The sequence below is a fragment of the Centroberyx affinis genome, unplaced genomic scaffold (assembly GCF_046629955.1).
Source record: "Centroberyx affinis isolate AG114_WGS23_722 - 3 ecotype Tasmania unplaced genomic scaffold, CSIRO-AGI_Caff_v1 ptg001434l_1, whole genome shotgun sequence".
Classification (NCBI taxonomy): domain Eukaryota; kingdom Metazoa; phylum Chordata; class Actinopteri; order Beryciformes; family Berycidae; genus Centroberyx; species Centroberyx affinis.
The window spans coordinates 1-255,000 of NW_027279909.1; the positions used below are offsets into that span (position 1 = coordinate 1).

General features: G+C 42.9%; 15 protein-coding genes across 30 annotated transcripts; 5 read left to right on the top strand and 10 right to left on the bottom strand.

Annotated features, from left to right (window-relative positions):
• Window positions 1–442: 442 nt before the first annotated feature.
• Window positions 443–13,339, bottom strand: ccar1 (cell division cycle and apoptosis regulator 1; the record flags this gene model as incomplete). The annotated part of the gene is made up of 16 exons (XM_071526630.1): window positions 13,311–13,339; window positions 12,511–12,672; window positions 11,710–11,885; window positions 11,449–11,592; window positions 9,790–9,822; window positions 8,415–8,611; window positions 7,391–7,517; window positions 6,523–6,642; window positions 4,804–4,996; window positions 4,543–4,687; window positions 4,241–4,396; window positions 3,927–4,152; window positions 3,328–3,441; window positions 2,809–2,975; window positions 1,732–1,942; window positions 443–526 (listed from the first exon to the last, which is right to left on the bottom strand). Coding segments are annotated over exons 2-16 (2,205 nt in total), but the record flags the coding sequence as incomplete, so codon positions are not given.
• A 420-nt stretch (window positions 13,340–13,759) lies between these two features.
• LOC139650061 (NFU1 iron-sulfur cluster scaffold homolog, mitochondrial) lies at window positions 13,760–17,184 on the bottom strand. Its single transcript, XM_071526614.1, has 8 exons — window positions 17,102–17,184; window positions 16,463–16,563; window positions 16,192–16,327; window positions 15,694–15,760; window positions 15,484–15,595; window positions 15,279–15,342; window positions 14,737–14,911; window positions 13,760–14,423 (listed from the first exon to the last, which is right to left on the bottom strand). Exons 1-8 carry the CDS (start codon window positions 17,164–17,166, stop codon window positions 14,355–14,357), a joined length of 789 nt encoding a protein of 262 aa, XP_071382715.1. The 5' UTR covers window positions 17,167–17,184; the 3' UTR covers window positions 13,760–14,354.
• Window positions 17,185–18,722: 1,538 nt separating this feature from the next.
• LOC139650042 (transmembrane protein 150A) lies at window positions 18,723–24,402 on the top strand. Its single transcript, XM_071526581.1, has 7 exons — window positions 18,723–19,059; window positions 20,797–20,844; window positions 20,934–20,996; window positions 21,126–21,193; window positions 21,285–21,415; window positions 22,154–22,331; window positions 23,387–24,402. Exons 1-7 carry the CDS (start codon window positions 18,995–18,997, stop codon window positions 23,578–23,580), a joined length of 747 nt encoding a protein of 248 aa, XP_071382682.1. The 5' UTR covers window positions 18,723–18,994; the 3' UTR covers window positions 23,581–24,402.
• A 1,261-nt stretch (window positions 24,403–25,663) lies between these two features.
• eif4e1c (eukaryotic translation initiation factor 4E family member 1c) lies at window positions 25,664–32,591 on the bottom strand. Of its 2 annotated transcripts, none has more exons than XM_071526582.1 (7): window positions 32,538–32,591; window positions 31,626–31,711; window positions 28,890–28,985; window positions 26,941–27,004; window positions 26,573–26,686; window positions 26,320–26,459; window positions 25,664–26,163 (listed from the first exon to the last, which is right to left on the bottom strand). In XM_071526582.1, the coding sequence occupies exons 1-7, from the start codon at window positions 32,553–32,555 to the stop codon at window positions 26,049–26,051; spliced, it is 633 nt and encodes a 210-aa protein (XP_071382683.1). In that variant the 5' UTR covers window positions 32,556–32,591; the 3' UTR covers window positions 25,664–26,048. The 2 variants fall into 2 exon arrangements, with proteins under 2 accessions (XP_071382683.1, XP_071382684.1); XM_071526583.1 differs by having other exon boundaries at window positions 31,626–31,713; window positions 32,525–32,555.
• A 2,499-nt stretch (window positions 32,592–35,090) lies between these two features.
• Window positions 35,091–65,821, bottom strand: tet1 (tet methylcytosine dioxygenase 1). The gene is made up of 11 exons (XM_071526610.1): window positions 63,635–65,821; window positions 42,501–44,784; window positions 41,824–41,914; window positions 40,943–41,036; window positions 40,489–40,697; window positions 40,227–40,377; window positions 39,705–39,794; window positions 39,409–39,546; window positions 39,105–39,281; window positions 38,834–38,978; window positions 35,091–38,574 (listed from the first exon to the last, which is right to left on the bottom strand). Exons 1-11 carry the CDS (start codon window positions 65,816–65,818, stop codon window positions 37,493–37,495), a joined length of 6,645 nt encoding a protein of 2,214 aa, XP_071382711.1. The 5' UTR covers window positions 65,819–65,821; the 3' UTR covers window positions 35,091–37,492.
• A 1,636-nt stretch (window positions 65,822–67,457) lies between these two features.
• On the top strand, window positions 67,458–76,630 carry slc25a16 (solute carrier family 25 member 16). Its single transcript, XM_071526603.1, has 10 exons — window positions 67,458–67,756; window positions 68,132–68,254; window positions 68,773–68,865; window positions 68,958–69,091; window positions 69,323–69,386; window positions 69,924–70,045; window positions 70,204–70,270; window positions 70,816–70,978; window positions 71,221–71,289; window positions 72,855–76,630. Exons 2-10 carry the CDS (start codon window positions 68,164–68,166, stop codon window positions 73,009–73,011), a joined length of 960 nt encoding a protein of 319 aa, XP_071382704.1. The 5' UTR covers window positions 67,458–67,756; window positions 68,132–68,163; the 3' UTR covers window positions 73,012–76,630.
• Window positions 76,631–77,181: 551 nt separating this feature from the next.
• On the top strand, window positions 77,182–86,496 carry alox5a (arachidonate 5-lipoxygenase a). Of its 4 annotated transcripts, none has more exons than XM_071526590.1 (14): window positions 77,182–77,534; window positions 78,638–78,836; window positions 79,087–79,168; window positions 79,355–79,477; window positions 80,133–80,239; window positions 80,364–80,536; window positions 80,932–81,078; window positions 81,263–81,466; window positions 81,566–81,660; window positions 83,858–83,968; window positions 84,739–84,860; window positions 85,286–85,386; window positions 85,631–85,801; window positions 86,023–86,496. In XM_071526590.1, the coding sequence occupies exons 1-14, from the start codon at window positions 77,385–77,387 to the stop codon at window positions 86,200–86,202; spliced, it is 1,965 nt and encodes a 654-aa protein (XP_071382691.1). In that variant the 5' UTR covers window positions 77,182–77,384; the 3' UTR covers window positions 86,203–86,496. The 4 variants fall into 4 exon arrangements, with proteins under 4 accessions (XP_071382691.1, XP_071382690.1, XP_071382692.1 ...); XM_071526589.1 differs by having other exon boundaries at window positions 81,566–81,652; window positions 83,790–83,968; XM_071526591.1 differs by having other exon boundaries at window positions 81,566–81,652; window positions 83,886–83,968.
• A 270-nt stretch (window positions 86,497–86,766) lies between these two features.
• Window positions 86,767–164,432, bottom strand: marchf8 (membrane-associated ring finger (C3HC4) 8). 3 transcript variants are annotated; one of them, XM_071526615.1, is made up of 9 exons: window positions 164,340–164,432; window positions 164,053–164,233; window positions 145,814–146,008; window positions 109,844–109,894; window positions 101,815–101,894; window positions 95,006–95,186; window positions 93,231–93,366; window positions 91,804–91,818; window positions 86,767–90,796 (listed from the first exon to the last, which is right to left on the bottom strand). In XM_071526615.1, the coding sequence occupies exons 3-9, from the start codon at window positions 145,904–145,906 to the stop codon at window positions 90,492–90,494; spliced, it is 861 nt and encodes a 286-aa protein (XP_071382716.1). In that variant the 5' UTR covers window positions 145,907–146,008; window positions 164,053–164,233; window positions 164,340–164,432; the 3' UTR covers window positions 86,767–90,491. The 3 variants fall into 3 exon arrangements, with proteins under 3 accessions (XP_071382716.1, XP_071382717.1, XP_071382718.1); XM_071526616.1 differs by lacking the exon at window positions 91,804–91,818; XM_071526617.1 differs by lacking the exons at window positions 145,814–146,008; window positions 164,053–164,233; window positions 164,340–164,432 and adding an exon at window positions 121,313–121,778.
• A 3,905-nt stretch (window positions 164,433–168,337) lies between these two features.
• On the bottom strand, window positions 168,338–182,048 carry zfand4 (zinc finger, AN1-type domain 4). Its single transcript, XM_071526613.1, has 10 exons — window positions 181,863–182,048; window positions 179,937–180,250; window positions 176,796–176,871; window positions 175,965–176,032; window positions 175,649–175,835; window positions 174,853–175,000; window positions 172,957–174,177; window positions 172,592–172,646; window positions 170,281–170,398; window positions 168,338–169,434 (listed from the first exon to the last, which is right to left on the bottom strand). Exons 2-10 carry the CDS (start codon window positions 180,118–180,120, stop codon window positions 169,299–169,301), a joined length of 2,193 nt encoding a protein of 730 aa, XP_071382714.1. The 5' UTR covers window positions 180,121–180,250; window positions 181,863–182,048; the 3' UTR covers window positions 168,338–169,298.
• A 1,527-nt stretch (window positions 182,049–183,575) lies between these two features.
• On the bottom strand, window positions 183,576–196,060 carry washc2c (WASH complex subunit 2C). Of its 8 annotated transcripts, none has more exons than XM_071526580.1 (31): window positions 195,923–196,060; window positions 195,390–195,533; window positions 195,036–195,200; window positions 194,800–194,868; window positions 194,499–194,672; window positions 194,217–194,310; window positions 194,049–194,110; window positions 193,880–193,933; window positions 193,667–193,774; window positions 193,381–193,465; window positions 193,104–193,163; window positions 192,853–192,977; window positions 192,644–192,734; window positions 192,270–192,323; window positions 191,975–192,178; window positions 191,736–191,890; window positions 191,440–191,550; window positions 191,191–191,283; window positions 191,004–191,105; window positions 190,791–190,898; window positions 190,360–190,532; window positions 189,898–190,021; window positions 188,753–189,193; window positions 188,083–188,211; window positions 187,836–187,937; window positions 187,562–187,642; window positions 187,211–187,270; window positions 186,428–186,655; window positions 184,721–185,437; window positions 184,443–184,614; window positions 183,576–184,279 (listed from the first exon to the last, which is right to left on the bottom strand). In XM_071526580.1, the coding sequence occupies exons 2-31, from the start codon at window positions 195,531–195,533 to the stop codon at window positions 184,134–184,136; spliced, it is 4,431 nt and encodes a 1,476-aa protein (XP_071382681.1). In that variant the 5' UTR covers window positions 195,923–196,060; the 3' UTR covers window positions 183,576–184,133. The 8 variants fall into 8 exon arrangements, with proteins under 8 accessions (XP_071382681.1, XP_071382674.1, XP_071382676.1 ...); XM_071526573.1 differs by having other exon boundaries at window positions 188,059–188,211; XM_071526575.1 differs by having other exon boundaries at window positions 193,381–193,483.
• A 5,862-nt stretch (window positions 196,061–201,922) lies between these two features.
• slf2 (SMC5-SMC6 complex localization factor 2) lies at window positions 201,923–219,932 on the bottom strand. Of its 3 annotated transcripts, none has more exons than XM_071526605.1 (21): window positions 219,793–219,927; window positions 219,036–219,070; window positions 214,382–214,821; window positions 214,024–214,272; window positions 213,612–213,651; window positions 208,121–209,646; window positions 207,707–207,786; window positions 207,484–207,597; window positions 207,178–207,345; window positions 206,761–206,866; window positions 206,583–206,670; window positions 206,344–206,485; window positions 206,141–206,228; window positions 205,838–206,014; window positions 205,580–205,674; window positions 205,346–205,433; window positions 205,024–205,146; window positions 204,752–204,829; window positions 204,451–204,537; window positions 203,661–203,729; window positions 201,923–203,450 (listed from the first exon to the last, which is right to left on the bottom strand). In XM_071526605.1, the coding sequence occupies exons 1-21, from the start codon at window positions 219,825–219,827 to the stop codon at window positions 202,866–202,868; spliced, it is 4,413 nt and encodes a 1,470-aa protein (XP_071382706.1). In that variant the 5' UTR covers window positions 219,828–219,927; the 3' UTR covers window positions 201,923–202,865. The 3 variants fall into 3 exon arrangements, with proteins under 3 accessions (XP_071382706.1, XP_071382705.1, XP_071382707.1); XM_071526604.1 differs by having other exon boundaries at window positions 207,707–207,789; XM_071526606.1 differs by lacking the exon at window positions 219,036–219,070 and having other exon boundaries at window positions 207,707–207,789; window positions 219,793–219,932.
• A 2,294-nt stretch (window positions 219,933–222,226) lies between these two features.
• LOC139650048 (phosphoglycerate mutase 1-like) lies at window positions 222,227–227,592 on the bottom strand. Its single transcript, XM_071526588.1, has 4 exons — window positions 227,340–227,592; window positions 226,041–226,315; window positions 224,759–224,939; window positions 222,227–223,562 (listed from the first exon to the last, which is right to left on the bottom strand). The coding sequence occupies exons 1-4, from the start codon at window positions 227,476–227,478 to the stop codon at window positions 223,393–223,395; spliced, it is 765 nt and encodes a 254-aa protein (XP_071382689.1). The 5' UTR covers window positions 227,479–227,592; the 3' UTR covers window positions 222,227–223,392.
• Window positions 227,593–228,840: 1,248 nt separating this feature from the next.
• LOC139650059 (phosphatidylinositol 4-kinase type 2-alpha-like) lies at window positions 228,841–234,381 on the top strand. The gene is made up of 9 exons (XM_071526612.1): window positions 228,841–229,185; window positions 230,511–230,711; window positions 230,891–231,022; window positions 231,184–231,337; window positions 231,429–231,490; window positions 231,950–232,049; window positions 232,611–232,744; window positions 233,391–233,450; window positions 234,201–234,381. Exons 1-9 carry the CDS (start codon window positions 228,841–228,843, stop codon window positions 234,357–234,359), a joined length of 1,347 nt encoding a protein of 448 aa, XP_071382713.1. The 3' UTR covers window positions 234,360–234,381.
• Window positions 234,382–241,904: 7,523 nt separating this feature from the next.
• On the bottom strand, window positions 241,905–242,671 carry marveld1 (MARVEL domain containing 1). The gene has a single exon (XM_071526628.1). It carries the CDS (start codon window positions 242,431–242,433, stop codon window positions 241,936–241,938), a length of 498 nt encoding a protein of 165 aa, XP_071382729.1. The 5' UTR covers window positions 242,434–242,671; the 3' UTR covers window positions 241,905–241,935.
• A 1,255-nt stretch (window positions 242,672–243,926) lies between these two features.
• On the top strand, window positions 243,927–247,545 carry LOC139650070 (arginine vasopressin-induced protein 1-like). Its single transcript, XM_071526626.1, has 3 exons — window positions 243,927–244,050; window positions 245,385–245,751; window positions 246,065–247,545. The coding sequence occupies exons 2-3, from the start codon at window positions 245,429–245,431 to the stop codon at window positions 246,321–246,323; spliced, it is 582 nt and encodes a 193-aa protein (XP_071382727.1). The 5' UTR covers window positions 243,927–244,050; window positions 245,385–245,428; the 3' UTR covers window positions 246,324–247,545.
• Window positions 247,546–255,000: the final 7,455 nt, after the last annotated feature.

The window sequence follows — 255,000 nt, forward strand, 5'->3', positions numbered from 1 at the left end:
TATCACTGAAGATCCCTTTACTGTCTTACTACATCTATATTCCTCACTGAACTTCCCACAATGGATGCACCCAAACAACTAGTGGATCTTTCTGCTTCAATCCTCACCTAAATGCTAAAATATAGTTTAAAAATGTTCTTATTCAGACATATTAATTCCTGTAGAGGCCAGCCATATTAAACAAACTCGAGCACAGGTTGCCAATAGTTGATGTTAAACATTTGAACAGTTGGAAAAAAAGATTATGAAAAAAAACCAAATACCCAAAACACTTACATGTGTCACTTTAAATAAAATGTCTTGGCTTGGAAAACGCAAAATAAAAATTCCATGACTTTTCCAGATTTCTATGATCTTGGGAACCCTGTAAATGTACTAATATCCCTAGTAATACATCTGGTCTCAGCTGTATCAGTGCAAAGGTCTGCTCCCTGAGCCTCACCTTCATCGACTTCGGATCAAGCTTGGCCCAGTGAGTGGGAGTAGCAACCTCCTTCGATTCACCTTCATCCTTGTCCTCTTCCTCCTTGAAAGGGAATAATGAAGATGGAGATAGGCAGAGAGAGGGAAAGAGGTGGGACAGCAAACCATCAGCACACCACTCCTGGCCTGGTCGAGTTTGTGAAAACAAAGTTGATCCGTGCAAGAAGCAAGGTCACATCTGTCTTTCATAGTCTTGTCCTAGTGAGCTCTCGACTGTGTTTAAGTCCACTGCTACTGAAGGGTACACAGGGAAGCTCTCTAGCTCTTATAAAAACCCACGGAAATGCCCCCCAGCGGCCAATCAATCAATCTGTGGAACACAAAAAAGGTAAAAATCAATGACAGGTATGTCCAAAAGGTGTGTAGGTACAGCAGGTGAACTGAAGCTGGTCTCCAAACGGAGTGTGGATAGGGTGGCCCTACCATGGACTATGACTGGGGTATTGGGTCTTGCCATTTATGGGTTTTATAGGCCTATGTCACATAGGAGCCATCTGTCCTTCTGTCCAACCAACTGCCCTGGAAAAACCAAGTTCTACATATAGTCCAAATCAGAATATAGAATCCAACAACAAGAACAGACAAGAAACAGGACTTGGGGGAGGTTCTCTTTTCGAAGTCAGACGATATCAAATTGACATGAAAGATCATATAAAAAAAATAAACATTTCTAGAACAAACACATTATGTAAATGCAACTGACTCTGCAGATTCCAGCAAAGTGTTAAAAATCACCACTGGTTCCAAGCCGAGAAATTATGTCATTTGAGATAATTCTTGAACCCATGTGCAAGAAACCCAATTGAAAGCAAGCTCTTGTTAATAGTAATAATGCACTAAATGCCAGGATTAACATGAATGATTACACCCAGATTAGCACCCAATCATGTGTTTAAGGCGCTGGAAGCTGTTTTATCAGTTGCAATGGTGTTTTTACAATACAACCTAGTCTCACTCCTTCCACTGTATGTGTCTGCTGGATGTGAGGGAAGGTGGGTGTGCTGATGGAGGGACAGAGAAATTGGAGGAGAGTAGAAGGGGAAAGGTGGAGGAGTAAACAGAAGAAGACTGGGCGGGGGGGGGGGGGGTCTGGTGGTTCAATAATCTGCCTGTGTTCGTGTCTGTCAGTGTGCGTGACTGGTGGCGTGTGCTTTGTGTTTAATGTGTATCTGGGGTTTGTTTTTTTGTAATTCCTGTGCCTTCCTGTGAGAAGCGGAAATGAGAAGAGAGGGATTAGCGGTTCAGTGCCTGTTCTCCATCCGCCTCCTTTCGCTCGGCCGACAGCTTCTCAGCCAGCTGCTCCCGGAGTCGCCGCGACAGCCCCTCCCACTCTGAGCGGGTAGGAAGACAATGCCAAACATCCGGAAGAAACAAAACCACTGTCTCCACATGTGCAGGGACTGTCCGCCCCTTGTGTGTCTCCTCCGGCCGATGATAGCGAATCTCTGCAAAACGATACCTGTCGCAAAGGAAGAAGGCGCATTGGAAAGAAACATTCTCGTCAGGACACAAGAGAAAAAAAAGGCAAGCCTTGCTAGGGCAAGCCTTCTGTTCCCACATATAGCTACTCCCACCCCCGAGGTCACTGAATGACCACACGCATCATTACAGTGACCCCTCTCCCCCACAACACACAGTATAAACATATGGACCCAGTCTGCGGCTCTCCAACAGTTGTCACAGGTTACGGCAGCCATTTTGAGAAAGTTTTTGAGACAGACAATCACATAGAATCAAAGTCAAACCCGCAAATTCATCCCCATTATTACCCCCCTTCAGCCAATTATAGGTCAGTATTCTGCGTTTAACCTAAGATACACTTACATACCCCACTACATTGGGGTTGTGAGAAAACAGACAGAATCAACAGGACACAGTGAAAGCAAGTTAAATATGTAAGATATTTAACAGAGGCCATTGAAAAATCAAACAACAAAGTAATGGTGGTGTCTTCTGGTCCAGGCTACTGCTCATACAGCCACGGAGGCAACGCATTCGTTCTTTCATCACAACCACATATGCATATACAGTATATGTATAGAAAGAGAGACAGAGAAAGAGAGAGACAGGACGACAGCGCAAAAAGGCCAAAAGGAACATCGCACAACAACAAAAACAATTGAAGTAGCAAATTAAAAACACAACAATAATCATTGATATAAAAAATGAAACAGAAAAGCCACCCAACATGTCCGAGATGAGATTAAGAGCCGAGGTAGTGAAACCACGCAGCATATTGAAGATTCTTGATATGGGCTTTTACCACAGGCATTAACACAATCAAAGAGAAAAATAAGAAGTGGTGATGAGAGGAATAGCACTTACCACTGAGTGCACAGACTCAGGTCTATGCCTGTGAGTGCCTTGCAACAGCGTATGGCTGTCTTTATAAGGACTGAGGGGTCTTTCTCTGGGTCAGCTCCATCCAGAGAGGGAGACCAGTGACCACCGATGGCCATGGCCTCATCTTTACCTCTCATTCCCACCAAAAACTGAAGGAGAGATAGGCGGATACAAAGGAGAGCAATGGGGATAGACAGAAATGGGGAATGACGATATGGATAAAGGGAGATGGTGGAGAAAGCAAGAAGAGAGGACAGAGAGAGAAAACAAAAAAGCTCTCAGGAGTAAGTCCAAATAATCACACAAGAGACGTAAGGGAGAAAAACACCAGTGATTTACACAGAAGAGCCAACATCAGTTGGGTTTCTTCCACACATACTGAGTGCTCAGCAATGGAATAGGAATATTGTATCACTGTCAGCTGTGTTGGCCGAGGCTTGGCACTGTGCCTCGATCACACACTTGTGTGTACGGTATGTGCACTGTGACTGTGTGGTGTACCTTAATGAGTCTAGCAGGGTGTTGGAAGGAGTCTCTGGTCTCCTGGGGGTCCTCTGCCAGAGCACAGGACTTATGATAGAGCTCCTCCAGACTGGGATTAGCCAGCAGCATCACCTAAAACGTCCAAGAGAGAAACCACATCAACTGAATGGTAACAGCTTAGATTGCTAGCAGATGAGATGAAAGTTTAATGATCCCAAAGGAATTGTACGATTATGCAGAAGATCTTGGCAATGTAGATCTAACTATTTATTCTAACTAATTGTGTCCACCAACTGTAAAAATAAAGATAAATGTAGAGCTACACATGTTTTCTGAAGAATGTTTTTGTAGATGTGGGGGGGGGGGGGTAATTTTGGTTTGGGTTCATTCCAGGATAAACTCCAGTAGGAGTTACAGTTTAAGAATGGCTCTTATTTAAATAATTATATCATGGCAAATGGAAACTTGTGCTGTAATTATGATTGCAATATTTAGGAATAAAGCCAGATGATACATTTTCTCTGTATTTCCGTTTTTCTAGCTGTGGTGGGCTACTGTAGCTAAATGACTGTTAAGGAAACACAGGTGCTATAGGTATGTATCCTCGACAATCTCACCTTGGCACTGTAGGTGTGATTGGCATCGGGTGGGTCCAGCACAGCGGTGTTCTTGGATATAGGATCCACCTCCTTGTGCAAGATGTGGAAATTACAGTAGTTGCCAAACTGGAAGGGCCGCGTCAGTGGGAAGGCATCCACCCAGGTGAAAACCGCATCGAAGAAGTCGCTGGGGATGTAGAGGCTCTGGTAGCGCCTCCTCAGCTCCATCATGTCACAGTTGGAACTACAGAAGAAAAAGTATTAAATTAGACTGTCGACCATATAAAACTGTCAAAACTAACCCCATCGAACACTAACAAGGTTCTACCCACCCGTCCAGGCTGAACTTGGAAAACTGGACAGTGTAGCGAGGAACCATCCTGCGAGGCCGTCGGGGCGAGCGGTCCCGCCTCGGGGAACGGTCTCTGGAACGTTTGCGTGTGGGCGAGCGCTCTCTTGACCTCCTGCGCTCACGGTCTCTCTCCCGGCTACAGGATTAGGTAAAAGGATGGATAATTAACAGAAATGTTATCAGACATGTATACAAGAAGCTAAATGCATGGTTCAGTGTAATTTGGTCCACTCTGAACAAATACTGTCACATTATCTCTGAAGAAATCTATCGCCTCCTCACCTGCGTTCCTCTTTAGTCCTGAGGATGAGCTCAGGGCCTCGATCGTTGCGATTGGGGAAGCGGGGTGGGGGTTCAATCCGTCGGACGGGTTGAGGTTGCGGCATCATTCTCACTGGTGGCTGCAGCAGACCCCCGGGAAACACATCTAAACACAAAGGACATGATACAAAATACTCATTCAACCACTTGACATACCACAAACGCAGACATGATTTTGCAATGGTGTGCCACATAAAAATGAAAGCCTGAAAAGGTTTTTACCTTTGGGCGGAGGTTGTGGCAGCAGGGGCTGGGGAGGGTTCTGGAGGAGCGGGGCCAGGGAGGCGGCAGACAGCTGGGCCTGCAGCAGGGAGGGAGGGGGGCCCTGGGCTGGGACACTGAATGTGGTGGGGGGAGGCAGGGACTGCAGCATGGTGGGGGCTGGCTTCATCATGTTAGGAGCTTGAGGCTGGCTCTACAGAAAGAGGAAAAAGAAGAAAACAAGATGGAAGGGAAAGGTAAGCACACAAAAGACCACACAATGGCAGATATGATTCCTAAACATGCTAAAGTCTAAACAATAAATAAAACATCAAAAACAGAATGTGGGTCCCTGTGTACCTATGACATTAAACTGTACAAAACCTCGGTCTGCAATACTGGCTGCCTGAGAGAAAGAAGCTGGGAAAGGGTTTTAATGTCTGCTTGAGTGGAAGAATGAGAGAAGCAGTCTTATCAGACGTGTCCCGATATGCTGTCCTAATCAAAGAATACCTGGTGCTAAACAGTAAGGTTGTGTCTTTAGGACAAACAAAAACATCAACCCAGAGGGTAGCTGGTTCAGTATTCATTAACTCAGCAAAAAAAAAAAAAAAAAGAATATTACTAGTCTTATCTCATGACAGAGTGACTTTAAAGTCAACTAAGGAATCTGCCAAAAGTAGCAATCCGGTTTTTGACCTGTTTGTAAAGCAAAAACAAACTTTCAGATGTTTGTTAAAAGTTTTTAGATGAAAAAATAGGAAGCATGTTTACCAACATAAAGGTGAGAACTAAAGGTATCAAGAAAAGAGTGTGTTGAAGGTGCATTCCCTAAAATATCATTCTGCCATCCAGGGCCGGGTATTGTTTCGAAATTTTCAATATCAATACAGACCAATACTTTTTTCTATACTTAGTCCATATGAGACGATTTTAACCTATTTCAATAAAGCCACCTATACCCTTCTGTAAATGAATGCATCACAAACACCTTCCTTAAAAAAGGAAATAATTTCATTACCATCTCTGCAAAATGTGTTAACACCGTTATTGTTGTTATTGAGTCAAAAAAGAAGAGAAGATGCACTATTACGGAGTTCTGGATGCTTGACTTTTGATACCCAGCCCTACTGCTAACAAACACAACTTTTAAAATAATATATTTTGAAAAACTCTGAATGGCATTTCATTGACAGTATATTGTGGAGCAATTTATATGTGGAGAAGAACACTTGATTCATGCATTGTTCCTGGCATCACTTAAGATCTGATAGCACCTTTTCCTGAATTCACTATCATCTGCAATGTCCCCTGTAGAGAGATTTATTGATTTCAACATTAACAAGCCCAAAGTTGAAAAACACCTCTGGAAAAAAAGAGATCAAGCAACATTCATTTGTTTTTCATATAAAAAATTACTTTGGGTAAAATAAGGCTAATTATCTACCACAAAATGTACCTTCAAAATTTAAAAATCAAGCCATAATATAGAAAAAAAAGCCAAATTAATGTTCCTTAAAATAAAATTCTGATATTACTGCAAAATCTATCCACACTGTCTACAACAGCAAACCAAAAGAACAAGCAAAAACTGCAATTTAGAATAGATGTGTCTATGGTTAGAGTTCATCATAAGCAGTTTAAGAGAGAGAAGCAGGAAACAAAGAGGAAAATGTACGAAAGAAATTGAAAAGGGGGCAGGACCCAAAAGGTGTGTGAGGGCCAGGGCAATGGGGTTACATTTTGTCTGTTGTCCGGAGTGGAGTGCATGTCTGAGTAGCGCAGCTGCATCCCTGGCTCATTGTAAAAGCCGCCCAGCTGTGGGGAAGCTTGAGGTAAAGGCTGAGGCTGCTGCTGATGCTAGGAGGGATTGAGAACACAACAGTCAATAAAAAACAGACAGCTACATAAACACACACAGGGATAACATCCAACGTGAAAACACACCCATCACCTAAACACATCAGGACTCCCTAGACTAAGACAGGTAAATAGTCCAATATTAAATATTACACTGTGGATCCCACTGGGGGATATCCAAAAATCAGGCAGGCATTATAATGTGATTTGACCCATATAGCTTCTGGCTCAGAAGCAATTGAGCAATTGCTCCACTGTTTACTCTGTAAGGCCAAAGCCTGAAATTACTTGAAGCTGACAAACAGAAGGTAGAAAGTAACCAGACTGGAGTTTCAAAAGCTGAAAAGATGTGGTGATGAGACAGTGTTTCCTCTAGACTTTTTGAAGGATTGGGAGGGTTGAAAGCAATTTTGGCCCTGGAAACTGGGTTCGCACCAGTTTCAGTGGGATGAAAAAAAAACAGCTCTTGTTTGGATATTCATATATGGAGTTACTTCATGTTTTATAAACAATAAAGCCACACAAAGAAAGAGTCTTTACATTTTTCTAGCAGAGGGGGGAATTTTAAATCCAGGAATGAATATAGAGTAAACACTGACATTACAATGACTGTGGATATAGTACAATCAAAGGTTGCATGGTCTTTAATAAGAAAACCCAAGTTGTATTTTATATGCTCAAGAATGTTTTCCTTTCATTCTTGAGCGACTGACTGTAACCTCTGGCTGTTTCGAAGGAGCGTTCTCACCGACTGGTTGGCTAGCTGAGGTAAGGTCTGGATGCGCTGTGCGTTCCACTTGAAGGGCATGTTGGGATTGTACACAGCTTCCACCAGGACCCGGTCGCCCACCTGAGGAGTCTTCCCCTTCACAGCACTAAAAAAATATGAACAAATATTCAGACATTAGGCACAACATGTCCAATAAAACGTATGCTTATTCTCTGGACTTGCCTCGTCACTTCAGTTTTCAAATTGAAAAAAAAAAAAAAAACATGTCCCAGATCAACTAATGGCCTGGGAAATGACATGGGCATGGGTATAAAAAGGCTCCAAAATTTACATAGGGGTTAGGCCACATCAAACTAATATGCAAGTGTATTCATATACTGAAACAAAACTATAACTAGCCTTGTCAAATTAAGTGCACAAGATTCCAACATCCCTCACTGTGCATGGCTTGTATGGGCAGCTTTATGAAACACCTAGAAATATCAATGAGCTCAAAATACAATTCTGCTAAAGATGGGCATACCAGCAATAGTTAAGATATTTAAAAGTCTCAATTTATCAGAACAACTTTAATACCATGACATCACAGTACCTCACTTTTTTCAGATGTTGCATTTTGAAAAATGTTGATTCTGTTGCCCTTTCTAAAAAATACTTGTAACATGGCAGGGGTTTGTGCTGAACCAACTCACACATTTTTGTAGAGTGCTCCATTCCATTTAATAATGAATTTTAAAAATAATTCCCTCGTATTCTGTATCAACAGAATACAGAACAGAACAGTGTGTGGCAGCTTACATTAAATAAGTTAAAGAACACAAGAATTTTAGATGCTTATTTTTAGGCATCTAAGACCAAAAAACTACTTGTACCATGAGACTCAAAGTTTGTATCTAAGCAATAAGGTCTCAGCGCCATGTAACTGCATTATCCACATGTGTAATTTAGAACAACTTTAAATTCTAAAGAAACACCCATCTTGACAATAAATACTCAGAGCACACGGTCTGGGAGAAACCAACGACCATCCCCTCTCTTTCACCTCAGCTGAAAGAAGACATCTTCGTCCACAAAGCCGAAAGTATCATGTAGTTTGTTGACAACACCAGTGAAGACTCGCTGCTTCTGGGGCTGCGTCTGCTGTTGATGGCTGGAACGTGGCGTTGGGTAGGAGACGGTAATCTGGGCCGTCTGTTGGGGGTTGGACAGGCTCAGACTGGTGGGCAAAGCGACGGGGGGCTGAGAGGGGAGAACAGAGAGAAGGAACAGGGTTAGAAATTAAGATTTTAATCAATTTCGATTCCTTCCTAACGACTGGATTCCCTTCTCGGTTCATTTATCATATATACACACACCACCATAACAGACCTTTATGTCACCCAAAAACTACTAAATCTGTAACTGAATTGAGATTCTGCTACCGAGCCAAAATAAAAAAACATAGGGATGCACCAACATGTTTTATCCCACATATTCCCACCCATAGACAAAAGTATAAAAGTGAATCATAGTACAAATGCAGGTGCAAAAAGGGTTAAGCTTTTTAGACATGACTACCTTAAGATGATTACAATTGCATTAGGTGACAGACTGCTACAAAAATAAGGACACAAAAATGCCAACTCCACAATCAACCAAATATCGGCAGCAAAAAATAATAATGGATCGATACTGATATCGCTTTTTAAAGCTGATATTGGCTAATATAGCCTGCCGATATATATGGGTGCATCCCTAAAAAAAATGACCTATTCATATACTGTTTTACTATTTTGTTACAATACCCTCAACTCAAATGCAATGATTCCAGCATCCAAAACTGTACACACAACACACAACTGTATACTGTGTGTGCAAATGAGCATGGGGGAGGCAGAGTGTGTTCAGTGCACATCACTGAGGCACGAGAACAGCTGACATGGATCTGATGCACGCAGCAGCAGAGCAACAATGTGGACAAACCAGACTATCTGTCAAAGTGCAACCACACTTTGGAATGGTTTTAATGTTTAGCATGCTTGCTCTGCTGCTATGCGCTTCAGCCACAAGGCAACTGCTAAACACACTTAGCTTTCTGCAAGCCTCAGTAAACCTTGTAGTCACTCACACACAGCAGCTGAGGGAAGAATGGAGAGTGAGACAAATCAACAGCGGAATTGATAAAGCAAACGTATTTTGATCCAGTCGGTTATGGAAAGATCAGGACCGAGTATCAAGATCAATTTAGGCATGCGTGTCTTAGATTTTGTCTCCGTTATATATTTTTATTTATTAATGTTGTATTGAATACAACCTCAAAAAACATTATGGAGAGGCCTGTGTCTAACTCAGTAATTCAACCCAGATGACAAGCTGAAATCATTTTCACAATGACAAACAGCAGAGGTGGCAAATTAAAATGTGTTTTTGCTCATTACCTGAGAAAGTAGTGCCTGCTGAGGCTGCGGAAGCTGTGAAGAGAGAAGGAGAATAGTCAATACCAAGGGTTAATATTTCTTGGGTTAAGATTTGAGATCTGTTCATATTACAGCGCCACACCTTGTGCCTTCTTACAATTCACTATAGCCCCTAGGAGTCTGTTCACCGATGATGTTGCTAGTGGAAACATGATCTACATGCACATACACACACAGTGTCATTAGTGCAGTCATGTAAAATTGCCTACAACACAAGCTTTACAACTGACTCAAGGGAAAATTGCTAAATTAATAGCAAAAAGAGGGAGCACCAAATCATGAGCAAAAATTAATCTCAATTTTAAGAGTGGAAGCGGATTTTATCCTTAGCGAAGCACAGCTAAATCAAAGCTTAGGCCATTTTAAATAGAGCGCTATGAGCTGACTTTGCTGCTGGTTTGCCAGAGCACTCCATGAACTTCAGAGGCTCTGGAGTCATGCCAAGTCTACTGTTTTGCTGACAAACCACAATTTGTTTGAAGCCATGGCACAGATCTAAATTTAAAGACCCACTCTATAGCACCAAAAACAAACAAACAAAAAAAATCATGCACTCTCAGGTTTCATTTCAATAATACAGGACATCTAAATCCTTAAACATAACAATAATTCTTTTGTGGACAAGTATACATGTGTGCTTCATTGTTACCAGTCAGCAGTACAAAATAAGGCAGAACTTTCTATAAACATTGTAAAGTTGTCCAAATATGGTCAAAACGGCAATAGAACACACACCAGACATTTTTCGCAATCAAGTTTGTAGTTCCCTCTTCAAAACAAGATGCCAGAAATACACTTTGAGATAATTTCCCTCAAAGTTGTGAAGCTGCGCCAATCAAAACAGCACAGGAAATCGATGATATGTTAATGTTCCATTAGCTGCAGCACCTTGCTGCCCCAGAGGGACATGATGGGCTACAGCCAACCCCTGCTTCACTTACAGTTGCTGGCAAACTGGATCCTTGGTTGTGAGAGGCTAGAAGCCAATGTATAAGTTGATTCAATATTGCTGAGAGAAACAAAAAATTGCTGTGCTGCATTTACAGCCAGCCACTGTTTCCTCTTTTTTTGGCTCCATCTAGCACAAATATCACCGTCTTTTTTGACATGTAAACTCAAACTGACCTATCTGAAAGTCGATCATGAGACTCTTTATCAATTCTTCCTTTCTAGTCAGATGGTCCATATTTGACCAAAAGTGAATAAACTGTTTAAATCAACTATCAATTTCATATAAATATAAACAATAGCCTACCTGTATCTAGCAACAAACTAATTCCAACAGAATGCTTGTTCACTCTGCATGCTGTGAGGGCCAAAGACACCACTAGATCTGAGCTTAAGATTGCATCCCAAACCCATTGCAGCAAGACCATTTGTTTTTCAATTTGTAAATTTGTGTGACATCTATTCGGCTCACTCACTGCTCCCTGTTTTTTGTTTAAGTGATCGCACTCTTTACCTGCCCACTCTGACAAAGCCCTAACCCAGGTGCAAGTACATTTAGCAAACTGTACTAAGGCACAACAGTGAAAATACCTTTAGAAAGATAATATGAGATGGGTGAACTTAATATATTAACAGGTGCATATTAATGTGCAAAAAGGGCCATTATTTCACCTGATGAGGTACATTGTACAGTTGCTGTTGTGGCTGCTGAGGAGGTTGCTGCTGCTGCTGTTGTTGCTGCTGCTGCTGCTGCTGTTGCTGTTGTTGCTGCTGTTGCTGCTGCTGATACTGCTGGAGGGCTGTATTGATCTGAGACTACAAGTAAAAATAGAACATATGAGATATGGGATTTGGTCAGACAGTATTACATGTGACCAAGGGGGGGGTGCATAGATTGCAGACTGCGCTTAGGACTGCCTCTCTGTGACTGACCTGTTGCAGTGCTGCGGCGGCAGCTGCAGCAGCTTGCTGCTGCAAGGCTGCAGTCTGCTGCGAGAGTTGGTAGTTGGCAGCAGACTGGTTGTTGAGAGAAGCTGCAGCCAACGCGGACTGCTGGGAGTACATAGAGGGAGATGCTCCCAGGAGAGATGGCTGTTGCACTCCGAGAGCTGCAGAGAGGGAGAATAAGACACCAGAGTCAGAAAGGCGAAGGAAATTCATTAAAAAATGGGAGGCTGGATGGGAATGGGATGGAGAAGATGGTGTGATGACAGGTATAAGAGTCAGTGGTGAAGTGAAAGACAATGGAGACCAGAAGAGTATAGAGCAAGCATAATAGTGAGAAAGAGATGAATTATGAGTGTATAGACAGTATGATGACTTTTGACAGGACATACTCAACCCCAATAATCCACCACGTAGGCCAAAATTTTCCTTTGCACATATCTAAACAGCATTGCACTCAGATCCCTTTTTAGTCATTAGCTGCAGGCACACAGGTTCAAGAAGTAAAACCGAGAAATGTTAAAAGTGCAATCCGCATCCGTTCAAATATATAACAAGGCCAATACAGGCAATAAAAAAAACATTTTCTGGCATATATTCAGGTGTTAGTTCTGCACCTTTTATGGACCAAGCATGTTAAATGAATGCATAACGTTACCTCTTTATGCATTTGAATGGAATGAGATCTACAATTTTTTCTCATCATTTGATACCATCCACAGGGTTCAATGGAGTACCTTAGCGTTAATCAAATCAACATCTGAGAAAACGAGACAGTACGATACTCACAGTGCAGGCTGTTGAGGTCAAGAGACTGTCCTGAGTGGCCCGGCTGGGATACCGCTGTAGCGGCGAACTGAGTCGCCCACGGCGGGTTCTTCTGTCCCCCGAACTGGGCCATGACTCGCTCAGGTTACGGGGAGTCTCTGCTCAGCAGGTCGAGGCTCGTCTCTTTCAAAACAACGAAAAGCGGTCGATTAGTAATTGCTGACACAGCAACCTTGACAACGGCTCAACGGTAACGCTAGTCTGGCTAGAAGCTAACGTCAGCAACGAGCCTGAGCAGCAGATAGCTAACGTTAGCTAGCTAACGTTAAAATATAGACGCAGCGTCGTTCTTGTTATGCTAAACCGCTAAAAAAAAAAAAAAAACGCATAGCTAACATTAGCTAACGAAAAGCTAACTTGCTGGCTATTACGTTGGCAAAATTAAGACGTGTCTTATCTATTACCATCTTACAATGCATCACGACCCAACGAGTCATTAATGCGCCAGGAGACAGCCTCTCGATAACAGTTAACGTTAGCACAGAGTTACCGTTAGCTTGGTTGGCAGATACTACACGCGCTAGCAGGATGTGCATGGCTCGTGTTGGGTTTTTGTTATCAACAACGAGGCCCTGGCTAACGCTCGTTAGCAAATTTCGCTAGCCAGTTGGTTCTAAATTGCCAATGCTTTGACAGCCGATGATAAAACACTTCCAGCTATGGTACAAATTCTCCTGTACAATAATAGTTTAACTTCATACAAAATGTTTCAGATAAGTGACGTTGGCTTTGATTAAAGCATTAATGTCCTCGCTGCTTACCTCTCTGTCCTCCGCACCGGCCGTTCTCGACATATACTGCGCATGCGCACGGCGAACCTGATTACAGGCAAGCGATTCTCAACCTAGGAGTCAAGCGGAGATGGTTTATGGAATCTGTAAATATATGTATCCAGTGCACATCTTCGTGGTGGTTGCACGTTTCTTGTGAAATAAATGGTCGCTGTCCCTATGTGCCTTCCAATAATTAAGCGAAATAGACGGATAAAAATCATCACAGGGTCAAAGTTCATCATTGTGTTTTTACACCTATAACAATGGGTTGTGAATAGTCATTGCTTTGTTTTGGAAGCCATGAGCTGAAAAGGCGGACAACCAGTTTCGGTTTGGCCAAACATATCCCTAACGTACATGCATAATTATATTATGCAGATATCTCAATTAAGAAGATTCAACATCAAAAAGTTCTTTACACTTGCTTTCAATTGGTGAATTTATGTTTAATGTGATACAATAAATCTGTAAGAACAGCTGTAGAGCACACAGCCGGCATAGCCTACCGATCTTTCGTGTTGTACTCTACATCTACTTACATTTGAATACAGGCTCAATAACATATTTGAAAGATGATACATTAACAGAGCAAACTGTTCAATATTGTTTCATATAGAGGGCAGCAGATATCCCTAACCCTAACCCTACTGGAATACCATATCTGAAAACAAACTGATAATTCTGCACCTAGCATTAGACGCAGACCATAATCAACTTCAAAAACTCCCAAAATATTCCCATCATGAAAATACTCTTTCAAAAAGTATAATATCATTATTAAAAAGAAATAAATACAACAACATTTACAGTAATTAGAGCAGAATATTTTGTCTTGCAGTTGGAAAAATGACAGTATTCACACATTCAGTGGTAAAAGGTGCATACAGTATGTACATAAATCAAATGCAACTTGAACACTAACAGTATATAGAGTGCATAGATACAAGCGGGAAATAATATTCTCTTCAATCTTATGGTTGCAGTATGGTAACTACTAGTGCACAGCCGTGTTTGTCTACAGTGAAGGACGTTTTAGTCTTGTAATTTGCGCTCCAGCTCAGAGAACACCTTTGCATTGATTTCATCCACTTCATCTTCCACCTGGACAAAAAAACACACATTCATGGGATAAATATGTCAAATGCAGATACAGAGAGTTGTAATGATGTATTTTTTTTTATCATGCTTTAATGACAAAACACACTCTACTGAGTAGCTGCAAAAGAATCAACTAATGTTACAGAATAAAAAATAGAGATAGCAGCGAAACAGGATTATCTCAATTTACTTCCACTCTAATCCCATGACTTCATGGGTATAAATTCTTTTTTATCTTCAATAAGATATTGGCATGGACATACAGAGTGTTGCAGTGTTTACGTTCATGTAGAGTACAGTAGATCTTGTTAATCACCTGCTCCACATCGTCTACCTCTGGGATATAAAACTGCAGCATGTTCTGAATGCCGTTCCTCAGGGTGACCGTAGAGCTGGGACATCCCGTGCAGGAACCCACCAGCTTCAGCTTGACTGTGCCGTCTTCAAAACCCTTGAAGATGACGTCGCCTCCATCCTCCTGCACTGTGGGTCTTGGAAGAGAAAGAGAGCGACAGAATGTATTAGAGAGGGAGGGAGCACAAAGTACACAGAGAGACAGAGCGCTATCTCAGTACAAATGTCCTTTACATCACTGTGAACATTATTTCTGTGAGTGTATGGTAAACAAGTGGTAACCAAAACAACTGCTCTGATGTGAAAGGAAATATTTGGTCACCCACTGCAGTATCATTCCAAATAAGTAAATTACCATTATACTTCACATCACATAATTACTATCATACATAATTATATTTCTACTGAATGTCATGCAAACAGTTAGCTATCAAATTGCAAAACAGTGATAACTACAGCAGTCTCAGGCTGCACTGTTACTACTGACAACAAGTAGTTCTGTACCTGATTCTTGTGTCCAGAAGCTCCTTTATCATCGATACAACATCATCATCATCTTCAGAATAACCTACAATAAGGATGATGTACAGTATGGAGACATTTATGAACACTATACAGTCAAGCATGGTCATTATACACACCATGTTCATAAAGCAAATAAGATACAGTATATAAGTGAGAAGAGATGGTGGGTGTATGTCGTACTCACTGCTCTCATGGTGTGCCACCCCCGTTGTTATGGGGTCTCCACTCTCAAAGAACTTAGCAATGGCCTCCAAAGCGTGACGCTTAATGTCCGTCCATTCCACATCATCATCCGTCTAAGAGAAAACCAAAGATCAAACCAGTTATCTAGACAGAAATGTTGCGTAGGAACATTATCATAGAGACATCCTGTAGCAGCACATGTAACAGTTACCTTGGTGACTGTTATGAAGTCAGGGCCGAAGAAAACACTTTTCACTCCTTCGATTTCAAAGAGGCCCCTGTGGGAAATATGTTATCACATGTTATCAACTGTTATCATGTTGTTCAACAAAATTAAAAACATACCATGCCAGCATGAAGTCTGTGCTCATTTTACTAATAACAAGAACAACTTGTGCTGGCTTTTATCAAGAGTGTCGCTGGTGGCTCTACTGCTTTTTCTGATGATTTGAATGTTTTGAAAAAGAAACAGAAACAATATATCTACACAGTGCATTCCTGCACAATCGTTATTTTCGTTCACAGATATGTTAGAGTATTACATACTGTCATTTAGAAGGACACAACACAATCATCCCAACTATGCACGCTTCAACTAAAGACTCTTTCCAACGCTGGTAAAGACAAGACTATGAATAATGTCATGAAAATAAAAAAAACAACAAAAAATTGAGTGTCCACAGTGTTGTTTGTAAACATGGCACAGAACCTGGCTAAGGATGAACAGTCGGCCGAGCTCGGAGAGGGAAAGTCCAGGGTCCCACTTCCTAGGACAGGTTTACCAGGGAGGAACTTCAAGCTCCTAGGGTTTGGAGTATCTTGTGTCTGGATGGACAGGTGTCGCACTGAAAGATATAGAGTTTAAAATCAACTTTAATTAATTCATTGTGTCTATAATCATGACAATATCACACAGACACTTTCTGAATGAAGGTGACAGAGGGTGAGTGAATGTATTAAGAAGTCTGAAGCTGTCTCACTGTAGAAGTGTGTGGCTCCTGTCACGGGCAGAAGCTCAACTTTTCTGAAGCTCTGGCCAGCGCATTGTGTGTGGTATGGGCTTCTTGACTTGACTGGAAACCTTATAATGTAAAGGGGATAAAACAATATCTATCAGTCAGGACATATCCTCAATTTAAATAACTCTTTAGCTATAGAGTGAGCTACATTCAAATGCCATTGTGTGGATGGATTAGTGTGACACATGAGTTTGCTTAGCGTCAGCAAATGTTTAGTTATCTTAGTTGTTAACTCAGTTTTTCTTATTTGAACAAGCCCGCAAACCAGTAGCTAATGTATTCACGGAAGATGAGGATCACAATCCTAGCTAACGTTAACGGCTAAATGTTTGGTATCGAGGAAGGCAGATAAAACTGAAATCAAACATGATAGCTAACGGGAGATAACTTCGCTAGCTGTTTGATGTTTACGGATTAAGGAGTGGCAAAGCGTCGCCTTGTGTCGCAGTTTGCTAGCTAGTAGTAGCTCAACCTCACGTCTGTTTGTAACCTTGGCTCATTTTACACTTTACACACACTTTTAAAAACTCGTTATATTAGCGGTACAAAGTAATATTTCCTTAAAACGTGGAGCTATGTTACAGCTGCTGAAATTCAAACCTAAAGTGAGAGGTATTTGTTGACCGGAGCAACTGGTGAAGACCCCATCTCATGCGCGCCGCCATTTTGTTTGTTTTGAAAATGAGGACCTCATGTGGTAGAGTCACATAATCCTGTTCAGGGGTTTGATTTGATGTGATGTCAAATATTTCTAGTTTACCAGTCATTTATTTTCGAGAGAAAAAATGAAACAGAACACTTTGATTGGAAGAAAGTTGAATGTATAATAATGCCAGCAGCTAATATTGTGCAATTAAACAAGCAATGATGAACAATGAAATTAAAAAAGGATCATAAATAGAGAAGGTCCAGTATTTAGATGAAAATAATTTAATTAATAGAATCTGTTCATAATGTGCACGTGCTGCTGTGACAAAACAACAACTTTTTCAATTTTTAATCTGTTTACATACATACATATATATATATATATATATGTAATCACAATAAACCTAAGGTTATCAGACCATCTCTCCAGGTTAATTGGTTTAGTCAAGTCAAGTCAAGTGCATATAAATTCTGGTGAAACAGGAGCAGACATTTGCTCTAAAAATGCAACATTGGTGTGTTAAGTCAAAAGACCTAGTTAAAAACAACAGTAAAAATAAATGTTTTAAGTCTACTTTTAAAAGAACTAAGCATTGGGGCATCTCTAATGTCACTTTGCAAGGCATTCCATCTGTTTGGAGCATAAAAACGAAATGCAGCTTCTCCTGCTTTAGAGCGCACACAGGGAACAAGGAGACTACTGGCTGATGATCTGAGGCTTCTTGTTGGTTGATATGGCACAAGCAATTCCTTAATATAATGTGGAGCAGGGCCATTCAGAGTCTTGTAGAGGAAGTAGGAGGACTTTAAAATCAATTCTAACATTTACTGGAAGCCAATGCAAGGATTTAAGAACAGGTGTAATGTGTGCGTTTTTCTTGGTCCTGGTTAAAATCCGTGCAGCAGCATTCTGTAGTAGCTGTAGTCGCTTAACAGTTTTTTTGGGGAGTCCAGAAAAAAGACCATTGCAATAGTCGAGTCTGCTTGTGACAAAGGCATGTACCCGTTTCTCAGCATCCGATTTAGACAGAAAGCCTCTAATTTTTGAAACATTTCTGAGGTGATAGAAAGCTGATCTTATGACATTATTGATATGACAGTAAAGTTAAGAGGTTTACTCAAAAGGTTTACTCAAAATATGCATCAACATACAGGAAGACATACATGGGAAGGCATGAAAAATATTCAAAGCATCATTAATACAAACCAGCCCTACCAGTCCTACAGAATTGTTTTCCTTTGAGCCACTATTGAAACTATGGTATCAAATTAAAACCTCTCCTACTTCTTTCTTCCAAAATCATGTGCAAATATAGGCTACATCGAAATTCTCAGTTGGCCGTATTCTCATTTCAAAGCCGTTTCAGAGTTGTTTAGTGGTGCAACGCTGCACTGGCTTAAGATGGAGTTTAAAGTCATAAAACAAAGGCATAAAACAAACAGTGAGGCAGCGTCGGGAAGGCCAACCCCATGTTTCCTCACATGTGTTCTGACAGGACAAGGAGTGGCAAAGAGAGAGAGGGAGAGAGAGAAATAAAGAAAGAAAGAGATAGACGCTCCCATAAAGCAGGAATGTATTGTGGGTGGTGGAGGATTATAACTGACTGTAACTGTACAAGAATCTGCTTGAAGAGCCTGAATTACAATTACCTCATATAGGAGCAGGACATTTTGTGTTGTGCTCCTGCTCTGATGCTGAAGATCCACACAGGTGTGAGTTTGACTGCAGTTGAGGAATCTACAAGCTCCTGAAGAAGTCTTCTGGTGACAGCTTTAAAAACACTTTCCAGGAGTCAAAGGCATCCCTGCTTTAATTTTGCTGCTGCTGCTCCTCACCACCAAGACATGGTCTTCTGGATTCTCCTCCCCATCTCGCTCGCCCTGCTGTCCCTCGTTGGAACCTGGACTGTGTAAGTTTACCAGGAATTAACACCTTTTCATCTTTTACCAAGGGATGATGCAAAGTTGCCCTTCACAGATGCCAGATTTCATTCTCCACTCAATCTATTCTATTCATAATGCTGTTTTCTCTTGTCTACCATTCACTGTGGTTTGCGGAAACCTATTCTTCAAGTCCAGTTGAAACTATTAGAACAACATTCAGTGATGTTTACAAGTAGAGCTTTTATTTATCAGAGAGAACAGAACAATCTATCAGCACATTAAATTAAAGACAGGGTGGAAATTTACATTCCCCATGTACAAATTAGCCAGTGTTAAACAACAGAACTCTCGCAAATGCCAAGTTTCCATTAGTTGGAGCTTCCTGAATGACTTTAATGAGCCAGTAAACTGTTTATCAGTATGATTCACACATTGAAGCTTAAGCTTGAAGCCTGCACATGAAGTTGTAAGAGCTTAGTTTCATGATAATGCGACTCTTGTTGTGTGATTATCTAGTGCAGGCGCTATCATCAATGACTCATTTGAACTGCTCCATGATTGCCAAGACATCCAAAGGAAGACTGGAGAAATGAGTGGCTTTTGTATTTGACATGGTGTATTACTGGCTAAAGGCAGTGAGATTCCAATGGGGATACTGAAAGTGTCATCAGAATTATCATCCAGATATTAGTGAAAATGAACCCTTGTTGATTTTTTGCTGGGACCTTCTTGTCTTTGAGTGATGAGACGGCATCCTCCTTTTTAGCAGAAGTGATCTCATGTTTCCCCTTTTCTTAACTCTGGATTCCAGGGAGGTCCGGTTCTTGAAAACCACTGATTTAGCAGGGCTGCATATAGTGGACGTCACATTTGGGCATTCATGTCATTGGCGTCAATTTATTAAATATGAATTTAATGAATTTAATCTTAATTTCATGTTTTATCTTTATTTTAGGTGCAGATATATAGATATATAGATATATCTGTGAAAAGTATATCTGTAAAAGTCCAAAATGTGACGATCATAGCAGCATTAGCAATTAAATGCTCAAGCTTAATTTATGCAAAACTGAAATTTGCTCACTATATTGTTTAAACATGCTGTGAGGTACAAGTCTTTTTTCTAAAAAGATAAAAGAAAGGTAAAGTCAAAATTTGGAGACTCCCAAACATTGTCTTCACTTTTGGTGAGTCTCCAGATTTTGCGGTACACACCTTGAAATATGTGATCAAGCTAGTTCTGTTGATCACAGGGTGTTCAGTATGCAGACAGGACTAGCAAGAAATATAAAGAGACAATACAACAAATGTTTCTCCAGCTGCGTCATCCATGCCTATAAAGGCAGGTATTTTCCACGTTACATAAAGCTTAAGCTGTTACTGATTACGGGTCCAGTGTTATTTTTGCCTTGGCAGAAGTTTATACTTCACATTGTAATTGCATGCTTTTTTCCATGACCGGCATATTTGATAACCATTTTGTGTTGGTTCAGTGCTGCCATAGGTGTCATAGTGTATTTGACAATGTACATGTATCACCCCAAAATCCACATATCAGTCCACAATCAATTCATTCAATAGGAATGTGCTGTTAATGCCTGAGATTGAACTAATCTACAGCTGTAGGCTGTAGACAGAAAATATCAATAATGCAAAAAGATGCCAAACAATGGTCAGAACATTAAGTGAATAAGTCAAGACTGACATTGGACCCACATAACAAAAATGCTGGCATTATGGTTTCTTCTGTTGTATATTTCCAGATATGGCCTTGCGTTCTACTTCGAACATGTGTGCTCCCTCAGCAACTGGTGAGTTGTGTCTGTTAGTTGACCATGAACAGTTGAATTGTGATGGATTCTCTCAGCCATTCTCTAAAACTTTATCAATCTGTTTTCAGGGAGGGCGACAACTTCTGCAGAGGGAATGAATCCATCGGATGCTGCAAGGTCCCCACCATAAGGTAACTACAATGTCTAAGCACACACCTGAGCACAGTTTGCTTCATTTCACTTTCACTCGTCCTTCCCATAGGAATATAATTCTGTGGCATTGCCATAATTAACTGAACATATTATTTGCTCAAACTCAGCTCAAGTGGAACCAGATCACCAGAGAATTCCCTTTTCAGCGCCACGATCAGCGCTGGCTCCTTTCTGTGTGAGTTTTCCTAATGAAGACCTAACACTTGCTGCACGATATGAGTGATACGCCTGATACGCCTGATACCAACTCTGGTTCTCCTCCTTAGTTCTAGTGTTCTCTATTTTCCACCATGCTCACATCCTGGAGAAAAATGCTGCTCAGTCCATGCTGAGCAAGTTTGCGTTGGTCTTTGGTGAGGTGGCAGCCATCGGGGCTTTCGCAGCTGGAAACTGCAATGTGAGTACTTCCTGCTGAATATGTTTGAATAAGATTTATACTTCAGTGAGAGAAATTCATCCCACAAAACATTAAGATCCAACAGGAAAAGACTTCAGAATATAATGTTGCATGCCGGACGATAAGCAATAAAGCAGAACAGCTTCGATTTGCAGCTGTGTGTCTAAAGAGCAAACAAAGGTGGGAAACTATTTGTTTTGTCATCTGTACAGTTGACCAAAGTTAACAAAGCCTCGTACACCTCTTCCACACTTTGAAACATAATACAGTTTGGTTTAGATTAAACTGTACCTTTTTTATTTGAGTAATAATGTTGTAATGACAGTATTAACAATCCAAATATCCACATCAACACTTCACAATTCTGGGTGATGTCCTTGTTTTATTATTACATACGAGTTGAACAGCTTCTATCTGCATGATAGAAACCACGTTAGAATATTGCGCACCACCTAATAAAAGATATTTAGTATGTACAGTATAAATAACAAAATTATTATAAGAATTACTATTAGTCTGCATTGGTCTATATAACACTTGTTTAGGCACATATTGTAAAATTTATTGTAAGACTTATATGTGCCTGATTACAAGTCACAAAGGCTGTATACTGTAGCCATGACTTGCAGAAATCCATACCTCCATGCCTACACATGCATAATAACCTTTATTATAAGTTGTCCTGATAACAACTGACTGTGTGTTGACTCTGTTGAATGTACTGACTGTCCTCCACAGCCTGGTTACCTGTCACTCCTGCACAACCTCGGAGCTGCCCTTAGTTTCCTGTGCATCTGTTTCTACACTGTGCTGCTCACTGCACTGACTGGGAGGTGTGTGCTGACAGGATTTGAGAAGTTTCTCTACCCAATACGCATAGTCTCCACTGTACTCCAGATCATTGTCACCATCTGCTGTATCCTTCCTAAGCCTCTGGGCTAGACTGTCTGTCTGTCTGTCTGTCAAGTATCCCACGAAACACTTCAGTTTGAGGATATTTTTATATAAATCAACCATCAGGGGTGTGTGATGAACCAGTGGCCGGTAAAGCAGGCTGGCTTCTCGTGAACTTGATATAGTACATTAATATTCGTCATGGCTTTTAATAGGCAGTTGGAGCAAACATAACATCAACAGCGACGCATGAGCAACTCACTCTCCAACTGCTGCCTCTCCTACAGGCTTTTTGCATCGTACTCTGATCCAGTCTGCTGCAATGTTTACAAAGTGGGACTGGCCAATACAGTCCAAATGATTGAAGTAGATAGACTGCACATAGCTCATAGCAGTGCTTTAACCTTTTGTTATCCAGGGGAAATCGACTGAGCTCACATGCTGTTTTCAAGTTTCAACACCTTTCAAGTATCACATTTACAAAGTTTCACACATTTACATCTGGGAGCAGCTTTGATGTGGCACTAGTCAAAATATTGAGAATATCCATATATGTATATATTAACCAAACATATACTGTAGGATGGTAAGACTTGGCACCATGTGGCTTGTGCTTCCTACTACAGTAAGACAATTGCAAAACAGACAGGGTGGAGATGGAAAATGAATAGGAAAATGCATTAGCACATGGAATAACAAAAAGGAATATTTAAATGTCTTATTTTGTTGCTTTATGACAGAAAAATTAAATTGACACTTGTGAATTTAATCAATCACTTTATATTTTTTTAATCTATTAATTAATCAATAATAATTAATCCCTGAACTAGTCTATTATAATTAGAATGGCACACTAGAGACTCCATAGATTACATTGCCATTTTGTAAAGATAGAAACATAAAGGCATTTAGACTATTACATCAAGGATATAAAAGGTATTGATGTGATCAATATTCAATTCATTGGGAGGTAATTTACAGTCAAAGGCTTTTACAAACAATCATGCTCCAGTTTATTTATGAAACATTGGACTGCCACTAACTGTTAAATTCCTCCTTAACACTGAAATCCCTCAGACACTATTCTGTTTGCCCAGGACGAATACTGGTACAAACACCTGTCTGCCGTGTTTGAGTGGATGCTCAGCGTCAACCTGGAGCTGTTTGAGCTCAGCTACGCTGTGGAGTTTTGTTTCTTCTCCTCCTCCATGCTTTCAAACCTGTTGGGCAAGCCAGAGGAAGAGAAGCCTTTGATACTGACAATGTCCTGATATGAGGCTGCCAGGGTCCAGAGTAGAGCGGATGGACTTAACAAGGCATCTGGAAAGTAAATGGCTGGACCGTGGCTGGAACAATATTACTGTATTTCAGCACTCTCTACAGGGCCTGGATCGTTCATATCTATTGATGGATTATTCATCACCTCATGCTTCATTCTACCTTCCTGATATTTCAATACCTGTATGTAGATTTTCTTTACTGTGCAGTTTCTGACTTTAAGCACTACTGGTGATTTTGTTCCTATATGAAGGTAAAAACACTCACTGAGGTCTAATTTATTGAGGGAGTTCATACTCTACTTGACATAATTTATTGAACAAAACAGACTAGCTTGCTAAAGCCATATTTTGTTTTTGTATCTCAGACCAGATATTTTCACAGTTATTACATCAGAAATTGTGAGTCACTGTTGGCACGTCACATAAGTATAAATACAACTTCTGGGGAGATGGTATATGAACAAAGTATGACAGCCATGCCGTACAAATAACAACCCTTTTGATGCTCTGCCAACAGAACAAATGTAACATAAACAAGGTACTCATTTGAGCCTTTGTTTTATGAACTATTTTTTCAATCACACACCTTTTTCATTATTTATATGATGCTCAGGTTTTTTGTGCAATGATTTTTATCGAATGTTACCATAATCAACAATGAATATCAGTCAAGGACTCCTCAAATGGTGCAAATGAAGGCCAAATGATAAGATAATCTCATTGATTAAATGTTAGCTCAATGTTGACCTTGATGGATCTCAGCACTTAAATATATATTGTTGATTTAATAATAAAATACTCAAGACCGCTGTATGCTGTGAGCAGTCCTGTTTTCATTAAGCTTGGTGGCTGTTGTGCGATCACATTCAGCAGATGTACATTCCAACTGCGTCATGAGATCCTGTTTGAGTGGATGATTAACGCTGTAAATGACGTTCATGAAAGCGCGATGATGTATCCACACATCAACACACACTAAAACAGGCCAAGTTACAGAACAGGTGCAAGGTACCTAGTACAGTGGGTGTTGTCTAAATCCTTTCCATTACAATGATTTTAGGTGTGGTCTAGTGATTTACATTTGAATGGCGTGTCAGAGGACGCAATTTTAACTGGAGATATTCAGTGATACCACTGAATATCTCCATATCTCTTCTTACTGCTAATTGTGTTAGACTGATGACTCTGAATAATTCATAAGTGATTGTTCTGCAAGTGCTGATTTTTAGTAAAAGTAACTTGTTTCCACAATTTTTTCTACATTCCGTGCTGCACTTCAGCTTATTGCGTGAGACAACTTCTTAAACCGTGTTAATATTCCAACAGAGAATCCTGAGGAAAGGAAACCACATGGTTCTGGTTTTAATGCAAAGCACTTAACCTTTACTTGAAAGAAGGTAATATACATCCTGGAATTACAGATAATAAAGATACATTATGAGCAAAATCATTTCACAATGAATATCATCTCTCCTTCGCATCAACCCAGAGAGTAGTGCGACATATCTACAGTTTTGTTAGGAAGAAAACAGTGAAAAGCACACCTAATTCTGTCCAAGCATCTTTACTGTATGATACACTGTAAAAAATGTTCTATATTAAGCAGTAGTCCACATTGTTAACCTCCTCAATAACAAAAGGAAAAAAGAAACAAAATTTGAAGAAACATGAGTTTCATGGTTGTTTTCCAACTAAGTAGTTCAACTGCAATGCATACATTATAAATATATGTAAGGGGAAGAAGAAAAACAAAAAAGTTCAAAATAGTACTACAAGCAATATTCCACAATTCCAGCATGGCTGAAACAATAAGTGGCCATTTTTTCAAAATCCCACACTTTGGCGTGTGACCACAGCTAATCTTTTACAAACCTTTAAGATACTGTAGAATCTTCAAGCAGGCGCATTTGCAAGCCCAACTAATGCTCAACACCTCCGGATAAATCAAGCTAAAATTGCCCTTAAAATTTGCTCTGTGAATGAATAAAGTTGCCTACTATCTTATCCTGTGAGGTGAGAAACACTTTTCATAAGGAGTGAGGACTTTGCGTGAGAAAAACGCAAGGTCTTATAGTTAAGAAAAGTTTTTTTTTTTTTTTGCAACTCCAAGCCTTAAGTAATGAAAAAGCTCCTCCTCAGCTAAGCTAGGGGCAGTCACTGGTATTAATCACAGAACTCTTCGATTCTAAAAGTAACTTATTCGTGTTCTCTGGCTCATGTCCAACAGCTTCAACTAAATGCTCGTCTCCTTTCCTCTCCTCCCCATTTGTACCTAAAGACACTCCATGGTCAGTTGATTTCTCAGGTCGGGGGAAGCTCCACCTGTATACACTATGAACAATTCTCTTTTCAATAAAAAGGAAGGACACTACAGTAGTTGACAACTCAAAAAAGTATTAATGTGATGATGCGGGTTGGTAATTGTTTAAATCTACGGCAAGTTGAAATGGGGGATTTCTTCAAACAGAGTACATGTTCTTGGTGGTGGATCCGCTCTTGCTGGACGTGTCGTCATGTGACTGGTAGCCAATCATGGCTTTGATGGGGAGGCTCAGACGCTCTTTATACTGTTGCCTGTGGAGAGGAGACATGGACGTGAGACGTGGACGTGAATGTGTGTCACCATCTAGTGGCCAACTGGAGGAGGCAAGTCAACTTATAATTCCATCACTTGTACAAGCTGCATTACTCACTGACTGATCATGTCTTTGAGAGTGCGTTACAGCTTACCCTATCGTCATGATGGCTTCCCTGTTTTGGCAGTTGCTGGTCCAGATGGCTATTTTGTCACCTTTAGGTCTGACGTTGACCACAGCGCCGCACACGTCTTCACTGGCCTCATCAAACGACTCGCCGACTAAACACAACAGCTGCAAAATACACAAACCACAACATACTGAGATTCATGGCCATCAGAACGGGTGCGTGTGACGATGTCGTTTCATTAGGAGAGTCGGCCAGCTGCTGCTGAGTGTAGCCTTACCGTCTCCATCCAGTAGCGGTCGAGGTCGTTGTGTCTCTGCTGTTTGCTGAGGGTCATCAGCCATCGACCTCCCAGCTTGTTCCTGTCGTCTTCCCACATCGGCTTGATCCCATCCTGCCAAACATGAACAAAGACTTGAATTACTGTTGCTGATGCTAGTTTCTTATAAGAACAGCTACAGACTCGGGAGGGCTTCCCTAAATTGTGTGTTGTAGTCATACTTTCTTAAAACTATATCATAACCATGTTCATCTCTGCTGCTCAAATTTCTCAGTTTAACATGCTAAAAATATACAAATTGTGAACAACAGCAAAACAATATTCTCTGCATAATAAAATAATCAGATTACATTTGTGAAAGGCCTTACCTTAAATAAGCAATAATCACAGCCAAAGCCAAGCTTGCTTGGTTGCTGTATGTGGTTGTATAATCTGTAAGAAAAAAGGATTATTGTGTCAATACCAAAATTTTGACTTCAGTGCCAATACCAGCCACATCTACCATGGTTCTGATTTTAAAGCAAGGCCACAGTGAGGAAATCTAAGCCTATAATCTAAAAAGTGACATACTACAAACATCAAACATTTGAGCCAAAAAATAGCATTGGATGTTTATTTGACAAAGACAAAAACCAATGCTACTGTAACTGTTGTCATGTCTGTTGTCAATTTTTAGTGCTGTGCAACTACTAAAACATAAAACAGCTGATGGAGCACACAGACCATCTAGAGTTGTCTGGAACATGACTTTCTGGTGAAAGGCCGACAGCAATCTGTGTATAAGTGAACAAGCTTCTACTATGGTTTACACTTCAGTGATAATGTTCTGTGCAGTGGAGCTCATTCATAAAAATGCGTTTTACCACAGCTGTGAATACCGTGATGGAGCCACATTACCGCTGTGTTATCCTCAGCTCTAGGCCGGGAGACAGCCAATCAAAAGAAAACCTGTTGATTAAGCTTTACATATTCAACAGCTTGTCCACACCTGTGTGTCAGTGCAATAGGCAGCATAGACATGTCACCCTCCTCCTCATGCACTCCTACTGCTGTATTGTTCCAAATCCAAATTTATTTTTAAAGCACATCAAACAACAACAGTTGACCAAAGTGCTGTACAATCAAAATAGCAAAAACCATAAAACACAATAAAAACAAAGACCAGTTTAAAAGACAAAAGGACAATAAAATAATAAAAGCAATAAGACCGTAAGAAAAAGAAAGGCAACTCTCACACTGAGTTAAAAGCCAAGGAATAAAAATTTGTTTTGAGATGGGATTTAAAAACAGAGTGTAGGGGCCAGCCTAACATGCAGAGGCAACTCGTTCCATAGCTTGGGGGCTACAACTGCAAAGGCGCCCTGCATAGGTCCATATGAGGGGCGTCACAGGCACCACTGGGTCCAAATATCAGGACTTCAGTTTTACTCTCATTGTTGGCCATGATAAACCGAATGTTTATGATGTCACTTGCTGAAATTACAAATCGACCATAGGTTATGATTGTGACCTGATGAAGACCTATCGAAACGTTAAGATAAATAAATATATGGGAGCATTGGCAGCAGTGTGCGCCATTCTCTTTCTTTAATACTTTAGCTGAATCAAATCAGATGGAAACTGACTTCTACCAACCGCAATCAGAGCAGTAATTAATAACTGCAAAGCCAGTGTGTCATATTTATTAAAACATTTTGCTGTTTCCAATGGTAATTAGTGCACAATGTAACTTTATACATTTTTTTTTAATAATTAACATTTGTTTTCATTAGTTAATTCATGTTTCATGTTTATGAATGAGAAAACACCCTACCGTGACGGTATCTGCCCCTAACGTCATGCTAAACCTGCCGGTAAGTTTTATGAATGAGCCCCCCTGTCTTGACTTGCCCAAAAACAATTTTACTAACAGAAAACAATGCTCTGGCAGTCTGACCATCAGGCATGCCCAATGATAGCAAGACGACCGAAATGTATATATATGGATTCAACATGAATTCAACCGTATTCTAATTTGCAGGTTTAGTCAGTGCGTCAGAATTTTCCAGAGATACCTGGATACAAAACTTAAACATTGCATGTACAAAGGCTTTTCTCTAATGTTTGTGGGAGAAGGAACCACACTACTACACCTGTATAGGACACTTTGCAGCACCACAAGGGACAGTTATCAAAGTAAGATCTGACTCATACCAAGATGTTACATTGTGTTGCTTTGTCTTTACTTGTGTGCTTTTCAGTCAGAAAAGAATATAAAGAAAGTCCATTCTTCTTCTAAAATCATGGTTACATTGCAGGGTTAGTGGAGAACACTTACGCCCAGAAGTCTTCCACTGTGTCAAACTTAGAGATGAGACGCAAGTTCTCTGTCCAGCTTTTGCTCTTGTCGTTTTTGAAATACCACAGGGCCCATCTAAGAGAGGAAAACACAACAATCACTTTCACAACACTCACTTAATATTCATAGGACTGTGGAAAAAAAACTTTTAAGTACAATGAGAAAGGGTTTCATCAACAAAACTAGAAATTACAGTTGTTCTGATGCCCAGCATTTAGCCTACACATCGCCCAATCAAACATCTCTTGATGGCATCGGGGCAGGGAGCCCGAGGGACGTTTGTTCCCTCAGTGACGTCTGCCAGGCAGCGGTCGGTCTCCTGCAAGGCTGCCAATCGCTGGCACACCTCTTTCTGCAATGAGCCACAAGTGATGAGCAAACTGCACCACAGGTAGCCCTGTTAGTTGGCCAACTATTTAGTAATTAGTCATTGCTATATGCCTAACGACAGTGATTAGCCTGTCAAACGCCTCTCTCTCCTAGTCTTTTCTGCCTCTCTCCATTTTCCTCTGTCTAATAAAAGGATACTTCGTAAATGTTATCTTCTAAATATCGATGAAAAAAAACCCAACAACAACAAAAAAACAACTCAACATCGCCGCTTGAAAAAAGTCACATCGGCACTGACACAGCCCATTGTCGATGTCTGATGACATCGTACATCAGCACAACCCTACTGGCAATGTTTAGGAAGGAACTCATCAAGCTTTTATGTGACAAAAACATGGTCAGTGACCTGACTGAGAAAACCACACGTAAGCAATGTTACTGATCATGTAAGCATCAGTGTTTAGCCTCAGTAAAACCAGCAAAAGTCCATATCTTTGTAATAGGAACAACTATGGAAGGCCTTGGCATCTCATAACATGAAAACAATAAAATAGCCTAAGCCAGACTCCTATTAACTGAACACAGATATAGAGCCCATTTCACCGCAGAACACAACAGCGAGACAGAATGGCATGCATATCAATGCAAAAGAACAGAGAAACCAGGCCATCATCCGCCCTACAAACGCACCCATTGTTTATGACGGGTGCCATTATTCTTTCATCTATTCCCAGGAAGGGTATGCCTGGTGGGGGAGGGATGAGGGCAGAGAAGGGGCACCGGCTAAACCCAGTGCCCCCCCACAACAGTAACCAACCCTTAACCCCGCCCACATGTCATAAAGACCCGTGTAATATTCAGCAAAGCCAAATCAGAGGAGGAGACCCAAGCAGTACAGACTAACAGAGAGAGAAGTACTAGTACCATGCTGCTGCCTTAGTGACACCAATTATTACACAACGCTGGAGACTAGGCAGCACACAGCCGTGATTTCCTCCGGTGAACCCAGCTGAGGACACAGACGGGCATGTAAACAAACATTTCAGACTAGATAGTCTATGGCGGAGGATTGGTAATTACTGCGGAGGAGATCTGAGACAAAAACAGTGACACAAGATATGTTACAACATATTCGTAAACAACATTTTGCAACACAGCTACCTTGTCAATTCGGCAGGCCAAGACCTCTTTACGGTGTATAACAGTGCAGATAAACCAGAAAGCAAGACAGAGGCTTCAACACCTAGCCTTCTGTCCGAGACATCCACTATTAAGGGTGTTAAAGTGGAAGTATCTTTATACTTTAACCCGGCCCCAGTATGGTCAAACCAAATCTGAGAGGCTAACACCAGAATGCTAGGATTACGCTGCCCAGGCTGGAACAGTAGCTGGGGACAACCTTCACCTCAGAGGCTGGGCTGAACAAGCAGAATGGCCTAGAAGTGACTTACTACGTGGTCTACTCAGCATTTCCCCACCAACTCTACAGTGCTACTGAATAGGTTGTCGCCAGCACAGAATTGTGATAACATTTCTAAAAAGACAACAGTGAATGACAACTGCGTCAACACTGATATGTAGGAGGCCAAAAACGGCTATTCTGTCCTCATCGTGAACCTAATATAGCCTTCTCCTACATGATCACGTTTATTTTTTTGCATTGTTTTCTGTATAGGTTGATCCGACGGTTGTCATCCTTTTTCTGTGCCAAGGCACACTTCAGCCAAAACCAAATATCCAGCACACACCATGTAACCTATTCTTTGAGAAAGATCCATTAAGCTTAATATGATCCTCCTAGTAGTGATATCAAGAAATGTGGGACAAGGTCAAGAAATGTTTGAGCTTTGAGGAAATAAGTGTCATTTTAAACAGATTCACTTAGGTTTCAATTATGATCAACATAATAAATTTGATGTTGCTGATGTTTACATTTGGAAAAAAATTTAAATGTACAAAGCACATTTCAGTTCAATAAACAGCACCTTGTAGAGAACACAAGGTTAGAAGACATTTTTCATTAAACACACATCCTCGGTGTCATTGGAGAGAAACGATTTTGCCATGTTATCTATTGAGAGGACTAACGGTACCAAAACAAGCAGTGCTTCCCGCCCAAACACTATAAGGAGAAAGTCTAAGCAACTAGGTTGAAATTCCGTAGCAGTGAGTAATATACTAGTCTTCCAAAATCAGTAAACCACCTTCATGTGTGGCCAGAAGTGAAGACATAGCCCACAGAACAGGAGTAAAAATGGGGACCTTCCACCAAATGAGATCAAGATGAAATATGTTGTCATTAGTGGCTAATAAAATGGAGGACACTTCCTCAAAGAACAATGTAAGAATGCAATGTGCTGTCAAACATCACAGTTTGATCCATACTTGTTTTGCAAGGGGTGTTTGATATATTGCTCAGGACTCGCAACCACAGGGCTGTCAGTTTGGGGTTCTTCAGTATCAGCTGCTTTCTGAGAAGAAATAGGCAGAGGGAAAAAAACATAAATTACGATGATCAGTTCATAATCACACATTACATTAATTGAAAATTCCATCCTATTATCTATTTTGAATGCGAAAGCTATTCATTTAAATACCTAATTCATTCTCACTTCTGAATGGACAATAGTCTTTGTCATAAAAACTACAAAGTTAGCAAGCTAACTAACGACATCTATTAAGACAAGCAGCTTTGTCAGCAAAGCTATTCAGTCCTATAGCATAATTTCAATTGATAAAGTCACTAACATAACTACTTGACGAAAAACATCCAAATAGCTAGCGTTAGGTTGATAAAGCCAGCCAATGAGGAAATCTAAACTACACTAACCAGCTAAGCTAGTTAACGTTAGCCAGTATTAGTTTTAGCAGACGTGCTAGCTAGCAGCGAGACACACGTGTCCAGATGTCACGAATTTAATTCATAACATCACAATATGAACGCTCACAAGCACTAACGGTGTCTTCGGATCCATCTAAAATAACAACTTTAACATCGAGGTAGATTTAAACGAATCAATGAATGGACTACGACTGAACGATGTTCAGTCAGTCCCTCCCTGCCAACAAAGTCAGGCAATGCCACCCCCCTTATCCATCACATTGCTGTGCATGCTAACGTTAGCTAGAATCCACGCGAACTGACCCATCATAACACCACGACACAATAATTCGCCGAAAAATAGTGGGCGCGATTCCAGTTACACCAGATTGTATTACAACATCATCAAATGTGGTCAATTCTTAGTCTCTCCTTATGTGCTAGTCGAATTTTCCAGCTATCCCTGTCTCCCTTACCGGCTCCGATGTCGCCATCTTGACAGTTGAAATTCTCTGGCCGTTCAGCGCTGCTGCGTCACAAACCAACCACTCACAAACCTACGGAAGCCTTTTCAGTCCAAACGCGTTTACTGGTTGATATACATCTACAGCCGTGGGATACATTCATAGAACGTAAATTGACTTGACATAACCACTCTGAGCCAACCTGTCTTTCGTCTTACATGTTTTTGGTTTTTGTAAAATGCTCAAACACTACACACACATGCCAACCTTAATGACAAACCTTTACCTATTGAAGTCTCCAAGTCTCTCGAGGTTTCTAGGATTGTAATACTACTACCATTAATGATGCCTATGTGGATGGTCTTCTCCCTTTTCCGCCTTCCAGAGAGCAAAATACAGCATCCCTGAGTTTGGTAGGGATTCAGTGACTTGACGCTCATTGACAGTTGTAGAGGACAAATGCTTACTGGCCTGGGGGTTTAGATTCAGGTTGTCTGGTTGAAGGCCACTCGGCTGCCACCTTGTACATTTGGACCCCATGGTCTTCCCAGGGTGGCTTAGGTCAAATATCACCAGGTAATGGTAACATTTTAGGGTTAGGTTTTTGGTCTGATTGCACACTTTGTTAACGAAGGCTTCAGGACGCTTTTCCGCTCTCCTGCTAACCTTGAGCCATGATGTGATTGGCCATACAGAACTGTAAATGACACTGGGTCCTTTGGCATCATGAGGACATGCCCAAACTAGTAGGCTACAGCTCTGGCCGATCATGGCTTAAACACCTCTGGAATTGTTCTTTCCAAATATTTTGTTTGCATTTTCACCTGATAAGCCAAATTTCACCAGGATGCCCAAACAAACCTCCCTGCTCACAGTGCCAAAGGGCTTCAGGTTAACAAAGGCCATGAAGATGTCCTGATGTTCTCAGCACCTCTAAAGTAGCTACAGTAGCTCTGAAAGTCACGGTGACTGTGCTTGTATTTTTCCTGAACCCTCACTATGGCTTTGGCAGTTTTGTTTATGTGAATCACTTCCTGGAACATCATTGTTGCCAGGACTTGACTGCAAACTCTGCTCTTCACAGATTGGGCTCATGGTACAAGCACCACAACTCCCAGTGTGGTCCAATCAAATCTGAAAACCTAAATTCAGTATTCTAGAATACACTGCCTCCGGGCAAGCACAGCCTCACTTAATGAGGAAGTGATCTCCTCAGCCATTCCTTTTTAACTCCACAGTTCTGTGAATAGCTTTTCACCAGAACAGAACTGTAACATTATTTCTAAAACGACAACAGTGAATGAAAACTGTACTGAAATTGAAATTGTTGGAGTTTCAACTCATAGACCCTCATAGACCCATATACCCTTCTCCCATATTTATCTTTTTGAATTGTTGTCAATAGAGTGCCTGGCACAATTTAGCAAGACACAATTATCCACCACACACCAAATAACAAATTCTTCAAAGTTCAATTAAGCTTAATGTGATCCTACAAGCAGTTGTGATCGAGAAAAGGCCCACACTTTGTTCAATTTGAAGCAATAATTACCAATTTAAGGAGACTAGTGCAGTGCCCGTTCAAAACAGGCGTAGGCTATCAGTCGCTTGCTTTGGGCCCCACTGCTGCACAGAGCGCTGTTCGCTTGTTTATTCAAAGTTTATTAATATTGAACGTGTCGCGTGTCCAATCCGACACTGCACGTCCTTGGGTCCCCAGCAATACACCCGCCAAGTGTGAAGTACATCGGACGAACGGTTCTCGAGATATGCAAAAGACGCACATACAGACAGAGATTCCTTGCTTTATAGTATGATGATTTAGCTAAACTTAAAGGATGTAACTGAACTAACTTTGTTTGATGTTGTTAATTTTCTTTACACTTGGCCAAAAACTTGAGTCCACACCACTTGGGAACTGCTAAGTTAGTCATCTCAGCGAGTTATTGGCAAGGGACAATGTTTTTGTTTTTTTAAGTTTTTTATTTATTTTCTTTTAAACACATCATCAATGTCACTGGAAAGAAAAAATGTCATTTTATCAGTTCTGGAGACTAATTGTACCAAAACAAGCAGTGATTCACACCCAAACATTAAGAGGACAAAGTCTAAACAACTGAGTTGAACTTCAATAGCAATGAGTCATATGCTGCTCAGGCAAATTCAGTAAACCACCTCCATGTGTGGCCAGAGGTGAAGACAGAACCTATAGAAGACGAGTCAAATGGGACCCAGATGAAAAGTGTGTTCACTTCGCCCTGATAAATATACGTAGATACTACTTCTTTTTTATAAAAATGACACATCAGTTCTTATCAGAGGATAATTAGGCTACTATAACATGCCCAACCCATTGTCTGTATTGAAGTGTATGAAGTGAGCTATAATATTAATAAGCTAATTCATGGTCTCATTACTGAGTCACCACATCTTGGTGAACACATGCAGGCTTGCACACACTCATGCATGCACACTTGCACATGCACGCACACACACACACACAGACACACACACACACGCACACACACACCAACAGCAAAGAATAGAGAAAATCATGATCAGGTCCAAAATATAAATATGACTTTATTTCACAATCCCGAAAGAGATCAGCCATCCATAAAAGGAATGCTAAATTTAGTCTCTTCTCAAGTCTAAAATGGATATACTTTCAGCAACATACAGTAATTCAGTTTCAAAATAAGCAAGATCATCCATTGTCTACACACCATTAACAGTACAGTAAAAACAATCTGGTTCACATACATATTTACACATTTTTCTACTAATAAAAACCTCAGATTTTTGAATGCTGGTGCTTGTTAGTTCCTCGTTGATACAAAGACTTTCAATGTAGTTGCGTGACGTGGACTGAGAAATTCTCAGTAAATCAAATAGAATGTGACGTTCAAAACATCCTACCTAAAGATGACTTGAAACTGTTTACATTCATTGCATTATGTGTGTGTGTGGTGACTGTGTGTTGTACACATTTTCCCAAATTACAGCCATTTGAGAATGGTTGGTGAGTTTGGTTATCAGTGGAAGACTTTTCAACTCTAGATGGACATGTTTGCGATAATTCACGTTTTATTTGTATTTGCGACAAATGATTCAGGATACAGGATACCAATGCGTTGCAGTTTGGTGTCAGCCTAGTAAGGATGCAAAGAAATGCCTAAACTACCTTTGTATGGAATCATATAGCAGATCAGTGTGTGCTGAGTATGCAAAGAGCACCATGCCATCACCTTGCAGTATATAACCAGGTTGAGTCAGTGAATGCACCTTGACATCTTGTCCTATTAGCACCAAAAGGAAGTCAAAGTATTTAAAAGACCAAAACATTTCTCACAGAAAATGTTGTGCCACCAGTGTTAGGGTGAGTACCAGTTCAACTTCTGTATAGTGTATGTTAAAACGTTCTTAAATGTCTATAGCTTTTCTTTCAAGGGTAATAAAAAAATCCTGATTCACCAAGAGTTGACACCAACCCTGTTTGCCTTATTCAGACCCTGTAAAAAAGCAATCTGTAAACAAAGTCTTCACAAGGACTGAGCACCCCGAAACCTATCTTAGGATATCGTCTGAGTGGGATCTGACTGCTGTATATGAGTGGTTTTCCACCAAAAGCAGAGAGGAGGCAAAGAGGAAATAGTTTAGTTAGTTTAGCATTCACTAACATAGTCGCGTGTTCATATCCAGAGCATGGAGATACAACAATACTGGCAATATTCTGTTGAGATAGATGACACATTGTGATTTCTGTAAAAAACAGAGGTCTCATTAGCACCATTAAAATGTACAGTAAGTCAGAATTTTTGAAAACATTTGAATCCTATGATCTTCACTTGTGCCCCGTGAAAACAGATATTTTAAACACTTTGAATTAATTTCCAGAAAGTGAACATAAATTAAGTGCCGGCAATAATAAGCACTTTGTTGTTGCAGCATTTCATGATTCCTCATTATGCTAAGTATTGAACGAGACTGAATTTCATTAGATATGTATGCCATGTTCTTTAATTGTAGCTCAATCAAATTAAAGAATAGAAATCAGGTAAATGCAGAAATACTGTAAAAGAAAAGAGGTTTCACGCCCAACTGTCATATATATCTCTGTCTGTACATACATACGTAGGCCTATGGATTGGGACCTTTTTCAAGTTAGGTTTTGGAAAATAAAAAAGTGCTTCTTAATATGCCATACATATCTGTGAATAAAAGACAAACCATCCAGACTTATAGAAAACAAACAAAAAAACAAACGAAAAGAAGTGCATTTCCTTCATCAACTGCCAATAGGATTCAGAGGCAGCAGAAGGAAAAGCAAAATGCTACATGTGACATAATCTGTAGTAAATGTATGCACTATATTAGTCTTGTTTTCTACATTATGTGATGTCACGTGTTTTCTTAACGAAGGTTACAGTGAGAATGGCACCAATGTGTAAGCCAATAAAATTCATCTTATGAAAAGAGAACCATTGGCTGAAATAAAGAGCATAGACCTACTGTACAACATAAATTCTGAGCGCCAACACATAATGCAGGTTAACATAGAAATCTTGCAGTAAACAGGCTTACACCAGAAATTAAATAGAAATTGTTATGATCAGAATAAATAATCACATCTTTTTTGTTCTTAATCATGTATATAAAACCAGTTTAAAAATGTCTTTTAAATGCTTCAAAGCACCATCTCTTTACAATAAAAACCAACACCGAAAACTCACAGTTAAAAAGCCCACAAACTTTGGTCTTCCTCATCACTTCGAAGGCAGAGATGAAGAAAGACAAAGTGAATAAACAGATATTAGAAAAGCACAATGAAAATGACATATAAAAATGAGAGTAGAAGTTTGAATTGAGGTAAGGCAGAAGCACAGGGTGTAGGAGTTTTCTGTGTGTGTGTGTGTGTGTGTGTGTGTGCATGTATGTTGTGTGTGTGTGTGTGTGTAACACATTGACTAAGTCCAGCGATTGTAGGGGCCCGTGACTTGGGTAAGAGCATAAGGGGACACGGTGATGACGCCGTCCCGTGGAAGAGTCCATGCTTGACGGGTAGGAACTTTCAAGATCCTCCTCGTCTCCTCCGCCTCCTCCGCTTCATCCCCCTCCAGCTCCACACCTCCAGCTCCTTTCCCCCTCTTCCCCATTCCTTGGCTTTCCTCCATCTCTAGTCTCTCGGCCTCCTCTTCCCTCTCCCGGTCCCGCTTGGCCATTTTGGCGTCCCACATAGCCATGCCGTGGCCCGGCTCGTTCAGGGACTTGTGCTGGTAGAAGACCAGGGAGATGCGGGTGGGGTGGCTGCGGTTGGGCCTGAGGATCGGGGTGGTGGCGTGCAGCTCCCGCCGGGCGCACTCTATCAGGATGGAGCCATGCGACGGCGCCACGGCAACTCCGCCGATGTCATTGTCCAGGAAGTTGTGTTCGCTGTCCGACCACACCTCTTCCTGCTTAACCTCCTCCGGTTCGAAAGGGGGCGTCTGCGGGGGCAGGGGGAGAGACGAGAGAGGCGCGAGGCCGTGACCCCTGACCTCTGTCCCGACCTCCCCCGAACCCCTGTGGAGTCCGTTGAGCCTGCTGTAGAGGCCCTCGGAGGTAGGTAGAGGGGAGAAGGAGGAGGAGGGGGGAGGAGCGCTCTCGCTGGGGGAGGGTCTGCGCAGAGAAGAGCAGTGCATCTCGCTGGGTTCAGTTTTGAACGTGTGGGGGTAGTCGCTAAGGGCATTATGGGGAGGTATACGATCTGACGGGTCCACAAACTGGCTTTTGGGAACACTCTGGTCACCGGACCCTGGAGAGTAACCATTCATGGCATCGCTCATTGTCTTATAATTGAGAGCTGAGCCATTATGTCTGTACTGGAGGCCAGGCAGGCCAGGGTGGCTGGGGGAGACGGCCTCCCTCCCTGGGGTGACCCCCGCACCTGGAGTGGGGTAGCTGCTGGTGCTCGGGCTGTAAGTGCTGGCTTGGTTCCGCTCTGGTTGATACCTCCCATCACTGGCAGGTCTGGGCGGTAGTCGGTAAGAGCTGTAGTAGGCCTGTGGCTCTGTTTTGAACGTGGGAGACTGCTCTGCAGAAGTGGTTTTGAAGCCTAAATTCACAAACAAACACACAAAATACATCAGCTTCTGCTTGCCTTATATAAATGTTCTCAAACATTTATATAAGGCAAGCAGAAAGACAAATCTACTGTGCATGATTTTATTCATAAGCCAATAAAAAACAAACAAAAAACATCCATTTTGACCTTTATTACGTATTAAAACAGCCAAACATCAATGCAACCAGTAACTTGGTTTTCCCACCTTTGTTGGGAGTCTCACTCTTGACTTTCCCAGGAGTGAGGGGGGTCAGCCCCAGCTTCTTCTCCAGCCTCTCTGCTTGGGCCTTCAAACGGGCTTCTTGCCTCCTCTTACGGGCTGATTTCACTGGCTCAGCCAGCAGACGCACCTTATGATTACACAAAATTGATAATTTATTTCAATTGTGAGACATATCTATAATTTCTGAATAAGAAAACCAGTATAATAGCATTTACATAAATACTAAAAGCTGCTTTTCTCTCTACAAACCCACCTCTCGGGGGAAGGCAGACAGGACCTGTAGAGCCCCAGTTTGGATCTTGGCCCATTGGCCTTCAACGTGGCCAAACTCGTCTCTGTCAGAGATCTTGTAAAGGGGCAGAACATGGAGCTGCTCATCCTCTGGTATGTTACGCACGGCCCGGTTATCTTCCTTGGTTAAAGTGCAAACCTGCGAATGGACATAGACGAAATGTCCAAGTCAACCAAACGGTAGGTCATATCCAGAGCCAATATCCTCTGAAACACGGTGAGGGAGCGTTCAGTCACATGATATAAAAGCAGACTGCATGGCTTACCACAGTACTGCCGTTATTCATGTTGTGAGTATCCTTGTGAGCATGAGCACAGAAATCCACACAGGCTGTGACCCCAGAAAAAGGACGTCCCTCCCTCCAGCCCAGCCTGCAGTCGCTCCCTCCCTCCTCCTGTTCCACCTGGACAAAAAGTGAGAGTTTTTCTACTCACAATAGTTTTTTTTTAATGAATAGATTGCAGGAATGAAGCAATGGATAAAACAGAAAAATGCCAAAAAGGCCATAGGGGAGATAGTAACTTTGAGAGGTCAGTGTGGCAGCTGTTTAATGTGTCATACCTGGTTTTGGAAGGCCTCAGGAGCCAGTCTCTTGTAGACCGGTGCAAGGTCAGTGGCGAGATTCTGAAGGTTGCTCTCCAGCTTCTCCTCCTGAACAGAAGAAATAATGCTCAAATTAAAGATGAGGGGTAAAAAACATAGTTGGATATTAAAAACCTCAAGACATTTCACTTGAATTAGAGTTCTTACGCCTACAGCTGTAATTGTCATAACCAACATTTGCCACTGGGAGGCAACTGTTTGGCCAAAATCTGAACCACCACCTATATTATATCTGAAAGTGCAGAGCTACAGTGAAACATGCCGATGCAAACTGCAATAAACACTGAAGCCCTACCTATTGAATGTATGCAGATTTGCAAGAGCTCCAACCCATAAGATAAGGATAAGGAAGGAGAAGCCATCACATTGTTTATACACTCAATATTGTGTCATCTCACATTTCTAACATACTACACGAATTATTTGAGATTCTAAAGGATGATTTCTACTAGGATTTGTGAAAGATGACCACCCGCTCACCTCCTCTGGGTAGTCTCCGAGCAGGCGGAACTTGCGGGGCACTTTGCTGCGGGCGAACTTACAGCCGTTGAAGTACATACTCCAGGAGCAGCCGAAGGAAAATGAAGCCCCACAGGTGTCCGGGTCCAAACCCTGGCATGCGCACGTACGACTGTGGAGAAAGAGTGGGGGGAGGAAGATGAAGAGGAGGAGGAACGTGAGACAGATCTTATCCAGGTTACAGTAGGGTCAACGCAAAGCAAATCCCTGAGCAGACACTCACTCTTCGTTGAGGGCGCAGCGGCGGCTGGTGGGGGAGCCGTATTTACAGAGCGTCTCTGTGAGCTCCTGGTAGAGGCGGTCCGCCACGGGCCGTGGGATTCCCTCCCATGCCAGAATGAGGATAACTACCACGGCGCTCTCACAGTGGTGCCCTGCCCGGTGCCGCACCAGACACAGCAGCTTCTCCTCCTCACTGCCGCGCCGGACCACCTGGCAGATGATACACACAAACACACACATACACACACACACACACAAACAAAAACAAGAAGCAAAAACAAAAACAAGAAACACGGTTTATAACATGTATGAGAAGCAGATGTTTTCACATCAACAGACTATGGACATATTCAGGACAAGATACTAACAGGAAAACTATATTCAGGACAAGATACTAACAGGAAAACTATATTCAGGACAAGATACTAACATGAAAACTAACACCAGACACTTACCCATTTAGCTATTGGACACCCCTGGGAGCTCTTGCCTTCTTTCCCAGTGTACACAACAACTTCCACCCTTACTGCATTCCCTTTAGCACCATACCTGTACACACAACACACATAGGATGAGCATTCATAAAAAATCTGCACTGTACGCCATATGACACATGAGACAATGTTGCATTACTACCTATACCTGAGGACAACTGACAACACACAAACCCTGCAGCATTAACAAATCAAACATTTGAGCCAACACCTGCAACCAATAAAATGCACAGACTGCAGTAATCAATCAATGTAAACACAGCACAGCACAGCAGTCCACAGTGTTCAACACACATATAATTTCATTTTACTGTGAAAATCAGAGTCAGCACTGGCAAGCGCTGCATGTGTGCACAAGACTTCTAACATGTGAGCTAAATACAGAAATGCTTTGATTAAAAAGCCTTTGAAAAATACCCTCAGTGAAAAATACATTCACTGTAGAATGTAAATATATTTTGATCAGTTAAGTGTGGCTATGAGAGGAACCGTAAACATCAAGTTGTTTTAAACTGGTTGTCGTCTAGGTTGATGGGCCCCTCGTCTCAGCCCTAGGGGTTTCCTGTTTCAACTTGCTGTGTGAGTGTGTGTGTCTGTGTGTGTGTGTTTGTGTGTGTGTGCACATGTATGGTTGAGTCAGTGGGTGCACGTGTGTATGTGTATACAGCTAGCTCAGCGTTGTTTCCTTTTAATGACAGACTCTTTGGCCATAACCCCACCCCATTCCACTAGGCCTGTTGTTGACTACCAGACTCTCAGCATAGTTGGTAGTAAACACACACACACACACACACACACACACATAAACAGACACACAGCATAAACAGTAGCAGTCACTCTACCTGTTCTCCATCAACTCCCTCACTGCAGCGACACTGGGTCCCGCCCCTAGGTGAGTATAGTACGGGCCTTCCTCCTTCTCACTGATTTGCTCTGTGGAAAAAACACAAATGACCTATTTGGTAATGCAGCAACTTCACTGATTATATACTTGTCCTTCAAGCAGCATGATGACCTAGGGGTTTCATAGACCAGTTTCATAACCAGAAGGCCACAGGTTTGATTCCTGTGATCAGATGCCCTGCTGATATGTCTTTGAGTAGCAGCATTAACTAACTGCACACTATTTGTAAGACACTCTGGATAAGAGTGTCAGCTAAATGCCTAAAATGTAAATGTGGTGTATACAGTAATTATGTGTGTTGGTGTATCTGTGTCTGCCTATGTGTGTGTGTGTGAGAGAGAGAGAAAGACAGAATGAGAGTCAGTGTCAAGGCAGAGAACTTGGCAGTGTTACTCACTCAAAAGCAAACTTTCAGGTCAGATTCAGTCACAAAGTGGAGTAAAATACCATCCAATGTTATTACCATTAGTGTTTCGGTAATAAGCAGAAACTCTGGCCTTGTAATGCTTTGAAAGTGGTAGTTTTCAAAGTCCAGTTCATATCAGCAAAGAAAAAATCAATCACTGAATGTTTTTTAAAAACAAAAACAACACTGGTTAAGCAGCTATGACTCACCCATGCACTGACAGGAGGGAAGATCAGCCAGTTTTTTGGAGGGTGTGTTGAGCAAGTTCTTGGTTGGGGTGTCCAGAAAACTCATAGGAGACTCCAGAAAGCTGTTGACGCCGTTCTTGGTTGGAGTTGACTCCTCGGAGTGGTCCAGATCCCCATCAGTAGACGTGGACAAGACAGTGACAGGTCCTGACCTCTCCAGCTTGTAGTAGCCCTGCTGGCTTGGAGGAGGGGACTGCCGAGCCCCCGAGAAGCCGTTGGCCAGACCATGGAAGCCAGCGATGTGGCTGAGAAGGCCGGGGTTGGCTGGGCTGGTGTGTGGATCAGCACCGTGCTGCAGCCCACCACAGGGCTGCGTTACCTGAGACAACAAACGCCTTTCACACTCCTGTCCTGGTCCTGGAGAGTGACCATTGCATGGATTGTGGTGGTGGAGCGGACCGTTTGAAAGGGACCACAGTTGGTTTTCTTGACCACGAATGTGGTTGATCCTTGGGTACTGAGCAGTGTTGTAGCTCTGAGTCTGCAGCCCTAAGTGGGCTGGATTGTGTGTGATGCTGTGGTACAGGAGTTGCCTCCTTTCCTCCTGAGCCTCAGCCAGGTATCTCTTCATGTCAATCTGGGCCTGGGGCAGAAACAGGTTCCTCTTGTGGTGGAGCGCTGTTTTCCCCTGGGGGAGAATCTTTTGGCCTCTGCTCCTGTGGGGCGTCTTGCCGTTGGGCGTGCGTTTTGAGAGGGGGGTCCTGCGGTTGATTCCCTCCTCTAGTCCTTCGCTTTTCTTCTTCCTAGGTTTGGAGGGGGTGGTTTTTGTTTTCTTCACAATGGTCTTTTTATGATTAGGGGGTAGCTGGGAGTTGTAGTTGTATTTGATGGCTGACACGGGCGTTCCTTTGGGAGGGTTGTTCTCTGACTGCTGGCTGTGGCGGGACTGGATGATGAAGGCCAGGTCTGCCAGCTGAGCAGCCACCTCCTCCTCATCTCTGTTCCTCCTCATTTTACCGACAATCCTCTCTCTGTCCTCCCCAAACAGCCTCTCAGGATCTTTACTGAACTTCTTCTCCATGTCATTGGGGTGTTTGTAGCTGCATTCTGACTTGACAATGTGAGAACCAAAGCTCTGCTCTGCCCTGCGGTAGGGTGCCCCGTCTGAGCTGGCCTCTAAGAGGTCCTGTAGAGACAGCTTTGCAGTAGAGCCAGGCCCCCGGGAGCACTGGATAACATTCCCTTGTCTGGCCACAGGAGGGCGTATGACTGACGTCTGGTGTAGTGGTGAGCTGATGACCGAGACTTTGTTATAGCGGATAGCTGCTGTGGGTTTGGTCTCCTGCAGGGGTGTGTTTATATTAGAGGTTGTACGCGGGGCAGTAACAGAAACAGGATGTTCACCCTTACTTTCCACTTTGATGGACCCTGGGGTATGTTGAGGTATAGCTGCCAGTTGAGTCAAGGCCTCGATAGCGATAGCCTGATCAAAACTAAGATTCCTCTGCTCCACCAAAGACTGCACACTCGGTAGCGAGACACTTGGAGGAGGTTCACTTTTGATCGGCTGGACAGTCTTTTGCAGGATGACAGGAGTGTTTTTCTGACACAAGTCACTCTTCAAGTCCTCTGGCTCTGTTTTGACAGAGTGAAAGTCTGGTGGCTCTGTTTTGAAGGAGCGAAGAATGGGAGAGCGTGAGCTGAAAAGTTTCTCCTCCAGCCCCTTCCTCTCGGTGATGGAGAGACACACCACGGCAGCCAGCGTGGACAGCGGGTCCTCGCAGACCTCATCTTCACCACCCAGCTGTGCGGTGGCCTGCTCAGTGGTCCACACCCACGGCTCCTCCAGCTTGATCTTCTTTAGTGGAACTGACAAGTCATCCGGAGGAGCCTCGGGTCCATTCTCAGAGCTGCCTTTAGGGACTGTAGCTATTATGCTCCTTTGAGGCTCTAACACCATCGTAGTCCTTTGATATTGGGACCTCAGATCAGAGTGTGATCCAGCAGTCATATTAGCACCGTTAGGTTTTGTCAGGTTCTCAATAGAACCATTCTGGAAAGTCACAGAAGAGCATGAGTGTTGGTGAAGTGCATTGCTGGTCTGCTCCAGCCCGGGCTCTCTCTTGATAAGTGCTGGCCGTCCACCTTGGTCTGAGGCCAGGTTGTGGGTGAGCGAGTGGGTGATGGGTGGAGAGTGTGTGTGAGGTATGTGGCCTTCCTCCCCCTCATCCTCCTCCGCTGCCGTATGGGTGTCGTCCATCTGTGCCTTGCCTCTGCCATTTACCGAACCACTTTCTGGAACCACCTGAGACAGAGAGAGAGAGAGAGAGAGGGGAAGAAAGAAACAAAAAGAGAGATGTGACTCAACCATCGCTGGCAGAATACAGTGATTCAGCGTGTTCTAAACAGTCACGGCACACAGCACAACAGATTGCCTCCCAGCATGCCACGAGCATGTGTTCCAGCGCAGCCACTAACAAGACTGTGGAAAATATTATGGCGTATGAAAACAAAGAATCTGCTTTCTATAAATCTTGCAGAAACCGTTCTCTAAACAGAGCTAATAAAATGTTTAACTATGTTAGTTCACGGAAGAGGCTTCAATCAGGACTACATTCCTGCCTGAGCTGCGGAGCGTCGAGAGCCGTAGCCCCACAGGTAGCTGAGAGCCAAAGAGTAAACATTTGGAGTCACGCACAGTTCATGGTTGCGTCACTGCCGGAGGGTCACTGAGGGCATCTAGCCTACATGTTGTGTGTGGGTATCTGTGTTTGTGAGTATGTATGAGTTTGTGGGTGTGTGCCTGGGTGTGCATGTGTGTGTACGCAAGCACGTGGTAATTCGTGCAGTTGCCCTGCCATGTTAACCCATGTGCATTGTTAAGTGAGTGATTAACCCAACAGAGTTGTTATCCAGATATAGCAGAGCCACAGCAGAGCTTGACCCTTCAGCTACAACAGAAACTGACTGCCAGCAGAGCTACAGCCATCCAAAGGTCCAGTATTGACATATTGATCCCCCACCCTCAAAGGCCACACTGAGTACACTACCATAGACCCACAATGTCGTCTTGGGACAGAGAATCATAGCCATCGCTCCATAAGCAAGGAAGAATGAAAAAAGTTTAGAGGTCTTGGGATCAGCTGATATGAGGGAGTGAGGGAATGAATCAGAGATGGAAGTTCAGATGGAGAGTGTATATTTTGGGGAGAAATCGAGAGAGAAAAGCAATTTATCAGGGCTAGCCACCTGGTGCTGCGAGGAACGTCTTTTTTTTTCCTACTGCAGTGTTTCTAACTAGTTTAGTTTACATGCTGCATGATAAACCAATAAGAGCACTAACCCCAAGGCTAACCTAATAGAAGTCTAGCCTACATACAGACGTTCTACTACTGAGTACACAAAAGCCCTCCTAGTTTTATTTTTCGTCGTCCTGAGTGAGCATGTGATCAATTTAAGTCCAAGTCGCTTCTTATTTTATGATTTAACCTGGCAACACATTCAAAACTAATGGTCTGGCCTGTAGCGGTGGAAGACTGATTAAAAAAATGTTGCAGCGTGGCAAAGATAAAAACACTGTGTAGTGTGCCAAGACTCAGCTGACAAAAGGATCTAAAACTCATTTGCAGAAGCCAGAGGGTGTGTGCATTTGTGTGAGTTGTGTGTGTACTGCATGAGTGTGTGTTTGTGTATTTATGTGTGTATGTGTGTGTGAATGAGACACTCCTGTTTTCACACTAATGAACTAGAATAACTGCAGGCAGGGCTGGAGATAGGTGGCTGACAGCTTCTTCATCACTGTGTTTACCTCATTTGAACTCCCATTAAACTCCACCTCCACCACCACTACCACTGTCGTTATGCATTTTACAGCACACTCCCCAGCAGGAGAGCTAGACGCCGTGCTACATCCAAGCCGGCACATCGAGATTAAGCAGCATCAATACTTCAGTACAAAACCAGACTCCTCGAAACCAACACACCAAACACAGAACACTTGAGTCTCAATTACAGTGGAAGACTCTCTGCTCAACTTTGTTCTCTCTCTCTTTCCATTAGACTTCAGTTGAGCTACATTGCTGCATTATAATACTAATACTATCACTAATAAACATTTTATAACATTTATCTAAAACCAGAACATGCAAAGTGTTCAAAGTTTCACATAAAAACAGAAATACCAGAAATACCAGAACTGGAATAAAAATAAATAAAACAAGGGCCAAATGAAATAAGAAATAAGATACTGATTTAGCTAGTATTCCTCAGGCGGGTTGTTGCACCGTCTAAGGGCCTTGATGCCAAAAGCCCAGTCTGGTCTTGAGTCTAGACTGAGAAACCAACAGAGGAACCAGACCTCAGGCTGCGCTCGGGTTCATAGGGGGTTAAAGGTTGGCAAAACAGCTAAGGTGCTTGCTGAGCTGAGCTTTAAAAGAGATAAGTAAATCTTACAATCAGATCTAAAACTGACTGGCAACCAGTGTAAAGATGCTAAAATTGGGGTGATATGGGCTCTTCCTTTAGCACCAGTTAAAATCCTAGCTGCTGTATTCTGTCCAAGCTGAAGATGAGAGTTTGACCTTTGACTGAGGCAGATGTAAAGGAAGTTACAATAATCTAAACAATACAATATGAAAGCATGAATGACCTAAAAATCGTCTGAGGATAAAAGTGCCTTGATTTTTTATATATTTCTCATCTGAAAGTTCCATCTTCTATTACCTTCTTAACACAATCCTCAGAAGTCAGACTGTTGTTGAAAACCACCCCCAAGTTTCTGCTACTGATTTAATGTAGGCAGACAGTTTGATTTGAATCCTGCTTCTGGAGCTGGGAGGACCAGATAAAACAATTTCATATATGCTGTCATAAGTTGTAAAAAGAGACATCCAGCATTTGATATCATGGAGATAGTGGTTTTGAGTGTCAATTGCCAAAGAGGAGCATGTATTGAAAAAAGGACTGGACCAAGAATTGAGCCCTGTGGCACCCCACGTGTGATGGTCGCTGAGGAAAGTCACAATTAAACCACATTTTGAGGGCATCTTGGTTCCTTAATGTGATGCATTTCCTTTTTTCTAAGATTTATTTTAGGCATTGTTATGCTTTATTGACAGAGATAGTGTGAGAGAGAGACAGGAAGGTATGGGAGAGAGAGAGGGGAGGACATGCAGCAAATAACCGGGCATTTCCTGTTGAAATAGGATATTAGGGCGGGACATTCAAAAGTGTAAAACAATAAGATATCAGTTAGCGAGAGAAGGGCAGTTTTATTTGATGGGAGGGGTGCAGGGGCGGAATTGTCAAAAAATCTGTGATGGTTTTATTGGTTGGAATTTTTTATTAAAATACAAGAAAATATTTTTTTGCCTTTTTTTGTCATAAATTGTCAAATAGGTATATGGTATGATAGTTAGAATGAGCTAAAAATGCAAATTTTCATTTCAATGTGACTTTAAAGTTGGAAGATCAATGATATTGAAGGCCACACTGAGGTCTAAGAGGATTAAAATTGAGTAATCTCCTACATCTGCTGTTAAAACGAAGGCTGTTAGTTACTTTAACGAGGGCTGTCTCTGTGCTGTGTAAGGCTCTAATACCAGATCGAAATTCTTCAAAAATGGTGTTGTTTAAAAACAATATCAGTGGGCTAAAATATACTTTCTCAAGATCTTTTGATAACACTTCAGAGATTGATTTATATACAGTACATTGGGCGCTGATGGATAAAGACTCTTTTATCCACCCTTGGATACTCTCACTGTGTTATATATCATCAATCTCTGATGTTCAATGCATTCTAGAAGTTTTGTAATTTACTTTTTTGGTGTACCCTCTTGCCCTCAGCCTGCCTCGTCTATTTCAGTCAGTGATTGCCAGCGTTTATCAGAATGAGTTTTCAACAACCTCCAAAAAATGCGCGTGAACTTGTTGCATTCAGCTGTGAGCCCCATGTGAAGGTGGAGAGAGAGCAATAGCGATAGTGTCAAGGAAAAGTGAGAGTCAAAATCTAACATTTTGTGGAAATTGGTATCTCTGCCTTTTCTACGATGGATTTCTCACTGTATGATTGTTGAACATCAGTGCAAAAGTCTACAAAGAAGCTCTTGCTCTTTGATTCTGAGGGACTGACATCAAAACCTGACATTCACTGTAGATGTTTTAGATAGCTGAATATTTTTCTGATATCAAAGTCCATTATAGCTGCGCTATCTTGACATGACCTCACATCATCTACAGTTGGCCGGTTATCCACGGGAATACAAAAAATATACCAACAAACAACAACATGGACCCTGCTTGAAATACAAGATACATACAAGGCTGAACTATTGTGTGTGTCTAAATGGAAGAGAAAGTACCAGTGGCTAGAGAGCTGTGTATGATTGATAAAATGTTGGGACTAACTGTATCAAAGACCTGGTTAATATGCTGGAGCTGCTTCATCACCATGTCTTTTCACTGATGTGCTATTCCTTATCCCTCTATAATCCATTTCACTTTCTCCCCCACACTCCACTCCACTCTCCACTGCTGTCGGGAATCTGCCTTACTACGTGAATCACACCGCTGATGCAACAGATTGTTGGAGCGCAGGCTGAGGCAATACCTAAGCTGCTGCTGCAACTGGCTGTGATACCCACTCCACACAGCATGTGGAAATGGGCCACCCCGATGTTCAAATGAGAGAGAGAGAGAAAGAGGGAAAGATATGGGGAGCAAAGAGAGAGGGGAAAAAGGCAGTGTGTCTGTCACAATAACCTGCTTTCAATGACAAAGCAGCGCTGCCTGGTTTCCAGCACTGCACCAGACACGTGTGTATATGCATGTGTGTGTCTGTGTGTGCGTGTCTGTTTGTGTTCTGGTGAGCTTTGGATCTTAAACACTTAGATGTACAAATGTGTGTACATTTGTACATCTAAGTGTTTAAGATCCAAAGCTGACATCAAAGTATAGCATCTGTTCTTAATTCTGATACATTTAGCCTTGTGATAACGAAGAGCCTGATGCAGGATGTGAATGCCGAATCATGTGCGCTCATTTTGCCACTGGGTCTCTGGAGAGGCAGGGTCTGTGATGTGTTAGGGCTGTGTCTTTGTGCTGGGCTGCTGTGTCTGCCTCAGGGCATCTAAATGACTCACACTGGACTTCATGGTACTGACAAAATCTTTCTTTGGTGAGCACACAGTCCCTTCTCTCTCACTCTTTTCAAACACACACACACACAAACACACCTCCTGCTCATGTCAAAGCCATAAAGACCAACAGAAAATAGGCTACAGTAGCTGAAGGGTAAGTGCTTCACACGCCTACACACACACACACACACACACACACACATTCAGAGACCTACCCTAGCAACACAAGTGTGACTGCCGCTTGAATCCTAACAACCCTCTCCAGAGAGATGGGTTTCCAAGGAAGTTCCAAGGAGGGAATATACATCCTTAACTCAACACCACACACACACACACACACACACACCTTACACATACATACACACCTGAATTCGAACTCTTGACTTGACTTCAACGGAACCACTCCAACATAAAACAGGTCGCTCCACATTCATTGCAGATTCATTGTTGAGGTTTTGTCTAACAGCTTAGCCTATACCAACACAAAAAACGCACTCATATCCCAGAAAAAAACACATAGGCTAAATCCTGAGTAACTTTCAACCGTGTTCCTCGTGGCCACGCAGAAATCAGCCGCCGTTAGGATCTCTATCTCACAACGCGGAGTGGTGCTCTTAAGATAAAACCATGAAAAAGCATGCTTCCTTCCTGGCTGAGTGTGTACGTGTTTTGTGTGTGTTTCTCTGAACATGTGTGAGTATTGTGTGAGCCTCATTCATAGAGCGTACTTTTCCTGTCTGCTCTGAAGTCAACATCACACAGTCGACACACTAAACGAGCTGCATTAAACAGAAGACAGTGACAAAGTGGGCTTTATAATTGGCAATAAACCTAATAAACTTGGAAGAACTACTAAAACTGCTACATGCCCACAAAGCTCCCAGTACCCCAGCGTGAATCGGAGCTCAATCAACTATAAAATTATACAGATTGAGACTGCATCAGTAACAGGAGGACCTTTTCTACTAACTGCACAATAATAATACCATTACAACTGCAGCCAAACAAGTAAAGCCTGCCAAATTACAAGTTACGACCCAGCACTCCACTTCTCTGCTAACCAGTCAGAAAACAGCAGGTGCAGAAATATGGCTGTCCAAAACACTGCAAGAAAAGAAAAGGGGAAGCACAAGGGCTCTTCATACACCGCAACGGCTAAAAAAGACATGCAAGGGGTAAAAAGGAGAGGGGTGTCTGTTACCGTGGAAACTGTCCTCTTTGTTGCTGATTTGGCCACGTCCTTGTAACCCACCTGGAAAAGACAAGCCAAACACAAACAGAAACCCAGGTCCTCAGTGATTCAGTAGGAACAATAACATCAGCTTCCAAATAAAGCGCTCCAGCACAGATAAACCCAGGATAGCTGAGGGAGAGACAGCAGAGGATAACCTCTAGATGAGCCGTACTGTAGCTGACCCATCTGCAGCTAGACAATAGACCCCAGGGTGAATGCTCCAGCTGCCTTTACCTTGTCTGTCCTCGGAGGAAGCCCCTCCAGTTTAGGCAGCATATCCCTAAAAGGTATTGGTGGCCATCTTGCTTTGCTTCCTTCAGCCTCAAAAGAATAGCTGGCTACAGTAGCCGAGTGTAGGGCAAGCTCCCGGGTATCATGACTAGGGCGACTGTGAGCCGCTGTAGCAAAGTGCTGCTACAGCAGACGCGCACACACTCACGGCAGACACACAGACGTACAGACACACACACATACGGGATGCCTTTCGCAGACGCAGACAGAGCCTCATCAGCCAATGGCTGAGGACCTTAGCGGCTTGTAAATTATCTTCCATGCCTAGACTCTCCTAAACAAAGGATCCCCTATGTGGGCTTTTTACTCCAGCCCTACGCACACGGATTGGAGGGAAGCTGTGGAGTGGATTCTACACGCACACCGGATCTGGATCACAGGAAATGAACTCAGAGACTGAGTTGAGTCAGAGATATTAACCCCTATAATGCAGCTCACCAACACAGTGGAAGCCACTCCATTTGGAGCTCGCTAATTAGATTGTTTCTGAATCATCGGTAGCTTGCCAGAAAAGCAGTTTGAATGTGATTATCTTTTATTCATGTAGCCTATCGCAAATCATTCAAAAATTATTCCTGAAGCCACCATGGATGGCTATGGCAAAACAAACTGGCCACATTTTGAGGATAGAAGTAAGCTTGTAGGCAAAAGGTCAGCAATTTGAAAATCTGAGCCAACAGGGAAAACTGGGAGTAGGAAAATGTATGAGAAAGTTATCTCTCCTCCCTCCAAAAATACTGTTAAATGACTGTTCCAGAGGATCAGTATCCAACCTTATAAAACTGTAGAACTGGACAACTCTCAGGCGTGACTGTGTGTTTGTGTAAACCTCTCCCTCCCTCTGCAACTACTCCATGTATTGATATCAATAATAATATGTTATTAGTGAACATCCTCAATACATAAGAGTGAAAAAAGTCATCATGTCCATAAAGAATTGAGAAGGAAAACACAATAGAAGAGATGATCTATCATAAGAGTTACTATGAAGTGCTGCTGTCTGTCCTCTACTAACCAAAATGTATCCTGGGATGCCATGTCACTCTCTTTGAATCATAAAACGCAGCAGCATCTGCACAGCAGCAGCCCACAGCAGATCTGCTGCAGCACCTCTGCCTCCCACAGGAACCATGCATGTTGTGGGAGCCTGTGGTGGGAACTGGGAAGAGGATGTTGAGCATCCATACCATTCTTTCTCTCACTCTGTCTCAGCAACCATTCATCTCATTCTCTCTCATCCACCCCCAATGTTTTTTCTCCTTATAAATCATTCCCTGAAGAAAGGCTGTGGTCAGGGAAAAGAGAGAGAGAGAAAGAAAAAGACAAAGAGAGAGAAATTTTACGAGAGAGTAAAGTACTCCCCCTTTTTAAAGACAACCATGTGGCCATGAGGCTGAGGTCACACCAGGACAAGGGAACAAATGAAGGCAGCCTGCGCCAGTGCCTGTCTGTAACACTCCAGTAACCAACCTCAGGCGTGTGTGTGTGTGTGTGTGTGTGTGTGTGTGATTGTGCACACAGAGTGCATGTAGCTTAATCCAGGCACAACAATGCAAAACATATCAGTGTACTATTACAAATGCCATTCTTCAGCATCATGATGAACAAAACAAATACACGAGCATGTCATGATATCTTGGGAGACACAATTATTATTGATGGATCTAGCAAAATCATAAGATATTCAGAATCATATTAAATCTGGCCAATATTATAGCCAGTGGATCGTAATCAAATGTGTATTTTAAAAGGGATAGTTCCACTCTTCAGTTGTGGTTGTCCTGAGTCACGTCGAAGCCATTGTAAACTACCCAATAAACACACACCTGTGACCGCATAACAGCTCATTTGAATAGCGCTAACCAATAATTACTGTGTATAATTACTGTGCAGCAACCACTTGGTTTTTTTAGCTGCTGTTCAACAATTGTTTGGCACAAGAATAACATTCACTTAGTATTATGATTTAAATACAATGCTCTACTTACAATGGTACAATGCCTTAAAAATGAAAAATATGTTGAACATTTGCGATCTCATTCCCACAGCAGCAAAGCTGTTTTCATCAGTGTTCATCAGTCAGCCACAGCAAACTTAACTTCTCAAACCAGATCAGCTCCACCTCCTGCAGGGCATGGTATATGTTGTCTCGCAGCAACAATTCCAAAACCAGTGGCTAAGTACAAAGCCAAACAGTTAAAGTTCATAAGGATTTATTGACAGTGGCAACTGCTGTGGGCAAGTGAGTGTATATGTATATTCATTTTTTGCAGCCTGCACAGCTGTATTTAAAGATAGCATATCACTAGCTAAAGCTAAGGAGCTAGGTGAAGATTTAGCCTACCTCTAGCTAGCTAGAGGTAGATTCTAATCACAAACAAGAATAGCCAACACCACTTCTTTATTTTTCCTAAATGTGCTAAACAAAAATAGGTTGTGCATTGTGGTGCATTACAACAAATTTCCTGACACACTGTAATACAAACAATGCTGTAGACTCTAAAAATATACTATATAGGCATATGTGATGCACTGGAACCACCTTTATCCCAACAAAACCATGTTTCTACAGAACTTTCAGAACAAGAACAGCTCCCACCTCACTACAACAACCTATTCTCCGCAACTCAAACACAAAGAAAGCTGTTGCCTACAGATGTAGAATTTATAAAGCCTATCCATGTAGATGTAGCTCTCCAAATGGCTCCAAATAGCAATTTTGGGGGATTTCTCCAAATCCCCCAAATGGCCAGGATAAATCTACGTGGACTTGGGCACTATGGATATCCACAAAGTTGAAGCATACGTACTTTTAGAGCGTTCGTTTTGTCAGTTATGTCATGTTATCTTAACATGCATAATTCAGTGCTTCACTCATAACTCAAACATAAATTCCTGACATACTGTATGGCAATGGTACCTTAATCTCCAAAAAAATAAATAAATAAAAGGATTATTGGGACCATATGTGCTGTAATATGCATTGGAGTTGCCGTGGGTCTGTACAGTTTCTGTACTTGTTACAGTAGTGTGTCACTGTGTTATATAAGCAACAAGCCTCTTGAGGTCATGCTTAACAATTTCAGAACAGCTCATACACTCGGCTACACATGCCTAACACATCTTACCTGTTCCTGAATCACTGTGAAGTAGAGTCTCTCATATTCTATTGCTTATATTACCGCATTTCCTGTTTCAGGCTGCAATTATTACATCTTGGATGTTTTGCTGAGACAGATCTTGTTCATCAGGATATTAACAGAATCACATTAAATGAGTTTACATGCCAAAAGTACTCCGGACAATGCATCTTCATATCCTGACCATGAATATGTAAAAGCATAATGTTTTAAATATTATTATGGAAACTGAGCCAAGAAAAAACAGGAAAAGCTCTAAGGTGCATACATGCCTCTGATATCCCTGGTATTTTATTCAAGCTTTCCTATTGGGGAAGGAGCTTATCTCACTTATAAACAAGATAAGATATTTTCATGTGTCAACAAAATACCAACGTATCCTATTATGAACACATGGCTGAATGTGAGCTGTCAGTTAGTCTGAACAGGTTTGGCTTTTTAGGCGAGGTCTGCAAACTGGACTGTCAAACAGGTTACACTAAACCAAAAAAAAAAACGTCTGTGTTGAATACACACCTACCAACTGCCACCTGGAAGTATGTACTGCTGCCATATAACCATGAATGGGCATGTCCTGGTGAAGCACTTGGGCAGGAACCATGTTTGCATTAAGGCAGGTATTAAACTCAATTTCAAACTACAACTGAAGATTTGGATGAGTTGAGATGATACATAAACATTTCCAAGTCAGACTGTTACATCATCCTTGGTGTGTTGTGTAAACAAAACCTGAGTGAACAGCAACAATTTCTGGTTTTCCTTCTGGTTGTACCATTATAATGTTTAGTCAGGTCGCTCTACACTCCTTGACCCAAAGTAGCATTTGATTCACTGGTTTCAAGGCAGGTATAAGAATGTTGAAGACAGTTAAAATTATGTTCCACAGTCTTAAACTATCATCTTTATCACATAAAGTGTGCCGTTCACTGCGCCAATATGTCTAGTACACCTCTATGGGGGACATGTGTTGCTTTACTTTGTATTACATCAGAGCCTAAAATTAAGCATGGATTGTACTGTGTGCTCCTCATAATGTCTCTCAATCCTTAAATCATTCCTCCTCCTCCTCCTGCAGCCGCTCCACTCCTTCATCCTAAAATACTCCACATCCACTAACAATATTCCACCGCACCCCTAATTGCCGGCTCTTAAAGTGACCCATATGTTTACACTTTAACGAGCTGCCCGGCTCTCGTTAGGTGCAAGTAGTCTGTACATTAATCATCCTAAGCTCTGTGAGCACGCGAGGTAAAGAAAGTCCTTCTGCAGCACAGCCGTAAAGTGTCTCAGACACATCTGGAGACCGAGACCGGCCCAGTGCTGGAGCTGCGCCAAACGCATTTGATGCCAATAGTTGTCATTGCCGCCATTAGTGCCAACAGTAATGTAAATTTGTCTCTCATTTGCATGGAAAAGCTACAATTCCTTGTGTCAGCCAGCTGATAAAGGGCAGTCTGTTGGCTTGTAGCTGGAGGGAGTTCCTCCTCTTCTATTGCCTCTAGCAGCTTGGTCTCTCTTCTCTTCCTTCTGTTACCTACCTTCCACGCTCAGAGAGAAATACGCTCTGGTGTGGACGCTGGAGGGTCAGTGGTGGAAAAAGCTGGCTGTACGATCCCAGCCAGGGATCAGGGGGGTGGGGGTGGAAGTTGGAGTGGGGGGGGGCTGGAGTGAGTGGTGACAACCATGGGAAAATGGGAAAACATGACTCCATGCTTGGACCTGTCCCCATCCAGTCATCCAGTCCACACACACATACACACACACACACACACACACACACCTCGTGCTTATGTCAAAGCCCAAAAGACCAACAAAAATACACTACAGTAGCTAGAGTTTGAAAGCTTACGCACACATGGTTAGAGACTAAGACTAATCAGACTCATCTATGGGCTAACACACAGATGCAAACATATTAGCAAATGAATCCTACAAAGCCAGACCAAGGAAGTATGAAAGCTGAATTCTCTTAAAGAGGACCTTGAAGAGCCATAAAGCCCCTGTTACCTGAGAGGAGGCAGCTGTATGGATGGCTCATGTTCAGCAGACCCAATGGGCTGCTCATACTATTTTAACAAACTAACACATCTGTGGACTGAAGACTTTGGTTAACAGCCTTTCCTTTCTGCACTTTCTCCTAGACACTCTCTGCCTCCTCAACACTCAAACACCCAACCAAAACACACACACACGCACGCACGCACGCACGCACGCACGCACGCACGCACGCACGCACACACACACACACACACACACACACACACACGTACATTTGTGGCCGTTGCACTTGCTATATTAAGAGTTTGTAACACATTTATGAGGCTATTTTAGGGACGTACAACGGATTCACATTCAAAATTCCATTTCACACACATAAACACAGAGTGTGTTACATAACACACTACAGTCCCACTCTTGGAAGGAAAAGTTCACCACACAATACCACACCCTAAACCCACATGGGCTCATTTTAAGACTGACAGTGGTTGGTCAGCATGATTGGACAGTGGGTCACTCCTAACTCCCACATAGAGTAGTAGGCCATCCTCTGTTGTCTTCAATACCGGTTGCAAACTGTGTAATGTAACTAAGTAAACAAGACTTAGTGGTTAACTGTGTGTGTGTGTGTGTGTGAAAGGGGGGTGTCAGGGTGGTGTTGAACTGTAAAACCTGTCTGGATGGAGGGAATGTCTTAATGACTGCACTTATGCACAGTTTTTATGTTCTTATGTTCTATTTTCTTTTAATTGTGTGACGGTACTAGCTTTGTCTTATGTTTTTAGCGGTGCGTCTGTAACTATTGTTTTTGGTCAATGGATATGAAACAAATTTCTATGCAAATGGACAATAAAGTACAAACCTATCTTATCTTAATTCTGTGGTGGTGAGCCTTGCCTTTCACTCACAAGAAATGTGGCTAATACAGTACACTCAGTGACAGATGTGTTTCACCTTGGGAGGAATAGAGCAAGGTGAGTGGGTCCATCAGTTTGTGTCAACATTGACACACAAAAACACACACACACACACACACACACACACACACACACAAACACACACACCCACACACACACCCACACACACACACAAACCCACAAACCCACGTATACACACATTGTGCACAGCAGCCTGGGGCCCCAAAGCTGTTCACAATGAGACAGGAAAAGGCTTACTTCAAGTTTGCGCTAACGTACTCCCAACATGCTGAGTTAGCATGTCAGCCATATGACTGCACGTGCGTATGCATGCACACACACGCACAAATGCACGTGTGTGCACACAGATACACACACACACAGCAGTGGTGCATTAGAGTGTGACCGCATATAGAGCCCCGGGTGACAGCAACAGACAGAGAGGATAAAGAATGATGAACAAAGAGAAAAATGGACGAGGCAAAAAATCAACAAGGCCATGTATTCATTTACAACTCATTTGACAGCATTCTAGAGGTAGAGGATATTAATAAACAATGTCAGAAGGGAGCATAAAAAATGGAAAAATGAGAGACAGTTTTTATCGTCTTCAGGTGTAAGCTATATTCTAAACTAGGTAGGCCTGTTTTGAGTTTGATGCATGAATAAGCTCCTATTTCTCCAGAAGGGGACCATTGTGTGCCCTTGGTAGGATTTGAGTGGCATTTCTTTTGGGGGGCAAAGTGAGGATTTCTTTTCACCCAGAGAAACCAAGTGGCACGACTTCAAAGCTTATCCAGGGACTTAGAGGCTGTGCAACAGTCAGGACACGGCGCAAACTCACAGATGCAAAGAACCTCAGAGGGCTCAGGAGCAGAGCATTAATGGTATCGGCGTTTAGCTCTGTGGGCGTCTCGCTGGGTGATATCATAAAATCCTGACAGTTTCTGTGTGTTTACACTACACATTTCTTTGTTGAAGAAACAGGGTTGTAAGTGAGTGACAGCCCAATGTGACTGTAAGCAAACAGGCTGTATGTGAGTGGAGCAGAGCAGAGCAGAGCTCCCTCTCATTAAATCACTGTCTCTGGGTGGATGTAAGCCCTCAACCTGGCACAGGCTTGGCCATATATCTAATGTATAGTGGGCTGCGGCCAAATAGCCAAGCCCCAAATCAAATAAAATAGACATTTCCTCTTGTCCATAGAGCCTTTTGCTGGGCCACTCCCAAGACCTACAGCTATTACAGATAACTACCTCACAGGGTTGTGATACATTTTGCTTGGCCTGGACTGAGTTAACAAAAAGTACAAAAGTAACCCTAATCAGAGGCAAGCCCATGCAATAAAAATGTGTCTATGTGAAGAGAAAGAGGAGAAGGCTGAGGAGAAAGAGTAGGCTAAAGCACAATGCACTCGGCTTGGTCATACTGAGTTGGCTGTGTTAAAACATTTGCAATGCCTTTGACATTTCACGATTTCCGTGCACTCCTCGCTACCTCAGCCCCCTTCTGTCCCACACATGTTTGCGTGACGAAGAGAGAAAAAGAGAGAAAGTGTGCATGTGTGTGTGTGTCCTTGAGCTCATTGCCAGCCTGCCCACACACATTGGCGGGGGAACCTGTCCTCATTTTTAGTAAAAAGAGTCAGAATTTCTTACTCAATGGTAGAGTATACAGTGATAAACTGATCCCATCATGTTCTATTTCGTATAGGCTTCGCCCTCTAAGAGCTGTCACTATTGGGTTTATCCCTCTCGCGCATGCGCAGTGTCAAGATTTTCTTTCCCGCCGTTATGCTACAGTGGCTACACTCAGGTCCTCAACTATAGAATGTACAGTGTCGGGACCTGAGCTCTGCTCCCAAAATTTCTTCAGCGATCAAGCAGTCAAGAAGAAGAAGAAGAAGATGAAGAAGTCGTCTCAGCACGCCGGATGAGCTGTCTGCTTGTGTACCGCCTGCCAGACCGGCTACATCCTGCCGTCGGACCTCCACCCCCGCTGCGAGGCTTGCCTGGGCACCGTTCACGCCGGGTTAGCGTTGACTCCGCAGGCCTCCTGCCAATTCTTTGCTCGACTGCCTGTGGAGGAACTGCAGCGGCGGGCGGATGCCTTCACGGCGCTCCAGGTGGAGGGAAACGGCGATGGTAGCGACGGCCGTGTCTCTGGACGACGAGCTGGACAAGATCCTCTGCGGCAACGACTTCTCGAATATTCCGGAGGAAATATGGTCACTAGCTAATTAGTCTAGAGTTATGTTGGCAATGGGCCATTTTGAATAAAAACTTTCTTTACCTCTTAAAGGCTCATATGATGCTGAATAATGCTGTAATATCGCTGCAATGACTCACTAACAGAAAATTAGGAATGACCTTAATTTCATCAAATATCTTTCCATACATTGCTGTTACCATACACAGAGCATTCAGAGTGTTCTCCTTTGCCATAGGTTGTCTGGCTGGTCAATCATTAGTTGGAGGAAGTGGGTAGTGGGTTATGAGGAGGTCAAGATTATTTGTTAAGGATATCCTGCCTTGGTAGAGCAACACAGCAATGTAGTGAGTGGGACACAGACTAGAACGAGGTAGAGAGGGGACAAGTCTCGACAGAAGTTTGTTGTGCATCAGAAACAAGTGAAATTGTCCCACCAAATTGGTTGATTTTTTCACTTATTTTTTGAAGAATTCAATTGTTACACTCTGTACGAGACTAAATGACTTGTTAATACAGATATTTTTTTTTCAGTGCAGAAGCTGGCCAACCCTTGTAGACAGCCTAGCCTGTCCCTGACCCACTACGCACAGGATAACCTGCCTAGTGTAACCTGATTACCTGGATGTAGGTTACTCACTTCAAAGGCCTAAACCCGTAGTCGTGTGTGTGTCTAGTGGTTATCTCCACTAATCCTCATTAGAACCCTGAAAATACTGCGTCAGACAACCGTGGCAGGTCAAAGGTCAGCACCAGACGATGGGGTCACCATGGTAACCATCAGTGCTGCAGACATCCATTAGTGTGTCTGATCAGAGAGGGGGAGGTAGAGTTCAGAGGACAAACCAGTCTCACTTCACAGGTTCCAATTGTGAGGCATGAGGGTGTAATGTTGTATGCTAGCCTGAGCTATAGCCTAAGCTTTGTAAAACCTACTGTCATGTACAACACCAACACAAATACACACAAACATACATACAAACACGCGCACACCCACACAGACACACGCAGTTTTGACTATCTGTTGTACTGTGTTTGTATTCAACGCCAACAGTGCCAAGGCAAACAGTCACCGCTGGGTACACCGGGCTGCCGGCCCTCCCTACCAGCCAGAGAGTGCTGTTTGTGGGATCGGCGAGCGTTTGCTGACACACTTGTTATCTCAACTGGGCTACTCCTCTGCCAAGTGCACTGCAGCAGAACAGGGAGGACTGGGAGAAGTGCGGGAAATGAATGAGTACGCAGGAGGGGCTGGCTGGCCGGTTGGAAGCATGTGAGTTACTATTCATAGACCGTATAGTATCCACACTGCAGTAGCATCACACTGAATTGGATGGATGGATGTTTCCACGGCTAGCCAATAAGGAAAGTAAGTCAGTTATGCAGCCTAGAATACTCTCAACAAGTCTAGACTGTTTTGGTCAAATTCACTACACAAATACAGAAGCTTTGGCCCTTTATGCACTGTAGTGTATTGTTTCTGGTGTGTGTGTGTCCATATATGTGTATGTGTGTGTGTGTGTCTGTGTGTGTGTTCAGGGCCGGGTCTCAGCCTTGTCCACGTTGCTCAGTACAAGGCGAGGCCACGAGGGGGCCGTCAAACCTGAGTGAAACCATACATGTTTGGAGTGAACCCTCTCTCACTGTGCCCGCTCCACGGTCCCTCACTTTCTCACAAACACACACACACACACACATACATCATGTAACCCCATGGGCTTCATTTTCACAGCAGCGCTAACTCTAGTAGATCACTCTGGGAAAAGGGAACTGAATCCACATGCCACTACATGAACTCATTTATTTGGCCTCTGCCCCTGTTTTTTCACAATCTGACAACGATGATGGGAACATTTGTAAGAAGGGCGTGTGAGCTTGATCAGCGAGACTGGCCAGCAAGTGAATATACACACACTAAATACACACATACACACACAACATTGTGGTTTATCTAGTTGTTCACTCAAATACATGTGAAGAACTAACCTTGCTCTACCTGTTCTGCATATAGAATAAAGTAAGAAGGAGGTAGAGTTTAGGATATGACCTACAGCTCAGCATGATGTTATTTGTCTTGACAGTGATAGCTTGCAGCGCAGGCTCCACCCCTGCAGTAACACAGAACCAAACAAACAGAGAACCTGTTCTCAAACCACACACACACACACACACATAGAAACACACACGTAGAAACACACACATACAAGCATTGCTATAAATTAATGAAGGCCAATGTGATGTCAGTTAAGGGAAAACAGGAAAACAACACCTGCCTTTGTTGCTTGAATGACAGTGACTTTTCAGCTCCCTCATTTTGCCTTCAGTCTGTCCTTCTGTCTGCCATTCTCTCTGACAATTCCACAAGCTTGTGCACACACACACGCACACACACACATACAGACACACACACACACACACACCACACAACACTGTGGCACACAAGTCCCAGCTACAAATGAATGAGCCTTTCAGTCTGAGCCATCCCCACAGGAGGACTGCATCCCCGTCATGCAACCCCCCCCCCCCCCCACACTGACCCACATTTTAGGGCATTCCAAATAATATGTTTGTAAATCTCTGCCCGGCATTAATCTCTTCCTCCTCACCCCCTCTTAGACTCAGTAAGAGTGCACAGAGGTCCCCACTAATACTGCAGGTGTTATATAATCAGCCCTAATCTGCTGCCGCCACTGCTACAGCACCGAGGACTCTGTCAGTACACACATGCACGCAAACACACGACGGCACGACCACATGTACACTGTACACACACTGTTACAGTCGTGCACATTCAACCCTGCGCCCAGCCACATGGACACCACTGAACTATGTACATCGTTATGTAGTAGCTTTTGCAGCCAGCTGTTGTCAGCAACTCTTATTCCCACTTAGTAGAATGAATGAAAAGTTTCCTATTAGCCTGCTATTAGCGTTCTATATGAGCCTGTTATGAATGAAGTACCATAATCACAAATGTTATCAGTATATCTGCTGATCAAATCTTATGACATTCATAATTATTTCAAGTAGTTAGTCTTGAAATGTTATGAGCTTGTTTTGTTGCTTTTTACAATCTCATTTCTTTCTCTTCCTTAATTTTTTGGTGTCAAAATCTGAATGAATATGATGCTATTGCATAAAGGTCCATGCCCTAACAAGTTAAAGCTAATTGAATAAAGATTTCCAAGCAAACAGTAAACAGACACTTAATATTGATTGAGAAAAATACCCTCCGACTAGTGTCCTGGGTGCTAGTGTGTTGTGAATTCACAACGCCGCTCAGCGGCACAGAATAAAAACATCTTGCTTGAACTTGGTTGAAATTACACACCCACGCACACACACACACACTGCCACCACATGTAACTCATAAGATGCCATATTCTCTTGCTTGTGTTCACTATGGATCGCAGACACACACACACACACGCACACACGCACACACACACACACACCCACGCACACACACACACACTGCCACCACATGTAACTCATAAGATGCCATATTCTCTTGCTTGTGTTCACTATGGATCGCAGACACACACACACACACGCACGCACGCACACACACACACACACACACACACACACACACACACACACACAGAGAGACACACACAGAGACACACACAAACACATACTCCAACCACGTGCTAAGCTGCTGCCGGTTCATGTGACAGCACCTTCCCCTCTGACAGAGGGCATCCTCACACATACTCTTCACTTACTCACGTACGCATTGACACATGGTCTAGATCCTCCTCTCTCTCTCTCTCTCTCTCTCTCTTACACACACATACACACACACTAGTACTTAACTTGTCCCTGTTATCGCGCATGCATTCCCCAACATTTAACAGGGAGATATCATGAGGGTGTGTGTACAGTGTCGGTTGAAACCAAAACCAATCGGGGAACTTCTCATTGTGAAAGTAAAACCATCTGTTTCAACTGTCTGTCTCATTCAACTCTCAGTCCTCACCATGGCTGGTAGGCGGGTGGGAAAACAAGGTGGGAAAATTAAGGCTAGACAGACAACAACAACAACCACACTTTCCTTGGCTGCTGCTTCAGATCAGCTGTTTGTAAATAAAAAAAAGGAAGCTCCAGTAAATTCTCACTCAATATTAGGATCACACTTCGAATACACCTCCCATCTCTGAAATGTGTAGCTTTTACTTTGGTGAATTCAAGTGTCCTCATGCACAAACTGTAATCTAAGCCTCACCTGTGCGGCGGAGAGAGAGGGCAGAGATGAAGGTCTTCTCTTTTTCAATTCCACACACTTCCTCAGCTTACAGATCTGGTGGCCAGTCCTGCGGTTGAGGCAGCAGCTGCACTGGCCACAGCTGATCTTCCTCAGGCACGGCTCGCACGACCCACACCTGCTCCGCTTCTTCCTCTCCCTCTTCTGTGGTTTTCGCGAGGTCCACGAGGGAAAGTGGGCCCCCTCCGGACCCCAGGGGCCCGGCAGAACAGAGGGGCTGGGGTCTCCGTACCCCGCCTCCGATTCGGTGTCGAAGGAGAGGGAGGAGCGGGTGCTCTCGGAGCTGCAGGAGAAAGACAAGCTGCTGTCCAGGGAGGGAGTGGAGGTCTTTGGCACTGAGCCCTGCTCTGGTACGGCTACCACAACGCCGCATTCGCCCAGGTTTGGTTCACACACAGCTGTGATGACATCTGTGCTCGACTGAGGAATCGTCGATGGTGATGATTTCTCTTCCCGGCTGTGGTGCTCTGATGGCTCTTGGTTGGACACACTGTCTTTGGTCTGCGTCTCTGCTGGTGTGCAAGCTTGTCTGTCTTTCTGAGGGGGAGGGACCTCCCAGCTTTGGGGTTCCCCCTGGCTTGAATACAGGGGCTTGAGGGATTCACCGCAGGTAATAACCGGCGTATTTCGTGTCGTCAGATCGGTGTGTGACATCAGGGCGGTCTCGGGGACAGCAGAGGACACTGGGAATTGGAGTTTAGCACCGTGATCGGTAGTTTGCATGTCTTTCCTTGCCTGGCTCAGAACCTCTAGCTCAAGTGACTCTGAGAGGGAGGGGGCTTTGGCGGGATCTGAGGTAGCTGCGTTGGAGATGGGCGACACCCTGACAGGCGATTCTGGCCGCGCCATCAGCCCATCGCTGGAGCGAGGCGGATCTGGAGATTGAGAGATTGGAGTGCTAGGGTGGGAGTCAGCAGGGTTGATGAAAACATCATTCTCCTCCGCTTTTTCCCCTTCCTCTTCTCTCGTAAGATTATCCAGCTCCTCAACGCTCTCCTCCATCTCGTCCACTGTCTCTTCTTGTCTCTCAACTACTTTCTCTGCCTCTGAACTCTCCTTTATCTCTACCTTTATCTCCTCTTTTCTCTCAATATCGTGGCCATCTCTCACTCTTTCATCTGTCCTCATCTGTTCCAGATCCAACATGTTACCCTCTTCTTGGTGGACAACAATCACATCTTGCTTACCATCGCCAGCAGGATGATCAAGCTTATTTCTTAGGTTATGAGAACTATCGTTTCCCTCACTGCCATCTTCCTTCCCCACTACTCCAATACTCGTTTGCTCAGTGAGCTCAGAGGGGCTGTCTTTACTTTCATCATTGCTGAGTTTTAGCTGTCTGTCAGCTTCATCACCCACGGAGCCTCCGATCGCACACCTCAGGTCACCTTCACCGCTGACAGTCTTCTCGTCTTGCTCAGTAATAGCACCGTCACAGCTGTAGCGCACACAACCTTCCAGTGTGTCATTACAAGGTTGTGAATCAGCTTTAAGAGGGCTGCCCTCGCCACCATTGTTGATTCCCACAACCTGATCTCTGATATTATCGGGGACATTGAAATCTGTTTTCAGGGAAACAGGGGGGATTTCTTCGCCATTGTGGGTGTCCAGTTTCTCCTGTTCCTCGTTACGGGTCGAATCACGGGTGTCGGCGTTTGAAGGCTGTTTTCTCGCGTTCCCATGGTGCGATGCTGCTCCTCCTTTCCCTGCGCTCCCCCTGCTGTTTCTCCCTCCCCTGCAAGGCTTCGAAGGCTGGCAGGGAGTAACAGACACCCGCGTGCCCCGTAGGGACTTCCTTCGCCCTAGGGGGTCTTCTAGCTCGCCACAGCGGTCAGGCGGATTACTCAGCCGTCTAAGCCTTGCAGATCCTGTTACATTCGGGGCATGGTTAACCCTACCAGGGGACCTCCCAGGTCCCTGACCAGCAGGCCCACTGACCCCTCTTCCTCTGGGGCTTCGGCCTGACTGCGTCCGGGCCCTGGCTGCGGACCTTTTGGGTTCGACCGGTGTCTTCTGGAGCCTCTCGGTAGCTCTCCCTCTGGGTTTATTTGAGTTGCAGGTTTTCCTCTTGGTGGTGATCACTTTGTGGCCATTCTTTCTCTGAGAAGGTGGCTGTCTCCTATTGGGTTTGGAAGTAGCAGGCATGGCTGACGGTGAGGAAGGGAGGATGTCTGGCAGCCAGCATGGGAGCCAGGTGAATGTTTATCTTCTTCTTAGTACCCAACTTTTACTTTTTTTTAATCTTCTTCTTTTGTGTTTTCTTTCAGGACCATAGATAATGATGCTGCAGTTATTTTTCCATTGTGCAATAGCAGTGTATGACCTAAAAAAAGAGCACATATAGAAAAAAAATCTAAATACACAGTAATTACAGCATCTTTCAATGTTTTCCCCCCAAACAACAATAAACAATGAAAATTAGTTTGTACAGTTTATACACACACACAAAAATAGATCTGGGAATAGTGCAATCCAAATTAAATTAAGATCATTGGAGAATCGCATATGACACTGCCTATAAAGATAAATATATCTGGTATTATTCTATCTTTACTTTAGCTACTGCCAAAGCCACTTTTGCCCCGCCTGAAAATCTACTTTGACATTCAACACAGTATAGCAAGTGCTATAAAGCTCAGTAAGGACATGTCGGTGCAGCTACACAGCAGGCTATTTTGAATAAAGAGATCATAAAATAAAGATCTATATGAACACATTTACTAGCTGCTTTTTATGTGGCTAACACGGCTTAACAGTTTAAAGGGCAAGCACATTGAGGAGTGGGCTTTGGCTCGGAGGTCGGATCCTGTTTTCGTCTTTCTGACTGGCGGAAGAGAGGTTATTACCGTGTAAAACGCCTTCAACGTCGCCGTTTATTATTATTTTTGCACTTGACCGCTGTCGTTTATAGCGGCGTCCCGGAGCAAAACCTCGACACATCCGGAAACGTTACTTTTCTACATGTTGTTTTTGTTGGTGCTAGTTTTATTTACACGTTTGCTTTAAACGGCAGCTCAAATACTTTACATACCAGAGAGACAGTTGCACTGTCTGAACTGCTAATAATACTCCGCTCCAGCGAGACAGCGAGACCTTGTATTGGTTTCCCTCCTCGGCAAATATAGAATGCTGGCAAGTTCAATCCTTTTCACGACGATGACACATGGACACGGTTTGAGCACCAATATGCATATATCGAGCAGAATAGCTATTATACAACGTGCACATGTAGTCTTACGGAGCACGACACCCGTTAAAATGTAAATCCCTCTTATGTCAATCCATTCAGGGCAGCCCCACTCTCCCTCCACCAGACGCAACCTACAGTCTCTGGCCAACTCGTCGTCGGCACTGGAGGGAAGAGAGGTAAAGAAAACCCGGAACGGACTTCTGCTTTAGCTTGTCCACTGTTTCCCCAGCAATGTAGATTTATGCAAATTGCCGAGTTACCACGGTAACCATGGTGGTCAGTGATGATAAACGTCCATAAGAGTAATTGATTACAAGGAGGAATCATTTTTTTTATTTCCTGTTTCGTTTTTTATTTTTTTAACTGATATCATTAGGAAATTAAATGCGAGATTGGTTAAATAACACTTTATTCTGTTATAATTTATCCGCTGATATGATGATGATCAAGAAAGTAGTCTCTAAGCCGACGTATTGGCATAATAATTGTGTAATAAAACGATATTACAAAACTATTTAGCTGATCAGCCCCTCGGGTAACGTCATGCCACGTCATCTGCTTGCGACAGATTTCGACCACAAGCCATCGGGCGAAGGGCACAAGTGGTTACATGGATCTTCAGAGTGCTTCAGATTCATTCGTGGCCGCGTTTACTCAGGTTTTTTGTGTACGTTGCGCTCTTGCCGTGTCGCAACACTGACCGACGACCTCCTCAGTCTGTTTGGTATTTAGTGTCCATGGTAACTTTACATTGAAAGAGCTGTGTTTACCCCGAGGAAGCAGGAAACGAGAGAGGCTGGTAACTCAAGAGGAAGGGGAAACAAATTCGCTGTACAGCATTCGTCTGACCTTCCACGTTGCTATTTCACACCTGTAACAGCTTTGATTGTTTTGTGAGTATCCCGTTTTGACAGTTTATAAAACGTTAACGATGCCCTCTAGACTGCTGTAACCTCAGCCAAAGTCACCTGCTAGTTCTGTCTACCAGTTAGTTCCCATTCTGCTTTAGCTAACTGTTTTGTCTCTTTGATGTCCATTCGCAGCAGCTCATAACAACCTTAAGATTAACGAAAAATGATCACACTCGTTTGCTTGTAGAGGTATTTGCCAGGATGTTGAATGCAGTATTCTGTTGGCTGAAACTAATACCTGCCTACACCCACTCACATATATACTGTAAGCCTGATGGTGCATGCTATTGACAGTTAGCTACATTTTTGAAACGTTTTTGACTGATAGTTACATTTTTCCAAACTGTAACTGTGCAGCCATGGATGCATCAAAGTCCTGAGCACACAGGATGGCATCGGAGGCTGCGGTCTCCACACCTGCTCCCATAACCAGCCCCGCCCAGAGGGACTACTATTGGCTTCGCTCCTTTGTTGCTGGAGGTAGGATGTGACACATTAAACTGTTAATTCAAGTAATGATATGATCTACTCTGGGTAGAATTTGAAACTGGGCAGCAAGGTGGCTTAGTTGTTAGACCATCCTTCAACCAGAGGAGGACCCAGGAGCAAGCAGCCACCCTGCTGAAGTGTCCTTGAGCAACACACTGAATCCCTTTACATCCCTGACCCTGATACAATCTTGACATGATTTACAAAATTATGATGATGCCTAATTGAAACAAATTATTTTTAAGATCCATGTAATGAAACAGTTGTCTCTTAAGACATATAGTTTTGCGCAAATATTGTTAGTTGTGTACCATTGAGTACATTTAAGTGTTTCTTTCATTTCAAACTACGGGCTCATCAAAGCTATCTGCCTCTCTCTCTTTAATGTTGGTTGGCACTATCTTTAGATGGCTGGCTTATTTCATAAATTTAGCATGAACATGACAGGAAGGAACATGAAAAGTATATTTAGTAATGTATCTGTTCATGCTGTGTTTGTTTTTGTTTAGGTGTAGCAGGATGCTGTGCCAAGTCCACCATCGCTCCTCTGGACAGAGTCAAGATTCTGCTTCAGGCCCAGAACCCCCACTACAATCATCTAGGTAAAATATCACTCGCTAAGCCTGCAGATGCATTCAGTGTTTGTTTTCACACACTTGTGCCACGTCACTCAAACTTCTGATCTGTCTTGCAGGAGTGTTTGCCACTCTCCGAGCCGTGCCAAAGAAAGAGGGCTATCTTGGCTTGTACAAGGGCAATGGGGCTATGATGGTTAGGATATTTCCCTATGGAGCCATCCAGTTCATGGCCTTCGACAATTATAAAAAGGTACATATTCTACCTAGGAATAATATTATACAACCTAGTTTGTTAGGGAAACTGGCCAAGCAGGGTGTTTAGGGAAACATGTGCAGTGTTTATTCAACATGTGTTTGCCATAACGATCCTTTGCTAAAGACGGATCTACTGGTCTGTGCAATATTTTTTTATTAGTCAGATGACACCCTTGACCTTTGTTTCCTCCCTACTGATGCTGATAACGTTCCCTCTGCATTACAGCTGCTAAGTAAACAGCTTGGGATCTCTGGACACATCCACCGCCTCATGGCAGGATCTATGGCAGGTCATTCATCTTTCTGACTGATAATATTTGCCATTTAAATTGGTGCCAGCTGGATAACATTTGCACACTGCCACCCTATTATGAGAGACTGAAGACTTTACTATTGATTATTGGTGGAACATGCAGTGTTGTTTCTTCTCCTGAATCATAGGCTACCATTGCACTTGTCATTTCAGTGTGACTTTTTTCATCCAATCACACCAGGATGCAAAACGCGTCACATAAAATCTGATTTTGTTCACATTGCTATTGGATTTTCAAAACCAGATATGGAAGTGGATCAGAATTCAGAGAGAGAGAGAGAGAGAGAGACAGAGAGACAGAGAGACAGAGAGACAGAGAGACAGAGAGACAGACAGACAGACAGACAGACAGACAGACAGAGCCACATCAGAGTCATAATCATTCATTCATAATCAGCCATGTGATCTCATAAAGTCCAGTCTTCAGAATCAGAGAAAATCACGCTGAAATGACGAGTGTAACCGCAGCCATAAACTGTGTTTTTATAACTCTGCTTTTGCGACGTGTTTTCAGGGATGACTGCAGTGATTTGCACCTACCCTCTGGATGTGATAAGAGCCAGACTGGCCTTCCAGGTGACAGGAGAGCACCGCTACACTGGCATCGGCAACGCCTTCCAGACCATCTACCTTAAGGTGAGCTGGAAGTGTTCAGTTTATCATAGACAAACAAACCCAACAAAAATCGTAGCCTCTAGACATTAAACCTGCATGCTCGGTATTCTTCGCATGCCCTTTGTAAATATTGTCTTTAAAGTGTCTAGACCTTATGTACTCTGCCCTGCTTTTTTAAGGAGGGGGGCATCCCAGGCTTCTACAGGGGACTGACCCCAACAATTATTGGCATGGCCCCTTACGCAGGTGAGTAGGGCTGCAACTAACGATTATTTTCATTGTCGATTAATCTGTTGATTATTTTCTCGATTGATCGATTAGTTGTTTGGTCTATAAAATGTCAGAAAATGGTGAAAAATGTCTATCAGTGTTTCCCAAAGCCCAAGATGACCTCCTCAAATGTCTTATTTTGTCCACAACCCAAAGATATTCAGTTTACTGTCATAGAGGAGTACAGAAACCAGAAAATATTCACATTTAAGAAGCTGGAATCAGAGAATTTTGACGTATTTTTCTTAAAAAATTACTCAAAACGATTATCAAAATAGTTGGCGATTAATTTAATAGTTGACAACTAATCGATTAATCGTTGAAGCTCTACAGGTGAGTATTGAGATGGTTTCATAGATTTGTGTTGAATGAGTGCAGTCATTACCTGCAGATTGATAATAACACAAAGTTTTGGATCCAAGATGGTTCTGAGTCGCTGTGGAGAGCAACATGAGGTATTTGTCTGGCCGCTTTCACATTTGTAACCAGAAGTCTATGTCCCTCCCGCTTTCATCCTCCAGGTTTCTCATTCTTCACCTTTGGCACCCTGAAGAGCCTGGGCTTGAAACACTTCCCAGAGCTGCTGGGCCGTCCGTCCTCAGACAACCCAGAGGTCCTCGTTTTGAAGACCAAAGTCAACCTGCTGTGCGGAGGCATCGCCGGGGCCATCGCTCAGACCATATCGTAAGTGGATGGGCAGGCGGCCAGCTAGCTGCCCACTTAAGACTCTCATAAATGATGGGCTGACAACTAGATTGGTTAATTTGTGCGGCTCGGCTGGCTGGCTGGCTGGCTGGCTGGCTGGCTGGGGCGTGTTATTGATTACTTGGATTTATTGATGATTGATGTGCCACATTATTGTATGATATTGTATTTGTCCTCCAGAAGACTAAAGGTGGTTCCATTACTGTGTCTCTTCTCACTAGTTACCCCTTGGATGTGGCGAGGAGAAGAATGCAGTTAGGAGCCGTGCTTCCTGACTCTGAGAAATGTCTGTAAGTAACCATGATTTCTCCTCCTCTCAGTATTCTGCTATACCATGTATTCTGCTGTACATTACATGAGGCTGAGCAGGGGACATGATAAGGTGATCGTCACATTTAATTTTAGCCATTATGTATAGGATTTACTCATAAATATATCGCTGAAGAATTTTGTTTTGTGACGTGTTCTAATGCGTTCTAAAAAACATGAATAAAACAACACTCGCCATTACAATAGCTGCACCTGTTGTGTGTTTTTATTTGGTCTGATTTGGGAGCTTTGTAGCTAAATTCTTGGAAATCTTTTCAAGTAGACTTGTAAGTGACACTTCAAAGAAAGGGGAAATGATGAGCTATAGTGGTAGAGAACAAAGCAGCTCACACAATAGAGTGCAGGTTTTGTTACAGTTTATTTGGTAATTATATATTAGAGAAAACATACCTTTTTAAGGTTTACAGTCATTGTTAGGCACGTGTGTATAGAGAAAGATCACAGATTTTCACTAGAGTCTGTAGCATAGGGTCCCACTGAGCAAAAGACGTGATTTCAACATTGCGTCTATGCGTAGCTCTCATATAGCCTAGGATAATTTTGTCTATGTATAGACATCTAATAAACTTTCACTTTTCAACCCCATTTAAACTTAATTTAGCCTAGACGGCTATGGGCCATTTAGACGTGTTTTAAATGTCTAATCAACGTAAAATTGCTCAGTGGGGTTGTATGGTAGTTGGGCTGTAGGAGTCCTGTAATAATACATTTTAAGATCCAATAATTAATGAAAAGAAAGAATTAAGAATCTATGAGTTGCTACAGAAAGCAAGTTTATAAAAATGGGTTTTAAATACAGGTGAACAAATGTATCTGTGGTATTGCAAGCAGAGCTGATCCAGTTCCCTAATACTCAGATCAGTATAAGAAAGCTGTGCTGATCCTGATACTTTAATGACATAAGCTTTGGTGCAACAAAATACTTTTCTGGTAAGAGGAAAAATGCCTGCAGTGTGGCGATTCTTTGAGCTCAGTGAAGCAAACTGCCAGCTGTGCCAGGCTGAGGTGTCTGTGGCAGAGCGGAGGAGTGTGGAAACAGCTGCGTTAAGCCAGCTAAAGACATCCAGAATAATACCAGCAGTGAGGCCACTCTGCCGTCAGAACGAGAGTAAAATTTGTCTTTGTCACTTCTGGGGGAAAAATAATTTAGTAAGGCTGTCATAAATACATGCTGTTAACAAGAACAATTGTATTTTCATTCACCACAGATGAATGAAAATGCAGTTACTATGAATGTGTATAACCCTAAAACAGTGCCTAATTTGATCAAATGAATAAATAGTTGATGTACTGTGTACCACTAGTTTAATTTAGTTTAAGATTAATTCCTGTTATTTTCCTAGTTTTTGCCATCCTGACAATTGATTGTGTGCAACATGTTCGACACTTCACTGTAGAGTGTTTAGTTCCTCCGGGAGCGCTGCAGCATTATGGTTATTTTTGCATGTCTTTGCATTAAATCTTGGTAATTTTTTTTTTTTTTTTTAAGTCTAACAGTCCTTTTCTTGTTGTTGTACCTGAACAGAACGCTGACCAAGACCCTGAAGTATGTGTACCATCAGTATGGGGTGAAGAAAGGACTGTACCGGGGCCTGTCCCTCAACTACATCCGCTGTGTCCCCTCACAGGCCGTGGCCTTCACCACCTATGAGTTCATGAAGCAGTTCCTCCACCTGAACTAGCTTTTTTTTCTTTTCTTTTTTTTTCTTTTCGTGTCTACTCTCCTAGTCTGCGCCTGGGCCAGTGTGCTCCAAGTCATTAAGCAGATTGAGATAAATGCTTCCTTCATAAAGTGAACCGAGGCTCACTTACTACGTCTTAGTCCCTTCAGTCTGAGCATTGCCTTCTCTTGGGGTCACTAAAGGCACGCTCATGACTTCTGCCAGAGGTAATGATGCAAGAGGACAGTGGACAGTGAGGCCCTGTGCCCGTGCCGAAGCCTTGTCCAACTGTCCTAAATCCATGCACTCTTAGCTCCTGCTTTTGTGACTCGCCACCTCTTAGAGATGATTTTCTCAACCGCCCAACATGTGGCTCGGATTTGGACAACTCCTTAACAACTAATCCCCATGGATACAGCAGACAGTGGCTTGGCTGGATGGCTTGGGGCAATGATATGGCTCCCTAACGATGTTGTTGGCAACTCCACAGCGACCCGTTTATTGTATGTAACGCCCCCTCAGTCACATAGCAAACACACTGAGCAACATGCTTCCACTAATCTCTTCTCCGTCTCTTTACCTACCTGACTCAAGTGATTTTAAACTGGACGATATCAAACACATTTTTTTCTGTCAGTTTCTCTCAAAAGAAGGGAACTCAGGCATGTGCATTTGTTTTAATAGTATGTCTGGAACACTGTTAAGTTCTACAGTCACGTGCATTTTCTTCATAGTTCAACATAGTTTCTTGTTGCAGAGTTACTGATGAAACATTTGATAGATGTGCTTCATAGCTTCTTAGGCTATTGCTTAAAGGTTGCTGGAATTTCACAGAAGTCCAGTGATCTGCAGTGTTTTGTCTATTCCGGGCTTAGTGTGTCTTTAAGTTTTATGATGCAGGTTTGGGGTCCAACGCCTTTTAGACAAGTGGCTGTTTGTGCATCATTTTCATTGCCTTCGTCTTCTACGCCAATCTTATATCAGTATACAGAATCTGCTCTCTGCTTTTATAGGTCTTTATAACGATGCAGTGGCCGAGTGGCGCTTGATTTCAGCTTAAGCCAGCTTGCCATTTTGTTGCCAAGCCTTGAATGGAACAGTGACTGTATGGGTTTTCAGTTGCTGAAACTTTTTATTTTTGTTTTATTTGTTTTTTTTTGTGGTCGATCGTGTTCGCTTGAGAAGTGAGGGAAAGATGAGCTGTGATATAGGAGAGGAACACTGTAACTTCAACATAAGGGTGGTGGAGACCCTCCTCATGCACATTAGTGGATGTGCACTCAGATGTTGTTTTAGTCTCTAGCTTTATATGTACATCCATGCTCTGCTATGATCAGAGAGGAATTTTGATGTTTTTGTGAGTTGATGAGATCTCAAGTAGTGCTCGCATTGTAAGGTGCTCTGAATTTTGCAGATTTGAAATGTCTGAGAGATTTGTTTGGTGGAAAGGATTCAGGAAAAATGTGCACTTGCAAACTGTTGCTTTGTTTTCTTTTATTTATTGACTTAGCTACCTGTTGCCACTGGGTGGCAGCATTGAATAGAAATTGTATTGTTTACCGTCAGAGCTGGACACAACTCCATACAGTACACAGGTTTCATACATGTAACAAATACTAGAGATTGTCAACAGTCTTCTCTTTTGGTTAAGGAAAGGAAGTAGTCAGGTGGTGAGTTTCATATATGCAGTGTTTAACCCAGTTCAACCACAGTCTTCGACTGTTGGCCACTGAACAGCCTCGCTGGAGCAATTGGTTGGTCAGGTGCCTTGCTCCAGGATATCTAGACATTAATTACTGAATGACGGAAAAGTGTTATTCAATCACTTTTGATCAGAAGTCCACTATAGGCCTTTAGGCTGCCACTGATGTTAGAGTGGGCCTTGTTGGTTTGTCTAAGCATCCTCCTCTCTTCATCCTCTTCCCTTCTTCTGCCTTCGATTTCTTACCTCACTGGAGTGATTATTGTGTTTTACTTGATTACTTAATTTCTTCATCTATTCAGTAGATCCCACCTGGCTAATTTTTAGACCATTGTACATGAAGTAGAGGAAATTGCAGAAGAGCATAATGAGCAAAAAATGTTGAGATGTGAAAACATAATTGTAGTCATTTTTCCTTTTTGATACAACTGACAGAATGGAAATAACTAATTGGACAGTACAGAACAACTCAAAATGCATGTGCACACACAAAACATGACATTTCAAAAATATTTTAGTGTTCGATGTTGGATTGTGATTTGTTTTTCTCTAAAATGTGTTCTCTAATTTAAAATCCCCCTGTACTCTCCAGTAGGCCCTCTGCCTTGTGTGAGGCCATCACTGCCTGTCTGGCTCAGTGAAGGTTTATAAAATTGAACATATAGTTATTATTTATAATTCTTCCAAATGACCTCCATTCCTGAAAGGTCCAGGCAAATAAGGCTCTTCTGTGTAACATGAATTGTCAAATGTTTGTAATGATGAATGCATTGCAATATTCAACTGCCTGCTGGGGCTTCACAGTATAATCACATACTCCAACTGCTGATAAGTAGCAGTTGCCATTTGATAAACAAAATATAGTTTTCAGCAACATAACATTTCTCCGCTGAAAGATTCATGCACAGTGCCAAGTCTTCTGTCCCATGAGATCATGTTTACCAACATTTCTCCTTCTAATGGCTCATGTCAAAGCCTGTCATGTAGCTTACATTCATACTGTTCTCTTGATTTAATGCAAATACGGGATCTTTCACTATTATTTCTGTGAAACTTTTTTTTTTGTTCCACAAATTCTGCTGTCAAATCTTCAAGAACAAACCAGTTCTGTTCCTGCTGCTGGCTGTAACCGATAATTATCGGTTATATTAATTATGTAAGACAAAGGATATTCAGATATTTATATATGATTTAAATTTATGTAATAGTAAGCTGTGCTACTTTCTCGGGAAGGGAAGTTTGGGATGTGACTGAAAGGGAAATCATGAGAGCTAATGTAGTTATGAGAACTACTGAACAAAGAAAATGCCTTTTTTATGTTTGTCAGTTTTATTTTCCCTCTTTATACATTTTCAGTTTTGTCTGCCATGCTTTTATATGCAACGTCTGAACATGAATTACATTAAATGTCACCCTCTTGTCTGAGTCGATACCAAGCTTCATCTGTTATTAGTCATCAAATGTAAACTTGTGTGTATTCCTGTCCTGTTAGACTGGTACAGCATCTGCCATTTCCTCCTCTGCTCCCTCTGACTGGGCAACAAGGGAAGTAGCTGACTGATGTGGGATCATCTTGACTGACAGATGATCTTAGATCAATAAACAAAGAGTTTTAATTCCAAAAACGGCATATAGACATCTTGAGAAAAAAATCATTACCTTAAATTCAACATTTAATGTCTGTAGATGTTATCTACAGATGTTATCCAATGACTTGAGTTAAAGAGGACCATAACTTGTTTCAGTTGTGTATGATCATCCATTTGTTTTTCAAATGGTGGATATCTTGTTTTGAAACCAAACTTTTCAAATAGAGACAGCTTCACTCCATTTCCCACTTTGAGTTCCACACACACTCACACACACTGTGTCAACTCTGGCCAGCAAAACAACGGAGGGACTCTACCTTGTATTTGCATTTATTTTGTTGGAACCAGAATACACTACCTGTTGTTGTCCGATGTTGGCTCCTGATTTGACTGGTAAATGTGATGAAACATACGTTCCCATGTGGCGTGTTTTGTAGGTGTATTGTATTTCCAGGTAACCTGTGAATATATTACTTCATTAAATACAGTCAGAGAGCCCAATGTAAAACAAACAGTCAGGCGTTCTCTGGTTCTTTCCCACGTCACTCATAATATCGGAATGCATTCCATTATGCTTTTATCAAGTCTATCACTCCTATTGTTTGCAGAAAAAAGAAAATGTATTCAATATCAGTTCATGAGAATATGACACCTTTTCCCATGCCCAGGTGTCTGTCTGTTTTGGGGAAATCATATTGATAGGAAATCCAGATAGGACAGGACAATGTTGTATTCTGACCTAAATCATAGTGTGGGAGTGGAGGCCATTCACATACTGAGCAGTGAGATTTGATTGGCCTCCTGCACCATCCCCCCCCCCCGATTACACATTTTCATGGTGCAGCACAAAAGGGTGTTGGTGAAAGAGAGGTGGAGAGATTAGGAAAGTGAGGAGAAGTGTACAACAGTGAGAGAAGTGCAGCTGAGTGAGACGACCACAGCAACAGGCCAGAGTGCGTCTTCATGCTTAAGCAATAAGAGGAAACTTTCCTTTCATCTTTGGTGGACAAAGCTGTTAGTGGGTTGTAGTGCAGTTGCTTTGCTGCAGATCTCTCCATCTCCTGAGGGCGTTTGGGCAGCCAGACTCCTCTCCATCCCGCACCATGCCGTCCTACACGGTGACTATTGCCACAGGGAGCCAGTGGTTCGCTGGGACAGACGACTACATCTATATAACACTGATGGGCACTGAGCAGTGCAGTGAGAGGACGCTGCTGGACAAACCTCTGTACAATGACTTTGAGAGAGGGGCGGTAAGTTACTTTATCATCCTCTAGAGCTGTGATGATAAGTCTGTGTGTCTTGATACACTGCAATTCTACCTTTTGATGAAATGAAGGATCAACAGAAATAAACACTGGGTGTACTGAGGTTGCATATTGCTTGTTAAGACAAAAAAAGAGGAAGAACTCAGGTCTGGGGCTGTGGAGTTGCAACTCAGAGATTAATTCTATTATAAATTGAAGAGTTTCATTCAAAATCCTCACCACATGGAGTCTACTCTTACAAAATGATTCCTGGCATGAAAGTAAAGCACATTTTGAATTCATATTTAAGATATTACCTATCTTAAGATCTTTGCTTAAAAAATTTAATTTCTTTAATTTGGGATCTTCTGTAATTTTTAATGATCAATTTCAGATGGCAGGTTTTTCCCCCATACATTGGTTTGGAATCATGAAATCTTTCAATATTTTAGAAATTGTTGACTAGTTAGAGTAGAGAGTTTAAATCTTTCTGTCACTTATAGGGAGCAAAGGAAACAGCAAAGTTATACTTGGCAAGTTAAACTGCTGCCTGCAGTCTATTCTGCAATGATCAAATAGTCACTATCACAGATAGACTAAAATACATCAAAATGTTGCTTTTCTTTTGTTTGTTTGTTTTTTTACAAATATTCCTTCAAGATAAAAGTATAATATCAAAGATAAGTATCAAAATAAATTTAAAAATGGACTGGACTTCCTGTATTTGATGCAGGAAGTGTTTCAAATTAAAACACATTATTGAAATATAGAGGGTACTTCCTTTAAATAGTGGAGCCTACACAACAAATGAAACAACTGAGTCCTGTCCCATTTTGTCTTGTGCAAAGTTACAAATACAGTTGGCAAAAAATGAGATGAGATCAATAAGCTAACTAAAGTGTCTTTTGTTACAATATATGATGTGAAATAGCCTTGCCTCATACTTGCTCAGCTTTGTTTTTCAGGTTTTGATCCCATCTGACTGGGGTCATACTAGACTTAGAAAGAACACTACAGCTACTGAATACTAAACTGAGTATAAAAACCAGTTCAGAAAATGAAACTTCATGTTTTACAGTACATACTCTTTGGTCTCTGACTGACTCTAGGTGGACTCGTACGATGTGACTGTGGGGGAGCACCTGGGTGAGATTGTGCTGGTGAAGATTGAGAAGAAGAAGTACTGGGTGCAGGATGACTGGTACTGCAGGTACATCACAGTCAAGACCCCAACTGGAGACTATGTGGAGTTCCCCTGCTTCCGCTGGCTGGTGGACAACAAGGAAGTGGTGCTGCGGGACGGACGAGGTAGTCATCAATTCATTCATTTGTTTGCCCAACTGACTGTCACTCTTTTCCTTTTCATCCGTCAACCTGAATGTAGTTCTTTCTGTGTTTTTGGCCACATGCTAATGACAATAAGCGTTTTCTCCATTTAGGTCTGCTGTGACAAAAAAACCCAAAAAAACAAGTTAGCCTACAGCCAGGATTTGCACCAAATCCCCACAAACAAACAAATCCCTTTAATCACTTTGTCTAACAGTTGTATCTATTTTAGCACGCCTGCCTCAGGATGATAAGACCAGACTGGTCAAACAGCACAGGCAAAAAGAGCTGGAAACTAGACGAAAAACTTACAGGCAAGAAGTTAACTTTGCACAAATTCTGACCATATTTATACACTATCTTGCACACATTCGCATATTTATTACAGATAATATAGGTGAAGATGTTGCAAATACTACAGGCTACCAGTTGCAGCAACAGTTTTGTAATTCGATAGTGATGCTGAACATGGTAACTACTGACCCTGCTGTCCTTTATAGATGGAAAGAGTGGCAACCAGGCATCCCTATGTCTATAGATGCTAGCAGACACAAGGATTTGCCCCGGGACATCCAGTTTGACAGTGAGAAGGGAGTGGACTTCGTTCTGAACTACAGCAAGGCGTATGTACTCCCTTTAACACCCTGCCAGCTATGGTGAAGTGTGAACTTTGTGTCACTGGTGCCTCTGACTTCACAACACAGAGTGAGAAGACTATGAGGCTTGAAGCTCACAATTCTTTTTTAGTGTAAAGCTATCCTGGAGCCATCTGCAGGTCCTGAGGTTCAGCCTAATGAAATGTTTCTATTTTTTCTAGTCAGGAGTACCTGGAATACAGGGGCGTCATTGTGTCACTATCACCAGGGACATTTGCATGTGTGCCTCATGCGGGCCTGTGGGCTTGCACATTAATAGAGGAACAAGGCAGAATGCGAGAGTGCAGCCGCTGTCCCAAGATATTTCATTACGGCTGCTTATCACATCGCTCCTTTTCTTCAACAGTTTGTCATTTCTGCATTTTCTTAATCTTTTCAGAACTAGAGAGAGAAAATGCCGAAATGAGAAAGTGTTGAAGAAAATGATATAGACCTATGGTAATATCATTTTCATGCTATGGATGATTGAAATATTGCTCTGGAATACATCAGATTTCAGATGCTTTGACCTTATGACTGATGTGAATGTGGTAGTGGTAATAATGATGATGCTTATATAATGATGATGATGATGATGATGATGATGATGATGATGATGATGATGATGATCCCTCCCCCCCAGAATAGAGAACCTATTTGTGAACCAGTTCATGCACATGTTCCAGTCCTCCTGGAGTGATTTTGCCGATTTTGAGAGGATCTTTGTCAGAATCAAAAACACAATCTCAGGTCAGCCTCAGCTCTGAATATTATGTTATGTTATGTTATGTTATGTTATGTTATGTTATGTTATGTTATGTTATGTTATGTTATGTTATGTTATGTTATGTTATGTTATGTTATGATCTTCCAGAGTATGTGATGCAGCACTGGAAGGAGGACTTCATGTTTGGGTACCAGTACCTGAATGGTTGCAACCCAGTAGTGATCCAGAAGTGCACCAAACTTCCAGACAAGTTCCCTGTCACTCATGAGATGGTTGCTGTCTGCCTGGAGCGAGAGCTGACTCTGGAGCAGGAAATAGAGGTAGAAATAGTCATCTTTGTGTTTTGTCTCTTAATTTTGCTTTTTCTGAGTTTCTGAGTTTCTCTATCTCCTCCCTTTCCTCTTTCCGAGGGAAAAGGATTGAAGGTCAGCTTTATTTCTAGCTATTTTCAGCACTTTTTGCACATGCTGTTTGGTCAGGTTAAGATGATATTCATTGAAGAAATAATTTTTAGTGTGCAGTCAATTGTCTCGATTCGTGGGAGAACAGCACGATTTGTCAGTCACACAATGGTTAGCTGCCTTCAGAGGAAAGAAGAAGTAGATATCCCTCTCCCTCTCTCTCTCTCACACACACACACACACACACACACACATACACACACACACACACACACACACACACTTACTCATGTAAAACACTGTTGTGCCTCCAGGCAGGAAACATCTACATAGCAGACTATGAGGTGTTAGATGGCATCAGTCCTAACTGCACAGACCCATGCACCCTGCAGTACCTGGCAGCTCCGATCTGTCTTCTCTACAAGAATGCTCAGAACAAGATCCTGCCTCTGGCCATACAGGTACAGTGGGAATGTTGAGCAGTGTGTCACACCATTATTTTCTGGGCAAAAAATGTTTTAACTCTTTTGAGTTGACATTTCAGTGCTCATCCCTCTCTCCTCTTACCGCTGTGTGCACTTCTTAGTCTTGATTCTTTTCTCCCTCCTTCTCCCTGCTTCTCGTCCTCTGTCTTCTCTCCTCCAGCTGGGACAGACTCCAGGTGAGGACAACCCCATCTTCCTGCCCTCTGATGGACAGTATGACTGGCTGCTGGCTAAGATCTGGGTCCGCTCCGCCGACTTCCAGCAGCACCAGACCGTCACACATCTGCTCAGGACGCATCTGATGACAGAGGTCTTTGGCATCGCCATGTACAGGCAGCTTCCCGCTGTTCACCCTGTATATAAGGTAATACTGTGGTTTATTGGTTGAGAAGTTGCTTGGTTAGTTGGTTGGTTGGTTGACTGGTTGGTTGGTTGATTGAATGATTAATGTGCTTTTTCCCAGCTACTTATTCCACACATTCGCTTCACCATCGCTATCAACACCAAGGCCAGAGAGCAGCTCATCTGTGAGTGTGGCATCTTTGACAAGGTGAGTTTGTGTAAGTATAGAAGAGCAATATAGAGACAGGGAGATAGAACGCGAGTGAGAGAGAAAGAGAGAGAGAAAGACTGATTGAGTAGAGTTTTTGTTGAATTTCGATGAGAGAGGAAGAGAGATGAGAGATAGGAAGAGAGAGAGAGAAAAACAAAGTTGGAAGAAGGGGGGGGGGGTGAGTAAAAAGCATAGGATCATAGCGGGAGAAAGTCCCAAGAAGAGTCCAACAAAGCAGAGTTAACACACTGATCTTTGTTATACCTCCAGTACATTTATAGGCCACCTTACTCACAGCATGACATCACTATAAACCGATGCTGCAGACAAAGTAAAAATCAACTATGTGCTGTCCAGTCCAATATTTTTCTGACTCACAGTTCATTGAAGCTTTTTTAACTTCAAGATGCACATACATTCAATAATGAACACCTAACCATATGCATGGGAAAAAAAGAGGATAAAAAAGCATATCGTTAAGATTAACAAAAAGAGAAAAAAAAGACACCAAGGGTATCTTCTCTTCGATATTCATATCTTTGGCACAGACAGATTGTGCTGCCCTTCATGCACCCTAGGTACCTCTATGCATTATGTATTTGCCCTATTTAAATGTGTATTTTTCCATCCTGCCCTTCATACCAAAAGAAACTCATTCATATGCTGCCACTTTACCAAGTTCTGTGAACCAATGTTGAAAAGAAGCTCTCCCCTTGCATCCACGCCAGCCCCTCATGACTATGTGTCTCCTCACCATAATACTGGTCTGAATCCAGTTTGAGAGACAACAGTGGGTCACTTTCAGATATTGGCAGAGTTTGAGGTTTGCACCCGAAATCTCTTTAATGCACCCTGATCTATCTAATCCTGATTTAGGAGGCACAGTGCATGAACAAGAGTCTACAGAACCTGGACATCTCATTGTCTTCAAGGTCCAAGCTAATATTGATAATGGTGGTTTAAAACCTTTAAGTGGATGAATCTGATTGTAATATTCTTTCGTTGTTCCGCCAAATATGGTCCCATTTTTTCTCAGCTTCTACCAGACAACCTTTACTGCATTTAACATTTTGATTGATTGATGAAAGATCATTAAATAGTGATGTGAAGCCTCATGGCCCATGCTAACATTATTTATTAACGTTTATGATGATAGTAAATTTGACTGTTGTGTTGTGCACCCATAATGTTACATAAGAGGTGTCTTAATTGTCCTTACTGCCAGAAATATAGTCTTGTACTACTCTATCGAAGGACTTTAGTGTAATCCCCATCATGTAGCTCTTTGAGCGTTAGGACTCCTTTATTATTCCTATAATATATATATTAAAGGAATATATCCTTTCGATTAGAAGGGGACTTTGCTTATCCATTGTTTGGGATTCAACCAAGTACTTCATTCAGAGTTAGGATATGGGTTTAATTTAAATATCTGAGAGACTTTCCTCCATATCGACTGGAGATGAGATATAAAAGGGTGGGCTTGTAGCTCAAGTGACCGTCTACTGGACAAACAAGCGGAGGGGGACGGGAAGGGAAAGCAGACTATGATCTGTCTCACAGCTGGTGGCAGTGGCCAGTCTGCTATTTGTCTGACACAAAAAGACTAGTGATAAAACAAAAGCATAGAAAGTCCAAAGCACCCATTCTCTGCTGGGATCTGCAGACCTGCGAGACACATCCTGGGACATTTCCTATTCCAGAGGAAGTCTCTGTCATCTTTGTTATCCTGTCAAATTGTTTGAAGTCCTTACTAGGAATGTTATTAGGGAAAGTCTGGAGCAGGTAGTTTGACTTCATTTTGAACACAGTAACTTTACCCTATGAGGAGAGAGAAATGGTTGGCCATCTCAAAATCTGAAGATATCTTCTTTACGTTTTTTTCAACTATATGAGTATGTAGTTGTTATTAACTAATTGCTCGGGTGACATGAAGGGAATCAGACAAGGTTAATTAATAGACTGCAGTTGCCTTTGAAACAACATGACAGAAGGGCAGTGTGACATCTGTTCTGACGTTAATGACCTTGATGTCTCCCCCTCCAACAAATAAAGCCTCATTAGCTGGAGGCATAATGAGTGAAGTGTGTGACTATGATGCAGCTGTATCTTCTTCTTCTCCCTCCTCAACCAGGCCAACGCAACAGGTGGCGGTGGTCATGTGCAGCTGATTCAGAAGGCGGTGAAGTCGCTGACGTTCAGGTCCTTGTGCTTCCCTGATGGCATTAAGGCTCGCGGAGTGGACAACAAGGAGGAGCTGCCCACCTACTTCTACAGAGATGACGGCAACAGGGTGTGGGAGGCCACCAAGAGGTGGGCAGTGTGTGTATACAGCAGTTGTGGAAAAAGTACTCAAATCCTTTACTAAAAAGTAGAAAACACCAGTAAACAACAGTAAAAGTAGCAAAACCAATACATAATGGAAAAATACTTAATTAAAAGTAAAAGTTCTGTATTCAAAATTTTACTTAAGTAATAGTATAGAAGTATTAGCAGTAAAATGTACTTAAGAATCAAAAGTAAAAGTAGAGTAGAGTAGAGTTTAAACTCTAACAATGCAACATATTTTATGAGCTCATAGTATGTTTTGCACATAAAACATTATTCTGCAGCACATAACTAGTAACTACAGCCATCAGATAAATGTAGTGGAGTAAAAAGTACAATATTTCCCTCAGAAATGTAGTGAAATAAAAGTATGAAGTCTCACAAAATGGAAATACTCAAGTAAAATTGTCGAGTCTCAAAAAGGTACAGTACTTGAGTAAATGTACTTAGTTACTTTCTACCTCTGATATACAGTATGTGTGAGTGTGTGTGAGTGTTAGTGTGTGTTTGAGAGAGAGAGAGAGAGAACATCAGTGACAAAGACCTGGAGAGCAACAAGAGATGTGACGGACCAATTCCACACACACACACACACACACACACACACACACACACACACACACACACACACGCGCGCACTGCTCTCCCCAGTGTGAGTGTGAGAGAGAGTATGAGAGAACATGAAAGGGGGAGAAGTTATTCCATGTTGTATTCCCTCTGTGTAACTGGCATCCTTGTGTCTTTTTCTCTTGCAGTTTTGCGTCTGATGTGGTGCGAATCTACTACAGCAGCGACGAGATGGTACAGGGAGACGAAGAGATCCAGGCCTTTGTTAAAGATGTGTGTAGCTTCGGTATGCAGGACTTCGATCACTGTGGTGGGTACACATTGCAGAAATCCTTTTAAAGTACCTATAGTATCCAATCATAAAAAAAGCAGCAACACAATGGCCTAACCAACCTGTAAACTTTTTTCAAGGAGATTCGCAGCTCGCTCTCCTTCAATATTTTATTAGATTGGGATAGTGCAGTGAAGAAAGGAATGATAAGGAACAGATGTGTGTAGCATAGCAGATTCAAACCCATTCAGTCATAGTAGATGGATGGCTTGAAGGTGAAGATGGGAAGTAACAATGGTGTGACTGACTGAAGCCAGTTTAAAATAAGTTTCCTGCATTTCACCATTACCTGTCTGTGTGCGTTGTGCAAGCATCCTTTACACAGAAACCTTGCAAAAGAGTCAGTTTTCTGGAAAGCTGCAAGCTCACTTCACAAGCTTCATCTGCCCGCGCTCTCTGCACAGAGTTTCCCAAGTCCTTGAAATCACGCGAGGAGCTCACAGAGTACCTGACTGTCGTCATCTTCACTGCCTCGGCCCAGCATGCGGCTGTCAACTTTGGACAGGTGGGTTATAGACAAGAGGGGACTTGCCATTCAACATTTATATTACGAATAATTTACAGTAAGAGCATGTCAGCTCTGCACTGATGGATGAATTGTTTCAGATTGGCTGGATTGCATTCTCCACAGGTACGACTGTCAGAAAGGCTTTTTATTTCACGAAACAGTAACAGTATGTGCGTGTGTATGTGCGCTCACATGCACATATGAGCTCACCCCCCCCCCCCCTTCTTTGTGTTCGTTCCAGTATGACTGGTGTTCCTGGATCCCCAACGCCCCGTCCACCATGCGGAAGCCCCCTCCCACGCAGAAAGGGATGGCAGATGTGAAGCTGATCATCGAGAGCCTCCCTGACCGTGGACGCTCCAGCTGGCACCTGGGGGCCGTCTGGGCCCTCAGCCAGTACCAGGAGAATGAGGTGCAGAGAGGCCACTCCATGTCTGAATACACATGCAATCATCCATACACACACACACACATCCAAATACAGACCGGGTACTGTCTTAAGGAGCAGCCAATGCAATCACAATGTTGATACAAACTACACAATTCCGATATCCCAGGAAGCTTTTCCCAACTCGAACATGTGGTTTCCTCCTCGTCTCAGTCGGCGTTTCTCCCTTGTTCTTCCTCCCTCAGCTGTACCTGGGCATGTACCCCGACGAGCACTTTATAGAGAAGCCAGTGAAGGAGGCCATGGAGACGTTCAGGAAGCAGCTGGCAGAGATAACCAGCACCATCAAGAGGAGGAATGAGGGAAAGAAGCTGCCGTACTACAACATGTCTCCTGATATGATCCCCAACAGTGTCGCTGTGTGAGGAAGAGGAGCAGCCATCAAAAACCTTCTCAAGGGGGGATTACCATGTCTCTACTTACTAGAAGTTCCTCCATTGCTATTATTTTTGATTTGTCCAAACATGCTAATATATAATATTTGACACCTATTCCTTTATCATGTGTGATTTTTTTATGCTTCTATATATTTAAATGTATCTGTGCTGACAAAAAGCTACAATGCTTATCCTTGTCTTTGCTTTAAGAGTGGTGTTACAACAAAAAATTACAGTTTGGATGAGCATTGGTGAAATATTGCTGCATGCAGTTGCCAAATAAAACACGTTTTCATTTATAACTGCAGTATGTCAATTTTACTCTCTCCATTCTCCTTGAGCGAGCAACACAGATGAAGTCAGCCACCATCAATGATAAAAGCACACTTAGCTGCTACACAGCGGATAATATTGATGCAATATGGACTGCGGCCAGTGTTTTGCAATGACGCTGCTGTGGATGACAAATCCTGTCGTGATAACACTGTAGTCAAGAACACATGAGACACTTAGTGTACAGTGAAGCAATAAGTCACCGGAATCACAAAGATGTAAAAGTTTACTTAATTTTTATTTGGTTGTTTTTTTAAATTCTACATACTTTGTTCAAACATGGGAAATTAAATCGAAAACACATCAATATTTCTTTTAAAAACATAAGTACTTTTACCAAATTCTTTACAGTTACTATTCCAAATTAAATTCACAGACAAACGTGTGGAATGATATCATAAGACAGGGGAACAGTCATATATGTTCAAGTCCAGTCAGTAGTAAACAACTGTAGCTTTATGCAAGTCACACTTTTCCCAGACATGAAAATTTTGAATGATAGGTTATGGTCAGAAAGTGTTCAGGTTTTTGTTCAGCCCAACTAAATCTAGAATCCACATGCTGAATGATTGAGAGAGTAACTTCTCAGTCGATGTCCTGCTCCGTGGGACTATAAGAATGAAGAAATCAACCCAGAGTGACAGAAATACAAAGGGAGAAAATACGAGGGCAAAGCTGCCCTCAGGGAGGACAGCATCTGATTGTGTATAGTGTCCTCATGTGGCCTTAATCTAAAACAGGTATGGCATCAAAACTTCTGTCTTGTCTCAGTTCATTAAAGGAGCCAGCTCCTATGAATAGAAAAAAAAAAAAAAAAGCTAAATCTACAGTTCATCTTTAATCTTCCATTTCAAGAAAACCATTGTATATAAATCAGGTCTATTCTTGTGTTATTTCATGTCGTCTATATCTGGATAACATGAAATAATGAAATTTGATGCAGTGGCTAAACGTCCAGACTCTTTTACAGCAAAGAACTAGACAAGCAATTCAAAAAGGGAGAGAGATGACAGGCAGCCAAGCTTTTAATAATACTATTGTGTTCATGACAAAAATATGTGCAAAACAGAGAAAATAAAACTGCTTTTCTGAAAATTACAATGATTAATGCCTGGGAAGAAATTTAAAGTGTAAGTTGCATAAAATTACTATTGAAAGGGGTCTTTTAATGAACAAATTGTGTTCTGTTTTCTTTTAAAAATAAATACAACACAAAATTAAGAAATAATCATCATATACCCAGAGGACGCCCTGGACATTAAACACCAGTAAATGACTATAGAATAGAACAACAACAAAAGGGTAATTGCACTTTTTATCTGTCTAATTGCACAGAGCCTCGTGGGGATTGAAGTTTCGGAGAAGCTTCTCATTACTAGGTCTTAATCCAACTTGATTCTCGACACACAATAACTCCCTCGGCTCATATTATGTCATAAAATCATATTAAACTCCAGATCCCAAGTCACCGTGGGGCATTTACAGAAATATATAGTATGCAATTTTGCTAAACAAAATGCTGATTTCATTTATTACTGCCGCTGAGCAGTAATTGTCGGGTATGCTGGACCACTGTTGTTCATGGACAGTATACTGGTATCAAAGACAGTTTTTAAAAATGTGTGTTGCTGGAATGGCTGTGAGGCTCAACATGAGCCTGGCATTGCTGTGCTCCCACATACACAAAAGCACTTACAACAGACTGTAAGCCCAAAACACATCGCCCTGAGAAATCCACTGCTCCCCATCTCAGACTGCACCTTCAGCCTTCTGACCAGTAGGTGGCGACCCAGTCAGCGCTTCAATTACACCTGCAGCATTGACTTGTGACTCACAGGCAACAAACCTATGTTTTGCATTGCTTTTATTGCAAACATAAGAAAATAAATGGTTTGTCAGTTTAATTAGGAATACGTTTGAGCTACTGTGGAAACCCTATGTATGTTAAACTGATTTAAAAATCATCTTATATACTGAAATAATGCACTGACAATATTAAAGCTGTCAACATACTGTTACTCTGCTTCATTTGAGGGATGGAGAAAAGTAAGAGATGTGAACTGAAGTTGAAAAATTTGTCAGATCAAAACCACATAAGGCCAGATGTGTCTCTTCAATCAAATCAACAGTGAGAGGCAATGTACCAGCTGCCTTGTGATGAACCAGTTTAATACCAAAATGGATATCCTTCCCCATGTGACACAGTCTGGCATGAAACGAGAGACTTTCAGTGCAACAGAGACTTTTGGCTCGACTGAAAGACGCATACCGGGTTATGGTGCGATGCGTCATCATGTCCAAATATCAGATGTCTGTCTCATACCTGAGACTGTGTGTTGAAGTGTGTGCCAACATAACTAGACAGATACACATGTGCTGAACCTGCTCACCCTAACCTGCATCAAAGTAAAAGTCCACAGCTTATTTTGCGCAGGGTCTTTGTGTATCATTTCAGAGTAAACAGCCCCAGCCCGCGGTAACAGCCTGACTGTGTTTATCAGCATTGGCGGTTTCCATTGTGAACGGGTCTTGCTGAGAGAGGAAGTCATCAGGATCAGCATGCGCTGCCTGAGGGAGCAATGAGAGCGCAGACCAGACAGGCAGCTGTGGATTTCCCAAGGCATATCCCATGATTAAGCAAACAAATTAACATATTAAAAACTGCACATGGAATATCACACCGTAAGTACTGTGTCATTCGCACGATAGAAAAAACATGATCGATGCTTTTTATGTCCAAAAGGTCTCAATGTGATCTCATGACATGGAAATTATCTAGCAATTTCCTGTGACCAGTAAAAAAATGTTTTTTTTGTTTTTTTTTAAAAAGTTTACATTCTCAAAGCCTTCAGAAAGTTCACGGTGGGGGAATAAAGTCATGTGGCTGGATTTTCCATTATCTGAATGCTGCATTAAGAACTAGGAGCCCAGGCCAAACAGAATATAGCAATCACATGTCATGTTTAGTACTGACTTTTTCCATTTTGACTGAAAACTGCAATGAATATTTCAGTAGGATTCCATTATTTTCCTGATTCCTTTTTTGTCATCCAGGGGAGGGTGTGTACATCTGTCTGCATGTGCGTATGAGGGACAGCAATGTCAAATATAAAACAAATCCATGTTTGTTTGAGTGCGTTCTCCCCCATGTACAACATATACGACTCGGTTCATATTAAAGAAAGGAAGGAGATAGAGGAAGGGGGGGATTGGTGGGAACTAAAAAAAAAAGTGCTTCGATGCATGTTCAGATCAAGACCTGGTCGGATCCAGACCAGCGCGGAGCTGACAGAGCTGTTGGGGCGGTAAATACGGGCGGACTCCCAGACCACAGCAGCAGAGATGGCAGTAGCTGGAATGTTCCAGAGATCCGCTGTACGGCGCTACATACTGATCCACGGTGTTTAGCCCACGACTCACAGGAGGTAAAACGAACAAAACTAACAAACCGACAAGCAAACAAACCACGCAACAGAAACATTTAGACCTCCGGAGCCGATTGTGAGTCCGTTTGTCTCAGTCCTGCTCTCCCAGAGGTGTATACGTGTGTGTGTGTGTGTGTCTGTGTGTGTGTGTAGGGTGGTATGCTCCAGGCCTCTTCAGACATTTAAGGATGTCAGTAAAGATAGTCCGGTCCTGGGAGGGAAGGGAGAGTGCATTGAGAGAGGAATACGGGTCTGGAAGCGGGAATGTGGACAAAGGACATAGTAGACGATCTCCATAGGTAGTCAAAGTCGACTGTCTCTGTCTGACGGGGGAGTTTAGGGAATCTTTCAGGGACAGAGGGTCAGTCTGGGATCACAGGAGGGGGTTCGGGTCGTCGTTCCTCAGTCATGGAGCATTTCCACGACTACTACTGTTCACTGTTACGTCGACTGTGTGTGTGTGTGTGTGTGTGTGTGTGTGTAGGAGAACCTATGGCGTGGACTGAGGGGGGTTGGTGGTCAGACATGAAGCACCTCCATACTGTAGTCCTCTGTCTCTGTGTACTGGGAGGAGTTTGTGTCCGACTGGGTGGGGGCCAGAGTCTCCTTGTTCTCCAGACTGGGCTCCATGAGCGGCGGCTTCTCCAGCACCAGCTTTTTACACGTGTCTGGGCGGTTCTGGACGTATATGACCCGGTTGTAAGCCTTGAGTCTCTTCCATAACTGGATGTAGACTTTACACTGCACGTACATGAACACCAGTCCGCCCGTGAAGCCGATAGCCACCACCACCAGCTTGGTCCAGAAAGGCCATTCCAGGATCCCTGGGGACGGGACAGAGAAGCACAGAGGGGGAGGGGGGACAAAACATGTGTGCATGTCAAAACACAGCCCAAACAAAAACCACAGAATAATATGATGTGTCTACAGTTTATAGCACATGTACAGCATGTTTACAGTGGTGGAAAGTAACTAAGTACATTTACTTAAGTACTGTACTTAAGCACAATTTTGAGGTACTTGTACTTTCCTTGAGTATTTCCATTTTATGCTACTTTGTACTTATACTCCACTACATTTTAGAGGGAAATATTGTACTTTTTACTCCATTACATTTATTTCACAGCTACAGTTACTAGTTACTTTTCAGATCTATATTTTATATTTAAAACATTTGATCATCTTTATAAAATAACTATAAAATAGCATTGTTATAGATTAGACCACCCAAAAGTATAGCTAAATTGTTAAGATTAGCTTCACCTTGACAGCTTTAAAATGCTGCTTACATGTACATGTGTCAATAAATCAGTATTAATATTCCAATAATTTATGAAAAATATAACTCTCTAAAGTCTACAGTTTGCATAATGATTACGTTTACTTTGATACTCTAAGTACATTTTGCTGCCAATACTTATGTACTTTTACTTAAGTAAGATTTTGAATGCAGGACTTTTACTTGTAATGGAGTATCTTTACATTGTTGTATTGCTACTTTTACTTAAGTAAAAGATCTCAGTACTTCTTCCACCACTGCATGTTTATTCAAGTACAGTTTTTGATTTAATCAAAACCAGCAAATAAATCACAGCGTGTTCCTCTACTTTCTGTATTTATTAGATCAGAACATTCAGTAAGGTGTAATTATAATCAGCCTTAAGGATCAAGTAGTATTATTTTTATCCTACAAATCAAATTTAAATCAAGCGAGAAAAGGGAAGGAAAAGGGTACAGAGTATAGCTGGAAAAGAACTGGATACAGCTGACAGACAGGCGCACAGGGAATGACACAATTTAAAGGTTAAAGGTTCAAAGGTGAAAAGTTTACCTGGGATTCTTCCGGCTGCATGAGTAAAGAGAGTGTTAGTATCATGTATTACCAAACACAGACAGACAGACTGGTAGATAAAACAAGGCAAAATGTAGAAATTGAATGTGAGGTACACATATTACAGTTTCACAGTGGATGATGCAATTCAGCATGCAAAGACAACATTCAATCTGCTTCAAAAATTCACACAGACAGAAAATCCCCACATCAATCAAACACACTTCAGTACGTATTAGATCTAACTCTGCTGTAATCCTTGCGAGCAACTTGAAAGGAAAAAAACCCCCAAAAAACGGTGACTTCATGCAACTTGGCAGCGGACAAACAGGACTGGTGAGGAAGTATTTGGCATCACCATGGTGATTGAACCTGACGGGCCTTAGGGACTCTAACAAGTCTGAATCATCAGGTTGGGCAAACCAGACACAGCCTGCTCCTCCATCTGCACACCGTCTCATAAGCACCGAATACGCCAGAGACGAATGACTGGCAGCAGACGCACTGTCAGCGGACGCTACAATAACTCAAGATTAAAACCGCCTCCTCCATTTGTTTTCTTATTTTCTGTTGTACGCTCGCTTGCTCGCTCGCCGGTAACCCATACACTGAAATACATGCAGGCACACAGACAAACACCCTTTTACTTCTATCCTTATGAGGACCTTCAATTGACTACATTCATTCCCTAACGCTAACCATGATCAAACCTTCAAGGTTAACGCTTACCCCAACCTATACCAAATCCTAATCCAACCCTAAACCCAAGTTCTAACCCTAAACTAACCTTAGCCTTATCCCTCACACCAATTTAAACCTAATACTTATTCTAATCTTAATAGTAATCCCAAGTCCTAAACCTAATCTATAGAAGAAGTGAGAAGTGAGAAGTGACCAAAATGACCTCAGAAATATCCTCGCTCCAAAGGTCTAAAGCTTAAGCTGGACTTCACAAGGATGGAAGTATAAGAACACACACACACACACACACACACACACAAAAACAAGTGTCTCTTCAGTCATCTCCCAGTAAACTCCACATTACACATTTGCTCAGTCTCAATCTTGATGACTCTGATGCCCACTGAGCTGTCGGTAGACTGAGGCCAAGCCACTTCCAGACACTTCTACTCCATTCTAAGCGAACACTTCACACAGCTCACACTCGATACCCACACCATTCAAGTAACACTACAATTATACAAGCTAGATCTGCCATTAAAAATTACAGATGAATGACTTCAAGGATGTTGAAGATTGTGGATGAATGGGTGACGATACAGCGCATTATGATGAATGAACCAGACACCACAACACGTCTAACGCTGACAGTTTATGCTTAAATGCGATGATGTATGCGTGTGTGTGCACGCATATATGTGTACATGTTTCCATATGTGTGTGTGTGTGTGTGAGCCTGTGCTGACCTTGTTTGATTTCCTCCGCTGTCCTGTCGATGAGTACATAGAGGGACCAAACCACGCAGGTGATGGCGATGACATGGAAGGTGACCGAACACATGATCTTCCTTCTCTCGCTCGCTGTCATCTGTAGCTTCTCCCACTGCGGCAGAGAGAGAGAGAGGGGAGAGAGAGAGAGAGAGAGAGAGAGAGAGAGAGAGAGAGAGAGAGAGAGAGAGAGAGAGAGAAGAAAGAAATGACATTTGAGGAGGTCAAACAGGCAGGGACACAAGCTGAAGCGTGGACGCAAACACACAGGCGCACACACACACACAAACAAACAAACACTTAAAGGCAATTAAATTGTTGGCTGATTCATGGGCGAAGACTACCAGACTCTCTTGGCCATTTTCTGGAGCAAGTGTGAGCTAAATATTTGATGCAGAGCATTCAGCTGCTGTGATCTAGACCCAACGCTACACAACGTTTCTTGGCAGCGGGAGGAAGAGAGAGGAGAGAAGGGAAAGTGACATGCAGCGCCCATCACACAGGCCAGGTGCCCTGCTGCCTGCCAGCCATGCCAGTTCACTCGACATGGCACCCCGTCTGTCTCTGGCTGAATTATACATCATCTGGGAGTGAGCCCAGGAGTACAAGGAACACACACACACAGCCAGCAACATCAGACAGACCAGTTCAGACTGTGAATAAGCTGTATATGCTTTCCCACCCCGACATACAGAGTCCAAAGTCATTACTCACTCATTCAGTGAGTAAAGAAATAATTGAGGCCAGGTGATCGAGCCATGATTGCAGGGTCAGTTTGGTGGGAGTGAGCGGTACAATAACACTGAGATGCTCATTCCAACCAAGCATCCTTTGATAATCACTTCATACCGAGACGGAGATTCTCATCTCATCTCCAATTTTTTTTTTTTGGTGCGCTCACACACACGAACGAGTTCAACGTCCTCCAGAGGGATTCCGAGGCTATTAACAGTGAAGCATTTGTTTAAGGCCTTTTGTGCAGCTAATGAAGGGTGGAAGAATTTTAATTAGAGTGTCCTGCTATCTTCAGGCCACAGCGATTGATAAGAGCCTCTAATGGAAGTGTACAGTCTCTAAACCATTTGAAATGAATCGCACCCTGCAGTTCCACTTTTGAAAATGGCTTCAAAGCTCAGTGTCATGCTGGTGTTATCTGCCTGACAGAATGGAGACAGCTTTTTGGCACTTTCAGCTTCATCACAAAGGAGTGATGCTCGCTTAGTCAGGACGCTTGGGAGCACAGTCTAAATTTATTAACTGAGGACCGACTGGTTTAACGCAAGCAGTAATTTACACTTCAGTCCATGGTCGATGAATAGGTCCGCACACCAACATTAGGGATGGGACAATATATCCAAATTCTATATTTTGCAAAACAGAAATGTGACAATACTTATCGTGGGACAGAAAAATGAATTGTGATATTAGCTACATTTTATTCTGATGTAGTAACCACAATTGAGACGGCTTTCCCATCACAATTTCACAAGCTCTCCATTGTAATTATATTACTTTCACAAATGTACACATTTTTAAATTGTTTTTTTACGTTCTAGTAAGCCAGCAACATTGATAGAAAGATTTTTGTCTCAGAAATAAACATAATTCTGCACAGTCAGACTTTGTTGTCATTGAACTTCTATTTATTACATCATATCGTTGGTTGTATTGAATCGCGAACCCCATATCGTGTATCGAATCGTATCGTGAGATAAGCATATTGAACAAACACACACATGCTGAGCGAGTGTTACCTTGCGCAGCGGTTTGAGCTTGGTCTCCATGATGAACTCATATTTGCAGAGTTCACAGCAGCGAGTGTCGGAGCTCTTGATCCACTGCTGCAGACAGGCCTGGTGGACGAAGCGCAGGCTCCCTGTGCAGTGGCATGGTGTGATCAGAGGACTCTCGTCATCCCCTTCACAGTGACAAATCCTACAGGAGTCGAAGAATACACACACACAGTCAGGGCTAAGCTACAGGCAAGACAGCTGTAATAAGAGGGAGACAGGGGAGGCAAAGCTGACAGATATCTCAAAACTCAGACAAAGTTGTATCATTTCCCGTTGGCCCTAATAACAAGACAGGTTGATCAAAAGATAACTGCTCGTCTAATCCACACTAGCCACAGATAATAAGAGCGAGGTGGGTGAGGACACAGTGTCACAAATACAAAAACAAACAAATTAACAACGTGAACACAGGAGACGTCGCATGTCCCACATGGGTAAATTCAATCAGGACTAACTAATTTGATTCAAAGCACTTCATTTGCAAATCAAAATGACATTCACAAATAATCTCCAGTGTTCTTGCGGAAGTGCAGCACAAAATAAAACATTCATATCATGCTAATCCTTGATACTGTGCAGTTTAGTCGCATTAATAATCTGTGTTTCAGCGTTGGAAGAACTGATACGTGTCGCATCAGTCATGATACATTTGAGTCAGAGGATAAGAATAAGATGATTTGTAAGAGACAATGACCTCAGCGTCTTCGCCTCCACCTGTGATGATGAACTAGAGGGCAGATGACTATGTCAAGCAGGTACATAAGTGCATGTAAAGAGTTCAGCAGAATATTCCAGGCACAGACACAGACACCTGGAACATTCAATTAGGCCTCTGCTGCCTCTGAGGACTGGAGGACAGGCATTTCTCAGTGAGGAACCAATCGGATTTTTAATATAGGGCCAAAGTGGTCCCTCTCTCCTCCTCTACATCACATATCTGGCACTCTGTGGCAGGTGGGAGGACAGCAGCTATTAGTCACCCACACTGAGGAGGATTGTGTGTGTGTGTGTGTGTGTGTGTGTGTGTGTCTGTCTGTCTGCTTGTCTGTGTGTGCACACATGACACAGAGATAGACTGTGAAAGAATCCAGAGTATGCATGTGCTTCTCCCAGTAAGAAGTGTGTGGAAGTTAGCCAGAGCTGTGTGTGTGTGTGTGTGTGTGTGTGTGTGTGTGTGTGTATGTGTGTGTGTGTGGGAGAAGAGGGGGCGGGAAAGGTGTGTTGCGTGCGTGTGTGTGTGTGTGTGTGTGTGTGTGTGTGTGTGTGTGTGGGGAGGAGGGGGTGCAGTGTGTCTACTCAGTGATAAGGGACATAACAGGAGGCTAAAAACAGAGTTGGAGAGGGTTATTAGACACACTGGTGAAAATAGAAAATACAGAGCGACTTATTATCTCCAAGTAAAGTAAATACCATCCAACTACACACACACACACACACACACACACACACACATACACACACACTAACTTGCAGGAAGCAGAAGCAAAGGACATTATAATTTCAGTATTCAGTGTCAGGACATTGCCCTTGTGGCTGGGGCAGAGTCCTCAGTGAATGAACAATAAGCCCCAAAAACCAGCAGCTGCTTGTTCCACCACAACACACATTCAGCTTTTATTAAAGGTCAGGCTGATGTCGGAGTCTGGAATAACAAGGCAATTGCAAAGGGACAGGGATAAAAACTGAAGAAAATCAGAAGTACGGTAGAATGAAGTGTACATGATTTCCCAGCAGAGCCCCCATAGTTAAATGGGCGCAGGCTTCAAGAGGGAGGGGGGGGGGGGGACTGTCAGGAGCAAGCAGCTATTTCAGTCTATGCTGCACATCCATTTTTCCACCAATGATCACTGATTTGAACGGCAGCAGATACGTGAACCACGAAGGGCTTCTATATTTTCCCCTGACAGCGATGCAGAGAGCGGTGGCACCTCTGATGCCACATGGGTAAGAAGAGACGAATATACAGGGGAGCAGAAGAAAGGGGAGAGGGAGACAGCAGGGTGTTCAAATGGGATTGTCTCTATCCCGGTTGAGGAGAGGATAAGACGACGAGAAGACACATGCGCACGCACGCACGCACGCACGCACGCACGCACGCACGCACGCACGCACGCACGCACGCACGCACGCACGCACACACACACACACACACACACACACACACACACACACACACACACACAAACAGACACACAGGTTAGAGAGTGAATGAGCAGGATGATAACTATTTCCAGGCTTCACTGATCTGGCCAAAGCATTACAAGATTAAAAGACAAAGTGAACAAAGGAGGGACCAAAATAGGTCATTTTTATTTGTTTCTTAAAAACAGGAGGGGGTGGAGAGAGTGGGATGATAGGATTGCGGGATGAAGGGATAGACGAGGCACAATTAACATCCCTAGGAGAGGGTCTTCTGTTGGGTATGGCTGGGCTGGTTTGTTTGTCTGCATGGATCACAGGATGATGAACTGCAGGTTTCACATCCTACACATACTGTATTCCTCTTTCAACGAGAAACAGCCCGGGGACAGCGGTGCCCATATCAAAGGTTGGCGCCTACTGAAATTCACAGATCTGACAAATAACTATAATGTTGATGTGGCGCTTTAAAAATGTAGGAAGGGATAACCACAGAAAAATCCCTACACCTCCACATGCAGCTGCAGTGGAAATAAAGTGATCAGTAAGCAACAGGAGCAGCAGAGACTGGAGGGATCTTTTGTTGAGGAATAAGTTTTCACTTGCATTCACAGAGGCTTCACGTGATAGAAATACCTTTAACAGCCTAGATTGTCTGCTCTAAAAGATATAAATCTCACAAATACAGCCCACCAGATTCAATAAAGTCATTCACAGCAACCTGTATACCCCTATTAAATAAAATGATTGTGTAATCCTTCACCCTCTTGTAAATCTCCAGCTAAATTGACTGTATTGGTGTCAACAGTGGCACATTCCAAGTAATGTTTGGTATGGGAGGGAACTTAGATTTAATTTGCCTCGCTCGAGCAGCCAAAACACACCCTGTTTAACAGTAATTTTAAGATGGCAGTGGCGCTGTAAGAGTGTGTCAACATTAAAATGTGGGAAGCAAAACAGAGTCGGAAAAATCATAAGCTCCACAAGCTGAGAAGGAAACAGACCCGACAACATTACAACCCTAGCGAGGCAGTCCCTCTCTCTTCTCCTTCTCTCTCTCTCCGTCTGCATTGTTTCCTCTTACTTTTCTCCCGTTTTATTTTTTTTTTTGCAATTTTCACTCTCTCACTCTCGCTTTCTACAATTCTCTCCCTCCAGCTATTCCATGTTCCGCCCTTGTCCCTAAACATTTCTGGATTTAGTTTCATTCCAAAGGCAGTAAATGAATTTTTCAGCACCTATCTGTTTTCTCCACTTCTGCTAAACAGTCTTATCATGGTGGCGGGGGGAGGGGCGGGGGGGGGGGGGAGCCAGAGAGTGACATCAGAGGCGTTTTGTTCTCTCCTCTTCTCAGCCTGTTTTCAGTCTGAACAGCTTAAGCTCTAGCCTCTCCCAGAGTCACCCTGATCACAGAAAAACACAATTCAATTAGCAGCAGCGCCACTGGAAGCCATCTCCCTTTTCATTTTTTCCCCCCCTCTCCACGCATCTGAATGCTTTGCCAGTCTTTCTCTTTAAAAAGAGGCCATGCTCGCCTTAAAAGGGAATATAAAATGTGCTGAGAAGAAACTTATCTTTTAGAGGAAGATTAAGGAAAAACATAGGCTCCAGTTGGTTTATGTGCGAGCAGGAAGTAAAAGCTTAACAGTTAAAGCTCCTATAAAAGGTGACATGTCCGATAAGGAAAAAGACCAAGTCACCTCTGACCAGACTGCCAACTACTACTGAATACTTTCCAGCACGCTGTCAACAAAAGATTGCCTGCTAGCTAATGATTAAAGTCTTATTTCTGGGTGAAAAACAACCACCCACCCAACCACACACACACACACACACTCACAGTTAAGGTCAGCCTTTGCTCTGAGCTCACGCTTCAAGCCACCTGACCACATGCTGGCGTGGTTTGTTTGTGTGTGTATGAGTGTGTGCATGTGTGTGAGACTATGCAAGGCTATTTGAAGCCAATAATCTGCCTTCTGATCCCTGGGCCTCACCTAGCCTAATCTAAGCTCACGTTTCTCTGCTGGTACTTTACCAGCAGCCGCGTAATACAATCTGAAGTGGAGTAAATGCACAAACCACTGTTCAGGAGAAAAAGAGACAGACAAATATAATTCCCGATCCCTCATGTGTGAAAGACTTAACACTCATCAATCCACTGAAGTGTTACCGAGCTGCGTATCAACAGACCGATACTGTAACTCCGATCTGAAATGGGCTCAACCCGGTCTCTGTGGGTCCCAAACTTTTCTTTCTTGAGCAGTTAGTAGTTTCCAATGCTAGCGAGCCTCATCTGCAGGGGCCACACGGCGATGACCTGGTCTGTTATCAGATTTCACTCTCCACTCTGTCCTGCCAAGCTGCTGGCCCCGCCAATCAGATCGCGAGGCAGCGACAGAATGCTGAAGGCCCTGTTGACCCAATCAGCCAGTGACTCCATCAGTTCAACGCTGTTTACCGCCCCCTCTCTCCCTCTGTTCCACAATTTCTTTCCGACAGGCACACACTCTCTCTTGCGCTTCAATGCTATTACACTTTCTATCCTAACCCTCTGTCCCTCCATCTTTCCCTTAACATTGCCTTTGCCCCCTCTCCCTGCCTCCAAACGTCTTTCTGCACGAGCGTACAGCCAAAATCAACCCTACAAGAGCGTATGAAATCTGATAACACATGTAAGGCCCTTTAACCCATCATCAATCTAGTACCGTAACACTGAAAAATGATCAAAAACACAGCTTGGCGGCACAATGAAATACAGGGCAGGACACTGGGCAAACAGAAGTGAAATGAAATGAAGTGGAAATGAAGCCGTATCTCTTGTTCTAGATGCACACAAGGGTTGATACAGGACAACTGTGGAGGAGGCAAACAGTAAAGGAAGCCATGTAGGTATATCACTGTATGTAGACTAAAGCTTCTCTGTGCCAGGTTCCTCTGCTCCAAAGCTCCGTTCCAGGCAGGGGTTTTGAGAGCAAATACTATATTAAGATGTTTGCTGGGTAGCTAGGCTCTAGCAAGTCAAGGCACAGGGTGAAAAGCTCTCCACTACTCCACAGCGGGTCACTACCACGTCACACGGGGCTCTACCACCTCACGGCACAGGGGCGGACTGGGCTCTACCATGTCACAGGAAGGGCGGGCGTGGATTACACCACCTAGACAGTCACCCACCTGCAGCAGTCCCCAGACAGCGAATAGGGTGAGAGTGGCCCAGTTTTCTCTGAGGCGGGGGACGGGCAGCGGTCCAGGTCGCTGTCCTCATCCATATAGCAAAGGGGAGCTTGCAGAGCGCCCGACCCGGTCACGGTGCCCGAAGCTGGGGTCGCCGGTGAGGTCCTGCCCCTAGGAGCCGGACTGGGCCTGTCCTGCTCCTCCTCAAACACGTCGTCGTCCCCCAGCAGGTCGTCGGGGGCGAAGCTCGCCTCGCTCCCTTCCAGCAGCGCACTGGAGGACTTGGTGATGTGGAGGCGAGAGGCGTAGCTGCCGAGTTCGGAGCACTGCAGGCTGGCCGAGGTGGAGGAGCGAGAGAAGGGGAGGAAGAGGCGGAGGAAGTTGGAGCTGGGGGAGTGATGGGGGTGGAGCTGGGTGTTGGGAAGAGGGGGAGGAGGGGGGGTAGCGGCAGGGTCGGATGACACACCGTGGATGGGAGGGACGCCCACCATGTATTTGTAGTTGTTGGTGAAGGAGGGGACGAGGTGGGGGTGGGCGCGTGTGGAGAAGGCCGGAGGGGGGCTCGGGTGCGCGGGTGCTGCGGCGGGCTTGCCGTTGAGCGTACGCGCCCTTCGATCGGTGGCGGGCGGCCGAGCCGGTTCAGGTTTCAGCTCCAGCTCGCCCTCTGAGCAAGTGCGGTCTATGAAGTGCAGACCGCTGCACAGGCTGTCCACACGCTGACCCACGTCGTTCAGGGAGCGGGAGAACTTGAGCGAGCCGTTGGGGCGGAGGTTGACGGAGGAGGGGCGGAGCAGGGTGAGCCAGTCTGTGCCGAAGGAGACTCGTTGCTTGGCGTGTTTGGAGGCCGGCAGGGCGTCCAGGCAGAGGGTGGTGACTGAGATACCTCCTGAACCTTGACAGCTTTTACCATTAGAATTCAGCAGAACTACTGCTGTCTGCTTCTGAGAGTCCTGATCCTGGCTGCTGGTGTTGGTGTCATATGTGTGTGTGTGTGTGTGTGTGTGTTCATGAAGGAGGAACATGTGATGGACAATAACGGTAAAGGAGAGCAGGAAGAGGGAAGGGCAGGGACAAAAAAGAGAAATGGAACGACAGAAAAAGACATCATGCATCATAAAAAAAAAAGAGGAAATAAAAGGTTTTGGGGGTTTTGCCTCAACCTGAAAATACCTAACTCTGAATGACCCATGTTACCATGGAATCCATTTTACAGCAGGTTACATAAGTATGCAACCCAGGTTACACCACACAGTGATGCTGTACACTACCGGGAGACCAGCGCTGCTCACTGATGAAGGTTCTTCTCCAACAACAGACTGATAGATTATATTTATTGCCCTCAGAGGATGTTCTTATCACTGCTCATATAATTAACGCTACTGGCAGCAAGAGCGCATAAAAGCAAACATCACATCCAGAGAGGTCAGAGGTCAAGGCTGAGGGGTTGAAGTGGTGTGTACCTGCAGATGTCCTGGTTGGAGGGAGTGACGGATGTCCTGGAGAAGCTGCACGGGGCGTTTACAGAAGTCGGGCTCCCCGCCTGAGGGACAAAAAATAAAGTACAGTTTAGGACAGACGACACACTCTTAAGAAATCCAAATATAATCCTGAAGTAAGACACAAACAAACTGGATCAAATCATATTTCACGTGTTGCCACGGCAGTCAAAAGCAAACCGCTACGGGCCGGCGTGGTGGGAGTACTCAAGACTCGTACCGCTGTCAGAGCCTGAATCTGATCTTTACAGAAAGAGTGAAAGCGCGTCACGCACGGATGCACAGGATGATAAAAAGGAAAAACAATACTGACAGTTAATCTATCTGATTAAAAGAGTTCCAGGCAAAAGCTGTCTCGGTGCGTCACGGAGCAGACAAAACAGCGCACAAGCACAGCCACCGAGGGAAGGGGAGAGAGAGAGAGAGAGAGAGACACTGTCAGAGAGAGAGAGAGAGAGAGAGAAAAAGAGAGAGATACAGCTGGAAGACATGAGGCTAGCGACGTCTCCAGCCTCCAGAGATGGTTTTGAAACAGAGGCACCTGCAAGATAAGGGCTAATTAAAGAAAAAACACACCTCCTACAAAGCCCCGGCGTTATCCGGCTTTCACAAATATTCACTCTATGCAGCCGGCACAAGTGAGGGTGCTTAAGTCGGCCTTGTATTTTTAAAAAGGTTTCCAATGTCCTGGTGCTCTCCCAGAGGGAAAGCAGGCCCAGCGGGTGGGGAGAGGAAAGAACGGGATGAGAGAAGTGTTTGGGTTGCTAACGTAAAGACACGAGGGCCACAGGCATTTTAAACAAGAAACTAATTACCTATTGATTCCATCTGTAACTAAGGGGGAATTTATAGCTCATGGCCTGACACAGATCAATAGAGAATTCAATGTCCATCTCTGCCATCCACCCTCTCTCTCTCTTTCTCTCTCTCTCTCTCTATCTACAGTATGGCTTCCCTTTATCTCTCTGTCTCACTTTCAAACAAAGACATACACACTCCCTTGCTTTCTCTCTCTTTTTCTGATGGTTATTTTGTTTTAGTTATGTTCAAGGTTTCTGCTTTACCAAGTCTTTCCATCTCTCCCTTTCTCTCTGCCAGCTGACCCCCCCCCACCCCCCCACCCCCCCCCACCCACTGTTTTTCTGTTTCTTTCTCTGTCCATTTCTCTCTATTTTTTGAAAAAAAAAAAAAAAGGTTATTGAGTTATAGTTCTTCTTATAGTTCACGTCCAAGTCTTCTGTTCGGGCACCAGCAAGCGCCTGGACTATAAATGTGTAATGAACAGACAGCATTGAGAAGACTCGTGTCTGGGAGAGGGAGAGAGTCAAAAAAAACATTGATCAAAGCAGTAGAGAAGTATCAGGCAATTGACACTATATTTAACTACATATGTGGAACGTACTGGCTGCCTCGGCTCTGCACTTCAGCAGTGGCTTAAAAACAAGAAACTGAGGAAGTGTGTTTGGCTAGGCACGAACATCATCTAACAGAAATCCAAATATAGACTGCCACTAAATGAAAAAGAGGCAGCTCATGATTGCGTTGATGACACTGCAGACTGTATCGTCATTCCTGATTTTATTCGAGTTGTGCAAACATACTGTAATGTTCCATGTCCATAAAGCGCTGTTGTGTCTCTGTTAATCATTGAAGTTGTCATCGAATAACAGATAACAAACTGTGCCAGTTACTGTACAGAACGAAACCACAGGGTGAGAACACAGATGAGGAACTAATGATTAACTGCAAAGGACTGTATGGCTTCTACTAAACATCTGGTCTATAACAGCCCGTCTCTTATGAGGACCTTCAGACATTAGCAAATGTCGCCTCTACCTAATAAAACACCAAAACATTGTTTACACTGTATGCAATGCTATTTCATACAGATACTGAGGCAGCCATGACCTTTTGATCAGAAAACTGTATAACAGTTGGTAATGGACACCTGCTTATAGCAGGTGTCCATTTACCAAATTCAGTTGTGGCTTCTTGGTTTTGATGTGGAAATGAGATGTAAGCCAGTCTCATGTCATGGCCTGACTTTAATGAACACCTGTTCATTCTCCTCGGTGAAACAAACAAATGCCCAGACAGGAATTGGACATTTTATGGTAATTCATTATCATAACTTATTTAACCTTTCTCTTTCTTTTATCCTCAAGCATAAATGATCCTCTCCTCTACTTGTTTTACTCTCTCTTCCTTTTCCTATTCATCTCACACGTCTCTCTTTTCACGCTTTTCACTACTGTTTCCTTGGCACCCACTCCTCTTTTCCCCATCTCTTTCTCTACTCCTATTTTCAGATCTTAGAGGCTATTCAAGAATAACCTTTTAAAGTCTAACAGGAACAATGAATCACCGCCTCCCAGTGAGAAGCTCCAACAAAGCCAGCGACATCTCAGAGTGGCCTGTGTGAACGAAACAGCCGTGAACAGGGATACAAATAGCAAAGCAATTTAAAAGATAACAACCTTTCCAAATACAAAATGTAAGCAGCATCGTTTTGTGCGTCAGCGCGGTTAGAAATTCTGATTCGAGTGGGACGTGAAATTGATGTTGATGAGGGCGCGATGTCACTGTGCTTAACTTTCGACTACCCAGGGAGAATATGTCAGCGTGATCTAGATTTACTCAGCTGAGGCTACGAATGTGTATATGTCTATAAACTGGGTGCATGTTAATCACAGCTGATACTGTGATGACTACACTGGGGGAATCACCACTAAGAGGGACACCGTTCTAATAAAGAGTGCAAGTGTTCAATAAAATACAATTTTTAACCAATAAGGATCTCAACTTATACTAATAATTTGCTATTTATTATAAATCTGTTTATTTGTTGTACTTTAATCCACAACAATTCCATTCCATTGCATTACATTACCAGAATAATAATTCAATTGTTTTATTCTGACAAGCTATGTAGTTCTAACATGTTCCAACAAGTTGACGCAGCCAATCAGAGGACCCAAACTATCCATTTCATAAGTAAGTGACATGTCATTACATGCCAGTTACATTGACACAAACAAGTTAAAACACATTTGACGAGTATCATGAAGGCATGCCTCCTGCTCATTCCTGCAATTCCAATTATGTTACGTACACAACTCTGATGTTGTTATTGCTCCTTATTTGAACAGCAAGCGTTTCAGCACAGCCACATCATGGCTGAGGGCTGTTTGAACTCTGAAGTCATCAAGAGATTTACTGCAGCCTAACAGGACACGCAAGGAGCGGATGCTGGACGGAGAAAGGAGGCAGTTTCCACCAAGCCTAGTTACCCATTATTATTCACTGGCAAAGAGTTAAAGTAGGGAGCAGAAGCTAACGTCTGGCAAATTCAATCAGACCTAATCTCTTCCACTGACACCAAGCACAGAAAATCCACTGCCAAATAAGTTCTTATTTATTTTCATATCAGATCATAAGCTACTCTTGGAGAAAATGGAAGTCAAATAAAAAGTGATTCTTTATCGAAAGACTCTAGCACAGTTTGGCATTAGGGCCTTAATCAGGGTGATTTGGTAGCAGCAGTTATGGAGCAGGCGAAACGGAAGCAGTGATTGGCCAATCATTTTTCTGGCACTTAAGAGCATCTTAAATCATGCCTATCCATCAGCTAACAATGGGAGCTTGTGTGAACTTTCAGAAACTGGCAATCAGCACAGATGCTTCAGCCACAGGACATGCTTCAGAGCGAGGGCAGTAGCACCAGGTTTTGGAGAGGACAAAAAAAAATCCACTTCCTTCATCAAGTTGCTCAGTAGTAGTAATAGAAGCTTCATACACAAGAATGTTATTGTGGTGAAAACTAATGAGATATCCACCATTTGAAGAAGCTGAAATCCCTCTCTCTGATCTGCTCTGTGATTGCTGGCTTACAGGGAAAGGACATTACAGATTACTATCAAACATACTGTATGAGTCATCGCACAACCTCTGTCATCATGTTTATGAATGTAGAATAATTTGTTTTTTAAGTACTGGCAAGCAAGTAATGGCAATATGTTTTTTTCCAAAATGGATACATAGCCTTTTGAAATGAAACCATTTAAGTTTGGTCTCTTATGGGCCGAAGCCAGCTGCAGCAGCAACGCTGTGAGGAGGAGCAACGCTGCGAGAATGAGCGGCACAACAAAGGAAGAATGTACTGTGGTCCAACACATCAACAATTAACTTCATGTCCTGCAAAATAGTAGCTTGGCCACGTGTCTGGTGAGAGCAGGAGCGGGCTGCCAAGCTAGAAACTCCTCATGTAGAGACCTAGAGGAGGAGAGACCCGGGTTGTGCACTGCAGCAGAAGAGCCCCAAATGCTGCAAAAACAAACGCAGCGGCTCGAAATATTAGAGCACCACCAGATGTTTTGGCCGACTGGTCAAGGGCAGCCCACTGAGCGGTGGGTGGGTGCTGTGTGTCTTTATCAGGACTGTAATACTTTAATACCTTCCAAAACAGTGTGGGAGGCATCACACAACTCCCTGGCACTGTGCTAAAGAGAGAAGCGGCTGCAGCTAAGCCTCATGATCTCGCCTAGTGGAAACTCAGGCCAACGCCAAATCAACAGGCAATCCTCAGCCCACACCCCATGCTAACATAAAGCTTTTAGCTGCGTTGTATATGGTAATACAACAGTGACCATCCTTACATTTTCAAAATGACGGTTATTTCCTCCCGACACCACCTTTTTTTCTTTTTTTTTTTAAATGACTTTCTAAATAGCTTGATTAATGGCACCTATTGAATGGATGAATCAATGATAGAACAAATATAGAGCAGACAAGAGATAATGGATTTGTTGTTGTGAGGATACATGTAGCCATTTATATCGAGACCACACACCTTTATCTCCCACAGTGACAAGCTCGATGATGGAGGCAATATGAATGTCTTTAAGAAACAATTTATCTCTCAGCTTGATAGTTTGTTTTCTTGTTAGTAGATAAATCTGTGTGTGTGTGTGTGTGTGTGTGTGTGTGTGTGTGTGTGTGTGTGTGTGTGTGTGTCTGTCTGCTGTGTGTCACAATAGGTATTCAAGAAGGGATGCTAGCAGTGACTGGGTACCTAAGTATGTTTTTCAACCGTTTTTCCTCAGTTAAAGGGGAACAACACTTCAGTTTAAGAATCCATGTTATTCTCATAGTTCAATATGAAAAACCTCCAAAGCTAGAAACCAAAGGACCACAAGTAATTGTCAAGTTATCATTATGTAGCTGGAGTTCCTTTGACTGAATGAACTCATTTTGATGACTTGCTACATGTTTTGAGCTTTCACATTAAAATTAACTGAATTCTGTAGCTGTGCCACCTATGGATGTTAGGGAATCTCTCCTTCTTAGACCGACTCGATGTGAATCTCAATACGTAGTTAGCTATCCAATACAGGAGAGATATCTTTAAGTAGGTCAACTATTTGATACGAGTGCATTCATTTTGATTTGATCTGACAAGATTCGATTTGATTCAGTGCCATGCAGAGCAATGCAGAGTTTATGGAGTCTATGGTGTCCTTATTTTGACTCTGGTTGGGACTTGTGGTAATCAATGAAAGAAATCAACATTATCCAGGTTTCAAACAGAAATGTCAATGTTAGCATGATAATGTCATTAGCAACATACTGTATATAGACAAGTATAGAACAACTGAAATTTCTGACATTCTGACAGTTCTACTGTGACACATAATGCATCTTTGTTTAATATTTCTCTGGAGCTTAACAGCATACTGTAAATGAACTTGACCTATATTTCACATTCTTTCAGCAATGGGAAAATTTGACTCACTGCTAGAAATCTGAAAATCTTTCATTCCATCCCACTGATAATGCTAACAGTTGTGAACTTCTGAATGTATATCTGCAGAAAATAGGGCTGCAACTACCGATTATTTTCATTGTCGATTAATCTGTCGATTATTTTCTCGATTAATCGATTAGTTGTTTGGTCTATAAAATGTCAGAAAATGGTGAAAAATGTGGATCAGTGTTTCCCAAAGCCCAAGATGACGTCCTCAAATGTCTTGTTTTGTCCACAACCCAAAAATATGGAAAAAACTGGAATCAGAGAATTTTGACTTATTTTTCTTAAAAAATTACTCAAACCGATTAATCGATTATCAAAATAGTTGGCGATTAATTTAATAGTTGACAACTAATCGATTAATCGATTAATCGTTGCAGCTCTAGCAGAAAATCAGCTTTTGTAGTCGCACAGATCATATTCTGGTTTATGTAGCTCACAGAGGAAGTAGTTGCAGGGTGACGGTGTGTTATAAAAACTATATAACACAATAAAAACTATATAACACAACAGCTGTCAAGGGTGGGGAGAGGACTTCTCATTCTATTCCCATGCAAGTTTTCCCAACTGGTCCAGCGATTCAAACCAGTGACCTTTCCAGTCACAAACTCCCTTTTCTTTAACTATTGGACTACTGACAGACTGAACTGTCCTGGGAAATATAAAAACAAACCTAAAATCTGCCGTTCAGTGGTATTACCCTTTAAGAAGCCTGGGGAGGAGAAAACACCACCTGGCAGGCAGACTGCTGATTATTAATAAAAGCTGTCAAAATTAGGAACCATGTTCATTCTGTACACCTGATCACATCATTAAACACACAGTTGTCAGAGGAACAGTGGCCCAGGAAGGACGTTCAGTGACAATATCGGCTGTCCAAAAAGTCTGGAATCATACGGTAACTGCTAACTAGAATCAAACCTGCTTGTAACAAGTGGGATGCGAACCCAAGTGACCTCCATTCAGTGACCAGAAACCCTGGTGTCTTAGACCACTTGGCCATCCTGACAACTTGTGTGTGTGTGTGTATGTGGGGAAAGCATGATAATCTCAGACTTTTTGGACACACCCTACAATAAGGAACTATATTTATATGTTGTTTACTGCTCAAGCTAGACTGTATTTCTGAAGCTACATTACTGATGACACAGCACAGGTTAATTCACTTTGCTCTACTTAAAGAGAGCCATTCTCAATTTTTCAATGTAATTCTCCAATTTGGAAATTTACATACACACACACATTCAGCACATACACACTCACTTCTAACCATATATCTGCAAACTGTCATCCAACCAAATACTGAGTTCACTTAAATCATCAATTCAATGAATTGATTCGTCAACCAATCAATACGTCAATACGTTTTTTGAATACGGGGTCAGTGGTCAGTGCAGTCTTAACTAGGCTATATACAGTCAGGGAGTAGCCCGTTGTGCTAAGGAACAATATTCATTTAACCTTTATACTCATTGTAATCCTCAAAATTATTATTGTTATATTTGTCACTAGGGTGCAATAACTTCCAGACCGACCGGCTCCCGGCTCAAACGTGCTGCCGCAGCGTTCCCATGGCGACGCGGTGACCCTGACATCTATTAGCACAAGTAAGGGGTTTATCCCCTAAGAGGCTCAGGAGAACAGAGATTGTGACCTTCGAGCCAGATTCAACACAGGCAGTGGGCTTGCCTGAGGGAGGGAGAGTAAGAGAGGGACAGGGAGAGAGAGAGAGAGAGAGAGAGAGAGAGAGAGAGAGAGAGAGAGAGAGAGAGAGAGAGAGAGAGAGAGAGAGAGAGAGAGAGAGAGAGAGAGAGAGAGAGAGAGAGAGAGAGAGAGAGAGAAAAGCAAGGAGAAAGGAGGGATGGGAGAGAGAGAGAGAGGGGGAGGTGAGGAGCAGAGGCAGAGCGGCCCACGCTGGGCGGAGGAGGTGTAAAGACACGTCTGCTCTCCTCTCTGATCAGAGAGGCGGCTCTGATTGGGGCGATGTGAGAGAAGCAGGTTATCAATCAGCTGCTCTCTCCGTCCGCAGCATGTTTCTCCTCTCTGTCCATCTGTACCTCTCTTCACAGTTCATCTCACTATACACACAGCAGCCCTCCTGTCTATATTTTCTCTCTCCGTCTCTGTCTTTGTCTTGGAGCAAGGCCATACATCTTTCATTCAGATATTCCATTTATGTGCACTTACCTTTGAAATATTGCTGGACCTGCTTGCAGAATGACCCAGAGGCTTTTCATTCTGTAAGAGAGGGAAACAAAGACAGCTTCAGTAACTTCATATCAAATATACAACAGCAACAACGATATGATGTCTCCAATCAACAAATGCATATTGCACACTGAGAACTGGCATATGGCATATAATTAGTATCTGTATGATACTTCATTTGCAGAGAATAGTGAATGGCCAGCTGTTTGGCAACACACAAATGCTCGCCCACACACACACTCACTCACAATACACATTTGACCCTTTGAAGCAGAGCAGCCATTTACAGACACTAGACAGAGGTTATGCACTGTGAAACTGAGAATATAAGCAATGTGGAATCTGCATATGGTGAAGTGATAAAATACAAATGTTTTTATATGAAAGGACATCAAAGACATAGGTTATGGCAGGCATAGGTAATCCTGATTCACAGCTGGTCTCCCTCTAATCAGCTCACCATAGGCCCTCGAGCCCGAGATGTTTGAAACTCAAAATCAAAATGCTATCAGAATATTTGTATGATTACCCAGGTAGCAAAACCAACCAACCAAGTCTTCCAAAACAGTCAAGTTTTATTTTCAGGCTGTAATGATCGTAGGTTTTCACTTAGTGTTTTCTGGCTTGCATCAGGGACTCTGATAAACAGCCACTGGGGTGTTGCGCTGCATTCATTTTTGTTATTAAAGCTTTGCGTGGTTCTTAATGAGTAATCAATCATCGTTACATAACGGCGAGTTCACACAGAGTCTGACAGGGCCGTGGGGCTTCGGAGAAGAACAGGCGCTCACAGGAGGGGGAAGGCCGCTCTGCGGGAATAGCGTTTAACTTTATAAACACATACAAAGACACCAACGGAGACACACCCGGACTCCGAAACACACACACACACACACACACACACACACACACACAGAGGATTTGGGGTGTGTAGAGACAGGACATCTTGCCCCGGAGAACTTTCTGCTGGCTGTTAAGAAGCCTTATAGTGGCAGCAGCCAAATTGTTACCTATGCCATCCTTGTCCTAACATGGAGCAAATTAACCTTGTCGCCAAAACTTGTGAACCATGAGGATTGCACACACACACACACACACACACACACACACACACACACATGCAGACAAAGAATTATGCCACTGCGGGGCATGCTTTCCATTCTTAATTACTCCATCGCTTCACTTGTGTCTCTAGCCGTCCCTAGTTGCCATGGTGATAGAGGACTATGTGCTAAGTCTCTCCATCATTCTCTTCCTCTCCCTGCTTCATATCCATCCTTATTTTTCTGGTGTCTCACTAAAAGCCTGAGGATATATAAACAACAGAAGATAGTCATATACTGTATTGCAGTCACATACACTCACACACACAAACACACCCAGACCCTCCCATCCACACTGACAACATGGCAACTTCAATATGGTAACCCAGATCTCTCTTTGCGATGATATATTTTTGTTGGCAGTGATTGGATAATAAAAACACAAACACACGCGCTTGCCCTTTGAACTAGTGGCATGCCATCATCACATTATTATCATCTCAGAGGGAGCAGACATGGTATGGATTTGTGGTCAGTGCAGATAAACACACATCTAGGACGCCCCATGCAAGAAGAATTACACACACTCTCTGATGTCCCACACGTCTAATTCTCTGACAGTCGATTTGGCACAGAGAAAAAAACACCCCCCATTATCTGATGAGGCAAAGAGCTGACAACTTATCAGAAGAACGCACAGGAAACTGAAAAACATCTATTTGTAATTTCCTGTCACTTTGATAAACTAAAATGTCAGCTGCAGGCTCGTGGCCATTATCCCCAGTCACAAATGGGGTGTGCTGTGTACTCATCTTCCATCCTCCTGTCAGCTGCAACACTCGCTTTCTGACCACTGCAGTGAACACGACCTAAAGGCCGAGTTTGACAGACAACGGTGCAAAAATGAGGGCAGAAGAGGTTAAGGAAACAAAATACTCTGCACGCTTTCATCGGTAGTTTTCTTTATCTAATGGCAGAGCAAGATTTTCAAACAAAGTCTTAGAAATGCACGTCGTATCTGTGCACACATGCAATAAAACACACACATTCAATATGCGCATACATGTAGCTTGCACCCCCTGTTCCCCACTCTTACTTCCATAAGCCTCTTTGCTTCTTACCTCACTGCTAATAGTAAAGCAAGGTCTCTATTCAACCATGCAGGCTAGAACTGACTTGCAAGTGGAGCTTTCCTTCTGTATCTCCATTTCATTATCTCTTCGATACATTGCCACAAAACGCTACATACATGCAGTACTCAACGGATGCAGAGTGTGTAGAGGAAATCAACTGTCAGATTGTTGGAGGGGATAAAAATTCAGTGTTAACAGAGATGGAGGGCTGAGGAAGGAGACGCAGCAAAAGGCAAATTGATGAGCCTCTGCCCTTAATCCTTCCTTCTCGGGCCAAATATGGAGTAACAAGCAGATATTCCAAGACTGCGGGTTTCTGGGAAAATAACGAGGCCACAAATGGGCCGATGACTCTAATAGGACGGGGTGATTAGACAGACGACAGCAGGGGAGGAGGGAAGTGTTGCTCTGAGTGGATGCAGTCTCCACTCCTTTCTCTTCGCCCTCTTTCTTTCTTACCCAGTCTCTCTCTCTCTCTCTCTCCCACAGTGTGTGTTACCTATAGGCTTTGGGAGTCACCTTCAGCCGCTCCCTGACTGTAGACTATAAAAGGCCTTACTCTCTAGGCTCATGCATAATTCTGATGAAGAAGGGCTAAGGTTTCACAGTCCGCTGTGTCTGTCTGTCTCCACCTCTCCTGTGGGTCTGTTAACAGGCCCGGCCTTTGATAACACGGCTCCACACTGGACCCCGAAGACTGAAGCCTGTGAAAAAGAGAGGCTTAGGAGAGAGAGAGAGAGAGAGAGAGAGAGAGAGAGAGAGAGAGAGAGAGAGAGAGAGGAGAGATGGGAGAGGAGAAGAAGTCACGTATGGCCGGGTCGCTGTGTCTTTCAGGGCTGCGCCTTCGTTCTTGGCCCGCAGGGAAGAGCGGTCATCTCTCTTTTACATTCAAATCCGGGAAAATAAAGCCTTTGTGAATTTAACCATGCCCCTTTCAGATGTGTCCATTCCTCAGAAAGTTTCTATCATCAACGGTACTTTGTCCAAGGGTGTTGAATCCTCAGTCTGTGCCATCTATTATGAAGCTGCGCAGCTTGGACTGTAAGCCATGGGAGAGATGTACAGCACTGCATATCAAATGCACAAGACAGATCATTGGCACCATCTTAATGCTGGCAGACATCAACGATTTATGACTCTTACTCAAACCACTAAGGAATGAGCGCATTTTTCCATGCATCACCAATCTTGTTGCAAGTCAAAATGGCCATATATAACATTTAGTTGTGGCTGTTTTGCTTTTATCGACCATTTGGGCATTGATTTGCTTCTTTTGTGTTGTCATTTAAAGTGATGTTTTGTTTTTCCGCCCACATAATGTTTGCTTCAATCACCTGGCTTTAGCTAAGAGTTCACTATAAGTGAAGCTACGGTATATTCTCTAATTTTCATTCATTTCTTTCTTTTTTCAAATATAAATTGAACTACTCATTATTTACATTTAACCGTAATGAAAGCAAATACTCTCCAAGAGCTAATTTCTTGCACTACAGTAATACTACCAACAGGACAATATAACTACAGGACAATAACTCCAGTAAACATTTATTATTTATATCTTGAAGAATTAACACAGCCAATCATAGTCAATTCATGGTCAACAGCAATTGACAATTGCAATATAATGCAGGCCTGATTGAGAAAGACTACTAAACAATGAACAGAGCCAATAAATTAGAAAATTACATGAAATCAGCCAGATGTAAATGGCTCTCTTATTTTCTTGACAAATTCCCTATTACAGAATGAGTTCACCTCTTGCTACCAAGTGCTTCCTCCTGATTTCTGCACCATTTCACACCAGCTCCATGCCTGAGGCAGAGTGGAGCACAAAGACAGGTTTATGTTCGAGGTCAACGGCTTTCCAAAATACAAACCTACAGTCTGAGACTGGGTGAAGTACCATCTGTGCAGGCCTGCGAGCAACAGTTACAATCCCAACAGAGAATTGAAATGAGTCACAAATGGGATTTTGCACCATAGGTCAGGGTCTCAAATGAGAATTGCTTGTCAAGCTAGCAACCTTTCACCTTGTACGTTTTTTTTGTCATAAGAAACAGATAGGATTTCACAAAGAACAGATAGAGAATAGACTGGATTTATGAACCGTAGCCTGAGTTGGACAAGAACAGATCTTGTTGTTGGAGGAAAAATCCAGCCTTGGACACTCTTACACCGTTATATATCATCAATCTGTGATGCTCTATGTAATCCAGGACTCTTTTTGTTGTATCCATTTTTCATCAAACTGTCTCATCTACTTCTGCTTCAGTAAGTGATTTCCTACATTTCCCAGAGTGACTTTCGACATCCACCAGGGAACTTGCCTGGACTTGTTGCATCCAGATGTTGGTTTTATGTGTAGATGGAAAGAGCAATAATGATAGCATAGCAAGGAAAAAAGAGTGAATTTTTCCCAGTCAAGAAAAAGGCGAGAGTTGCGGCCCTTACTCAAAACACAACATGTCTTCTAGCTGCATTTCTACTGTTGGTGGAGAAATTGGTTATCTCTGCTTCTTCTATAATGGATTTCTCCCTGTATGGTTGTTGAATGTTGGTGTAAAATGGTGAGTCTGGAAAGAAGCTCTTGCTCTTTGAACTGAGGGACCGATACCAAAACTTGACGTTTATCGTCTACTGTCAAACTCGGCTGCAGGCGTGCTGGAAATTTCTTGATGTGATATCACATTGGCTATGTTTGGTAAATTATTCATGGACATAAGAATAATACACCACCAAACAACAAACAAGGACCCAGGAATGCAAGATACATTGCTAGCAGCTGTGTTTTTAAGTGTTTTATAGTGGGGGGTTTTTTATCTTTAACTGAAAAGGCACTTTATATGCTTGACTCAAACACCGTCTATCTCTTGGCTTTTGAAAAGAAATGGCAATCCACCTAAACCTTCAAGACACAGAAGAGACACAATTAGCCAACACCTAGAAGCCCTCTGCCTCACAGACAATCACAGACTCCAGTTTCACAATCCACCGTAATAACAGACAGTTTGTTTCCAGAGGTTAATACAATCACACAGAGTATGAAAACAATGCTTTCTGACTGATATAATTGGCAGGATGTATGAAAGCATCATCATTCCCCGTCCCGGGAGGCAGTACAGAGCCGGGCCAAGGACAGTTTGACACTGTGAAAATTGATTCTGGGCGATAAAGACTGTTGATGGGTGTTTTTAGAGTCCTTTAAAAATGGACTGCCTCCAATGCAAACTTCAATAATTTTTCAGTGCATAGCAATGGCATCATAAATGCAAAATAGAGCGATACTGTGCTCTAAAAACATATTTAAGGAGATTGGTTAGCCTATTTCGGAGCTGTGTGCCCAAAACACCACACTAGTGTTATGCTGGAAGAGAGTCGTTTTAGGTGGCAAACTCTCTCTCTATCGAAAAGGTGCCAAAGCACACACTCTTCATCATCTCCTGTTAATAATTTGCTGATATTGTAAGGAGATGGGGAAGGAGAGGCATAGTGGGAGTTAGTGGGAAGAAGAGAGAGAGAGTGAGAGGAGGAGAGACTTAAAGAGACAGAGGAAGCCAAATGAATGATAGCTATCAGACAGCGGTAATGAGGTGAGTGGGGAAGGAATTAAATCAGTGAAATTAATGGACAGAGAAGGATGTGTGTGTGTGTGTGTGTGTGGGTGGGGGTGGTTTAGTGGAATCAGCTTTTCACATCTCTCTCTTCCTCTCTCCTCTGTAAATCCATTCTGTGTCTAAGTGACCTCTGCAGGCCATTGAACCCTTCCATTCAAGTGGAGCGATATCATTTCCCAACCAACACAGTTCAATGACCAGCAGCTTAGAGTACCTGCGCCTCTGCTTTGACAGCTTAACCAGCCATGTGTGCCGGCTGGTGTGTTTATCCTTTCTCTATGCAAAAAAAGTAGGACTGATGCCGCGTTAAAGTAGAAAAAATGACAAAAACACATTGATAATCGAACATAAATAGAAAATATATCTAAAATAGGCCTACATATATATATATATTTATAAAAAGATACAGTATGCTGTTAGGAGCTATGCAGGGAGTGTATGTGTGTGTGAGACAGCAAAATCGAGGGGTAGAAAATAAGAGACACTACATGTCTGAGAGCTACGTGCATGAACAGTATATTTTGCGACTACGCATTTGACACAGCAGTGTGCACAGCGGTGGAAAATCACATCCTGATGTGAGGGACTGTGCTTTCTGAAATTGTGGAGTAGATGGAGGCAGAGTCAACATCATGTCAGCTTGGCATGGAACCATGAAAAGGCTTTATATTGCATCGCAGATTTCCCTTTTAGATCGCTGGCGGCGTTTCATGAGGTCCGGTGTCGATAGAATGCACGCATGGATGCATGCAGCACACACACACACACAGGCCCATCTTTAATTCAAAGCCTCAATGTCACTCTTAAATGAGGGCCGTGATAAAAATGGGTGCGAGAATGATTTCTAAAAATGGCGAACCAAAGCAGCTGAACAAAACCGCTTTGTTTTCAGTTAAACAATTGTATGCCTGAAGATAAACAGACATCAGACTGACAGGTGGAAGAGTAAAGCTCGCGGATCTGTGCTGAAAAATCCTCTCAATGACATGCAGCGTGACAACAAAGACAGCAAAGAAAGAGAGGGTTTAGCCTGAGGTAGACCGCACAGGGCAGTGTTTACGCCCCAATAGCTTTCACTAAAATAAATGGCATAAGCATACCATGATCTGCTTAGGGCAGATCATATTGCTGAATGCAGATCTGAAAATGAGGCCACCCTGTGTTTTTTCACGCATAAGTTACAGTAGACAAGCTGACACAAGACTCCCCTTCCCAGACAGAGATATCTGAGATTCCTCCGCCTAGCCTCAACTCCAAAGTGTAATCTCTCTCAAATCACATAAATCAAATGCCGGCGATGTTAAGTAGGCTTTACAAACACACAGACTTCACTGTAATTAACACGAGCATGCATGCACAAACATGACACACACAGAAAAGAGAGAATCCAGGAGAGATATATGAGTAAGACAGAGATATCTGAGCGAGAGCGAGATGCTTGAGCGCACATTGTATTGACCAGCTCCTCCCTCCTCAGAGGTCACTTCCCCTGCAGGGTCGGCTATATCAAACGTCCCCTAGAAAGAATTCCATCGGAGAGGAAGCTGGCCTTTCTGTGGTTTCCTGTGCCTGTCAGTGTCCGGCAGCCCCTCATGGAGGAAACGCAGGCTGACTGGGCGCTGAGAGTGGGCAGCTGGGCAGGAGAGCAGAACCAGATGAGAAATCCCAACTATGCACAGTAACAACAATCAGCAGAGAGCTCGGCTAACCACATAACAGACGGCTAACCAGACGTAGCCTAACAGCGTCTGGGAGAGGAGGCGCTATGCAGAGAAGTCCCACACTTTAGCTTTAAGGGTGGCGAAATATTTATTTTCTCTAATAACCAGGAGTTAACCATATATTTGACTTGCTAGTTTCCTATGGGAGCAGTTGGATATTTGTCTCCATTTGTCTTATTTGATGGTGCTGCAAGGAGGGTAGTGACAGTATATTGTTTCCTTTATATGAGACAGGCAAAACAGGAGGAGGCTGAGCATTAGGTCAGCAAAACCTCAGTCCCACGGTGTCAGCCTGCAGCATCTGTCTGTGTGTGTGTTTGTGTGTGTGTGTGTGTGTGTGTCATAAAACCACATCAAACTGAGGTAGCCTGTAAAGTGAGACTGCAGGAGAGGCAGGAAACACCCACAGAGTCTGCGTGAGTGCACAAATGTACAGTATTTACATGTGTGTGAGTGAGTCTATCAGTCTGTATTCTCATCAGCAGGATGTGAGCTTGTGGTTTCCCCTCTCCCCCCCTCCTCCTCCTCACTCCTCTGCTCTATCTGTCTCTCATCTCTCTTTATCTGAGGCATAATTGCATCAGCATGTCCAAACAGGATATGGGAAGGGGAGAGACAGTGACCGTTATATTTTCCGCATTGGTACCATGTGAAGTCCTCGGTGACCCTCCTGGTTGTGCGTCTCTAGACTCACCAACAGAGTTTAATATTAGAGTGGGAACAGAGAGGAATGGTGCGAACTACAGCGAGAAGCAGATCTGAGAACGCTACTCTGAAAATACCAGAGGCTGGCCTAAGGGATGTATGATGAAGGAGGAGGGAAATGAGAGAGAGAGCAGAGAGAAACTGAGAAATGGAGAAATAAAGAAAACAGCAGGGGGTTGTTCATACAGAGAGATAGAGAGAGTGGGAGATGGAAAGATTTGGTGAAATGTTGTGTGAAACTGTAGTGGAGCCACATCTCCTCATTAGCTGCACCTCGGGTTGTACTCTTCCACATGACATAAGTGTCATTATTTATGTGAACGTCAAAAGTCAAGCCGCAAATAATTAGTTCAGCGCAGTGCTTCCTAATTAACTGTGTTGTGAGTGTGTGAGTCTTCAGTCCCCTTGTGATATAACCCTTCACTCTCACACACACACACACACACACACACACACACACACACATCATACAATTATAACCATATACAGACGCCACGAGGCACCTTAGCAATGACAACAGTAGAATGAATGAAATGCTGCCCAAGCCTGTTAATAGGGGTCCATTCTAAAGCGCCCACTCTGTTAACCACATACTTGAGTTCAGCAGGGACTGTCACAGACTCCCTTTGCCTCCAGAAAAGGCTCAGATAACAGCCTGCGGCCTGAGTCAGTCCACTGAGCGTCTCTTTTATAGCTAGCAGCACTCAGCAGCTGCTTAGGGAGGCACTAGTTGTGGCCCCCGCTGGGAATATGAAAACCCCATTTGAAGCGCAGCGCTTTTTTGCAAGAGTTGAAATGTTTCTTTTTTTCTTTTATTATTATTTTTTTTAAGTTTCAGCACCCAGCACACTGAATACTAAATGCAAGCTCCGTTCTCAGTGCTGTCAAATGTGAAAAACATGCTCAGGGCCTTTAAAAGTGAGCCGTTTCCATGGAGATCAAGGAGCGTAAGAAGCCGCCGCTGTAAAGTGAGGTCCTGAGTGGACATGTTGCTAAATACCCTCGCTAAGTGCACTGATGACGGTGCTGCAGGAGGATGCTAAACCACATCATAAACTGCTAGCCGCCAACTTCAGAGTGCATGGTCCCCTCTGCCCCTCTGTCCTCTCCTGTCCGGCCCCGGCCCCTCTTCTCTCCTCTCTCCTCTTCCCCATTTCTCCCTCCATCCCCTCCCTCCCCCAACAGGTTTTAAGCTCCGCCACGACATGTGACTGCATTAATCTCCCCTCCTCACCCTCTCTCCCTCCCTCCCCCCAGTTGCGGATTTGACACAAAGCCCTGTGATTTGGTGCATCAGTTGATGATGTGATATGCTAAGCTGTGGATTGAGAGAAAAAAAATATCAGATTGCTCTGCCGCCGAGGCCGTGTGTGTTTGTGTACGTTTCTGTGTGCGTTGGCGAGCGAACAATTGCACACCGTCCAGTCCCAGATAAGATAGCACACTGCAGGAGCTGCCACCTGTCTTTGCATTCGGGCTAGTTTCACACCAAAAGTGCAGTTAGGTGCCAGAGTGCATGAGTGGCGGGACAAAGAACAAGAGCACATGATGGCTGAGCAGAGGGGTTAGTGGGTTCACTGCACTGAATAGGGCCGACTCTGGCATTTTACAGTATCCTGTACTGTAGCAATCCCTGTGCCAACTGCTGTGACAGTTCAGACAAATAAACTTTGGAGTCTAATGTGCAGTACAATGGAAATCTTTTAACGAGGACACACAACTACACTGCAACAGCCTGCTTTCTTTTTCTTTTTTTTACCTTACAACCATCTGAAAATATCAATGCTTGTGTCATTGACAATGATAGATATTTTACCAAGATATTATTGATCACAAGCAAGAAGGCAATAACAAGAAATTGGTATAAGACTGAACCCCCTACTATAGAACAATGGTTAGAAATTATAAGAGAGATTTATACTACGGAAAAAATGACCTATCGGCTTAGAGTGAGAGAAAATGTTTTTGTTAGTAAATGGAAGAAATGGATGATTTATGACACAGTGGAAACTGCTTATGGACTAACTGATATATAAATTTCAAGATACTGGATTTGTATACACCCTTCTTTGATAATGGACACTTGTAACCATGGCTGTTTTGTTTTTGTTTTCTGTTTATTTTGTTTGCTTCTGTTTTCTTTTTCTATCTTTCTGGTTGTAAAAAAGTCAGAAGTCAACATGCACAATACTTTTGGTTCTATGCAGAAACAAAAACTCAATAAATATTAAAGTTTAAAAAAAGAAAATATCAGTGCTTATTGAAGGATGAGATGAACAGTAGATAAGATATAAAAGTCCTTCAATGAGACATTTAGATTTGAGTTTTGTGTCATGTTATTGTCCACATTTAGTAGTCACATACAGTGCAATGTTCACCCCCACTCCTCTGAACAAAGGGCAGAGGGGAGCAGAGGGGAAAGTGGGTCAACCTTTCACATTGTAGAGGTGGCAGATGCTGCTCTGAACGGCACCAACAAACACACACTGTACACACATCCGTATGCATGCTCACACACATACACTGAATAAAAAAACAGGGTTCAGAGTTAGACCTGAGAGATACAATTGATTACGTAAACACACACTCACACACACGCAGATACAAAGATAGACAAAACATACATAATGTGCCCACACACATCATCACATACATAACCAACAAAAATACTGTATCACCACACTGACTATAACACTGCCCCACCACATTCCCAAAGCCCTCTTCTGTTTGAAAGGCTATCTGTCTGAGGTACTGACCATTTCTGACCTTCTCTGTTCATTTTTCTCTCCCTCTCTCTCTCTCTTATCCACACACACAGACAGACACAAACACACATTCCTGGCAACTCTTTTATCTAGCTGCTACTGCAGCAGAGAAGCACTCTGCCATCACCACGGAGACAGCAGGCCTCACCATAACAACCACTGAATGGAAACTACGACGATGAGCCCCCCTCTCTCTATTATCACCCTCTCTTTCTCTCCTGTCCTTCCACTAAGCACACATTTAAATACGCATTATGGATGGACAGCTATGCATGTAGATAAGATGTAATGCTAAAATGTTTCAACAGGATATAATGGCATACACACACAGATAATCTCAACGATGAGAATAACAAACATTCTCATCGGTAACATCATCCGTAACAGCAACAACAAGCAAGAACAAGAAATACAGGAACAACAGCAACACCATCAGCAGCTATTAAACAACAAGAGTGTGTCTGTACCTGAAGCTTCATCTTCCAACAGGAATTCATGGCTGGATCCGGAAGCCACCCTCACACACACACACACACACACACACACACACACACACACCCTCACACAGACAATGGTTCCTGGGGGAGGTTACATGCCCCCTCTGTAAATCCTCGAGGTGAGCCGAGACGGAGAGAGAATAAAGCCTCGGCAAATACGGAAGTGGAGCGGCGGCGACAATGTCAGCCGTCGCCGTGGTGACTGCAGCTACGCCGGCACAGCACGGAAACAAAGACAGACAGAGGCAAAAGATAGAGAGATGGCAGAGGGAGGGAGAATGAGAGGCTGCCCTACATTTCCTTCACACACACACATATACACAGAGGCAGAGCTATGAGCTGCTGCTGCTACTTGTCCGGGCTTGCTCTCCCTCTCACTGCACACACACACACAGAAACACACACACAGACACACACAATACACACACAGACAGCCAATCCGGTATTGTAATCCCATTGGCCAAGCTACCACTTCCTCCAGCTGATCTTGATGAGAGGAGGGGGGGGGAGGGGCAAACTGTTGTTGAATCATTCATGAGAGGGAGGTGGTGTCCTTTAAATAGACTCCCTCTGCTTTGCTCACTGAGCTTAACCTTAAAGCACCTCCCCCTAACTCTCCTTAAGCTCTATGGCTTCACACCAAACACATGCATACACGCACACACACACACACACACACTCACACCGCTTCCTCCTCCTGAATCTCCAAACCATGAACCGGTCAGTTGCTGAAACTCTCCGATGTGCAAACACACTCCATTATCGCCGTCCACCAATAGCAGAGGCCGTTGCTGCTGGCTCCACCAATCCCCAGCAGGCACTGAGGGGAGCCAGGGAAGCGAGGTGGAGCAGAGATGACAGAGGGTAATTTATTACACACATCCTCACAGCTGTATCCAAGGGCAAACCTGGAGCACAGCACAATCACTCACAAGGTGAAACACACAACTACAGGCAGAGGTTCGCTAATACACACCGATGAAATTGTTCTCTCTCTCGTACATTTATGAATCATTTAGCAAACAATGCTACGTTTTATTATTGTCGTTACGGTGCGGCTGATGGATGACTCTGTTTGGTGAAACTGAGAATGAGACCAGAAGCCAATAACAGGGAAGGCGCTGCCAGATTTGTGATTGATATGAAAGCCAGCCGTGGAGGGCAGAGATAAACAAACAATCATCGAATACGGTTTGTTAATTACGGCACTCTAAACACACTGAAACATGCACACATACCACAGCATTCAGCAGCACATCAGCATGATGTTGCAGCCTGCACTTAAATTCCACTGACACAAACACACACACACACACTTGTGAGGAAAAAGGTTCCCATGTCCCACAAGACTCAGCTGTGGCTTAACCGAGTACTGAATCTGCAGTCAGATCACAGATATGATTGGTGTAGCAATGTGTGCGTGTGTGTGTTTGGCAAGAGAGAGAGGAAAGACTGACTGAGACCAAAGTAAAATTTTACAGCAACAGTCTGAAAAAGAGAGATAAGTGAGAAGAGAGGATACACACACACACATACATGCATACACAAAGACACATATACACATGACACACATACATGAATATTGCACATGTGTAGCACTTATTTTACAACAGTTTACAATCCAAATACATATTTATACACATGTACATATTGTATATATGTGTATTTGTTTAAATAAATGTAGCCACTTTTCTCTGAACATTTTGCTAGATTAAACACTTGACAGAGAGAGAGAGAGAGAGAGAGAGAGAGAGAGAGAGAGAGAGAGAGAGAGAGAGAGATGAGGTGATGTGATGCTTATACTGTCCACTAGACTGAGGACAGGTCAGGGCTTTCCCACTGGATAATGAGCTCACTTTCATTGAGTAACACTGCTTAAACGGCTTTGGCCTCTAAATGCAGTCTTGCAGCTGGGCCTCCTCGTGGACTTTGGCCAGGTGACACAGCGAAGAAATTTTTAATTTCTGCACAACAGCCCAATAACAGCCTTTACTCACAGCTCTTTTTGCATACAGAAAAATGCTCCACTGGAACTGTTATGGCTTTTGATAAGGCCATTTTCTCCCTTGTACCTCCAGCACTGAATAAAAACTCTTTCTAAACAAAAGGAGCGCTGGTACGGGTCCCAGCAGTATGAGGCCTAGTTTGGAAATGAGCAGCGTGAAACTGGAGCCAGGCAGCATTTTAGAAATGAGGCAACAGCAGGCAACAATAGAAAGAATGAGCTGCTGATTTCACTGAGGCCGTTTGTATAACTAGCTCCTGAATACATTTACACTGACACGGTTTCTGAAGGTGAGGACGCATCTAATTTACAGCGCTGCAACACAGTGTCTGTACTCCAGTCACCTCAGCAAGAGAAACCCTTCCAGGCACGCTCTAAGACAAACTAATGCCAGTATAATCCAGTCATCAAGCCAGTCTCAAAAAACAGGCCGGTAAGATTTGCCCCTTGGCAACAAAGCGGGACAAAGAGGAAAGATTATTAAGCCAAAGTGAGAATAGGCTACTGCAGATGATGCAAGCCTAGCTGTCTGTTCTCAGCCAGCTAACTGCCCATCACTTTAATGAAACATACTGTAACAAGCAGGTGATCCTTCAGCACACGTTGACAGCCTCTCTGCAGGGCCTTCGAAGGTAAAGCCAAGGAAAAGGTCTGTATTAAATGTTGAGTATAGTATGGCAGTTGCGCTGATTATAGCCCCTGTCCATGGTCAATTATATGCTCATAACCTTCAGAAAAATATCAATCAGAGCTAATGTAAGTTGTATCTGCAGTTATAGCCTAGTCAACACACACGCTCTTAGCCTGATTGAGTATGCGGCAAGGCAGTGGGAGCACAGAATGCACGAAACTGTGCAAATGAGCTGCAGACCCAGGAGGAGCAAGGATGGAATATTAGAGAGATGGATGGAGGGGAAAAAACAGGAATTTAAGGCAAAATGGGAAAGGACAGAGAGAGAGACGGAGACAGAAAGAGAAAAAGAGAACTCTGACAGTCTGATTTCTACTGAGGGAGAAACATGTCAGATATCCCACCGGGCGTGAAATTGAGCTGTAATAGCCCTTTCAGTTCATATTCAAATACAGTCATGCATACTGATAACTACAACACTACAGCTTGTCTGCCTGCTGCACGTTTCAATCAAATCTACCTCAAATTAAGAGGAGGAGACAAGAGGTTAGAGAGAGAGAAGAGAAGAGGCGGTTGAATGGGCCGTGCAAAATCAAACACAAACTCTTCACAAATTAATTTCAAAATATTCCGCTGCCGCATAGTCCGTAAAATGTCGAGCAACCGCGCAGTTCCCCTTTGCTACTTATCCGCTGTAACCATATGCATTGCTTTGATCTGGGGCTTTGCTTTTCATTTGCATATCCCTGTGTAACGCAGCGGAGGATGGTGTCTGGGCCTCGTGCGTTCATGGGACATAATCTCCAAATCAGAATACACGCACACAAGCACTCAGCGGCTGCGGCCCGCTACACAATGCCACCAATTCATCCCAAAATAACAAGTGGCTGACTGCAGTAGTTTTATTGATCTGCGGCACTCCCCCACCACCACCCGCTCCCCTCTCCTATCTCGCCATCTTTTCCATTTTGACACCCAATGGAGCACATCCATCTAAACCTGTGAAAGCCAATGGGGATGTGTGGCGATGGGCTCCCGCTGTGTGCAAACGTGACAGTCAGCAGGGGGAAAATGGGAGGCGGGGGGGGGGGGAAATGGGAGGCGGGGGGGGGGGGGGGGCTGCAAACTTTGGAGTGACCTCTTTCTGAGAGCTGCACTCAGAGGCTATTTCTGTCCAGGCTGCCAGGCTGGAGATAGGAGTCCGGAACCGGGCAGTATGCAGCATGCGGATCACCTGTTTACGGTGTGTTTATAACCTCTTCCTAAAGCCAGAGGCACGATTACCAAACACATCACCGATCACAACAGGTGACGTCGAATATGTTACCAATTAGCAACATTCAGACTGCCGACTAGGCCTGTGATCTCAACCAAAATTATCTCGACATACGATATCGTCTTGATAAACATTAAAAGGATGAAAACTTTGAAAACAGTACTGTAGTATGCTTCCATTACTTTAAAACTAATTTATCATATCAGTCACAATACATTTGACTTTTTTCTTAACAAACAGAATTTTCAAAATACTGGTTTAACTTACAACACAAATAAAAATCCAAATAACAGCATCTAAAATGCAAATGCAAATAAAGTGCTACTGGCTTGCATCCATTTTAACTCAGTGAACAACATGAAACAGCATAAAATAATTAATTATAGCACTGCCCCTTTTTGGGAAAATGAAACGGACGAGAGCTGCAGTGGTCACGGTAATAAAAATTAGTGCCGGTGTCATAACCCTTATTGTTTTTTACCGTGATATATAGAAATACTGGTCCCATCTTGTCCCATCCCTACTGCCGACAAGACGTCTATGTGTGAACGACCCACAGCGTTAATACCGACTAAAGATGTAGATGCTTTTCTGTTATGCAACCATCTCATCCCCTGAGGGTTGCATCAGGACAGTGAGCGACGCATTAGCAATTCCCCCAGGAAAATTAAAGAGATGGATTATTCAAGAAGTGGACATTCCAGTTTTGAATGTGTAGGACCCATTGTGTGAACTGAATTGGTATGGCTGCTTTCGCCAAATTATACACTGCTGTTAACGGGGCACCCCCAACTTTGGGGTTTGTTACATAACCGGCTTCACCCCACAGGGTTTTATCAGGACACTCAGCCATTTAACAAGGGTTGCTGAGAGGCTTCACATAGGCTTCCTTCAGTACAGTGCAGTATAGGTCTATATCAGCAGTGAGTGATTCACTAACTGTGCCATAGAGCAGAACGCAGAAACATGGTCATGGTCAGGGTCACAGTGGCTTATCAGTACAGGGGTTTGTAGTACAATACAATCACATAAAGTAGAGACTGCATGTGGTTTTACTGTAATATCTCTTAACGAGAACTAATGACCAACAGTTGAAATTGTCGATAGCCAGTAAAGTATCAAAGTCCACAGTGCTAGAAACATTTTAGTACCTAGAGTAATAAATTCACCAGCCTGCTCCCAGGCATTATTTGACAGTGTGAGAGACAAAAATAAAAGGTACAGTACATGCAATTTTGGAAAACTGGCAGAAAAAGAATACATTTATCTGGTTCTCCAATTCAATAACAACCAAGGAAATTGTTTTCTCTGTTTCCTCTGTCTTTCAAAGACAGGAAAATATGAGAAACATGATGCGCTCGGCATGTGTTTAATCATGACGGATGTCTCTAGAAAGTGTTTTGAAATATGCAGGTGATGTATTGACAGTTGTAGTGAATAACAATCACTTGGATGGTAAAGCACCGCAGCCTGTGAGAATTTCAAAGCAGGTCAGGCCATGGAAGACTGATCTTAGGCTCTTTAATTATTTCCCCACAGAGCCGAGTGGAGGTGGTGTTTCATGTTTGTTATTTTAATGCGCGCTACCATCCACACATACTACATGCACATGACCACACACACACACACACACACACACACAAATGCACATACAAACACACACACACAATGGCACATTAAAGTGATGTGCTGGCCAGCAGCCAATACAGCCCTCTCATCCAAGTTCAGCCAGCATCAAGGCCTATCTGCGGTGGGACAAAAAACAAAAAAAACTCAACTGCAGCGTTTACTGCGTAGACTTTATTGACTCTATCATTGTCCACATCAGCACCTGGGGCTGGTGATAACCTTCTAAATGAGATAAGTATTCGACTGGAGCACAACGGTGTGTAAGGAGCTGAGGACGACAGCAGATGCTGGCAACAGACATGGATCCTGCTTTACACTTTAAGCAGGATGGATCGATGAGGCCTAAGTGCTTCTCAAGTTGCAGCAGAGTGCTACCCGGTATGACAAAATCACACTCACTTAATGAAATCTCCATGCATAGATGTGTGCGTTTGAAGAGTGGAAGAGTCATCAAAGCTATTGAGATGCAGACAGCGGCCCGGTGCCGGACGCTGGAGTTCACTGCACTTTTGGACTCCTGACCCGGCTGACCCAATGTCTTCAGCATCAGACAATTAGCCTGTCTAGGGTTGAGGGAGAAAAAAAAATACATACTACGCTGTTAAAACATCACTTCAAACAACAGCATACACAGAGAAAATTCAAACTAAATGACAACAAATGTACCTTGTTTGCAAATTCCTCATACTGACAGAAGGAAAGTAATTATGGTAGCTGGATGGACGTCTTTGAAGTGAAATCAATGGGCTGCTTCAGCCGTGTCTCCAATAGACTTTAGAAGCCTGATGAGGGCAATTAAGATTAGCAAGATGCTATCATGTCTCACTCAAATGAGAGGGGAGCATGAACAGTTTTAAGGCCAGCGTTGCCTTTTCAGAGCTTCTCAGTCTTTACATGAGAGAGAAGTGGACAAGGCTATAGATGTATAATTTTGCTAAAGCTTTCACTATCCGCACGCATCACCGCAGGAATGACTTGAGTAAAGAAACCCACCATGCATCCCCCTCCTCAATATCCGCCTCCCTCGCGTTTGGCCCTTGTCCACTAGTTATGACATCATCAATCATCACCCGCTGGTTAGCAGATGGTGCCCCATTACTGACCCCTGACAGATGGAGAAGTCTGTGTTGCATGTATAGTGATTAGGGTATTTAACGCACAGACACACACACACACACACACACTACAATGATATCATCTTAAACCACAGCCATCCTTTTCCTTTTCCCTTGTCCAAATATCTGACAGAATTTCTGGGTTGCAAGCGGCTTCCCTGCAGGATGTGGCTCTCAGCGGGGATTGCTGGCAGACAAACAAAAAGACCCTGGAGTTAAGAAGCTACACCTTCTGCATCCAACCTCCAACAGCTGAACAGGTCAGAATAAAAACTCAGTGCAGTGTTTACCAAGCCTAGGTTGTTGGATCAATATAAAGTATGAAGATACAGGCCTGATACTATGCTGAAAAATGTAGAACTGCTTTAGCAGATGTCTACTCTCCATATCTAAACAGAAACCATCATGCATGTCTTCACACTCGTGCTCACACACTCACACATGCAGCCAAATTTACAGCATAAATAATTCCTCAACGTCCTACCATCGGAGGACAGCTCCTTCACAGATGTCTTGTTTTGCCGGTGAACAAAAAGATTACAGTAAACAAAAACACCTCTGACAATACTATTTTTTTTTCCAACTAAGAATGCTTGTAGCACTAGATGCTTTGATGTATACCAGTGGGATGCAACTTTATTCACTCTTCTCCTCTACAGTACCTCAGGTAAGTAACCTTGGAACTACACACCCTCTCTCTCCCGCCTCCATGCGCTGTATGATGGATGAAGAATGGAGTAATGAATCCCTACCCTTCACTCCCTCCAGTACAATCCTCCACCCACCCACTGCAATCCCCATTTAAGGTCCGGTCTCATTTGGCTCCCAGAGAAATACGGTCCAGAGCAGTGGCAATTTGCATTTAAAGGCTGTTCATCTTACATGCCTCATGCCTGCAACTGAACGAAAGGTAGATTTGCATTTTGAATGCCTGAAAATCAAAAGCTCAAAATGTCAATCAAAAAAGAGGCACTGGGAGCAAAAATATTTTTTATTTAATATGCTGCATCCTCTAGCACTTCTGTGCAATTACGAAAAACGATAACAAGCTAGATCCACAGAGTCCACAAAGTTGGAGAAGGTAATGAGAACTTCACACAGTTTGTTTCAAACCATCCATGTGACCAAATGAGATTACACTGACTACAGACTTACTGTAGGAACCCATCATACAGGTTTGGAAGCAGGTTGCCATCTAGTTTTACTACCACTACCATGCAGGGACAGAGAGCAGCAGAGGGGAAGCTCAGCTCAGCTCAGACACACTGCCTGCTCCACTGCCCCCTGCTGCCCCGGCCCTGCACATACCCTCCACTCTACTCTGCTGTCATTCCACCTTGCACACAGTGAAAGAAAAACACTTTTCTTGGAGTCACAGCACATTCCAAGCAAAAGTAAATATACGAGCGGCGTGGACTTTACGAAACAAAGCAGTGAAAGCAAAGATGATACAAAGCAATACAGCGCAAACATAGGAAAACGGTACAATGCAGTAATAGAAGAAGTGACTGATTGAATACAAGAAATTCAAGTATTTCAGCAGAATCACAGTATTGTATTAGCAGGGATTACGTTGGGTACAGGATGTGGGTATAAAGTTACTGGTGGCTCATGCTGTATCTCTGAGTCACAAAGTCCACGACTCACTGTGACCCTCCAGTATAATCATGTCAAGGTAACAAGGCCCTCCCTTCTCTCCAAACTGCCATTCTTCTTCTCCGCCGCAATCACAAGCACAACAGTTGCATTCTGAACATCCCACAGCAAACCCACATTCCCGTCTCAGCCGTGTCAAACCGCAGCCTAGCTTTCCGCATCCCGTCGCCTTGTTAAGAGCGTGTCACCTCCGCCGCCAAACCTGATTGACGGGTGACAAGGCGGCTGCCTCGTACATGCCAACTATCCCGCGTCTCGTCAGCGCGCTTGTCCCATAGCGTCTCCATATGGGTTGAGCTCCTGCAGCGTTGCTCAGGATTGTTCCACGCCACATGGCACAGCTGTGTGAGGCTCACAATGAGGGCGCAACAAGCTGTTGTGACTGCTCCGGAGGCTTGCTGTTCATTCAGATAAGATTTTTATGACATTGTTAGATGGTAGAGAGGCAGAAAAAATGGACGAGAGGCTGGGCATGGCATGAGTCTTGAGCTTGATTTGAACCCACAATGCCATGTGTACACGCTATACATTTTGAGCCACCTAAACGTCCCTCTGGAGGGCGGTTCTGACTGTTACAGCAACAATGTCACACTCAGAAATACCATATTCCATGGCTGTGGCTGCTGTCATAAGTAGAGAAGACTGCAGAGCCGAGGCTTACATGCGGTAGTGTGTGAGGTAGCTCCCCAGGACATAGAGGGTGTCTCTCTGAAAGAAAACTCTACAGCACATCAAACCTGTCACTATTAGCCCTCACATTCACAGAAATGATCCACTTCACCTCAGGTTAGGAGGGAGAGAGAGAGAGGGAGAGGGAGAAAGAGAGAGAGAGAGAGAGAGAGAGAGAGAGAGATGAGGAGCAAAGGCGAGTAAAGCAGCAGAGTGCATTTAACAGCTGGTCTTTTGAAGTGATAAGCATGAAGTTGAAATCCCAGTGCTCCCAGGCAGTCCACACTTCAACCTAACTCTCCCTTGCTTTTTTCCTCCATTTCCATCTCCCACTGCTCCCATCTCAAACATCTTTTTGCTAGTCTCCCTTGCCTCCTCTACACGCTCTTCCTCTCTACTTTTCTCTCCCTTCATCTTCATATGCATCTCCGTCTCCCCACACCTCTCCCTCTCCAACCCCCCCCCCCCCCCCCCCCCCACACACACACACACACTCCATCCTCAAATCACCTCTCACTTCACCCAACCACTGTTTGTTTGGCCAGCTATCCGTCTGTGTACAGACAGCTTTAACAAATATCACCGGTAAAGGGGTGTTTCCACCAGACATCGGGTTGAAATCAGAGCTGACAGAGGGAGCAGATGGTGATATTTTCCCGATGACATGTTTTGGCTTCTCCAGCGATTCTCCACTACCTAGTTCCATCCATCCCTATCCGTCTCCCTCTCCCTCATCGTACTCGCGGCCCTACGCGATAGATTAGACAGCCTTTAGTGAAGTTTACTGCCTTGTGAGGCGCCTGCTCCCTCCTTTCAGCCCAGAGTCAACAGCGTTACGCAACACAAGCCGCTGGCAAACGGTTCTACACAGACACAGGAACCGCCTTTCATGCAAACACATTAATTGAACGGGGCTCGTTCTGTTCCAAAACTCATAAAATAAAAACCTTTTCCTCCTGTTTTTGCAGTAAATCATTAAGTGGTGATTACTTATTCATTTCATTTTGATAAGCTTGTTTGTATTGCGCGTCTCGGAGACATAAGCAGCCATTTAGGTTGCGAGAGATCTTGGGGAGAAAAGACATCAAGTCGCTAATCAACGGGGATATCCAATCCCCCCAGGAAAGAACAGTGACAACCCTTTTATGGAAACTGCATCTTTCACATTCTCCTCATGCATACAAAGCGGCTCTTTCCCCAGCTAGAGTTTCGGCTGTTTATTCAGTAGAGTAATCCAGCTCCCTGAGAGATCAGCAGAGGTCTATATGTTCTGTATTCAGTCAGAGAGCCTTGAGCGGCTAATAGGAGGACAACATCAGATCCTCTCCCGCCAACTCTCTCCCTCTAATACGCCATTGTCCTCACTCACTTCCTTGTCATCACAGATCGTTGTCTGTGTGTCATGGCACAGACATATCAACTTCCCATCATACGGCAGGTGGCTGGCTCCATTCCTATGTGTGTGTGTGTGTGTGTGAGTGTGTCTGTGAGCACACTCAACAGGTTAGCTGCCAATCCAAGAGAAAAATCCTGTTCCCTTGCCCAGATCCGCACACTTCCTGTCATGTGTCAGTGTGCGCACAGAATGAGTCCAAAGACAGCAGACTCTGTTCTGCATCAACAACTGTGGATGACGGCCATCTCTCCCAAATCACACACAGACACACACACACACACAAATATAGACAAATAAAGTGTATACTCACAGGCAGTACTTTGCCCACACCATTAGCTGTCATTGTTGACTGTATATGTGCTTTGAAGTTATAGTTTCCCATGCACTGCTTCAACAGATTCCTAATCTGACCTCAGACTATAACTCTTGTCTGTTGTCTCATATAAACACAACATCTAAAGGCTTTGTCTTTCCCAGAAGTTCAGCAACTGCAGCCCAGCCCTCTAGCTTGTGTGGTAATCACCACTGACACAAACAATGTGTGTACGCATGTCTGTGTATGCGTGTGCACAAAGCATTCCTGAAAATTTGCGCTTAAGATAAACAATGTGTGTTTACATGTGCGTGCCAAAATAGCAATTATAATCCATTTATGTTCACTAACCTTAAAAGCAATCCTTAACTAGATAATGCCAATTTGGAGATGTGTCCATTCCAGGAACATTTTCTTAAATCATATGAAAAGAGAAAGAGCCATTATGGTATCAAATGAAAAGGAGAACACGGGTTGGGAAGCAGCTGAACAATATCCTTGGGAGGTGGTTTCCATGGCGATGACACATTCTCTCTGCCTGCTTGTCCCCTTGCTCATCTTTTCTGAGTGACCTGAGATTTTCATGTCTCACACATAGCACCCTCCTAATCTATTAGCAAGCCTGAGGAAGGCCACAGCCCTGAAAAGACAGGGACAGAAAGAGGAAGAGACAGAGAGAGTGCAGAGAGAGAGAGAGAGAGTGTGTGTGTGTGTGTGTGTGTGTGTGTGTGTGTGTGTGTGTGTGTGTGTGTGTGTGTGTGTGTGTGTGTGTGTGCGCGCGTGCAAGAGAGACAGCCTGATTGCTGTCACCCCTGGCAGTGAGACCTGGGGCAATGGATAATGGAGCAGCCATCAGCATCCTTGGGCCACTGTGTGGAGGTGCTGTGGGTTCAAATAAACACATCAATCAAAATGGCTGAGGCCTGACAGCAAGTATCCACAGCTCCTGCACTTACAAATGGGCTTCACCTCGCTTTCAGAAGACAGGCATTTTTTTTTTTAGATGCAGGCTACTCTGGCAAATGCTACAGATTTGCAACATGTGACACTGGTTTGGACGGTGGACAGAGTCAGTCCTTGGAGAATCCTCCACCTGAATACTCACTGAAGTGGCACAGAGCAAAGCCACAACGCTTCGGGCCCATACAACATCTGACAGATCCGACAGAGGCAAAGCTGAGACACGTCTGTGGCAAAAAAAAAAGAAAACACAAATATTTCTCCACATTCTGCCTCTGCTGCTTCGGGCTTGCCAATACTACTCTTATTTAAAGTCTTTGCTCCGTTACTACGGCAACGACATGTGCCTCTCTCGCTCTCGTCTCCGCTGACGACGGACCGTAATTGTGCTCTTCTTCGCCTTATCTTTTCATTCTCTCTCTCTCTCTCTCTCTCTCTCCTCTCGGCAGACGGTGGTGAATGTCAAAGCGGGGCCAGAGTCCCCTGTCCTCTGCGGTGCTGAGTGAACGCTTCATGGAGAGGCCGGGCACTCGTGCGTTCATGTGGCGGTGCCGTCCGCAGGCTCGGTGGGGGGGATAAGATGCGCACCATGTGCACGCAATTTCATGGGTTCAAGAGTGGCTCAGGACCTTTGTTGCATGTCATCCCGTCCCTCACTTGTGTATTATTTTTAGCCGTTACTCTCCGTCCTGTGCAGTCCAGTGACGCAGAAAGGGAAAAAAACCTTCAATAACAGTAAAAGAGACCTAGGGTGTGGAATAGTGCTGAAACGATTAGTCGATTAATCAATTAGTGGACGGACAGAAAATTAATCGATTAAAATTTTTATAATAGATTAATCGTTTTAGTCATTTATCAAGTAACAATACCAAATATCTGCTAGTTACAGCTTCACAAATGCTAAGATTTGCTGCTTTTCTCTGTTTCATATCATAAAATTAATACTTTGTGGGTTTTTGGCTGCTGGTCAGACTAAGTCAGCAATTTTAAGAATCACTTTGGGCTCTGGCTCTTATGATGGGCATTTGTCAGTATTTTAATGATTAATCGATTAGTCCAAATTGAAAATAATCATTGGTTGCAGCCCTAGTGTAGAGGCAATGTTTATCCCAAATATATACCTGTAGCAGTAACTTATTAAAAAAGAAGATAAACCATCTATGCCAAAGAGAAGGGAACTGACCTGGAGATACAGCAATGTTTTATTTCTTCTCTCTACAATATGAATCTTTGTCTTGGGACTCTGGCTGTGCGCCTGCTGAAGATGGATTCCAAGATTTCAGGATGTGCTTTGGGCTTCAAGCTCCTAGACATCTGGTATTCTACTGAGGCCATGGGAGCGCTTTGTGAATGTTGTCTTTCTTTTCAACATCAATAGAACAGCTTTTTCCGCCAATAAAGCATCATGGGGAAAAAATTGCATAAGATTAGTCCCCTGATTGAATCTTCTCAGCGCACAGCGGTTTCCTTGTCTGAGGACCTTTCACCTTTGACCTGGAAGCAGACTGGAGGTTAAAGAAGCAAAATGGATTTCTTACTGTTACATCCATCATTCGATCCACAGAGACACAGTCGGGGGAAACCAGATGAAGGAAGAAAGCTAATTAGACTCTTGAGAGGCAGCTGTAGTATAAAGTTATACAACCTGTCTCATGCGAGTTGGAGTTTGAGTTGCCATCACAGCTAATGCACAGAGAGCAACTTTAACACAGGACAGGTGGGCAACAAGGACTATTTTTGAGGAAGATCATTTGAATGGAAACTTAAACTTGTTATCCATGTATTGTTTACACATAACCATAATTACAGCCCCTGTCACCCACCTCTGATATACAGTGTACTTCTCCTGCCTGAAGTCTAAATAACTGGGGCAAAGTGGTGCTGCTTTGTTCCGTCCCGAGAAGAAGTCCTAAATGGCTAAATCAAAGGTAATGGCTGTTTACTCCAGTCCGCCGTGCCACATAAGGCTCTCAGTGCAGCGGTGGAAGGACACAGCCGAGCCACTGTAATCACACAAATGGTAGATCAGAGCAGAGTAGTGACCAAGGACAGAAAGAGAAGAAAAACTGAGGCAGGAGACAAACCTTAGAACTGTTATGGCAATGTAAAGAGAGAGAAGCTACCTACATTATGTGACCATCCATGTTACACAGTGTATTCACCTAAATACACCTCCATCTTATAACACATATTCTAACAAAGTAAACAACTACACAACACAACAACCAACACTACATGAGTATGTGGTGGTGATTGGGCCATCAATTTATGAATGGACAAAGGACAACTTCAAGGTGACAGCTGCCACTCCACCAAAAAATCTTGCCACCCCAGATGTGGAGGTCAGCTGATGTTAAAGTGATTCCTAATGTTCTTCAGCACAATCATTTTGTTCCGATATTCATTATTGCCATATCTCCACTCTGAAATATAAAACCTCTGCAGCCTTGTGGTGAACCGAGCCAACAGAACTGTGTCTAATTCTGGACTTGATTTTGGGTCTTTTGGTGCCATTTCTTCTACGAGTTCCCTACCAAAAGGCAAGTGATGCAAATTCACACATATTTGAGAGGCTAAATATAAAATTGCATAAATATCTATAGAAATTCAGACATAGAAAGACAATCAGTTATGAATTTGGACATGAACAAAAAGCTTAAACCCTTAGATTCCATTTTGTGATATTTGTGATATCTGTAAAATTGTGAATATCTATGCAAATGTGAACTGAATTAAGTGTCTGGAATTGAACAAGGCTTTTGCATCTCAAAACTACATGTGACATCATCCATTTACCATCCAAGATAAGGTGAAAGCGAGAGGCCTACTCAAAGACAAATGGGGCATGATTAATTTATGAGAAACTTAGATGAAAACAGTACAGGATGAATTCTATTCCTTATTGATTATGAGTGGTTGTTTGCATGCTGTCTGGAAGTAGATACAGTTACGCTACATCAAAGAGATGAGCTCAATTTCCCATCAAGGAAAAAAAGGTAATTTTTTATGCTGCAACTTGTCGCTAGCTTAAGGAAAACATTGTGACTATGACATCAAATTAGTCGTAGCTAAATGTTAAGTTGTCAAACTGTTAATGTTAATGTTAGCTAAGGTTACCAAGGCAGCCCCATATCTATCTCTTTGTTGGTGCTGACTGGTGAACATTGTTCAAATCATGTGAAATATAACTAAATGCTATTTGAAGTAGAATGTTATTTCTTTGATATTAAGCGGTTTCAACTGTAATGATTGAATTTAAATCCATGTAGTTTGGGGGCCTTTAGGTTCCTGTTATCTACTTTCTCTCTACTACAATAAACTTTACAAAGCCTCCTCAGACCCCCGCTGTCTCCCAGACATTACAAGGTTTTGTCAAGCTACCTTTATCCTTCCTCTCTCCCTCTTTTAGTGAACTCAAGTGTGGATTCTTCAGAACCGGAAGTCTGCGAGACGAGCAGCAGTGGCCACATGCATTGCACACACACACACACACACACACACACACACACACACACACACACACACACACACACACACACACACACACACACACGGTATAGCACGCTTAATGGGACTGTGTCCTTGTGTAGTGTTGCTCTACTGTGCTTTCAGTGAATAAATAATGATAAATATTATATTGTGGTAAAAGCACTCTATCCTTCAATACACACAAATTACACTCAAGTCTTTTGGAGAAATACTCCCAGTTGAAATTGTATAACATGTCCTTTTAAAACAGTAATAATGCAGTGCTTTCAGTTTAGATAGCCTTTGCGCCCTGTGCTAGTCTAGCAGTACTGTATGACTTCTTTGACTGCTAATAGTCCAGTATTTTTCTTTCCAAGGTTTCCCTGACTTGTTTCTTTTGCTCTTATTAACACTGATTATCGTTTAATGTGTAAAAAGGGCACACAGTTAATCCATGCATTACATTCAACCAGAGACTACAGTGTATTATACAGTGTTATTTGGCTTGAGAGAAGAGTAAATCAGATATGTGGTAATGTGTCTCCCACTGATGTCACTGGAAGACACTCTTATGAAATTCTGTGGATTTATTTAATGAGTCATAGTCAGGGCTATTATTGGGCAAATATAGATTCCTAGTTAAGAAGCTTGAGTTACTTTCTACAGTGAATACGGCTTCTTAGGAATTCATATTAAACAAAACATGCCATTCAAATATCAAGCAATATATCAAATGATATTGTCATTTTATCTATTAAATGATATATTATTGGTTCAAACATCACGTGACACAGCCACCCATATATGTGTTCTTGCCTCTGCCACCCCATGTATAAAACTGGACACAAGTCAAAATAGTTGTAGGACTTTATAGAAAGTGAAAAAGTCAATATTTGACATGTGCAGCAGTTGGGCATCTGCCTCTCCAGACAGTCAGACAGCAGCATGCGGAAGTTCACAGCTTGGTCAGAGTAGTGAATCCATAGCAGAGATTAACAAAGCTAATCTTCCACTGGATAATACCATGAGTGGATGACAGAGGAGGATGAAAAAGGGAGGTGGAGAGGAGTTGGAGGAAGAAGGATCAAGACATTTAGGGAGACACGGATTCCAAAAAGAAAAATGCAGCCTCATGGTACGAGAGTGTATTTGTGAATGGAGGCAGGCAGGCAGCGGCTGAGTGTTCTGGGCCGTGGGAGTCGCAGAGGCCAAATCAACATGTCACAGGCAATTAAGCGGAGCCCTCGAACGACCCACGGAGAAGCTTTCCGGTGAGCGGCGCGGCGGCAGAAGGGTCCGTCTGGACGGAGAACAGAAGCGAGGCCGAGGCAGCAGCCGCTCAAAGACGAGCGAGGACCGGATGATTTAGCCTTTTCATGCGTCTCCTTCCTGGAAATAACTTCATCTGCGTCTTTGTCCCTCAGTCCGTCTGTCTGTCAGTCAGTTCTCCATTTGTTTGCCTGTATAACCACAGTCAGCACTGCCGCAGACATATTCAGAATCTGGGGCAGGAGAAAGTTATGATGTGGGAAAATTAAAATGGGCTCCTTTAAATTTATTCTGGTGAAATTGGCAGCTTTCACAGCTGAGGGTTTTTTGAAGGCGATGTTATGCTGCACATTCTGTCCCTGCAGCGTATGGTGGGCTGAATAAAATACTGTAAATTAGTAGGTTAAGATCTTAAAATCTGTTGGATTAAGCTATACAATAGTTCACATAACACGTATAGCCGTGAGATTATCATCCTGAAAATGTGGCAGCCCTGAGAGAAAATTTGAACGGCATTGCGCTATAGCACACAGCTTCAAGTAAGGACCTATTTCGCTGCCGAGTCATCTTTCTTAAGATGTTAATTTGCAACTGTGAAAGTGAGTATGTGTTGAGTGTGTGTCTGAAAACACTGAGGAGGTGGTGGGAAGCAGTGGACCAGGGGTTAATTAGAAGATATCATCTCCTCTCAGCGTGTCCTTCTGCTAATAGCCGCTCTTCCGAAACCACAAGTTGAAACACACACAGGGACGAACACGCCCACTCACACTGTCAGAAAGGGAAGCAGTAAGAACCTTCCTTCCACTGTTTCATACAATATTGTGCCAGCACATACAGCAGCTAAGAGGACTATAAATATTTGCTGGCATTCCTCTCAAACACAGTTCTATTTTCTGCTGGCGTGGGTCAACTATAATAGTGTGTAAACCTCAATATCAAGCACACAATGTAAAATTACCTGCAGAGCAATCACATCGCCTTAAGTCCTAATGAAATCTTTAACAAGGTGAATGCAAAGTCCTTCCTCGCAGCAGTGGAAGGTCCTCAAAGGCCCGGCCATCATGTCGGCTCCTCCACATTTAATTATGTTTTTTAGCACTTCAACCTCAAGTGGCTCAGCGCAGCCGCGTCCTCAGGGAGCTCCGCACAAGACCTGCACAGACGGGCTGACTAACAACACCAGCTGCTGGCGTGTGTGTGTGTGCGTGTGTGTGTGTGTGCGTGTGTGTGTGTGTGTGTGTGTGTGTGTGTGTGTGTGCATTGTGGGTTTGTGTGTACCTACAGGAGCGCACATCCTTGCATGTGTGCTTCGAGAAGAAAAGGAGAGACTTGGAAAGAAAGAGCGAGAGAGAAACAAGAGGCAGAGAGCGGAAAACACCTGCAGTTCTACAGGTATTACAGCAGTAATTATCCATATTGAATCTTGCCAGAACACAGGAAAAACTGTCAGCAACACCGGGAAACAGAAACAGTCTCCTGCTCTGGTCTCAAACTGCTTAATTTCCAGATCACAGGGAACAACAATTTACTACATCTATTACAGTGGTTCAAGAATTAAGTTTGCCGAGTTTGAGAAATGTTTTTTTCTGAATTCCAAGAGGCTAGAGGAGAAGTGGAGTGACATATGTAAAGCAGGCTAGTCTGCTGACACATTACATTTATACCTTCATGAAAATAGCTCCCAGAACAGTGAGAATCCTAATCCGCCTATGTGTTATCTTCCCTCTCCAGCTTCTGCTTTATAGACAGGCCAGGGCACCTGTTTGGCCTCAGAACATCTACACCAGGATGAACGTAGGCGTGTGTGTGTGTGTGGAGAGGGAGAGAGAGGGAGAGAGAGATGTATGCATTTGTGTACATCCTGGAGAATACACAAATATGTCTGGGGACAGAAATTTTGCCAATATTGTGCACTGGCACCTATAAAGTCTGCATGATAACCCAGACCAGCCTCTCAGATGTATTTGCCTGACGCTGCTTCCATTCCAACTAAATGAAACCAACCTGTGCTCACAGCTCCTACACCCAAGTCACACAACAGGTAAACAACTCCCTTTCCTGATAATTCAGCGTTTCATGCCTTCTTCACGCTGCCCCAAGGCTTTCTGGGTAATTAACATGACATTTCCATTTGCAAGCCCCCAGGCGCAGCAATCTGGAGGGGACTGATTTGGACAGTAGGATCCACCAAATGTTTGTCCAATGTTTCCCTGCCTCGGGGTTGAGAAACATATTTGGAAATATTTTTAAACACATCTGCAGAATTAAAGCAAACAGTATTTTTTGTTATTAGAGATAGTATTACCTGTTTTCAGTGTTAGGTAAACAGGCTGCCTGCTACCTGCCACCTTAGCCAATTCGCTTCAACTACCTCCAGGTGCGAGAATACGGTTATCAGAGGTAGAAAAATATGGAATTTGAGAAAAAACAAAGCTCGACTAGTAGTGCTCCGTTGAATCAGCAAAGACGGGCACATGAATCGGGCTCTAATGTCTGTGTCTAGCCTGGAGGCTCTGTTAAAAGTTGCTGCTGCGGCGGTCAGTGTTTGATCTTCCTCTCTACAAAGCCCGGCGATGCTCTCTCGGCACCCAGCAGCACTGTGGCGGCTGTTATCAAACCCCCGAACATCAGAGGAGAGAGCGCCAGTCTCTGCTGTCCTTGACTCCAACACAGACTTACTGAAGGACAAAGCCTTCGGTGCCCTCTCTGCTTTCATGAAAAATACATGGTACATCAAAAGGGTGTGTGTCACGGCGTTCGGTGTGTGTGTGTGCGTGCACAGACACACCGAGATATTCATATAAGATATTCATATAAGCTATATTACCAATGCGTGTGTAAGTGTTAAGAGTGTCGGCACCTGTAGATTGGTGCGAATGTATGTTTAACTGCCTGGAAATGAAAGTTACAGCTGGGTTCAGTGGAGTGTTTTAGTGTTAATGTCACACCCTGCTCATGTAAAGTCCCATATTTAACATGGGTGGAAACCAGCAGGCTACACTGGAAATAAAGCTTAAGAGATACGATCACCAAGAAAACAACCACAGCTAAACAGAGAGTATGCATTTCCCACAAACAAGACAAGACTTGTGTCCTGAATACCAAAACAAGGTTAGTTTTTCTACTTCCCCGTCTGCCAACCTGTACCAGAGCTTATTTTATTCTCGACGAATACATAATCCGCTCCCTGCATGCCTTATCAAACACCCCAGACTTAAATAAGTCTGACCGCATTATTTGCCAAAGCTGAGAACTGTCAGGAAACTTTTTTCGAGAAGCATCACTTCGCTCTCCAAGTCTTTGACACTCCTTGTTTTTTCTTTTTTGTTACCTTGATTTATCTACCCAAACACAATTTCTCCTGAGCGTGGAAGGCCACAGAGCATGAGCAAAGTACCTATGAGCACATCGCCAAAGTGGATTTGGTCGGAGACAAATGATTTTGTGTGGAGGCTTGGTGAAAAACAAAAAAAAAAAAAAGGCCAGAGAGCAGCCAGCAAGAGTTAAAGATGTGTTGCTCTTTGAAGAAGCAGCTGACTAACGCTGAATTCTAAGTAGAGGAAAGTTCTGCTTTTTTTCTTGAGGTGCTAAAAGAACAGTTGTGTTGTCTAAGAGGGCCAGATGGGCTGTGCTCTGTGACTAAACTCTGGGCATGCACACGCACACGCACACACACACACACACACACACACACACACACACACACACACACACACAGACACACACACACATCTCTGCTGGACCCTTGAGCTGATCAGCATTCAGAGTAAACACTAAGCCGTTTCCCCTCTCCTCTTTCCCGGCGCTCCATCCCTCCTTTCTCCATTTTGCTGATGGGTCCGGGGGGAAGACAGGAATCACTGCCGTTTATCCCCTTATTCCTGAGGGGAATAACGGAGGCTCAGCAAGTGGGAGGGAGAGAGCGAAGGTGGGAATGATGCCGAGCAGAGGGGCGGAGGGTTGGATATTGGGCTGTTAGCAAACATGGCAGCGGAGAGACCAAATGCCCCCTAGACGATACCGAGCTTACAGTTTCATCTCTTATTCCCTCACACAGACTAAAAGGTAACGTTGCTGTGACTGCTGCTCTCACTGAGTTGGACATGCAGTTCAGAAAATCAATCCTGTTACTATGCTTTGTCAAAATATGCGAGCAACACAACGTCATGCCAAATAACATGATACTGCACAAAACCAGGTTAGAAATTTAATCCCATATCACTTTCACTTTTGGAGTGAAAAGGCATGATTTGAGTTTCACACTGACTGCTTTGAGTGCCTGCAAACTCAGATAATGTGCTTACTTTGAGGTCTGAATTACCAAATGACTCATCAATAAAAGTGTGTGTGTGGGTGTGTGTATGTGCCTGAATGAAAATGAAAATGTCTGTGCCTTCTCACGACACTATGTGTGTTTATTTGATTAGTGATAAGGATCCCCGTTAGCTGTATACAAAAGTAGGGCTGTGCAAAAAAATCGATACGGCTGAGTATTGCAATATTTTTTTCCATGATACTGTATCGATTTTCCAGCCCCTCGTATCGATACATTAAAAAAATTACATTTCCCTCAAATCCCTTTGAAGTAAATAGTTTTGACCCCATTTGTCTGCTGTGTTATCAATATAATGTTATGTTCATATTAGACCACCCAGGTGGTAAACAGCAAGTTGTATTTTCAGCTCTATTTTTAAATTTTCAGTAAATTATGTAGAGTATTGCAATGTGTCGCAATATGTATCGTATCGCAATGTATACGTATCGTATATCATGAGGCCCTTGCCAATACCCAGCCTTATACAAGAGTGTCAGCTATTCTTCCTGGGGTCCCACTAAAACGCAATATACATCCAAAACAAATGCACAAAATTTAAAACTAGGATACAATAAAATAAAAAAAATTAGGACCACTTTGTCATGGGCCACAGCATGAAAGACAAGCACAAATATGAATAAAATAAATCACAACAATGACATATCAAAAGGCTAAGGAGAAGCTCAGACAAAAGTGTGAATGAAATACATCTGCATGGATACAACAATACAAACTAGTAGAACTAAAAAAAAAAAAGCATTTGACCTTCTAATCAAATGTCTTATGAGTACGCGTGTAACGTCACTGGCACGCGCAGTGAGGCTGAAACACTCCACCATATGCAGGAGGGAAGAGGCCTCTTAAGAACACCTGTGCTCCACTTAGTGCCGAGGCTCTATTGTGATCTGATGAGGCCTGTGAGACAGGCGGGCCGGAGACACATTGTCTTAGCACCTCGCTTTGTTCCAGTGCTGGAAAAAAGCAACTGTATCTGAGAGCACTTCACTGTGATGCATGATGGGAGTGGAGTGCAGGTCCAGAGAGAGAGAGAGAGGAGAGAGAGAGAGAGAGAGAGAGAGAGAGAGAGAGAGAGAGAGAGAGAGAGAGAGAGAGAGAGAGAGAGAGAGAGAGAGAGAGAGAGAGAGAGAGAGAGAGAGAGAGAGAGAGAGAGAGAGAGAGAGAGAGAGAGAGAGAGAGAGAGAGAGAGATGGGAGGGGGGGAAGGCCCAGAGCAAATGAAATGATCAACAGGCTGCCATGACTGACTGACTGGGTAAAGACGTGTATCATAATGTTACAATATTGACGACTTTCTTCATTATCATCAGCAAATCAATTGCGATAACAGCTAATCCTCATAAATCAACACAACCACCACCAGTGCAAACAGGAGCCGTGACAGGTTGGCTGAGGCTTATTTTTTGGGGAGGATTTGGGAGTTTCAGAAATTTTCTGTGAAAGCTTAATTCCTTGACTGGTGAGAGACCTTTCTAAAGCAGCGGAGAGCACGAATAAAGGTGATTTTAGAGAGACTACAATGCTATATGTGGTTTCAGACACAGAGGGAACAGCAGATCAAACCTTGACCGGTCTCATTAGATGCAAGGCTGTTCAGTCCTGTCCACAGGCAGCGCAGGAGCCAATCATTTGTTTGTGTGAGAAGCATCGCAAAGCAGACTTCATTTCTCTGCTGTTGTGGCCAGACTGACACCAGTGGCGTTAAAATATTAACTCCCGGTTTGTAGTCTGATGACTGTGTGTCGACAGGACACACAGGGTAACTTTCCTCACCCCTGTGCACCCCGACTCCCCCGCCCCATCCTCCCCCACCCGGCCCAAACACCATGACAGCCGCGACAGCCATGACACTTCCTCGTGACAGCACTCTCATTAGTGTCAGCAACCAATCACCTTCAACAAAAAACACCAGAGGAGACAAGAGAATGAGGAAGAAAGGCGAGAAAAGGAAGGAAGGAATGGCACGGAATTATCTGCAATACCTTAACAGAACGAAGAAGAGGTACGGGACAAGCTTCAGGCAAAGGTGAACAAATGTGACAGAGTCGAAGAAGTAGGTTAAACTCATTCCTACAGTGAAAGCACCATCATTTGTCTAAATCAAGAGCTTGCTTTTCAGTAGAGTGTAACAGCTGATGGCGGGCAAAGGAGCTGTGGGTTCAAGACTCACTCCTAGCTGGCGCACACACACACACACACACACACAGGCAAAACAGTACAGAGTGTTCACACAAACACCGCCTCTCATACTGTGTTATTCAAGGTTAAAGAAATGGTAAATAGAGTCCGTCTTCAGTCCAGTGTGGGCTGAAATGTTGTCTTTCAACTTGAGGAACAATAAAGGTACGCAGAGTGCGGGCGCTACTTAACATTTCTTTGGATTAGACTTCAGCCCGGCACCAATAAATGATTTGCGTGTGACTCAGCTTCATTGCGTTATTCAATATACTACATACTGAGTGGACTGAACAGCAACAAAAATCCCAACAATTTCAACATGTGAGTCCACTGTCCACTGTTTTTTCATTACTGAGACATTTGTTAGCAATATGTGAAAATTCACACACACACACACACACACACACACAGACACCCCAATACATTTCAAGGTGTTAATACACTGTTAATGTGTGCTTCACGTGGTTTTGTGAATGCATGCAGTGTTCTTTCAACCTGCAGGCAGAATAGACTCAGTGTGACTGTGTTACATAAACGCTGGGAACCCAGTAGAAGACTTTTATTATGCAACAATTATTCTCCATCACACATAACAGATTTAAACAGATGACTTGTGATATGTCACAACCTCTAGAACCTCTAATCTCACAGGAACTTGTGTGATTCAACATTCATTAATATGCACTGAAAGATTTTTAAATATCTGTAACTATCTGTTTTTTTTGTTGTTGTTTTAAAATACAAACTCCACAGTGTCAAACCTTGCAAGGCAACATGTTTTGACGGATTATTTCCTGGTGGAGACTTCAGTTCCTTCTTATGGGTGTCAGATGATTGACAGTAAGCAGAACGTAACGTAACGCACGCACTGATATGAAAACACTCAAGTCGGGCACAATGAAATAACAGTAAAACCAACTCCGACAAAACCAAATTAAGACTTCATGTTTGCTGTGATGGATTATGCAGCTCGGGCAATTTGTGTGGAAGTTGTTTTTCATACTGCACAAGAATGAATGGCAGCAAACGGTTTCTCTGAAGGGAGGAAAACGAGCGCTGATATCCCCAACTATGCTGTGTGCAGACACCACCGGGAATGATGTAAAGAAGAAGGAAAAGCTAGACGATTGGAAAAACAACTTAAGACAAAAAACCTATTGGTATTATCCTTTAAATAGGTACGCATCAATATCATTGATTTAACTTTTTAAATGTAACAGTTCCGCATCGCCTCATTGTAAAAAAACAGTTCTCATTAGCTGTTGGCGGTCTCCACTCTTGGAATAAATCTTTGATCCCCACACACTTGTTTGGGACCTGTGCAGATGTTGGGTTGTAAATATCAAACATGTTCGATATTAAACGGGCGGATCAGATCAATCAGTGTGGTTAAAATTGAATCTGTAAATCTCTCATGCTACCAGGTAATCTGTGCTGATCATCGGTCCCAACCAAGCCAGGGCAAACAGGATGGGTCAATATGGAGTAAATCGGCCCGATCCTCTAGTGTGCCCCCAGCCTGAGAGACAGTGCGGTTTCTTGTCTGATTTGACCCGTGAACCCTTGACCCTTACCTGCTTGTCCTTGTCCTTGGCCTTCCCACCTGACACCCGAGAGGAGGTGACATCACGGGGGATGACAGAGATTTGGTGCAGTGGCATGTTCATCCCAGCAGAGCCGACCAGGGGCGCTCACACACACACAGTCCTGTCCCGCCGCCAGAGCAACGGGCATGATGGTCTGAACTGCTACACCTGGCCCACGCTGCCCTAGAGAGGACACACAGAGGACAGGGAGAGATTAGATATGAGAGAATATAATCACATTCAAATAAGCTATACAAGCAGACTGTATATCACGGCGGTCAGAGGGCTGAAATGAAAATGAAAGTCCGCGATAAGAAATAAGAAATGAAAGTCATAAAGCAGAGTGGAACAGCTGCATATTGAACACTTGTGTGTGGAGCCACTGCTATCATTTGGATACTTGATCACTTGAATGGCCTCTTGAACGACAACTAGGGTTCTTAAAACTTCGAACCCAAATTGAAAATGCAGATTATAGTCAGGATGTCACACTGGGACACAGTCTCAATAAAGCGTACCAGTACTTATCATGTTAAAGACAATTAAAGACATTAAAGACAAGCCCAGGAACCATTTTGGGTGCTGATGCACAATTTAAGAAACTTTGGTCGACTGTACAGTTATCAAACCACCAAAGGCACAGTTGTCCTTTCCCTCCCATGATTTCCATGAGTAGAAGTGTGTCTCAGAATAGAGTGTAATAATTTATTGCAGAGATGATCCCATTAGTGTGTAATAAATCATTACAGAGGTGATTCTGTGTGTGCGGGAATTTACTTTCTTTATGGACCTGGACATTTAGGGAGGCTAATTCGACAAAAGAGAGCACAGTGGTGTGAGGTGTTTCTTCGATAGAGACGCAGTATGACTGTGAAAACAGAGCCAGCAGTATGGGGCTTGGAGTTACACAAGAGCTTTTACAAATGGGCTGTTTTTACTTCAGTTAATGCAGCCATCTGTACTGCCACTGACAGCAATTAAGCCTTAGCCCCTTCTCGACACTAGGCTGAGTGTGTGTGTGTGTGTGTGTGTGTGTGTAAGTAAACCCTCAAGCTGTACAGTATGAAAATGACAGGATTAAGAAACCAAAAAGCAGGGAGATGGAGGGAGGTCAGTGAAATGGCAGTAATCAGAAAGCAGCATGAGTGAAAAAAGGCTTTGGACTGAGAATGCCACACATGTCATCTGGTGACGGAGGGGAAGCGCTTCAGTACCAGACCACCACAGTTCAGTTCAGCCCTTATCACTCCACTATCTCCGCTCTAAATAAGGCCTTATTACAATGGAAAGGCAATCATACACCTGTATGAACTCAGACTGTGGCGGCTTCACTCACGCACACAGTCAGCTGTCACATCAGCTGCTACCGCAACAGCTGGCAGTCTCAGCTCAGTGCCAGTAGAGGGGAGGAGGGGAGGGGGGGGGTACCAGACAGAAAGCACCTTAGCACCCATCAACACATTTGTCAGTCAAACTAACAGACTGCACACCGGTCCTGGTAGGATCAGGGATGCAGTGGAGGGTAACAGTAACGGTTTACAGCTGCAAGACAAACTTAAGTAAAAAAAACTGTATAATTATTGTTTGTTCATAACATTAGTCACCGTTAAATACCATGACCGTTTATCCTAGTGGGTTGCTACAAGTTTAAAATGTGACACCATACAGACATACAAACTGATCATGATGATAAAGCTACCCACTTTTTCCTACAATAATACAGTACAATACAATGGAAATAACTGGAAATCTCAATGTAATGGCAGAGTAGAAGTCATAATGCAGGTGTCACAAGGAAATTGATGCAGACAGAGAGAAGACAACAGCAAACATCTCCAATTGTAATGTTTGACTGTATGCACTGTGTACAATACCTAATGAAGCTCCTTGAGAGTTGTGGGGTGGGAATAAGTAAAAAAAAAATGCAGTGAAAGCACATGAAACATCATCACATATGGATTTCGGATGCATCTGAACACAGAATATATTTCATCATGGCTGCTAGGAGCGTAACGATACTCCCCAGGAGGCTCCATCCAGAGACAGAGGAGCAAACTGCGTCTGTATATAGGTCACTGAAACATCCTAACAACCTCCCTTGACCTTCTCTGCCCCCATAGATACATGCAGAGAGGTGGATATAGTGGAAAAATGTGCCTGCGGGGTAAACAGTTGGTCCCCCCTTTGTAGATTCCCATCCAAACCTCATCTTTTTAGATTGTTGCTGAACCCAAACCTAAACATCAATTTTGTATTTTTAATGGCCTGTCATGACGCTCGCTCTGTTGGCTTTCGGCTGCCTCTGCTGTCAACACACAAAATGGTAAACATGAATAAAAACCCAGGATGGCCTATGTGCATCTGTAGTCACCAATCACTCCATCTCTCTTAATACCTAGCCCTCTTTTGACTGCATGTCTTCCTTCCTTCCCAAGTCATTACTCTAGATTTTCTTCAAAGTAGAGCAGATCTTGTGACTTGAATGTAAAATAGGTAAAGTAATTCAGTACCTTTGTTCATATTATCTCTATATCATCAGCCATTACACCACTACACTGCGACTTAATGAGCTATGGCTAAAAAACAGAGGTCAGTTTGATGAGCAGAGAGCACCCAGGCTCATAAAGAGTGTGTGTGTGTGTGTGTGTGTGTGTATGTGTGTGTGTGTTTTAGGCTAATCAGTTAAAGTAAATTAACAGGGGGACAAAGTTAACCCCAGAGGGCATCATCATTAAACATCTCTCTACTGTATTTCAACCACAAGCGACAGACTTCTTTATTGACTACAAAATATCTCTTGCCATTTCCTACGATGTGAAGTAAATAAGAGAGAGAGGAGAGAGAGAGAGAGAAAGAGAGAGAGAGAAAGAGAGAGAGAGAGAGAGAGAATCCAACACAAACAGACTCACTGAGCAGCATGAAGACAACATGCATGCCCTGCCCTATATGCACACACACACACACACACACACACACACACACACACACACACACACAAACCACACAAACCACACAAAAACAAACACATAGACCAGCTGTGTCATATATCTGTGCACTGCATTTGTAAAGCTGTGGTTCACATGACAGCGTTTGCTGCAGTGCAATGAAATAAACAACAGCATCCATCACACTGTCATCTCTGTCTGTGCGGTCAGCGACACACTGACGGTGCCTAAAGCGCCGCATACCGACTCTCTATCCTCCGGTACCGGAAAGCTAGTCACTTCTAAATAACAACCGTAGTAAAATCCTCCCACTCTTAATTGGCGTACTGTTTCAAGCCTAAGGTCTTTGTTGGACTGAGGGATTGCACTAATGGGCTAAGCAATGTGCCAGATAGGCAGCCAGGATTACTCCTTCCTCATATAAAACATTCCATTCATCCGATACCATGCATATTTTTGGGATTAATAAACACGGCTAAACTCGATCTGTCAATCAAGCTGTCAGAAGGTCCCTTGGATGTGAGATTTGGCTATTTCCGGCCACGCGTGTCCGCTGGGTAAGGCTGCCAGTCAAAGAGTTCAACGCAATAATATTAATACCTACAAATCCGGCAACTCTCCAACCAATCACAAAGCTCCCCGTGGTTCCAGTGTGACACTGACCTGTTGCTATGGCAGCAGCTCCAGGGGTAGGCGTGAGCTGTTACGGGAACGATGGCGCCAGATAAATGAAGGCGTGCGAACTGCCTGGTTCTCTGAAAGTTTCCTCACACTATGACAAGAAACACGAGCTTTACTCATCTATGTTGCCACACATCCATCAGAGGAGCATCCTGACCACAGCATCCACCCACAGAGAGGAATATTACTGTCAATTGCATTATTCCACTGAAGACCGTTCATGTTAACAAGAGACAATTTAGCTGTTCAATTTAGTCTTCCCCTCTCTCTCCCTCTGCCAGGTAAATCAAAGTCCTGTCTCATCTGCGTTCTGCTCAGCTGAGCTCTACTGTTATTCAGTTTGCCAAGAGGCCCCTCTCTGTCCCAGCTGTCAGATAGGACCTGATAAATGGCTGTGAGCCCAGTCTCCAGTCCTGATGCGTAACCAGGCAGAAAAACTCAGCTGTGTATCAATCAATCTTTACATTACTGCACTACAGCCATCGTCTATATCTAAAGACAGACTGGATTGCCGATTTACTCAAGAGGCCTTCAGCACAAATCAGGTTTATATTGTATCAAAAACCTTGGGTAAAAGCAAACACAGATGTAGTTCAGATTTCAAGTAAGTTAACCTCACTAAACCCGACCCGAGGGCCAACGCAGTCTTCATTAGTGGACATTCATGGCTGTCTCCCATAACCAGGGAGAAGAGAGATTGCCCTGACCCTTAATCTGTGATTTAATACAGAGGTTACAGCTTCATAGAGAATAATTTGGAAGATGAAGTACTGATTGGATTGTCCCAGCCACTGTAATAACATAGGCGGCTATGCAGTGTTCCTCATTAAGACAGTTCTTAAAAATTTTACTTCCAGTGAGAGATTTGCCGTTACATCTGGCCTCATGCATCGGTCAAATTGGCAGGTGCCCCTGAAAATGTAATTATTTCCCGCTTTGATTGCTGTACCCTCCAAGGACATTTCGCTTTTAAATCCTTTTACGAGAGGAAAGTTTTATAAGGGAAAATGCTACCGATATGCCTCCATGTTGGACGGATGCCTCTGCTGAACGGTACAAGTCAGAGTAGAAACGGGGGCATTAATTTTCTCCTGGCACAGATGTATGGCTGTGTTGGCAGCGATGATTGGACTCGCTGGTCTTAACGCCCTGCCAGAGCTAGCACTTCTTCCAGACAGAACACAGATTAACAGCGGATCAGTCAAACTTGATGGGCTTCGCTGATAAAGCCTGCCGCAGTTCTCTTCATCAAACATGCATGAACACACACACACACACACACACACACACACACACACACACATGCACGTAAACACATCACAGAGCCAAAATAAGGACCCAGGGACACAAGTTTTGGTTAAATTATCAGACAACTGTGTTAGACAATTCAACTGTCACTCACACAGTATATTCTACAAGCATGCACACACACACACAACTTGAAAACTTTTGATTTTTTTAATTTAGCACTTTTTCATAACATACTAGGAATAAATTATCATAATGTTTCTCATAAACTCATTGTCCTTTCAAATGCTGTAGTCTAATTTATCAGCGGCAGTGTGGTGTGAATATTACGGTGGCTTTCTTTCTGCCTCCTAAATGTCTCCACGCCCGTTCGCCTTTTCACAAGATTAATCAAAAGCATCTACAAACTTTAAGTTCATTGCATTCATAACACCACTGTCAACCGCCCCATTTGATTATATGCTAATGAGAGTCCGTTTTGGGTTTGATTAATTGTGAGGTTGGCGGAGTGAGCTTTGAACAGGCGTCTGGGGGGGTAAACAGCCTTGTTGGTGGGGAGCAGGGAAGGCCCGGTGCTCTTTACACACCTGCCAAATCCTCTGGGAATTCACCGGCAAGTCCCACAATGACTTTCACATTCGCACACTCTGTCTCACCTGCCGGGGAGGTGTGAAGGGCATACCAGAGCTGCAGAGAGAAAGACAAACAAGCTCCCACTAAGTAACTCGCTTCTCTCACACACACACACACACACACACACACTGAGGCCTTGCAATAGTTCCTCTGTGAAAGACTTCCTCTCCTGTAAATCTCAGTGGCAAAGGGAAGAGGACCTACTAACTTACATGTTTCATTCTCACTACCACTACCAGAATAGACACAGTGGCTTTGGCCTGGATGCACAGAAATAGGCCATTCAAAGTTTAGTTATATACACTTTGGATTTGTGCACTGTGTCACTTGACTTAGGTGTAAATCTTCCAATGAATCTTTGCTGAATTCCCCAAGTCCACAGTAACCGGACAGAGGGAGCCCTAATCTATAAAACACCAAAGATAGTAAGAAATCATGAGCTGCTTTCCAACCTTCCCCTCGCTATCAAATTCTTAACAGGCCCCCGAAGAAAATCTTTAATGTTTAAGTCTTCTGTGTCACAACTTACGCCTGTTTAACAATATTTTTTTGTATCTTTACATCAGAATCTGATTACTTTTACTTCCTGGAAAATGTGTTTTTAGCAATTTCCTCATCGTGTACTAGTCAAAGATTTCTGAACATTTCTGTCCCTCCCATCATATACAGCCTGCAACTTCACCACATAAAAAAAGAAGAAGCTGAATTACAGATGCCATTTCCTTGTAACTTCAAACATGGAGCATGTTTGCACTGTGAAATATCATTGTGCAAAGATGAAGAGTGAATCTAACTTGCGGCCTGTAGTCTGGAAATAGGCTAAAATTAAAATTGTACCACGACACATAGCCTATTTTCACAGAGGAATCCAAACACCATGTCGTCTAACACAAGAGTGTGTGATGGGCATAATGCAGCCGGCCAAGCAGGGACGAGGCTGCGAGTGGAAGATGAAAGGCTGGAGCTCTTTCTCTCTGTGGCCGTGATGATATGGATCGTCTTGGGGAAAGTCCTTCCTCTCTGTCCAGGGGGAGCTTTGCCTCGCCGCCTTCCTCCCTCCAGAGTTCCTCCAATCCCTTCCCTTCCTTCCCTCCCCGCCCCGTCCCACTCTGACAGCCTCACAGGCCGCGTCATGAAAGGCAGAAATCAAGAGAGAGTAAAAGGCAAAAATAACGTCCCATCGATGCATGGCTGCGGAATTTAGAAACTCACTCAAGGGAGTTTTGACAGGTTACCGTTTGATTCTCTCTCTGAATGTGCGTGTGATGGGAAGATAAGAGAGAGACAGAGACGGAGAGAGTAAACAGAGGGTGCGGGATGATTACTGGATTTTTGCTGGAAGAGCAGAATGAAATATCTGGAGAGCGAAAGTAAGGAGAAAAGTGCAAACGCATCAAGAAATCCAAAATGTGGAGACGTGGAAGTGAAATTGTTAGACAGGGCAATCACTCACATAGCAGATACACTCCGCAAAACACACACTGAATATGCAGCTTTTGTAATCTTTCTGCTACAGTAGATACAAGAGCAGCAGAACACAGATTAGTTAATACCTCTAGCATTATTAGAAGGCAGCCAGAGCTCTGGAATTGAAATTATACAGAGAAAAGTATACTGTAGGTTTCATTGTCAAAGGAACTGATTTTCCTTTCTAGCCTTTACCAAATCACAGACATATCGAATCCTTTGGTATGCACCCATACACGGAGTAACCTAAAGCAATAAACTAGATTTAATTTATGTGATATACGGCAGGGCGTCACTGTCAAGCTCGGTCCAACAAAGACACAACTAGGTAGCCTGTTTGTACAAATAAACACAGTCAGGTGCAGACGCAAACTTGAACACACACGCACAGATTGGCATTTACATTTTAGGCATTTAGCCAACGCTGATATCCAGAGAGATTATACAATGAGTAAGCAGGTGGGGCTTCAGTGTCAAGAGCGGTGAAAGGACACAGCATAGTTAGAGGTTGATGGACACAGTGGCTGTTGGTTGATCAAACCTGTGACCCTTTTGTCATGGGCCAGGCTCTGTAACCATTAGGTAACCGTGCCACCACACACACACACACACACACACACACACACACACACACACACACACACCTTTATTTGGTGTAAGCTTAGCAAATAATCAACCCATGCTGGTGATACCACAGGCCTACAGGACATACAGGGGATATTAAAAGTCTGCATATGCTTTCAAATTTCCTTGTTTTTATTGCCTTGAGTCCTGAGATGAAAACCTATTAAATCAGACTGTTTTCCACTTTCATTTGGATACAGTAACCAGCAAAATCAAGCCTCAAAAATAAAACCAACAAAACAAAAGGCTACTTCTTTCTGACAATGCATTTAAAGAGGGAAAACATCGTGGTTGCTACAGGATTGGAGGCCCAGACTCTACTGAGCCATTCCTTTGTTGATTCGGCTGTGTACGTTGAGTCAAGTTGAACATATTGATAGACAAAATTATTGAATTTGAGCTTTTGTTTTGCAGGGGGTAGTAGATTTCCCCCCAAATATCTTGGTATCTCTGTATTTTCCCCTCCATCCTGGAGAGTTGAACAGAATAACTGTCTGAACAGTAGTGTATGCTGCTGAAGATAAAACGGCCCTACAGCGCGATGCGGCCCTCGCCATGCTGAACAGTAGGTACTGTGTTGTTTGGATGATGGGCTGCGTTGGCTCTGTGGCAAACATATTTTTTTGGAAGTAAGACCAAAACATTCTAGCTTGGTTTCATCAGACCACAAGACTTTACTGTGTCTTCTTGCATAATTAAGATGGGGCTGGATGCTCTTTTAGTTTGAAGAGGCTTCTGAGGCTTCTGAAGAGGCTTCTGCACCACAGACCAGAACTGTGGAGAACACACTTAATGTTGGTTACACGCATGAAGTGCTCAGACTCGACCATCCAGTCCTGCAGCTGTTCTCAGGCTGCTGTTGGCCTTTTGGCTTCTCTGATGAGCTTCCCCCTGCACTGTCATCCATCTTGGAGAGACGATTAGGCACAGCCCAGGCGCTGCCATATTTCCTCCACTTCTTAATTATGGTCTTCACTGCGTTCCAGGGTATATTTAAGGAAATCTTTTTATATGCCTCCCCTAATCTAAACCTTCCAACAATAAGATTGTGGAGATATTGTGTTAGCTCCTTGTTGCCCAGGCTTGTCTCTGCACACTGACATGCACTATTCCACGAAGAAACCTTCATATAGTTCACTAAAGCCAAAAACACCAATCAGTTTACCTGTTTCATATACTGATGCCATGCTACCTTGACAGTTAAATATTACAAACTGCGCAGTTACAGGATGTGTCACCCAAAATGAATTCCTGAAACAGTCATCTTTAGCAGTTATGACTCATTAAAGAGGTTACTAGAAAACACAAACACCTGTTTTAGCTCTTGTCACTTTCTAAGGTGATATCTCAAACAATTCAACCATGCCCATCATTCGCTGGTATGACAATATCCTGCAGGCTGCAGCCACCACAACAATTTCTTGTCTCATGACAACTTGCAAAACATTCTCCAAGGTTTTGAAGTCTTGCAATAATTTTAGGTTTGCTTCCTGAATTTTTTTTTATGTTTTTGGCCATTTATGCTGATTTATTCAATGTGTTAACTGAATTGCTTCCCTCTGATCAGTCCAAAATAGGAGATACTGCTCAAATATAATGGTAGTAAAACATGCTCCCCAAGGGTTTGAGTTAATGTCTGGTGAACATTTAATTCTTCTAAAATGACGCTCATTTATAGGCCAGCGGTATCCAATCTGCCATGAATGGTAGACAGGGACAGACACTGTAGCACATGGGTTAGTAATCTTTTAGTCCCATATACACAGATATTGTCCCTATATGCAATATAGCAATAATACCCAAGAGAGATTTCTTATGAATATGACGGTGATGCAGTAAGCATGAAGTGCAGCACATAGTTTCCCATAAAAATAAAGAACTCACTCCCACATATTATGGTCTTCATATGAACACAATATTGTCTGGAAAGTTTTCTATAAAGTAACATATACACATAATAAGAAACATGATAAAGCAACAAGGACTAAGTGCCTGCTTATTACAAGAGTTATCACGGCAATCAATTTCTGTTTTGACAAGGGGAAATATCAGTATGTGAGACCAGTCAAACTACCCATTGTATAATATTTACCGCATTAACACACATTTTCCATACACCCTTGTACTAACTTTTAAATGTATTGAGCAGGCTGACCTTCACAGACCAGCGAGAGGCTGTCACTTGTCAAGAGTCACAAGTCAAGTGGAGAGTTACCAAGAATTCTCCAGCAGTTATAATCATCACCTTAATGCTCAGTTCCATACAAAGGCGCATAATTACCCACAAAAGCTACCAACAAAACGTCATGTATAGAAATTCAGGTTTGTGGTGTAGGCTACACACTGCCTGTGACAGGTAATCATACTAATAATAATAATATGTATTGATAATAACCTTCATACGTGGAGGCCACTGCACAGAAAGAATGAGGAAGTGAATAAAATAAAAAAGCACCAGTGAAACTGAAAGCATTTTCACTGTAACCATTACCAGTAAACACAGTCCTGATACAAAAGCGTGGTTTCTGAGATAATGACCACGACTCTCCTCAGGCTAGTGTGCATCCACCTGCCACTTGGCAGAATGACCCCACTCTTTGTGGAGGAGTTGTGGACCAGCAGGCAGTAGCAGCCCACCACAGCGCTCCATGATCCAGCAGACGTGACTGTGTGTGTGTGTGTGTGTGTGTGTGTGTGTGCAGACTGAGAGACAGCTTGAGAGGCTGCTGGTCCGACTGGTAGCTGACTCACTGGCCTCTCCTCAGAGAGCCAACAGCAGCAGCTGAAAGATGACTGGGCTCCGACAGTCACGAGCACAGTGGTTAACCAGCTCTGCCTGCAAATACACTCTGAAACATAACACAGAACTGCAGAAATTTAATTCAGTAAAACTGCATATTGCAACTGGTGCAAAGAGAGTCAGCCTTCTTCTGGCCTGGCAGCACAAAACTAGTGTTTAAAGTTTACAGTCATTTAGTATCTCTGGAGATCAGATGCCGACACTGTGCCTGAGAGGGAGTGATGAGACACGGTGCACATATGGAGAGTGGGATATTCATCACTCAACTTTTGCCACTTTGACACATCAAGAGGAGTCTTGATTTAGACTATCTTCCTCCTCCTCCTCCTCTTCCTCCTCCTCTCACAGCAGCCATATCCAAAGCAACTGAGCAAATGGAGATGTCAGGTTTGTTTGACTAAGCCAACCTGCATCATTGAAAAAGACACTTATCTCTTTGTAATTTGGATCATCAGACCTTCCACACTGGCTGTGTAATAACCCACCCTGGAGCCTGTATACCCGGACAAAATTAAACACGCGTCTGTCTCTATCAGCCGGCACAGATAACACAGCTTGGACCCATGTGCCACTGCGTATAGAGTTGTTAGTCAAACAGCACCTCAGGCTGCCTTGGGGACACACTGTTCAGCTCAGAACATTTTAAGATTACACAGAGCCATCATCACAGGCTAAAAAGACCGGTGGTTACACAGACCTAATTAATACTTTTCTCCATGTACACTCCTGATAATGTCACATAGGTAGTGTCATGTCAGCCTCATTACTCCGGGCCTGGGAGAACAGCGATCTTAATCCCACTCTGGACAGAAAATATCCCACTAAAGGTTATCAAGAAGTGGGAGTTATCCCGCAGCCCGCAACACATTTTTATTTTATCCCTAGTTTGATAACCATGTTTTGTTCCTGCAAGGGATCTTAGTCAGGTAATGCAGCACATGTACGCTGGACAGTGATTTTAAAGTGTCATTGATTGCCTCCACCCTCAGTGTCAAGACATTATGATAATCTGACTGATTCTATTGTATTGACAAGACTCATGTAAGAGTCATGAGTCATGTAAATTACTAATCAAAACTCTAAAAAGCTTTCTTCCACAACTTATGTAGCTTAAAAACAAATTCAAGTGTACTACCTCATATTGTGTCTACAACAAGCAATAGTAAAATGATTTGGTTTTTTGTAAACCACCATTAATAACCGCATCATAGCACTGTGATTTGAATTAAAATGATCAAAGGATCATGGGGTTTTCTAAAACACAGCGGGGAATTAGGGCTGGAATAATTTTTTTTGCTGCTGCAGCTGGGGAAAGCCTCTGACATGGTTGTGCTGGATGGGATAAGATTCATGGATACACTTAAGTAAAAAATTACAGGCACCAAACCTCCTCTGGCAGTACAAACAGCATCTAGACTCTACATGGGGAATAATCTGAAAACGCTTCAGTGATAAGAACCAAACTTTCACTTTCACTATGAAACTACAGCAGAACCCCATTTGTTCCACGTTATTTAGTATCCAAATAAATTTAAGCAATATTACACGAGAGGGTGAGCTTTACCGTCATTATTGGCACGACAGTGATGCGGTCAGTAAGCATCACTGGTCAATCCTGGATTGACCAATCAGATTGGTTGTTCGGAACTACCTGTTTTATAATGGGCGTTGTAAGGGTGTTGTAATTTCCTTGTGGATACATAAAAAATATACAAAAATACAATATGCAACTGCAGAATGGCATCGCTGTTGCAATGTAGTTTTTTCCTGGATTGAAGACATTTTTCACTATGAAATGTATTGTCTGAGCTTTAGATAAAGGACTGATAGTATGGGAACTAAACATGAGTTTTACGTGTATTTTGAGGCTGTAAAAGGTTTGTTTCCATCTGTAGTGTTTACAAACACTGGAGTAAATTACACCTGAATGGAGGGATGATAAAGTTCCAAAGGTTGCACTGCATTTCCCTGAGATCACCTGTCAATCAAACAGTGCGTCCAGTACTGTGATGTTTTTTCCCTTAAATGTTCAGCTGAAGTTTGAGTTTCTGTAGGTGGTGCTCTTTTCTTTGTCCAGCCATGGTGGCTATCACTGCTCATGCCAGTGACTCAGCTCTTCTTCTAGTAATTCCAAAGAAACTGTTGTTGCCGCTGCAGGAAATGTGACATGGTGCATTTTATTTTCCTGTGTGACAGATTTTCCATTGGAAAGCCCCACCCAGTACCAGGTGTTTAGAACAACAAATGTAAAAGCTTTTATGAACAGGATAAAGGTTGAATCGATATTGCTTATATCAGTTGGATAGGGAGAGAGAGAGAGAAAGAGAGAGAGAGAGAGAGAGAGAGAGAGAGAGAGAGAGAGAGAGAGGAGCAGAACAGAAATGAGTTTATATGAAAATGTCACAGATTATTATTTGAAATTTTAGACGGTTAAAACGGTTTATAACTTTCAGCATTTGTGGATTGGGAGCTTTATAGTTTGAATAAGATTTGCCCAAATATATCAATGTATTTCAGTCATCCAAACATTTGACCTTCGACTCCATCCTCAAAGGATTCAGATTAGTGAGGTTCAACGTGCTGGGACAAAAATCCATCAGCAAACCTCAGTTAATTAATTTTTTTTAAATCAACTTTTTTATTGTAATGAAAAGCTGCATAAGAGACACCCATGGGAACAGCCTTTCCACAATGGTTTTTCAAGTTGCATTGATTGATTTATTACAGTCGCAAAGCTTTCATAAAATGAATACAATAGTAGTTGATGTCTTGCCATAATTAGTTTAAATGCTGACCAATTTTGTTTCAATAAAGAGTAATAAACTGCATGAATCTGAGGGACTATAAAGTATATGTGGTGATTAGACAGACAGACAGACAGGTAGAATCAAACACATTTCTATAATATAATGCACAGCCTGACGCTAATTTTCATCACTTCTTCCATGTTCTCGCATCCATTCTACTGTAACCTGCTGTCAGCTCTGATAATCAGAAGTAATGTAACACCAGCACCGAGTCTGAAGTCAGCTCCACCAATCAGAAGTAATGTATTAACACAAGAGTCAACTCTGGTTCTGCTGGCTTGGTTCAAGATAGCGGCCTGTAAGCAAAAAACAGTGAATTATGGTCTAGCGCCTAATTTTGAACCATTGGATTATTTAACTGAGACAATGAAACATAAAACCCCAAATGGGATCCAATTACAGTCAAAAGTGTGTGATGGATCCATCTCGACTGCAACATTGTCTCACGCTGCCGAGACTCGGCTTCTCAGACACGCCCTCCTCCCGGCCCGCTGCCACCGCCAGACAGAGACCTTGGGACACCAAGACAGCTCTAATGACATCATCAACCATAGACCGTGACCACGCAGCAGTACCACCATACCGTCCATTCCAGCTGAGCTTGCACTTCTGCACGCTTGATGTATAGCAACTGTCTCAGGCTTTCCCCCTTTCATCCCATACATTACAATTTCACAGCACCCTACTATACACACATTATGCAAGCACACACACACACACACACACACACACACACACAAGCTTGAGTGGACAAGGCTATATGTAAGATCTGTCGTAAATATACACACAGTGCCCTGCTGTCCTATTTTCTGCATTTTTAAACACTCAGAAAACTGCTTTACCAATATTCCAGCCAGTGTAACGAGGCTGGATATCACAGCGGTGGGATGTATGACATCATCCATAGAAGGAAGTCATTAGAGCGGATCAATATTCCCTTCCCTATGGAAGAAGACAGGCCACTGTGGGACACAGTAGTAGGGCAGGGCAGGATTGAGTTAGAGCACAGGAGGGAAAGAAAAACTACACAGTACGACACATTTATTATGTTATCATGTTACAGCCCAGCCAGACGCTGATACAACAAGACTAGCAGGGGATGTGTTCATACTATTATAGTCCAGGATCAGATAACAAAAACTGTACGGCACAGATGCACAAAGTCTAGATGGTGCAGGAGACACTGCTCTTGTACAGCTGCCATATGGTGGTGTGTGGATAGAGTGTGCATAATACTGCTGATAGACTTTTAATGAGCGAAGCCTAAGATCAATACAAAAACAATTAAATATTGCAACGCTGGAGGTCTAACAGAGTAATGACTGACATTATTATGGCTTCCTTGCAGACACAGGAGTCCAGAAAAACCCACATCCTGAACACGGAGACATTTGAGGCACACAAATACACTCACTAACACACACACACACACACACACACACACACACACACACACACACACACACACACACACACACACACACACACACACACACACACACACACACACACACACACACACACACACACACACACACACACACACACACACACACACACACACTCTTCTGGTAAAAGGGAACAGGATATGTATGCTGGGTGTGTGAATACTCATTTTTGTTGGCTAGTTCCATTTCCTCTCTCTCTGCACGATGCAATCAATACTAATTTATAGTTTAACAGCAGAGATTGCGGACTGAGCAGGTGAAAACTGTTGAAAAAAAACTGATGCAGTGCGAGTTTTTTTCTACAGGTGCCATTTTGAAAACAGGTTGACATGACAAAACAAGGAATGGTGACACTTGACAAGCAATCAAAAGATAGTAAGAAAGAAATTTGAAAGCGCTTTTCTCTGGGTAGGGCAGAAAAATAATGATCATGTGTGGGAAAACTAAACCTTTGAGAAGTCCCAGCTGATCCTCTATCAGCGCTACTTGCGAGTATACAGGAAATACAACGAAAAAGGAAGTGTGTGTGTGTTAGAGAGAGAGAGCGAAAGCGAGAGCAAGATATTGTCTTGTTGCTAACAAATCCACCAGAATAATCTTTTCTCATAATAATCTCATTTTGTGAAGCCCCAATCTGTTTTTCTACGTTTATTATCTATAGGTAAAGATTACTGAACATGCTGAACAGACATCAGTTGCTGTACAGTTGACTAATTTGCCACAACAAAGAGTGCGACTACAGTAGATAAACCAGAATTGAAAACCTTTATCTGAAAGCCTTTCTGCAAGCCAATAATGTCAGCCCCGAAACCAGTCAAAATGTTTCTGGGTTTTGTTAAATTGAATTTGATTGAAATTGCTATAGAATAACACAATAGGTGCTGTCAAATCCATTCTTGGCTCCGCTCTTTAAAATACTGTGGGAGGCACACTTCACCATCACAACCAATTGTGTCAAACAATGCCAGCAGTTAATTGGCAGAAAGCTACTATAGGGGCTTTCAGATAGTTTGATCACATTTTTTCCACCCTCCAATAACTTTCCTCAGAACATGCTGTATCTCTGAAGACGGGAGGTACGAGTTAATTTGCAATCGCACAATGGCACAGTCCATTAAGACTCCAGGCTCCTTCCCTCTCAGTTTTAGCAGATTAACTGGCACGGCCTCGGCCCTCCTCTTCCTCCTGTTTGGAATCATAATTATGGCTTTAGTTTTTCCTTTCTCCCTGTAGTCAGGTCTGTCAGGACTACTGACGACCTCAGAATCTGTTGTCGGCTCGGGCCCCTGGAATAGATGAGATTTCACACAATCGCAGAATGCTTGTGAGTCCTACACACAAATCCCTTGCTGTTCAAGAGCACACCATCAGCCGGCCCAGATGAGAGGCCGGACTGCGAAGAATATAAAGTAGAGGGAGAGCAGTAGAGTGGCCCAAACGCTGGGGAACGAGTTGATCTGGTCATTATGAAACTATCAAATGATTCTATACTATAAACAACAGGTTGGTCCCGGTGCAGTCTTTGCTTATGGAGTCCACCACAAACCTTTGAGAAACCCATAGAGATATCTGAATAAAGGCCATTTTTCTTCCTGCCTTGGCTAGGATTTGTCTAAGCAGGCTACCAGAGGTTACTTCATTTGGTTTGCTTTTTGCTTGTGTCTGCTACATTGAAATTATTTTCTCAACGATGCACTTGAGATCAATTCTGTAATTTAAGTAAGGAAGCAGAGAGCAAGCATCATATGTTTACTCTCGGCTTCATGTGATGTTTGCTCATTATCTGAACAAAAGACCGGCACATCTTTTACTAAAATGTTCATTTTTTTCAGACTGCTGCTGTAAATTAAAAGCAATTTATTTTTCTGAGCAGAGATATTTCTTTTGTCCCTAGCTCACGTACGACACCAAGATTAGAGCTCCAACTGTCTGCCTACAGGAAGGCCACTGTCCGTCGTCACTGTTCAAACGCTCAAGTGTGTCAGAAACTTAAACATTGTGTGTATGAAAAGGGAGCCAATCTATATGCGGTAATCCCATGAGAGGAGGCAGGATTAGTTACACAGCAGCTCAACAGAGAGAATAAGCATTGTGTTATCTGCAAGTTTATGCATGCACGCTCCGCAGATACCAATGGGACAATGAGTTCTCTTATCGCAACAAGCCCTCAGTATTTCACAACAGTGGCAAAGACATAACCACGGGCTACAGTGATGTAACACACACATACACAGAGACACAGCTGGTTCTTCCTCGGGCCCCAACAGTAGCTGAACACGACGCTGAATCCTGGATCATGATAAGGATGGAATTATAGGAAGGTGTCTTTGAGACCCAGGCGAGACTTGTAACCTTGGTGTGACAGAATATGGAGACTGAGAGGCTAATTAGTTTGGCCTCCTGATGGCGAAAGTGAATATCACAGCAGGCTTTATCGCACATTAGCAGCAGAGGCAGGTTGTCACAAGAACAAAAAGCATTTCCACCTAGTTTACATTACACTGCTTTGCTGCATCTTAAAAAAATATATATACGAACATGATCAAATTGACTGCAACTGTAATACACTGTCTGACACGTCTAGATATGATGGTGTGAATGGCAGCACAGGAGTTCAAGATAGAACAAAGTGAGGAAAGCTGATCCTGCAGCCATGATGGAGGAGATAGAGTGTAATGGGAGAAGCACTGTAGGAACTAACTCCAGCTGAGTGTGTTTGATGGCAGAATGGGGTGCAAACTTGTCACTAATTGGTATGATGCAATGCAACACAATTATAGCTTCATATAATTCAGTGTCAAATTTCTGTGTTGCTGGTGTTTGAATGGCCGGCAGACAATATGAAAAGAAGGATTTTTGTAAGTTATCTCAGTGGAATCACTATTGACATTGGTTTGCAGGCGACTGTAGCCTATAGAAGCAGTGCAGCTATCTAGGGCGCCTGCTGTCTGGGTTTATTATGGTTTATTATAAGGGACCGACCGGCCGGGCAGTGCGCCCCAGACCTGTAGCCCGGACATACACGGTGAAAAGACGGAGGCAAAGCTATGGGGTGTTACTTGTACTCTGAATCCAACCATAAACAATCCTACCAATACTGGTCCAATATTCGTGATAAAGTCAGAGGACACAAACGCACTGTGTCGCTCGCTTGTTGTGAGCCCATACTAACACCAGACGGATTTGTCTTATTTCAAAAGGCAAGAGAATAACCAACATCCTGAAACTGCAAAGACGGTTAAAGATCTTTTCACAGATCTTCCAAGGTCCCGTCTTAATTGTGTCGGAATGCCATTTTTAAAATTACATTTTCATGACCTCATATTCCAACCTTATTTCACCACAAACGACCAAGGCTCAGGCGTTAAAGGCTCGAGGAAATTTGACTAAAGGGTTTCTGGGACATGTTCAACATGACGTCTCGTCTTAATTCACGAACAACACTACTGAGCAGACCAATTTGTGCACCAATTTCACTATCAGCAGCGGGCATCTCAGCCGATACCAGCACAATAGCTACAAATCGCTGCAGAGCGCATCGGTCGATCACATTAAACTCAATTTGCATACCAACCTTTAGTTACAGCAGGCTACGGTGAACGTCGCAGGACCGACTGTCAGCTTCTACAGCGGGGCAATGTAAGAAAATTCTCACACAATCACATCCCCAAACAGTCCAGACGCACGGTCCGTCCGTCCGTCGGCCGTCTCCGGTTGGCTTTAATAAGGCGAGAGGCGCAGCAGAGGCAGCGGAGCTACAATGTAGACGGACGCAGAGCTGCATTGGACCACGGCAGGACCATCAAATTTGCATCGCATTTTACTGAGGCAACATAGAGGCAAAAAACACAAGACACTCACCGCTCCGTTTGGCACCGAATGACGACGTTTTGTTTATTTCATCGCCCCCCCGCTCGCAGCTGTGTGTAGTAGCCTATGCGTCACAGACTTCCGCGTTAAAATGGAGTGAATAAATGCAAGGGAAATAATGAATTTAAAGGACAGGCGGCGCACGCGGGCGCATCAAGGCTGTGGACTACAAAGATGATGATGATGAGGAGGAGGAGGAGGATGGTGGTGGTGATGGATAAGAATTAGCTTTGTTCAAAGAGGATGATGATGATGATGATGATGATAATAATAACGAGGATTGCTGTCTATTGAGAGCAACACTCATAATCCAGATGCTGTCACCCTGTGTTAAGAAGTTCCAGTGCATTGGTCATCATTTCAGATTATGAATGGCCTGTAGTGTATGGCCGTCTTGACTGAAGTGATTCACACCATATAATTCCACATCAAGAGCGCCTCATTCACAGCACAGTTTGTTGGGGAAGGCTCACTTAAAGAAGGGAATGTAGCCTCTGTGGACTCAAAGCCTCGGCTCTATCTCTGTGAAACCTCTTCATTGTATTTGGGCTTATTACTGATGCACAGCCCGCCACTCCGTCCTTGGGGCCGGACAACAGAGCCTCTGTGCTCTGTCTGGGGCGAGTGGGCACCTCAGAGTGAGTCGCAGGGGCTGCCAAATTGACATGCATGCGTCTCAGCGGCTGAGGGACACAGGCCGCCTCTCTGCATGCGGGGATTAGGATGGGAGTTGATGTGTTAAATGTGCAGACAGGCGGCCGCGCATAACAGCTATCCCTTGTCCTATTAATAGTAAAACAGCCCTTTAAGCACATTTGCATTAAAAAGGACAAAAAAGATAGAAAAGAGAAGACATTTTACACTCAGTACACTGAGTAAAGGATTTGCGTCCTTCAGTCCTCCCAGCCTTTCCTGCAGTGCAACATACATCCAGTTTTTATAGTTCTGCTTCAGGAATGTGTGTGTGTGTGTGTGTGTGTGTGTGTGTATGTGTGGGTGTGTGTGTTTGATACTGGGATGAACAAGGAAGCGTGGATGACATGCGTTATGCTCATGGTCCATTGTAAGTGCCCCATATCTGCAGTTTGAGGCATGCTTTGGATTAAAGCCAGGCCCATCCCTGAAAGTGCGTGGAATGCAGCACCAAATACCGGTCAGACACCAAAGCAATTCAGTGTTGGATTGAGAAACAGATAAAGGAGAGTTAGGGGTCATAAAAAACAAGCTGAGTGAGAGAGAGAGAGAGAGAGAGAGAGAGAGAGAGGGAGAGAGGGTGGGTGAGAGGCAAAGAGAGAGTGAGACAGAGAGGGACACAGAAAAGGCAGAAGAGAGGTCAGTCCCAGGAGGTCAGTGGGCCTGTCAGTAGGTGGGATTGGAACAGAGGGGGGTGAGATGGTAAAGATGGTCTTCTGTTTTTGAACTGTTGAGGTTTTCTTGTCAAGTGTTTGCGTCTGTGTGTGTGTGTGTGTGTGTGTGTGTGCCCTGACTCCTATCTCATCTGCTAGGATGAACCTGTCAGACTGGTAAAGCTTGATCGTGTCACCCCTTGCCCCCTCCACTCCTGTGCAGATTTGACTCAGCAGAGTGGCACATTGATGCCATACAGGCACATAGGCTACAAATCTGTTTTCACACAGACACACAAGGTTGGGGAAAATGTGATCCAGATTATAGACACTAAATGTTACATTATTTTAACTTGAAATAGCCTAGTGGTTGATAATGATTAAAGATTCTAACACTATACAACAGTCTGGAGCAACCTGTTTAAATATTGTATGGTTTTTAGAAGCAAAATTACACAAGAGCAACTGATTTTCCACTCATGTTCGACTGTTCCAATGAATTACATTACTGAATACAACAGGTAGTCAGAAGTCTGCAATGGATTATGTTTTCAAAGTATCCTTTCAAAGACTGTGGACATTTTAACATTGAATATGTCCAATGACAACCCCACTGAGCAAGAATTATTCTTCAATAAGACACCTTTAACAAAAGTTCTTGTGCTGTTCAGTGAGTCCTGAAGTACCTGGCACAGTAGCAAGAGGCGAGCTGAACAATCCTGAAACAGAAACAGAAAGCAGAAACCATATTTCCACTGGTGCGTCAGAAAATAACACAGTGCACCTCTGTGGGTGGGTGAGCAGTGGAAAACTGTTCTACTTACTGAGAAACAAACAGCTGGAGGCAACCAAATCAAACACTAGAAGAAAACTATAAACCCCCAAAGCTATGTTATAGTAACAATAAAATGAGTACAATACAAAATGCTCACTTAATGGGACTATTTCATGAAAGCTGTGTGTGTAACAAAAGGGATTTTTGACATACTGTGTTCCCCACATCCAGTACATGAAAAATTAAGTCAGAAAAAGTGCCTGTAAATCGACAAAAATGATAGAAAATTGTGATTTCATAGTTGCATAGCCCTTCAAAGTCATGACTAGTGTGAGTTCTGACTAGAGAATGACAGCAGTGATGGATCTAAAACAGAGTGCAACTCCTGACACACTTATTGACCCCTGAACTTGTGACTCTTCTAATGAAAAATTCACTTCCCGCTGCTACTGAGAAGTTTGAAAGAACATTAGCTTAGAGGAAGTCTATTTCTAACTGGAATTATTCTGCCAGTAAAATGTCTTTTTCCATGATCATATGCACTTATCTGACAAGAGAGACTAAGCAAAGTTTCGGGGGTATAGATTACACCGCCCAATTATCTTGGTTCAAAGCCAGGCAACATGAGGGAGTGAAGTGAGGATAAAATAAGCGGCAGCCCCACTTCTCTTTTTTTTAGCTTTACACCCCAGTCACTCACCAGAGGAGTGACACAACAAATTAACAAGTTGTTGGTTTCACAAATTAAAGGAAATGTTTACGCATTTACCAACTGCCAACATCGTTACATTACCAAATAACATCCAACGAGGGGTATTACTGAAACACATGGATGACGCACATTTTATCTTGACCTTGGTAAGTGCATTGCATTACTGAACAAGACAAGTAAATGACTCTTCAGAGCGATTGTATGTTCTCCACTCTCCAGGATTGGAGTTTGCATTTTGCCCAAACTACAGCACTTCAGTCTGTGGACAGTGATATCAGAAGCAGATCCTCAGGCTTTGGCCACATGCTGTGTCTGGGGAACGGTCTGTCTGAATAAGACATGTGACATATTAAAAGATATAGACACATTTAAAAGATATCAGAGCTTTTCTGTTTCCCATGAGTGAGATGTGGGTCTGCGTCACCTTCGCTCTGTTTATCTTTTCAACACAAATAATAGCCTCTTTCTGAGGAAATAAATGGCTTACAGATACTTTTGCTTTCTTTGCTCTGAGAGGTTTTCTATCAAAGCTCTGGAGGTGAATGTGTTTCAGTGTTTATACCGCACAGTAATTTAGCCACCAAAGTTGAGTAATAGAAACACACTCTGCTCTGTAGCCCTTGTCTGCCTACTGAGGTCACAAGTCACAACATAAGAAATGAAGGAAGACAAAAGAACAGGCCTAACAACTTTCTTCATCCCGAAGATGATGAAGAAAGTTTGGCTCAATTTGGCTCAAATTATTAGTGGATAATCTTAAATTCAACAGGTTAATAAAATCCAGCTTGTTGCTAAGAAACTAGTGGAGAGTCTGAGTCAGGAAAGACATGGGGCTCCATGTGAATCAGTCCGTGATGCCAAACAGAAACCATTTCTCATTTACCTCACAGCAATTTGAGGAGTATCGTTAAGGCAGAGCAGCGGGGAAGGTCCGCCATTCAGATACAGATTGGAAAGAAACGGAAATGACTGCAATACTATCTCTGAAGGCCTGAACCCAATGTTTCAGTTCCCAATGTTTCAGAGCTAGAAAAATACAAATACAAATCTGACAATGGTCAAAGGTAATTTACAACAAGATAAGTTTTGGATCTATTGAGCCAGTGACAGAAATGTATGGAAAGACAAACTTAATTTATTAGAGCAAACCCCCATAGATACTATAACAGCATTTTAAAGTTTTTGCAACAACAGCTGCACAATTAAAAAAAACATTTACAAAAGAGATTTTATGGCAACCACCTTACTGTAGACACATCATTTAACACTATACCCCCCCCCGCCCCCGCATCCTAGTACAGTTTACTTAATAGGCATACAGATTACAGCTGACATTCACACCTACACAGATTGCATACTTGCTATTTCAAAAAAACAAACCTTGAATTTAAATAAGTAGTATTTCATCAATAAATAAGTATTTCATCAATAAGTGAGTGTACTGTATTCTTCCATAAAGATATTCATTAGTGACGTCAGTATATGTGCCCATATAAGAAAAGAAGGGGAGAGGTGCTGAATATAAAAAATCTTGATGAAGGACAACATAAACACTTCATAAAGACAAACACAGAAATGTAAGGATCCTTCCCCCCAGTAAGGAAGGTCAAATGTATAAATATAATTCTAAAGTGCATCTCTCAAAGACTTGTCCAATAAAGTCATCTGCAGTCCTATTTAAAAAAAAAAAAAAAGGCTGACAAAACTAAAAAATAGATATAAGTTTGAACGTGCAACAGACATATTTTTCAAAAAACTACCTATATACATGCACACAGTTTTTTTTTTTTGTTTTTTTTTTTGCTATGGGAAAAGAACAAGGTAACGGAAAAAAAGGATAAATGTTTTCTTCACATTGTCCAGAAGTGATAATTAGGTCTGTGCCGTTTCGATTTACTCGTTTGTTCACACTTGGCTTTTCAGGATATTTTATTAATTAATTTTAAGCAAACTTGGGTGATAAAAAGCACACAGCGGTGATTAAGTTCTTTCTCTCTGCTAGAGAAGACTTAGCAGACTCTGTATTTGTCCATTGGTTCGTTCATTCGTTCAGTTTAAACCTGTAGTTCTTCAGTTCGTCCCTCAATCAATGAGAGCGGAGTTAGACTTTATTGGGTCTAGATCTTAGGCAGCTTGGGAGCACTGATGAGGGGGTTGGTCTCCTGCAGGAAGCGCCGTCCGGCACTTTTGTAGTCGTAAGTGCAGTCGTGGGTCTCAGCGTAGCGGTGGGTAGCACAGAAGTTGTTGCCACACCTGAAAGATTGGCATAATAGAAATTTTGGTATGCATGCAGGATACAATCAGATGTAGGTAATATTTAGGAAAAGGACATAAAGTCTACGAGGACTGACATTACAAATTGTGTCCATCTTGCCAACTGTAGCTTTCTTGAGCCTTCCCAGTGAGCAAATTAAAATGTTCAGGCTAGTTCATGTAATATTACATTTTGACCTCTCCTCTGTTCAATCAATTAGGAGTTGAGTTTGAGTGTAGAGAGAAATTATTCCATGTTATCTCCTCTTTCATAGCCAAGCAAACAGACTGAAAGCCTTTATCCATGTGCTTCCATTTTCTTTCTTTTGAAAACAATGCACTAGTAAAAGAGCTATAAACTATTCCAGATCTAAACTAAAAGTTTTCATTTGTAACCACTTTACCATGCAGTAAATTACATAAGACTTAGTTTGATCACAGTAATTTTCCATCCAACTAAACTGTGCTCAATTATAGTCATCTCAACGCTGTGGGAAGCTCTGCGTTCAGTCAAATGGCCTGTGTTAGGAGATAAAAGTTATGGTTGCACACTATTACATCATCTTCAATGTGGGAGCCTCAAGCAAGGCCAGAGAGAGGGAAGTGTTACAGATTGACACTTTAGAGGCGAACCTTTGATAATGCTAATAACATGTGGCATAACAAGCAGTGAACAGGGGAATGTTTTGAAGGGAGGGATGGCAGAGAGACAAAATGATGAACTAGGAAAAGACAACTTCCTACTAAAGAGAAGGTTCAAGGACATGACACAGACGGAGAGGGATTTGAGTGAGAGAGAGACGACACACACGAGAGAGCAGGTACAAACGCTCGACGCACTCGTACCTGCACTCATAGCTGGTGGCCAGGCCGGTCTTCTTGCCACAAAGGAAGCAGTGCTTGGAGCTCTTCTTCTTGCTGCCTATGGGAGCTTTGACTGGAGGTAGGTGGTATGTTGGAGTGCCTGAGAGCAAAGGAGACGACATCTTTTATTTACTTGTGTGTGGAGCCAGTGTGGAATAACAGAGCACGCAGTGAAGCTTGATGGATAATACCAGTGTTTTTTTTAAAGTTTGTTCCAATTGTTAAGGTCGCTCCTCTTCTTTACATTATTCCTGGTGGGTTCTGCAACTTGCACACACTAGAGCTAGATAATCCATCACAGTTAACATGAAGCCTTAATTTGGTTTTGGTTTCCGTTTTATCGTTATTCCTTTGTGCCCGAGTTTAGTGTGTCACCTGACACCCACAGGAAGAAACGGAAGTCTCCGCCCAGGAAATATTCCTCAAAACATGTTGCCTTACAAACTTTAGATTTAGGGCGTCTTTGTTAGCCAGGGCAGTTAATTTCAAGATAGGTTTGACACCATAAAGTCTGTATTTTAAAAATTATGAAAAACAAGGCTAAATGGTAGCTAAATGACAAGGTAGCTAAATGTAAAAAAAAATTAAAATAAAAAAATTCATCATTGCAAAATGATTTGGGGGAATGTAAACTAGATGTTCATCTAGTTCATTTTCTAAGTCAGGGAACACCAGCTTATGTCAGCTTCTACCCATGATAATCGTGTCTGTGGAAGCATGCACCCGGCCGGGTTTGTGAGCCGTGGGGATAGGGGAACAGGGACAGGCGTAACAGAACAGATAAAACTGACAGCTTTGTGATGAAGCAGCTACAGGACGCTCACTGTCAAGCAGTGGGGCATGGGATTGGATTTTGAGTTGTGTTGTCCTCTTTAATCTGTTATGATGCAGACATACATACGCGTACATACCACCAAAGGTTAATCGAAAGACAAAAACAACCTCACGTACAAAAACAGATTCCAGGAATTCAATCAAGAATTAAAAACAAGCTCAACCTGGAAAATGTGTTAGAACAAGTCATGGAGGTGTTAGCAGCACTGTCAGCATACTGATAAACGGAACTGTCCTGGAAAATTGAGTATCTTGACTCATTACTTTTTATATTGATCCATGTGTGTTTATCCATACTCTGGGTGAATGGTGTAAGCATATCAATGAGACATAAATAAGTGAGTGTGTAGGCCTGGTGCCTTCTGTTGCTTGTGCTGCTTCTGCAGTTGTAAAATACTGAATATTTAAAACCCTGGTGGTCCTTTGTTGTAGCGCTCATACAACATGCATTGATGGCTTTCACATAACCCCGTCTCCTCTGTGTATGTCTTCACCCTTCAACTGTTGAAGGTTAAAACTGCTTTGCTAATATGTGTGCACTCTGGTGCTGCTAACCCTAGGTCACATATTTTCTTTCTCTCTGAACATTGCACTGACAGCAGCCTACACCACACCATAGTTCACAAGGACAGCACTGTGAATACTACAGACTCTGCACAACATCAATTCCAGCCATCTCATGGTAACAATTTCTTTATTTGCTAGTACTTCAGTAAGAAACAGGCTTGTCTCTGCTACTTTTCTACCTGTAGTAGATTATGGAGACATTCTATACATGTATGCACCTGTGGCTTCGTTGCGTCTGCTGGACACTGTATATCATGGGGCCTTGAGGTTTGTTACAAACTGTAAATCTCTAACTCACCACTGTGTTCTCTATCAGAAAGTGGGTTGGCCATCCCTGACTTTACGTAGGCTGAGTCACTGGTATATTTTTATTTATAAGGCGATAGTGAAACAACTCCCATTTTATTTATGTACATACATTGTCCAGCAGACAAACAAAAATTACCGTTTACGCTCACAAAACTTGTTTTTACTGAATGTAAAAAAGGCTCGTACAGAGTTTGGTAAAAAGGGGGGCTGCCATAGGGGCTGAGAACGTTTCAGTTCTCAGCCCCTATGGCATGGAATGAGCTCCAGAAGGACCTGAAATTACAGGAGCTGGTCTCATTGAATGTTTTTAAAACAATGGTTAAAGGTAGGGAGGATGGTGAAAATTGTAATTGTTTTTCCTCATAGTTTAAATTGCTTTTATATGAAACATTGAATGTTTGTTGACCATGTATAATTCTGTAATGTGATGAGATGTTTGTTGTGGCGTCTGTAACTTTGTGCTGCTTTTCTTGGCCAGGTCCCTCTTGAAAAAGAGATTCTTAATCTCAATGAGGCTAACCTGGATAAATAAAGGTTAAATAAAAAGTAAAATAAAATAAAATGAATATAGAGCACCACTTACCTATTCTCCTAATTGAAGTCGCAGCTCCCCCAGCTGATGCAAGACTGTTGGTGGCCTGAGAAGGCAACAGCAACATGAAATATTATGAGGACAAATCAATACACTACTGCAGAGCACAAAACGATAAAAAAAAAGAAAAGAAAAAGTAATCTTGTCCTGGAAATGTCGAGCTTGAATGTATCCATGGAGTACCTCTTGAGCACTAGTGAGGGAAAAATGTCACTATAATTAAATTAAACAAGTTGGAGCGATATACTGACGAGAGTGGTTGAGGAACAATGTGAATACAACATTAGTATAAAAACATAAAAAACAACACCAGTTTAGATTGGCACTATGACTGTCCTTTCTAAATGTTTGCTCACCATGTAAGAGGCTGCAGCTCTGTGCAAGGGGGACATTTGTCTTATGAGATCATCCTGGAGGAGCATGTTAGTTGGGATGGAGGGCGGCTTGGAACCCAGGATGCCCTGTCCTGAAGCACTGGCAGTAGGCAGTGCCAATGTGAGTCCCAGACTCTGTCCAAGGCCTTCCCTGCTGCTGCTCCCTGCAGCCCTTGTGGAGAGAGAAGCCAGGAGCTCAGAGTTGTTGAGGGACCCCAGTGGCTCCTTACAGGCTTGGTTGGCCATCTTAGTGATGCCTCTTGCCTCGTTCTTGGAGATAATCTCCGGCCTCTTGCCAGGTGATTCCACTTTGATACCGCGAAGGCGTGGCGGGGGGTGAGGGGCTGTGTTGCCTGGCTTCACCTGTGCTGAAGGTTGTGCTTGAGGATTGGGCTGTAAGGAGGAGCCAGTGAAATCAAATGGCTGAGGCAACTGTCTGATAGCAGTGGATGGTGAGGTGGAGGTGGGCAATGGAGAGGGAGGACTGATATGCAACGAGCTGCCAAGCAGTGTCCTATCAGCTCTGCTGGTGAGCCTATCAGTAGTCTCTAGTGTCCAGGTACTGAGCAGGGAGGGGGAGGAGGGCAGCTGGTGCTGAGCCCCAACCTCCAGGGACCGCTGGCCCCCTTCTGGCTGCGTGGACACATCCAGACTCAGGGGGTCTGACAGCAGATCCCCAAATGGAGCTACAGGGTGTGTTGGCTCCACCAGTCCAGCAGCTTCCTCCAACAAACCCAGCCCCATCGCCTCCCCTACAGGCTCAGCTGCCTCAAAGGTGCCCTCAGGTTGCCCCCTGGTAGACAGTGGAGGGAGCTGCGGGTACACACAGTCCCGCATCAACCTGGTGCTGCCAATGTCCAACCGGGACACTTTAGGAGGGGGCCGGATCTTTGCAAAAGGAGGGCATGTCTCCCATGGCTCCTCCTCCTGAAGCATATAACAGGAAGAGGAGGAGAAAGAGGGAGGGGCTCGTCTGGTGACAGACAGGTGAGCAGAGGAGGCAGCAGCAGAGGGAGGGGAGGGGGCGACGGATTCGTGGTCTCTGATTGGAGGTAGTTGTGTGTTTGAGTGCCGTGGCTGGTTGATCTGGGGGAGCACACGAAAGAGGCGATGATGGTGTCGTGTGCTGGAGGACCCTAGGGAGCCACTGCACGGATGGGGGCTAACAGGGGGCCGTGGTTTCAACTTAGCAGACTTCTTGGGCTGGAGGACAGAAATACAGATAGAGCAGTTAGATTTTACCACATAGCTATCAAAAATATACATTTATACTGTGTCCAACGCTGTGAAAGAAGTGGTAATCTCATCACAAAACTAACAACAAAAATGCTTGATGTTCAAGTTTATTGTCATGACATAAATGTTTAATTTAAACTCATTTCATTCTATTGTTGATGCAAATATGACAGAATGAAAAACTCTGCAGGAGATGATTATTATATCTGTCCTTGAAGTAAAATCATGAACAGACTGCAATGCCTGCTCTTCAAATTATCTTGACAACATTCCCAAAAATATCAGACAGCTCCCACAGCAACAGATAAATTGGGAAATGTCAAAATGCTGCAAATGTAGTCTGCATTAATGCAGTGGTGCCATTTGTTCTCATGCACATTTAATTATAACATTTTTGTCAGATACAGTGGTATTTTGTTAACTAAAATCATATGCCATTTTATTCAGTGAGTTATTGACTGAACTGAATCAGTATGACATGACTAAAATCTGACTAAATTGAAAGCACACTTTCATCAAAAGACTATGACCCTGCATGAACTCAAAAATGGTGTGAAAATCAATACTGTGTTGGAAGCCATGATGACAATCCGATAGGAAGCACGGTTTTAATGGGTTTCACTGATCCCTGGAGCTTACTACCTTCTTGTTGAGGTTCATGTCCTCCATCTTGGCTTTGAGCAGCTTCATTTTGGTCATGGTGATGGAGTTCTCAAGACTCTGCTGTGCAGCTGCAGAACTCTCCCCGTCCTCTTCCTCCTCGGTGTACACATTATACACCGAGCCGCCACTGGGAAACATGGGGGGCAGAAACACTCCCGATATTAGTGATCCAGCTGAGCTGCCTTCGAAACAGCAGTGCCAAAAACAGATGCTACAGCTTCTTCCCCTGGGCAGTGGCCCTCATCAACAGTTGAACTGCACAACACAACAATGGACAATAGCACTCTACTGCTGGTATTCAACTCCTGCATCTAATATCATAGAGTCAATTCTTATATACACACACACTCAACTCCACACTGGCTGTATAGTTATATATTCATACTTTATTTATCCTACTTTTATACCATTCCAACATTTGTGTGCAGCTTTTTTTCCCTTTGCACTTTTCAAAACACTCAAAACCTCAATAGTCTGCAATATTCTCTAGATCTATACATTTCTGCTTATTTTTGCTATAACTGACATCCTATCACTGCAATCATTCAGGCTCTAACAGAGACCATGTTGTATAGAAAAGACAAATTTCCTAAATTTCCATTTATAAATTATTTGTGTTATGTCTAATGTGACCTAAATGAGCAACCCTCCAAGTCCCATTCCTTGTACGTACATGTGCACACTTATTTGGACAAAAAAAATGATTCTGAGTTGTGTGCAAAAAAAGTGTGCCAAAAAAACAAAAACAAAACAGATATCATGACCATCTGCTCACCTCAGAGATTCAGACAGAGGGGTCAGAGTGCCGTCTCCTCTGTCCACCACCCGAAAGAAGTTGAGCTGGTCACCCTCACGGTAGACCAGGAAAGTGACCTGCTTGTTGGCTAGGTTTTTCTCCCAGCCCTCCTCCCTAGAGCTCTCCATCAGGTCAGCAACCTCTTTCATCGGGTCCTCCATGGTCACTGACAGAGGAAGAACAGCTTATTTTTCATTCCCTTATTTAGTGGGCGAGTTGACCGAGCATGATGTTTTCTTTTGATGCAAAACTGGAAATGAGGGACCGGTATACAGATCTTTTGGTTTTCCCTTACCTCTCCTGGTGTTGATGGGGCCTCCCCTCATAGCCAAGACCAGCTTCAAAGTGCAGCCCTCTGCAACGCTGCAAACACAAACAGATTGTTGATCAATACAGCAATATCAGAGAACATTACCCTAAAGCCCCTTCCCAAGCACTTTCCTATGCAGTGTATGCAGATCAAAGGGGAGAGAGGGGATAACGGTAGACAATAGATTTATAGCTAGGGTGAAGTGCTTTACTTCTTAGGCAGAGGGGAGAGAGGGCCTGATCTAAAATAAACATCATTCGAAGGTTTGGGATGATTTCCAGATCAACTTATGCACACGACCGGGAATTCCATTGGAACATCCGTTTCGTGTGAACAGCCATTTCATTGCTTACTCCGCTCCCCTGATTCTAAAACTTCAAAAGCATGTTGCTGTGTGATAGGCGAGCTTAGCACGATCTCACCAGGGGCCGCTCATGTGGAAAATTAAGTGACAAGCATTCATAACAATACCAACATCTGCAGCCAGCAGAGCACTAGAGGGGCAAGTCTGCATTTAATAAACTGACAAGTCGTGAAGGAGCGAGCTCTCTAAACACGGCCAATATGTCGCTTGTCTCATCCAGCTCTACATCTCTGGCTCGTTTCCAACACACTGGATTCAGTCAAGATTGACCCACCACAGTGGGAATTGCTTTTTAAGTGCACATGCAAATCAGTCCAAATGTAGATAGCATGTCCTCAAACCAATTGTTCATAACTGTTTTAATGAGCATTGTTGCCTGTGTTTCTTGACTTGGTGTCAATGGCAAACTGAAGGAAAAAAAGAAACTACAGAGGGCCAGGAGTAAGGCTTACCCATAATCATGTAGACAATATTCGTCATCTAGCTCCAGATTGTTCCAGATAAGGTGTTGCTGGGCAACAGGGATACCTTTAGAGACGGAAAGAGAGAGGGGAAAAGAGAAAACAACCAAGGTTGAGAGGGAGCTGTTTATATTTCATGGACTAAGTTTACCAATCAGGCAGACAGGCGAGATGGAAATACTAGCCAGCAGAAGGATCCCCAAAGATCACCACAAAAAACGACTCATGTCTGCCCCCTAAAGACAGAGCTATATTAGTGCTGAAAAAAGGCAAGCCACAGAATAGCTGTATTGTCACAACCAAAATAGTAGGCTACTACTTGTTGACATGGTGCCATACAGTGTTGCCTTTCTGTCATATCAGCTGAATTGCCAAACGTATAAGCCTCCAATTCCACTCCGAGATGCAAGAGGGCTGTAGTCTAATCAAAGAAAAAGGCTTTCTAGAGCTATTCCTTGGATTGAGATGGAGCGTTTGTCTGGCCCAGCAGCGCACTGTGCCTACGAGTGAACTCGCTGACCCGGTACTGGAGGTGGGCCAGTGTTTGTGAGTGAGCAGCGGTCCCTTCATTGTACAGTAGCATGCCCCATCACACAGGCCTGACTGACACACCTCCCACACACACACACACACACACACAGGCAATTCCGTCAGAGATGGAGAACAGCAGGAACGAGGGCTGACATGCAAATTCATTCTTTAGGCAGATATCTCAAAGTGACCTTAAAGGACAGCCAAGGTCAAAGCTATGCTCAACAATGAACAATGAATGAGTAATGTAGTACCATATAACAGTATAAGGTAACAGCATACCTAAGAATGCTAGATGAGGCTCGCAAAAACTGACATCCACATTTGCTGTTCAGAGAATAGCCTTGAGCCTTTGCCATAGAGCATAACCTTGGTCATACAAGCCTATTCACAACAACATTTTCATCAACCAATCAAAAAATAAAAAGCAAAGCCATTATCTCAACGAGCCTACTTCAAAAGGTATGAGAATCGCAATGACTGCTCTAATAATTGCTTGCACTTTCAAAAGAAAATTTTTCTCCAAGCCATAACGTAACTAAAGGCTGGCAGATCTCTATAGTAGTTCCACTAGTATAGTTGTTCCAGTCAACAGCACAAACAAAATGAAAGCCCTGGGAATAGATAAGATGCAATTCTGCAAAACAGACTGTGGCAGTGTTGTCTAAGGAAGATAAAATGCATGTCTGCCTACATAAGCATCTGTTTTATAGAAGCCTTCACCCCACAGGCTATGCACCACTCGAATGTCTTGTTGTAACGTCTTACTCCAAGCACTCCATCTCTGCAGTAGCAATACAACTTCAAAAAATTAAAATTCCCTCATTGGTAAATTGCTTTTTCTTCCATCCTTTGTTGTCTATCCATATCTTTCCAATCTGAATCTAGTAGTCCATATACTGTACATCCCATAACCAAATTGTACACCCACATTCAAACACTGGAGCCCAAAGACTGATGCATGTCTAGAAACACAATGTTATTTTCTTTTCCTGGTTAATTTAACCATCACATCATGTCACAGTATTATGAGTAGTTGTTTTACTCCACTAATTCTCGGCTAGTAATTTGCCTTTGATCTGCTCAATCAAATACAGAAAACAGTACAATATCCTGGCTTTTACAGTATTGTTGTGTGAAAAAAAAATATATATATATTGCCTTCCAAACTATTCAATATTAGTATACTATGACAGCCTACTGGTTAGCAGGTGCAACCCCAATTTGGAAAAAGCAACTAGGGCTGGGCAGTATACCAAAAATGCACTGAAACCGACACTATGAATCTTTAACCGACCTAATTTGTCACATGTCGGTAGGTTCGGTAAATGCATTCCTTCAGTGCAGTCCAGTGTGTGTGTTCCTTTAATTTAAAGCTGCTATCAGTACAATGTGAAACTTGGTGACTATGGCGACCCCTGAGTCCCACTGTGGTAGAAAGACAACTTGACATTTGTTCCCCCTCTGAGAGAAGAGAAGACAAATATATAAACAGAAGAGGTGAGGTGAAACTGCCATAATGTAAACTGAATAATGGAAAGTGAATAAACTTGTACAAGGAGGCACGTTATTTTTCCACAGCATAAGACGTGTTCATCAGGAGCCAAATTCAGGTTGGCTAGCCGATTTAACTTTGGTCAGTCAAATGCCGCTCTCTCACATCATATCGAGTGATACTCGCCCGGTGCTACAGTCTTGCTAAGGTTTGCAATCACGGTGGCTAATCTGTGTGTGGAAAACAATTTCTTCTGACAGTGAATTTTTTAGTTACAACTACATTGAGCTAGCATTTTTTTGTGCAACATACATCATTTATTAAGTTTGCCAAATACTAAAGAAACAGCACTCTCTCACATAGTACTGGATGAGGCTTGCTAGTCCAGTGTTCATCTCACAATGTGTGTTTGGAACTGTGGTGGCAAACTTGTGTGTGACAAAGAACAATTTCGCCAGCAAATATTTTAATTACAACTACATTGAGCTAGCAAAGCAGTTTTGTGTAACAAATGTGAAATTGATTAAGTTAACCAATGCTAACAACACTAATGGCAATGACACTAATGGAGAATGCAATATCTGTGCACCAAGGTAAAAAATATAAAATTATCGTTTCATTTATTGTTAGAGGTAAATGTGAGAAGATATCGTGATATGGATTTCAGGTCATACTGCCCTGCCCGAAAAGTGACTGATGAGTACTACGGCTGGGCGATATGGACAAAATCAAATATCACAATATTTTTGACCAAATACCTCGATATCGATATTGCGACAATATTGTAGGGATGACTATTGGTGCTTTCACAAAATATTTACACAATGAGATTTTTGATAAATAATCATCAGTAATGTGGATATAATGACTAAGTGGGTAAAGGCAAATAATAGAACAGCTAGAACAGTCTGGTAAGTTCAGAAAATTACATCACTTTACTGTAATGCAGCCTTTAAAACCAGGAAAAGACAACACTTATGCCATATCACGATATTACGATATCCAAAATCTAAGACGATATCTAGTCTCATGTCACGATATCGATATAATATTGCCCAGCCCTAATGGGTACCAAAAGCAGTGTGGATTTGTTGTGAGCTCTGTACCTTCCAGCCTCTGGATCTTTGCCTTGACTGAAATGACAGCCTCAAAGGGCGACACGCGCAGCTCAAAGCAGGTCCCGGTCAGGGTCTCTATAAAGAGCTCCATGGTCTCATAGAATGGCAGCTTGTACTGGAAAGCTCCCATGCTGTCGTCATTAAAGAATGGTGGCTCCTTCCTGTCGGCCATCTTGGCAGGTCAGGAGGGAAGGGCTTCAGGGAGAAGGTGAAGTGGGGGGACTGGCCCAAGATGAGGGAGAGAGGGATAGGCGCTGCTCACTGCCCTCACCACGGTCACACATTGTGCAGGATGACCACAGCTGTGGGTATGAGAAAGAAAAACACCAAATGAGCATTATAACTTTTTAAAAGGTTTGACCAGTTAAACCACTCCAAGTCCTGCAATCAAACAACAGAGAAATTGGCCTTATAGCTTATGAGAATATGAGTGAGCACAACTGCTTGTATCTTGCAGGTAAGGAATTCTGTATTTCCATGACAACACAAACACAACGCTCTGAAGCTGCACTGTAGGGAACAGACTTCACAGTTCCAGAACGTGTGAACATGCACACACAGAAAGTGATATTCTCTAACGGGTGAGACTAATAACAATTGGCTCCACTACTGAAACACACTTTTAATAAGCTGCAAATTGAGAAGCAGTTATTTTAGAACAAGGGGACGTATCAGTGGAATCTGACATGTGCAACCCCTTCATGAAATATTCAGTACAGCATAACGTCCTGGCCAAAATTCAAGCTGATCAGGTGTGTTACATCAACGGTGTGTGGTATCCTAAGCCTGACCACAGTCTCGATAGCTCACCTCTAGTGTGACTACACCCACCATAGTCTCTTATAATGGACAATCTGTATAAGTGGCAGTCCCATAAGGTCATTCCTTTATTTAGGCTGAAAATCAATACTGCTAAATTTAACATTTTACATGTTTGCCATATACCCCAGCACACTTTTGTCTGTATTTGAGTATATTCCCTTCTGTCACCCATAGCCAGAAATAGCAAAAAAACAGAAGAGTTTGAACAGTCCCCAAATTTATATGTTGTCACACCAACATATAGTATGGAGAATTAAATTAAAAACGTGGAAAAATGTGTCTGTGGAAATATCCAGGAGGGTTTTCTGAGGACCACGCTACATATTCTGGCTTGGAACTGATAACATGAATATAAGGAGGGGAAAGCATTACTATAAGTCTATAATACAAGTTATAAGACAAATCACTATTGTCTTGTCTGCGTTTTAGCTCTGGAGTGAAGTTGTTCACAAGCGCTCTCCAAGGCAAATAGAATATTAACTATTTAAATGTAAATATCTGGGTGATGAATTGGGATCTGATGGGAACGCAATAAAAAAAAGGACACCATTACAAAAAAGACAAAATGAAGAGGGAAGGTGCACAACAACATTAAAGATGAATTGGCATGCTTATTGTTGGAGAGGATGCTAACCTACAAGGCCTTAACTGTAGCCATTCAGAGGCAGGCAGGGTTGTCATAACAGGCCATTCTCTCAAGACAACGGGTAGGTTGTCAAGTTAGCCAGGCGACGTTCATTTCAGCTTGCCTCCAAGTTTATATAAAACACTGTTTGACCTGACCAAAACAGGAGTCCCAGGCCAGGTCGGCAAGAAGAGAGAAACTGTGTTAACGCTAGTTAACACAGTTGGATGGATGGAGTTGGCACTCGTCTCACTAGGATTTCAGCGGCTAACGTTAGCAGAGAAAGGTCACACAAGCAATAATCAGACCAACCGATTTTAAGCATCTAAAACCAGTCAATAATGTTAAAATCTAGCAGGCGCTCTTACCATTATCTTCTGCGAAGATAACGTTAAGGAGTGAAGCCCATTTAGCCGACGCTACTAGCTTACGTTGCCATGTTAGCCTACAACTCAAACAATGGCTACCTTTCTCGATGGTTGGCTGGCAAGCTGCTAGCTCGAGTCCTGTCCGGTCCTGAATTCCGGTCTAGCCGTCGAGGGTGTCTGCAAAACCGAGCAGCATTTCATCACGTTTAACCCTAACAGTAGGAACTACACATTGACGAAACTAGCTTGTAGGCCGGGGTCGTCGTGGTCTTCTTGTTGGCGACATCATCACACCTGTCAAGAGAAGAGGCTGAACAAAACCTTTGTGACATTGTTTGATTGACAGGCAAAGGCACCATTCAACGCCACGAATGGTGAGGCGGAAGTTCCAGGTGACTAATGAGAACACGGAGGCGGGACAACAGAGGGTCTCCGGTGTCAAAGGGAAAAAGTCTACCGTTGCAAGCCAAGTCATATCCTCATGAGACTCACCAATTTTCACATATTCTAAACATGGAGGGCATGTTTAGAACACCCACCACCCCCCAGAAACAAAAAACAAACGATGTCTTTTATTTGAAAATCATTGTATGTGTACTGTAGTGGACATCAAGACTTGGAAGAATAGGGGAGTATGGAAAATCCACACATCAGCACAAATGGCTATTTACATTCCAAACAATTATCAAATCCAAATCTTTGGTTAGCTGCCTGCAAAATCAAAGCATACATGTCACTCTTTGGCTATACTGGATGTGGGACAGTTTCAGCTTTTTGTCTCCTCAGGTGATGCCTCATCCTCTGAGCTCTCTAGCTCTTCCAACTTCTTTCAAAAAAAGTCCGCCAGAGTGTGCATATTATAGTCTCCTATTCAGTGTAAAAATGGTTAAATGGTGAACTGCATCTAAGATATCCACACACAATCAAAAAATTGGAATATTGAACAAACACCTGAATTAAATATCAACTTACCTTTCCTCTTTCCATAAAATGTGTTTTCAAATGTGTCATTTTGTAGAGTTCCCACCCCTATAGATAGGATAGTGGAATGCTTTGTGTGGAAATGCTTTGTGAGGATGCAGAATAATAGCATATGTCCATAACTAAATGTCCTCTAGAATAAAATGAATGGCAGGGTCTCAGAGAAGTAGGGATGTAGTGGAGGGTAAACCCACCTAAATTCAGTCAACCCACCTTTTTTGCCTGACATATTTCAAAATGTCGTATTAAAATCATTTCTTCCAAGGGGGGGGGGGGGGGGGGGGGGGGATGATAAAGGGGAGAAAAGCACAGATCAATACTTTAATGAAAATAGAATAGAATTTTGTGGTGTTGGTTTGCCTTGTGTTGATCACTAACTGGAGGTCATAGTTTATTGGCCTTTTCATGTACCACTACATCACTGTCGAAGAGGCTGAATACTGAATATCCATGAACAGCAACCAGGTGGGTTTCAGGGTGAAGTTCTCCTTGAACGCTGACCAGGGAGCAGCTTCAACACCTCCTTTCTTTGCATAATAATTTGTGGCGAATTTAGGCAAAACCCGAACCTTAATCATCCAAAAAGGATAGTGAGATGAAGGTGTTAATAAAGACCGGTCTAAAGCCCCCTCTCTCTGGAATGAGCATCCTGCTGATGCCAAGGAGTCAGACACTGATCAACAGTCATGTCTAGACTGAAGATGGGTGAATACTTAAACCACACTGAAACAAAAACTCTCTCCAACACTATTGATCTCTCTCATCTCCAATGCATTGCTCCACAGTACATGTCAAAACAAGTAAATTTGAAATGATCACACACATTTCAGATAGCATAAAATATGTTTCTTTTTAGTTAAAAATGAATTTCTTTTTCATCACAGCCAAAGTTAAGAAATGGATGAATTTCATATTAATAAAAAACATTGTCAAAATGCCTAGGACAGTAAGTAAACACATTGATCTCTCATAACCATGATATGGCACAAACCCAAAGACATGGAATCTCAACATGGCAAAGCCAAAGGACAAACAAAGGGCATTTTCAAAATAAACAAATCATTTATGGTTAATTTCTGCAGGCCTTGAGGCTAAGCATATGGTATGCTTATAAAGTGCTATCATGTATATTAAATAAAGACAAACAGTATTTAATAATTGTTACATAATCTGATCTGTTACTGAGATGATTTTGGAAATGCTGTTGGAAGTTGATTGGAATCACTTTCATTTGCTCCTTTAATTTCCTTCCAAAAATAAGCCACAGTATTTATATGAATTTATATGAATAAATAGTCTATCAACAGTGTATTGGATCTCCAATCCTTCAGCCATTCAAATAACAAAAGAATGACTCCACAATTGTACAACTGACTGATGCAAAACAGTTCAGTTCCCACCAAGAGCATTAAGTGGATCATCAAATATGTTGCCTGAATCTGCTGTTGCACTGGTGTCCTGGGATGGCGAGGTTTTCTTCGATTTTTTGGGAGCCTTTGTCACTGGTTTTGCTGTGCTCGATGAGAAGATATCATCTTTAGAGAAAAGAAATGTGGACAGAATATTCTGTTAAACAATGACAATTTTAAAAGATTTCAGTTGTTGAAATTTACTAAGCCACACAATACGCACAAAACTAGTGTAATGTAAATAAAACAGAAATGCCTGCATGTTTTTGTTTTTTCGTAAAGTGCTTACCCATGTCATCATCAAATATTGACTTGGTCTCCCCCTTCTTCTTGACCTTCTCTTTTGGTCTTGAAGTGGCTGTCAGGTCGGCGAAAATGTCAATGTTGTCGTCAAATAAGCTGGCATCAATGGGCTTCTCTTTGTGCTTCTTGTGAACTTTAGGCACAGTGGCTACTTCATCCTGGGAAAACAGAAATTCAGCCAATAAGGGAAGACATGACCAGTGCTACACGCTGGCACAGAAAACCTTGTTGACAGTTTTAACATCAATGTGATAATGAAAGTACCTGGAAGATGTCCTGCTTGGGGAAACTACTGCTGCTCTTGGTGTCTTTACTGGCTGTGGATGTGGGGGTGGAGCTGTTGCTCACTCCAAAGATGTCCTCTTCATCATCATTATCTTCTTCCATAAAGGAAGAGGCCTTGGCCTTCTTAGTAGCTGACCTCGGCTTGACCTTCTGGAAAAGGTCATCTCCTTGGTCGTCAAAAATGGACGGAAGTGTATTCTTCTCTTTGTCTTTCTTCAATATTGTGCCGCTATCGGCCTGATCTTGTGCAGTCGTGGTAGTGTGTCTGGAGGAGGGTGTGGTGTGTTTTGTGACTGAGGCGGCTCCGAAGACACTGCTGGAGCCAAACAGGTCGTCCTCATCAGGAGAAGGCAACACCTGTCTATTGCTGCTCCCCTTACTAGAGTCTTTCTTTCCAGGGTTTGTGGATACTGGCAATGTAAGGACAGAGGGTCTGGGAGAGATTTCAGGGAATGAAGGTTGAGAAGGTGAGGAGACGGGAAAGGCAGTGGTTGAAGTCGAGTTAGGTAGAGTTGGACTGGCTAGGATCTGGGCAGACTGGCCTGGGGAAGGTAAGACTAAAGCAGACAGACTGGGGTTCTGTCCAGGCGTATCCTCTCCCACGCTCTCTTCTTTATCCTCCACAGATCTCTGGGCTGCTTGCTGCCTGGCTGCTCTGGACTGGGGCCTCCGGCGCACAGAGCCTTTGGTACGACTCTGCATGAGAGAAGATGTATACTCACAACAACAGGAACTTATCCAAGAAGGCAGTGGAAAAGCAACTGAGAGGACTCCAGAGAACACTGACACAATGGGCCTCATGCAGGGAGCGATATACAAACAAATTTTCTCTTATTTTTGTTCGTATCCACGATTTGTTCTTATTTTGTTAGAACCCATTGATTTCTGGGATTCACTAATGTTTTCTTATTTTTGCTCTTCTCTTAGGTAAGAGAAAATTTTAGAGTGGTCGAGAGCACTCTTACCAAGATAAGAAAAAAACATCTCGTTTTCACAGTCCACAAATTGTTTGTCCAACGCAAGGAAACATAAGTTTTAAATTTGAGGAACATTAAAAAAAATGCATGAATATCATATAATCAAATTTAGATTATTATATGTTTTAGAGTAATTATAATGATTGGATTATTAAATTTGTGGGCTACTATTGATCCATTGATCCCAATTAAGACTATAAAAACCCTTGGATGATATTGCGTGCGTTCAGCTTCTGAAAGGCTTACATACTGCTCTTAGATGCTTTGGCCATCCAGGCCTTACGCAGAGAACGCGTTTTTAGAGATCGCACAGATCTATTTTATGAGACAGTTGAATGGCTCCTGAGCCGTTTCAGATTGCCAAGAGCACTGCTTTTAGATTTGTGCAATACTCTGGAGCCTCAAGGTGGCATCTCTCCAATTCTTGGCCATGTGCCAGAGTATTTGCACATGGCACAACACCTGCCCTTATATGGTGTTTAGGGGGCTAATAACAAACAATCGGCCACACGCCTCCAATTTATGATCAAGTGGGATTCATCATTCAGCACACCTGGGTAAGAGCAGATTTGGATGGTTAAGAACGTTTGGTGCATCTGGAGTTGACTTCTCTTATTTTTTCTCTTAACAGAAAATTAAGAGAAAATATAAGAGAAATTTAAGAGAATGTTGTTGCATGAGGCCCAATGTTACAGACTCCAAGACCCACCTTGTTGGTGCTCTGCAATGCAGTGACCTGGACCGGGGTGTCGAAGCTCACCCCTCCCTCGCTGTCTGTGTGGGGCCCCACAGGAGTTGTGACGGGGCTGGGGCTCAGGCTGGAGCTGGACACCCCAGAGGAGGAACCAGGGGCCAGGCCAGGGAGCACACTTACGGCCCCGGGGATACGGGGGACAGCACCGGGGAGCAAAGCACTGGGGTTGATCACCAGATTGGCCTGGGTGTGAAAGGAGCAAATGCACCCATAAAGTAATTCATAAAGGCTAAAAAGACATCATGAGCCCTAGTCAGACTATTAAAGCAGATAGTCTTTAATCAGAGTTGAATACATACTACATACATGCATATGCCTCAAAGCTAAGCATTTTCAACTACAGACGTTAACCCTCTCTACTCATGCTTCCCAATGTGGTCCCAAGCAGCAGATCAATCAGAGAGGAAAACAAGAACCCAGGAATGTGGATGGAAGAGATGCAAGAACAAGATGTGTGAGCAACATCTGGTGAAATTGCAAGAAAGGGTGAAAAATGCTTTCAGCTTCGCAAAAATCAAATAAAAGCAGAGCTTTATCTTCATCAATTAGACAGCCATGCCATCTTAGCCAAGCTTTTAAGTCAGAATGTGAAGAAGACCAGACATTTTTGCTTCAAGAGAGCTTCCAAGAAACCTCACAAAGGGGAATATGAAAGCCTCTTCAGAAGGAATAAAGGAGTGAAATGTCAAAAAGAAGAAGTCTTTGAGCCTTTGATTCAATAAAAACAAAAAGAATTACTTGAAGTTTTCCAATCCTTGACGAGGGATCTCTAGGTTTTACAGGGCTTGATGCAGGCTTCTGTGCGGTTACATAACATTGCAGGTTCAGAATTGACACTAATGGAGGCATTTCTTGTGTTCACCTAGAACCAACCCCTTCGATGCATTACTATATCTCTAGCAGTAAATTAAGGGTGTCGATAGATACAGTAACATTGTATCAAAGAGTATAAAAACAGCTAATACAAGTAACATCTATTCCTAGATGAAAAAAGCACATGACCATGCAAGTGTGTACATACTCGCCCAAAGAAACAAAGCAGTCCATGATGTGATATGGAGCTACACTATATTCTTATAGTAAACGTACCTCACTCTCTGGCGTCGATTCTGAGCTTGCAGCTTTCAGAGGCGCTTCGCTGTTAGGCTTACTGGGCTTTTCTGCTACTTTCTGAGCATGGAAATCAAAGGGGAAAACATGAGACAGAGTTGAAAGTTCTCCCTGTGGCCTCTAATTTAGAGAGGATTTGATTAGATGACTTTTTTCAGGGAGCTGATTTTCCTTCTAATGTACTAACATACAACGCCTGGGAAGCAAGACTCCAGCTAAATTCTAACCACCAACAGAATCATTGAATTGCTACCGGAGGAACAGCTTTGGGCTTGATGGAGCTGAAGAGGTCATCCTCATCATCATCTGCGAACAGACTCGGTGCTGCCGGCTTCACTGAGCTGAGCTTGGCACTCTAAAAACGCAAGTACACACAGTCGTGTATCATCAAGGCTCAATGCATCGGGAAACACAATGCAGCAGATTAACAGATGTGTATTACACCTACAAACACAGACAAAAGAAGATACACATACAGATAGCATATCTGTTTGACTGACCGCCGCTTTCCCTGAGGTGGCAAACAGGTCTACATCTGGGTCATTGTCCTTCTGCTGCGTCTGACTGAACAGCAGTTCCTCATCCTGGAACACACCTGTGCTCTTTGTCCGCGGTCGCTCCTCTGTAGGCTGGAAGCAAAATATACACACACATTAATACAACCTTGACTGCAGTAGAAACAATGTTTCATGTGGATTTTGTTAGTAGATGTGGGGGCAAAGGGTTGTTTTGGTTCTGGGACCCAGGATTGCTCCCTGGCCCATTCCAGGATCAGTTCAATCAGTGCTGCAGTTTAAGAAAGGCTAATTTTTTTTGTATTTTTAACAGGGACAATGCACATTAAGAAACATTACTGTAAATGTATCAGATTTAGCCATAAGGCTAATTTTCATCTGCAGTCCCTGGGCAGGATATTGGCTCTGTATATTTATATCCTGATATGTGGACAATTGAGCTAAAATTGCAGGGTTTTTTTGTTTGGAACAGGCTGACCAGTAAGGCTTTCCTAGCTGTGGGGGGCTTCTGCAGCAAAATCAATGTAAAGGAAACACAGGGCAGTAAATTTTGGCTGAACTCACTTTGAAATATGTTTGTGTGTTCCTGTGAATGTGTATGGAAAAAAACAAACTTTTCTGACGTTTGTCGTGAATCTCTGATAATCATACAAACCTTTAGTTTGTTTCTGGCAGTGGATTTACTGGGAATACAAATCGGATCATTCCAGTCTGTGTCATCTTCCTCCTCCTCCTCATCAAACAGACTGACAGTGTTTGGTTTAACTTTCTCTTCCTTCTTCTCCTCGTTCTTAACATCTGGTGGTGGGCTGTCCTTGGAGAGGAAGTCGCCATCTCCGTCAGTTTCATCCAGTGGGCTCTTGGTCTGCTTGTTGGCGAGAACGTCGATGCCTCCAAAGAGACTGACTGCTCCAACGGGCTTCTTTTTAGTTTCACTGCTCTCTGATGCTGACGAAGGGAGCTGCGCCTCAGGGCTCTTTACTGCTGGCTTCTCCTGCTCTGAAGGCTTGTCCTCTGCTGCTCTCCTAGAAGCTGCAGCCTCCTCTGGTTGCTCTGTGTCAAACAGGGAGGGAGACTGGGAGGCCACAACAGTGCTCTGAAGAAAACGGGCAATAAAATAATTTGATTAGAGTGAGACAATGTAGTTGAAATTGCACCATAAAATAACAATTCCCCAATTACATTATATAACACTGTTGCGTGAAAACTTGGTAGCGCTTTTGGTGATTTTCCTGTTTTCTGTTTAATTTACCGTTTGCAAAATAACGATTGACATAGTGATCCACAAATCCGTGCTTAGCATCCGTCTGCTTCCTCCGACATGTTGCTCCAACAATTCCAACAGTTCCAACAGAACCTCGGACACCGCACTGAGTATGGCTCAGAAGTACAGTACGGCTTTTGTTGCAGCGGTTTGTCTCTGACAAGGACATCACACGGTAAAAATGTTTTTTTGCAGAACCACTGAGTCAGATTGTAGCGTCTATGGTAACGTCCATCTTCAAAGTTTGTCAGATAGCAACAGTAACTAAGGGGGGCGGGAGTTAACATAAATGTTGCAAACGGTCAATTGAAGAGTTTCATGGTCCTCTTGGGGTTAAGAAAATTCTCTGACCGCTTGGGCTTCAAAATCAATTGGATAATGTCAAAAATGCATCGCCATAAAGATAAAAACGAGGCTGTTTTTCTTGGTTTCTGAAGTTGACATTTTGGAGATACAAACTTTTGACCCGACAGTGACGCATTATGCATCTATTTTTGACTTTTGATCCATCTTAAAATATATCTTAGCTCACTCACTTTGGCAGCTGGGGCTGCAGTGTTTGTGCGGACGACAGGTTTGATGCCAAAGAGGGATCCTTTATCTTCATCATCATCACCCTCATCTTCAAACAAGAGCGCAACTCTCTGAGTCTTCTTCTGGCTGCATCAACAACAGCGACAGGAGGGAAGGGGAGATAATATTCCTCGACATTAATAACACAACATACAGGTGAGAGCCGAATCCTTGCTTCCTGTTTTATTTTTCAAAAATGTGTACTTTATTCAATAAAGGAAGAAAGTGATATCTAAGAATTTGAGTACCAAATACACAAGTATGATCAGTAAGAAGTACACATTTGAGATCCACAAAAACAGTGTGCAAACATTTTTTGCTATTGTTCAGTTTGTGTGAAGGAATTATGAGTGTGTAATACTTCCATCCAAAAAAACAAACTTCATAGCTTCCTTTTGTCCCTCATATACCATAAATCTCAATACCTTGACTCTTTTGTTGTAGCAAAAAGGTCATCTTCATCATCGTCAAAGAGGCTGCTGCCTTGCGGAGGTGTTTTGGCACTGGGGAGACTGGAGGGGGCGCTGGCACTGGGCTTCATCCCTCCTGCCTTGGTCTCTGGCTTCCCTGCACTGGGTTTGGAGCCGATCCACTGGTCCTGCCATTCACACATTCCAACAAATAATGTATCATAATAACCCTTCAATCAAAGAAGCTACAATAAAATATTACTTTCTTTGAAGAGCTCGTTTGTTTTCGGGACATTTTAACAAACATTCTTAAATTACTTTTGTTGACAAGGTTTGCCTGTCATCCACCAATCCACAAAAAAAAGAGGGCACATTTCGCAACAAAGTATCTTTTCCCTCAGTTAATTCAATAAAGTAATGAGAATAGAGTTTTTGTATTCACTTACCTCATCATCACTGAAGAGGGAGCTGGATACAGTCTTCTTGGGTTGCGGTGTGGAGGCTTTAGCTTGGTTAGGTTTTGGTTTAGATTTAGCTGCAGATGCAAACAGATCCTGCAAGACGGAAGACAAGATGGTAGTTATACACTTACTGCAAAAACAAGCTTAACCTACTTCAGTTTTGGTCAGGCATGTGAAAGAATATGTCTGTTTTCCCACCTCTTCTTCATCGTCATCAAATATGGACAGGGAGGCCTTGCCGATTTTGCCCTGGCTTGTAGGTTCAGGCTTGGACTGGCTCTTAGGGATGGTTGGAAATATCTGTGGACGCAAGGCGCACAGTCATTAAGTAAAACATATCATCACCGTTATTACTTTGATTACCAATGAATCTTAAGAGCCTTACTTGTGCGTCTTCGTCATCAGAAAAGAGGCCTCTGGTCTGGGGTTTCTGAGTCTGCTTGGTAGAGGCCTTCCCAACATCTGGAGCCGGCCCGTTCTGAAACGCACAACACCAGGATGAAAACTGAATGAAAACAGCTTTCTAACCCTTCTTGAGTGGACAAGGTATTATTCTTGAATGAAAATATTGGTATGGTACACCCAACAAGAACTAAACTAGGTCAACAAGAGTTAGACAACAATCTATTCAGACCTCCTCTGATTTCTCAGACTCCTCGCTGGTAGACGGCTGACGTTTTTTCAGGCTCTCAGTGAGCAAGTTTTTAGTCCCAGGGCCAAACATGGAGATGGCCCCCGCTGGCATCTAAACACAACAATCAATTATCATCAGCAAAGGAACTCTTCACTACAGACAAAAGAAAAAGCACACTGTTGACATACTGTGCTGATTATGTGACTAACTATTAATACAAAGAGAGCTTATTCTGAGAGTGAAGAGCAGAAGAAGTCGTCAAGCTAAGCAGTTCGACTCCAATGACATGTCTTTACCTTTTTCTCCGGGGGTTTAGCCTGCTCTTCCACTACCTCCTTCTTGCTCTGAGCTGGAGGCGGGGCGCTGTAGCTCTCATTGAATATATCACCATCCTCATCATCTTCATCAAACAGGTCTATGGCCTTCTTGGGTTTGAATTTCTCCTGTCCAGCTGAGCAAAGGAAAGTGGTTTTCAAGTAAGGATCCCATCTGGACCTGGACCGAAGCACTAAATGGCCAATTCTCACACACTTACCAGAGCTTGACTTCTTCAGGCTTTTACCGCTGAAGAAGTCATCGTCCTCTTCCTCATCGTCAAATAACCCGCCTGCTGCTCCTCCTCCACCGCCTCCTGTAGGGGCCTGTTTGGGGGTGGCCTGGGTCTTGGGTTTAACTGGCGTCCCATTCTCCTTGCTCTCCACTGAGTCAGAGTCATTCCCTGAACTGAACAGGCTGTTATCTGTGGGGAAAAAAATGATGTGGTTTGGTTGGAGGGAGGATGATTTATCAGCAGATGAGGCAGTGGTTTCAGCTGTCACAACGTCCAGTACCTGGGAATATCGAAACGGCACCCGGTGGAATCTTCTTTCCAGGCTTGCCAGATTCTAGCAAGGGAAAAGAAAAGTAAACAATCCACCCACTAAAATGACTACTGTTGGTGAAGAGTTAATATTGAAGGAACGCCTTAGTTGATCTTTGAAAACCAATATTTATTCAAAGCCATGCATGACAGCAGGGTGGCTTTCTGGTTTAACAACCTGTGTACATTATGAGTGTGTATCTCACAGTGGGATATACACACTCACAAATTTCTAATTACACTGTGTGCAATGTGTGGCAATCTGGTTGTCCAAATTCTTTAATCTGTCTGTACCTCTCTTATTTATATGGCTTTGTACATATTTGTCTGGAAAGGCTGTCTTACCTGCGGTGTGAGCAGTGCTTTTCGTGCTTTCATGCAGTGCTTTTTTTTCTTCAGACGCAGGAGGTTTTGGTGCCTCAGAGAAAAGATCACCCTGAATGGCAGAACATCATACAACACAGGTCAAACTGTGGCTGGAGCCCAGAGTTTCTGTCTAATGTGCAACTGGAATCGACAGAGGGAGCAATGACATGCCACTGAGTTCATTATACCTCGTCCTCATCGTCAAACAGGCCTCTCCCTCCGCTGAAGAGGCCACCTTTCCCTCCAAATGGAGAGAAGTCATCGTCATCCATCTTTGGTGGCTTGAACATGTCATCGCTGTCATCTTCAGCTGCTGTTACCAAGTAAATAAACAGAATTGAACAACATACTGGAAACTTTGTGACTGCTTCTGAAAAAAACTGAAAAGCATAAATATACATTGTGATACAAATCAAGTGATGATGAATGAGTGTCCTACCCAGTGGCCTTGCAGGCTTTGGCTCTTTCTTGCCTTTACTTTTCTTCTTGGATGTCAATGCTTCAAGACATGGCATGGTAGAAACAAAACATCCATGAGCATGCACATGCAATGATGGCACTCCTCACTGACGGATCTCTTTCAATGTAAAATTAAATTAAGCGCCACAGCACCTTGATGCTGAATTTTCATAAAAATGAAACATGACGAGTGTGAGGAACAAAAAAAGAAATAGTGAAAATATTCTGCTAACTGGTAGAGAAAAAGACAGACTTACATGTGCGATCTCCCTCTGGTTTGCTAACTGGTTCACCTTTGATTCGCGCCGCAAGCTCATCAGCAAACGACGATGAGCTTGTGTTCTGAATGTGACACAAAGACTTACATGAAGAAAGAAGAGAAATAGTATACATGAATATTCCCTCTAGTAGCCAAGTAACACATCTGCATGATTTCAGACTCAAGCTAAAAATAAGCCACTCACACAACTACTATGGTTACATATCATATATCTGTTGTATCAATTTAGGTCATACTCTAGCCAACAGTTATGACAGGCATACCTTTTTGTCATCATCATCATCATCATCATCCTCTTTGTCTGACTCTCCAAATATGTCAGAATCCTCATCCTCCTCTTCATCATCTTCATAACTCAACATGGACGACTTCTACAGGGGTGCAGGGAGGATCCAAAATCAGGGATTTGTTTACAATGACCTAAATTTAAAAATGAATCTTTGATACTGGGTTTGGCAAAGTGAACGCCAGCTCACCTTCTTAATACTGCCATGACCCTCCTCCTCCTGGTCAAAGTCCTCATCTGAATGCTGTTGATATAATTACCATAAGGTTTCACTTTACTGTGTAAGATATGAACTATATATTTTGACAAATGGTGTGACTCTTTTTTGATCAAAAGAAAGATTTAAAAAAAAATCTTACAACTGCTTCTTTGCCGTCATCGCTCTCGATTACACTGTCTCGATCACTGTCGATGGACATTTCTGGAAAGGGGTGAGAATCATACACGTACATGAGAAAAACAACTATATGGTATGAGTGTTGGCATGTGATGAACAGTGCGTTAAAACACTGCCGAGGGTATATTACCATCACTAGAGAGATCACCAAGTCCAACATCATCTTGCTCCATGAAGGCCTGGGAACCAATAAGATATGGAAGGGGCCTGTCCACATAAAGGTCCTGAGAATATAAAGACAGAGAAAGGCACAGAGAGTAAACCACATTAAAGTATTTGTGAAGTATTTGTGTCATTTGGAATGACCCTAGGAAGTGAATAAACGAAAATGCTGACGACACTAATAAACAGCACAATCTCCCTCAGTGGTTGTTTCCGCTTTCCTGGCTCAAGATTAAGAGCAGGAACACACCTTAGGCTCCAGGATGGCCTCCACTCTGTCTGTGGTCTCCTCATCCTCCGAGTCCGAGTTTCCTGCTTTGATGTCCAGCTGCTCAAAGGCAGAGTCCAGCACCCTCAGACCATAGTTCACCGCTTCCTGCATCTTAGGGATCAACTCTGCCTCTTTCTGCTCCCGAGTCTTCTCCTGAGGAAAAACACATGTGACAGGTGAAGTGGTTTACAGGACTTGTAGGTAACGTGTGTGCCAAGTTTATACACGTTACATTTTCTATTGGAAAAAGTAAGGAGAAGGATGGATGAATTATTAATACCTGCTCAGGCTGCTTCTCCAAAGCCTCAGCCTTGGGTACAGGCTCCTCTACCTCTTCATCATACACTCTCTGATACAGGAAACAAAGAAAGAAGGCTGTTTTTACGAGGTAACTTACACCATCAGATTTTCACTCCCCAAAAGTAGAATTAACGGATTTAGTATGTAAGCCACAATTACAATATAATAAGTCAAATTACAGTATAACAAAACAGAACTAATTTGATAATACATTACATTTTCTATGAACTGTGTATTGGAAAGCATGAGGAAGTCGTTAAAGACAGAGTGCAAGCAGCTGTCTGTGGCCTTGGTGTCACGAATCAGACTGTCCAGCTGCTTTTCAATCTCGTGGGTCTTTGACAGCATTCTCTGGGAGAAGTCTTGGAGGAACAGGAAGAGCTGTGAAGAGGGGGACATATTTATTGCGTCAGCCACAATTGCAGGGTTCATTTCATTACCCCAAAGCAGAGCTCATTACACAGTCCTCTCAAGTAGCAGTAACTCTGGAGGCAGCTAGTTGAGAAAAGATGATGATGAATCATCAAGTTTGCTTGGGCTATCCCAGAGCTGAAGAGCTTTCTGACTTACCCCTGAGTCAGCTGCCAAGGACCAGTTGGCACTGGTTTGTCGCATCTCTTCAAGAGTCCAGGGTCTCTCCCAAACCTGAGCATCTTTCCCCAAGTGCTCACTCTGCCTAGGGCCATTCGCCATTCCATCTGGCAACCCGCTCATCTGCAATCAGATCACTTGTTGCTATTGATGTAATTAGTCATTTGAAAAGGCGGCTAAGCAGCTGACGTTACTAAACGTTGGCTAACTAATGTAGTTTCACTCCTAGACTGTAAGCAACACAACACGCTAGTTCGCGCTCAATACAAGTCTGCACAAGACACAGAAAACCTGCTATGTGAGCACATAAAGTTGCCGAAATACAATATCCTTCAACTGGCTTTCACAACCTGATGGAATGTTACTCTGCTGCAAGAAAAAGCGGGGACAGACTGCTGTTTGGCTAGCTAGCTAGCTTAGCTAACAGGGTAGCTAATGTCAATGTTAGCTAAAACCGTTCAAAGAAAGAGAGAACAAGCTGTCCACCCAGATTTAAGTGATCCAATGCTTACCTTGAACACCTCGGGTCTACTGTTGTTCGCGGTGGTAAACTGTGGTCAGAAACGACGTAAATAATGAGATCGATTATGCTAAATTTGGCCTTTTCCTCATTGGTCTTCTGACAGGTCAGCCATGTTCTGTCTGCAGACAGTCACCTGACTACCGTTGCCTAGCAACCCAGTGAAAGTGGGGCGGAGTGGTGACCAAACCAAACCAAAGAGGCGAAGCCGAAAACAAACAGCTATGTCATAAATAGTAGTATGGATTGATTTCAGCTTTAGTCGGTAATTACCTGTGATGATCATCCGTTAGGCTACTTATCTTAGCCGAAGAACATTCATGATTTAAAGTGCACAAAAATGACAATTATTGCTACTCCAATCCAACATGTATTCACATGTTCAGAACTGTCTCCAAAATGAAAGAGAGCTATGGCACAAATTCATGTTTTGGTTCGCCACACTCACAGAGCTTACTGGTTCTACATTCACCTCATGTGCATACATCACAGATGGAAAGATAACTTAAAATGTGTGTAGAAACACCCAAATGTGTGTAGCCATGACTGATGTGCACTCAGGCCTACTATACAGCCTGACTAGAATGTCTAGTTAGTTTATCTTCTTGCTCTTCAGTGGATTGCACAGACAAAAGAGCTCAGGTGGAACACAGTACCACAGGGCAGGAACACTTCTGAACATGTGCAAAATGTAGAGCTCAAAATTATTTCAGTTTGCTCTTCCAGGACAATCCTGACTTTGACCTGTCGGATGCAAACCCCCAATGGCAGATTGGATTTAAAACAACCTGACCCACAGCTAAAGATATTCTACAGCCAACAGGACACACAGGAGAGGCTTATCAGAAGTGTCTTTATCACCCATAACATCAAAAAACACCCAGAGATACACTGATATCTATGCAGAACAAAGCAGTGGAGCGTTTCATTCCACCATTATTGCGCTATAAAGCTAATCAGTGCCCATTTAGTACCAGGTGTTTTGTACCAAATCAAATTACAGCAAGTATGCAATGTACATCAGTGCTGTTATGGGCTCCTCATAGTTATGCTGTTCTGAGAGTATAGTCTAATTTACTGTGTGTCACATGAGACAGAAGACATTACAGAGATCAGGTTATAGTATTCTTATTAGTTCATATTCTAATTAGCTGTTACATTGTTATACTGTGGGGAATAAACACTCAAAGAATAAAACATTCATGAAATAGTTGTTTTGAATGTCAGCAGAGTCACAATAACATAATTTGAAATTACATTTGTTAGTCACATTAAATATGAGCCACATTTGTGTCAAAGTCACATTTCACTGTTGTGAAAACCTCCTAACTCCAGTTGGTGATTTTCATGTTTTTATTTCAGTTGAAGGATTACATGCTCCTCTAGGGCTAGACAAAGTCCTACAACCCTTTAAGCTTATAAAATCCTTTCAAAACTCATGGGATAAACTCAAACATGTATTGTGGTCAATCTGTAAACATTTAGGAGATACACCTAACAGTGACCCAACAGTTGTATACAGTACTGAAAAAGTATTGTGTGTCAGTGTATTGATGTTTGTACTTTCACTTGGCTTTGACTCAAGTAATCCCCCCCCTGGTTTATAGAAAACTTGTATGAGGCATTTTGCAATACTGAATTTCAGACTTCACTGTTGCTGACATACATGAGGGAGCGGCTCATTGTTAAAGGGAAGAACATTTTCAGACAGAGGTGAAGAAAAAAGGCCAGACGCAGCACTGAAAAACAGACACTAGCTGACACACAAGCTGTAACCAAAACATCTAGCCTGTTTCTAACTTCAACTCAAAAATCGACAGTAAGTATCTTTATATTGCAAAGGGTGAAAGTAGCAAAAGAAGACCTTGACCTAGCTGAGTTAGTGAAACAATTTGTTATCATGGTATTGTAGCTGTATAATTCAAACCTACACCACTGAGGACTTTAATATTTCACGAGGATATTTCAAGTGGAAGGTTAGGAGAATGTTGGAGAAGATTAAGAAGAAGTTGTGTTGAGAGTTTCAGCTGGAATATAGGTTTTCCAAGAGCAATGAACCTCTTAATTTTAGATGAAAACCTCCTGTAAAGCCAAATTATGTCTCTGACCTCTCATGAGAATAAGCAAAATATAACCCTCCTCCCTCCAAGGAAAAGAATATGATGATCTGAACTAACAATACCTAAAGATTGCCTGAGAAGGAGACTGAAACAGATACAAATTCTACAGCAATGCATGTGACAGCAGTGAAGAGGACATAATCAGATACTTTATTAATACCAACATGGAAACCCAGTATGCATTGGGCAGAAGGCAGGACACGGCCTGGTCCACCACAGGGCAAACACAGATAGACAGACAATCAGTCACACTCATACCAGCGAATTTTCAGTCTCCAATCCACCTGACTTGCATGTCTCTGGAATGTGGAAGGAAAATGTATAAAATCATGTTATTCGCTCAGTTAGAGTCTGCATTTTCCCATAGCCCGTAACAGAAGACAGATTGAATAATGTGCATGTTGTTAATCTTTACATTACTTAGATTTATGTAACTTACATCCATATAAATGCACAGTTATAAACATGTTGGCCTAAGCATTCAGTAACATTTCAGATGATACTGAGCAAGAAATAGTGTTGTGTTTCTGAAGAGGTTTCATTCCCATATTCCCAGTCCCATATCCATTCAGCTTCCAACTCAAGCCTTTGGAGTTTCTCAGTGGATCAGTTATACTTGGACAATAATCACATGACAGTGAGTCTGACTATGTGTGCATGTGACAGCAGAATTATAAACGACATTGAGCTAATGCATCCTTCAGAGTCGGTCCCCATAAAACATGAAGATGAGATCAGACAAGCGAAGGAAAGACATGGTATACTTTAAAGCGCTCCACTGGAGAATACAGGCAAAGATGCTCAGGCACAAAGTTTAGAAGCAACACAGAAAGGTATAATTCACTCATGTGGAGTTTGTGAATCTGAAATTCCATTTATTGAGGACAACCAGGCGTCCCACTAGCAGACGAAACAAGAGATATTTCCGTCTGTCTGAAGCTCATTTCATCAGCCATGCTCACCTCCGTCAATATCAAGCCAAGCAGAATGTACTGTATGTATACAAGCAACATTTTGGGATGTGGAGTGATCATGAGACAGGATACTCATAACACTCGATACTACTTCACAAATGAAGAAGTTCAGCTCACACCAAGAAGCCTCAGTCCAGTATTTCTTCAAAACCAAGAGGTCTTGAACTTCTTCATTTGTGAATCTATGTGGTTCATGCCCTCATCTTCACCCTCGTCCAGCGCACTGCTATGCATAGCGCAACGCAAACTTTATGGGCTAACAATAGTAATAATAAACAGGAATATTTACAAGTCTAGAGAATATTGCACTGGGATCCAGAGTATAAATAGGCATAAATAAACATAAACATAAACATAAACATAACTATACAGCCAGAAGAACTGACAGTAGGTACAGATGCTGCTGGATATCAGCAATAGAGTGCTATTGTCATTGCGGTGCTATTCAAATCAAATCAAATCAAATCAAATTTTATTTATATAGCCCATTTCATACAAATGTAAACTCAACGTGCTGCACATTAAAAATGAAAGTAACAAAGTGCATCATTTAGACATGTATACAAACACACACTCTCTCTCACACACACACACACACACTCATACCCTTAACCAAATGCCTGAGAAAAAGGAAGGTCTTAAGCCTGCCTTTAAATGAGGACACTGCTGTGGCAGACCTCAGGTCATCAGGCAATTTGTTCCAGAGAGTGGGACCATAGTGACTGAATGCACCGTCACCAGATTTCTGTTGTCGATTTGGTGCTATTGCCAGTCCTCAGCATGATCTAAGCTCTGCCTTGTGATCCAAGCGACCTCCTTAAACTCACAACTGCTTTACGTCTGGGACACCTTCAAAATGACATACTGTAAAAAACAGAACAAAAACAATGAATCAGTTGATGGTGAAACTGATCCGTTTGCCTCAAAGTAAACAGCAGTCTAATGGGAGATGTCCAAGATGATTTGAGAGACAGTTTGTGTAATACTCTGGAGGCCGGTATTGAAAAGGAGGAGAGGTGATCCATCGGTGGAGAAGTATCCTTCGTTATTTCAGATATTGTGTTTACATGGAAGCAAAACAGAGGGCATTGTTTCATTGCCTCATTGCTCCACTCACGTCAGTCATTTCTCTCCTGGAGGAAAGGCATGGAATTTAAAATAAACCCAGATGCCTTTTACTGGAATCACTGAGACCACGTTTTTTAATTTTGTCATCAGGCCACATTACGGTAATGGATGCTGCTGTTGAGAAAGTAGCTGTTGAGGAGCTGCGGCTTTCAGCGGCTTTGGTAATGATGTGGAAACTGGAGCTAGCTTCAAGGAACCCACTGCTTTCACAATCAGGCAGCAGTGCCTCAAGCTCAGCAGACATTTTCTCTGTCTTTCCAGCACACTCTCAAGAGCTCCTCCAAGCAGTGGGTTAGAGAAATCAGAGTTTTTCCTTAGTACGTTCAAAAAAGAGAATAGCGAATATCTTTCAACTTGGGTCAGAGGGACAAGGAGCAGGGGATGGACACACTGAACTGACTTCAGATCTGTGTGACATCTTGGTAAAGGCTGGCATGGGGAATTCAACCAAAGGTATTCTGTCATCTGCTTCTGCCAAAACAGTCAAATTGTAATTAAGCGCTTTCATGCTACGATTGCCACTCCATTGTTTTGAATACTGGCACAGTTTGCCCCAATACTTGCAACTTGTAACGATTGCTTTGTTGCTCTAAAATGATTTCCACAGTTTTCATATATTATGGATTTCTTCAGGTAGTAGACTGTAGAGATTCCCATGAAATGAACCTGCCAAGTGTTACGTTTGAACCCAGAGAACTGATCAATGTCAGGAAGAAGGCAGAGGATGAAGGCCAGGCTGCTTCTCCTGTATTGCCTGTCAGAGAAGAAGTGATTGACATGGTCATTAATCTGCTGATTGACAGTCCTGAAGCTGTTGAGAAGTCAGTAAGGGGAAACCTGAATGATACGGCTGTGGGAATACAGCTGTAATGGAATATATGACAAGAAGACAGCTTCTGAAAACAATAACAGCAGATATTACAGACAGTGGTTATGAATGGCAGAACTCTGGATAAGACAGAAGCAGTCAGGTCACTCCAGAGGGACACGGTGGGATGAGTGGGTTCATTCCGCACCTTATGAAAAGCAAAAAGCTAAGGTTAGAGGGCATTTGATCACTCAGAAACCTCCTCTGACAGAAACTCCAGATCTGCTTGTGAATGTAAAGAGGAAATATGTTCTCCTAACTTTTCATTTTCTGAGAAACATCCCCAGCATAAGAATAAAGCAGATCAATGCAAAGCAGATGTATTTAAATGTGCAAAGCCCAGAATAATATATTGTAATCCTTACAATCCTCCTGTAAACCCACCTTTTCTCAAGCAATCTGCTGGTGGAGACCGATTATATTTCTCGATAATCCCCAAAGATAATAATCTGTCAACACTTAAAACCCTGAGGGGAGAGGACATTTTTCATAAATTGTATAGACACTAATACATTTTTGTAGCTTTTTGAAAATGTTGTGTGTCTGACTTGACCCTTAAAAGGAAGCAATGGACAAAAAAGGAGACTGGAAAAATTTGGCACTGACTGGAGTATGAGAAGAAAGGTGAGTAGGCTACATAGTACAGTTTCCACTATCAAATGCCCCCCCAAGGGAGAGCAGGCAGTCCAGTCATCTGCAGTATTTTCCCATTTAGACAGTGGGAAAATACACAGGCAGACCCAGGAGAGAAAGCTCAGGCAGGATTCAATCCCAGGTAACCAAGGGAAATAAATGTAACATGTAAGCCAAGTTTATTTTCTGTATTTTGCAAAAAAACCAAAAACGTTTTTTAATCATTAAAAAAATATTTTCCCAAAAGAGAAATTCAACAAAATGCACACATTTCACACAAACACAAGTAAAACTTTAACAACAAATCAACAAACAGTCTTCATCAAGACTCAAGATTGTAAACTATCTGGAAATAATTTACAAAGTTAATTTAATTGCAATTTCTTGATCACAAATAATTTTGTAATCAAACAAGCAATGCTGAGAAGCCAAATTACCAACTGCTGTTAGTAAACTGATAACTTCCAGTTAATATATTGCATGCTAAAGTAGGGTAAGGTAGGGCTTATGCACATTATAACTGTAATTATTACTATAATTGAAAACCGGAAATGTTTCGTGCCTCAGACCCTGCCAAAACATTGAAAATGGATACAGCATGGGGGGAGAAAAAACAGTTTTTAGTATGATACGTTTCTACAGGACGCTGACATGTATGTACTAAACATACCATGTGCAAGGCCAGCTTTTTAGATCAACAAGAGTGGCTGAATAGCTGAAAGGAGACGCTGAGATCAGTTACAGGAAAAGTTGACACTGATAAATTATTAGAAATAAATTATTGCTAAATGCAGGACAGACTTTACTGAACAGAACTTGAAAACATTTGACAAGGATGTACAAACTTTCTCCTAAGGTTGTTGTAGGCACTTCACTGCAGTAGATAAACCATATGCACCCTCTTTTTGGCATATTTCACAACTGACAAACTGATAAAACACAGTAGCTCAACAGAGTAATTTTTATAGGATCTTAACAATTTTCAAACAAGTTCTACATTAAACCATACTTTCTTGTTCAGCACTATGTACAATGTAGATCAGTCTTTAACAAACATTCTGATCTCTTCTGAAAGGTAATAAAAAAAGATTTTTTATACACTGTGCAAAAGAAAGGATGTTGGGGGTTGGGGATATAGAAGGACAGGCAAACAGTGCAAATAGAGGTTAAGGTTAAGGCAATAGCTATTAAAACCCTGAAAACAGAAAATCCCTATGACACTGAATCACACACTGCTGCCTGGCTAAGGCAGGAGGTTTTTCTTGGGCTCTCCGTCTCCACTCCAGTGTACTCTAGGTCTCTCTCTTCAGTTTGCACATCGATCGCTTTTGACTCCCAGCATCCCAGAGGCTCCACCTCTGGCATCTCTAGGTTCAGCTCCTCAAGCATCGGCTCTACTGACTCCTCCGTTTTCTCGTCTGTCTCACCAGTTGTATTGTCTCCTTCCTTTTCCGTTAGCTTTTCCGTCTGTTTCATCCCCTCGTCGGCCTCCTCCCACTCCTCCTGATCCTTCTCTGTCAGTGTGTCCGTTGTCACCCCTTCATTCCTCAGAGTAATACAAGCCTCCTCTTGCTCCTCCCCCTCCATCTCCTCCTCACCATCCATGGCAACATCATTTTCTTCAATTGCCTTGATTTCCTCCTCTTCTTCATCCTCCTCCTCCTCCATAGTTGCCTCTGTACTGTCCTCCTCTAGGACAGTTTCGTCTCCATCATCACTTATCTCTGTCTCCTCCTCTCTTTGGCTGCTGTTCAATGTATCCTCATGTAAAGGTTTCCAGTAATCATACAGCTTACCCTACAGGGAGAAAATACAGTATTGCAAATCAGAATTACCATCTTAGGTCTTTATTGGAAGACTCCTGAATTGAGCCTATTTTAGCCAAATTAATCAAACGTCTATGACCACTCCAAGACTACTGCCATTATCTTTTAGTAGACAAATCATCTTGTAAAAATTCTGGTATGACAACAAAGTATTGATGCAAAGAGTGATTGACTACTGTACATGGAGAGGCCTGGTCCTCTGAAGGAGCATCTGCCACTTGGTGTAGATCCTGGCCACGAGGTCCTTCACCTGGAGGGAGAGGACTCATGTTATTCAACAGAGCAACTAATATACCACAATGCATGTAGAGAACGCATCCCAACCAAACTGATCACCTCCACAGGCTGCGTCTTGAAAACAAGGCTGCAATTTTCAATTTGTCAATGTCATTAATTTTGTATATTCGTAATTGACGAGGTCATTTTGTTTTGGCAGTGGCAATTCCAAAAAAGCCAGTGTTTAAAGTATGGGAATAATGCAAACTGAAACCCTAATACGGTGCTTTGTTCGTACTGTGCAAAGCTGAAATGGCACACCACAGTACTAAGTGCCATGCACAAACACCTGAACAGAAATCCCAGTTGCATGTTGATGCATTTGACAGCCAAGGGGCATAACAATACTACTTAATATAATAGCATATTTTCTGTTATCAGATAAACAGTTTAAAAAGTAAAATTTATTGATAGTGAAGAGTTTTGTTGGGTAGATACACATGGGAATGCAACCTAGATGCAATTCGTAATAGCACTAATGCATATAGGGCTTGTAATAGCCTAATCTTATTTGGGCATGGACTTTGCCTATAATAAGCTCAAAGTTTTGTCATAATTATGTATTCCACATGTAAAACTCTGTTAATTCTCAGTTGCAATTTTTTGAATTGTAAATTATTTAAATTAATCAAAATAAACAGATTAATTGATAAAATAATCATTAGCTGCAACCCTAACATACACCATTCACTCACCTTGCTCCGGTACAGACACTTCTCGCTCTCTCTGATGTCACACTTGATGTGCGTTTCCAGCTCAGAGCACAGAAACAGCAGCTGCTCCTGAGGGCCAGAAAAGAGGGCAAGTGTGGAGAGGAGGACATGGAGAGGAGGGTGGAGAGGAGGACATGGATTAACACAGCTTGCACAGGGGAAAGGATATCACTGTCCTCACACATTTTAAAATCCCCATGCCAAATCAGCTGAACATTACTTAGTGGTCTCTGCTCCAAGACTAGAGTTCAGAAAAAACGAGACAGAATTAAGGACACTGTACCTTCTGATGAGCTGGGAAGAACTGAAAATTGGATGCTTCATTTGCCAAGGTCAGAAGACTATAGCAGAGGTAGTATGTCTGAAACACAAGATAAACCGCAATAAACTTATCACATCAGAAAATTAGCGGAGCAAGTTAAATACCTTCACAATATGATCTTGTGAATTCAGGATTCTTTTACTTACACATACCAAAAACCTAGACAGAAAACTCTAAAATAACTCTCTAGATTGGGCCATTTTGAAGTTCCACGCAGTTAACTGTATCCTGACCTGTTGGTCTAGGGTGGCCAAGTCCTCTTCCTTCTCTTTCTGCTTCCTGCTAGAGGAGCTCACAATGCCTCGGAGGAGGGTGGAGGGTTGCATACGGGGCAGATATGGTCGCAGTTCAGAGAGCTGGGCCAGGAGAAGCACCACAAAGAGCAGGACAGGGCAGAGTTACAGGTTACTTACAGTTATTACACAGCGACACTCAATTCATAGGGCCTCAACACAAAAACAAAACAACTTTACCATTATGAGGTACCTGTACAAACTGTTGCTACTGGGATCTGAAAGAAACTGCCTGAATGTAGGTTACACTCTAATATCTTACCTGAAACTCTTTGCCAGTAGGCCTGTAAGTGCAATTTCCATCCAACAATTTAGAGATCATGGATAGACCGAGATGCCGGCGCAGTTGCCTATACAAACAAACACCAAATATAAATGAGTATATGATACAATAATTATAATACCATAAAATCTACAAAGAGAGAAAAATGGAGATAGGCAAACTGGGGATGATAAAATAGAAATGAGAATAAACGAGAGAGGAAGAGAGCCTTACTTTCCGCGTGCGTTGTCTGGCAGCAGTTGAACCAGCCAGCACATGTTGTGGTGGTCATCTGTCAGATCAGTAAGGGCCAGACAGATCCTGGGCAGCTAGAGGAGAGATATAAAAAACAAATTACATTAACAGGAGGCAACAGTTACATATATCACTATACTGTAGCTTTCAAACCATCAATGTTATAATATGTTTCATATTCTCGCTATCCCTCTGTAATGCCTGGTATGTAGCAACTAGAGACGTGGTTGAACTGACCATGGTGTCCCAGTCCCTGATGTTGTTGACGATGTTGTACTGTAGAGAGCAGAGGTCCACGTTGGGCTGGAGGGCGAGCCGCGCGTCCAGGCCCACCCTGCTCACCACAGTCAGCAGCAGCAGCAGCTCGTAGTCGCTATACGCCCGCGGACACAGGCCCATACAGTAAGACAGGTACTGCAGACAAGGACAGAGGAGAGACAAGCAAGCAGTGAATGATCAGATATGCCCCAAGATGCTCTCTCTCTCTCTCTCACACACACACACACACACACACAACATCCATTTCCTATTCTGTCTCACCTTGAGGATGTTGTTGCAGTTGTGTTCAGGGAAAGTGCTCTGTTCCTTGTTGCTGGAGGAACTCTCGCTACTGATATGAATGTCCTCCCTACACACACAAAATCAACTGGGTGAAATTCAAATCAGGAAAAACAGAAAAGCTCAACAATTCTTAACAAAAGAAATGAATGAGGAAGTCCATAAACAAGAACTACACTACTTACAGCAAATCTCCCTCTGTGAAGGGAGGCTGAAGGTTCTCAAAAGGGAATAGAGTGACAAAAGGAACTCCCATATTCATCAGGACCAGCGTCACATCTGCCACACTGGGCACCCACACTTCAAACTGCTGGCTTCCTTTTTTCACTGAGGAAACACACAGAGAAAAAAACATCCATCACATCTGCTAACCACTGTGAGTAACAAAACACAAAAAGGCTTGTCAAACAACGCAGGCACTGACCTATCTGACAAGCAGCAGCGCAGGCGATGTGACGGAGGGCCTGCAGTATCTGTTCGGAGATCATCCTCTCAGTGTGGACGGACATCATCTGACAGGGTCAACAAAGAATTACCACCACAGCTTTAGACATTTGGAGAAACACAACTACACAACATGCTACAGGGGTGTGTGAGCCTACCTTGAATAGGAAACGGGTAACCTGAGGTGGGCAGGGGGAGGGAGAGTCGTACGCTTCCTGGAACAAGCCAATAATGACATGTAATCTCAGTTGAGCAGGGCTTGACCTGATGGAGGCCAGGAGAAAAGAAGTTAGACAATGACAAGAGGAATCCATTCTACAAAATTACATGGTTTGTTTTGGAGGAAAAGTGTGTCTGTTATTGCTCTTTCTATTCAGCTGTGTGAGGGAGAGTTGAATCTCTTCTTAAACCGTGCTCATTTCCCAGGGGTTGGCCAAACATACAAAAGCCAAATTCTCACATCTCGTATACTTCTCGCAAATTCACCACAGCATTAACAGCTGTCTGGTCTTTCACATATCACATGGACACACATATGCGCAAATGCTCTCCACAAACAAATAACCACAGCTCACCAGAGAAGTGTTTTCTGTGCTGTCTCCTGTGGATTGACCATGCATTGTCTGAGCTGCAGCGTGTGCTGGTTGAAGATCCGGCCAAAATTCTCCAGGTTGAACACAACCTCTCCTGGATGCAGGTCCCTGATTGCGCTGGACATCAACGAGTAACGCTGCAGGAATTCCCTGGGAAACAAGATACAACAAAAAACAAATAAACATCAGCTCATAAAACACAGAGATGTATAGATAACCAATGTGCAAGAAGTGCGTCCAAATGACAAAGTATAATGTGTGATTATATGTGCATGCCTGTCTCCTTACTGTTGTTCAGTTGTGATGGCCTCCTCCCGGTTCTCCTCAGCCTCCTCGTATTCAGCTATTCTCAACAGATCCTCTTCACAGGCATTAAGAAGTTTTGTCTCAATCTCTTTAGATCTGACAGACAAAAAGGAGATGCACAAAGTTCAACCACCCCATGTGTAGTTACTGTAGCTAGTGATTAAAAGGCATTTGCAATGGGAGTGAAATTTTCTGAATAACGTACCTCTTATTGCTGTTTATTTCCTTCAACATTTGATCCAGGTTGTTCTTGTAGATGCCTGGTTTTGCGGTGGCTTGCACTGGCTGCTGTAGAAAACACGAGACAACATTTGAGGTCAAAACAGCAATACAAGTTTTGATTGGTCCTGTAGCTCAGTGAGTTGACCATGGCACTAATACTGTCACGGTTAGGGGTTTGATTTCCATTCGGACCACCCATGCTACAAATATATGCACTCATGGTACTGTAAGGCACTTTACATAAAAGTGTCCATCAAACAGCATATGTTGCCTGAGAATGGGAAAGGACACATTAATTTTCAGTTACATGGGTGCTCTATTCTACGGGATCCCCAATTCATCAATAACATAAAAAGTGATAACATAACAAGATAAACCCTGGGTGGCTGTAGCTTACAGGTTTGGACTGGCAGCTGGGATGCCCAGGTGTACTGGGCTCGGAGAAGGCTCCCTTCTCTGGTGTGTCTGGAGGCTTGGCCATGCGTGCCATCATTTCCTGCAAGGACATCAGCTGGTCCTCCTCACTGCTCTGGGAGCTCTGGGTTAGATCCAAATCTAGCTCAAAGCTCAGGCCTAGGTCCAGCTCCACATCCAGAGGATCCTCTTCATCCACCCGCTTTCCAACCCCTTCATCTTTCTGACTGCCCTCGGGTGTAGAGGGAGAACAACGGGATACGGAAGTGCGTTTGGAGGTAGCAGTGTCTGCTTCGGAAGTGCATGGTCTCACATTCTTGGGGCTGAGAGATGATTTGGGTCTCTCATCAGTTTTAACAATCTCAACACTGAGCTGTCTGCCTGAAGAAGAGATGAGAGAGCTATTTTTGAGTCCAGTGTCTTTGAAGGGAAGGCCGTTTTCAAATTTCACCCGCTGCAATACTACAGTTGGTATGGGGAATTCTGGGTGAAGTAATGGTGAAAAGGGAGACATTTTGGTATCCAGTGCAGGGGGGGGAGGAGTTATTGTGGAGTTCTGAGTTTCGCGACAAGGAGATCCAGCTGAAGGGGTCCCAGAGCTGCTCACTGTCCTGGACAAACAACTTTTGCGTGAGGCGAGGGGCCTTTTCTCTCCCCCCTCTATGCTGGGCTTTGCTGGTTTGGAGCTGATCACATAAGTCAGTGGGTCAGGGGTGAAAAGGTCATCTATGTCATTGGGGATTACTGTAGGTCTTCGTGGTCGAGTGGTTCTGTTCCGATCTATCACGTGACAGCTCAGAGAACCAGAGTTTGGCTTTGGTGCTGGTTTGGGAGTCCTACTGTCTGAGCCTCTGCTCTCCCCTACCTTAGTCTCTCCTTTGGTATCATCCCTGCTCAGGGACTTGACATGTAAGACTGGGGTATTATGCTGAATATCATCAATCTGGTGGCTGCCCAATGGAGTATTATGGGAGCTATCAGTGTCCTTGTGGGGAACCCCACTTTGCCCTGCTAAAAGCTGCTTTAAGGAGGATAACAGAGAGCTTGCATTATCCCTTTTCTTCTTTTCCTCACCCTCTTTCTTCAAACTTTCATCAACTGGCTTTGAAGGTGATTTTAACTCCTTCAGCCTCACAATTTGATTCTGGGTGATCTTCGTATAGGCTGGCTTTACCCCGGACGACGGTTGACTGGCCAAATAAGGCGTGGGTGCCAGTGATGAGCATGATGACTGAGTGGGTGTGGATGACAGTGTCAAACATACTGGCTTGTCAGATGCCTGTTCTGTGCGCAGAAGGCGATATGTGGTTTTGGGTGACAGTTCCAAGTCTGATGAATAGTTTGATGAAGGTGGAGACACCAATGACAAGCCAATTGAGTTGCCAACAGTGCAGTTTGGTGTCTGTGCTGGGCCAGAATTTGAGTCCGGGAGACACAGTTTCTTGTTGGCAGTGTTGTCACAAATTTCAGACTGCCTGTGCCTCTTCAGAGATGAGCAGTTCAAGCCCTCTGTTGCAGAGAGAAAGTGACATCAACAATAACTTTTCATTTATCAATATTCAGTGTTTATTTCAGGAATGCTCTGATTCATAGAACTGGAGGTAATGTGAGGAGGTAGTGGGACTCATTCATAAAACTCTGTGGTAACAGAATAGCGGCGCGCAAAATCTGTGACCCGGTAATTTTACCCGATTCATAAATTTACCACAGCTGTGAATACCGTGACGGAGCCACATGCTGCTTTCCATTTACCTCGGAAGTCAGAGCTGGGAATGACGTCACTCCTGAGTTGACTGCGTTCCAGTACAACAAGTCGGAAAACCAATTAGTTTTTTTTATTTCACGGGGTGGGGGAAGTGGGGTTTGCTCTAGCCAGGTTTGCATTGTTAGCAATACCAGTTTATAACAACGCATTACGCGGTATTTTGCACATACAAACACCATACCAACATGTCCACAGATAGAAGTTGGACAGTACTGTGTGTACGACTGATTTAATGAGACACAAATAAGACAGAAGTGCTAATAAACAGTATATTACTACAGCTTGAGGCACGGAGCAGCCATCTTGGATTTTGAGGTTGGGGTTGGTGAGGTTCTTCCGACTTTCCGAGTCGGAAATCCGACTTCAGGGCGCGTTCCAGTTGAAATTTTCTGACTGGGAACTTGGAAATTCCGACTTCCCAGTTCAAATGGAAAGCACCAACATTACCGCTGTGTTGTCCTCGGCTGTAGGCCGGGAGACAGCCAATCAAAACCAACGTGTTGATTAAACTTTACATATTCAACAGCTTGTCCACACCTGTGTGTCAGTGCAATAGGCAGCACAGACATGGCACCCTCATGCACTCCTACTGCTGCAATGTTGGACATGATAAACCAAATGTTTATGATATTGCTTACTGAATTTATAAATTGACCATAGGGGGTGATCGCGACCTGATGAAGACCTATCAAAACATTTTAAGATAAATAAATATATGGCAGCATTGGCAGCAGTATGCGGTGTTCTCTTTCTTTAAACTCTTTTTTATCATGATAAACTGAATCAAATCAGATGGAAACTGACTTTTATAAACCGCAATCAGAGCGGTAATCAATAATGGCAAAGCCAGTGTGTCATATTTTCATGTTTCCAATGATAATTAATGCCCTGGGACACAATGTAACTTTATCTATTTATTTATTTAATACTTAATATTTGTTTTCATTAGTTAACATTAATTTCTACAATATACCGTCTGATTAGAGCCAGTGGTATTTTTTGTGGCACGGTGCGCTTTTATGAATCGCTTTGACGATATGTAAATGAATAAATGCGATAAATGCGAGTATGGGGAAAACGGTAACACTAATAACGTCCCGGTATTCACGTTTATGAATGAGAAAACACCCTACTGTGACAGTATCTGCCCCTACCATCACGCTAAACATGCCAGTAAGTTTTATGAATGAGCCCCAATGTGTATTAACAAATGGGCCCTACGGTGATATTTCCACTTTTTGTGCTCATATTTTGAAATCCACAAAGGTAAAGGTTAAAGGTCCCATATCGTGTCAAACAGGATTCCCCTTGCCTCTTTGATTACAAAGGAGTTGGATGCACTATCTAAAGGCCCAAACGCACTGAAAGCGCCTGGCGCACGCGTTTTGAAGTACACCTATTGTTTTAAATGGCCGAACGCGCACCAAAAGCGTTATGAGGCACATCAAACTGCCTTGACGCCCCTACTCCGACCTTGTTTCGATTTTGGAGCGTCAAATGAGGACCCAGTTTTTTTCTGCAGCCGCAGTACCTGTTTGGAGAGTACTCCGGTACAGTAGGTGGCGTAGTCCGCCAGTAAAACCAAAGAAGTGATATGTAGCGGGGAACTGACATCAGACCTTGTCCAAACTAGACGGCTAACGTTAGCCAGCCAACTTGAGGAGCAGCCACAGCATGGACGAGGAGAAGCTCATCAATGAAGTCCAAAAACGAACTTAATGAACAATACAATTGTAATTCTGCAATGCTAAACGAAAACAACTACCACTGCCAACAGCTATACTACTATAGATCTTAACCGTTGTGTTGTCACATGTCAGATACTAAAAATGAGAAAAATAAAAGCTTAGACCCTTGGTAGTTACATTACATAACAGAGCCACCCCATATCATCTATCATGAACGTTTACTTACATCTACTGGTCATAAAACTTAACTTGCTACATAAACCTAACAACAGCAATTAATTAACATAGTATAGAGTTATGATTAGCTGTGCTTTATGTGACTTTCACCCACCTGGAAGAAAAAATAAAAGATGAAATGAGATGGCTGGTCCCCAGTGGCTTTACTGGTGTTCTACTACCAACCAATTGACGAAAGCAGCAGCACGCACCCAACAGTTGCCCTCCGCCCTTATGTAACGTAACGTTATAGGCTACTCAAATAGAAATGTATAGAAAATTAATGGGGGGTATCTGTAAAGCATACAAACTTGTGCCTGCCTACATATAATTAGCGACCTTTTCCCAAAGTACTTCTGGTTCTGTGGTGTTGGCATTTAAAATCTGATGCCTGCAGTGCGCCATAGGAGCATCAATTGACACGCGTCAAATGGGGCGCGTCAATTATTGCTTTCAGTGCATTTGGGCCTTAAACATCGTGAAAGTATCAAAACGCACGGTAGCTAACTAAATCCACACAATCCATATTAGAAAAAACCAAGCCTCTAAACGAGCCGTTTGGACTTCTGTAACTTTGCGGCATCACAAAGGTTCGCTCATTACCATTTTTGTAAGAAATAATAGTTTAACAAAGTATTTTTTTGAAAGTGGTTGGGCGGTTGTCAATGTTTATTACCGGAGAGTTTTCCCTGCCTCTCGCTGTAGGCTCTGTGGTGTGTCACTAGGGTTGCAAAGGGGTGGAAAATTTCCGGTAAATTTCCAGAAAGTTTCCGGTTAATTTCCATGGGAAGTTAAGCTGGGGAATTTTGGAAATATTCCAAATTGGAAACTTTCCATGGGAATTATGGGAATTTATGGGAATTAATGGGAATTAATGGGAATTTATGGGAATTAACTGGGAATTGAGGGTAATTTAATGGAAAGGTATCATATCCAAGCATAAATATTTGTTTTGTTATAAGCAGACATCCATCCAAAATAATACAATTAAAACAGATTTATTTGTAAGTAGAACTTTATCAAGTGTTAAATATTTTATTGAACAATCAATTATTTCATTGAAGAACAAAAACATGAATGTTGAGTTAATTATTAAATATTGACCCAACCCATTCAAAAATTAATAAAAATGCACAGGAATGCACAGTGCGTGTAGGGGGCGTGGTCTCAATAGCCCTGCAGTAAGCAGTGTGCTATGTGTGCATGTGATTGAGGAATAGCATAGATATTCAACTGTACTTGCATGATATCTGGTTGTTTTAGTCAGGATTATGCTAAAATATATTTTCCCCAACTATATTTAAGTTCCCTATTAAGAGCATACCTTCAATTTTGTAAATTCCTGGTTTATTCCCGTTTATTCCCATAAATTCCCGTTAATTCCCATAAATTCCCGTTAATTCCCATGGAAAGTTTCCAACTTTGAAAATTCCCGGAATTTTGCAACCCTATGTGTCACGTTTCACTCTTGAAATGGTTAGCCAATCAGAACAGAGGGGTCATTAATATTAATGAGCCTTAAAGTCACAGCAACAGAAACAGCCTCAGTGGCTCAGAGAGATGCTGGAAAATGAACGTGTAAAAATGGATTGAGAGTGTTTTTGGTACATGACACCACACAAACAGCTTTGAATGGACCTCAAGACATAAAATAAAACACTGGAAAGTGGAGAATATGAGACCTTTAAGAGCAACTAAATGCACCTTTACAAATGTATATGTAAATGGCCAATAACAAAAAAGCAACAACCTAGCATGTGATCATCATTTATCAGAATACTATGGAAAGACTTCAATAATATTACCTGGGATTAACTTTTCACCTGAAGGTGTTCCTTTATAGTCCTGAAAAAAGAAAGGAAGTGACTCCTTGAGAAACAGGTTTCTTTCTGTGATTAAATGACAGCAGAAGTATGCATCCCATCACAGACAGAGTCTGGGTCATTGTTTACTTCAAAAATGTAGAAGAACTAGTTCTTTGAAAGATTTAGCCTACACATTAATGTTATGTTATACTTATGTAAGACTTGTTGGCTTGTGACCAGCCAATTGTATTCTCAGAATCCAACTACCAAGGCTGAGTACACCAAACCAAAGGCTGAGGACACAAAGTCTAGCTTGGCTATCACATGCGTAATGAAGAGACAAATAGCTTAACATCTATTACCAAACCCCAAAGTGAACAGGATGTATCATTAAACACATCAATCACTTTACCTGGCGAGCTGCCACTGGGCTGTGCATGGTGGGTGAACGTGGACCACTACTCCTGTCAGGAGACTGGGTAAATTGAGAGGACTGGCAGCGCCATGGCCGCCACTGGCTGTTACCAGGACTCCAGGACTCTGAGTCAGAAAAGGGCAGTGGGCGACCTTCCTGACCTGTCCTTGGGGTGAGGGGTGGAGGTGCAGAGGGCCTGTGGGGCTGGAGAGCATGTATGGAGTTTCCAACATCACTGGATCGAACCTAATAGAGTAAATGTTTAGAGCCACAATTCAGGATCACATGACTCACGGTGGTAGACCACAAAGAAAACTTAACAATATTGACAATATTATAAAAGGGAAAACGATACCTTGCTTGATCCCTGTCTTTGTGTTATTTCATATTCCCTCCCTGTGATGGGTAAAGTGACTTTGGGTTTGGCCAGTGCATCAGTTTTGATGGAGGAGGACGAGGAGGAATAGTTGCTTATATCCTTCCTGGACCGGGGGTATGAGGGCTGAAAGACTTTAGAAGTGATAGGACTGGGCTGGGGCCTCTTAACTGGGGAACTGATGTTAGCTGTACTGCTTGGAACAATCCCCGATGAATAGACTGGCCCTGGGGGTTGAGGAGGGTGCTGCAGAGGACCCAGTCTGCCCCTATGGCACAATCCAGGGCTTTGCAGCGGTAACATTCTCCTGGGTGGTGGGTGCAACAGCCGGTTAGGTACCTGAGAGGGCTTCATTGGAGTCTCGTGGAGAAAGGAGGCCGACTGGGACAGAGAGCACCGCTGGTGAGGGAAGTCCTTCACTGAAATACAGAATAAACATGTATGCATTACAGTCTAACGGCTCCTGTAATTTTTGTGCCGTGAACAGGGTTGAACAAGTTTATCAAGGTGTGCCATCAAGATGTGCATGTGCCCATGAAGCCTGTAGGTGTGGCTCGTCCCATGGAGGTGTGAGGTGTCGCTTTGTCTCCGTCTTGCTACCTGACACGTGGAGGGACTTCTGGTTACATTATCTTAGCAGAAACAGTTTTATCATTTTTATCGTGTATAGGTTTCACTACTAAATCGTTGCTTGTATTTTTCACATGCATCTGTTTTGCATATGCTCAAGGAGAAAAGCATCACGAAAAAAACGGCTGACTTCCTTTCACTTCCTCGCTAGCCGCCTCTCTAGACAATCTCTGCCCACTCTCATCCAAACCTGCTTGTAAAAACCCCCACTAGTCCATGGCTCACCGGTGTCATCAGAGAGCAATGGGCGGGGCTCAGAGCAGCGGAGAGAAAATGGCACAAATCCAGAGATCCCACTGACCTCAGTGACTATCAAACTCTCTTATCTGCATTCTCCTCCCATCTAAGAAGCGCCAAGACCACTTATTATCAGGAGAATATCAGCAGCGCCAAAGACGCTCGGAAATTATTTTCAGCTTTTAATTCACTCCTCAACCCTCCATCACCTCCACCCTCAACCTTGCTCACTGCTGACCTCTTTGCATCCTTCTTTACTGATAAGGTTTCTACCATCAGTAATCAGTTCTCTGAGCCTGACCAACTCAGTATGCTGCCGCCAGCTAACAGGACCTCACTCCTGTCCTTTTCCCATCTCACTGAGGAGCAAGTCTCCAAACTTCTGCTTGAATCTCGTCCCACTGCCTGTCCGTTGGACCCCACACCCTCCAGCCTCCTGTAGGCCATTTCGCCCTCACTGCAGTCACTGCTTTTAAGCAAGCCCGGGTTACTGCGCTGCTAAAGAAACCTACACTCAACCCATCTCAGGTTGAAAATTACAGGCCAGTTTCACTCCTCACCTTTCTTTCTAGAGCTGCAACGATTAGGCTAATCGATTAGTTGTCAACTATTAAATTAATCGGCAACTATTTTGATAATCGATTAATTGGTTTGAGTAATTTTCTAAGAAAAATAAGTCAAAATTCTCTGATTCCAGCTTCTTAAATGTGAATATTTTCTGGTTTCTTTACTCCTCTAGGACAGTAAACTGAATATTTTTGGGTTGTGGACAAAACAAGACATTTGAGGACGTCATCTTGGGCTTTGGGAAACACTGATCGACATTTTTCACCATTTTCTGACATTTTATAGACCAAACAACTGATCGATTAATCGAGAAAATAATCGACAGATTAATCAACAACGAAAATAATGGTTAGTTGCAGCCCTATTTCTTTCCAAGACACTTGAGCATGCAGTCTTTAATCAAGTCTCTAATTCCTTTCTGAGAACAACCTGTATGATCCTAACCAGTCTGGCTCCAAATGCGGACACTCTACCGAGACTGCGCTCTTGTCTGTAGTGGAAACACTGCGATCAGCTAGAGCTGCCAGGCAGTCCTCTGTTCTAATGTTGCTTGACCTATTGGCTGCCTTTGACACGGTTAACCACCAAATCCTCCTCTCCACACTTGCTGAGCTTGGCTTCTCAGGATCTGCCCTCCGCTGGTTTGAGTCCTACCTCTCAGGGAGAGTGTCTTGGAGAGGGGAAGTGTCTAAATCCCACTGCTTGTCCACAGGGGTACCTCAAGGGTCAGTGCTTGGACCCCTTCTTTTTTCAATATACACCACCTCACTTGGTGCAGTCATCCGCTAACATGGCTTCTCATACCATTCATATGCTGACGATACCCAGCTCCTCCTATCGTTCCCGCCAGACGACCCCACAGTCTTGGCACGAATATCAGCATGCCTCGCCGATATCTCGGCATGGATGAAGGAACGCCACCTTCAGCTTAACCTGTCAAAGACTGAGCTCCTTGTCATCCCAGCCAGTCCCTCTGTACAACAACAGATCAGGATCCAGCTCGAATCAGCTCAGCTCATGCCCACAAAATCTGCCAGAAACTTGGGTGTCATGATTGATGACCAACTAACCTTCAAGGAGCATGTGGCTTCTGTTGCTCGGTCATGCCGATTTGCCCTATACAACATCAGAAAGATCAGACCCTACCTGTCTGAGCATGCAGCACAACTCCTGGTACAGGTGCTTGTAATCTCACGCCTTGACTACTGCAACTCCTTACTGGCAGGACTCCCGGCATGTACGCTCAAACCTCTGCAGATGATCCAGAACGCGGCGGTGCGTCTGGTCTTCAACCGGCCCAAAAGAGCACGTCACTCCACTGTTCATATCCCTCCACTGGCTCCCAGTTGCTGCCCGCATCAAGTTCAAGTCCTTGATGCTCGCCTACAAAGCAGCAACAAAAACGGCTCCGACCTACCTGAACTCCCTCATTCAGGTCTATGCTCCCTCCCGCCCACTACACTCTGCCAAGGAGTGGCGCCTGGTGCTGCCACCACAACAAGGCCCTAAGTCACTAGCCAGACTCTTCTCTTCTGTGGTTCCTCGGTGGTGGAACGAGTTACCAAGCTCCATTTGATCCACAGAGTCCATTCAATCTTTAAGAAAAGGCTAAAGACCCAGCTCTTTAGTGAACACCTTCTCACCTAATGGACCATGTAACAAAAATAAATAAAAAAATAAAATAAAAAAATACTTTTTATCTGCCTCTATGCATTGCCTCGTAGCACCTATGTCCTGTTGTCCTCGTTGTTCTCTCCTGACTAGAACCTTGCTTATGTTGTATTAAAACTCTCATGTGTATGTCGCTTTGGATAAAAGCGTCTGCCAAATGGGAAATTGTAATTGCATCACATGAGACCAAACCATGTATGTTGCCGCACAATTTGTGGTCAAGATTTCCTCCAAGGTTTTACATGGTTTGGGTTTGGCCTCAAGATACAAATGAATGCAAATCAATGATAAATACTGTTCAAGCTAATGGTAAAAGTGATGTATTTTATTATTATATGTTATCATTTGGATTCTATGCAAATAATAATTATTGATGTTTGGTTCTATTTCCAGATGTAGATATCCAATATATCTAGAATATAAAACTGTAATGATTTTACAGCATTTCCCATTTTTCAATTGAAAATAAATAAATAAAAAATATCGAATAAATAAATAAAATAAAAAGGTACTTAAATGTTTTGGGGGTTGGGAGCACCAGCACTATCTACTACCCATTAAATTTTTTTTACTTTGGAGCCGTGACTTAGCCCTGACTTTATGGACAGCTGGTAAAATACAATTTGCCTAAACACAATGAATTACTCACACAACAACAATGCAGCCTATAGAGATAGGTGCAGCCCGCTGGGAGAGTACAAGGCTTCAGGTGGACAACGATAACGTGCAAATTTATTACACATGCAAAGTAAGTCTGTATCTGCACTAGCCTTCTGGATGCATTGTCATTCTCTCACTTTGTAAGGGGATATTTGGGAGATAGAAAAACTGTCCCTAAAATTTTAGTCAATTGTGTTTGATTCTCAGTCATTGTTGAGCATAGCCCTGTTGTGTGTAGCACAAATATGTTTGCCACTGCCTTCTTTATGTGGCAACCATGTAGGGCTACCCATTGGTTTGACCAGATTTGATGCTGCATTCACATAATATGGGGGTAAACTATCTAAACAACTTGATAACTCAACAACTTGGTAATTGTTCACACATTCCAACACATTTTAAAACACCACGATTTAAGTGTTTCAGATACTTCCTTGGCATTAATGTAAAAATTCAATAAGTCAGAGAAATTTGGTCCATCGCCAAACCCTGAGTTCCTAAGTAGTACTTCCCACCTGAAAGCTGAACAGTATTTTCTCATATCTACCATCTTTCCCATGTTATATGAACTACAGAGTACGTTAAAACGTGTCCAGATTTGAGTCGGAAAACACAACATGTTTAATCGCGATGGCCACAAATGGATCAGGAGTCATGAGATTAAATCTTAACCCCTAACCCTCACACATTACAAAATCGTCCGTGCCGACAGTCCGTTGCGATCCCCCCAGACTAGTGCGGACATGGTCCAATCCTAAAAATCAGTCGTGATGGCCAAATTGGGCCAAAAAGTTGTACAGTGTATCCCCAGCCTTATTGTTGTTGACCGACACGGCCTGCCGATGCAATGTCTGACATTTTGACCCACCTTTACTCCTTGGAGAGAAGTATTCTGAGAGTGTTCTGCAAAAAAGCGAGAAAGTGTCGGTTGGTCATTTCTTTCCAAATTCAAAGTTAATTCGGTTGCCAAAACAGGAGTGTTGCACTTTGGCAAATAATAGAGAGAAGAGCAACGTGTTTCGGCGCTATGACACACCCAGTTCTAGCTCTAACGTTAGCCAGCATGATCGGAAGACAGCAGCTGATCCAAGTCTAGTTGGCTACCAATCAGAGGATGCTAAGTGTCAACACAGGGAAGCGTGTTCTGCTGAACAAATGTTTTGGAGCCTAGGGCAGTATCAGTCAGCGTTAACTGCCGTTGATGTTTCAGATTTGACATTTGATCTTCTGCCGAATCGATTTTTGGTCATAAATCATCAATGTGTAATAACAACAAACGTTAATGCTATTAGTACAATTAACGTTAGCAAAGCTAGTCAGCTAGCTACTGCTGTAGCGACGCAACTAACAAGGTTATGTTAGCTTAGCAATAGCGTTATTGATAACGTACACTGTCATGACTTGCTTCACATTTAGCAAATAACAACATGGCAGTGGTATTAGTTAACATTACCGCGCCAATAAACAGGGTGGTTTTAGCGACAGTAACTGTAACGTCAGTTAACTTTACTAGCTACAGAATTAGCAATTGTTGTTCCAGGAAATATGGTGCGCTGTTTTGCTAGCTGGCTAACGCGCCTGCAGCCTAGCAATGGAGAGCAAACTGATTCTAGAAGTTTTCTTACTGTCTGTTTCCTTGATTTTCTGTTGTTTTTCTCATTTTGAGGATGTGACAGACCGGTACTACTCCCAATTAGCGTTGATAACGGACTTCCAGCTAGAAAATTAAGATCATCTCACGAACATTAACTTCTCCCGCCTGCAGTCACATCAGCTAACGTTAAAACGAATTGCATTGTGGATCCTGGAGTCCAGTATTTCAGTTTAAAGGGATACTCCGCCGAAATGCACTTTGCTGCTGTGATTCCGCAGAAATAGACATTTTCCAATTTCCCAATATTCCCATTACTTTTTTTATCTGGTTATTACTACGTTTTTGTTCATAATTTTTGTTCAAAAGACTTCTTTTGGAATAGAGTTATTTCACAAATTGCACTGAGTCATAAGCTGCTGATATGAAGTTGGCTCCTGATACCTGAAAATTTTGCTTTCTAGAAATTGGTGAATCAGCTCAGAAAGGCTACTTGAATTTGCTCAGTAAGTATTAAGTAAATGAGTAAAGCCTAGTGCCTAGCCATTTCACAGCTCTTTAAATATTAGTCAATGCACTTGTGTGAAACATACATACAAACATCTTGTCTCTTACAGCCTTGAGCACAGAAGCACAGAGTCCCATTCATGTCCAGGTAGGTCTGGTTGTTGAGCACAATAAAATGTGCTTCATATCCTCCTTTAATATGATCAGAACAACTAAATTTGTCCTCCATGCTGTTAATTACATGTAGGCTGTGCTGTTTTTATACTTTATTTCCTTTTACTTTTTTTCAGGTGCCAGTGAAAAGGGAGTTCCAGACCTCGGGTGGCAGTAGGAGTCATCCATGCTCATTTCAAGACTGCAAGGGAAAATAAATGTTACCCGTCATATGCCCACAGTGTGAAAAACATTTCTGCTTGGCTCTTTGTCCACCTTTGTATAAAGTAACATAATGTGTGTTGACCTTGACTGTGCTCCCCATTCTCATGTGGACTTTCATACAGAATGACTCAAAGGGAGGGGGTGTATATTACTATTTTATTTTTATTTTTTTGTGGGTCAGTTACAACTTTGTTTACTTACTTATTAACTTGTAATTGGTAGCTTGACAAGGTGGCTGAAGTCAAAATGTATCCTACCATTCCTCTTTTGTCCACATGGGAGCAGCATTCAACAAAATACTCTGGTTTAAAGCACCACTTACATTTGGATTATGATTTTATTACCCTCTTGTGATTACTCAGAGTCAAAGGCAGGACTCCCAGTTAAAGGACGCAGAGGAGCAAAGAACAGTGCAACTGCAGCCAAGGTAGAATTAATGAAACTGAAACCGCATGCAGCAGGAGACAAGGGACTGCTACAGGTACAATCCTATCCAGCATGGAGTTCAGATGAAATGTCATAACATATTGTATTCATTATTATTGCATCTTACACAGTACATGCAATGTACCTATATGTATTATTCTGTGATTCTGTTTATTATATATATATATATGTCAAACGTCAATGTATATCAAAGTTTAGTATATATCAACGATCAGTCAATATTTCTTGTTTGGCCTCACATACTTATCCAATAATAAAATGGTTATAGGTCCAAATATTCTCTTACTGTGCATCTCCCATGAATTACACATAAATTCCTGTCAAAATTTATACCTCTAAGTGACTGATCATTTCCCAGGAAATTGCAGAAAAGGATCCCATATTTTACTAAACTTAGTGGGTTTATTACTTAGTTTCTTTCCAAATATAAATACTAAACTCTTGGAATTTAAATGAGACTGGAAAAACTCTGTTTCATGTCTCCTAATATGTCTTAACGACATGCCTCTGTCCTCTCCATGGTGCCTTGCCATCCGTAGAAGGCCTCTTCAGGCTCTTTCCTGGCCACCTCCGGCCCAGCAGCACCAGGCAAAGTTCAGACAGACGATTTGCCACCCAGGCTGCAGCTGCTGCCTTCTTCTCCTCCTCTTCTGGGTCAGGGACATCATCTGCTGTGGTCATTGGATTGATAAAGCGTTCAGTGTTAAGCAGGGATGCAGTGTAGGGTAAAACTAGTTTAACTGGAGCATCCTAGTGGCTTAGTGGTCGTGTATCATGTAAACCCAACATCCTGGGTTCAAATCTGGCCCAGGACCTTTGCATGTCATCCCCTCATCTCTTTCTTCCAACTATGTAATAAAGGCCAAAAATGGTAACAAAAAAAAAATCTTCAAACTGATGGAAGTCTTTAGAGGAAAAACATTGTTTTTTGTTTTTTTTTACATTGTTATATAATGATCGTGACTGGAGGTCATACTTTACCTTTTTATTTACCAGGGTTAGGGTTAGGGTTAGAATAATAACCATGATATTTGTATCTGGTTATTATAATATAACTCTTTATCCTGTCTCATATTAAGCAGTAGCCAGTAAAATACCAGTAAAATAAAAGTAATGAATTCAGAGATCACGTCAGATTTGTACATCATTGTGTATTTATTACACCACAGGTTTCAGTGTACACTTAACCAACACATGGAATTAACAAAAAAATATGAATTGGCAATGATGTAAGACATGATGGAAAATTCCATATAAACTCCTCACTGACTCCATTCCGACTGCGTTGTTGGTCCAGCTGTGGGCATTACTGTAGGAAAAGGTACTAGAGGCACATAAATACTATGAGACCAAAAGACAAAGGCAGGCCAGTGTGGTCATACAGAGTAAAGATGATGGGTTCAATTTAAACCATACAACTTGAGTAATCACATTTCACTATGGTAATGTGAAACTGGTAGATTATATTCCAAATTGTGGGTTTGGCACTTTCACAATGCAGAGTCTCTGGTACGATTAAAAAGATGGACTTATTTGACAAAACATGAAGAGGAAAATGGAATGTCAGACATACCACAGATAGCAAAACCATACAAGGACACAGCACAAGTACCAGTCATAGATAGAGGACGTAAGAGAAAGGGATTGTGTTGCTATAGGTCTCAAGAGATCACAAAATTGCATTCTGTTATAAATTGGAATGCATCAATGAAATGCCTTGGAGAGTGACATGATAAATAACTAATGCACCCTTTGTGGTTCTCCCTTTTGTGGCAAGCTGTTAAAAAAAAATTATTGTACAAAATCTAAATGTAGACCTTTGAGTCAAATAAATTAATCTTTAAAATAGACTACAATATTACATTACTCTTAGTTGTCCAATCAAACAAATACAATTTAAAAAATACTTCATCTGTAATAAAACACAATTAATCCATTAGTAGGACTATGTACTCAGTAGTAGCTCTGATAAACAAAACCGTCTCATCAGCAAATACTATACTCATAAGTTCAGTGATACCTTCTCAACAGTTGTAATATTAATGGGCCATTTTGGCAAAAAGCATTTACAATCTCTTGAGAGCTGTAGTTCTCCTGGCGCTGGTCGATCCCCATCACTCATCATCTATTGTCCCTGCACTGTGACAGTACAGTGAGGTTGCCTTTGACACCAATCGATACTCATCAATGTATTACCAGCCCCAAATAAATTAGGATTTAGGAAAAAACACTAATCCTAGACCAGTGGTTAAGGACAACCTACACCGTAGCACGCACAGTGAGGCTTTGGCTTCCCCTGGCTCTACTTCTTAGCCTTTCCCTGTGCAGCCACGGCCTCCATGGCTTTGCGTACCGTCTCCTCGTCTCCCAGGAACTGCATGGGCTTCATGGGCTTCAGGTTCTTGTCCAGCTCATAGAGGATGGGGATGCCTGTGGGCAGGTTCAACTCCATGATGGCCTCCTCTGACATACCTGCAGGTGGCAGCACATACAAATAGAGCAGTTTATACAGGTCAGTAAGAGAATTTGCAGCTTGTTACGTTCCATTAGAGAGACTTGTTATCGTTGGATCAGCACAACTGTTGGAGGACACAACTGCATTCATGGAAACAGGCTCTGGATTGTGTGGGGAATGTGAGCAGGAGAAGCCTGATGTCTTACATTTCCCTCAGTTATCACCTACAGTTATCACCTTCAGGCCAAATCCTATGCCACAAAAGTAGCCTATACTTTTATATTGTGTATACCAAATACCTTTCTGGTGGACCTACATGAAGCTGCATGGGCTGACAAGATAGGAGATGATCAATTTTCATGATCATTGACTGGCTGTACCAAATGCTCCAATACAGAGCAAATAGATATTCATTTATGTGCCTGCACTTTCTAAAACTCTAACAATGTCAAAATATCAATATTCCACAAATAATAAATAACCCTTCCTTGGACTGTTTTAGGAAACACTCCACTGCCCCCTTGCCTTAAAAGAAACAAAAAACAAAAGCAAAATTCTCCATTGGCCCCTCAAAATTGTGAACAGTCCCTAAAAGGTTTTATTTGCATTAGTAATAACTGTAAAACATTTAAGTAAAACAGACCTGTATTTTGCATTTTGTCAAAAAAAAACCCCACACAAATCAAGATCTCCAAAAACTGTGTGAATATATAGGGCCAAATGAGTTCTGGATTGAGGCTTTAAGGTGACTTATAGCGTATGTGACTTAAACGTATTAGTGTGGATGTGGCCTAGAGCAGCACTACTTTGAAGATTTCGGCTAAAAAAAGGGTCTAAATGACGTCTTTTCAAGTCAACTTGGGATCTAGGGGCTTCCGGAGACTTGGATTACGCCGGATGAGCTGTATGGAGCCATTTTATGTTTTTTTTTTCGGTTGTTTTTTAAAGTTTTTAAAACAAGTCCCCAGCAACTTTGGTTGTTTAGGAGAATGCTGCAACGCTGTTTTGCTGTGAAGCTCCAGGACTGTTTTGTGGACTAAGAAACTTCACCTGACTTTCCATCGGCTTGGGGGTGAGTAGATAATGACTGAATTTTCATTTTTGGGTGAACTATTCCTTTAAGGTGACTAAGAGCAGCACTAAGTCAGTGATGAGAAGCAACACCTACAAGAACTCAATTAAGCTCTGTATTTAAATTCTAAGCATCACCCACCCTCCAGGTGCTTCACGATGCCCCTCAGACTGTTCCCATGGGCAGCAATGAGCACCCTCTTCCCCTGCTTGATCTGAGGGGCGATCTCCTCATTCCAGAAGGGCAGCGCCCGCGCGATGGTGTCTTTCAGGCTCTCACAGGAGGGAAGCTGGTCCTCAGTCAAGTCCGCATAGCGACGATCCTACAGAGAGAGAGCAGTCTCAGCATATGAAATAAACACAGACCAGAATAGAGACAGCAAAGACATGCTGTATCACTTTCTCTTCAAGCTCGTTCCTCAGAAACTCACCATATATTTACTTGGGAATAGAGAGGGCATAAGTGTAAGTTGGGAGTTTGTGTCCTACTCTGAATACGATTAAAGTGATGTCCAAATGTGAGATTTAGTTTGAGTGAGTGTGAGTACCAGTGTGACTCAGACTAAATCTGAGTCCTAGAGCCCCAATGAGTAAAACTGTAACTCTTTAAAAGCTTTGTGGTGATAGCTTTGTCTACTTTCTTTTTAATGTCATTTTATGAGTTGATGTAATTTTACCTGACAAAATATGCATTTTTTGTGTTTTATATGAAGCACACTGAATTTGCCTTGTGTTTGACATGTGCTATATAGATAAAGTTTTCCTTGCCTTTGCCTTGCTTTCATTCTGCACACATCAAATAATCAGCTGCTTTCTGTTTTGCTCATTAACAAAATTCTACAACTAATCAACTTAGCTTTGACAGCCAGTCTAGGGTCACTACTGTACTGTATGTCTCAACTCTTGAACAGCTCCGTCTATGCAGAGGGACTTTCGATCAGTTTGTTCCCATCTTGACTAAACTTTGAACTTTAACCCAAAATACCTAGCTGTTGTCAGTCATATATTAACTCACCTTGGGTGCAGTAGAATAGAATAGCATTAGGGCTTATGCTACAAAATAAAAAAGTACCACATTTATCAGTGTGCAGTATACTGTAGCTGTCAGGTTTCATTTGCACCCTGTGTGGAATATAGACAAATAGACACATATAGTGTGTACATAGACACATTACCTTAAATCTCATTACTCAGGACACTCAAGACCATAATAAATGTCTGCTGTTGGAACACTCATTCCCATGATGACAAACTTGATAAATTGCCCAACTGCAGCGCTCAGTTCTAATCACGCCTTCTGTTTCTTATGCCTGGGGGGAAGAGTTGATCAGATTGCTGAATTTGTACACAATCACAGGCAGTGTTCAGTGCCAAGCCTCTTGGTTATGTGTGCAGAGCTCATTTAAGCAGAGCCGATGTCTTACCTTGCTGATGATGGAGTAGAAGTCATGGTCAGGGTCCATGGTGGGAGGAGGGGTGTCAAAGGAGCGCCTCCAGATCTTCACCTGGGCCTCTCCGTGCTTGGCAGCTGTCTCTGCCTTGTTCAGCCCGGTCAGGCCGCCGTAATGACGCTCGTTGAGCCGCCAGGTCCGGTGCACCGGCACCCACATCTGGTCAATGCTGTCCAGGACCAGCCACAGGGTCCGGGTGGCCCGCTTCAGCACCGAGGTGTAGCATATGTCGAACTCATAGCCGGCATCTGCGGGGTTCAGAGACCACAAAGAGCTGGTGTTAAAGTCAATGCATATTCTGAGTACAGTTTTTAAAGGAAAATTCCACCCGCATACTGTCACACTGTTTTAGATCATCAATCTGTGAGGTCCAATGGATTCCAGGAGTTATTTTGTGATGAAGTGTTACTTTTTGGTGGACCCACTTTCCCTCAGACTGCCTTGTTTTCTAGTCGAGAAAAAGCAAGAGCTGCATGCGATACTAGGAACCCAACATTACTTATAGCTGCATTGCAGTGTGGTGTGGTCTGCTGAGGCTACTGATGGTGGAGAAATTGGTGTCTCTGCCAACATCTGAGTCTGGAAAGAAACCCTTGCTCTTTGATTCTGAGAGACTGACACCAACACCTGATGCTTACCACTGATGTTTTAGATAGCTGAAAACAAATGTGCCCTGAAACTCCATTGTAGCTGGCTGCGCTGGAAATACCTCAACGTCACATCATCTACATTTAGCCAGTTAGGCCTATTCACAGGAATGAGAAAAATACACCACCAAAGAAGAAAATGGACCCAGAAATGCAAGGTACATCCCATTACCTGTTTTTAAAACAATGTTAAGTGTTTTAGGGTGGATTTTTCCTTTCACTTTTAAACTAAGGGGCTAAGGTCTGGAGTCAAGAAACGAGAAGAGGTACCCTACTACACCCTCTTTGAGAAATTCCTCTATGAGAAATTTCCTGTTGTGCATACAGCACTGTACTACCAGTGCAGTCCACATCAAAGCACCACCTCTAGTTCTGCACGTTAGCACTCCCTCCAGAAATTCATGACGTTTTGTACTCAGGCCGCTGACTGGTCAACACAGTGAATGGAGGCGGTGTGATGACTGGAGTCACGTGTAGAGCTGAAGGCGGACCAGAGTCGATTCGTCCGTGACTGACTGCCATTGGCAAAGGCGGTTATGCAATCCTATGCACCGTTGAGGAGTTGAATTAATTCCGAGATGTTACAGTCGATGGTAAAAGAAAAAATAAAGTGCTCATCACGTACCTCTCAGGGCCTGTCCGCCTCTCTTCGCCTCCCGTTCCCCGGTTTCACTCAAATCAGCATCGAACCAGCCGCAGAACCGATTCTCCTGGTTCCAGTTGCTCTCTCCGTGGCGAATCAAAACTAATTTGTAGGCAGCCATTGGTGGAAATCTGTTGGGGTCTTTCGTTTAAAAGGAGAAAAATCAGTTGAACAGTTATCAGAGTTGGAAGCTGTGGATGGCACTCTCCACTACAACAGGAGGCAAGGCTGCAGCTCAGCTCGTCGCTGTCAAACCGGCGAGGACTTTTATCCCGTTGATTGGTTGCTCCATCACTTCCTGGTTTTCACATCCAATGAGATTCCGTTAAAGTGTGTGTTTTTTTTATTTCTCGACCAATGGCAGTGGTGGGCGTCAGCGACGGGGACAGTTCCCTGACCTTCATACATTGCACTTTATTGACTTACTCAATGTGTAGGCTGTTCATTTGTTTGATCCTTATTCCTCTTGTTCATTAGTTTGAACAGTAGTCATGATGGGTAAGCAATATGGAAACCAATGGCGAGAAAGTAGAGACACTAATAGAATATTTTATAATTTTGTATTTATATATTATAATTTATGTCTCATTTGAAAGCATGTGTCTTTTCAGAAAAGAAAATGGCAAAAGTTGACAAGGGGACACAAATTTCATACAATAACAGTCTGTTCTAAGTATGCTATTAGCCTAAGTGAACAGTTAATGCAAGATGACATACTACTAGGGACTGACCTAGTTTTTGTGAACGTACCTTCTATCTGTTGTTAATATTGCATAAGTATTATGAATGTGTTATAAACTGGGGTTCATATAAAGCGTTGACCCCAGCCTGGTCCAGGTTGAGAGGCGGTCTGCCAGACATGATGCCTTGGGTTGGGTAACCCTAACCCTAACCCTTCCAGGACGCCAAATAATATAGCTTCAAGGCAAAAACCAGTATGCACTGTTAATATGTTTGATAAATGTATTTTCTTTTCTTAGGTTAATCTTGTTTGTCTTTTGTTCTGTATTGTTTCTAATAAAAAAAAGTAACTTAAAGGCAACAAAGTAAAATTCCTAAAGAAAAAGAACTATAGTAATCCTACAATCATTTTTGAGGGATATTACATAAATATCACAGCAAAATTGTATGTCCCTATAGGAATATTATAGTGACAGGATCTATTCTAGACTGATGTTACAGTTCATGTAGGGATTTTTCACTGAAACAAACTGACTTTAGCCTAGGTGACCCTACAGCCTATAAGTGACCCTTATCCTTTCCCAGCGCTGCTCTCCTCATCCATCAGCTCCTCAAGCGAAGGAGGTTCATCGTGGAGGCAAGGTAGCAGATTGACCAATAGCTGCTCAGCATTATAAGTGGGCGGGGTGTGCATGCGGAAGATCATGACTATCTTGTTTGTATGAGATGAGATCAGAGTCCTGCATGCTGGCTTCCATCTCTGCCCACTGGCCTCTAGCATTGTTTCCTAACCGGTCCGGGCATGGACGAAACAAGCCCGCTCGTCTCTCCTCTGCAGGACTCAATAGACTGTAACTACTGCCAGAGCGACGCCTCCAGCCCGCGCGGCGGCTTTGGGGCGAACGCTACCCCGGGTTCAGTGGTCCGAGTGTCGGCTGGCAGCCCCGGCCGCGGTCGGGAAAGACAGCCGCTGTTGGATCGAAGCAGAGGGAATTCTCCCCGGGAGCATCACAGGAACGACTTCCCCGATGACCCGGAGTTCAGGGAGATCGTGAAGAAGGCAGAGCAAGCCATTGAGGAGGAAATCTTCCCAGAGAGAATTTACCAGGGATCAAGTGGCAGCTACTTTGTCAAAGACTCTCAAGGGGTGAGACAGTGTCCAGAAGCTAGACATGTTTCTTTGTGATAAAGGATGGGTTGACTTGTAGCATGATGTAATGCGTCTACTTAACTCCACTGTTTTGGCAAGGCTTACCCTAAGCAACCTGCTGTTGCTGACACCTCACTCAGCTGTTTTAGCCCTCCTGACAGTGCAGTTACCACCCTGCTTTCTGCCTACATTGTGCTTGTCATCATCTTAACAAATGTTGTTGCTCACACTAACAAAAAGGCAGTTACCTTGATCTAAACAGATGATGGCATTGTCATCCTTAATGAATGAATGTGACCTCACACAAAAGATAGTTTGCAGTTCTGCCCCATGACTTTGGTGGACTGGATGCTGGTTCTCTTGACACTACTTCAAGCCAAAACCCTTTTTAACGTGGTAGACACCATGATGGTACTACTGCAGCGAACGACTTACTCACAAAGGCAGCCCATAGGAGAGGGATATACAGGCATAATCTGCATTGCACACGTATCTGTGAGATCTCCCACAGACCTGTTGAGAAAGCCTCACCACTTGGAAACCAATTTCCTTTTCAGTGTGTCTGCGTGGGTCAGAAAAGATGGCGCAACGTAGGAGAAGTCATGTGTCTTGGCTATTTCGGTGGTTAGATGTGACCCTGTTAGTTGATGAAAATTGCTTAACCTTGGTTCCCGCTCTGTGAGAATATAAATTGATAAGAATATTCAGGCTAATTGAGATGTTCAAGCTCTGAAGATAATCACCTCACCTCAAGCGGCATATTCTCACCGGCTGAATTCCTCTCAGCTCAACAAACTCAATGGCAACAGTATATACCCTGTCATGTTAATTATACAGCTATTAAAAAGCACAAGATGCAACTTTGTTACCGGGCAACACGCTAGCCAAGCAGACATAAAGACCGGCCCCAGTCACGGCCCTAGAATAGACTACTACACAGTTGATCATGTGAGGACGTTTAAGATAATCTAATTGACATAAATAAGTTGCAAAACCATTCCAATTCCACTTTGTTAGTTGCAGCAGGCGTCTGCTTTGCCCATGAATCATCTCCTTTGATGGAAGAGTTGAGGATGGGGCATGAGTGGTGCTGTGACTTCCTGGAATGCCCTGTTTACATTATAGAGACTCAGTTATCAGCTAAGACTGTTAATATGTTTATAGTGCCATCATAGGTCCAGGCGGAGAATAGAGGAATTACATAATACAGACATATCTAAAATGGTGCCTGAGTACTTCTCTCCCTTAAATCCACATCTTGAAACTAGTGTTTAGTGAGATGATTGTAAATCTTATTCCATCAGTGGGTTTCTTTTTTGCAGAAGATAATTGGTGTGTTTAAGCCCAAGAATGAGGAGCCCTATGGCCAGCTGAACCCGAAGTGGACCAAATGGCTCCAGAAACTGTGCTGTCCCTGCTGCTTTGGGCGCGACTGTCTGGTCCTCAACCAGGGGTACCTGTCGGAGGCGGGAGCAAGCCTGGTGGATCAGAAACTAGAGCTCAACATAGTCCCCGTAACCAAGGTAGGGGCGCTCAAGCATGTTCAAGACAAGGAAGGTGTTTGGAGAACTTATTGCACCTCATTTTATCAAAATCCCTACTGAGTCCTTGTTTTTTTTAATGGATTTTTCATGTGTGTCCCTTTCCTCTTCGCTCTATCTATCCTAATCCAACCTTTCTTCTTCTTCCTTCTCATCTGTAGGTGGTCTACCTGGCCAGTGAAACGTTCAACTATAATGCCATAGACAGGGTGAAGTCTCGGGGGAAGAGGCTCGCCCTGGAGAAGGTGCCCAAAGTGGGGCAGCGCTTCCACAGAATAGGCCTCCCTCCTAAGGTAAAACCAATTCTAAGCGCAGCTCTTGCCAGCGTCACATGTTGAAATGACGTGTTCTGTTGATTAAGATTAAGATGAGACTGCTTGGATTATGTGTCCAGTGAAACCCAGTGCACTTGATGTGTCTAATAACTTTTTCTCTCCTTCCCCACATGGTGCAGGTAGGGTCGTTTCAGTTGTTTGTTGAAGGGTACAAGGATGCAGATCATTGGCTGAGACGGTTTGAAGCAGAGCCTCTCCCTGAGAATACCAACCGGCAGTTACGGCTGCAGTTTGAGCGACTGGTGGTCCTTGATTTCATCATCAGGAACACAGGTTGGTAGTAAGTAATACAGATGGATTCCATGGTAACAGGAGACTCTCATTAGAACAGTGTTTTAATCTAAGTTGGATTTTCTGCTTACAGACAGAGGAAATGACAACTGGCTGATAAAATATGACTATCCAATGGACACTGGAGGGCTTCGTGTGAGTAAACATCAGTAACACATGAACACTCATTTAAATCTGGTGCCATGCTGGAAGAGCTACAGTTTTTTCCTCAGTCTTAATGTGTTTCAGACAGGTTCCCAAACTATTTATTTTGATGATATAGAGAATAAAAGACCTATTAATTATTTGAAATGAATAAATCCAAAGCATCACAAAACTTGCACACAAACACTTTTAAGCACTGAAAAAGAAATTAAAATGACACAGAAAAAAACATCCATTGCAGTTCATATTGCAATATTAAGAAAAAAAATGCAATATTTTGCCATTATCTTGCAGCCCTACTAACTGGCTCGTCCAGCTCCTTTGTCTCACATTTTCACGACTTAAGTTGTTGTAAGTGTTGACTCATTTGCTGGAAGAAAGTCCCGGTGTATAGTTTCACATTTGTGTGTGTGTTTGTGTGTGTGTGTGTGTGTGTGTGTGTGTGTGCAGGATTCAGACTGGGTTGTGGTGAAGGATCCTATTATCAAACTGGCAGCCATAGACAATGGCCTGGCTTTCCCCCTCAAACACCCAGACTCCTGGAGAGCCTGTAAGTCGTCCCAGCTGGGCACACATACAGTAGATACACACATCCCCATAGATTCAGGGTGTCTGTGGCTCCTTAAAATGTCTGAAAAAGTCTTAAAATGAATCATCTAAATTCACGACTTTAAAAAGTATTAAAATGTCTTAAATCCAGTGATTAGAGGTTTTACCATGTAGTGACAGGTTTCTTTGCTCTGAAAGTCCACTCCTAGATTAATCCAGAACAGGGTGAGTAGTACAATATGCATCCTCTCTGCTTTAGTAAACACAGTTGGATTTCATGTCCCTTAACAATTAATTTCCTTGTGTCCTTTTTCTTACTCTGCCCATTTATAGTTTCGCAACTTTCATTAGCAATGTTCAATCAGAAACAGTCTGGTTTTGCTAGCTTTATTTCTTTATTTTAGTTTTTAAATTGGTGTTAAATTCAATTCCATGTAGCATTAAAAAGGTCTTAAAAAGTCTTAGATTTGGCTTTCTGAAACCCGCTGATAGGGATTAGTGAAATACACCATCAATGATTCACTACATCTAGATGTTGTCTTTCCGTTCCTCTCGCCTGTAGATCCATTCTACTGGGCTTGGCTGCCTCAAGCCAAGGTTCCCTTCTCCCAGGAGATCAGAGAGCTGGTGCTGCCCAAACTCAACGACCCCAACTTCATCAAAGACCTGGAGGAAGACCTGTATGAGCTCTTTAAGGTCAGTTCACAACCACAGGGATATTCTGTCAGAGCCATAACAGGATGTTATTCGTTTGTTTTCCCAACTTTCATTTTGTTAATCGTAAATATGAGATATTGCATTAGAGAGGTCAGTACATGAATGAATCTTAAGTATGAGGATGAGTGGTATATGGTTTTCATGTGACTTAGTCGTACTTTATACACTATGTTGTATATTTTCTTATCTCATTTTATCTTTTAATGTGTACTTATAACTGTGATATGTTGTTTGTATACAGTAGCCTAAAGAAATGGCACAAAAGCAAACAGAAGCACAGGTTACTGCCACAGCAATACATGTAAACCCAAAATTGAACATTAAGATTATTTCACCAATGTTATTAAGGTTTTTAGCATTAGATTTTGCAACACTAGTAATAAGCTTAAATTCCTAGATAAGACCAATATTACAACAAGCGACCAATAGTATGGAGTACAAGGGTCAGAGACACAGCATCCTGACATTAATTGTAACAATGTAATAATGTGTCCTGAGAGAAGTGCTAAGTAAAGAAATAAGGGTTGAGGAGAACAGTTTTTTTTAGGAGCGTATTAGAGCAAGTAGAGGAGGACGATGTGTGAGAGAGGGATGTAAAGTCTTAAAAGTGGTTGGTGTGTTGCAGAAAGACCCAGGCTTCGACCGGGGACAGTTCCATAAGCAGATATCAGTGATGCGAGGACAGGTGAGTGAGACATGCTGGGGGGACGGGACCAGGGTGACAAATTCAGATTTCAGAGGGTATTTTTTGGACCCTAGATCTGATTTTTACTGCCATTTTGGTCTTTTTTGGGGGTTGTTTTATTGAACTGTAAAATAATACATTTGCATTGCATATTGGCAAATAAACAATTTGTAACACTAAGATTGGTTATATTTTAAATCATAATATGCCACACGTCCCACACTTCTTTCCCACTGCTGGTGCTGTTTTCTCAACTCTTTCTGTCCCCAGCCAGTCCATCTTCTACCCTTGACTGTTGAGTTCTGTACAATATCGGCTGTTATTTTTTGTTGGTTTGCGTGGGATCAGCATTTTCTCCTACTGCTGACTGTGTGACACTGACATGGCTATGGCTTCAGGCTGCGCATTCCATTTTTTTTCTGGTGAAAAATCGCTTCATTTTTCTCACCCAGATGCACTGGAAAGAATGCCACGGTCATAGGCTCCCAGGAATCACCTATCACATTCATGTGTGAATAGACAACTCAACAGATAAATATGAACTGAAATGCAAAAAAGGGTACTCCTAATTATCTGGGGCTTTTTTTGACCCCTTCTTTTCATTTCATGGACATATTCTGAACTTTCAAGGGCATTTTTCCCCTGAGCCGTTAATTTCTGAATCTGGACGGGACAGTACAGCACCACTGTTCTCTATGCATCTTCAGAAGGTGGATAGGTGTATCTCTATTAATTTGCTATGTTTCTCAGATCCTGAACCTGAGCCAAGCCCTGAAAGACGCAAAGACGCCCCTCCAGCTGGTGCAGATGCCCCCGGTCATTGTGGAGACAGCCAAGGCCCCTCAGAGGGCCAATGAGTCCTACACACAGAGCTTCCAGAGCAGGAGACCCTTCTTCACCTGGTGGTAGCCAGAGAGGGACGAGCAGAAGAGGAGAGGGAGAAGATGGCACCGAAATGCTGCCTTGCTCCCAGCATGCTGCCTTACCTGGAGCCTTCAGCAGGCACAGCTGTGGACTATTATTAATGAGATGATGGAATGTAGAGAGAGGATATTGAGGGTGCAGGGAGAGAAATGGTAAATATGAAAGGGGTGTGAAGGAACTAATGAGATGTAGCAAAAAAAAGATTGAGCATGGAGATTGATTGATTGAATGATTTACTGATATGGAGACAAGGGTAGTTGGTGAAGCGTAGGGGGAAACGGATGGCAAATGAACCTCGTCAGTGCCTGGTAAGATAAAAAGTACGACAAGACGAGCCTCAGCTGGTGTCAGTGAGAACCCCGGGCATTCTGCTGATGCAACTTGACACCTAATCAATACCTATGTAGTCTCTTATGCAGTTTCTGTTGCTTCCAACTGTGTAAGGGATTCATATCTAAACTCTAATTACCCACCACCAAATCTTGGCCAAATTGTGTGACAGCAGCTGTTTTATTATACGCAGCACTGTAATATGTAGATATACAGTAACTACTGCCCTCAACCCAGTTAGTATTATCCAGCATCTGAACCACTGGTGTATGTATGCAGATTTTACAGTCATTCATAATAATTTGCGCCACTGTCTACATCTGACATTTATTGGCATTGTAGTGGCTGTCATATGTTGTGGCTAAACACGGAATGTTTGGGGCCTTAAATGTTTAAATTATTGCATCTAAAATCACATGATATAGTATAATCCTTGTATTTGGCTTTGGTCAGATGCTGAATTTCTGCTGTTTAGCTGCTGTCTAAAATGCAAGGTGTCAGTTTCAGATTTGACTAGTTGGTCTGGTGACAGACTAGCTTGTGCTGTTCTGAAACGGATGTGTCCTTCTGTTATCTTAAGTATCTGTAGCAAATAGAGATCGAGCTGCATCAAGCCATTAGGAGAGCACTTTATAATGTTCAGTTGCTGATTAGAAAAGCACTAGCAGGGGAACTTGTATTTGCCATCATTACATTTGTCCTACCTCTGATTTCTGTGTAACGTTCCTGTCCTTATTACAGACTAATGACTGTAACTATAGCAAGAAACACATTCTCTATAGACATTCACTGTCTCTGTCATAGTGTTGTTTTCAAATAGGACCCAGGGATGGACAGAGGAACAGTATGCCTGTCATTGGATGTGTTAAAGTGTTGAATATATGAGAAAAACCTTTAAAAGTTTTGTTAAGTTAATGTGATTAAATTTGAAACAGTCAGGTGTATATTTTGTGCAGCCATGTTGCGCCTCCTAGTGGGGATACTCATTCATTATTTACAGTCTTCAACAGTGCTGAGTTTGAGCAAGGAGCATTCCCCTCTGCACCAGTTGATCTCAGCGAAATTTTAAATCTGTGACGAGGCAGACATGTAACAATAAGCTATAGTTTGTTGTCTTTATATATATATGAGTTTTCTAATCAAGCAGTGCCATGAAGTCAACCAGAAACTTTATTTTCTGTCACTCAGTACCATTGGATGCCTGTTTTTTTTCTCATTACATTTTCTCTGCTCGAAGGACATTCTGAATCTTTGTTTAACTGTTTACTGCTGTTGCTACCAAACTGTTATGTATTGTTTTGACAATGCAGTGTAAAAAATGTAATATATTAAAGAGTGCACAAATACCTGGTTTTTCCTGTATTGTGGTCTCAGACACATGAAAGCTGAATATTTTAAGGGAATATGGCTGCAATTAGGGGGAAATTATGGTTTGGAATTTGCTATTTTTCTTTATAGAAGAGCAGTGAAATGCAACATGGAGTGTATGTGCTTCTGTGTGTGAAAACTGGGGGAAAGTGTTGCTGGGAGCAGTTGTGAGCTATTATCAGACACACTGTGATCCGTGTTTGGAGAGAATGTTTGTTTTACTTCCCAGTGTGTGTCCTCATGCGTCGCCCTGCAGACGCAGCTCTGGTAAAGTGTTTTCCTCTTTGAGAGAGTTGTGTCTCACCCTGGAATTTGCACATGGGGAAAATGAACCGTCACTTGCAATTCCATTTTTTGAGATTGTATTTTATGTTTATGTTTTTCACAGATAGTGAATGACATAAGTGTTGCCAACATTACAGACTACATGGCCAAGAATCAGGAACGGCAGATGGGAAATGAGTAAATGCACCCACCCAGTGACCAAAACACCCAACTTCCCTCTTTCTCTTCTCTCTCTCTCTCTCTCTCTCTCTCTCTCTCTCTCTCTCTCTCTCTCTCTCCCTCTAAATTTCTCTTTCTGTCCCCTCTCTGATTTAGGGTGTGTGCTAAACAGACTGACTTTGAATTCCCATTCACTCTGTGTAACACATTCTCACCGTCTGCTGGAGACTGGCAGAGAGAAGGAAGCTGTGGTATTTTCAGGGTGCTATAAATAGCTATCATCACATCCTACCACTGGCTGCATTGCCCTCACACAACACAGGAACACTATGCCCATTCACAACTATAGTCTGGGCAAAGCTGTTGTAACAGATGTGGAATCAGTATACCCCCCCTTCTAAATCCCAGTCTTAAACACCATGTTAGGAAACTATAAACTGACCATATATGGATCAATGTGAGAGACAAACTACCAGGCCTACATGCCTTGAACAGTCTTCTGATTCATGCCTAACAGAGAGGAAATTATGTCATCAGCGATATCACTTCCTCCTGGGATCTGTCTAGGGCAATCTTGGCTTCTCTCTTTATCTGTCGCTCATTCACTTGTTCTTTCTGTCACTCTCCATCTGTTTGCCCAGCCCCTCTCTCTCCCTCTCTCTCCGCAGTGGAATGTGCATCTCAGCAGTCTGATGAAAGTGTGGTTAACAGGGCTCTGGGGTGTGTGTGTGTGTGTGTGTGTGTGTGTATGTTCATGTATGTGTGCGTACATGTGTAGCCACCCAAAGGAGCAGTGGGCAGAGTCTGTCTTCACAACAGGAAGAAAGAAAGAGGGAGACAGACTTGTTATGGAAGTGGATCAGGCTGCTTCCACTGGGAATTACCCACCCAGTATTTGGGTGGGTATAAGCATGCAGGGCACTTCCAGTCCTGAAGAGCTGCTGGGCGGGTTCTTACCAAGCAAAAACACGCACCTGATTCAGCAAACTGTGTGTGAGACCATGTTTTGAGCCAAAGAATAGGGCTGTGCATGGTAAAACATGTTGGTTATGGTTTTAAAGAGTGGGTATTGATGTATTCATCTGAATCCATATTAGGTCGTTGTTGAGGATAAATGTAAAGAACATTAAGAATATGAATAATAATTCTAATAATAATACAATTGTAATAATGATCAAATCTGGAGCAGCAGGACAGGGTGGGAATTAGGTCTTTTAACCAGAAGGCCTGGGTTAAATGATGCCCTGCTGAAGTACACTGGAGCAAGACACATGATCGCTACCAGCAGCTTGTTTTGTAGCTCACCCTGTGCTCTGACCTCCCTGTGGGGACATGGGAGTGAGGGAGTGAGGGAGGCAAGCTAAGAAAAAAGAAGAAAAAGATGCATTTTTCACAAAATATTTTGAATCTTACTGATAGAGACAGATGACATTCTAGCCATGTCCCTATGGTAATCTCACCAGTGATTTAATTACAGCCATGACTCACAATGGTGTCACTGTAATCCATTTGGACTTCAGAACTCAATTTCAGATTTTCTGGCAGAGAATTGTATATCAGTTCTTCAGCTAATTGACATCAGTCCATGGCAGCAATATGTATGATGCTATTCTTTCAGGGAGGGCCAGAGAAACCATTTGGAGAAGTTCTGGCTGTTGGACGGTTGGTCTCTTGCAGACGGGTGGGAGAGTACATTCAGGAAATGTCTCTTTGGTTGAGTAGCCAAAGTAAATATTACATAGTTGGCACTGCAGAGTAGCGCCTGGCTCTATATATGCTTAAGTGCCCTTATACCAAGTTGTCAGGCTTTCCTTTCCTCTCTCTCTCTAGTTGGCAAACAGGGGAAAAAAAACAGCCTCAGTCTTGTGGTGCCCACACCCTTCTAATGGTGTTTCCAGGTAAGATGGATTCCAAACTCATGTTATTACCTGTGTTTATCACGGTGATTCATTGTTTGGACATGGATGTGTAAAACAACAAAGATTTGCTAACATAAAAACTGGGCTCAAACACAGAAGTATAATGAAGGCAGATGAGATCAATAAACTGTGGATGATTTCATGAGGAGAAGCCTCTCTGTGTGGTAAGCTAAACTCGCCTTCAGGGTAAATGTGGATGATTCTTTTCTTGCCTTAATTGTCAGCATACACTACAGCTGTGAGTCACTCCAAAACAAAAAGGATTCACCATAGTTACTTTCAATATCAAAATGAACATCGGATTGACTGCTTTGTTTATGCTGCGCACGGGGCTGTTGTGTACGGTCTCCATTTGGCTGTATACACAACTAGTGTTTTTCCACAGGCGCCGACACGTGGACAGGACAACACTTCTGTGGAAATCTCCGGGGGGGAGAGAGTGGGTGGGTGGGGATATGCAGGGGTGAGGGGTGGGGGGGTGGGACTCCTTTCCTCTCAGAAGTGCTAGATTTATGTCCCAGCGCTGCAGCTGTTCAACATTAGCCCTTCCACTCCTTTTACTGTGGGTCCCCCAGCTAGTCTCACGGACCACGTCGCCTGGCCCTCCACACACACACACACACACACACACACACACACACACACACATCCTCTCCGCTCCCTTTCTTCTTTGCATATTGACCCAGAGGAGGATACAGGCCATTCTTTCAGCATACCTCTTCACACTTTACAAGGAATAAAACACCACAGCCAAATACAAATTAGACTATTTTACACGATTATGTACATTTGCTGCACATGTGCAAAGTTTCCCTGCTTGCACACTCTGATCTGTCTCTACGCACCTGACCCACTCATACTACAGCTCACATCTACACTCTATAATTCAGATGAAACTTTAATGATCTCCATGGGGAAATTAGGTAATGAAGTTCCTTTCTATATGGTCACACTCTGTTCCTATGTTGTCCCCATCTCAGCATCTGAAATGTAGATAGTTACTGATGCACATATGCCTTTGCACTGGACTGGAAACCTGTATGAATCAGGTAACTACAGACGTCCTTGTAGGTCTATGTAAAATTCTAGGTAGCAAGCTGAAGATGCTGCTTATCCTCCTAACATCTATTTGTCCAGTGAAAACCATGTAACTCCAATTCTCCAGCCTCTTGGTCTTATGAAACCAAAGGAAAATCCACAGGATAAAGTCAAAACTGCACTGTGGTCAAGCTAAAATAAGACTGTTTTTCTTAGTTCCTGAAAAGTTGACATTTTGGAGATACCGGGTCTTCATCTGACAGCGACGTCTAGTCTTTGATTTGATTTTTGACTTTGATTCTGCTGCTGCGCAAACATGATGTTTTTTAAAGAGCAACTCGTCACACTCTGTCTAGCCCAGATTACAAGCATATAGGAGAGAGTGGTGACCAAAGAGGAAAAGTGTGTTTATGTGTGGCTGATCTGCAGCTTAAAAAGGACTGTCTTCTTCACCACACACAAGTTCCTGCCAGCAACAACAAGTGTGCACAGTAAACTCCAATTCTGTGGGAGAGGTTGCACAGCCATACACGCATACCATAGTAACGCTTCTTGCTGACTGTATGAAAGGAACCAAAATGACATGTCACAGTGTGGCTTTGGGTGCTGCTGTCTAATCATCTCATCTGCAGCGTGTTCTTAGGAACTGCATGCTTTCTGGAATAGACTAGACATTGAATCATCTTTCCCTGCTTGGCTTCGATCTCATTGGCTGAACATTAGCCCACCTCCAGACCCCCAACAGACTGTTCCGGTAAGAACAAGCCTCTTCCCAGACTTACACTCAGCCATACACACCACACACACACTCACAGTGCACACTCTCTCTCTCTCACACACACAACACATACATACACATTGTTTCCGACTATTACACCAAGTCTTACACAACACACACGCACACATTCTCTCTATCACACACATACATACACATTCCCTCTGTGTGTGCATGTGTGAGTGGCTCTCTCCTTCTCTATTAGAGGCTGACATTACAGCACACAGACACAGATAGGTCTACCGATCTAACTCTTTCATGTGGTCCAAGTGCCATATAAATAGTCCCTGCTGATTGGCTGGGGCTTTTATCTCCCAACAGGAAGTTCCTTAGGGCTCCCGTCTCTTAGTCTCTAAATCTGTGTTTTATTTGCAAAAGCCACCAAAAGCACAATCTGGACAACGGCTACAGCTCTCTTTCTACAAATTTGACACAAAGCACTCAAATAAATAACAGTAATAACAAAACTTTTTAACAAATGCTGTCCTCAAGCAGCTTATCTGAGCTCTTCTATGCAGACTGATGTGTAACAGGCAACATTTCTTTATCCCAGTCAAGTCATAACCAAAGAAACCTCTCATTTGCTCTCACTTACTGATCTTTATTCTTAGGCTTTTGCTCTTTGGTTTTACATAAAGAACACTTAGGGAATATTTTGTTCAACATACATATTTCCTTGCCATAGCACCCATCACATCCATATTTTTGGGTTGTTGTTGTCACAACCTTGTTGAGCATACAGCATTTTGACAGAAGGCACTTGATAAAACTGTCATGCCAGGACAAGTGTAAAAAAAAAAAAAAAAAAGCTTTGGAATGTTTGATTCAGACAAAACAAAAACAAAGCTAGTCAAAAGATTAAGTGTCTAGTCCATCACACTTCAATAATTTCAGTATTATAGCTTGCTGTCATACAAAAACATGTAAACACATAAAAATATATACTTTCATAAGCTAATGAAAATAATCCCTTACAAAAAACAACTATAGTACTCCTGTGATAGATTCTAAAGGGATAGTAAACAGATATCACAGCAAAACTATAAGTCCCTGTAGGAATACTATAGTGATAAAAAACTACCTTTAAGTACGGTAAGGCCACTGTAAACTTACTATTGAGTACTGCAGACCCACTAGAAGTCCCAATATTATTATTATAGTGATTTTTCGTGATGGATGAATGACATTAAATTACCAAACAAAAAAAACAACTTTTAATAGCCTGAGGCACGGGCTTATAACTACAACTAGGAGACACACTCTTGTGCCTTACAGAGAAAAGGGGTACCATGCCTTGCCTTAGCATCGCATTTCTTTGTCAACCCCCCATCAAATGTTTTCATGTCAAAGACCCCCAAATAAGACACAATCATTTGATCTGATTTTGCCCCAGGGACCCCCAAATGGAAAGTTTAGCTTGTTGTTGTTGCTTTCCTATTGAAACTGTAGCCTAACTGTCTACATTGCACATGGGAAGACAATTAGTGGTGAGGGTGAAACCTATGATTAAGGTAGTCATTCTTATACATTCTCAAATGGGGATAACATCTAGTGAATTAAATTACAGTGAAGTTAACTATTCCTCATCTTGCTGGGGATCCCCTGGAACCCCCTCAAGGACCCTTCACCCCCCTCCCCCACCCCTCCCAATCCCTGTTGTCATCATCATGTCATCTCCTGCTCAGTCTCACATCACCGTTTGCTCACCCCGGCACTTCCTGCACCCCCCGTAAATAGCCGAGACGAGGTATGCCAGGCAGCCCAGGCAGGCGAACACGGCGGCGGCCAGGTAGACCTTGTACAGACAGAGGTGCTTGTACTGCTCCAGGTTGCAGTAGGAGTTGCGGTCCGTCTTGTAGATCATCACACCTATGGCCGGCACGTAGAGCGCGGTGGCGGCCACGTCGTGCGCCAGGTTCGTGAGCAGCCAGCGGTCCCCGCCCAGCACCGGCACCAGGTCCTGCTTGTCCAGGAGGGTGAGGAAGAACAGGGCGAGGGTGAGCAGCCAGAAGAGGACAGCGACGAACAGCACGAAGTGGATGGATCCTTCGTACTTGTTGGCGGCGATGGTGACCCACAGCCCGGCCCCGAACAGGATCTGCAGGATCCGGATGATCCCCAGAAAGCTCTTGAGGAACCTCACGATGTTCTTCCTCACCTGCGGCTGGGGAGGTTGGGGTGGCATCTCTCTCCTCCGATCACTCTCGGTCCCTTTCTCCCAAACAGGGCGGGTGCTTTCTGCCAGCTGCAAACAGCTGGGAAAAGGTGGAGAAAAAGTGGAAATAAAGAGGGGGAGAAAGTCGGATTTGTGAGCTAAATGCGAGGCTGAAAGGGGGAGAAGTTTGATATAAAAAGGAACTCTCTGTTCTTTCCACAGCCCCGGGGTTTTGAAATGAAAAACCTTCTTCTATGTTTCGTCTTTTCCGTTTCCTCTGTTGAATGCAGCGTCTGTGTCGGGGGGCAGGGAGATGGAGAAGGGGCGGCCTGAAATTCAAAGCCTGCTCCTCCTTTGGACTGATGGAATCATCCATGGTGTGTGTGTGTGTGTGTGTGTGTGTGTGTGTGTGTGTGTGTGTGTGTAGTCCGGTAATCTGGTGTAGCCTATTTCCCCATGGTGTCGTTCCCCTTGGGGTGTGTAGAACGCCTTCCCCTCAGTGTCTCTCTCTTTTCTTTATTTCTATTTTAGAGAAGTTAAGTATGAAGTATTAAGAAATGTGTGTGTGTGTGTGTGTGTGTGTGAGAGAGAGGGGTTTGATAGGCCATTGACCAAAGAGCGCACGCGCACGCGCGCGCGCGCACACACACACACACACGCACACACACACACACACACACAAAGATGACATGGCCTATTGTGGCACAAAATGTCACAACATGCATAATGACTAATATATGACTATGACTATGAGCCATAATCAAATATTAGGCTTCTTACAATCTATATATATGTTCTATTCTATTCTATTCTATTCTATTTATAGCTAGCTTTACAGTTACATGTAACTCATATCAGGAAGAAATACCCTAAGTGACTTATAGCCTCAACGTGTAGGCTACAATTTCTGCAACTTTATTTAACTTAATTTCTAATACTGAAATAACACAGTATCAAATGTGAGCATAGGCCTATCTTATAGGCCTACGGAAAAGAACTAGGCCTATAGAATTCCGTGAATAACTTGTAGAACAACACTAGCTATATCTATATGGCACAGACACAGTAGTCCCTAGAAGAATAGGCTATTATGAGAATATTAGAATTAGAATAGCCTATTAGTATTTTTTCTGAGGAACAGGCTATTTACTGATATAGATATCATATGACCATGCGTCACCCTGTTTGCGTGTTTCAAAATGATGTTAAGGTTGGTGCGCACATAAGGGATGCCCACCGACTTACTTTTCTCTCATAATTGACAGACGCTTCTCCTGCCAAGCTCATTGACGTCAATGGATTTCAGTGCACATACTCTACGTGGCCAGGGGGCGGGACAGACACCCCCCCACCCCCTCTACAAACCTATGATTGGTCGAGAAAAAGCCCCTGCCCAACCCGATAGGAGGGAAAACAAGATATCTCCATTGTTATTGGTCGATTTACGGCAGTGATGTGTGACTGACAGTCGGCTCAAGGTTAGAAATTGATTGCAGGTCAGAGTGGACAAACGAAGCAGTACAGTCCCAACCGTCCCGTTACGTTTCGGCCATTGTTGCAGTTTCCAAAACAGAAATACCGATGTGCTCAACGCAGAGGGGGATGTTGTAGGAGAAAAGTGCACTGGAAATATCAGTCCTTTTTCGGGTAAGCAGACATTTTTAATCTTTCACATGACGCTCACGGGATTCCTATTTACTGCTATTACCTATAATGCAAAACCACCATAAACCTTTACTAGGGACTTACAGTGTGTTTGTGCTACTCAATAGTGAGTTTAGAGGGCATCGTTTTATGCTATTTTATGTCCTGTGGTATCACTATAATAGCCTAGTCCAATATGGATTTGCGATATACAAAACTCTGCGATGTTTTGTATAATATCCTTCTAAAATTTTCAGCATTAGGCTATATAGTTATTTTTCCTAAGGGACTTGGGATCCCTCCAGTATCATTGACCTATAGCCTATATTTACAGTCTATTCTGCATACACACTAGGCTGTTAATGGCAGGGGTAGGAGGGAAAAAGTGGAGAGTGGACATTGTGTCCGTTTGTATTGTTTGTATTGTTACTTCTACTGCAGAGAAATAGGCCTATGAATGTTTGCTAACAACTGTCCCATCTGATGATGTGACAAAGCCTAAGCAAAGCCCTATGCCCCTTTGTCCTGGAACAACCTACAGGATGTCCCTTCATGAATTAAAGTTAGGATTATGCACAGAAGAGTGCGACTACAATTTATTTTCCCTTTCCTGTGCATGAGTCCACATGAGTATTGTATAGTCCTGTTGTGTTTGTTTGCCTTCCTAGCCTTGGATTGGCCTATCCTTTAAAAGAGATGCAAAACTAATGGATAATAAAAATGCATCCACATTGCACCTGAATCTTTCGCAGTCTCTGCAGAATAAATAGAGACGATATAAATAGTAAATGAGGAAGAAAGTAACTCTGGGAGTGAAACCAGGTCAAGAGATTTGCACCTATGGGGGCTCAACAGAGCCGGATGAATGAAGCTTAATTGAAACAGAGTAGTTTCACTGGAAAGGCTGCTGACCCACATGACTTGGAAACATGCAGGCATCACCCGGTCACTCAGCTAATGCCTTATCTGTCAGTGTCCCACTTAAAACCATATGTAACCAAAGAGAGATAAAGTTACCATCTGCAGTGTAATGGGCTTTGAAGCACAGCTCCTCTCCTTGTTCCTAAAGCAGGATTAAAGAATCAGAGCAGAAGACTGGCAGCTCACTGGCAGCCCAGTCAGTCATTTTGTAGCATCTTGTCTTTCAGCTATCACAGCTGTCTAGGTGTTGTGATGTGGTGTATGCTCTTCTGCTGTATATCTGCCATGTAATTTTGTTGGTCTCAGATTTTGTCACATACTGTATGTCTTTCAATCAAAATTCCTACACGTCTCCATCATTCACTTTGAAAACATAAAATTCAGATTCTGAATTCTTCTTGATTCATTCTCCACAGTAGAGCCAGTGTATGCCGTCCTGTGTTTCTCCCTGGCGGATTGGATGGAAGGCGAGCCTGCCTCCCCCCCTGCCTCCATGGTGGCGGGCCCTTCCTCGCTGTGGCGGCTGGCTGAGCGGCGGAGCAGGAAGGCTGGCTCAGGGAACATCTTCGGCGGGGTGAACCTGTGGCAGCTCCAGAGGCTGTTCAGGGCGGCGGGGGACCAGGACGCAGAGCAGAGGGCCCAGCTGGTGTGGGGCCACGGGGACGAGGCCGAACTGGCCCAGGCCCTGATAGGGCTGAGGGCCCGGAGCCGGCGGAGAGGGCTGAGGACTGAAGGGAGAGACGCTCTGGGCTCACGCTGGCTCCGAGCCTTCAACCACCTCAGGTAGAAACACTGCTGAGGTGATGTGATGTGATTTCATACACAGTGTCTGATACATGCACACTGGTATGCATCAGACTTCTGCATGCACATGCACGCACACCTTTGAATGCCTGCTGAGTAAGCTGAGCAAATTCAGGAGACTTTCTCAAAAGTTATGTAATTACAGTGCTGAGATTAACTTTGTGAAGTGAAATCCTTTCAAACAATCCAAGTTTCCCATGTTCCTCCAGTCAAAGAACTGCCTGAACCTAGTGGCTTTTTAATCACTTGATACCCACAGCGTTTCAACAAAAGCGTCTTTGTTGTTGTTCAGGATCGGGGAGAGCGCGCCCAGCAGCCAGGGGAAGGATCCAGGGGAGGAGAGCGATTCTGAGGCAGGAGCGCACAGCAGCCCGGAGCCACACCGACACACCTTGGTAGGGGCAACGGGAGGAGGCAGAGGGGCCACGGTAACACTCACTGAGAGCCAGGGGCCTGCAGGGACTTCTGACAGACCGGCCAGGGCAGGACCAGGACTGAGGAGAGGAGGAGAGAACAACCCAGAGAGATACCTGCACCGCATCCTCCACTGACACGACCAAAACCTCAGACTCGCTGCATCGAGATGCTGCACCAAAGTTGAATTAGCTGTGCTGGGAATAGCAACATGGACACAAATCAGCTTGACCAGCATGTTACACTTACAGGCGAAAATGCATCGTGGGTTGAAAGAGATATAGATTCTCTGCTAACACGTCTGGCCTTTCCCGGCACTGTTCAGATGGCAACATGCTAGAAGTGCAGTGTTGCCCGTTGCAGAGCCATCTCCAACTGAATAATGAAGGCAGCCTGAACCTTTGACTGGCTTTTAGCATCTCACAACCTTAGTATATATTCTGACTGCCTCTCTCAAGAACTGCCTTATTTGTTCTCCCAAATTCATCCTACTATTCACACTAACCCTGTATACTGACAATGATTGCCAAAACTGTTAACAGATGGGCAGTGGTGTTACATATGCAATATTGTAGCAGTAAATCAAGAGGTGAACAAGTTATTAATTATGAACTCTTTTCTGTGATCAACATAAGCTGAATAACCATCAAAAAAACACCAGCATTCATATGTCTTTTAGTTCCTTGAAAAAGTTCCATGTGACCTAACCTTCATCAGTCTGAAAATACTTGAAAACATAATGTATAGTATGAATTTATGTCATGAAGACATATATTATTGTGTGTAAACTACTACTACTACCCCTAACCCAAAGGAAAGGAGGATAAAGTTTACCCTCCGCCATGTCCCTGGTTACATGTGTGGTAGGCTATGTTACACAAGACTATAAAAGGATGACATTGGGAGTAATGTTAGGAGTCAGGAGGTTTAGAAATACATGTCCTAACATACATGAAACAGGACATGAGATGTTGAGATGTTGAGCAAACACTCAAAGATCAAACCTGATCGAACATGCAATAACTGCACCAGCAACTTCAGCAGCCAGTCAATGGTTCCTATTGAAAAAAGTGCAGGAGCAGGTGGTCAACTGTGCCAAGAGACCAGGAATAACGAACAATAACTGTGAATCCATACTCACTTAAAATGTCCCTCAAACCTGGTCACAGTACAAACAAAGACAATGTAATGTTCTCATCTACCTATTCAAACATATACTGTAGTAATGTGAAATATACACTGCAATAATGAATGATTGTATAGAGCACCTAAATGATCTGATTACTGGAAACTTGATGGTGTAATAATGCTTTTGATAATAGTTCCCGATGTGCTATTTTTAGATTTAATAAACAAATCTGGGAGTGAGTGGTTGTATTTTGGCAAAAGAGTGTTTTGTTTATGTTTGTTTCTTGCTCACTTGATTGTTTGTTAAGGGGATACTGAATGGAGTGGTGAGAGCAAAATAGCCGGTTTGAATATAGAGATCAGCAAAACCTTTGCAGTTCAGAAATATAAGTGTTACAGAATAGGTCTACTGAATGTGCTTTAAAAGTATGTGTATACATACAGTACGTGCATCTAGGTGGGGGCATCACAACTTGTGTCAATATACTGAGTTAACAGTAAAACATAGCCTATTTTTTCACCTTTACTTATTCAAAGAAAGTCGACTACCTGTGCATGCTCATTTCCAACACTGTCCTGTCCATTCATACAGTTACACACATTCACATCCAGCAGCTGCCCAGTACAACTGCAGTCTTTTACTGTTGGTCACTGAGCAGCTCCACTGGAGCAGCTGGAGGTGAAGTGCCTTGCTCAAGGGAACCCGGCAGTAGTTGTTGAAGGAGGGAGAGCATTACTCATTCCCTTTCCACACCCATGTTCCCAGCTGATCTGAGGATTTGAAAAGCCTGCTTCCCTATCCTCAGACATTCAGGCTACCATCACCCCCCACATATTTTGTCATCATAGGTGTATATGGGTGTCTTGTTACAAGTAGCCTACATCCTTTACTGCATTTCAGTTCCTGGTATAAAAAGTAAAAAAAACAACAACAACAAACCAATACTGCCCTCTAGCGCCCATGTCTATTTACTAGCCCATCATGCAAGTCGTCTTTCCCTCGCTAGGTGTCGGAAAAGGTTTTGTTTTGGAAGAGCAGGACAGCAAACACAAGGAAGAGCTCAGGTAAGACTGAGAAACGTTTAGCATGCAAGACAGACACGGTCTCACTGAAAACTCATAAATTCAAAATAACTGACTTTTTGGCGTGGGCTGAAAGGGCTGACTCATTTTGATGTAAGTAAGCTAGTATGCTACACCAGGTAACGTTTCTATTACCAAATCACTTGAATGAGGTTGTTTCGTGACTGGAAAAGTTGAAGACAGGGCTTGGTAAAATGCAGGATAAAATAGTAGGCTATGGTCCAAATGTGATTATGGTTATTCAGTCTACTGTAGTCAAGACAAACGTGCTTTGTAAGGTAAAAAAAGAAAAAAGGGGGACCAGCCTTCCCTGATAATGGTGAAATATTATGCCATTACCTGGACACTTGGGTCTCTTTTGGCTCGAAAAGAGCCACGCCTGACTTAATTCTGGGTAAATAGGCTGCTATTTTCCATTAATTGCTTAGCAGTTGTTTTAATCTGATAGCAGATCGATGTTTTTACCGCAGCAGGACAGTCCAGATAGTGTCAGCGAGACTGTCAATTACAGAGAAGTATAGCCTAGTATACGGTAAGCATTATGATAGTTGTACCATTGGGTAAAAACTGTTTGATGTGTTATTTTGACATAAAATGGACCAGGTATAATGTAAACGAAGTATTTGTTGGGATACTTTTGGGTATAATTTAAAGCAATACTGTACCACAATGGGAAAAATAAACAAGTTGTTGTTGTTGTTTTCATTAAAATATTTATTGAAATACTCAAGCATAATATTGACGGACAGAAAACAAAATGAACTCTCTACAAGAGTTTGTTTATAAGGCCCTCAGGCAGTATTACATGATGGCAGAACAGCACGTTAGAATGAATGGACCTGCTGTCTCTCCAATCTCAGAACCTGTTTTGGTTTATCTTGAAGAGACTCTGAAAATAAATGAGCAATCTGAGGATACAATATAAAATGACAACAAAAAATTATGCATTACATGAGTATTTGCATGCATCCATCCATCCATCCATCCATTCTTACTGCAAACCGGGTACTAGGTGCCCGAACCACCTCGACTAGCTCCTGTCAATGCAGAGAAACAGCGGCTTGACTTGATTGAAATCCTCCTGGATCGCTGAACTCCTCACCCTGTCATGGAGAGTGAGCCCACCCTGTGGAGAAACCTCACTTTGTCTGCCTGTGTGAGTGATCTCAGTCTATCCAAAGCTCATATAACTAAAGGTGAAGGTTGGAATGAAGATTGACCGGTAGATCCAGAGCTTTCCTTTGTGGCTCAGCTCATTCTTCACCACCATGGTCTGATACAAAGTAATCACAATCGTATCATGGTGCAGGGATTTGGATCTGGGTGCGATGTTGTCAGGAGCTTGAGCATCTTGTAGGGACACCCAAACCGGTGTCAGGTGAGGGGTCAGACAGATAGTGATTCCAAAGGATCCCTATGATAGTCTCAAATGGATCTTAGAAAACCATCTTAACCTACATTAATGGCTTTAATTAATGCAGAAAAATTCTAATTATGCTGACCAATGTACTTGTAGCTGTTATCTCATACATCAATAGACAATGTGATGGTATATTGAGATTCCATTGTGGTATGTTATTGCTTTAAGGTAACATGCACATTTTAACAATTTAATACATATACATGAGAGTAAACGATTAAAAATAAATCTTTACTCACCTATAATTGCGAGCCCAATTTTGTACTTGATGAAAAATGAGAGAGAAATGCTTTTATGTAAATTTTTTGGGAAGTTGTAATGGTGCATGCAGTGCACGTTGAAGGCAGCTGAAAGCATTCAAAATGGGAGCCTGAGGGTCATGTGACTAGTCATACCAGAGTGCTAAATTGGCTTACAGTTATTTTCCGGGGATTGTCTTTTTGGCCCTCATTGTACAGGATAGTTCTTTGTGACAAATCTCACCCATTTTGAACTGAAGTAGGGAAAAACAAACCATGTAAAGTATTTCCGAATTCTGCCAGGTCTCTTTCGTATTGAAACTTTTAGAGGAACATGATGATATGAGCATAGTCGTACAGGCTATTAGCCAAGGTTTGTATAGTGAGATGTAGTGTAAGTTTTTGCCTTCCACTCATGAGCTAGTCTGTGCAGGAGCACACTAGGGATTACCAAGATGTGATTAGAATTTAATTCTGTGCCTACCACGGGCGTCTTTCAGGGTTTAAGTTATGACAAACGTCTGCAGCCTTGACTATCTTGGATCTCTCGCTATTTCTTTGCTCAGCACAGTTTCGTAAGAATAGGAGCAGTAGGCTAGATGCGCAGTTTACAGTTTCTACCTTAAAATAAACTGCAGTGGACCATAAACTTTGCATCTACTTTGCATCTTGATGGAATCCCTTTTTGCAGCGATCATAAATTAATTTCAATTCAACCTCGCTGCATGTCTCCTAAATCAGCTAAGTAACTGCCACTTTGACGGACAACAACTCTTTATTATGTTCTTTTAACAGCGCCTTATCCTGAGATTTAAAATATGTGTGTCTCATTTTTGGAATTGCTTTCCTGTGGTGAAGAAGACAGACACGGGGAGATTTAAGCAAGCAGGGGAGTGGAAATGAGTAAAGGCAAGCTGACAAGAGACGAAGAAACAGAGGAGTGACAGGGTGCAGTTGTATGGAGAGGATGGGGAGCAGAGTGGATTTTTAAAAGGAAACACACGGAGAAGAAGAAGGGAGGGAGCTCTTTTTCTTCTCTCTCTCTTTCTCTCTCACTCTCTTTCTCTCTCTGTGATTGACAACGGAAGCCAGACAGATTTTACATAAGCAAGGATCTGAGAGATGAGTGTGTCCCTACTGCATTGTAATTAGAGCATGGAACAGTAATTAGTGAAATGATATATACAGTACATGCTCCCCCTGCTCTGATAATAATCCCTAATACACACACAACCCCTGTGCCACACTCAATGCCTTTGTACATGGCAGAAACACACAACACTGCGGCAAAGCACTCATTGTTATTCCTTCCTCTGTGTCATTGTATGCCTTTGTTCTTACACTCAGTGCTGTACAGCTTCGGCGCTCGCCTGCTTCTGCAGTCATCTCTAAACACGGGCATAGCACTGCCCCCCTTTGAGATGAACACAGAACATCAAACAGTGAATCAACAAGGATGTCCTGCTGAGTTGGGGCCAGTGTCTTTGCAGTTTACTCAATTTAAAGGGGCTCACGTCACGTACAGAAAAGCCCTCTTTACTGAACCTTTGAAAATTAAACCTGTGTTCTTGATGTGGAAGAAAGATCACTTTCTTGAAACTATGAAAAGAAGACTTGGATGTGCGGGTAGAAATGGTTTCCCAGCTCATTGAAATGGAAGTTGAAACATCTCTTTGACCAGTGATATGGAACGGACTTGAACCCTGGTGCCTTCAATCCATAAACACAAGGTCAAACCGCTTTCCATTTCTGAGAACTTCCTCTCTGGCTTCTTGCCTTGCCGCCTTCAGGGCTTTTCTGGGCTGTGCAGAAACACGTAGAGCCAACTTCACATCACATCATTTTACATCGCATTGCCCAGCCTGAACCATTCACATTGGTTGGGGTGAGTCAAGGGCAGGGGAGGAAGGGATTTAAAATGCAGCTTCCTCCTCCTTTAATGGGTAAGGTCACATGTTGGATGATTGTGTCGCCCCTCTGTCCTCTCTCCTTGAGCTGAACCCACATTAGAAAGACAGAAAACACACACACACACTTTCTACTCATTATAGTGGCCTACTGGGCTACTTGTAGCACTGTTGTGTCTTTTTGTTGCTGCACTGGTCTGATGTTTTAAGATCACAGAATAGCAATTTCAATGCTGAATATCTTTTAGGGCCCGGCTGGGTTCACACTGTGGCTCCCTGGTTTATAGATTATAATATAATTAGTTTGCATCTTATTAAAAATAAATAGGCAGAAACCCCATTTCTAAAACAATCGGAAATGCAAACTGAGAGCAAAATGAAATGAAATATTCTCCCATTTTCATGCAATCTGGTGACTATAAATCTAAAGGCCAATTTTATCTTGTAGATCACATCTTCGTGGTTATTCTGCACTTTTACAGCTTGTCTTTAGCCTCATCATCTACCTGGCAGTATTTTCCTCTTATTTTGGTGCTATGTTGCATCCACACAGTCATGTTTTCAAATGCATCTGCTTGGGGCACAGGCCATCAGCGTTCTCCACTGGCTAGCAGTTTTCAACATCAGTTATTGTGTGCAGAGCCCACTGCTGCTGCAGCATCGTCCAGTCTGTTGGTAAGATTGTATAAAAAATGTAACACTTCCATTTTTCACATTTCACACTTCTCCTCTGCTTTGCGCACCTGCTAACCGATCAAACTTCCGTGGAAGGTTAGTAGTAGTAGTAGTGTTCGTAAGCATGTCAAATATCCCACCAAAACTTAAATCTCTAATGATTGGAGTAGATTGTTGTGGGTGGTGGCAACACTTTTTGTGCTCCTGTGTGAAAGAGCACAACATGCTATACAATCAAAGAACATAATGTGAGCAATGTAAATGACTGGTGCAAAGATTCTATTTAACTTTGTAGATCATGAGAATTTCAGTCAGTGAGAATTTCATTGACAGAAGAAATAACATCAAGGGAGCACAACGGAGGAAAGAGTTCAGAGGAGAGTTTGCAGTAGTGATTGTGTGTGTATGTGTATGCATACATAGGTTAAGCTTTTAATGAACTTTGGACAAATGGCTGTAGTAAAGTAGCGGTGCAGAGGGAAACCCCATGTGTTATTTTAGCTGAACACCAACTACATATCTTGCTGTTTGTCTTCGTGATAAACTCAAGCATGAAATAGTAAATAATAAATAGTTAACATGCTTCACTGTGCATGTACAAACAACACTGCCAATGCAGCATTGCCACTACAGTCAGTGCAAATTGTTTCAAATGACATGATACAACCTTAATTTATTCAGAGATCTGGTCACACAGGGGCTGGTTTATCGTGATGCGTGATAACACCATGTGCACATAAAGATCAGCAGGCTAAAGAGGGACTAATTTCACATTAACATATACTGCACCACATGGGCTGGAACTAAGAGGGAAAGCACATCTGAATAATTAAGTTCAAAACAGACCTCACACAGAATAACCTTGAGTTAATGAAGAAAGTTGCATGCACGCACACTCGGTCCTTTTGCTTGCACGCATGCAATAATAACATGCCATGCACACACTTATCAAACCCGTACAGGCTAACTCCATCATGCTGTGTAAGAGATTTCAGTCTAGGAGCGTTCCTCAAGAATAGATATTTCCTCCTGTGGAAGGAAAGGGGTTGATATCTGTTGAACACGTGACACACACACACACACACACACACACACACACACACACACACAGCACAGGACAGCAACAGTTTGTTCAGTGACCTTTTTGAATTTCACCGAGAGTCTGCCACAGCTACAGAACCTTAGGGATGGGAATGGGGACACTTTGTAACATGAAATGCACAAAGGTACACACACACACACACACACTGCCACACAAATCCACATACTGTATAAACACAAACATGAACCCACATGAGTAGAAACAGGCTTGCAGTGGTTCAATGGGCATGTTGATTGAGATGTTTGTTAGAATAGTTTATTCTGAAAATGCTTATTGGCAGAGGCAATCTAGAGATTTAGTGATGGATGATTTCCATTGATTCTAGTGTCTCATTGCTATGATATTGTAGTGTGTTGTAGTGTGTGTGTTTAGTGTGTTGTTTGTGTGTGTGAACATTTTATATGTAAAGTATAAGAGAAGAAGGTCATAGTGAGAGTGAAAGTTTGTACATGTGTATTTGTGTGTGTCTCTGTGTGAATAAGGAGTCAGGCTCAGTGGAAAGCCAGAGCATGGAGGAAATAGAGAGAATTACTCAGATAAAGCATATTAAAGCTGCATGCATGTTTCATAAGCCCAAAGTGTGTGTGTGTGTGTATGTGTGTGTGTGTGTGTGTGTGTGTGTGTGTGTGTGTGTGTTTCTGTCGTGAAGAAGTAAATCCACCCATGCAGGCAGCCGAATAATGTTGAAATTTCTGCTTGTCATGACAGACAGACTCTACTGATTTTATAAATTAGAACAGAAAATCTTGTGTGTGTGTGTGTGTGTGTGCGCATGCTAAGCTAGCACCAGGAAGGGCGGAGACTTGAGAAAAGAACCCTGTTAACACCGTTTCCAGTAACACCTTTGAAGTCAGTCTGTGGCTGCCGGGGATGACGTGGCGCAGGGCTTAAGCGAATGAGAGCCTTAATGGAAAAAGACCCCTGAAGCCCTGTAACCCTCCCCGATCTGACGAGAGGACACAAAGAACGTGTGCAGCAGATAAAACCCTGAACCTTTAGACTTCTCCCTCCCCATCACTTTGCATTCACATTACCCTCTTCAAAGGGGATAATTCCAACGCCACAAACGCAAATGTGTCTGAACACAATTCCCCCAGAGGCATTGTCAGTCCGAGACAGAACTTACTTGAGACGCGGAGTGGAAGACAAGTCAGTTTAGCCCCAGTGATGGGTGCTAAAAATGGCTTTTAAACAACAGTAAAGGCCCTACGTTTGCACAATGTCACATATACTATTATGCGGGTGATGTAATTGGTTCTG

Excerpts from the sequence above, each read along its gene's own strand:
- eif4e1c (XM_071526583.1), bottom strand. The coding sequence starts at position 32,555 with ATGGCGACATCGGAGCCGGTAAGGGAGACAG. Across the intron at positions 31,714-32,524 it reads GGAGCCGGTAAGGGAGACAG|AGAAAGCAGCTGATACTGAA; the intron begins GGATAGCTGGAA and ends CTATTTCTTCTC. Across the intron at positions 28,986-31,625 it reads AAACACCCCTTGCAAAACAA|ATGGGCCCTGTGGTATTTCA; the intron begins GTATGGATCAAA and ends TTCCTCTCTTAG.
- washc2c (XM_071526572.1), bottom strand. The coding sequence starts at position 195,533 with ATGAGCGGGTTGCCAGATGGAATGGCGAATGGCCCTAGGCAGAGTGAG. Across the intron at positions 194,869-195,035 it reads ATACACAGTTCATAGAAAAT|AGAGTGTATGATGAAGAGGT; the intron begins GTAATGTATTAT and ends TTCCTGTATCAG. Across the intron at positions 191,551-191,735 it reads CTAAACCCCCGGAGAAAAAG|ATGCCAGCGGGGGCCATCTC; the intron begins GTAAAGACATGT and ends TGTTGTGTTTAG.
- LOC139650048 (XM_071526588.1), bottom strand. The coding sequence starts at position 227,478 with ATGGCTGCCTACAAATTAGTTTTGATTCGCCACGGAGAGAGCAACTGG. Across the intron at positions 226,316-227,339 it reads AGGCGGACAGGCCCTGAGAG|ATGCCGGCTATGAGTTCGAC; the intron begins GTACGTGATGAG and ends TGAACCCCGCAG. Across the intron at positions 224,940-226,040 it reads TCTACTCCATCATCAGCAAG|GATCGTCGCTATGCGGACTT; the intron begins GTAAGACATCGG and ends CTCTCTCTGTAG.
- tet1 (XM_071526610.1), bottom strand. The coding sequence starts at position 65,818 with ATGCCTGCTACTTCCAAACCCAATAGGAGACAGCCACCTTCTCAGAGA. Across the intron at positions 41,037-41,823 it reads AGGGAGTTGATGGAGAACAG|GTATGGTGCTAAAGGGAATG; the intron begins GTAGAGTGACTG and ends TTGTGTGTACAG. Across the intron at positions 39,282-39,408 it reads TGAATAACGGCAGTACTGTG|GTTTGCACTTTAACCAAGGA; the intron begins GTAAGCCATGCA and ends GTCCATTCGCAG.
- slc25a16 (XM_071526603.1), top strand. The coding sequence starts at position 68,164 with ATGGCATCGGAGGCTGCGGTCTCCACACCTGCTCCCATAACCAGCCCC. Across the intron at positions 68,255-68,772 it reads TCGCTCCTTTGTTGCTGGAG|GTGTAGCAGGATGCTGTGCC; the intron begins GTAGGATGTGAC and ends GTTTTTGTTTAG. Across the intron at positions 68,866-68,957 it reads CCCCCACTACAATCATCTAG|GAGTGTTTGCCACTCTCCGA; the intron begins GTAAAATATCAC and ends TCTGTCTTGCAG.
- LOC139650042 (XM_071526581.1), top strand. The coding sequence starts at position 18,995 with ATGGTCTTCTGGATTCTCCTCCCCATCTCGCTCGCCCTGCTGTCCCTC. Across the intron at positions 20,845-20,933 it reads GTGTGCTCCCTCAGCAACTG|GGAGGGCGACAACTTCTGCA; the intron begins GTGAGTTGTGTC and ends ATCTGTTTTCAG. Across the intron at positions 21,416-22,153 it reads TCGCAGCTGGAAACTGCAAT|CCTGGTTACCTGTCACTCCT; the intron begins GTGAGTACTTCC and ends TGTCCTCCACAG.
- marveld1 (XM_071526628.1), bottom strand. The coding sequence starts at position 242,433 with ATGCCACCCCAACCTCCCCAGCCGCAGGTGAGGAAGAACATCGTGAGG.
- LOC139650059 (XM_071526612.1), top strand. The coding sequence starts at position 228,841 with ATGGACGAAACAAGCCCGCTCGTCTCTCCTCTGCAGGACTCAATAGAC. Across the intron at positions 229,186-230,510 it reads TTGTCAAAGACTCTCAAGGG|AAGATAATTGGTGTGTTTAA; the intron begins GTGAGACAGTGT and ends TCTTTTTTGCAG. Across the intron at positions 232,745-233,390 it reads ACCTGTATGAGCTCTTTAAG|AAAGACCCAGGCTTCGACCG; the intron begins GTCAGTTCACAA and ends GGTGTGTTGCAG.
- alox5a (XM_071526589.1), top strand. The coding sequence starts at position 77,385 with ATGCCGTCCTACACGGTGACTATTGCCACAGGGAGCCAGTGGTTCGCT. Across the intron at positions 78,837-79,086 it reads GGTGCTGCGGGACGGACGAG|CACGCCTGCCTCAGGATGAT; the intron begins GTAGTCATCAAT and ends TATCTATTTTAG. Across the intron at positions 80,240-80,363 it reads AATCAAAAACACAATCTCAG|AGTATGTGATGCAGCACTGG; the intron begins GTCAGCCTCAGC and ends ATGATCTTCCAG.
- marchf8 (XM_071526615.1), bottom strand. The coding sequence starts at position 145,906 with ATGAACATGCCACTGCACCAAATCTCTGTCATCCCCCGTGATGTCACC. Across the intron at positions 109,895-145,813 it reads CCAAGGACAAGGACAAGCAG|AATGAAAAGCCTCTGGGTCA; the intron begins GTAAGGGTCAAG and ends CCTCTCTTACAG. Across the intron at positions 93,367-95,005 it reads AGCTCAAACCGCTGCGCAAG|TGGGAGAAGCTACAGATGAC; the intron begins GTAACACTCGCT and ends TCTCTGCCGCAG.
- LOC139650061 (XM_071526614.1), bottom strand. The coding sequence starts at position 17,166 with ATGGCGGCGCGCATGAGATGGGGTCTTCACCAGTTGCTCCGGTCAACA. Across the intron at positions 15,596-15,693 it reads ACTTCATAACAGTCACCAAG|ACGGATGATGATGTGGAATG; the intron begins GTAACTGTTACA and ends GTTTTCTCTTAG. Across the intron at positions 14,424-14,736 it reads AGGTAGACGATGTGGAGCAG|GTGGAAGATGAAGTGGATGA; the intron begins GTGATTAACAAG and ends TTTTTTGTCCAG.
- zfand4 (XM_071526613.1), bottom strand. The coding sequence starts at position 180,120 with ATGGCCGACAGGAAGGAGCCACCATTCTTTAATGACGACAGCATGGGA. Across the intron at positions 172,647-172,956 it reads GAGCTGCAGCCTCTTACATG|GCCACCAACAGTCTTGCATC; the intron begins GTGAGCAAACAT and ends TTGCCTTCTCAG. Across the intron at positions 169,435-170,280 it reads GCCACCAGCTATGAGTGCAG|GTGTGGCAACAACTTCTGTG; the intron begins GTACGAGTGCGT and ends CCAATCTTTCAG.
- LOC139650070 (XM_071526626.1), top strand. The coding sequence starts at position 245,429 with ATGGAAGGCGAGCCTGCCTCCCCCCCTGCCTCCATGGTGGCGGGCCCT. Across the intron at positions 245,752-246,064 it reads CGAGCCTTCAACCACCTCAG|GATCGGGGAGAGCGCGCCCA; the intron begins GTAGAAACACTG and ends GTTGTTGTTCAG.
- slf2 (XM_071526604.1), bottom strand. The coding sequence starts at position 219,827 with ATGAGAAAAACAACAGAAAATCAAGGAAACAGACA. Across the intron at positions 214,273-214,381 it reads AAAGACAGGGATCAAGCAAG|GTTCGATCCAGTGATGTTGG; the intron begins GTATCGTTTTCC and ends TTACTCTATTAG. Across the intron at positions 204,538-204,751 it reads TCTTCCCAGCTCATCAGAAG|GAGCAGCTGCTGTTTCTGTG; the intron begins GTACAGTGTCCT and ends TCTGGCCCTCAG.